At 41.6% G+C, this 285,926-nt stretch overlaps 10 protein-coding genes and 1 long non-coding RNA gene across 37 annotated transcripts; 6 read left to right on the plus strand and 5 right to left on the minus strand.

Moving 5' to 3' along the window:
• Positions 1-23,156: 23,156 nt before the first annotated feature.
• C18H12orf4 (chromosome 18 C12orf4 homolog) lies at positions 23,157-45,942 on the minus strand. Of its 7 annotated transcripts, none has more exons than XM_049822047.1 (14): positions 45,827-45,942; positions 44,192-44,386; positions 43,769-43,914; positions 42,195-42,376; positions 40,466-40,565; positions 40,255-40,376; positions 37,897-38,003; positions 36,958-37,155; positions 33,677-33,784; positions 32,484-32,552; positions 30,709-30,911; positions 25,645-25,702; positions 24,391-24,458; positions 23,157-23,407 (listed from the first exon to the last, which is right to left on the minus strand). In XM_049822047.1, exons 2-14 carry the CDS (start codon positions 44,367-44,369, stop codon positions 23,315-23,317), a joined length of 1,632 nt encoding a protein of 543 aa, XP_049678004.1. In that variant the 5' UTR covers positions 44,370-44,386; positions 45,827-45,942; the 3' UTR covers positions 23,157-23,314. The 7 variants fall into 7 exon arrangements, with proteins under 7 accessions (XP_049678004.1, XP_049678002.1, XP_049678003.1 ...); XM_049822045.1 differs by having other exon boundaries at positions 33,656-33,784; XM_049822046.1 differs by lacking the exon at positions 45,827-45,942 and adding an exon at positions 45,255-45,794 and having other exon boundaries at positions 33,656-33,784.
• Positions 45,943-45,992: 50 nt separating this feature from the next.
• Positions 45,993-54,349, plus strand: RAD51AP1 (RAD51 associated protein 1). Of its 3 annotated transcripts, none has more exons than XM_049822369.1 (9): positions 45,993-46,076; positions 46,771-46,813; positions 48,215-48,356; positions 49,139-49,248; positions 49,580-49,654; positions 50,314-50,463; positions 51,604-51,759; positions 52,639-52,785; positions 53,655-54,349. In XM_049822369.1, exons 1-9 carry the CDS (start codon positions 46,050-46,052, stop codon positions 53,780-53,782), a joined length of 978 nt encoding a protein of 325 aa, XP_049678326.1. In that variant the 5' UTR covers positions 45,993-46,049; the 3' UTR covers positions 53,783-54,349. The 3 variants fall into 3 exon arrangements, with proteins under 3 accessions (XP_049678326.1, XP_049678327.1, XP_049678325.1); XM_049822370.1 differs by having other exon boundaries at positions 52,651-52,785; XM_049822368.1 differs by having other exon boundaries at positions 46,012-46,072; positions 46,764-46,813.
• Positions 54,350-54,503: 154 nt separating this feature from the next.
• Positions 54,504-100,384, plus strand: DYRK4 (dual specificity tyrosine phosphorylation regulated kinase 4). The gene is made up of 14 exons (XM_049822175.1): positions 54,504-59,786; positions 78,648-78,731; positions 80,085-80,234; positions 84,263-84,398; positions 85,604-85,767; positions 86,153-86,289; positions 87,208-87,348; positions 89,327-89,465; positions 91,771-91,852; positions 93,650-93,822; positions 94,975-95,035; positions 95,599-95,728; positions 99,321-99,475; positions 99,927-100,384. The coding sequence occupies exons 1-14, from the start codon at positions 59,652-59,654 to the stop codon at positions 100,160-100,162; spliced, it is 1,923 nt and encodes a 640-aa protein (XP_049678132.1). The 5' UTR covers positions 54,504-59,651; the 3' UTR covers positions 100,163-100,384.
• A 9,758-nt stretch (positions 100,385-110,142) lies between these two features.
• LOC126047761 (putative DBH-like monooxygenase protein 2) lies at positions 110,143-127,890 on the plus strand. The gene is made up of 13 exons (XM_049821842.1): positions 110,143-110,428; positions 113,428-113,574; positions 115,158-115,319; positions 116,556-116,639; positions 117,815-117,982; positions 118,929-119,031; positions 119,819-119,985; positions 121,787-121,878; positions 123,999-124,095; positions 124,312-124,371; positions 125,369-125,499; positions 125,802-125,916; positions 126,677-127,890. Exons 1-13 carry the CDS (start codon positions 110,144-110,146, stop codon positions 126,914-126,916), a joined length of 1,851 nt encoding a protein of 616 aa, XP_049677799.1. The 5' UTR covers position 110,143; the 3' UTR covers positions 126,917-127,890.
• Positions 127,891-130,042: 2,152 nt separating this feature from the next.
• On the plus strand, positions 130,043-144,390 carry LOC126047619 (killer cell lectin-like receptor subfamily B member 1B allele A). Of its 3 annotated transcripts, none has more exons than XM_049821480.1 (7): positions 130,043-130,353; positions 132,227-132,295; positions 136,102-136,191; positions 141,597-141,653; positions 142,566-142,708; positions 143,360-143,469; positions 144,054-144,390. In XM_049821480.1, the coding sequence occupies exons 1-7, from the start codon at positions 130,272-130,274 to the stop codon at positions 144,199-144,201; spliced, it is 699 nt and encodes a 232-aa protein (XP_049677437.1). In that variant the 5' UTR covers positions 130,043-130,271; the 3' UTR covers positions 144,202-144,390. The 3 variants fall into 3 exon arrangements, with proteins under 3 accessions (XP_049677437.1, XP_049677439.1, XP_049677438.1); XM_049821482.1 differs by lacking the exon at positions 136,102-136,191 and adding an exon at positions 140,665-140,764; XM_049821481.1 differs by lacking the exon at positions 136,102-136,191.
• Positions 136,426-161,662, minus strand: LOC126047620 (uncharacterized). Its single transcript, XR_007508626.1, has 2 exons — positions 161,572-161,662; positions 136,426-138,549 (listed from the first exon to the last, which is right to left on the minus strand). It is a non-coding gene; the product is annotated as an uncharacterized LOC126047620 (long non-coding RNA).
• A 462-nt stretch (positions 161,663-162,124) lies between these two features.
• On the plus strand, positions 162,125-172,903 carry LOC126047617 (C-type lectin domain family 2 member B-like). Of its 6 annotated transcripts, none has more exons than XR_007508624.1 (7): positions 164,402-164,887; positions 165,633-165,893; positions 167,149-167,232; positions 167,931-168,115; positions 169,225-169,325; positions 170,995-171,219; positions 172,144-172,903. XR_007508624.1 is itself a non-coding variant. In XM_049821474.1 (6 exons), the coding sequence occupies exons 1-6, from the start codon at positions 162,154-162,156 to the stop codon at positions 171,110-171,112; spliced, it is 804 nt and encodes a 267-aa protein (XP_049677431.1). In that variant the 5' UTR covers positions 162,125-162,153; the 3' UTR covers positions 171,113-172,903. The 6 variants fall into 6 exon arrangements, 4 of the variants coding, with proteins under 4 accessions (XP_049677431.1, XP_049677430.1, XP_049677432.1 ...); XR_007508625.1 differs by having other exon boundaries at positions 172,147-172,903; XM_049821474.1 differs by lacking the exon at positions 164,402-164,887 and adding an exon at positions 162,125-162,208 and having other exon boundaries at positions 170,995-172,903.
• A 72-nt stretch (positions 172,904-172,975) lies between these two features.
• On the minus strand, positions 172,976-190,542 carry LOC126047618 (killer cell lectin-like receptor subfamily F member 1). 2 transcript variants are annotated; one of them, XM_049821478.1, is made up of 8 exons: positions 190,066-190,542; positions 188,550-188,750; positions 182,548-182,625; positions 181,319-181,417; positions 180,365-180,505; positions 179,193-179,344; positions 177,777-177,889; positions 172,976-177,109 (listed from the first exon to the last, which is right to left on the minus strand). In XM_049821478.1, the coding sequence occupies exons 2-8, from the start codon at positions 188,629-188,631 to the stop codon at positions 176,977-176,979; spliced, it is 798 nt and encodes a 265-aa protein (XP_049677435.1). In that variant the 5' UTR covers positions 188,632-188,750; positions 190,066-190,542; the 3' UTR covers positions 172,976-176,976. The 2 variants fall into 2 exon arrangements, with proteins under 2 accessions (XP_049677435.1, XP_049677434.1); XM_049821477.1 differs by having other exon boundaries at positions 188,550-190,542.
• An 11,916-nt stretch (positions 190,543-202,458) lies between these two features.
• Positions 202,459-210,809, minus strand: LOC126047755 (killer cell lectin-like receptor subfamily F member 1). Of its 2 annotated transcripts, XM_049821829.1 has the most exons (6): positions 210,739-210,809; positions 206,464-206,562; positions 204,928-205,059; positions 204,188-204,339; positions 203,202-203,317; positions 202,459-202,743 (listed from the first exon to the last, which is right to left on the minus strand). In XM_049821829.1, the coding sequence occupies exons 1-6, from the start codon at positions 210,800-210,802 to the stop codon at positions 202,614-202,616; spliced, it is 693 nt and encodes a 230-aa protein (XP_049677786.1). In that variant the 5' UTR covers positions 210,803-210,809; the 3' UTR covers positions 202,459-202,613. The 2 variants fall into 2 exon arrangements, with proteins under 2 accessions (XP_049677786.1, XP_049677785.1); XM_049821828.1 differs by lacking the exon at positions 206,464-206,562.
• A 14,238-nt stretch (positions 210,810-225,047) lies between these two features.
• LOC126047760 (C-type lectin domain family 2 member L-like) lies at positions 225,048-235,107 on the minus strand. 2 transcript variants are annotated; one of them, XM_049821841.1, is made up of 6 exons: positions 235,025-235,107; positions 233,258-233,432; positions 232,373-232,429; positions 230,121-230,302; positions 227,935-228,038; positions 225,048-227,039 (listed from the first exon to the last, which is right to left on the minus strand). In XM_049821841.1, the coding sequence occupies exons 2-6, from the start codon at positions 233,424-233,426 to the stop codon at positions 226,934-226,936; spliced, it is 618 nt and encodes a 205-aa protein (XP_049677798.1). In that variant the 5' UTR covers positions 233,427-233,432; positions 235,025-235,107; the 3' UTR covers positions 225,048-226,933. The 2 variants fall into 2 exon arrangements, with proteins under 2 accessions (XP_049677798.1, XP_049677796.1); XM_049821839.1 differs by having other exon boundaries at positions 225,049-227,039; positions 235,011-235,089.
• Positions 235,108-235,138: 31 nt separating this feature from the next.
• LOC126047759 (C-type lectin domain family 2 member B-like) lies at positions 235,139-259,567 on the plus strand. Of its 9 annotated transcripts, none has more exons than XR_007508699.1 (12): positions 235,139-235,485; positions 236,011-236,100; positions 236,910-237,073; positions 238,677-238,780; positions 239,731-241,484; positions 248,025-248,105; positions 248,936-249,032; positions 249,293-249,429; positions 254,642-254,722; positions 255,334-257,193; positions 257,712-257,855; positions 258,693-259,567. XR_007508699.1 is itself a non-coding variant. In XM_049821838.1 (5 exons), exons 1-5 carry the CDS (start codon positions 235,236-235,238, stop codon positions 239,861-239,863), a joined length of 741 nt encoding a protein of 246 aa, XP_049677795.1. In that variant the 5' UTR covers positions 235,139-235,235; the 3' UTR covers positions 239,864-241,562. The 9 variants fall into 9 exon arrangements, 1 of the variants encoding a protein (XP_049677795.1); XR_007508704.1 differs by having other exon boundaries at positions 249,296-249,429; XR_007508703.1 differs by lacking the exon at positions 249,293-249,429 and having other exon boundaries at positions 255,334-255,641; positions 256,984-257,193.
• The last annotated feature ends 26,359 nt before the right edge of the window (positions 259,568-285,926 follow it).

Consider the following 285,926-nt stretch of genomic DNA (forward strand, 5'->3'; position numbering starts at 1 on the left):
AGTAGCTGTTTCCAGAAAACTCAGTGAGAGTAGCCTTTTGATTTTCAGATAACAGGTTGTCCTGGCTTCATGTGCCCAGTGAAATTTGGAAGGCATCAAGAGAGATACCAATAGCATTTGCAGTAAAATAAATCCTGTGAACTCCAAAATGGTTGAAGTTGACTTCAGCAATCAACCTCTGCTTACTCAAAATCTAAGACCCAGGATAACAGTGCTTACTGCCTAATTAAAGTAACAAGTTTTCGTTGTCAGTATTTTAGTACAATGTTAAAATAACCCCCTTTGGAACACAGCATTACGGATCCACTTTCAGATAGTCTAGGAAAAGCCACGCAGCTGAGCAGTAACATGATATGAGTGCAGAGCACATCTTTCAAAAATGCATGATGACTTAGGGTCCTAAGTTCCATTTTGAAATCTCTTGAAAGTCTCTCCCTATTTTAAGGCCTGGAAAGAGCAATCCCTCATTCAAACACAGAAGGACAGACTAAAATTGTTCGTGTTGAAGACCCAGGCTGGTGGTGGAACAGAGAAGGGAGATTTCCAGGTGACAAACCTAACTGTTGTGGCAGGGCAAGTATTGCAGGCTTTGGATAGCTTGCATAAAACTCTGTTAGCCCAAATTTGATCATGGACCCCCATCACACCATCTTTAGGCTAATAGGGTTTGCTGGCCAGCATGTAGAGATTTGTAACACAAGTACTAGGACCGTCATGAATGAAATACGAATCACAGTATGAAAGCAGCAGAAAAAAATAATAGAACAAGGGTTGCAGGGATGACCTGTATTGATATCCAAGGACCTGACTGATAGCCATAAAACTGGTAAACACTGAGGGGTATGGTGTTGTCATCAAGACTAGACTGGATAGGGCCACAGTGTAGATGATTAACCAGCAAAAGACCTGAGCTCTGGTAGCAGAAGGATGACAAAAAGGGTTATATTTGTTATTTCTCTTCCTGTTATCCAACAGAGAGGCGGATTTGTAGCCATACAGATACCCAAAATGAGTAAACAAGACAACAGACAGCAACCTTGCCTAAGCCTCTTGGAGGCTGAAGCAAGCAAGCTTCTGAAGCAAAAGTATCACCTCATTACAACTGCTGACTCCGAAAGCATGTAAAAGACCTGGTCAAACCAGTTTGTCATCACCAGTCAAAAGGAACCCAAGGTATGTAGTGAAGACTTAACGGGGGACCTACCTCGTCCTTCATGTCACACACACAGCAATCCTGGGTAGGCCACTTGGGCACAGGCGTCTTGGTGCATGAGAGTACCTGGGTAAGAGAGTGGGTAAGTTAAACAACTTAGAAAGTCATCTAAAATAATTATCTTCTCATTTGGCCACAATGGCTCTCGCTGGGTTTCCACATGCTGATTTCCTACAGGCAGACACAAATGACAGAACAGCTTCCTGCTATTTTTTGGAGCGCAAGAGGGAAAAAGGATTCACTCCCAAAGGAAGCTGTGTAGGATTTAGGACTAGATGGATGCTAGCTTGCTTGGAAAAAAAATCTTGGTTTACTGCTTATTCATGCTAAATTCACATTCTGAAGAGGGTATGTCAAGCACAGATACAGTCAAACATACCCATCTTTTTCTCCTGAGGTGTTACCACAGAAGCCAGTTCCTAGGGGCACAGAGTAACTTTGCTGTGCTTGCACATAGACAGGGTTATGGGCAAATCTTGCTCTTTATGATACAACAACAAATCCCTTCTTGCAGCAGAGCTATTCTCAATGTACCATGATGTAACAGGGCAGAACTTGCATCGTTTATCTTTACAATTTTCTGTACAAAATCTTTCCTAGGTTTATGCCTGTTTAAAGCTTGGCATAGAAACCCAGAGGCAGGAAGCCCTCCGGGAAAGGAAATTGTGTTTCAACTTCTCTTCTATTCTAGGGTCTTGGAGAAGAAGGTAGCCCACATAGCCTGCAGAAGCAGCTGGCATTGAGTCGGAAGGGAAACAGTCAAAGCTGCTGGTGATTGCACCGACTCCCCTGTGATGCTCTTGCCAGTGCAAGTTGAAGACGACTTGAAGATTTGGAGCTCTCTGGAAGTGTAGAAAAATCCTTCTGTGGTGCAGAGCTGTCAGTGAGAGATGTATTTTAGTGCAGCTGGCTTTCTGGTCCTTCTCCATTCGTGGCATAATAAAATCCCACCAAGAACAGTAGCCGTGTCTGCCTCCAAATATCTTATAGGGATTGAAGTGACTGTCATAAGACAGAGCGGTGACTCCATGGCAAACCTGCAGGTTCCCAAGCTGGTGTTCTGCACACCAGCCCACACTGCCTCTCTCATCACCTCCTCAGCTGTTCCCACTCTGCAGGGACAGGCAGTCCAAGGGCAAAATGTTGAGCTTATAAAAAGAAGTGACAGCCGCCAGCCCCCACAGAGATCTGTTCGGTGTTATTTATTAGAAGAGTGGAATGATGTGGAACATGTTTAATTTGGTTTTAGTGGTTACGTGTATGGTTTTCTCATTACAGCAGGAACAGGGACACTACAGGAACGGGGATGCTAAATGCCCCATTTAGGCAGCATTATTAATAGGAAAGCAAAAATAACTTGGTTTTGTTGGTGGTGATGATGAGGTTTTGTCCAGGAGGACAACTGGCCTGATCTCTGGGTAATTCCTGATGGTCGAAGCCATTCAGATGATATGCTGTAATCTAGTATAGAAGGTTAAAGGCAATTTCCGCCATTTGCCAGGTAACTGTATCTTCCTCATGTTGTGTACCATTAGCTCATTTGAGGACTTTCTCTTGCATGTCAGTTCTTCATCTGTTGGTCTGGGTACCTCCTCAAATTTCAGAGGAGAAGTCTGAATCCTGGGCCTTTTGTGCAGTCATCTGAACTCTTTCCTGGTTTTGCCAAGCTTTTTTTCCTGCAGGGTGGGCAACACTGAGGGTCTAATGCTTGTAATCCAGCTTTGATAGCAGTTGTGATTTGTTTTTTAAATTCCATAGAAAGGATCCTGCCTTTGACATCTCCTCCCGCCCTCTTCCACTACCCTTTTCCCATTCCCCCTGCTGTGTTGGTGGGGAGCAGAAGGTAAGAAGATGCTGGGTGGATAGATACTGCATCCCTGAGTCCTGACCACAGCTACCTGAGGGGTAGAAGTGAAACTCCTCAGATCCTTGGTACTTAGGGAGTATGGTTCAGTTTTTAAATGGAATACAAGACTTGAACCAACACATAATGGATGTTTCTGGCACACAACTTGACCGCCCACTGGTCCCCAGGAGGTGAGGGAAAGCAACAGTCCTTCATGTTTTGGCTACACTCACTGCATCTGAAGTCTTCAAAATCCTGTAAGGCAGACAAGTGTGTAAACCCTGTTGTTGTGTTGCTCTTCTGCAGAGGAAGGCTGAATGAGTTACTGGAGAGTGAGAGGAAGGGGAAGGGGTCTATATGCAGGGCCTCCCACCACAAGAGAAGAGTAAAGTAGAGCGTGGTGCTAGGAAAAGTGTCCTTAGGCCACGTGGGGTGGGAAACTGCTTTGTATTCAGACACCACTGTGTGAGTCCATGTGCACTGAGGGTCTAAGCTTGCAGCACAGTCAGTGGGGTTCTAGCTAATAGAGCCAAGGAGCCCAGTAAGTGACAGACCTCACCACCCAGTAGGTGTCTTCTTCAGGGTGAGCTGAAGCACTCTTGGGACTCCACTACCTTCATTGACAAGGTCTGTGTTTCACAGGAGCTGAGACACACGGAGACACCTAAATGGAAGTATTTTACTCTGGAGATGAATCCTTTCCTCGGCACCCATCAGCCTACCTGGGAACAGAACAGCAAACAGACTGCAGGTAAAGGTGTGTGAGCTGGTGTTGGATCCAGCAGCATCTGTAGTGACAGTGTCTGCTTGGAAACTTCTTGCAGCTCTCCCAGTGGCATAGACATGTTTCTCAAAGTCTGAAAAGCAATCTCACCTCAAGTCCATAATCTGAAGCCCTGCAGACTCTTCACACATACTTGCATCAGGCGGGTGTCTCAGTATTCCCAGCTGCAGTATCCTGGATGTTTTCAGAGGTGGTGGGTGTTTCAAAGACCATGTTCCTTTGTTTTGTGCTGGCTGGAGCATTTGCACATTCCCAGCTACATAAGAGTGAGTGGAGAGTGGCTGCACAATGTGCCTCATCCTCACCCTGCCTGCATCCAGATCTGCACTTGGGAGAACATTTTAAAGGGCATCAGAACTCCAGACTGAGCTGAGTGACCCATGCAGGGTTTTGAAAACCCCCGGCTTCTGTCATCGGCTGCATGTGCTTTCCATGTGATTAAGCCCCGTAGGGCTACCTAGCTAGCACGACTTCAGGGACACAAGTCTCACCAGCCACTTCCCAAATGCTGGGTCATGCTCTGAATAATTTGTAGCAGGAAAAATAGATTCTCCAAATTCTTTATGATGCTGAAACTAAATTGTGGGAGCCATGGGATTCCAGCTCCCTGTAGCTGCTGCTGTCATGCCATGGCAGGTTTCTCAGACTCAGCCTTATCCTGCCCATTGCAGAAATACCTTGTTTCTTCCTTGGGTATTTCATTTATTTGCTTTCAACATTGTTCTGCAATGTGCCCATCATAGTATTGCACGTACAAAAAGAGCAACTATGTAACAGCTCATACAGGGAGCAAATTTAGACAGTTAATGATATTACTGAAGAACTTATCATGTCTTCTCCTGCCCTTCCCCATTAATCTTCTCTCTGATTCCTTAACTCCCTGAGTAATGAGTGAGTCAGAGTCACAGAAAGATTTACATTAGAAGGGACCTGGGGAGTTTATCAAGTTCCACCTCCTGCTCGAAACAACGCTAACTCCAAAGCAAGAGCGGGATGCCCAGTCAAATCCTTAACCTCATCAGGCAGCGGCAAGAACAGGGCTGTTCCACAAAGGCAGGCAAGCCGTCCGCCGAGGGTGACCGCAGCGCGGGCAGGGGCAGTGCCTTCAGCCAGGGCACAGTCCCAGGTCCTCACCAGCACCCAAACTGGGTGAGCGGAGCAGGGGTGCTGATACTAACAGGTCCCATCGACAGCCCACTGCTCAGCACAGAAAGGCAAGATCGGTCCCAGTTCAAACCAGGAAATCCAAATAACAGCGCAGGAGCCCCCGGGAACCGGACTGGGTACAGGAACACCTATGCTGTAGCTTAGGCCAGGACTGAAGGTGCAGCTCTGAGCTTAAAGGGAGCACCTGGAGCAATGGGCAGAGGGTGCAGTTTGGAGGGCATAGGTGCACAAAGCAGTTACAGCCTCCTGACGCACTCAAGGCTCTGAAAAAGTGTTCTGAAAGACAGGAGACTCCCTACCCTCTCTGGCTGCCCGTTCCAGCGCTGCACCACTTTTAATGGTGAATATTTTTTCCTTATAGAACTTTGTACTCAAATTGTCCAAAAGATAAAATGCTCTGCCTTCAGTCCCTGGGAGCATAAATCAGACATCTGTCAGCTTGAACTTTTCAATGGCTCCAAAATGTCATTTTAGCTTAAAATTGGAGCTGGTGTTTTCCTTTCATGTCACTCTTTATGTGAACCTTTATAAATAGGCAAACAAGAGTGGGAGAGCAAGGGATTTTTTTCTTTGTTATTTAGTATAAATAAGTTGATTCCTGGGACTGATTAAAAGGGACCTGAGGTTAAACTGGATCTATAGGAGTAACAGTAGATTTTTCATTCCCTCTTTCAAAATGTGCATCTAAAACTATTCTGTTCTCATCATCAGAGGTCTAGTAAAGCTGCAGCTGCATTTTCAGAAAGCTATCTAGATGGGTGGCTAAAGCTCAGTTAGCCACCAGAAAATCATCCAAAGAGAAAGTTCATTGGCTAAATGAAGAAATGGGGCCAATTCAGAAGTGATCTACATTCTGGTCAGGTTTGCAGGCTAAAGCAAACAGGATGAGTTTTCATATATAAATGCAGTATTTCAGGTTTTGTTCCTATAGCTCCTTTTCTGAATAGGGGAAAGAGAATAGGGTCATTTTTAGCTCCAGCAGGATGAGTAATACAGCAAAGGGGGCTCAAGCTATGCCATTGCTTATTGAGGAGCTCCAGATTTGCATAGACTTTGCAAGGAACCAGGAATGCAAGACAGGTGAGCTGTTTAAGGCAATATAACTGATAAGACTTAGTTCTGCAAAAAAAGATTAAGGAAAGAAGTCTGTCCAGGAAATGGAGAAAAAGGGAGAAGGATAGCAAAACCACATAATTTTGAGACAGAAAGGTGATGACGTGGTATTCAAAGATACCAAAAGAGACTGCAAGGGATTTTGCAGGCATGTGTGTGGAAATTTATCATGGAAATTGTGAGGAGCACATCAGATCTGCAGGGGCATGCAGGAAAAAACTAGAAACAGTTAAAGTGCAGAGCAAACACTAAAAAACATACGGAGAATACGCAGCTAGTAAGTATTATGGCTTACATCACCAAGGACAAAAGATATGTGGCAGGTGGCTGGGATCAACCAGTACCTGACTTTTAGCAAGCGGCACTTCTGGAATCTGTGGTTGTCAGCTCCTATGGAACCTGGGACTGTTCACATACTCAAAATTAGGCACATGCTGCTGCAAATTGCTGAACTGGCCTGACTTAACAGCAGTAAAGATAGGCACATGTAGAAGGTAGAAGTAGTTTTAAAATCAGAGCATTAGGGAGCAGAGGGTGCAAAATAAGCAGAGTTAGTGAACCTCTTTTTAGTATCAGTATTAGAGAAGAGGTGAAGGAGTGAGACGGCCTGTATCTCAGTAGTATAACAGGATTAGTAAAGAAATTCTAAAAAGAAGCATGGAAAAATATAAAAGATGGCATTACAAAAGTGGAACTGAACCATAATTTGAGCTCTTCATTCTATGAGACCTGTAGAGCTCCTGCAGAGAGCTGTTAGACTTGCACCCTGTTGGCATCTGTGCTTGAAGAAGGGATACATTTCTGACACACTAGCATGGTCAAATTTTGCGAATCCTCCATGGAAGAATGACAGAATGACTTCCCTGATGATATCCAGGACCTTGTTCAAAAGACATCTTTCCAAGACAAACAGAAGCATTTTTTTGTCTGGTAAAAAATGCTACAAACAGCTTAGCAGTACCTTGATCCTCAGTAAGTTGCTGAAAGCACCTTCAGCCTCTCCTTGAACACCTTCAGCATCCTCCCTGTGCATCCTAGTGACTCTCCACTGGACTTCCTCCAATTTGTTGACCTCTCTTTTGTGCTGGGGTGGCCTAAACTGGACATAGCACAGCAGATGTGGCCTCACCAGTGCCAGTTACAGGGAAATAACCACTTCCCTCAACCCTCGACCTCCTGGCCACATTCTTGCTAAGGCAGCCCAGTGTGTGGTTGACCTTCCTCACCACAACTACTGGTTTAGGTTCAGCTTACTCTCCACCAGGATGCCCAGCCTCTTAAAAAAAGAAAAGCTGCTCCCCCACCAGCCAGTGCCCAGCCTGTACTATTGCCAGGAATAACGTCCTCCCGGGGCTCGGGTTTTGCATTTTTTAATGCCAGATTGCATGAGAGTTCTGTCAACCCATTCCTCCGGCTTTTCAGGGTCCAGCTGGATGCCAGCCCTACCCTCATTGTGTCAGCTTTTCCTACAATTTGTGGTTGCCAATTGCAAATTTCCTGAGTCAGTGAAAATAAACATATCTGGTGCTAGCAATGGATTCTTCCTCAAATGCCTATTACATTTATGCAGCATGTTGTTTCCACTCTCCAAATTATTATTCATTGTGATTTTGTACTATGTGGGCATCCCACATAATACCCATAGTAAAAAACAAAGTAAAAAAAAGGGGTTGGGTTTCTGCCAGAAAAGACCTTGTTCTTTAACCTCGTATTTTTAACAGGCTCTTTTTAATCTGTGTATGATTCTAGATGTTTTGCTACTAATCCATGACTGTACAATACAGTTAAACTGACTGAAGCTTCCTCTCCCCAAGGCACAACCCAGAGACAAGGTGAGATCAGTAAACCCAGAGTTTTAATCTGGTTGATTACAACGGTCTTTGGGTAATATTTTTAAATCTTGCAAGTCCCATTTTTAGAAAGGAACCCACCTCTCTGTGTCAAAATTTCCTCTGCTCCCAGTGCATGGAGGGGTCCTCAATAGTAGTGCCATTTTTCACACTGGAGTCTGGGAGCTGTCGAAGAGCTGGCTGTGAGTAAGTAGAACATTAGTGCACTCTCTCCAAATAGCATGCAGGTCTGCAAGTTTCTCTGGTTCAAGACTGCTTCCTTCCTTGCCTTGAAATTTTAATTTCTGATACTTACTCTGTGTTGTGGTTTATGCCCAGCCAGTTTACCAAAAGCCCACCACACAAGCCCACCACACAAACCCAATACACTCTCATTTAAGAGTAGCAAATCTGAGCACAAAATAAACACTTTGTATTTAAGGCTGCAGCCACCTTGTTATTTCTTCATCAAGAACCGCAATGTAAGGTATTTGTTGTGATGGCTTTTAACATATGGACGATCAAGATCAGATTCCTAAAATATTCTGAAAACCAGTTATAGCTTTAACAGTGACTGTGGTTAAATATAAAACCTAAGTAATTTGTTCTATTAAAAAGTCAGAGTCTTATTTTTATCAAGTGATGTTATGAGGGCATGTTCTAAATCAGCCAAAAGCTCTTGTAGCTATAAGAGCCTCGCTTCTGCAATTTTTAACAGCCCGATTAGGTTGGTGTGGCTTCTTGTGCATTTTGTTAGCACAGAATTCTTCCTCTAATGCTGACCAGATCAGGCAGAATCTAGAAGATCAAACATTTGAAGAAGACACAGGCAAGGAACATGCAAGAGCTGAATAATAACATTGAATTTATTTTTCCCCTGTAAAGATGAGTCTCATTTGGACAGGGTCAGGCTGTGATGGGCATGCAGGACTAAGAAGTAAAGCCACCCATTTCATGTATTCATGTAACACTTCTCTTGACATCCCCCTCCATACTACTGTGCGCTCCTCCATATGCATGGGCCCAGTTTAAGATTACGCTGCTAATGATGATACGCAACTATTCCAAGCATCCTTTAACCAGAATGCGTATTCCATGCAGGATTAAAGAATAGTTTGTCTGATGCACACTAGACAGGCGGTATGGAGCGAGGTCAAGGCAAGCATGTAGCAGAGCTCTGAAATTTCCTTTTTGATCAAGCAAGTAGTGAGCATATGTTCGCAGCTGGAATGTGTGCTCAACTTACTTTAGTGGAGTTTCAACACTGACCTTTTGCTGCATTCCTCCAGCAGCAGTAAAATGGTTCTGCTTAAGTAAACTGACATATACCGCGTGCAAACCCAGCTGTCTTCTCCAGCCCACCATTTCTCCTACTGTTACAAAAAGCCTGAAGGCATGGGAATGCTGTAATTTAATGTGTAATAACCTCTCATGAACATAATGTTGCGAAAAATAATATTGTGCTCATAGCACAATAAAATCCACCTTGAGAAAACAGATTAAGAACTGGCCACAGGAGTGCATGTTAATGGGTCCTGGATTGTTGTACATTATTACTGTCTGGTTGACACAAATACAGGAGGTGAAAGCCTCTTACACCATCTCCTGCTGAGTCCTGTTGCCATCTTGAGCTTGACCCATCCTCACCTCTCTTTGGTTGCTTTGTATTTGCCATCTTTGTTCTTGTTCTGCTTTGTTTTTCTAAGTGTCTGACAGGTCTGGCCTGTGTATGACTCCACGGTAAAAATTAAGACGGTTTATGCAGCAAGTAGGTGATCTGGCAGGCAGTTATTACTGGGCAGAATGCTTCTTTACAGAGCTACTCGTGATAGCAAGCACTGTCATCAGTGCGAGCAGACCACAGGGAAACAGCCAGATTGTGCCCTTATACTGCGGCATTGCACTGCGTATAGACCAAGGCGTTCTCAGACGGCTTGCGCTTCCAAGTACCCCTGTTTCTGAGACACATTAAACTTCAGACGTGAGGGCTTGGCTTTCAGAAAGTGCTGAATATCCCCCATCTGAAAGCCAACCTGCTTAAGCTGCCTTAGTGTAGACACTCAAAAATGAAGACTTCGCTTGGTGTTTGGGTAGCCAGGAGAGAGCTTTCCTTTATGTGCATGGCCTGAGCTTCCCCAAAGTCACAACCGAGTGCATCTTTCCCCATAAAAATGCAGAAAATACACAAATGACATGGATCCAGCATGTATCATAGACAGCCTGCACTGCCACATTCTTGAGGCCTTTTTGCGGGGTGGGGTGGGGGGGAAGATGAGAACCCTGGTGAATGGGAAGGGCAGTCAGGAAAGATCCAACGGCTCTTTCTTTTTTTCAATCCTCTCATAGGAATTAGGGTGCTGTCTCCACTGCCCTGCTCACATAAATACCTCGGCCTCGATCGAATTTTCTTCCCACTGCCATGACATCAGCTGAAAGATTATCACCTACTGCTGCTCGTTGCTGCTGCCTTTCAAACGGAGGTGGGTGGGTTTGTACAGAGCAACTGAGGAGCTCTTCTGACCCACCTCTTTTTGCCTCCAGAGCCGTGTGGATGGGGTGTCTGTCCTCACTGCACAGCAAGGTGTGTTACCAGTCTATCCAAAAGCCTTGTGTGAAGCTCAGGCCATACACTCGAAAAGACGTCTAACCTGGGTTGGAAACACTACTGAATGCTGAGGCTATTGTGGAGAGTAGAGTTAGGAACAACACCACCCTTGACTGTCAACTCAACCAGGAAAATGAATCCCTGTTGTCATAAAACCTTATTAAACAAGTGCTTAAATATAAGCATAACTTTAAGTCTGGGTATGCTTCATATGTCTGCAGTTAGACAAATATTTGTTTTCTGAATTAGGGCCCTACGTATTTCTGCAGAATTGTAGTCATAAGTAAATCAGTTCTCCACCTCGACTTTGCATTTTGTATACACAGTGGGTCTGATCTATTTTAGCTGTGAGAGAGACGAGCTATAAATTCTCCAACAGCAAAAAAAGAAGTCAGAGCTTTTGGGACTCAAAGGATTCCAGAGTGCTGGGTGTTGCCGAAACCAGCCTGAATCCAGCCCAAATCCAGCTGAGGCTGCTGCAGCTCCATACCCTCAGGACCCCCCCAGTAACAACACATGTATTCCCAGTAGCCACACATGCACACAATATGTACATACATATCTATGTGGCTGGTCCTGCAGATCAACACAGGGAGACAACACAGCACCCAACCAAACAGAAACAGCACCAATGGCCTCATCCCGGTACCTTCTCTGACTGATCAGGATGAAAGCCCCGTAGTGGAAAATAGATGTGTGCGTATGCATGTATGTGTACATACACACACACACACATATATACACACACACACTACCCCTCCAGTAGCTGAAGTGCTTTCAGACAGTCTGTCCAGTAACTCCCCCGATCATTGATCTCCCCCGCTGCTGACACTTGGACATATGAGCCCCTGAGTGCCGCGCGCCTTGTTGCTGGTGCTCAGCCCTCCTCGCATACCTACACAGACACACACGTGCCCTACGGATCCTCCCCATAACTGGACTGAGCTGTTGGGTCTCTCCAGTATCTGGACCCTGGACCCCTGGCCTCCCCATCACCTGTGCACAGCCATACCCCAACAGGTCTCTCCACCAGCCTTCCAGCAGCTGACTCCCAGTCACCACGGTCCCTCCAGTAGCCGACTCCCAGACCCTCTGGTTGCTTACAGCCGCTCCAATACCTGGCTGCCAAGCTTCTTACCCTACTTGTGGGTAGTCCAGCGTGATAGTCACTAGTAAGTACATACACCCACGCCCACACAATAGACACGCTCTCCAGTCTACCCGGTTGCTGGCACCTCGCGCTCGTGGCCCCTTTTAACCCACGGGCCCCTCGCCAGTGGCTGGCACTCAGACCTCCATACACACACGTGCACACAGAACGGAGAGCCCCTCATCCAGGAAAACAGTCAGGAACAGAATTTTATAACAGGAGAGGCTGCGGTGACCAGAGAAGCATACTGACCAGCAACCTGTGTGCATGCAACCATCCCCTTTTCACCCCTTGCCCCTCTGTTTTCCCACGCTTGTTCCTTCCTAGTCCACCCCTCCCCACCTCTGGTCCTTTTCCTAAACATCCCATAATATGTCTGGTTCAATCCCCAAATCCTTTTTCCCCACACGCCTGCAGGCAGTAACTCCCCTCAGTCTGTAAATTGACGTGGGGAGAACCTCACCGGCTCACTCACCTGCTGGGTCTCACACACCGACAACGGGGCTGATCGTCCCCATCAATAAATACCTGCTTACTGTAAAACAAATATGGGGAGAAGGAAAACTAGAAAATGTTGTTGTCCACTTTCAGCAAATTATTTCCCACTGTAAGTAAAACTAAGATATACTGATGTCTAAAGTGTGGTGTACACAGGTAAAGAATCAACGCGACTGAAAGCCCCTTCCTTTAAACTCTTTATATATGAATACCCTTAATGAGCTCTGCATATCCCAGAGATTTTTTAAGAATTAACACGGTCCCTTTAACTGCAATATAGGCGTGAGATCATGCTATCATAGAAATGTTGGTTGGAAGGGACCTCTGGAAGTCACCTGGTCTAACCTCCCACTTGAAGTGGGACTCTTGCCAACTCTAGAAAAGATCAAGCCGTGGCTGACCTTCATGCCATATTTCCAGCTATAGAGAGATAGCCATCTAACTTAACATATGATGCTTACTATAAGGCTAAGAATAATCCTCTGACTAGGGTGATCTTTTGAATACACTGGATGGTATCTGATTAAATTTATTGCAAAGACCTTTTGCAATGGATTTTTGTCTTTCTGTCTGTCTGGGTTTTTTTTAACTGCAAGTTAAATGTTCAGAGCTTTCCCTTTTTCTTCAAGGAACTAGATCTTGTGAAAACATAAGCACCTGAATAGCGTTACTGGTGTGAGTGAAATGTGTGTCTATTAATTTGTTTCCTTTTTCTTGAGATTTACATGACCTGCACTGATACACTGCTAACAAGGGGGCTTTGGGAAGTATATGTTTGCATGGTGAGGAGCTGTATATATTATTACTGGAAAACTACCTGCTCACCAGTGGTTTAAGTGTATTATGGCACTTATCCAGCATGCTCGTACTGTATATCTCAGTTTTGCAAGGGTGAGTTTCATAACCCATGGCTGTCAAATGAAGTAGCTGAAAGGGGATGTGTTGGCTAAAGATGCCATGAGGCATTGGTGACACCAAGGCATTTTTATTTCTCATGCCCAGTCTGGATTTTGAGACTTTAAATCTGGCTGTTAGACAATCCTTTGTTTAGAGGAGTTGCAAAGATTTGATGCCTTGCATATTTTGCACACATTCATCTTCTTATTTAACCATTACACACTGCTAGAGATATGCTAGGAAGTGAAATCTTGGACCCACTGCAGCCAATAGCAAGACTCCCACAAAGTTTAGTAAGGCCAGTATTTAACATTTCTTTGTCATAAAAAGGCTTGAATTTAGCTTAGGCATGCAACTGAGTGGAGGAGACCGACTGTAAAGTCAACCTGTATAATGGCATTCAGCAAAGATTCACCGTATGAAGGCTTTGTGCTTTAGTTTTCAAATTCTGTAGTTTCAGTGTAAACAGCCTTGATGGTGCTCCTTACAGAGCAAAGAAATTTAAACAGATGGGCAGAGATTTTCTAGTAAATGTCTGGAAAGATTAACTTCTCTGCATTACTTGCATCACATTAAGTAAAACTTACTTGCAAGTATTCTCTTAGCGTTGGTTTGAATCATCCTCTTGAACATAGTATTTTCTTTTTATCTGCGTTATTCAGTTGATCAGCAGAGAATTTTCTTGTCTTCACTATGTTTTTCTATTTTTTTGAGGGGGAAAATCCTGTTAAATTTCCCTAGATAGTATTTTATGTATGTGAGAATTAAGGCAGGCTAATGAACTGAACTGTATTTAATCTGATAGCTCAGAGATAACAGTCATGGCAGAACAACTGAGCCATTCCAGTCCAAACCCTGCTGTTTTCACGGGGAGAGAGCATGGCTGCTTACATACATTGGTCTGGTAATGGTCTTTTTTCTGGTATAGACCTGCAATTATAAGTAATTAGCTTTAATGGACCTGTGGGTGCTGGTATGTTCTTCTGAGGCTTTATCAGAGTTTGGGTATGTTACTTACCCCACCGCAGACCACGAGGGTCTGTACATCCCTGATTGCTTGTGATTTTGGCTACAGAGGCACGAAAAAAAGGCCAAGGTCGTGAGGAAAGTCTGGCCAGACAGAAATCCAATTAATAATAAAGCCATCAAATCTCCTAGGATTTGATCTGGAGATCTCTGGTGCTCTCAAGTCACTGGCTTTTCATTTTCACTAATTCCAGTAGCCTTTGAGTTAGGATTTTGGTGTCCTGGAGTATGTAACGGACTCTGATCTCACAGTACTTTGTGTTCTGCAAATAGTGAGTGAAACATTAAAAACAATGAACCAACAAACACAAAAGCAACAAGCAAGCTTCCTTCCTGCTCAGGGTGCCTGTGGTGGGGCTGACGTGATCCTAAGGCTGGAGAGAAAGCCATAGGAATGAAGAGGGGCCTCTGTGTTTCACAGGTCGCTCCCACCTCTACGTGACAGAACAGAACACCCCGTCCGCTGTCCAGGTGGTTTTTAATGCCCAGGTGGTTTTAAATGATTTTAACTTTTCTATAGCCTGATAATGATCCCAGTCAGTAAAGTTTTCCTGATCAAGTACATTTTGCCTCTTCGTAATTTATCCCACCATTACCTGGCCCACAGTATGTAGCTTCAGTGCTAACAACAACAAACCCTTAAAGTCTGCTCTATGACTGTCAACCATGTATTGTTCAGTCACTTGAGTCCTTCAGCTTCTACGTCAACTTTGTAGAATAAACTGTTCGGTGCAACAACAGGCGTTTTAAAAGGACTGGATAAGTTGGAACATCAGGAGTTTGACTTTGTTGGGTGTTGGGTACTTCAGAGTGAGGCAGTGAATTCCCATTAGGGCTACGGTAATCAGACCGTAAAGCTTTGCCTTCCGTTCTACTGCGGTCATTCGTGTGCCATGGGCTGGACACCCAGAGTTTTTGTGTTACTCATGTTGAGCGCTACATCCATCACTTAGCCTTGGCTGCACACCACCATCTCTGTGGGCACTCATGATAACTGCCAGCTACCAAGTGATTCAGAAACACGAGTAGGAAATGTGCGACAGGGAAACTTTGTCTTCCTTGAGTACTCCAGACCGTGTCCAGTATTAAAGGCAGAACTGAAGAAACAGTGGCCCAATCTGCACAGCAAATTCCATCTACTGAAAGAGCAGAAACTGGCGCTGGTAAAAGCATCTGCACCAAGGAAAGCACAGTATCCCTCATGGTTAGGCAGCGCTTCCCTGAATTATTTTGAATGTTTAGAAATCAAGTGAACTTCAGAAGGATGCCAACAATGTATTTTTATCTGCAGTTCATATTTCTTAACAGGAAGGCTCCGTAAAGAGAGCAGAGAAGGACTAGTTATCAACACAAGAGTGGCGTGTACCATTTTGCATGTAATAACATCAGCTTGCAATACTTGCCCATGATTTATGGACTGCTTGAAAGAAAGAACCACTTCCATGGGCAGGGAGAATTGCCCAAAATGGCTAAACACATATGCGAGATAACAACTGGTGGTCAGGCAGCGGTTTCCAAACAACTACTCAACAGAAGCACTCACATCCTCTTGTGTAGTTGGTCAAGCTTGAAGCCAAGCTCCTGTCACTGACCCACTGCAATTTCCTCCTTTTATTGGTGAGTGAGGAAAGATTCATTTCTCAAAAAAGGAGGCTTGGCTGGCTTGTGCTGGTAGGATTTCCGCTGCGGAAATAGGCACGCAGAAGACTGATAACGTGGATGCTGCACGCACGAGGAGTGGCGGAAGGAAGCAGGCCCCTGTTTATGGAATGATGCTATTTCTGCCGGGATTTAAAAGCATTCTTTGGAACAAAGTTGAAACAGTCACTATAAATGACTTGCATGAGTGAGTACAGAGCATTTTGGAGGATTATAATTTATGCCGGGCAGGAGCTGTTATGGTTCAGTTTAAAGCACTTAAAATAAGACTTTTGGGAGACAACCAAACCAGCTTCAACTCTGGTAACTTCCCAGTTCAAGACACTCCTAAATTTGTGTGTACAGGGTCCATTCCTGCATGGGGCCAAGGGCCTTGAACCCCTGTTGAAACCACCAGGTCCCAAAGATGCTCTGATGGTATTTGGCACTGTTCTAAATGAACCAATGCCCGTTAGGAAAGAGCTGACAATGTCGGGTAGCATGTGACTCTCTATACTTCTTATCCAAACCTGAATTAATTTAACTAAGGGATTTCTTCCCCTAAGGCTTTGTCTGTCACAGACAGTATGTCTTGAAGGAACAGAGAGTTTTTCTCCATGGTATGCTCCTTTGTGCAGATTTAAAACTGATCAATTTATTAAGCCAGCAGGGGACAAGCCATGTCTGTCTGGACCCAGATGGTCATGCATGTGCTTCCCAAAGATGGAACAGAAGGAGGGAGAAATCAATCTTGTTTCAGCTGAGCAATCAGAAAGGGAGACCTGAAGCCCTGTCTTGGCATCTCCAGGCAGCTTAAGAGTACTTTATAACACAAAGGCATAGCTGTATCCTCATGTCATTTTGTAAATTACACAGTGGGTATCTCTCCATTCTCGGAGAAATCTTTGTGCGTTATGAGATTGATTTCTAAGTTTTTAGAAATATTGCTTCTCCAATTCTTACTTTTTTTTTTTTTTTTTTTTTGCTCTGTTTTATCCCTGTTAGTTAAGTTAAAATCATTCTTGGAACATGCAGTACCAACCCGCCTCCTCTTTAATCTTTGCCTCCTTAAAATATTTACAGATGTTTTTCATATTCCCCTTCAGTAGTCATTTAGCAAGTGTTACTCTGTATCTCTTCAAACTTAGCACCCTTGGAAGGGCATACAAGGCCAAATTCTGCTCTCACTTACACCTGTGTAATTTTGGAGTAAGCCAGTGAACTTTAGACTTTGAATTTACAGCAGAAAAATGCAGAGCAAAAGGTAACTCCAGAATAAAGGTGACTGCTAAATAAACCCTAGGAAGACAATCTAAAACTAGCATCACATCCTCCGGGCCCCGGAATGCACAGGTCTTTTCTATCACGGTACCTTGTGCTGTATTCCCAGTGACTGGAGCAAAGATTTATAAGACACTGTGAACTGCAACAGCCATCTGAAACATCTCGGTATCTACCATGGCTCTTCTGAGAAGTGCAGGTATAGCACATCATTACATGCAAGTCCTTGCCAAGTTCTTTTATGATTTAACACTGTTAGCGTTGGGTTTTTTTCTACGTTACGTAGAATATTTGATACTGGATACTTCATATCTAGATGACTGTGTTACAAACGTGACACAAGAACCTTGTTTTGTTCTGTGGCTTATTGACCACTATGGGTGTTGATAATTATCCCCACTAGAGAAAATTTCTCTGCCTTTTCTCAGCCCTGCATAGGCCTGGTTGAAAGCACGGTTCCATGTCAGTTCTGAAAGCAGCAAAACTGGTCGGTGAGACAACAACTATGCATCATGTACTTAAGTCCATAGTGCATTTTCCAGCCAAAAAAAAAAAAAATTTCATGTGGGAAGAAAGTGCCCAAAGGAAGCTTTGCCTGCTAAAGCTATCTCATCTTCCCCAAGCTGCCCTTGCCACCCCACTCTTTATACATTCTTCTACCACCTCTGTAGTCTTTTCTGTGACCTGCTCAGTCCATTCTGCTATATTCTGCTAAACATATAGTGAATGTTTCATGGTCTGCAAAATTATAACAGTTATTTCCCAGCCACATCCCTTGGCGTTGTTTAAATCGCCTTGCTGTTCCTTGTGCTGCCACTCTTCCTTCTCTACAGCTGCATTAGAGACTGTTAATGCGGTCAATGTTTTTCCTGGTTGAAAGGCATTATAAAATTTAGCAAAAAAAAGAGCTGACTATTCATTGACAAGAAGTTTCTCTGGGCTGTTTTACACTGCATTCTTCCACTCGGTTTGTTTTCCTTATGCTTTGCCCCCTAATACCCTTAATTAGATAGGATTAATGGGTGCCCTCCATTTCTCGTCCACTCAGCCAAGCTATTCCAGGTATGATGCCTCTTGCAGTATGAACTGCCGTCACCTCTGCAGGTCACCTACTTTCCCAATTTTCCCACGGGCCTAATGACAGACATTGCCTCCCGGGAGACTGGTAGAGGTTCTCTCCTCTCCCACAGGCAGCAGCCGCCTTCCTTGTGCTTATTCAATGGGACACAGGCAACAGGCTAAACATCTTTTTCCTTACCCAGGGCACACTGATAGAGCTGTCTGAGCTGACAGGTGGGTCACTCCTGCTGCATTCTTCTACTCCGGCTGTCTACAGCATCCTCTGTAGTGATACTGTTGGTGGCTCCTCCTAAGCAATGGACTTTGGACATGGCACTTTGTCCGTATAAGACGTCCTGGGGCAGTTTATACAACAAGGCAGACCTTGCGAGCCTTCACATCTTACATGGACTAGTTTCAATGGCTTTTCTCTTTTGGAGCCTTTATAATAAAGCGTGAACACTGTTTTTCTCCCTTTGCAGGTTATTCTGACAGATGCGGGAATGGAAATAAAGAACCGTGAACCACTTTTCCTTTCCCATAATCTGGCCTAATCTCCAAGAAATAATCTTGAAAAGAGCTTTGCAGGCTTCTTATGGCTTCCTCTCTAGCCTAAAATCACCAGGACAGCCTGGATAATGTGCAAAGAAGGAAGTTAGTGCATTCCAAATGGGAATTAAGATGCAACTTATATGCCTATTTCAGACACCATGAGCCTGCCACCCATGCTTAGCCAGTACCCACCTATGGAAGTGCTTGGTACTGCAGCACAGGAATGAAAATTTTCCCAGGCATTTAAATGCTCTGCTTCTGAGTATTCGTAAATTCATCTCCTTTTCAAGAATGACAAGCACATCAGCAACTGGCTATGCCCGAGCTCATTCAGTTTATCGGTTATGTTGTCTTCACTGTACATGCTCTCTGTGACTCAGCCTGGTAGACGTGCCGAGCCTCTGACACGCATCCTGGCAAACGCTGCCATCGTACGAAGGTCCCCACCTAATACACAGGCCTACCCATTGGAGTATTTGCTCAGCAGCGCCACAGTACAATTTGCTTTTCTACGAGAGGATTCAAAGCCACATTTGCTATCGAGGTACAGGCTTTGCCGATCGAGGGGTATCACCCCATTCTGCCTGTCAGAGCTGTCTGGCGCCTGTTTTGCCAGCAAGCACGAGGGGGAGGACAGCTGATGACAGATGAACTGATCCCATCCGCTGGCTGTGCTACCTGTAACCACTAGACTTCTTTCCCTTCTGGGTTTAGTCCGGCGTTCCAAAGTAATGTTGCTAACAAACAGCTTAAGCCACTAGCGGGACAGGCTATGCTTTGCTAAGGACTCCTTCACGTACAGAATACCATCCTCTTGCTGGAGGTAGTCCCTTCTTTCTCTGAAGTGTAACAAGTTTTACCAGGGTACTCGTCCAGGTCATCACTGTCTTGCTTCTGGTGACTGTCATGGCTGGTCTCCGAGTGCTGCTACTTGTGATGCACGTTTGCTTTGTTCCGCTTGCTTCTAAACGTTGGGGTAAGATTACGACTTAGTGCTTGAATGCTATTAGAGAAGAAAGTCAAGCCCTTCAACTTCACAACCAGAAATAAGGTTGTTTGTACTTCTGCATATGGGTATATTCTTCTAATTCTGTGGTCCCATAGGACCACAATTCTGTGGTTGCTACTGACTTCTGCCACATCCAGCATACAGTATGAAGTAATAAATTTATTTTTATGCAGCACTGATGGTCTGTCCTGATACCTCAGTGAGGCAAAGATACAAGAAGAGGGTAGGCATCTCTTTACACTTCTGACCTGGTGTGAATACCAGGGAACAGCACTGTATTTTTGGATATAGTACAGGCCAGAAATAAGAGTAAATGTGGCGTGCAAGACTAATGCTCAAAATACTGCACGAGCATAAATTAGACTTTCCTCTAATGAGGGGAAAATGAGGTACAGATCAAATAAATTAACTCTTAAGCTCACAGAAATAACAGAACTGGGTTAGAACATGTAACCTTAGTCATAATTTCCTCCTTTAAATTATATCCCCTCTCCATCATCACCTTCTGTGGCTTCACTCATCTCTTACACAATGGGAGAAGTTATAAAATAACATCTTTCAGCAGCAGTGCTTCCCTAACTTAGATTCTGCTATCCAGAGAGGACTACTGCAGAAGGAAAGACCTCAGATGTGATTCTTACCTCTCCAGGCAGTGACATCTACCAGCAGTGAAATTTCTGGAATTATGACAGGGTAAAAGCAGTCTGGTCAGGACAAGGTCCGTAAATCTGTTTCTCAACTGTCTGCACTCTTCTCCGGTCTGTCATCCATCACCATGCAAGTGAACGGACACAGATCACGTAGCTGAAGACAATAGGCTGAAGGTCAGTTAGCTATGTCCTTGACAAAAGGAGCCTCTCTACAGTTCTTTTTTCTTGTAGTGACCTCAGTTCAGATTCTGTAAAGGGCACCTGCAGTTTATACTGGTCACCATGAGCAGCTTAAAAAGCTCAACAATGGCATTCGCTCCTCATTTCTCTCCCTGGCAAGAACAATTTGTTCAATACAAGCCACAGGTACAATTTTACATAACATTTTCAAGGCATTAAATATGGTCATCCTTCCAAGGGATGCTGCACTGCATATACAAATAGAAAACCTCATGCCTATTGAGTCATTTTCCTCTTAATCTCAAATAGCTTCTCATGACCCAAACAGGATTTCTCACGTGGCTTTATGCCATACATTGCGGTCTGTATGCTACCGTTCTGTAGGTACAGATCAAACAGAAAGTACAGTTAAGGTCATCCCACCCCTATATGCTGTTTTTCTACAAAGACAGCTAAAAATCTGCTATTGGCACTACTTCCTTGGGAATAGATGTGAAAAAGGGGAAGAGTAGATGTTGTATCAAGAATCCTTTAGACAAAGATTCAGTTTGGCAGGCCAATTCAGCATTTACAAGGGTCGGGCTTCAGTACAATTTTAAGCAGAACTAACAGTTTTCCCGTACCGTTCCTACCACTTTGATTTTCCAAAACCTCACCACTAGAGCTTGTTTGTTCATTTTGGTGTCAGAGAACAATTGGGTATTATGCTGAAAAGTTTACATGTAATCTGCTGAGGACTGAAAACGCACAGATTCAAAAAAAGAAGGGCAAAAAATCTTAATTATTTCCTTAGAAATTACTGGTAGTTTTACACAAGTGGTACTAAATTAAAAGGTGTCTTCGTGTTTTGGCAAAATAATAAAAATTATGCCTGAATTCTCCTCTTAACAAAAGTCTAAAAGTATAAGCAAGATGATTTGCTCAAGAATTTTTGGTGTTCCTCAGGCTACTTCTCAGTAGATGTACTGACTGAAGAAAAAAAATAAATAATAGAAGTACCAAGTATGTAACACAGATCTTTTCCACAACATTGCGAAGTCTTACAACTTACAAAAAGGAATACTTCTGCTGCCACACCTTTCACTAACAGAATAGTGGTTAGAGCATTTGCTTTTCTGGGACTAGAGTTTGATTTCAGCTTAAGGCCAGCAATGTAAAATGAGTTCCAACAGGATTAATCCAGCTCCTTCTAGATGAATTTACATCCTTCTTTTCTAGAACACCAAATTAGGTGACAGTACTTGCACGATTCTTCTTTAGAAGTTGCTGGCAGAGGAGAAGAAGGCATCTGACAGTTCAGCAATAGATGTTTGCTGGGTCACTTACATGGCTTCTGTACAGCATGCAGGACTCAATAAAAATACTAAGCTAAGAGTTCATTAATTACATAGTGACTTTATAAACATCACAAACTGATTAATATTCCTTTGATTCTCTGCAAGAATTTTAACTTATGCAGTTTCCCCAGAACAGAGCTTCGCAATCTTCACATTTATCAAACTAAATAATACTAATTTTTTTGGAAAAATCACAATGAAAATAGAAAATAATTTGGTTTTCGTTGGCTTCCAGGATCTCCAGTCTTCAAGTGCAGAATTTCAGCAATACACAGAAAGATTTCAGATTGAAAGCCAGCTCCACCAGGATACCCGTGCTTCCTACATATGCAGGACTGTGGACTTCAAAAAGCCACCTGGGACCTTTACCACTCCAGCTGCTTCGCTGTGAGCCAGACTCTTCCGACAGCCCCGAGAATCCCAGTTTTGGGCAGGAATTTCCCTGTGGCCAGTCTCTGCACAGAAGGATTGCTTCCAGTCTCCTGGGTCTACCGCTAAGTTCAAAAAGCTTGCCTGTCCAAGATGGGGGGGAAAAGCAGTTCCCAACCTCCCCTGTGCTCCCCATCACTGTGGGCTTTTTGGTTTTGTTTTGGTTTTTTTTTTGACTGGATTCAAGTTTATCCCAAGAAATTTTACAGCTGCCTCTTGAGCTGTCTCCCCAGCAATTCCAATTAGATTGTTTAGTCATAAAACATTAATAAGCAGCAAAATATACCAGTACAACAAAGTCTAGAATGCTATAGTGTTCCTATTAAGTTGTTCATGTGACAGACTTGTCAATGTGAAATCTTGAAAAAAAAGCAAAAAGTTAACATACTAAAAAAAAAGGAAGAAATAATAATTAAAAAGTCTAATTATTGTCACAGGTATATTGTTTTGATTTTTTTTCTTTAAACAATTCCGTGATTTAAAAAATGCAGCAGGTTAAATGCTTGTTTCATGTCTTTCATTTTGTAACAGTAAAATGAGGCAGTAATAGGTTTTATTTTGTGGTCACCGTGATGCTGGAAAGACAACTGTGACAAATTACATCGAAGTTATTCTCAGGAGACACCTGACATTGTTCACATTTTTTTAAATGTCACTGAGCAAAATCAGAAAATGTTTTAAAAACTCAACAACCTGAAACCCACCCAGAAGATCCTATTCCTACTTCCATATAAGCTCTTACTCCTAGTACTTCAGTATGAGAATCACATATATATTTCTGTAGATTACATCAGTAAGTTACATTGAATGTCTTTCAGATAAAGGTGAGGAATTCAACATTAATACTGTGCCGAAACAAAGCAGGAGGCAAAAATCAACCGCTAACACCCAAGTACAGACAGCATTTGTCTTTTATTATGACGACATGATTCTTGAAATTGCAACAAATACCACTTCATGGTCATCATCCCACAGAAAAGAGACATTCCAGTCCAGAATCTCTGTAATCTCATCCTTTGTCAACAGTATACATCTTACTGCTGCACAAAATTCAGTGCTTGGAGGTCAGAGTCAATGTAGAAGATACTCTGAAGATTTGGGGAAGCATATTGCTCAGTTGGTAAAACATTTCCTCGGAAATTGTCTGGGGAAAAAAATAATAAAAAAATACACCAGTAAGCTTTGGCTTTTTGCTGTAGTCTGGAAGAATTAAGTCTCTCTCAGCTTTGTTTCTTGACATTTAAGAGAACTGCTGTTTTTCAGAAGACCATGAAGACAATTTTCAAACTATGTGTTGTAATTCTATTTAATTCAATCAAAGGGAAAATATTGACCTAAAAATACTGTTTGTGTATTTATGTGACATAACTATTTCCAGTAGATTCCTTGTTCCAGTAATTGATTATTTCTGCCCAGCATAAGCAGGACAGTGCTGTTTGTTATTTACAGGACTCCTGTTCTCTGACTTCCAGGATTAGATTCAACTTCAGTACTCAGTTTATTCTTGGCTTCATCCTTGCTCAGCAGTTCACTACTTTGTCAAGAAATGCATGTTATTTCTTTCCTAATATAACTCTGATTTTTATATTGCTTCCAGTACTGCATTTTAGAACAAATAAAACTTAGTGCTGGCCACCTTTTGAAAACTTCTCGTTTCTGAAGATCATCTAGAACTTCAAATTAAATCATTGCAGCATCTTAATTACAATTAACTTAAAATACCTGGAGTCATTAATGACTTTGTGGAAGAATGACTGAACTCAGTGCATTGCAATTTTCTAAGTTGTTAGACAATGTGACTAATATTATGTAATGCAAGGTTAGCCCATCTCTTCAGAGTAAATAATTGAAAAAGATACTTTTTTGCTAAGGTGATGTATTCACTGTTTGTAAAGCTGAACCTCCCAGTTTAAAATTTTAGCATCCTGAGAAGATACTACAAGATATCAAAAAATATAAACCCCTTTTATTCCTGTTTTATAGGCAAGGAACCAAAACCACAGTGAATAATTTAAGCTCACACAAGAAGAGCAGGGCATAGCAAAGAAATAAAAAACTAGATCTGCTGACATTTAACTTCTTGTTCCAACAGTCTCCTAGGTTGGACATGAACTTGATTTAACCTACCTGTGGTACCAAGAATTGTACGGTCCGTGAAATTCCTCCATCCCATGAAGCCATTTCCATCATGAAACCTAAAAAACAGCATTCATACTATATGCACTACCTATGCAACCCTCCCTATCAATTACACTGTTATCAAGCAGCGAGGGAGGTTTCACTTACAATTAGGATTTTAACTGCCTTAACTAGGGATGCCATTAATTGCATTTAAATCGGACTTGGCCAATCTCCTGACTGAAATCTGCTTTAACTGGAAAATCTAATGAAGAGTTACAGAGAAAATCAATATACCCTTGAAGAGCAGAATAACCAGTCCTACTGTACAGCACAGTGCTAGCCAGCAGAAGTGAGAGGTTTCCCCAAATATGCATGTTATGAGTTCTTTCAATAGCTTGCTTTCATTGAGAAGTAGCTCTTTCCTTTAGCTCTCATGTGACCACATCCACGTTCAGGAGCACAAGCCTGTTGCCAAAAGCACACTGACAATCTGGCAGCAACAGAAACTACCTGGACCTACTTATATGGAAAAAGCTCAGCACTCATTTATTGCTCAGGTTACGATATGGTATTTTTATGCTAGCACTTTCTTACAAATGAACTACAAGGTCCACAGGAGCACACTCGTGACAAATAAAGATAATCAGAAAAAAAATGTTTAATGAAGTGGCTACACAGATGATATTCCTCAAGTAGGTGCTGGAAAGAACATCAACACTACTAACATTTTAAATACTCTAAATGACTGGTTCAAGTATTTAAGTGCAGCACACAAGAATGCAGTTAAGTAATAACACCACTTAGAAAGACAGTAAACCAAGTTGAGTCATGAGGACTTTCCAGCAAAGAGATGAATTAGTGTATAAACTACTCTTGGAAAAACGCGGTGAGTCCTCATTGTTTGAGGCAATCAAAATGCAAACGATGCTGAAGATTATACTGTAGAGAACCACCAGCTCTTGCCCTCCTTCAGAGATTGCTCAAAGAAGCAGTAAGGGCTTTTTCTTCTACTGTCTATGTTTAAGTTGTAAAGATACTTTCAAGAAACATTTTTAGTCTCCGTTTGAAGTGTCTGAGACTATTTATTGGTATGACGATTAATAATATTAAAGAGAAAATATAAGTGTATGTTTTAACAAGCAATAAATTATTGAAAAACACCTTTTTTTTTTTTTTTTTTTAAAATACACAGCCTGAGCTAAGGCTAGATGTCACCAGATAGAACGCACAAAAAAACAGCTGAAGCATTCACTAACATACCTTTGACACACTTGAACACAAGCTCCGCCCTCTTCAAGCACCATGGAATGGTCATTTCCTAAAATTAATAAATTAAAAGCCTCAATGCCTGATGAATCTAACCAACAACAGTAGCAGGGAAGTTATTAAAGATAATACATTTTTGCCATAGAGCCCCATTTTCCCAGCAGGTGTTCAAGCAGCATTACAGGCCATGAAGAGGGATTCAGTTTTCCAGAGTATCTAAGCAGGTGGTATATACCTTATAGATAACCACAAAAGCAATGCCACTGCTTATTGGTAGGGAAGCCCAGTGTCAGAACAATCTATACATTTTTAAGCTGAGATGTTGAATAAAATACTGTTGACAAATCTTATTAATGTCATTGGAAATAGGGCTATTTAATTCCACCGTGGAGCTTCAGAATAATGTATAATATCCAATGGGTAACTGTCATACTTGTGCTTCAGCTAGCTAAAGACAGGCTCCTGACCACATCTTAACAGCAGTAATTGATGATTCCTAGGTATTCTTATGATTCTTGTTAAGGTCTGTTGGCATACCTGATGCCTTCAGTAAAAAGCTTCTCTCTAATACTGGAAGAAGCCCTTCTCCCCTAAAGATGCATTTATGCTAAGAGTCAAAATCCGTCTTCATCTGATGGAGGAGTTTCAGCTATAAACAGACAACAAATCCTTACCTAAAGTTAAATACCAAGATGGGATATGAAAACTACAATCGTTTAAGATATCTTAAGATACAGCTACAAGCACTGGTCTACATAATTTAAGTAACAGTTTAAATGCTTTAGTACATTAAACATTCTTTGGCTGTATGCTACAAAGTGAATTCTATCAAGATGAATATTCCTAGTCAGAGACAGAATGACTGTCACTAAACACTTCTCAGGAAGAAAAAAGTACCTATTTGTTCTGATACACTCTTCAACATGAAAATGAGTACTGTCTAGTCTGAATACAGGAACATAGATGTGGAAAGAAATTTATCATTCTATGTACCTTTTCAAATTTAAGCTTTACATAATTTTCTATTCAGTAAAGCCAGCCTTTATTTTGCAAGGCCAAACACTGTGCAATCTGTCATTATCACAAAGGTTTAATTTCAGGATTGAAAGAATTTATTTGAAAAGCCAGGTTATCCAAGAATGCCAAATGATAGCAGTGAAACAGTATACTGAACATGGCTGCATTAAACAGCTATGGAAAGCCAAAGTTCCTCCTTAGGTGGGAGTATCTTCTGCCATCCTCAAAATACATACGTTAAAAACAGCATAAGCTAGAAATATCTTTTCTGAAAACCTTCCTTCATTATGTAAATCACTGCATCAATAGATGCAGCTTTTAGGATATACAACACATTAATCAGACAGAACAATGCTGGATAACATTTTTATTTTAGTTTAGGTTTTTTTCATTTCTAAGCTATCTTCCAGAACTACTTGGATCTTTGTTACTATTTATCTGCCTATGTGTGCTTTCTGTCACAAGTAACATAGGCATTTATTGTTAGTTTTGATCATTGTTTTGGTTTAAGTTAAAAAATAAATGTCTAAAAAGAAAGGTCCTGTTACTCTGAAGGCAAGTCAGGAGTACCTTGTGTAATCAATAAAGGGAACTAAGCCTTAAAAGGACTGATTGAAACAGCAGGATATGACACTATTCCTCAGACTATTTCAGAGGAAGAAAAATGTTAAATCTTGTGGGCACTCAGGGAAATAACAAGTTGAATCCAGAATGTCACTCCATACAAGCCACAAGAACTGAAAATGATGTAGTAGTGGTTTAATTCTAATCCATCTTTAAAAACATAAGTTCTCATGATTTTGCCATATTATCAGGATTTTTCTCTGCATGCAAACTAAGTAACAGTTGTGGAAATGATAAAGGATCACTTAAGTACCAATTCAAAATACAGTGCAGGGAAAAGAGAAAAAAAAAAAAGCAAACACCTCATCTCCTATAGTGGGTTTTGGTTAATAGCATTCAAGCAAGTAAAACACCTGGGCCTTTTGGTTTCCTTTGCTAGCAGAGACTATACCTCACTCCTTTTTAGGATGCAGTGATCTGTTGTCAAATTAAGATTTCTTCTCCTTATTTAAAAAAAAAAAGGGGGGGGGCCAGCAGCTTCACAGATAGAAAGATATGCTACAAACCTTTTTATTCAAACAAATTTGTGACAGACTCACTACATGGGACTGCTGCTATTACAAAGCTAAGGGTTTATGCCTTTACAGAACCATGTCACAATGAGGTAATGAAAAACTAAAGTCCATAAATGTCTTGTGGGACAAAGATTTCAAACCAACTTTCAATGGTTAGTTTTACAAAGTTAAGAATTAGCAAGATGTTTCCTCAAAGTATATCTATGCAAATCCTAAACACTATATAATCAGCTATACATTTAAAGGCAGGAAACTCAGACGAGAAATATTTGAGGTTGATACATCCATCAATAATCTCTCTCTATACATAAATCATGTTCATAAATATTTGTTACACAGCTTATACTCCCTTCATTTCTACGTTTTTTCAAAACATTTTTGTCTTAACTTATGGTAATAGAGACAGCTGCCCGAGGTCCCTGAAGAGTCACATTTTTCTCAGTGTTGCTGTGTGGACAGCAGCAATGGCTCCTATGTTGAAAGTACCAAGGAAGCATGCCAGCTCTGGCATTTTTAGTGATGCCATGCTATTAGAGCCATTTCATTCCCCAGTTCATATATCAGTTTATATTAGATTCAGAACAGTAATCAGACAGTAACGCCTACATTGACCTGAATTTGAACTTGGCTGCTTTTGCCTTTCTCAAGTATCAAACCCAGTTTCTTTCCTTTGTTTAACTTAATGATCAGAACAGAGAAATGTGATTTTGTTGTTCTTGTCATAAGAAAAACTAAGGGAAACAGAATTCCTAACTTTTTTTCACAGAAATTATGATGAAATGTAATGGCTTCATTGAGACCAATACGCTTATTACTTCTGTGAGATTATAAACACCACTCTTCCCATCCATAAAAGAAGAAAACCTTTGGGAAAAGCAGAGAACGCTCATGATGAATGCCTGTCACACTGAAGCATGCAAACATCTCTGCAGCTGTGCTCCTGGTTAACCACTTTACAAAAATGTTTTTACGTAGGTGGTAAATGCAGATTCAAAACTGGGGCTGCTGAAGGCACCAAGTTCAGGTTAACTTTCAGAAATCTGTTATTACTCACTTTTCCCTCAACAAGTTACATATGTGTGTTTCAAGTGAGGTCAGCCAGATGCAAAGCACTGTAATAAGCAATGCTGTTAATGCAATTCACACAATGCAGTTTTGGCTAAACATACACTTATCATATGGGTCACTTTCTGCTTTCTCTGCAAAGACTCAATACAAAACATAAATTGTTTTACCAGAACCTTTTAAGAAGCCAGCACTAGACAAGAAGATAATTCTTCAGTTTCACACATCCAAGCAACAACACGCTCTCAAAGCACATTGAACACTTGGTCTTGTGCTTTATTTGTATTTTCAAATACAGATATGCAAATGAAAGCTAAAACTAACAAGATTTAAAGAAAAAAAAAAAAAGAAGAGGAAAAAATATCATTAGATGCAACTTGATTGAGAAAAAAGGTCAATGAATTTAAGAAACACAGTAACTGGGTCTCATGAGTAACCCAGGCTGCTGTCCTGCAAGTTGATTACTTGCATTTGTGCCCCCCAAAAAGGTTTTGATCCCAGAGATGAAAAATTTCAGAAATAATATCATCTGTTCCTAACAGTCTACTTTTATACATGGAAGTATATCCTTTAGAAGCTTCATTATTGGACATTTTTAACTTCTGCATTGCTTGCAATTTCCCAATAATAGACCCTGATTTTGCAAAAGGGGGCCATTTGTACACTGTGCTCCAATCAAATTCTGCCATAAAGAAAAGTCACTGTTACAGGTAATCCACTAGTGAGCTTTCATCTTGCTATGAGTCAGGCACTTTCAAAGAAAGAAAGGCAGTACTGAAATTTATAAGTGAAAAAATCAAAGGGTTACTTAAAAACCCACAACAGACTATAATTATCCATGCAAGGGTATCAGTAATGCCAGCATTATCATATTTTTCCCATTTCTTTAGGTTTGTAGACTTTTTGCCTCCTATGGAGGCAAGGCACATGGCTGCACTGCCTGTCCACTGCTTCTCTTCCTGCCTCCCCACCCCCTTTTATTCTCTGCTAGTATCTTGTGAGCCAGATGTGACAGAGAAAAGAGTTTGTCAACAGTATTAAATTACTATGCACTCTGAAAAGTTACAGTTGAGTAAGAGACAAGCTCTATATTAGTGTCCCACTGAGGAAGAGAACACAAAAGTTCAGCACAGTAAGTAAGCATACTTATATCTACAAAGAGCCTCAGCAATACGCTGCTGTTTGCCCAGCTGATCTTTGGGGGACTTAGCGAGAAAACATGGACAGAAATTAGGGGTGCAAGGGATTAGGCAGTGAAAAAGGAAACAGTTCAGAGCAAAGGTGAAATTTGCTTGCTGCTGTGTAGGGCTGAGGTGATAAAGAGTGATGTTTAGGGATACAGAACTCTAAGCTAAGCTTTGCTAGTTCTGCTGCTCATAAAACTTAATTTTAAGGTTTTCTAGCTAGCAACAATTAAAACTGGGGATTTGGTATCACTATTGCATCAGCGAAACTGAAGATACAGTTTCTAAGCAAGAGCTGTTGCCAGAAGACTTCCAGGCATGTACTCCCATCTTTCATTAATGCTCGTACAACTGTGCAATGAGTTGGATCAAGGAAGTGAAGTGTCCAGAAGGATGGGTGGGAATAAAAACCAAAAGCGACTGAGCTGGCTGAAATGTTTTTAACTAGTTCAGTTCCTTAATTTGGGTCACCACATCGATAGGAGTGCCAGCACAATGATGTGGCAGGAGCTGGTGCAATGACGTAGCAGGAGCATGTGACTGGAATAAACTGTCCCATTTGGCTTAAACCAGCATGAAACATACCCTTTGCAAAAATCACTTTTGTTGCACCCTAGGAGAGAAAAACAAACCAAATCTTTACATTTACTTACTTCTGACATATCGTGCACCAACAGCAGAGGAATACTGATGGTAGTAATGTCATGTGTGCAACAAACTTTGAGAATGTTTCTGAGTCCCATGATTGCAGGATCCCGAGCAGTTACATTACCAGATCTTACATTATCATCCACACAGAGGTGAAAAGCAACATGAATTTCAGAAAGATTTGAATGGCGTGTGATGTAGAATTCTCCTACAGAATAATATAAACCAAGAAGTCAAAGATATTATGGTAGTGATCTGTACTGAAATACCACTGTTAGGCAATGTAAGGATAGGATCAGTTAAGACAAAAGGCAAATACAAATACGCAACAGAGATCAGAAAATATTCATGAGAGAAAAAAAAAGTTAGAAACCAACTGATCTAAAATCTCTTGGAATATCATTGTTTTACATTCATCCTACACTCACTTCCCTGCTTTGATGGGTTTCACTGGCATCACAGACACCTGGTGTAATAAGACGTAACAGTGCCAGTACAGGCGGATATGATCTATATATAGCACGAAACAGAAAAACAAACACAGAGGAGGTGTAATACTCAAAATATATAACGTAAGCACTGAATTGCAGACAGATGTGGGAGGCGGAAATACCAAAAAAGGAAGGGTTAAAATAAAGGATGCAGAAAGTCTGTGGAAAAAGATAGTGGGTTACGTAACAACCAAGATACGTACTAGAAGACAAAGGTATCAATGATCATTAGAATTTAAAATAATTCATAGTAATGGGAAGATTAGTTACAGTTCTTTGCAAAAAGTTACCAAGGCATCTTGTTGGGGGTACTTTTAGACTTGTTATTCATTTATCAAAGGTCGAGAAAGAGTAAGGGGCAGTGAAGTGCAAGTCTCTCCATCTTACCTCTCCACTGGAGATCAAGTGTTTATACTACAGTCAACAGAAGAGCAGGTATGCAATACCTCTACTGTTACAGTCAACAAATAAATATCTTTCTTCAAACCTATTCTCACTGGTCATTTAAGTTAAGATACTACCTTTGTACTGGGACAGCTGAAGAACAGGTATGTACTCCTTTCTGATGACTGCTAAGGAGGTAGTAATCCCCAGCAATGACCATCTAAGTAATTCACAAGCCACTGCAGCAAGATTCACCTGGATTTATCTGTTAAGGACCCAATTTGATTTTATAATCCACTTATACTAACAAGATCTAAGAGCATCATGAAAGCAATTTTAAGAAGCCCTCTTATTCAATCATGGGTAGTATGGATTTAACTCCTCCGCTCCCCAACTGTGTATTCATCTTCAAATTCCACAGAACCTTTCCTTACTAGGAATCACAATATACACAGAAGATACTTCCTCTTTGAAAGGAATGGATTTGTACATTCTCGGAGTTAAAATATACATTCTAAAATGCTTTGCTGTATCTTAACAGTGGCATATATATATATATATATAATTATTTTCAAAAATAAAATTAGTTGCTAGTATTTAAGTTTCACCTTTTCCCAAGATGCTCAGAGGTCTTTTTTTCCACCCTCAAATTCTGAAAAGAAATTTTAGGCATAGAGAAGTTAAGTGATTTGCCCCGAGTCACATGATGCAGTGGCAAAGCTGGGAATAGAAACCAGATGTCCTAACACCCAGTTCTCTGCCTTAGCCACAAGAACATCCTTCTCCTCTGATTGAGGTCAACTCGGGTTTAGTTTATAATTTATGTTCTGACTTTAGAGCTAAAAATGTGCATCTATAAAACACAATTTGCTTCAAGAAGAGGGGGAAAATGCAACAGAACTCACCCGGCAAAATATTTGACTGGTTTCGTTCAATATTCTTTAATTTATCTTCATTTCCACTACTTTTGTTTTCTGTATATAAATACATAGCACAAATATTAAGTATATCATCTATTAATTATGCTTTCTCATGAATATACTAAGATGATATCTTGGCTTGAATTTTTACCATAAAGTTACCATAAAGTCCCCAAAAAGCAGGAGGATGGACAGGAAGTGTTTTTGCTGTCTTCAGTAGACATTGAACTGAATTCTATCTCAAATCATTAGCTTTCTTACTTAATCATCCTACAATACCTCTTCATTTGGAGAAAACACAATATTCTCAGACATAATACTAAACTTTCCAAATTGTGCCCACAACTACACAGTACCTTGCTATTGCTTTTTAAATAATGTTAACTATTTAAAACAAAAGTTGTTCCTAGTATTACAAGAAAAATTTTGAAGATATTTACATAAATCAGCAGTACAAAACCAGCTTTCAGTATTTTCTTCAACACTACAGCAATATGCAGGTTCCCAAGAAAACTTGTTTCTCTATGTACTCTTATGAATCTATTCATGTTACTGATGTATTTAAATCACATAAGCAGTTCTCCGCAATAAAAACAAAGTTTCATCATGTACAAGTACTGCCTTAACACCATGTGGTCAGAAAATTTCACAGCCATTTGTAAACATAACTGCAAAGTAAACCACTCACAAGGATTTGGTCAGCACTAAAAAGTATACACATTTAGTCAATTTATTATTCAGTTTTTAGCATTCACTTTTAAGGAAGGTAAAAAGTCATAGCTCCTCTTCTGCAAACTTCGAATAGAAGTTAAAAAGTAAAGTCAGATAAAGTCTGTGTTGCTACAGGCAGTTTAAACTGCAGAGGAAAAAGCACGATGGCCGTATACACTTCTCACACTGCTGAAGTGTGATCAGAACCTAAGGACCTAGGGTTTTTTTTGTAAGGTCTGTCTGTTACAGCAGCAAAGACATCGTGAGAACATGCTGCCTGTGAAGACAGAATTTCATGCAGACTTCTCAGAGTTCATCAATAAACTGAAACATTCCATTTTATAGATCAGGTAACTGAAGAAGAGCGAAATCAACTTGCCCGTAACCACAAACATTCAGCTGACCACTATTCTATTTCAAGGAAAGTAATTTTGGTTGTCACTGACCATGATGTCTTTTCGACTTACTGCTACGCTGTGCTCTGGCCTTAAGTACAACCTTCTGGACAATTTCAAGCTGTTCTTGAATTCCAGGAAAATGGAAATCTGTGCATTCTTGGCAAACAGTTGCAAAATCTAGGGAAAAAAATAAGATTAAAATCCATGTCATAAGGCTGTGCCTAGTAACATTACATAATTCTGCTCTACTCTTCAAGCAAGGCCAGTTACAAAGGCAACACCCCACAAAACCAGACAAAACCTTGTAGTACTCCTCTTTAAATTCTAAAAAAAATTATGGCAGAGACAAAACATTTTTTGAAAGAAATTAATTGCCTGGGGAAAAAAAAAAACCAAACCAAAACCCTTGAGTGTTGTTGCTCTTCAAACAAAACCACCCAGACAAAAAAAACCCCAACAGAATAACAGCAATAGTATATGTGCATTAAATGTAACTGTGCTTTAAAAATGATGTCTTATTACTAACAGTCCTTCAGCCTGTGATACTTTATTAAAACATACATAACAGATACTTCCAACAGCAACAACAGTGTTCCAGTTTGTTTTGAAAAATGAGAGCTAATGACATTCATAAACAGTGTATCTGGAAAGCTGGAATTACAGTTCTTTCCTTTTAGTTCTCAAAACACAGATTGGAAAGCTAAGGAAAAGTGTCATCAGCTGAAAAGAACTGCAAGTTCCTTTTCCTGATAAGGAAGTACTATGTCAGGCTTGGAAATATTATACTGATAATTAGGACCATAAAATACTGCTTCTGTGACTGGTATTCTAAGCTCCTTATCCTAATGTCCAGCCATCTCTCCAAGTAAGTCAATGGGAGCCTAAACAAGCTATTAGCAAGGAGCTGGACTATACTAAGCAATTACTACTTACTTCCTGTTTTGAGGTACCTGCTCTAATCCTCCTTAAAGTTCTTAATGTACTCTGATTGCCTATCTGGGGAGCACCGCATACTCCTGTGAACAGACTGCAACAGGAACAGGCAGGGTAGAAAGAAAAATCTTTATGTATTTTATCATTTTACATAAACTCTCCATCATAAAAATCTATTTTCAAAAGGCTTTATTAAATTCTGGTGTCCAACACCTAGGGAGGAAGAAGCTCATATTCCACAAGATTGTGTCTTCTGTGTGCATCAATCAAAAATAAGGTCACAAGACATTTTATTTGAAAGAAACAAATGAAAAATCTCTTCTATTTAAATTAAAATTAACTTTTAGTTTATCGTTTGTCTGAGTGTGCTACACCTACTCAAAATCTGAGTCACAGTAGCCCTACAACGTCTTAATATTAGAGACTTAAGGTAGACAATGCATAAATATAAAGTATATAAAGAAACTATTCATCTAGCTTAGAAAAAATAGTCTGAATGGAATTAGCACGTTGAAAGTTCACACATTAAGTTCAAGGCTTTCTGTTCAAGGCTGTTTCCTACAAGTGCGTCCAAATCTGATTTCAAAGGTATATTTTGTTAGTTGCTGTGTACACATTGCAAGAAACACAGAAAAAATTGCAGTCATGGTTTTCAGTCTTGCAAATACCTCACATGCATCCTGAATTTTGGACACAAATTGAACCATTTTTGCATAACAGATTTACCAAAAGATGCAACATCAAAGTGTTTGCCAGACAACAGAACTAACAAAATACACTAAGAATTGTTTCTGCACTTTTGTAACACAGAAATTTAGACTGCAAAACCCACGATCTCTCTATTTAAACAACAATATCAATGTATCATTTAAAGGTCTTCTATACACAATTTTATGAGTCTTTGAACCCATTTATTCCTTAAAGAGCCTTTTAGGAAGGAGAATTGTTGCAAGAACGTTAGCTGGAGCCAAACAGCTTTAACAGGTTAAGAGCAAAAGTCTCCTCTCAAAGGCATTTATTACTGCCCTTCTGCCAGAAGCTACCACTGTCACCACAGAGTGGATTTAAAAAAGTGTGCCCAAACCCCAGTTGCCACCTATAGTGGTTTGGGGTCTCAGTACAACCAGACGTTCACAGATGGTTTAAAGTAATATATCCGACTAGGGCGGAGGAGCTAAGGCATGAGACACATTAATTTGCGCAAGATTTTTAAAAAGAATGGTGTTGCAGACAGCTGTGGAATGTGCCCATAGTTAAGTTCACCAAAGTCCCTTTGGAACTCAAAGAAATCAAAATTTATTGGGGATTATGTTCTACAGATAGTGATACAGTCCCTTATTTTCCCCTCTGCTGTGGCTGCGAGATCTAATTGGTGGCTAGAAGATGCAATTTTGTGTTTAACAGCATTACTTAAATGTCCATCTTCTTTTATCACCTAAGATTTAGCATAAAAACAAGTCTTCTCTATTTGTTATTAATTTAAATATTTAAGCAGTAAAAAAAAAAAAAAAAAGGGTAACTGAAAATGAGCACAAATATGAAATAATACTGTCAGAATTAAGTAACTTGGAAACCATAAACAGCACAAATGCAACTGCAATTTTTACTGGTACACTTCCCTTTCCTTCTTGGTACAAGCCTGATTCCACACTGTTTTCAGAGAACATCAACCACCAAAGTTTTTTGTTTGTTTGTTTGTTTTTACAGCACACTAGAACAATGACAATAGTAGCTCCAGACAAAAAAAACATTTCAAGTGCAAATATTTTGGTCAATAGCCAAGAGTCAATAATGTGGTTCAAGAGAAAGCCTCAGTGACCAAAACTGGAACAGGAACAAACACACATTTCATTGGTTAACCTTGATACAAAACACCTTCATCATAGCATCCAGTTACTCAAAAGACAGGTACTTGAAATGGCTACTAATCAAGCTTTCCAGGAGTAGTCGAGTAATATTCCTATTGTTCATTTTTAATGGAATTCATAGTGCTGCAGATATCTAAAGCACATGGTATTTTTATACATTTACTTATCAATTTAAAATCCTAGCATATTTATTTTCCATCTTTGAAAATAGGTTTCAGTATGCTAATCTGACATCAGAAAGAAGACCCTGTAATAAGTCGGTATAAGGCAGGTAAATCAACACTGAAGCATTCGCTATAACATGTTCCTTACTCAAACACAAAACCTAGGAAAGAGATGAGAGGGATAACAGCATATCAGAGCACAAGTCTGTCCCCCATCCTTATCCATATCTCTCTTGCATTTGTTACCCTTTTGCAATACCATGTCCAAACCATTAGGGTCTCCAGTAAATTTTAATTTTACAGAGAATAGTTTTTGTGAGAGAAGACAACAAGCTTAAGTGAGACTTGTTTTCACTGACACGATATACCTCATTAGAGGACTCACCTCTCTTGATGCCGCTATATGAACTGACACGGTTATCTACCAATAAAACCAGGCCACAGAGAGAAGTTGAATAGAGAGACATTGCAGTTTGAAGCCTGTGAAGTTTTACTCCACTTCGATGATTGCGCTTATGTTTACAGAAATCCAGCATATCAGCTCTCAGTAATCTCAAGTTATGCATGGTCTTCAACTGAGCTCCTGTACAGAATATAAGTGATTTTAATACATACAGTAGAAGAGCAAACTCAGCATTGCTGTTAAAACACAAGGTATCAAAGTGCTCCTCTAAGTTTTGTGAAAAAGATCTAAAGGAAATACAATCAATAATCCTCAAAAGAAAGTTCTTAACCATATATTCAGTTTTACATACATATCGGCAATTTACAAAGTAAGAAGAAAAATGCAACACTTTCATACTGTCACGAAGCAAGGCTTATCTATACCTGAAGTGAGCCTTGCTCCCTACTCTAAGGCTATGGATGAAATACTAATGCAGTCAAAACAGCGTAAGAAGTCTCCATTGCATAAACAACAGTAAAAATTTTAAGTATCTATTTTTCCTGTTAATTGATCATGGGAATTAAATTTAATACTAACATTTTCTTACCAAACATAAGAGAAGTTAAAATATAATTTTTAACCTCTATGTGTTTTGATGTTAGTGTCCTTTTCTACACTAGTCACCTTGCTAGAGTGGATAAAATCTTGCTTCTACAATGTCTTACATTAAGTATACTTCGGGTAGCTAGATGCTGTTTGATACAGTTTATACCGTACTGTACTTCTCTTACATATGTAAAGAACAAATACAAAACAATTACAAACTGTATATATTGTATACATTGACAGTTAAATACTGTAAATAATACATGACTTAGATACGTTATTTATTAGCATCTGTTATTATGTTTGGGTTTGGTGTCAGTTTACTTTACTTACCCAAGTGAATAGTAAAACTTTCTTCCAACAGCCTTTGCTCTTCATAAATTCTTCCATTTCCTTCTACAGATTCTCTCAGTTGGCTGGGCTGAACCTTAATTTCATCACTAAAATAATGAGAAATGTACTGAAAAGTTTATCCTAATTTTTGTTCAAGACCAACAATATTTTGTTAAAGCTATCCAAAGTTTTCTCAGCTAGTCTGTGGAAACGAAGAGACTAAACCTATTTGAATGAACTGCACTCATCTGAGGTTTTACTTTTCTGGCATACAATACTCCAGGAGCATGCTAGCAGGAAGAGTAGACTCCACTGTTAGATTTACATTACCTAGCTCATTTGTAAAGCATTTTGAGATTGAGAAGTAACACAGTTATAACATAATAAGAACATCGGAATAAAAGGAAAAAAAAAATTTCTTCTCAGCCTATTTATAATAGCCAAAACCTTATTTATGAAGTTACTAGATAATACATTTCTTTCTCCCTCCCCCAAAATGGGAGGTTAGAAAAAGCCAAATAAAATGCTCCACAGTGTTCAAACTAGCAGGAAATATTTCAGATAGCAGTTTTAATTTTTTTCCTAACTTCAACTGTCTAGCAGTAAGTGATATAAGTACTTTCTGTTCATGAAAAACATGAACATCTCTTCAATTTGCTTCTGCATTAATGAAAAGTTTGTTTTCAAAATGCCTAATCTTCAAAGTTATTTTATAAACTTGCAAACAATTTCACTAATTGCAAACATCTAGTGATGAGGTAAAACTGAGATATACCATTAATAAATATACATACACACACATATAAGCAACTAGATGCATAAAGATATGTGTGTATATATATTGCTCTTTTATGTCTGTATATGTGTGTAACATTTTTTTTTCTCTCTCTCTCTTTAAGCTTCTAGTTGCCCTACTATAGACTTCCTATGCATTATTTTCAAATGCATTAGGGACCTATAGTTTTCAGAATTTAACACAGAGAGATGACACTTTCTGCTAGTGTATGTGAGCATAATGATTAAAATACTATCAATTCACATCTGTTATAAGCATCCAAGATTATGAAGCCAAAACATCCTCATTCTCTCTGAGGTCCTTGCCTCTGGACCTCCAGCAGTCCTTTTCTTCCAGCTTTCAGCTCTAAGCAACTTCACTTTGGTCTTATTTTACAGCAGTAGAAGGCCAGAACATGGGAAGAGGTTCAAGTGATAAGTATGAATAGCCTTTGTACTTTCACTCTATAAAGCCTCATGGAAATAATCAACAAAGCTAACATGAAAATTCTGTGGAAAAATATTTTAGGATTGGGCTTAGAGCTTGAGCTCTACTATTGTCACTACTGCAGTGATGTTTTACCCAGTCGCTATATTAGAAAGAGGCCAGCTTGCTTGTGAGCTATGCAGTCCTAGGACTTTCTGGGACTAACCTGAGAACTGCAAGAGACTTCCAAAACATAAATTCACAGACAACAAAATCCTGAGGAAAGTAGTGAGAAATCTAAATACAGCATCATCTTCCAATATACTTCCCCTCCTCTCTCTCTTCCCTCATGCTCCATACACTCAGCTTCCTTATCCCAACAGGAAACACCTAAGATAAAGTGATGAAGTATTTCACACATTATAACCCATGCCTGTCTCCTCTTATCACTGGCATCCACTCTGTTCAAAGGTGTTGTGTTTCCCATAAATTGCTTACTGCAGCTGCCTAAATCTACTCACACAGGCTCTTCTACTAATGGGAGGCATGGGAAAGCATCAGGTTTTACTCCTCCTATTTTCCTATTAGTAGCAAAGGTGGTGGTTACTAATGATGAAGAATAAGGATCTCCCGAAGTTACAAATTCTGATTTCCCTGCTATTTCCTTAATCAGAAAGCTTTTCATCCAACCCTCATCACAAGTGTTCACACTAAGAAATTCCACTTTTTTTAGCTGTCCCGTGATGTACACATAAAGGAAAAAAAAAAAAAAAAAAAAGAGGCTTATTAATTTAAAACATGTGATACTGTTAACATTTATTAAGCTACAATTATTCCGCAGAACATCCTTAAGAGGTAACAGAAAGCTTTGTGAAATAGTGTTAAAAGACAGATGTTGTAAATTAAGGCAAAACAGGAGGAAACACCATTCAGCTCGAGTTGTAGTTTAGTGCATTACAACACTTTCTGGTACAGAAAGGTTATAACGTTGCACAATGAAGAAACTCATAAAATGCAAATATTTAATTATGATGGTTTATTTGTCTTTCATTTGCTTTGATTACCTATTTAAATGGCTAATCTGAAATAAAGATTATATAAAGCAAGTCCTTTGAACTATTACAAATGGAAGTAAGCATCGCAGAAGAATTAAATACCTGATTGAGCTGTTGTTGGGATTCTTTAGGTCCTGATGAAGCTTTATCACCCATTCCTGATATTCCTGCTTCTGGATAGCAGTAGACTGTTTTAATTCATTGGTCCATTTGTTCTCCAAATCCTAATGACAGCGATAATTTGAGTGTTTTGGATTTGCTTTTTAAGACAATTATTTGCATAACATATTCTAGTTCACTGAACTTGGTTTACCTGCTGAGATTCAAAATGCTGAGCTGCTAATGAATTTACATCCTGGTCCGTTAGTGATTTCCCTAGCTCCTGCATCACCTTATCCATTTCAGCTCCTTGTCTGAAAGGGAAGCAAACGTAGATTTACAACAAGCAACACTTTCAAAAAACTGGCAGAACACTCATTGTTGTTGATACAGTTACTGATACAGTGACCAGTTGTACCAGTCAGCTGGTCAATATTCATCACAGGCAGAGATACAACTGAACACATAGCTGAAAGATACGCCATGCAGTACTTTGTCCACCTGCTCATTTTGGAATTGGAATTCATACATTTAAAGTCTGCCCTCGCAGATACTCAAACGAAGGTACAACAGTATCTCCAGATACACTAATACAGCACTTCACTATGCTTGTCATTAGAAGAGTTTTTGAAATGGACCTACTCAGTCCCCTGCCTTCCTCCCACCCCAACCACAGCTGATGCAGACAGGTAAACACCAGGAAGTAGGCTAAACACACCTATTTTTAGTAGTCAGATGAGCTTCCAGCTCATTCAACAAGGGCACCTGGAGTTAAAGGGCTGCCCTGCTATCATCAGTTCATCCAATAACTCATCCCTCTTTAGTCAGACCTTTCTTCTGCAAGGCATCAATTTACCCTAGCACAGATTTAGCAGTGAATATCCACAAAACAAATCTGAGTTGAGGATCAGGGATTCCAAGTCAGCTCCTATGTAAATAGAACAACACCTACACTCATCTGGGACAGTCTCAGCTGCCACCAACATATGGAGTTTCTTGATTATGACAAATAGATATGATAAATTCCACCAGAGTAAATAAACAGCTATACCACACTAGATCTCTACAACATTACTGCTCTTAAGTGCTCTTTCTTCTAGATGAGTACTTGAGAAGAGTCAATAAGCAGCAAAAAGTTTTGCTAACACATTATTGGCAACATTTATCCCCAAATTAGAGATATATAAGATTCAGTCTAGAAGAAACTATATAAACAGGTATGCATTGTATAATGTGAGCTTAAACAAACACAACTCAAGGAATATTACCACTTAGAATGCTAAAACAGACCTACTTAGAATACTCTGGCATCTCACATCTCTAGTATTTAGAACCTACACTATACCCGTATTTGTGTGCATTCATTGTCCTTAACCTATTTAGTCTCGAAAGGGAACAGAAAACTCCACATTGTATGTGTTCCCTCTTGTGGGCAAAGCAGCCACCTGCAGCTGTTCAAGCTTAGTCAGAAACTCGGGATCCTGCATAGACTTTCCTAAACTTCAAATTCAACAGCTTCTGATTTAAAGTTGGTTCAAAACTTTTGCTCACCTTTTCACCCCATGGAACTTCCATTTTTTCATTTGAAGTACATCATAACAAAGGCAAGACATGGTACGTACATATACTCTACTTTCTAGCTATCCTAAGCACTTTACGTTGCTATACCACTTACAACATGGATAGAACAGTGGAAGTCAAACCTTGTATTACTTTGATGGCCTTAGCTTTTATTATTTTCAGTGACTGAAGAGATTATAAGATAGCTGACCCTAACAACATAAGCTAAGTATTATGTGACTTTAAAGAGGGAAACAAAACTAAAATAGGCCTTACATAGACAAATACAAGTTGACACATGTTGTCCTGCAAGTTGTATACACCCAGTGGCATGCACCCCTATTTAATAAGATGGGGGGGAAGGGAGGGAAGAGAAGGAATACCTTTCCCGTAGTTTTTTCAGTTCCACATCTCTTTCACTTATTAATTCTGAGATACTAACAAAATAATTATGTTCCAGGTTTAACAGCATTTCAGAAGCTGGAGAATGTATCAGATCATGATAAACGTCTGCAAAATCTTCATCCCAGCTGGTTTCTTCAGGTTTTGCATATTCTAATGTCGTCTAAAAATTATAAGAGATTTTAAAGCATATGGTACCTTTTAGGACATATAAGGATCACTCATAATGGTGGGGCAAACCAACTAGGCATCCACACTGTTGCACAACCTTCAACATATATGAATTCCTCATGCAGTTCCTCATTTGAGCTTTTGGTATTCTGCTTTAACATCTCCCTTCCCATATTCTTTCTCTTTCAAAGCAATTAACAGCAGAAACATTAAGGTTTTGACTACAGTGAGGAATTACCGATTTTCAGCAATCACCAACTTGGAAAGAACAATAATATCTACAACAATATTTGCAACTGATGAATTTTAGATAGGGCCCAAAACACCAGCTGTGCAAACAAAAACTTTTTGCTAGAAAGGATGAATAATCTCTGATGTCACTAGAATTTATTCAACAACGCTGATTTAAGAAAAGCCATTTTTATTGAAAAAAGAATGGCCCAAAGATGCCAGTTTTGCAAGCTCCTTCATACTGAAACACTCCTTAAATTTACAATCATTCCTAACAGATTCAGCTGATGAACTGAGACTGTACCATTGAAATGTAGGTTAGAAGTGTCAAGAAATGATCTAATCTTAACCCTTGCACTCAGGCTAACCCATTCACAGAAACCAGTAGCATAGAAGACTGTAAACTCCTTCAGTGTTTTATCACACTCCCATGCTCACCCAATACATATTTTTCCTTCATAGAGGTAATGCTAAATTCATTTTGTTGACATTCATTAAGGCAGATGATTTGTTTCCAATTCTCTTTATAACAGACATGTTTTGGGATTTTTCACAACATTCTTCTATATTCCACAATAAGCAAATTCAATTCCTATAAACTTTTCCTCAAATGCTGCAGTTTCTGTCATTCTTTTTTTGCCTTCGCTAGGATTCCTCCAGTTCTTTTGCATTCCTCTGTTTTGAAGATCACGTGAAAAACTGGACACATTACTCCAGCTAAAGCCTCATCATCACTAAATAATGTAAAATAGTCACGTGAGCTGAAAAGTCTCTCCCAACTATAAGCGTTCTCTTTGGAGTCTTCATTGCTATTATTGGGATTTAGGATAGGAGTACCACTTTACTATCTCTTGCTTTGATTCTAACTCACTGTAACCCTTATATCTTTTTTTTTTTTTTTTTTTTTTTTAATATCACTAGCTATCTACCTCTCAATTTTGTATCTTCTGACTACTAAACTCAGGAAGTACCTGACTTGTAGGATGAGGACTTAACAACCACTTTCAGATAAAAAGAAAAAATTGTAAGAATTGATCAGTAAAAGTGAATTTCAGTGTAATTTTGCATCTTCACAGATGTGATTCTGTCTGTACATGCACACACACTCTCACAAAGCAAGTCCTGAATATTAACTTTCCAGCCTTAATCTTACCTCTTTATAAGCTTTAGCCCAAGTATCTGCCAGCTGGTTTATGTCTACTTTTCCTGATTTCACTGCTTCCAGAGCCATTTCAGCTTCTCTATCATAATCTTTTATAGTTTCCTCTTCTATGAACTTATTAAGAGATTGCTTCAGGTCTATTATAACAAGAAGAGAATGGTCCATCAACAGAAAATGTCAGTGGAAGTATCAGTAATCATCTAGGAAACATACAAATAAAGTTTTTCTGAAGACCTTTTACTTGGGCACCTCACTTGCTAGTACTGACAGTAATTTTCTTTAATGTTTTGCTGTTTGAAAACCAAATTTTTTAAGACCGTTTTAGTAAATACCCTTCTTTTGGTTTCTTAAAGCAGGTTGTAAGACACTTGTGAACATGGATATATGACATAAATTTAAGAAATCAATCCTTACCATTTTCTATAAAGCATGGGAGATTGTGCAGAAGCATTAGACGTCCATGCAAATGACTAATGTTCTCTTGCACAGGGAATTTGAGAGGCACTGTAAGCACTAAATGTTGATTTCCAGCATCGAATTTGTAAACATAGTCTCGTTCCCTAGTGCAAGTCTTTCCTTTATTAGGCTTCATCTTCTTGAATTGATTTCCTGCATTAGAAATGAAAATAACATGAGTTATATTCTTGTAAAATCCTAAGTAAAAAACCCTAACTAAAACCATGGCTTGTTAATAATTAACAGCTACTGGCAAGAAAACTTAACCCCCCAAATTTTTCCGTAGATACTCATCTCAATTTTTACTCCCAAACACACAGGTTGGAAGCGAAGCATAAATAACAGTTTCCAAACCACTAAATGCTTCTAAACTGTAATGGAGTGTATCGTTATATGAATTTGGTTAACTACTCCTACAAATTACAGCATAAGCCTTCTGACTTAAAGGCAGAACCAGGACAGAAGGAATCCTCATAAACAGCAAACTTTAACTGAGACATTGGAACTGCTGCCATGCCTGCCTCAAAATCTGAGATCCTTCATGGTGCATTAGGATTTTACTTCCTCCTTTCTGCAGGCGGTAGACTTGGTGGAGGAGGGGGGGCGGAAGTCTGCAATCATTTTTAGAAAAAACTTATTTTGTCATTTTGTAACTTGCTTTAGGATAGATTGTCATTATATTTAAATAAGACCATCAAAAATAAGCCCAACGGAAAGCAAGAGAACTGTCTACAGGATGAAAATACGGGCTGGGAGCGTATACCTGTCAGTAATTTTTCCCTCCGTGAGGGCTCCCCCAGTCATTTACACTCCTCTTTTTTGAGCACTACCTGCAAAGCTGGACACATTACTCCAGCTGAAATCTCCCCAGTGAAACCTCCCCAGTGTTAAAAACCGCAGTCCAAGGAGAAAACAAAGGCAGAAAACGAAAGGAAAAGAAGTATATTTTCCGCAGCAAGATTCATGGGACCAGCTTATAGTTTTGGGGGGGTGGTTTGTTTGTTTGTTTTTGTGAACAAACCTACATCTTGGAAACAGATTAAACAAATCGGTTACAAATCGCTTCACTTTAACAACAACAAAAATCCCAGGGCAACCAAAGCTGAACCGAGGCCGTCTCCTGGCCCGTCACGGAGCGGGATTTAAACGGCACCAGGCAGAAACGCGAAAGCGACGAACGCTTTTCTGCTGCTCCCTGACAAACGGAGGTTCAGCGGGGAGGAAAAGGGCGGGATAAGGGGACGGCAGCCGGGCGGCCCAAACCCCCTTCCCGAAACCGGCGCTTCTTCCCTCAGCTCCACCACAGGCTCCGGGGCGCCAGACCGGCGGCCCACGCCAAGAGAGACGACGGCAGTTCCCCTTACTGAAAAAAAACATTAGCAAAGCTGGCGGTGGGCGGGAAAGGCCTGCAGGATCCCATCCACCTTCACACCCCCCCCACACCCCCCCGAAAGGCTCCAAAACCCCGGGGCAAACACAGCCCGTCAGCTCGGATGGGGCAGCGCCCGCAGGGACCGGAGCCGCTTCCCCCGGCGCGAAGGGCAGGAGCGGAGCAGAGCGGCGTCCTCCTCCTCCCTCTCCCTCTTCGCTCACCTGGGTCCCGGGCGGGCAGGTGAGGGGGCGCGGCGGCTGAGGGAGGCGGCGACGCCGGGCGGTTCCCGCCTCCCCGTTAGAACCTTCGCGTCCGGTGCCGCAGATTCGACACCCGCCCGCTTTGTGGCGAATGTGCCGGCGCGGGCGGAGGAGGAGGAGGAGGAGGAGGGCGCTGCGTTGTCGTCAGCGGCCCGCGTGCCCCCCCCCGCGGACCGGCGCGGGGATGGCGCGGGCGGTGAGGAGGAGGTACGTGCGGCGGCGGAGGGGCGCGAGCCGCTGGGGGACGTTTCCTAGAAAGACCCCGGCGAGCGCGAGCGCTGGCGGCCGTTACCCGCTGAGGGAGCGGGCGGGCTCCCCTCCGCCCCTCACGGCCGCCGATCTTGGCGGGCCCCGGCAGAGCCCCGCGCCTCCCTCAGCGGGCTTCTCCGTGGGCCGTTGTCACGCCGGGCTTGAGGACGGGCCCTCGCCGTTTCCCTTCCAGCCGGGGCCTCCCCCTTGGGGGCGGCTGTGTCCCGCGGAGAGCAGCCCCGGCGGGTGACGGGGACCCTCGGGTGGATCCCTGGCTGAGGGGTGGGAATCGGCCTGGAAAGTGCAGGGAAAACACGTTTCAAGTGCCGAGAAGTGACCCGGGAGATAATTTCCCTTGAACAGTAGCGGCTCTGAGGGGGTGGGTACGTCAGGAGAATACAATGCTCCCACAACGAGAGCAACAAAAAGCACTGTTACTTCAAGATTAAAAAAACCCAAAAAACAACAAAACAAACAAAACTAGAAGCTCTTCCTAATACCCACATTGTATGCAGTAGCAGTGGTTATACATACATTTGAACACACGTTGCTTTATTGTCGTAAAACATGAGTCGCCCCCCAAATCGAGTGTTAGCAAGTCAGGGTGCTCAATCTGGAAGGATTAACAGTGTATGTTTTTTTGCCACAGGAACAAGAAAATAGTTGATTATTCTCAGTTTGGGGATTTGGAAGACGACGGTGAGTGGCAAGTTCTTGTACATAACAAAAATGCCAAACACTAATGGAACCACCCAAAATATCATCAGAGTATCTTTATTGAATTAGTTCATTGAAAAGGCTGTTAAATATTTTCTCAGGATGTAATCTGGGCACACTGTTAAATATCCTAATACAACAAGAATATGATGGCTGTAAGCCAGAGTATAACAACAGTATGGCAGGAAACTGGTGAATACGCTGTGTCTTGTTGCAGGAAAATTGAACGTTTCTCTCCCTGCCTCAGTTTTCAGTGGTAATTGGTTGCTCTATGTCCAACATGCCGATCAGTTCGCAGGGTTGTAAATGAGAATATAAAGGAGATGTGAATCATCTGTACCTAGATCTAATGTTTCTCCTGCAGCTCTGTATCTTGATGGGTTTTAGATTAAGGACATAAGAGTCAACTTTTGAGGTCCATTGATAAGGAAAACAGATTGCAGGCTATTTGTTTTCACGACAGCCCTCCTTTACTTCTAAGCCCTAATGGGTGTTATGCATTTTTCTTACAGAATTTGGTTGCTCTCTTAGGTTTTGGTGGGTTGGTTTGGGTTTTTTGGGGGTTTTTTTAATGCTGTTTGCAGGATCCAGGCAACAGTTTGAATTGGTAGGAAGGGGAGGGCAAAAGTAAATAATACTAAAGGTCTCTTGTGAATCTTGTGGATTAATGGAGATTCTTGGTTTCAGGAATTTAAATGTGGTACATGACTTTTTTTAGTCTACAAGTGACCACTTGTAATACTAAAGAAAAGTGTAAATTCTCAGAAACATTAGCGATTATCTAAGGTTCTCCATCATTTAGAGAATACTGAAGATTATTATTTTATTCCTTATTCTACACTGTGATCTACAGTGTCTTCAGTTGGAAGAAAGGCAGTTTTCATGCCTTCTAATTTTCTTTGAAAATTGGAGAAATGCATTATATTTGATAAGAGGCAATATGAAAATGATAGAAAAAGGGGAGCAGCTGACATTTCTTAAGAAGTGGAACAATTCCCAAAACACCAAGAACTCTAAAAACTGTTTGATGACAGGGATTACTATTATAATTGATTGGTGTTCAGCATATCAGAACGTGAACTTCTAGTTATTGAAAATCTGGTAACACATTGGACGTTGAAGCTTTATTGCCATACTGGTAATAAAAATTGAAATAGCTACCTCTTGAATAAAAATATATGCAAAAGAGGTCTTGTTAAATTTTAATTTAAAATACATTTAAGAATAGTATAGTTGTTGTGTTCTTTAAAAATAGAATTAATTTCAAAAGGGCTATCTTTGGCACATTTTCAGTGTGTGATGAAATGAAGTTGAATGACTTCTTTTGGCCATATGGAAGAATATATGAAAACTCATTAAAGCTTGTTGCTGTTTCCCAAACAGATGAAGACTTTGCATGTATAGCTGTACATTCAAGCAAAAAATCCAGAACACAGCTCAAGGATCCAAAGAAGGAGAAAAAAGAGAAGCAAAAAAAGCCACACAACGAATTGACTCCATCACAAAAGCAGACACCTAGTAAAAGGTAAGAAATGTTAAAATGTGGTCAACTCTGTGCAAAGCTGGATTTCAATAATAGCATTTGTTGGGCTTTTTCCTAAGTTTTAAGCAGCTAAGAAAAAACAACTAACATAGTAACATGATAACAATTTTTGGCTTTATTGGTATTGTTGCAAATCAGGGATAATGCAATTATGCATAGAGTCAATAAAATTTGCCTGAGTTTGGTAGTAAGCTATGTCTCTTTTGTTACACCTCTAAAAAACGCTGGCAAGTGGCCTGCATAGGCGCAGAAACAGGTTTGCATGTCTGATCTTGTCTTGATATCTCTACAGTGCAAAATAACTAACAGTTCTGAGTTACTTAAGTACTCCTAAAACTGAGAAACATAAAGACAACTTTGACTCCTTAAAGAAGAAAAAGCTTGATAGAAAATACAATGTCAATGAAAAAAGAAATCTGATTATTTTGGTGATAAAGCTGTGTATAAATATTACATCTCAGTGTGGTATTTCAAATAAACTTCATCACCTTTTCCTGTGACAATGCCAGTTATTAGTGCATATATATATACGTTTTGCAGTTATAATGCTTTTAAGTATAGTGTGCTTTAAATATTAGTGCATACTTTGTCTAAGTCTTTTCAGGAAGTAGTATTCATAACATGATATGCTATAAAGAATGTATTGAAATATTAATATCTTTACAAGTATTTGAATTTAAAGAAGTTCAGCAAGTCAGAAGTAGATCTGTAACCCTCATGTCATTGTTTTATTATTTAGCATGTTTGTTGTTTTCTTTTTCCAGGATATCCTTGGATGACAAACTTTATCAAAGAGATTTGGAAGTTGCCTTAGCCTTATCTGTCAAAGAAAATTCTGCAAATATCCTTGACGTGCAAAATTCAGAAGAACAAGGTTATTTTTCGGTTCAATGCAACATTCTTTGTTTATATGTAGTGAATTCAAACATGGCTTAATTTATTTTACAGTGAAATGGGTAGAAAGTCGTGTTTTATTTCAAGATGTCATGGTAAGGAAATGAGAATTTCTAGGTAGTGCCTGTTGTCTTACATTCTTGTTTTTTTCTGTGAGAAAAATAACTTTCTGTAAGATCTCCCAAACATATAGTTTGATTAGACACACCTAAAAATGTTAGCTGTTTTCATTTCTTAATATCTTGACTTTTTGTGATGTGGCTTTTGAATACTAATATTATTTTTTGGTTGTTTTCTGGATCCTGAAACAGGTAAGAATACTGAATCAGAAAATGTGCATAGGAGACCCCTTTTTTCCAACTGCAGTGTAGACAGTGAACTTTTAGGTAAGTTGTTCTCATACTCTGTCTTTTCAGAAGTAGCATTTCAAGATACATTTAAGTAGCTTATCTCTCCTTTGTTTCCATTGGTTTCTGTTTTTCACTTACATGGACAAAAGAGTCTTTATCTTAAATAAAGACCAAAGGATGAAGGATGCATTAATTTTTTCATTACAAATTCAGTCTCAGTCTTAAAATGAGAAAACCTGTGGATTGCTGAATGAGATTGTTACAGATCACTAAAAGTTAGTTGGAAAAAGCAACAGATACAGATGTTTTTAGATGCTGAGTTTATTTACTTCTTCAAGAAGCTACACTTACCGTCAACTCCTTAATGGGTCCATAATGCCTAAGCATCAAATAAACATGACCAGAATATTTGCTGTGCCATTGGAAACTTCTTCATTTTTCCAGTTTTATTTTTGGTCTTCTGCCCTTTCGTTAGTTTGATTACACATGAATGTTGATAACATTCACAACCAAAAAGTGCAGTTTGGTCAGTTAAAATGAGAATCACATGAAAAAAAGTGCTGATGATACACTTCTGTATAGTATACTTCAAAATCACAAAAATGAATTCTGGGAGTCAAATACCTGCTTCTTTTTGAGAAGAAGAATAGACTTACTGTGAATTTTAATTAATTAGACCACCTTCCGCTTTCTAGGTCTCAATCAGGTTATGGATGATAACGTACATAGGGGTGACAGTAGGCAAAGGACAGCAGCATCTAAAGTTCCAGCACATCAGAAGTTACTGACCGTTGACAGTAATGACGGAGGGCATGCTACTGACTCTGAGCCAGAGTGTGTACCCAGTAAGTTCTTCTCTATAAAAACCCTCTCCTTAGATGTGCTTTGAATGTGATGCCTTCCATTTAATTTATATTTTCAGTTAAATGCATACTGCTTCTACTGTATCTTCCTTCCCTCCCTTACTGAAGCATTATCTTTTAATACTAGTGGCATCTCAGTTGCACTTTGACACTAAATCTAAACACAGAAGCTTATTCATACGCATTCCCCAAACTGGCAAAAATGATACTGTTTCTCTGTATTTGCCACAGTCTGTCAGAACAGGTTTCTTCTAACCTCTTTGTCTAGGAAAGTTTCTTCTCTTTTAAAGAGCCTCTGTTCATTTTTCCAGTTGTTGTCTGGGGTTTGCATCAAAACAGTGACTCTGGAGTAGCGTCAGGTGTTGGTGCTTTCAGTATCGGCTTTGTTTAAGCTTATTTAAAAAAGTAAGCAGCCTCCCTTCTTTCCTTCCTCCAATTCTCAACTCAGAAACCATGCTGCATCCAACTGGAGGTCAGTCTAGCCTTATACTCTGCTTCTGATAGCAGCCCACTATTGAATGTCTGCAGAATATGATAGACATCTCTCATTCCACAATGGTTAATGTGTCTGTATCCTTTCTTTTATTCCTTACTGCAAGGTTTATTGGAAAATATTTCTAGAATTGTCAGTGAAATAAAATATAAGGGGAATAATCCAGATATTCCTGTTGATAGAGAACTATTTTTAAGATTTGCTAATGTCTGGTTTTTTTAACATTAGATCTATAAAATCTTTCTTACAGCTGAAATTAGACATAGTGTTTTTCCACTTTAAATAGTCATGACTAAGAATATGTAAAAAATTGGAAGCCCTGCCAAATAACTTTAACTTTTTCATCTTGCACACATGCAATATTGGTAATTCTGCTGTTAAAATCATTATTGTCTGGAGTTTATACCAGGACATTCCATTATTAAAGTACAGAGCAAGAATTCTGTAAATACAGAATGTTTTATGGAGGCTACTTCTTTCTCAGTTCAGCATATAAATATATGCAAATTTGGCTTACTGTATCCTTAAGATATCCTGGTTTCTTATGTCCAGAATGTGATTAGAAGGCCCTGGAGTAATAGTAAATTGTATTTCCTGTAAAGAGATGACATCCCTTTTCCTTGCTGTAGGTGAGGAATCGGAAGAAGATTCAGATTATAGTGAAGGTGATGATGAAGACTTTGCTATAGAAAAGAAGAAAGCTAAAGGAAATAAAAAGAAAACCAAACAAAAGATGCCAGCTGAAAGAGAGAAGATAACTCCCAAATCCAAGATTAATACTACAGGTAAGTTTGGACTATGAATTTGAAATAGGCTTCTTTATGATAAAAGTCCCTTTTATTTATGCTGAAGGCATAGATAAATTTGGCTGACAGACTGACTGTGCAGGGCTATGATGAAAATAACTATATGCAGAGTAAAGGGAGGAGAGTAGAAGAAAATCTGAAAGAAAAAAATACTTTACAGTAAACTAACACTCCTTGCAATAAAAGCAGACAAAAATTAATAGAGTTCACTTCTTCAAATGTAACTATATCTGGCTTTTAAAAAAAGGTTAAATAACAATGAGTGATCTGAGGATTTAAAAAAAAATTTATGATCTCAGAGCCTCCTCTTGCAGTTGCATTTATGAGTTTTTAATCCAAGGATAGCTAAACAATGCTAGTTCTACTAATCACTTGGCAAAAAAAGTGAAATGTGCATGCCCTTCAGAGTTAATTGTTCACTGTGTTGCTAACACAATTTATTTAAATAGCTTAAGAAGATTCTTACCATGGTGTTAATCTTGCATCTGACTTGGTAATGTGTTTTAATTTCAGGCCTGAATTTACAATGTGTAATTTAGTTTAAAATTAGTTTTAGTTATGACAAGGAGTGGTTTGCTTTGCGTAGCTGACAGAAGAATCTTCCCTCTTAGAAATTTGATAGGTCTTCAAGAAGAAATTGTTACATTGCTTATTTTCAAACCAGGATTGAAATTCTGGAGTAGAACAGGACTGACTGTATAAATATATACTGTTAAAGATGTGACAATCTAGTAACAAACGAATTCTTTCACTTAATGCAGAGAGCTTGTGCTGTACAATGATCTATCATCTTATGCAGTGTGATGATTTCTCTGCTAAAGAATATCTTTCTAAGGTCACTTTTATTTTCCAACTAAGTATCACCTGTAGTTTCTCCTTCACGGATAACAGAAGAAAAGTCTGATCCAACACAAAAGAAGATGTCCAGTTCTTCAGAACCAGTTGGGAAGCCTCTACATACATCAAGTCCTATAACACAGAAGAAGCCTAAATGGATACCACCAGGTACCTGTAAGATTATAACTATAAATGGATACGTTAGTTGACTTAAGTTTTTAGCAAACTCTCCTAAGAGCAAACAAACAAATAAACAGTATTTCAGAAAAATGACTGCCCCCTTATAATGAAAGGAATTCTTTTGACCTTAGATATTAAAAAAAAAAGAAAGCAAAGCTATCTCCATGCTTCTTTTCCTCTTACAGCATTATCCTTAATTCCTTTATGTGGGGGCATTAATAAAATATTTTCCAGAGCGTGGATCAAGTCTTAATCAAGAGATTGTTTTGTGGCCATTTCTCTCTTATTAAGAGCTTTCTTTATCTCTAGTACATGCCATTATTATCTATTCTAAACAATATTAGAAAAATGTTGGAGCATTTTAACTGCTCTAGTGAAGCAAATACTTAGAAGCTTTGTTTTCTTAAGGTGTTTGAGCATGCTGCTACTGACTCCTGCCTCTTATTTTCCTTCATACTTACTCTTCTTTTCTTTACATGTTCTTTCTGTTGGCTCCTTTCTCTCAAGCCTTCTTTTCCCACTTGGAATTGTGTTCAGTTGTGTAATTCTCTGTGGAGCACCTGAAAAGACATAGTACAGTGGGAACAGTTTTTATGTGCTTGGCTAGTGTTGCTCCAGTGTGCTGCTGGTTAATTAAAACTGTGCACCTTACCTGCTGCATTGGCTCCCAAATAGATTGATTCCTGGTGAGTATGCTGATTTTCATGTGCCTCTGTGGTACGTTGTTGAGACCTTTTTGCAATACCTTCAGAATACTGTTTTTGTTCTGTGATGAAAACTATAAAAAGAAAACAATATATGATTCCCCCCCCTTTAAACCTCTTACACCTTCTTTTTTGTTTTAAAATTTTTTTCAGCTGCATCAGGAAGCAGTAATAACTCTATGAAATATGTTTCTGTTAAGTCACCTACTCAGTGTCTTAGACTCGGCCTCTCCAGACTAGCAAGAGTCAAACCACTGCATCCCAGTGCTACCAGCAGTTAAGTGGTCAGTGACAAGGTGCCACATGAAGGAAAAGACTTTGAGAAGTGTTTTGCTTGTAAATAGAGGGTGGGCAGCAAAAGCTTCGTGGCATCGTCCATTTTGGAGGACTGTTGTTTATATACGTGTCAAATACTAGAATGAGTTTTTATTCTGCAAAATGCTAGGCATCCTTAAGTGCTACTGAATAATAATATTATTTAATCAAGGTGACATCTGGGTCACCAGCTCTTTGATGGATGATAGAGGTGTGGGTTTGTGATAATTTTAATTCTCTGATAATCTAAACTCTTGGCATTAAAATAGTCTAGACAGCACTATGTCAGCTACAGAATTTGATATCTCAGATGGATTCTTAACACAAGTGAAAGTCACAGTTTAAAAAATATTTCTTGGAAGAGTTAAGTTATCACTTTCCACCCCCTTCTTGGAAGATTTGTCACCACTCTCAAAATCTGTTAATGTTTGCATGTCTTATATGTGTATTTTAATGAAGTTTTATGTATTATAGATATAAATGGTTTTTAGAATGTTGTATTTTTAAAAAAACTAAAATAAAATACTTTATATAATCAGTCATATTAATTGACTTTATTAATTTTGAAAATCACTTCTAAATTTTGGCTACAGTCCAGCAGATATTTTTGTATGCTCACACTGTTGCTGGAAGTCAGCAGCATTAGTCAGGCTCAGACAGTGAGGATTTTGCTTTGAGCTCTTTGGTCTTCGTTGAAGACAATGGTACCATGCACAGTTAGTGGATTTTGTAAAGCGTTGAAGTGGTAAGTTACTGAGTAATGAGACTGAGCTTTCAAACTTATTAGTCCACAACGTAAATAATTTCTTATCTAAGCATATTGACGATGTCAGATGACACAGAAGATGCATTTCTCCCTGTATTACTCAAGGGATCTGGTCATGACTGAGTAAACTGCCTTAACAAAGGAATGTATAGCCCTATTGAGAGTAATTACATAGACAAAAGCATGGTGCTGCCTAAAGTAAAACTATGGTATGGCAAATTTCTTTTTAACTGTATAGTAGTTACATTATTAAAACAAGATACTAATAGATACATGTTTATTATAAACAGTATGCTTATTACCTTATGGAAGGAATGAGAAGAAATCTGTGGATGAAAATGTTTTTCAGAATCAAGGAAACATGGGCATTGTGACATATAATCTCACATCATCTGCATTTGGGATTCCTGGCATGGAATCACATAGCCCTGAGTGAAGCGTGATCCGGTGAGCTGGGCTGAGTGAGTTAAGGGAAGGCACGTGCCTGCAGCCTCTAGCGCTTGCCTGACTTGGTCGTGAGTTATCTTAGCTTGCTAAAACAGCACGTTGAAAAACAGAAGTTTGCAGCATGTTGCCATCAGATGAGCTTGGAACTGCTCCCAAACACAGGTGAAGCAGGAGTACCCATAGGAGGAAAGGTAGGTGTCCAAGAATGATGCTTGTGACAACTAGTTTTTCATGTTATGTTATTCCTCTCCTTGATTCCCTTTCTTTGTGCTTACTTACGTAGCCCCTTTCTGAAGTGTACAGTGGATAAGCAGCTGCAGCAAAACGGGAAGTACAGAGAGCCTTGGGCTTACACAATTTTCAGTCCGTCACCTGTACTTGAACCCCTCCTTAAGTCTGTATGGGTTTCCAGTTCATGAGGATTTTCTAGTATTTCTCTGCTTTTTTTTGCTGAGTGAAAATTCCACATAGGCAATTAGAAAAAAATGTCATTGAAAGGGAAGTTGTAAATGTTGTTGATTGTATGTTTCAAAGCTACTCTGTACCTGACCTGCAGAAAACAGGTCTTGCTGGTAGGTGGAGATTATTTTTATAAAAGACAACTTCTTTTGTGTCCTAGGTCATTAAAGGACATGTTCAAAGCAGCCAAATTGATTTAGGGGCTGTAATTGTTAGGGTTGTTTTTTTCTGTTAGTAACAGAGAGGTTGTCTGTGTTATTCCAGCTGCCTTCAACCTTGGAAAATTATTTTTTTGCTGAAAATAACACTTACAGATCTCTTATTGCTCTTAATTTTAAACAATGCTACATAGAACTGTCCATGCATTGTTTCTCCACTGCTTGCACAATGGTATGACATGAAATGTGTTTTGATTTCAATTTGTAAAGCAATCAGAAAGTGTGTTTATTTGCATGTCAGAGTTTACAGTTTTCGCATAGTTGCTGTTTTAGAACTGCACCTGTATTAGTAAAAAAGTAAGAACAAGATTGCTAAAGAAGACATCACTATTTGTAGATGCAAACTTTGCTGCCAACTCATCAAAGTCACAACAGTTAGTAGGTGCCCTGTCCGATCTAGAGATCAGCTCTTGCTTCAGAACAGCAGAGGGTTTTTCCAGTGCTGATTGCCACTCCGGATATGCAGTATTCCTCGTGATGGAGTCAACTGTGAGGTAGTTGAAAGCTGCCTTTGTGCAGCTGTGTAAGTGGTTCGTTTGCTATGCCCACAGGGATGCAGGTTGGTTATACAGACCAGGGCTGCATCGCAAAAAACACTCTGCAGAATTCCACCAGCCTGAAGACACCGTGCTCCAAGACTGATACATAGGCTTGGTCTGAGACAAGCTTAAAAAAACCTGTGAAAAATGGCTAAAATTCAGGGACACAGCAGTGTGAAATTGCTTTTAATATTCATAAAGCAGATGTACATACCTCCAGACATTCAGTGTCATCAGAGCATCTCTCACTTCCTACCCTCTTTGAGAGTACTGATAATGTCACGAAAAGAGAGGAGAAAATCGCCAGACAAAGACCACCAGCAGAAACATAGAAAGGAAAAGTTAAAATGAAATACTGCAGATTGGTGGGATACATCTGTGTGTCTGGGGACACCTACAGCACCTCTTCACTCTCTGTGCCCTTCTAGAGAACAGTGATTGGGAGTTTCACAGAAAACATGTCTCTGCACTAAGATCCGTGAATGACAGTTAATGCTAATGCTGACATGTTGTCACATTGTTTGAATCTCTCTATGAAGTATTATTCTTCCTTTTCCTCAAAATGTTGTTAACCAACTCATGGATATTGTCTTAATACAGTTTTATCAGTCTGAGTTTTTCCTTTTTATTTCTCTGTCTTGTCCTCTTGTTTCAAGTAACACGTCTGGGAAGCCACATATAAGAATATCAAAATTTTGCAGCTGAGAAATGAATGCAACTTAACTGACTAGCAATTCTTACTGAGCAATCACTTCCGTTCTTTAGCATTATCTTATAGAATATGGTATGTGCAGGGGATGATATGTGTCAAATCTCTATGAAATATGAATCACTAGCTGCCACTAAATACTTAGTCAAATACATGTGCTACTACCATCATCTTTAATCCATGTCTTTACAAAGCGTTCCATTAATGGCTTCACTCTTTTGCTTGCAGATTTTGTTGTTTATTTGCTGTTGACATATTATCAGTCATGCTACCATCATAAGACAAAAAACACTATTTCAACTTCCATTATTTCTGAAAAAAACCCCTGAATTTACTTTTGATTCAGAAGTTCTCAGCTTGTGAATAATTCATTACACGATTCAAAAGGTCTGGAACCCAGCCTTCATTTCCCTGGTCTGTATTAGTTATTCTCAGATATTCTGTTAATGTGAAATTCTGTATCTTTTGAGTAGCTAAATAATACAGGTGTAACTTAATGCTTACTCAGAGCCATGGGATTTAATAAGGGAAGCAAACTTTTTCCCGTTATTTTTGTAATAGGAAAAAAAATGCCCAAATGCCGTTTCCTGAGATCAATTGCATCAGTAATTCCATAAACTGCTCTTCATTTTTCGACAGAGGGGTTGGGTATAATTTACAAGATGCACTATCTCTAAGCAGATAAATGTAATCTGTCTTTCATATTCGATCACTTTTGTAGACTCAACTTTCTTTTACCCAACAGACCGGTAACGTATCAGTGCAAACCACAAAGATGAAAAACCAATGTTACCACTTCCTGTGATCCTCTGTTCAGAAACTGCTCTTTGCATTTTAAAACGCTTTGTCCTGCTACTTCAATGAATTATTGGTCTGTCTCCACTCATGTGTGGCATCGTTCTCTTGAGAGAAAGCCAAAAAGCTGTGAAAAAAACCAGATCTTATTTGAATTAAGGCTGTTTCTGCTGTGCTGAATCTTTCAGTCCTCACACCCCCAATATTCACAACACTTATGTACATTTTAAACAAAGACTTTGAGCATGTGCTGTTCACATACATTTGGGATATTGAAAATCTGAAATTTCAGTTTCTGATCTTGTGGGTTTTTTTGCCACTGTTTATTTTAATTGCTTTTGAATATAACTAATCTCTAAAAAGTTAAAGATTAGTTTTCCCTAGCCTTGATTTGAATAAGAGCACAAAAGGACTGTGAATAAAAGACAGGATCTACATGTTCCTTGGTGTATTTAAGCTGCGTTCTATTTAATGCTCAGGCATCTCAACTCTTCTCACCAAATTCTTTTTCATAATTACAGTCCTTGGGGACAAGGCAATCATATTTATCGTGTCATTAAAAATTATAAGACTGACGAACAAAGAAATCATCTGATATGAGAGACAATAGAACTGATCAAACATAAAAGACAGATGATATTTATCTGCTTGGAGATAGAGCATCTTGTAAAGTAGAGCCAAAGACGACAGATTATCTTTCTGTTTCCCTCCTTGAAGAGATAAGAGATCTTACTTGGGTATTTCACGTTTTTTTACTTACAGTAAATCTGTAAATCTTGCTTTCATTCGTTAATTTTTCAGGATTCATTAAACTGAAGGATTCTTAAGAGTTATAATCAGGTAGTTCTTTTAGAATTCCCTTGTGAACCCCATCTCAGCAGAAACATTAGAAGATAGGTGCACATTTCCTAGAATGCAAACAGAAGCTTGTAACTATGTAGGAAATCAACATTAGAGGGCAGTACATTAAGTTATTATTCCAGTAGAGTAGAGCTATATGGTTCTCCAGCCGTAGAGCTATATGGTTAACATTTGTATTTGCAAAGTGTACACATATGAAAGAGTTGGAGGACATATGTGAGCATCAGAGGATGTAAATAGCAATAATGCACTACAATGACATTAGGAAAAAGAGATGAAAACAGGCAGTGGGACTACTAGGTGGTAGTTGCCAGTGTAGTTAGCTGTTCCTCAGGTCTGCTGTAGATTTTTTTGAATGTATGTAGTATTTTGGCGGAAGGCAAAATAAGAATGAAGACATTCAGATACCTATACTGTACTTGCACCAGGAGTGACTGGCGCTTCTCAGTTATCAAAAGCCTAGCATTTGATTATTCAGTGACAGAGAGTCTTAGAAAAGTAAGATTCAACTCTAATTCTTATAGAAAAAAAAAAATACACACTGATTTGAGGATGAACTTACAATTTTTTTCTATATTTGATGCCTATGATTCCTTGAACACAAGTGTGTTATAAAAAATGCAATTATCACTTAATAAATAAAATATTACATTATATTACAGTACTAGTGCCCTAATGTATCTTGCAGCTTTAAATGCCTAATATGGTTTGCTGGACAGGAAAAAAAATACCCAGGAGGTATTCTAGCTATTTTCGAACTATTTCTTTTGAATCCAAAATATCTAGAATAGAAAAACAAATAGAAATTTAATAAGTATTAACCATCTTACCTTTTGTCAAAGTATATCAACAACACAGTTTTACTCTAATACATTTTCATAGACGAAGTGAGTAATAACGTTAGTAGGTATTTCCTGCATTATTTCATTCACTTATAAGCTCTAACGTATAGTTCTTTTCCAGATGTTTGCTATAATTTTTCTCAAGCATGGTAAGTCAACCCCTACCTGGATAAAAATCATATTGATGTAATTTGTGAGTATGGTCCAGCTGATTCAGTTTCTCTGTCACCATGTCATAGGAACCTACAAGTCAGAAAATGTAAGAATGAGCAGATCTGTCATCTTCCCCAGCATAGCTAAGTCGGGAAAAGGGATGCATTCAGCGCAACCAAAGGTAAGAGAACTGCATAGACCTCAGAAGTTGGAGGCATACATTTAACTTACTAGTAATTCAGAGTGCCATAGTACTTCCCTGTATTGAAATTAGGTGGCAATTGGCAGCTCTTGTCCAGGTCCAGATGGTATACAGTCATTCAAATCCCCCTTCATTCTCTGTGCTCCTCTCACAAAGGCTGGCTGCAATTGTGAGCTTGTACTTGAGGTGGTACAGGGAAATCTTGTCTTCTTGTGCCTGAAGACAAACCACTCTCTTAAGGAGTCGGAGAGGAACAAGCCCCTACAGTGGCAGGGTAGACCATGTCTTACCTTGCCTTGCTCCTTTCCCCTTACGCATTTGATTGCTGTCTCAAGAAGGCACTTCTCTCCTGATTTTGCCTGTGTAGGGTGTTCAGAAGAGCACAGTAGGTGGCTCTCACCCCCCTTCACAGCCTGGCACCCCATGTTCTTTAGTGCATTGCACCTCCCAGCTTCCTCTGTGACAGAGACAACATATTCTTGACCACCTCCTACCGTTGTTGCCCAAAGATAGTCCAGAGTTTTCAAAGATGTGTTGATCTGTCTCCTTGATGGCTGAAGGAGACCCAGAGGTATATTGACTGGGGGAACTGCTAACTGTGGGTTCCCTATGTGAAAAAAAAAAGTGATAGTGATAATGCAAAATTCTCAAATAATCTTGTCTTCCAAAATTGATATTTTTTTCTAACTCAGGGCTGCACAAATAATAGAAAAATAAATTTGTTGCTCTACACAATCATCTATTTTAACCTACACTAGTAAGCAAGCCATATTGTGCCATGTGTTACACGTCTTGGTTTATTACAAAGAGGACTGGAAGGATTGTGTTTTCGTGGAGGACCATGACTGGAGTGATGATCCATATGCAACATGAGAAAAGTAGTCTTTTTTTTTTTCTTCTAGACGTCAATGAAAGTGAGGGAATCAGTTACTGAGAGACTTTTGGCGAGAGCAATAGAATAAGAATGAGAAAAAATTCAAAATCATATCTTTTTTGTAATGAATGTTTGTTCCAATCAAATTTGACATAAGGGACAACTTCCATGTATCAAGAGTTTCACAGGTGTCTAAAAGACTCAGACTGCAGAATAGCTGCCTGGCTCGTACATGAACTCAAGTAATCACAGTATTCCTGATGTTGTCAATTCAGTCTCAATAGTAAGTCATTAAATGTGGAATTCATAGCTTATTTCACGATATTGTGATTTCTTTTGGGTGCTACTTGTGATTTTCACTTTGGTTGGATTAGTCAAGTCCTGATTAATTATTCGAATTCTGATGATGTTGATTCTTGTCAATAAAAATAACCTCTGCTTGAATGTTGACAATGATTCTTTTAATTATCATCAACATTTTGGCATAGATTTTGATCTGTTATTTTGGTGCTACCAGGGAAAATCAGTGATCCAAAGAACTGACTGCTGTAAATATTAATGCTTGTGTGGACCTTCCTATTGAATAGCTATGCTTCATGGAATATGAAAGGAACAAAACGTAAGAAACTAGAAGTTAAACAAGTTCCTGCTATATATAACTGCTGTACAGTCATTTCAAAATTAAGTAAGACTGAAGGTTGTTAACACTGCCTCAGCTCATGTTTCACAGCTCTATGGAGGAGGGACATACACTTTTACTTTCTTTCAAACATAATCACAAGAGGGACAGCACTTCAATATTTAATAAAAGTCCATTTTAAAATAATAAAGTGGACAGAGTTTTTAGGTTGACACAGAATTCATGGCTAAGAATTATTCACAAGCTGTAAGACAGTATCTCTTTTTCTCTTTTCCTCCTGACATCTGTTTTTCTCACCTGGTAGGGCTGCCTTTGAGACCATGAACTCTTACAAATTGAGAATATCAATTGTTCTACTTTTAAAAATCCCAGCAAAAGAGGCCACAGCTTGCTGAGATATTTCTGTGCTTCCAGTTTAAATGCCAGACAGCAATGGCAGTGTCAAAGCATAACAGAGATGCTACCAACAGGGTAGTTCCACGGGCAGGGTGAGGCAGCATGAACTGACAACCACTGCTGAAAGAGGCACTCACATACCTCCCTGACCCTGATCACTTGTCCTTAACCACAAGGAATGTTTCTGCCACTGTACGGTGACTTGGAAGAGGACTGATGCAGGTTGAAACTAAGCTGAGTTTGCTTTGCTGGTTTAATTTTAACCTGAGTTATTTTTTGATCCAATTTATTGTAAGACTTCAGAAACATTTGTGCTGGCATGAAGAAGGGGACAGCTGAGGATTAAGAATAAATAGCAAAGGGAGAAGCAGACTTCTCCCCCTGCCTCCCCAGCCCCCTTTTAGCAACAGTGTTCATTTGAAATGCTCATGAAACTACAGTGCTCTTCTCTGTCCTGCTGTACTCTGTCTCAGTCTGTGGGAAAAGACATCTTGGACATCTCCTTGTAGTTCTCAATTGTTCTTGGTCTGGACCTATCCAGACTGCTGTTATTAATTCTAAATCTTAAGTTTGTGTATGAAAAAGTAATGCTTTTTGAAATGTGTGTTAATTAAACGGGGGGGGGGGGGGGGGCAGTCAATAGCAATGTTAGATATATGTATTTTCTTCTGTTTTTGGGATTTTATCTGCGATAACACGTCCCAGTAGGAAAAGATATGGTATGTGAGGGATATCTGCTAATTACCTACATTTCATCCTCTCAGAATATGACCTTGGATTTCAGCTAACACAGTTCAGGAAATTCATTCTTAACAACAGCAATATCATCTAGGCCACCAGGTCCAGAACTTTGAAGTTTGCTTCAAAGCCAACTGAAATTGTGATCAGTCTTGATTTCAGGAGGCTTTTGGTCAGGTCGTTTGAGGATAATACCCAGTCATAACTAAGATTGTAAATTTTTTCTTTTTTTTAATATAAATTATTTCCTGGTGACTTTGGAAAAGCCCAGAAGAATTCACTGCATGGAGCAATTCTAAGTTGACCTGTGGTGGATACCCTAGGAAGAACTTAAAGGCATCATTGTGTGCTTACTGCTTGGTATACAGAGACTTAATTTTACCTATGATCTTTTGTGCTTGGTCACTTTTTGTTTGGTTTTTTTTACAAGGTGGATAATTTCTCCTGGTATGGGGGGGTATCTCTTTTTAATAGGGAGCCAAGGTAATAAGAGTTGCCTTTTAGGGTGGCTGAGCCATATATTCTTCAATGTAGAAGAGTTTGGCTGAACATTAAATATGTCTTTGTTTAATCAGGTTATGGCAAGAGGACACATAGGCTTTTGGCACTGAAAACTGCTTTAGTTTCAAATGTAGCAAGACAATAGAATTATACCAATTTAAGGTGCTGAGTTTCTTGCTTCCTGCACCGGTGTCCAAATAGTATTGTTATAGTGACCTTAAGGACTGTTAGTTGAAGACTCACAGGCATTTTTGTTTCCCCGTTTTCCATTTATAGTGACAATTCATACTTAGTTATGCTTGGTCATAAGATTCCAAAGGTAAAAAAGAACAATTTTGGTAATAATTTTTCCTTTTCCAGACCTCTGTTTCAATCCCATAAGCTGGAGAGCTCCAGTGGAAATGCTTATATTCTGAAATCTTTTAAGTGGTTTTTGAATTTTCAAAAGATAGAACCTCATCCATAGAAATTCTACTGAAATTGATTACATTCACTGCCTCCAGTGTACAGTTTGCTTGATTATGGGTTACTCTGGCTTTAACAAATCTTTGAGTAGTGCTTGTTAAAGGTTATAACCTTTACAGGAAATTGAAGATAAGATGGAAATCATCATGATAGGTTTATATAATCTGTAACCTTTAGAGTTTTAAAATTCTACTTCTGCGTGACCACTCCAGCATTCATTGAATTTAGGTGTATCTTACATCAAAGGCATTGATTTTCTGCAGGAGATGATGTATGCTAAAGCTCTGCGTCCACATCTATGAAGACATAGCAGGTTTCTCATAATAATCTTAATAATATCTAGTAGTTCTGTAGTGGTTTTAGGTAGAACTCAATTCCCAACAAGAGAACAAAGATGTTCTCTCTGGCTGTGTTCACATGGCTGTGCAGAAGTAACCGTGAAGCCACTGCCAGCTTTGGAGAAGCAGCCCAGCTGGTATGCTTGACTAAAAGATCCCTAAGTGAACACTTCGGAGCTCATTTTCCTGCCGTGCGGATGGGTCTCAGTGCTCTTGTGCCTCGCCTGGCTGCCCGCACCCATTCTATCTGCCCTTCTGACAGATCCCCGCACCCAGTGTTGGGCAGACACAATGGCCCAAAGCCTTTTCTAGGAAGGTTGAAGTGTGCCCACAAAGCAAAGGCAGATGAGATATATTTACTAAGAGCTGGCTGAATTTAGGTTACCTGCAAAGGAACTGTAAATGTGAAGTGGAGAGCTGCCAAAGTTCCTGGGAACATTTAAATCAGCAAGATATAGATATAGCACTGAATAGTTTCGAGACCATCATTTAAAGAAAAATCATGGTTGTTATGGGATATATTTTCCACCTTTAATTATGCAGTTTTATAGAGAAGGTCTGATTCTTCTCATTTATCACCTTTCTGCACTGTATCTTCATTAGCCCCAGTGAGGTTGTAATAAAAAATAAGTGATAATAGAGTCTATGTTCTCTGCTGAACTGTGTATACTTTGGAACATGAGTGAGCTTGTCTCCGCTGAGATTGGCTCCTGCTTCCCCTTTTTTCATTTGCTTTGATTCATCTTTCTTGCCAAAGAAATTTGGAGGCAGATTTTTCCAGCTGCTCCTGAAAGAGTGGGGAAGTATGTTATTAAAGTGACGTGAAGCATTCTGTCCTCCACACATCACAGCCAGCCTGTTTCTAAGCAGGAACTCTGCCTAACTCCCAAATTTTGATCGCTATCATTCCTGAGCCATGTTACCCAGTACATACTGCAGTAGCTCCTCTGTATGCTCTTCATGGTTTCTGTGCATCTCCCTGAAAGGGAAAAAGGATTTATGAGCAAACTTTGTTTTCGTTAACATGTGATATGATTTATTACCGGTCTGATTATGACATTTTACACTCTGTAGTTGAACATGCAGGGGCTGTCTTTGACACAGGGTAAGAAAATGACTGTTATTGTCCAAAGTGTGAGACAAGACTATGGTAAGACCAGTGAAAAGACAGGTCAATACAACCTTTGGGTGTATGGTGAGCGGTGATACTGCAGTATTACTGTCACAGAGCTGTTTAGGTTGGAAGGCACGTCTTGAGATCATCTACTTCAACCCCAATTATTCTTTGTACAATAATATGTAATGGTTAAGGAAATAGTTCTTGTTTGAAAACTCCCTAATATTATGTGTATTTATAATGCATGTGAAGAGACTATTATTAAAGTATTTTCCTGAAATAATAGGAAAACTCCTTTATTAAATACATATTTCTCCTGGAATCCCGCTTGGGCATGATTTGTAACAGTTTCGTCCCCTCCAAAGAGAAACTGAGGCAGAACATATACTTAAAATCTTTTATTTAAATTAACGGTAGCAACACTCGTGTGCCAGGTGTGGACTTTTTGGCACATCTGTCTTTAATTCAGTGAGATTAATGTATTAAAATTCAGCATGTGTACTGAGATTGCGTCAGTACCTGGATCTAGCAAAGACTGTAAGAACTCACCTTTGAAGTTCATAGAAGCGCTTGCATACTTCAAATTACCTGTGTGCTGAAATATCTTACTGACTCAGTGCCTCAGACTGCTATTAACTCACGTCTCCCCCACAGAGGTGTTGCCTTAACCACGTGTTACTCAAGTCATAGTTGACGGCTCGGTTTAATAACAGCACGTGAAATGCAGACTGCAGTCTGAATCCCAGGGGCTTCTCGTGGCGTCCAGGCACCGAGAAACATCCCGCTAGGCCAGTGGTTCCCAGTCGGTGACGCACACCAACATCAGAGGGGAATCAAGGAGGTCTGCCAGGCTTGTGCTCCCTTGGCCCCTCAGCCGAAGGCAGCGCTGCCAGGAGCAGTTAGCACCCTGAGCAGGCTGCAGCGAGGGTGGCAGTGCTGCTAGTATGGCAGGCAGTTCGGACCCCCCTCGTGTCTGGAGCCCCTTCCTCCTGATGCTGCAGCACCTCTGGAGCTCTGGCTGCGGCCGTAGCACCGTGCCTCTGCAGAGGCTCGGTGTTGCCGCGGGTCTGGGGAGGGAGGTGGGCATGGGCTGCTCAATGAGGGGAGCACTGGGTGAGGGCAGGAGGGGGTGGGCAGCAGCGAACCCCTGCGCTCAGCACGCACCTGCATTTCTGAAAAGTGGCTTTTGGCCACTAGAACCTGTGCGGCTAAGTGTAGATTTCTTGCAATAGCTAAAAGTAGGTACCAGCAGTAGACAGTCCAGCCTCCCTAAATAAGGTCCCTGGGCTTCACAGACAGCCCTTGCAGGAAGGCAGAACCATTCAAAACACCCAGAAAAGTCACCCAGAGCTAGTCAAAAGCAAAATGTAGGCAGAGGGATGTGCCTGGAAGTTGTATCCTGCCTCTATATACTTCCACCTGATCATTAGATCTGTTTTTATTCCTAATCAAAAATATATGAATAGGGCTGTCTTTATTTTTTAGTAGGAGCCTTGTAATTGCAATTGTGATAACTAAGTACATAAGCGAAGTAAGGTTTGGAGAGAGACGCAATTTCTTTCATCAGCCTAATTCAGAACGTTGGAAAGTCACACTTCTTGTTTTGGTTGTTGTTATTGTTTGGGGTTTTTTTCCTTTTTAATCTGGGTTCTGTTTTCTGATAATAGTTAGACAGTTCCTCTGCAGAGACAAAGTTTGTTCCTGTACTTATCTGCTCATTCAGATTACATTTGCCATACACTTTTTCCATCAAACCATTCACTGGCAGCCATGATGCAGTTGCCCATAAAAACTGTGGCCATCTATTTTGTTGACTGGGACTTGATTTCTCTCAGTTTAGGAGTGATAGAAGATTTTCAGGTGATTGCATATACAGCTGCCTTTTTTTTTTTTTTTAATTCAGTTATCCGCTTTACTTGTATTTTGCATTCAGAATTGAACTGTCCAGTTTTGAAAGTGTTTTCTCTTTTTCTTAAATTGTCCCTTCTTCCAACAGTCTTCCCAGATTACCTACTATCAAACTCTGCTATTCAGCTGCAAATGCCTGCGATTGATTGCCTCTCTGGGTGTAACACTTCATTGTTCTGCAGTGATCTGATCTTCTTTCCTCCTTTTCTACCTTCCCGTTGGCTATGACCACTGGTGTCAGCTGAGACCACATTTTGTGGGTCAGTCCCTACCTAGCAGTGTTATATATCATTAACTGCACAAAGTTGTCGTGACGCCTGACTGATAACTCCAGTCAAATAATCTATAAAAACATTAACCAAAAAAGATTCATTAAATAAAAATTCCTCAAGGAACACCAAACCTGGGCAGCAAACAAATGTAATTAATTACATGCATCTATATTGATTGGTATGCATTAATTTGCTTTGTAATTTTTGTATATAGGGTTGTTGCGTGTAGCAAAGAGTCTTGCTCCATACAGGTAGCTGCGAGAATCAGAGGTGTAGTGAAGCTGTGTGCAGGCGTAGAGGAGGGTCTTGAACTGTTACATGTACTGTTTTAATAAACCAATGATTTTATTTTACTTTGAGCGCTCTATGAAGAAATGAAGTGATGACAGTAGAAGAGACGTAGCCTATGATTAGCAGCAGGTCTCTAGAAACTTCTAGGGAAATACAAGAGGAAACGATCTGCAAGACTGACAAGAAGATTTTAGTGTAATGTAAATGGGAAAATTAGGGGAAGACAAGTAATGTCAGTTGCATTGTTGCTTGGAAGAGGCCTGAGGTCTATTCAGCAGAGGCAGGAGATATCTGCAGTAAGGTGGGCAAACAAGTAACCCCTGCAGTAGAAGCTGTGATGGCAGAGAGCACTGTGAGTTTGAACTCGCAGGAAGGTGGTTCAGCTCTCAAGGGTCTGGGATGTGCCTGGTTGGGACATCTGCACTGGGAAACTGGTAATCATGGAGTTACAGAATCATTTAGGTTAGAAAAGACCCTTGAGATGATCGAGTCCAACCATAAACCTAACATTGCCAAGTCTACCACTAAATGATGTCCTTAAGCGCCACATCTACACATCTTTTAAAAACCTCGAGGGATGGTATTTAAACCTCTTAATATCTGTTATTTTCCACATGTCAATAATATTTGCTCTAGCCGTATACTGATGTTAAGTCACTGCCGTGCACTGGCACTTTTTGAGCTCTAAAAGGAGCTGGTGCAGATTCATTTAGCTGTCTTTTCTCTCAAATCGACTTAACTTTTTCAAGTATCTGCGAAAAGAGTCCATTTGCCCCCTCCTGACACCTCCAAGTTAATTTGGCATGTATCGTAACCTACACTAAAATGTTCAGAGTTATTTGGCACCTTTTGTTTGTCAGGTTCATAAGCATTGTGTTTGTGAAAACTAGGGGAGCCGTGACAGGTTTCTCAGTGCTTGAATGGAAGCTCACATTTCTCATGTTGACTTGCTCAGTTCATAGCGGCTGTGGTTCAGGATCTGGGGAATGATCCATCTTCCACTAGACTTCACAAAAAACTTATTTGACTTCATACAGTTTCTCCACTTTCCATCACATCCCTTGTCTCCTTTCAAGCTCTAAATTTGATTCCCAGAAACAGAGGAACACTTCACTGATGTGAATTGGAGCAGGATATGAAGGCAAAGGCAGAAATTGTTCATTATAGACATTATAGCGCAAGCCCTCCCATTTATTAATTTATTGCTGTATCTCCTGCCATGTGGAACAAACTCTTTGCTGATTCTCTAAAGTCTTTCTCAAGCTTTGAGATTCTATTTGTTTTGTAAGAAAAGTTGTGGTCTTCAGATCTTATTGTTTGTTTCTTTGGGTTTTAAAAATTAAAACAGTTTGGGGTTTTGACTTCTTGGCATTTCTATTTTGTCATCCAATTATCTTTTTTTCTCATCCTTCTCTTTCCTTCCCTCCCATTTTTTTTTCAGATTTCCAAAGGAAATAAAAAGTGACTAAGGAGAGAATATAATTTCAATGTCTCTGAGGTCCTGAATCTTTTTTTTTTTTTGCATGAAAACATTTTGAAAGAAGGATCAAATAATGTTAGTGTTTGTAAAATGATTTTTTAACGGTAAAAATATAAGAAATTTAACTGGTATTAATTTCAGTCTTTTCCAAAAAGCCTATCTGGAGATTTCTATTCTCTTTTTTTTATTCCAGACCCACTATGGCTTTATTGTCATAAGGCTTGTGTTGCTCTTCTGCTTTTTAAAATCTTTCTTTCACTTTAACAAAAATTGTGTCTGCATTTTTCTGCTTTTTATGAAACGTGAATTGCTTTAGCGTTCTCAGAAGTAAAGAAAATAATGAATTGAGACTAAGTGTTAGCTATTCCCCCTTGGAGCCTGTCAGGAGTACAAAAATAGATTATGGCGTGCTGAATAAAAGATCACTGAAGTCTGTTCCCTTAATATTCCAAGCTAGGGCTGCTCCTTCTGCAAGCATTTGTTTTGCTGATGGAATATCTAAAAGGCTGTCAGGGCGCATAGACGATTAACATTTAAGCAGAGACAGGACTACCTAGAAACAGTCATTCCAAGACTGCAAGTAGTTTTGAGGGCTAAGAGGAAGCTGTGAGTGAAATGCTTGGGGCACTCTCAGTAAAACTCTGAATTACCTTTGAATTACCTTCATTAGACGGTTTATGTTTGTAGCAGGGGAGCTAAAGCTATGGCTGTGTCTTTGAAAAAGAAAAAAAAAAAAAAAAAAGAAGAAAGAAAAGGAAAGCAAATGATGCACCTTGTGGTGCCTCGAGGGAGGGTTTTGCAATCACGCTGAGCCTAATTGACGAACATGTTGTGCTTGCGCTAAGTCCTCAAAGATTTCATAGCACGTCAGCAAATACGCTACTATTCGCAGTTCGGTTTGATGTTACTTGGTTTGTGTCAGTGCTGGGGAACTGTGGTAAACCAACATGTGATGGGATTCCAGCCAGCTCCCCCATCAAAATCATCAATCAGCCCATGCTGTTATTCATAGAGGGGCACCTGTGTGGCCGGGTTGGATTAGGTGAACAGTAGTGTCAAGTTTCAATTACAAGGAGAACAATTTAATGGAGGCAGATTTAAAACATGGAGCTTTGTCATTATGGGGAAAGAAAGACGCAGCGAGAGCTGCTGTGATTTCAGCTTCTTCAATAGCTCTTGTTTACGAATGAGAAGAAATAGAAGAATCCAGCCTAAGGTAATAGTGGTTGGTATTTGTTTTTATTGTTTGATGTACAAATGTCTGTATTAGGTTATGACATACCTGTTGTGAGGAATGGAAAATAACTACGAGAAAACAGAAGGAAGACAGTTTGATCAGTTGTACCATCTACCATCAATTCCATATGATATTTTTATGGGATTAATCATTATTTAAATTTGTTTGGAGAAGTGGAACTAAGATGACAATTTTTAATGAAAACATTAACATTAATGCTGCAAAGTTAAGAACAGTTAACATTTTTCAGTTACAGGAGTATCTTATAGGTTTCTGCATAAATGGTGAGCAAATAATTAATTTGTAGAATCCCAGAGTACCTAGGGTTCTGCAAAAGGTTTCAGATTGACCTTTAGGTTTATGTGAGAGGCTTTGTGGTTTATTAAAAATATATGTATCCTGTAGACAGCTGGTCTATTTTTTATTTTAGAGAAAAAAAAAAAAGATGCTCTATAGAAATCCCAGTGAGTTGTATCAATCTGAAATCAAAAGTTCTGCCTTTTTAAAAAATGTGTGTTTCTAAGTTTAAACCTGACATTTGATCATTTTGTTTAAAATGACCTTCTACAGGAAAATCAATGTGAGGGGTCATTTCCTGATGAGCTGCTACTTTTATACTAGTATAACCCCTCTGAAGTAATAAAGTTGTGAAATGATGCCCCTGATTTTCCTTCACAGATGGCACTATTTAGGAAGTCTATCTGAATGCACAGGTGAATGTCTGATGTCGGTAGTATTTGTGAAGGTATTTAGTAAGTGTAGTTATGATCTCTACAAGGACTGGGAGACCTTGGTTCTTCTGGACTAGCCTCTCCAGCTTCCACCTCCAGTCATCACAGGGGTGACCCAGGCGTTTCCCAAGTTGGAGCTGCCAATTGGTAGAAACAGCTGGAGCTCTTTGTTGAAAGGAAGGTCTTGCAAGGCTTTCAGGGCTTGATAGGAAAGCTAAAAATTCTTTTCCATCATGATAATGATCTTATTTGCCTATCAACTTTTTTTTGCCTGTGACTTTTCAACATATCTAAAGCTATGTTTCATCTGTGCACCCCACTCGATTTAAATCAGCTTATCTGGTCCATGTCCAATTCCTCCTTCTCATGTGATTCCTCTTCAGTTTGTAAGTCCAGGAATAACCATATTGTCTGTTCTTGGAATAGTCCTAAGAACAGATTGATGCTTTAGAAAAATCTGTTTAAGCACTGATTTCTAGGCTGTCCTTTGTTTGCTCAGTCTGTTTCCTAGAAATGATGATGTTGCTAAGGTCTTGGTGGCTTTATACAGTCAAACAGCTGTTTGGAAAATCCCCATGTACCCAAATTCTATTTGAATTCAGTCATGGACCCTTGCTCAGACATTATGAATTAGCTCCCAAGTTTATGGTAATTACATCCTTAGCTGCACAATGCCTTGATTTCCTCCTATGTAAAATCACATTCATGACTCTTATCTGGTTTTGGGCCCTTTTAGAAATGAACAGCATTATTAATTTGCTTTTCTTGTTTGCTAGGAGAAAGAGCAGATCCTAACTGTGATAGGAATTGTTAATAAACTTTAAAAAGCCAACTTGCTAGCAGATAATTTAAATGTTAGAAACTCGACTTTATCATATCCCAAGCTTTTGCAGTCTTCTGTTGAAGACACATTCTAAAGAAGTCAGAAACTGTGCTACTGGCTTTTCTATTTCCAGCAGACTTGGACTAATTGGTTCATCTGGTGGGATCTTTGCCCAAGTAAATGTATGCAAACCCTTAAATCACCCATTCCTTTTGCAGGGATTTTGCAATAGTCTTATTGATATAGTTCATATGCTTTATTACAGCAAATAGAGCAGGAGTGATTTAAGAAGTTTTCTGGCAACTGCACTCACGTTATTCTTTAGGGGCTTTTGGTATTCACCTTCCCTGCTTCAGCCTGCAGCGGCAGCATTTGACTCTCCATGGCACTAGTCAAGCCTGTGCATATGCCACAGGGCTGGAGACAGTGTTCAGGTCATTGTTCCTCTGTGTCTTTTGTCCTCGCTCAGATCAAGAGGACTGAAGGGCAGGAAGAGCACAGTAAATGGTATAAAGAGTAGAATTCATCTAATCTGATTTTAGGGACATAAAAATTTGGGATAGCTAGTCTACATTATTTGCATAGGTTCCTTCTCAGGCCAAGACAATAAAAAGACAGGGGCACTTCCACAGGGAAATCTGTTTACTTTGAAGATTTAGGCTAAGGTGGAATGAATCCTCTTCCAACTCCAGAATGCCTGTTCCTTTGCAGGGAAAGTTCTTTAACTTCCTTTACCTCTAATACTATTCTACTTCACAGATATGTTGCCAAACTCAGTATATTTGTAATTAAGTTTTTGCCTATGTGATGATCACAGCCAGTGATCACATCCACGAGGAATTTACCTACCATTGCACTTAGCTTCTTTAATTAAATAACTTTCAGAAACATGTTTGTTTTTTTAAAACAGTTACAAAGACCATAAATATTTCCTTCAAATTTAACAAACTTAACAAAACTGCTTTGTAATTTATAGCTGAAACATTTTATGCACTGCTTTTTACTTCAGTGTATCATGACTGAAACTTAGTAGTAATCCTGGCAGATTTCTCTTGCCTTGAGAGTATTGTTGAGAAATGTAGGAGAAAACTTTATACAGTTTCTTGTGTTGTCAAAAATTAGTTGGTCCTCTTCAGGTATGAGAAAAGAATCATCCTGAAGATTGTTTTTATTCCTGCATGACTTAGCACAGCAAATTTGAATATGCTTACAAGAATGTAATAAAATAAAATGAGGAGAACAGAAATCATTACAAAGAACAGAAATAAATCAGAGAAAATAAAAGTAGAGGACAGCTGAGTGCACGGTCAGATCTGTCCTTCACTCCTTTCTGTGTAGGCTGTCCTGGGAATGCTAATAATTTCTCAACAAGAGTCAAAACCTGAGAAGGAAAGGTATGGCCCAGAGGGTTGTGGAGCTACGTAAAGCTGTATTCTAAAGCTTCTAATGAAAAGAATGGCTGCATGACAACAAGCCAGAGGGAATGCAGTGTGCGGCTTTCTGTCACGTACCCCACCTCACATACCTAGCACAGCTGGTCGAAAGAAGAACACTGAGTGCTATTAGCAAGTGCCAGTAGCGGTCGCGGTCCTTCCTCACCTATGTAGTACATAAATGTAATATCAAGAGTGGACTGCACTGATAATTTCCAGTATCACAAACCTAGATTTTCACAGTTAGAATATATGCCACGGACTACCTTAGTTAAATCCCTTCTTGTGGACCTTGGTGAAGATTGCTCAGAAATGCTTAATATACTTGCAGGAGAGAGGAGTTGGAGTGTAACTAGTTGTATGTGCTCGCACATGCTCATTTGTCTGTATATGTTTGTGTGGGAGTGATTTAACTTAAATACAATTGATGCGTGTTTGTGCTGTTTAATTTGCATTCCAGCACATGGCATCTCCATGCATTCCCAGGGCTGAACCAGCCCTGCTGGCGTGACAGTCTGAGTGGTTATTTGGCTAGAGAATGAGAAGTTTCTCTTGTATGTGAGGTGTAATACTGGGGAGGATTTGTTGACTAGAGAGTTGCCACGCTTGAAAGAATGGAAAAGGGGGAGTGATGGAAATGGGAGTGATGGCGCGCCTCAGCAAGGGACCTATTGCGTGGCCCAGCATGAATGCCAAAGAACGGCTGTTTGTCCTGTGACCACACTGTGAAAAGTGGTGCTCGTTCCAGGAGCATCGCTAAAAGTGACGGCCTTCTAGAATAGCTTCTGGGGGTGAGCATGTATTTCTTCTTTGAAAACCCTGGTTTCTGAGTGAAAGTAGAACTATTCTGGGTTGTCGACAGATTTAAGACCTGCAGGAACATGCCATTCCTTGGCTGTATGAAGGAGGAGAGCACACTTTATTTTCGGTTTTAGATATTCCCCTAAGATGGTGGGGGGGATAGGGACGCCTCCATCAGTGCTCCATCACACATGCACAACACCCAGAAGAGGAAAAGGAAAGACAGGCCGGCAGCTAAGTGTCCTCACTAAGTGTCTCAGTGTCCTCACCAAAATGAAAACCTCAGTATCTCACAGGGCAGAGCAGGTCTGCACTCCTGCCAACAAGAACCACAGACCAAGTTGCCACAGTTTGGTCCTCAGTAAATGACACATAATGTCCAATGAGAAATCAACCCTTGAGGTAGTAATTTATTTTCATTTTCCAGGCGGGCAGTTTTGGTGAATAGATTTTACTCACTGTATAGCAAGGTCAGTGTGACAGGTTTTGAAAAAATACAAGTTCAAGTGTTTTTTGGTTTCACAAGCACATGAGCTCAGTGAGAAAGAACAGACTGAGCCGGCAAGGAGAACAGCCAATCCTGTTATATTTGTCTTTCTTATTACTGACTTGCCACGATAAATATGGAAAATTATATTTGGCTAGAAGGAGGCTGAGAAAGGGAACAGATGGCCACCAAAAGAATACTAGAGCAGCTAATAGTCACTGGCATATTTCCGGGATAAAAATTTAAATCTGAAGCCAAGCAGAAGGGTTATCCATTTTTTTCTGATCAGGGTACTGTGTATGAAACTGATCCTGCTATGCTCTGACTAGATGAAGGTGGGCTTCCTGAAATGCATTCACCGAATGGAATAAACAACCTTCATCCTGCAGTTAACGGCTCTTGCAGTTATGCTGACAGAAATAGTTGACAAGGTGGGGAAAATGTTTTATGTTCCTACTGTATTTTGAGAGAGTGAGACTGCATTCGCTATGGCTTTTTAATATATTGCATGATTTAACACCTACATTGCGTTCTACAGGCTTTATTCAGTTTTGATAGAGGACAGAGAGAAGAAAGTGCCCATTTAAGTGAGGAGACAATGCAATCTATGTGTTATATAGTTGTGTATTTTGTCATTTCTAAAATTCTAACTCATTTATGATTCCTGTGGGAACTGGAAAAAAATAAGCTGACAATTTGGGGAATTATGAAAATGTGTCACAATTTCTGATTTTGCAGAATGCTGTATGCTCAGTATCTAAAACTCCTTATGACTGCAGACCAGGTAGTGAATGAGGACATTGTTCTGTTTCTTGAGTGATAATGGGAATTAGCAAGGTAGTGCATGATTTGAAGGGCTGGAATAGCAGGACATGATAGTTTGGGATTGAAGTGCAATATTGGAGCTGTAGGACAGGCTGAGTGCTATAGGAGTGGGACAGCCAGGAGTGAAATGCAGTGGAATAGTAACAGTTGCTGCAGTTTTTCTTTAGAGTGCATCTGCCAGAATTAAACCAGTCACAACAGCTCAGCTGTAGTTCCCATACTAGATGTACAGGATTTTGCTAGAGTAGCAGCTGATGGGTCTTCTGGATCAAGACCGTCAAATAAGTCACTGTTGTGGACTAACTGATCAGTCCACCTGCTCCCCATTCAGCCACCAGCCCGACTGTTGTAGGCACAGATCATTTTTCATGGACAACAGATTATGGTATGCACCTATTTGGGGGAATGTTATGAGGGTTGACCAGTTATTGATTTTAAGGTGGTTTGAATAAATTTCCCAAAGAGCACTGAAGAACTATAAACCCTTAATAAGTAGGTTTTTAGAAAGAGAGGCAAAGAGAATCACAAATTTCCATGATTAAAAAAAGGCACAGCCATGGGCTGGTGGACTGATTTTGCTTTTGCAGTGTAAAAGGAGAAATGCCCATCTCAGAATCTTGTTAATCTTTCCCCAGTGAATAGAAATTAAATGGATTCCAAATTCTGGCAGCACATCCTGGAGCTCACTCAGGTGCTTCCTTAGGTCTTGCTGAGTTTTAAAGACATTTGGGGAATGGTCCATACTCTATAGCAAATACAATATATTTTGAAATTGATATTTAGTAATATAAACATCATTGCATAGCCTTTTAAAAGTATTGCTAAGAAAACGACATTTTGGAGTGAAGACAGTAGTCTGTACAGGTATGGGAAGTCTACTGTTTCATTGGTTTTCAGTGATAGCTGTCTCTAAAATTCCGGCTTTATATTGACTTGTAGTTAGAAAAGCACAAAGGGGTTAAGAAACTGCCTTTAAATGGAGTATAATGTTTTAATCTGTTTCAGAAACTGACAAATAAAAGTAGCTGGGAGTAAAGTGTAGATGAAGTGTGAGAAAAAGTATAGCATGCACTAAAATGAATAGTCTTATTAAGAGCTGGGTTGATATATCTAGTAGAGTTACGAATGTGGATCCTAGACTCACCTTCATAACAAACGTGATTCTCCGTTGAAATGCAGGATACGTAGTTTGCATGTGAAGTGTTTGTCTGCAAAAATACTCTGGCACTGGGTTTTCCATAGATCATCTATGCAAATTCACACTGAAGGACAGTGACCACAAGGATATTTGGTGCACTGGGCAAAGTACATCCCGCTCTAGGACAGTCATGTGTAGGATGCAGTAATCCAGTGGTTGTCTTCTGGGAGCATTTGTTGTGGTGGCTCGGGGGATGTTTTGGATTTACAGCACATAATCCCTTATCCCTAGCCAGCTGATCTCCAGTTCCAAAGATGGGAATTACTATGTCCTGCAAAGACAGGTCTTAGTACCTTTCCCTTTCTTAATATTCTCCTCTGCTCCACAGATATCCATGACCTTTCCTCTGAAACTGCACCCAATTAGCATAATAAGGCTAAACCTAGAGCTGTTGTTCTCAGCTTGTTCTGAAACTGAAGTTTACCCTTTAAGCTTGCAGAAAGACTTATTTGTGGTTTGTTTTTTTTTTTTTCTCCCAACTTTTCAAATGAAAAGAAAGAGAAAATACCTGCCATGGGCACTAACAGCACAGCTGTCCAAAGGGCAGTTTGTAGCTGGTCTGCCCAGCTTTAGTGCTGTCTTCATGGTTGATGGTGGGACAGTTGAACCTGTATGTCAAAAGGGCAGCATTTCCTTCATGTGATCAGGTAGATTTGCACACAGAGTTTTCTCTCTATCTTTAGTTCGGAAGTGTCTTCTAGAGTTCTCTAATGTAACCTCATCTCCAAGGATGGAGATCCCACAGCCTCCCTGAGCACCTATTCCAAACTCACAGAGCAGGATGTCTCAGAGCCATTGTACAGGTATCTTCAGCTTGAGCTGCCCCTTTGTAGCAATGCCGATGCGCCCTGGATATATCGAAGTCACTATATATGCATGGAGCAGTTTGTACACAAACCTCACCCACTACTGCTCCTCCATATATATGCAGCGTATTGGCACAGAGGCAGCAGTCTAATCAGAGTTGTCCCTTCTTTCAGGCACAGAGAGAGGCCCTTCCAGTGCAGCTAGGCTGCATCCCGGCAGATTTTTATGGCACTAGCCAGTACAAAACACATTAAGCATGCTCCTCCAGTATGCAGACATATTTTCATGTGGACTAACTGAAGTCCATGATGAAGGCCTTTAAAAAGTGATCCCCTGGCACTGATACTGGCACTGCATAGGCTAAAAGTCATTGCAAAGAGGAAAGACTTTAGCATCAGCAGGTGTTCTGCCCATTTAAGACTGTGTGATAGGTACAGGCCATGGAAGCCCTGGCTGCAAAACAGATAATGAGGAATGCCATGCTGCTTTATTTAAGTATTTTTAATCTGCAGCTCACATCCATAAGATAATTTTGGCTGCAAATATGTTATTTTGAAACTCTGAAGTTCCCTGCTTCAAGTTCCTCTGCTTCTAGAGAAAATATTGCTATTCTACAACTTCAGAACCTCTATAGTGGAACTGATGTCTCCACTTGGATAAAGAATTTTTTTGACTACAAGTGGAACGACATTGTGTCTCAGAGCCCAGGGACCAGGGAGCACTTTTGACCAAACCCAGTGGGGTTCACTCCAGCCTATAGAGCAGAGCTCCAAGCTGCTTTAGCTACAGAGTTTTCAGTATCTAAATTATTGTAAAGATTGCTGGAATTCCCTGCAGTCCGTTTTTGGACAGAAATGTACAGTGCTACTTATCATGTTTATCTTTATAAAAAACCTGCTGAAAGCACCAGCAAAATCCTAAAAATTATGAGCCCTTTAGCACTTTCCCCATGTTTCTTTTTATGTATTTGTTGCTAATATTATCTGTCCACTGGAACCAATGGATTTTTTTCCATATCTCAGTAAATTTAAACACTGATTTGTGTTGTCATAAAATCTGTGCCACAAGTTGAACCAGTTTAATGCTGGTTAATTAACAATGAACGGGCTCACAATCTACCACATGAGGCAGTTTAAAGCTGTCCTTCCAAGCACAATCACTGTCAGCTTTCAAGCACATATTTAGGGATAGCAAAGGCCCCCCCCTTCCCCTCCGCTGACCACATGGGCATATCAAGCATGCTGAGAGGCATAATAAGCAAAGCAAGCTCTCTCTGCACCTGCCCACAAAACAGCTGTCCAACTGGGAGAGGAATTGCTAGACCGTAGCGCATTTTCAGCAGCTTTTGTGGTCCTCTCTCATACGCTGTGTTGGCACAGACATTGCTGCAAAGGAAAGAAACACAGAAACCATACAGAGATTTCAGGATATTTTTTTTCCAGAATAATTTTTATTAAAGCATCATTTCATGTTTGCAGTCTTCCCATGTGGATGCATTTTCTCAGTCTCAACTGACTGTTCAAGAGAGAGATCATCTGGGATCCAACAGAGTCTTCCATCAGGTACGTGACTCTTCAGCTGACTTTAAAAATTTCGGAATGCTTGTCTTCTAAGAGACCCCTTATAATAATTGAACCTGAGCAGAGGGAAGTCCTTTACTCCCTGTCCTCTTCCATTTCTGCTGTAGCTGTATGACTGTCCCAAGTGCCTGCGAGTATTTTGGTTTTGCTAGCTCTTCAGCAGCATTTGAGGCATTTCTTCTGCCTAGCCACTTTTCTTTCTTGAAGCTTTCATAGAAAGTCCACTGGAATCTCTGTTCTAAGGTTTTAAAGACTTTTCCATAGTATTGGAAAAGAAAACTTATTCATTCAAGTTGGTTGGATTGAGAGCTTTGCTCCTTTACTTTTTGACAAAATATCAAACCTTTCCTTTGTTGTCAAAAGCTTGACGAATATGTTTCTATCCTTCCCCCATGCAAAAATTTCACAGGCTTCTATGGGTTGCAGCCTTAACTGTCTGGACTTTGTTCTGCATTTGATAGTGCATAGTTGATCTATTTCAAATAATTTTTTTATTATTTGCCAAAGAAATAGTCTACCTTGAAAATTTTCTTTGCTGCTAAGAGTGTGATTCCTCTCACTTTAGATATCCAAGAATATTAGAAGTCCAAACATTCATAAAACCACATCCTTAAATGACTGAGTTTGAGTGGCACAGAAATGTTTTTCAAATAACAAATGGGAGAAGTCTAAAGAAAGGACTAATAATCCTGGAGTTTTCAAATGAGTATAAGCATTTATTTTTCAGTAACGTTTGCACAGAGCTTGCCTTTTCCTCACTAACATGGAGTGCAAAAAGGGCCCTGGTCAAAGTGAACTCCATGGGGAAGGAGGGGGGGGGGAATACTGGGAAACCAGTGCAGGAAAGACCCTCCCACTGTCTCCACCCCTGGTGTTTGGCAGCAGTCCAGTCCCAATTTCTCCTCCACCACTGGGAATAGCTAATGATATTGCCTGCCATTTATAATTCCTGCCTGCTTATTACCCTACATATGCTTTATTTTCCCCACTCAAAGGAGTCCTGCTGCCTGGAATGGCTGAATGGTTTCCAAGCCCATCCACCTTTTCCAGCTGGAGCAGTCACTGCCCTGCTGCTGGATGAAGGTGTTCTTGTGGGGAAACTTTCATGCCCTAAAATGTGCCAGGCTGCCCGATTGCCTGGACAAACTCCTCCTGCCCATTATTAGTACAACTAGGAGCTGCCGTTGAGTATCTGCTCTTCTCCCCTTCGCCATTAGGTGTCAGAAGTGAAGCACACAGATTTTCCAAGGTTTTCAATCCCTCTGTTTTTCGAAGGTGTGACACAGAATTGCTTGCTACGTCGTTATGTAATATTTGCTTGTGCTTTCTATTTAGAAAGTCAGTCGTGGTGTTCTTTCCCTCCCACATCTGGAAGGTCAAGCAAAGCATGGTTTGGTTGCAGATGCTGCAAACCCTCTCCCCCTTGAAAGCAGCCTGCCTCAGATAACAAATAAGAGCTTGCAGAATGTCCTCCCCTCTCTTCAGGTGAGTTATAAAGCTCTTAGACATCTCTTGTTTGCCTGGTTAATCAGCTTCTCTCTAAGCACTGCTAAGAGAGTGTCAGCGGCAAAGTGTCACGAGTGTGTTTGTGTGTGGGAAGAGAGAAATAATTTAGTGTCAGCATTTGTATCAGTTTCTGTTTTCTGCCATAAAGTTAAAGAGAAAAAAATAGGAAGAACTGTAAACAGTTAAATAGACAGATTACTTACCAGCATGGTTGTGTATATCTCCAGATATTTTAATGTACACCCAACATCACAGGAAGTTTTTGAAGTCATCTTCACTTCCGGCATTCCTTCTTTCTCATTTTTTCCCAAATCCTGTGTCCATCCCCTGTCTGTACTCTTCTTCCTTTGCTGCTTCTCTCCCCAGAAAATGAGGGACCTGCACTACTCTCCACCACTACTCTGATCACTGCTTTTTTCACCTTTCTTCTTCTTCAATGGAGTTGGTTTATTGAGAGATTTGACAGGTTCCATAGGGCTCTGATATGAAGTCTTTTCAGATCTCTTGCATTAGAAGTCCTCACCTAAAGCATTTTGTTTGGGAAGTCAAGAGTCTTCTCAAGTACTTTGACTTTGAAACTGGCAGCTTGCTACTACTACAAATTATTTAATTTGGTTGGAGGGGTGTATCACTGGTCAAAGCTACAAGATGCAAAATAGCATGAATGATGAGGTGGAATGGGTTAGTCCCCAAAATAATTTAAATTTTCTTTAAAGCTCAATTCTGTGGCCTTCATAAGTCAAACCTGCACTCAACTCCTACAAAAGCCAATGATTAAGCTTTGCATCTGAAAATGAACCATCCCTCTGTTTTACTTTCTGTGAAAAGATTAGAGCCAAGCATTTTACAGAGGTTTTTTTTTATTATTATTATTCTTTAAATGTAATGTATATACTTATATAAGAAGCTTGTGTAAACACCAATAAGAAAGCCTTTTGCTTGGCTTAGAAATGCCAGGGGACAATAAATATTTCAATCTAGAAAGCATGATTATGCGCTGTCTGTTTTGGAGACCTTCTTTGTTTACCCTTCCTTGAAAATAACACAGCACTGCTGAATGGAGGGAGTGTGTATTGGGGTGGGCAGAGCGGAGTTCTCAAGCTGGGGCTCAGCAGGATAGCAGTAGGTCTGACCTGTGTCAGCACAGACCTGTACTTGAGCTGTTCAAGTAGTGCTCCTCACACCTGATTGCCCCGCTTTTGTAGCAGTTAATATTGCAAAGAAGGTAGCAAGGTTAGAGGCAGGTATGGGAAGACGATTTCATTTTAAAACAGACCCATTTTCACTCACGCTAACGTATTCTTAACCCAAAACTCACAAGCACCAAGATGCATGTATCCAAGTGGTACCAGACAGGACTTCTTGCAAGGACATGGTGGACTGGGATTGCCCACTGGTTAGTCCATATCACATCACCTAGGTTCTTGTCTTGGCAACCATGTGCTGGTTATTGAATATGGCTTTTGTACCCTTCTGACACTGAAAGAGACTGATCTTTTGTGTCTCCATCCTGTCCCACTTCTGTGAGTCATCAGAACTTTCTCAAGGCATGAGAAATTATAAATAAATTAAGGAATAATTTAGGTTGGAAGGGACCTCTGGAAGGCATCTAGCCCACCCTCCCACTCAAAGCAGAGCAAACTTGGAGCAGGTTGCTCAGGGCCTTGTCCAGCTGGGTTCTGAATATCTCAAATGTTGGAGAGTCCACAGCTTCTCAGGGCAACCTGTTGGAATAGTGAACCAAAAACATGGTAAAAAATGTCTCTCCTAATATCTAATCAGCATTTCCTGTGCTGCAACTTGTATCCATTAGCCACATACCCATTTTGTCCTAGAACCATGCACCTCTGAGAAGAGTCTGGCTTTGCTTTCTCTATACCATCCTGCCAAGTAACTACAGGTCAGTAAGATCACTCCTGAAGCTTCCTCTTCTGCAGGCTGAATAAATGTTATCTCCTGCAGCCTCTCCTTGCACATCATGGGCTCCAGGCTCCTGGCCATCCCGACCTCTCCCCTGAATTCTCTCCAGTTGGTCAGTGTCTTTCTTGTACTGGGAGACCCCAGACTAGACACAGTACTCCCAGCGTGGTCTCACAAATGCTGAACAGAGGGGGGGATCACTTCTCCCACCCCGCTAGCTTTCCTCTTGCTAATACAACCTGGGTTTTGTTTTCTGTAAGAGCACGCTGCTACATCAGTGTGGCAGTACACACTCCCCCCGCCCCGACCTGCGTGCATCCGTAATATTCAGGTTGTTGTCAGGCCCTTCCCTGCAAAGCTGCATCCTTTCAGTTGTCCCCCAACCTGTCCTGTTGCATGGGTATATACTGTTCCAGGTGCAGGACTTAACTTTTGTCTTCATTCAACTTTAGAAGATACCTGTAGCCCATTTTTCCAGCCTGCTGAAGTCTCTTTGGACAGCAACCCTGCTGTGGTCTGCAAATTTGAGAGAGTGAACTCATCCACTGTCCATGTCATTAGTGAAGACACTAAACTGTACTGGCCTTAGTACTGAGCCCCGAGGGATGTCGCTAGTAACTAGTTGCCACTGATCACAGTCCTTGGAACCTGACCATCCAGCCGATTCTCCACTCACATTCTGATCCATTTATCCAGTTCATGTCTCACTCTTTGGGCTTCGAGCATACAGTGGGAGACAGTGTCAGAGGCCCTGCTGAAGTCAAAGTATTCAATGTCCACCGCTTTTCTCTCATCAGCCAAGCAAATCACTTAATCAGAGAAGGCAGTCAAGTTGTTCAGACACCATTTGCTCACAACTTATGTTGGCAAATCCACACCAGCTGTTCCAAATCAACCTCTTGTCTTTCATTTGGTTGGAAATGGTTTCCAAGAGGAATTGTTTCATAGCTCTGCCAGGGACTGAGCTAAGGCTAAGCAGCCTGTAGTTCCCTGAATCCTTTTTCTTGCCCTTTTTGAAGGTAGGTGTGATGTTTGCCTTCACTACATTAGCAAAGCTCTTTGCGAACGCTTTTGCGCTGCTTCATCGGATGGATCCTGTTTCTGCTCAGCAGTTCTTGTTCCTCATCCTATATTCATAGAAGCCATAGCTCGCTCTGTAGCTTCAGCCAGGTATGGATCCACTGGATGCATCATCTCCAGCTGAGTCTTTTCCCCTCAATGAAGGGATTGAGGAGAACGTGGTCTGGGCCCCCACACTCTACATCCTTATCCCAGAGCACATTGTCTTCTGTCTCCTTAGCTGGTGCTTTTTTATCTCCAACCCTCCATCATCTCTTCATGGCTTGATTCTGTGGTCTGTCCTTTGTTTTCCCATTCTGGGAGCCCTGAGAATCTACATGTGCTGGGAACTTGATCACCTGCTGATATAGGTGACATCTTTATATCCTTTCTTCTGCAATTTCTTCCTTCTAGTGCTCCTGCACCCACATAGGCCTATTCATTCCCCATTCATAGCAAACTTGTTGTTTCTGTTGTACATGGGTATGTGTGCAGACCCAGGCTGGTGTCCCTGCAGGTCTGCAAGGCTGCACAAGCAATCTCAAGGTTTCTAGCACAACTCTCCAGCGATGTGCCCACATAGAAATCCGAGATAGATAATGCCTATTATACTATCCTTCCTGCCCTCTGTACTGGCTCATGCGAGTTACTGCAACTTAACCAAACCATGGCAGTTTGTAGCATTTATAGAAAGTGAGAGCCCATGTATTGTATGAACCTGGAAGATGAACTTCCTTTTCTTATTTAGAGATTTATCTTTCCATGGTCCAATAGCATCCAGTGCTATTGGCAGAACTTACTCTCTGGGTAAGTAGGGCATTCTAGTCCCCAAGCATGCTTGTTCTGTCTCAGCACAAAATTGACATAGAAATCACTCAAGAAATCAAAAATAAATATCTTGCAGCTTTGTCTTTGAGAATGTAGCATTTTTAATATATTTTTGTATATAATTATATAATTGCAGATCAGCTGAATGTTCATGAAAATACCTGGAAACAAAACTTACCTTTTTTTTTTTTCCTTGGCAGGAAAATGGAACTCAAGGCAATTTTTCCCAATTTAACCTTCCAGACAGTCTTCCTGAAAGTGATACCAGAGCCCAGACAAAACCATCAGAACTGGAAAGCACCAGCATCAGTGTCAAACTGCCTATGACAGCTTCAGGTAGAATATAACAGAACATGCTGAAAAGACTGGAGTGACAGGCTGCCTGCACAGATAAGGAGTGTATGCAGTCAGGATACTTGGTGACCAGAGGTCCCATGCTAAATGGTCACTGAAACATTTAACAAACAATTTGGAGGACAGCAATATGGATGGGCTCAGTGATTTCTAAAAGTCCTACCTCGGGACATACGCAATAGGAGAATGAACAGACTAACACAAATATATAAATAAGAGAAGTATGCCTTATACAAAAGAAGGTATATTTGTCTAAGACTTGTGACAGGTTAGGTAGGTGACAGCAATATTCTATTACAGTGATAAAACACTTTTCCCACTTGCTTGTAGCTCTGTCACATTTTATCTACGTGGGCTAAATTGCATTTTGGGAGTTCTCAGATCTAGAAACTTTCTGGCAGAGTTAATCTATTTTTAGAAGGAGTCTAGGAAAAAAAAAAAAAAAAAGTAGTGGCCTTTTGCTTTGAAGTGATTTAGCATCCCTGCATTAGTGGATGAAGATCTGCCACAGCTCAAAAAAACACCCACATGTGTGCCTAGAGAACACATTGATTTGTAATGCTACCGTCTGATTATTTATCTAGGTTTAAATGATATAAGTGGAGGTGTTAGGGTAGCTGAAATATTTCTATGCAGGAAGAATCAGAACTAGGAGAATGGCAGATTTGGGCCCCATTTAATTCCTATCCTCATGCATCTAAACTTGACATTTTCTATCAGAAAAACAAGTACTTGAATGCTTTGGTTAACTAAAGCTTACTGCCATTTTATAAACATGACAATCAAACCAATAAAAACATACAATTTTTTAATGTAAGCTATGAAGCTTGCTGAAGCAGATAGATAACAGATGGGATTTTCAAAAACATCTAGGTACATAACTTTGCTCAGAATGAAATAATTTTTACCTAAGCTCTCTTAAAAGTCTTGCTAACAGATGATGAATGCTTTGTTGAACATAATACTGTAAGTCAGAGAAAGAAAGAAGAAACATAAATGTGTGCAAAATGTCAACATTGTAGAATCACAGAAATGTTGGTTGGAAGGGACCTCTAACAGCCAGCTACTCGGTCTCCTGCTTGAAGTGGCATGGTCTACTGTAAAATGTTCCATTGTAAAAGCAATCTGCCATCAGGTTTCTGACATTTTATTGATTTTTGGTTTTATATTCTTGTTTTCTGATTTAGAAGCCTTGAAAAATTTTAGAAACCAGTTAACGGTCTATGAGCAAAAAGAAATTTTCAATTATACAGAGCTATGGTTTCTTGGGCTGGAAGCTAAAAAGATTGAAGGTTTGCCTGAAACCCAGAATAATAATTGTTACGATGATGAGCATGGCTCCTACTTAAAGGTAAGTGGAAAAATTATGGTATTCATTTTCAGCTCAATAAGTTTGTAGTGACTGTCTGCCAACTCTTAAGTGATCTGTGTGAGATAAATGTTGTTTCTAGAAGATAAATATTCACATGGTGAAAACATTAGTACCCATCACTTCAAAGCTCAGCAGAGAATCCTAAAGGGAGACCCATTTTGCATCTCATTCAGGACTGATGCAAGGTAGGTAGATTAATGAGGCAAGCACTTGTTATTTTCTCTGTCGCCCTTGTTTAATGGAGACTTCACTTGCTACCAGTCCAACATCTTTCATAGACCGTAAACTCACACACACATGAACTGTTTCAAAGCCTGATCGTTGTTGTACTATTTGAATCTGAGCTATTTGTTTCCTTTTGAAGGTTTTACATGACCATATTGCATACCGATATGAAGTGTTGGAGGTCATTGGGAAAGGGTCATTTGGGCAGGTGGCTAAATGCCTGGATCATAAAACCAATGAATTAGTGGCACTGAAAATAATAAGGAATAAGAAAAGGTAAGACATCTGTTGACTTTAAAGCAGTACAATCAGCTCTTTGTTATATAGGCAGTGACAATCTGGGATAACGTGAACAAAGCAAAATCAAAGCCCCTGTACATCAGACTTTCATTAAACACAGTGGGAACAGAGTGAGGAAAGGTGATGTCAGGGACTCAGAATTGGCCTGGACCCAGTGGAGACACAGTCTATGAAAGCAGGCACAGTTTTTCTGAACTTACAAGGAGGTCTCTGTATCAGCAACACCGTTAATACGCAGCCCCGGTAACCAGCCCTGCATGACTGAGAGCTGAGAGCCTACATTCCCCCACAAGACTCCAAAACCACAGAAATATGCTGGGAGGCTCCAGTCTCTCATTTTAACATGAAAAATTCTACACTATGGTCCTAAGCAACCTCTTCTTGTTATGTGACCGGTTGCAAATTTTCAGTTGAGTTTAGCTTGAACCAGAGTCAATGAAGCAGATGAGAATGATGCTGTTGACTCCAGAAACAGAGTTTCAGCTGTTCCGTTTTCCTCTCAGTGAACACTAAACGTAAAGATGCTCTTCAAAACTGACTGTCTTACTGTGGTAGTTGTAAAATATGGCCCTGTCTGAGTAAACAGAAGCACTCCTATGGACTTTGAGAGCACTAGGATTTTAGTCTGGATTCTCATTTGAAACTTTTTCATTAAAACATTTTTTCAGACAAGTCAAAATTATACTCTTAAGTGTTATGTAAGGCCAGTATATTTAGACTAGGAAACAACATAATGAATCAAAGTTACAGTAGCTAACAGGGGTGAATGGTAAATTTTTAATCATTGTCCCACATGGTCAGTTTACAGTAAGATTGTGGTGTTTATAGCATTCGTATTTCTACAAACGCTAGACTGTGTTAATGTTACTATTCCTACGTCATGTGATGTTTTAGATTTCACAGCCAGGCTTTGGTAGAAGTGAAGATCCTTGATGCTCTCCTGAAGAAGGACAAAGACGATACTCACAATATCATCCACATGAAGGAATACTTCTACTTTCGCAATCACTTCTGTATTTCCTTTGAACTGCTGGGGTAAAGTATATTTTCCTTTACACAAATCTTAAGGGGCATTGTAGATCTTCTGCCTTACAAGCTTTAATTTTTATGTCTTCTTCGGAAGAATTTGCAGCTCAATGTTAGAAGAAAGGAATACTGTCTAAGTAAAGACTGCATAACTGAGCCTTTGATTACCAAAGGTGAACTGAAAAGGGCTCCGTTCAGACTTCACACAGACAATGACATGATCCACCCTTATTTTCTGTGCTTTGTGTTGAAGTCTTCTTCCCTGAAAGACCTATGGCGAAAAGAGTAAAACAATGAATTCAGGACTGGTAAACATTAGGGTATATAAATATGAATAATATTAAATAACTTAAAAAGATAGCTTCTTCTTGCTTTCTATGAACCTGTGCTGCAGGACACATCTTAGGAGAAATTTAGGAGAAATTTTATAGAAGTCAGATCATTTTATTCACCAGCCTCCTTGTAATCAGGGCATCAAACTGGAATTATGGAGGTTACCCACAGTTCCCCATCCTTTAAAGTAAAGCCCCCTACTGCTGCAGGTGTTATAGCCCTTGCTGAAGATTCATCATCATATGGAAGGCTTGACCTCAAAGAGACCTAAATTCATCGTGTTGCTGCACGTGAGTCTGTCGCTTACAGACACACAGGGATAAGAGTTGACTCCTCTCCAGAGAAGACACAGACCAGTCTTTTCAGAAAGCCTCTGTGGAAACTCATAGGAAAACGTTCACAGGATAGCCACCGTGTTCAGCTCTTTATAGAAGGGTTGAAGACTGGTTGTCATATAAAATTCATTGCCTGGTGAAATTTGCATTGCTTCTAAAACACAGTGAAAACCCCTTAATTTGTGAACTCTCTTCCCCATCGAGTCCTGGTAACTTCATTTACTTCTGAAGGAACGGGCCGGGCCTGACAGCAAAGGTAGAAGGCTGCCGCGGTTCGTGTCCTCCTCACAGGCACCCACGGTCCTGCCGAGGACACGTCCCGAGGTCACGCCGCTGAGGACGTGCTCGCGCATCCCTTCCGTAGCCATTCCCTCCTCCCAAGAATGACCGCGCTCGGCACTGGTCGGGGCGCAGACCAGGCTGGGGGGTCCCTGGGGCTCTGGCACTGGGAGCTATGGGGCCTCCCTGGAGTCCATCAGGCCAGGGCCTGGCAGCCAGGACCAGGGCAACCGTGGGGGGCACCGGGGTAGCCCCGGCCCTGGGGACGGGGATGGATGGGCCGAGGCTGGGCTGGGTGGTGGGCCTGAGGCTCGGCTGGGCCCCTAGCAGGGCTGTGGGGAGCCGGAGACCAGCCCTGCGGTGGGGTTGCTGGAGCAGGCGCTGATGGCCCTGGGGGGGACTGAGGTGGGGTGCTGGGGTGTGGGTAGGTGGGGGGAACCCCAGGGTGCCGGGCAGGGCCGTCGGGGCCCTGGGGGTCTCAGGGCAGCGCTCGCATGTCGCCAGCCGTGCTTGGCAGAAGTTAGCGAGATGGTGTAATGCCCTGGTGAGAGGTGATGGTGGGAGGAGGGGCGTAAAAACCTAAAGAGACCTGAATTTGTGGGGGTGTTTGTCTAGAAAGATTTACTGCTGATTAAAGACTCTTTAGATGAAAAGGATTTACACAAGGTGCCAAAGCAAAGACAAAAGAGAGCGGAAGGAGACTAAAGAAAATTTATTTCTCGCAGTTCCTGGGTGATAGTTGTTCTTGGTGAAAATCAGCACAGCTGCGTAACATAGCACAGGGTTTAGCAAGCAAGCAAGTCCACTGACATTATGACTTCTTTAGATCTGGAGGCTCGGGGAGATGTTTGTGCAGATTACATGCAGAACAGCATTCTCAAGGAGGAAAACGGCTAAGTCATTTTCTTCTGCATGCGTCCTCCCTCTCGTAGGAAAACAGGCTAAATACACTATAAACTAACCATGCCTTTAAAAGTACGTTCCCTAATCTCTTTTTTGCATTCTGTCTTCTTCTTCTTCCACCCCCACAACCCCCGCAGAATAAATTTGTATGAGTTGATCAAAAAGAACAATTTCCAAGGTTTCAGTTTGTCTTTAATTCGACACTTCACTCAGTGTGTGCTCAGATGTTTACAAGTGCTCTACCAGGAAAGAATCATTCACTGTGATCTGAAGCCTGTAAGTACAGTCATTTCATAACCTGTTATTCTGTACAGAATACATTAGCTTCATCCTATTTTTTATTGATTGAGAGGAACTCTCAGAAGAATCCTTAAAACCCAGTGGGGTATTTGTACAGAAGCTATCATTTATTTCAGAGTGTGTTAGTACTAGAGTCGAGTGATTCTTTCCGTTGATTCAGTTCATTCACTGCAGTATTATACAAGATTATCTGGTTGCCAAAACCTATGCAAGTATGAATCAATTTCAGGTAATGACTTTTTGCTTAGAGAAAGAAAAAAGTACTTGTGAAATTAAGTATTTCAATATGGGGACATTATAATGCAAGGAGATACTCACAAGGCAGCCTGTTTCAGGTTATCCTGTTAAGTCTATTTAATTTCATATGCATAACAATAAACTTAAGTAGCCTAGTAAATGACAAAGCAATTCTATAATACAGTATTTAGGGTGCTCACCTGTTTCTGGAGGAACGTATGTGATCCAGTTCCTGCTGCTATTTCTGCTAATCATTCATGCTAGGTGAAACATTTCCATTCTCCTTAAGCCCCAGTCTTAATTTTTTTTGCAATTTTCTGGGGTTTCTGAAGTATTTTAATTCTGTTTTCATTTCAGGTGAATGTTTCTCTTGATTTCTTTTTCAAAACTGCAAATGAACCAATAAATAAATAAATAAGCTCTCAAGTAAAAATGCTAAGGATGAAATTCTGCTCTGACTTTGTGTAATGTATCTTGACTCAGAAGTCTGAAGAGTCACATACTGTCTGTACCTATTGTCTTGCCAACATCTTTGCCAGACCAATTTGCAGTGAGAAGTGAGGTTTGCCAGATAATCAAAATATCTTAATCAGAAAGAATTAGCCCAATGGGAAATCTGTTTCCAGGCAGCCACCAACAAAGAATGAGGTTGGCAAGATGAATGAGTGCAGTCTGTATTTAAATAGAGTAACGTATTAGTGAACATTTAGTGAGTTAACTAAGAGAGAATTTTGTTCTCATTCTACAATTGTACAGTTTCATGAATTTAATTTATGTTGCCTGAAACTTGCATCTATTATTCCATCTGCCTCCTATGATACTTCCCAACATAAGGTAGAGTATGGAGTTTCTCTGGAGGTAATCACTACCCCCAGCACCTGGTTTTGCAGTTAATTCGCTCCCTTGCATTGTGAGAGATTCGGTATTAGTGACAGAGTCCTATCGTGAGCATGAAGGGATAGCTAGCTGCAGAGAGAGGATGCTTCTTCCCATAAGAACACGTGGGTAGTGGAAGTCAGACCTTTCCTTGACTTTCAGCAGCAGCAGCAGCTTCTCCCTCCTGTCACTCACAGTATTTCCTTATGAGTCCACTAATTACCCAAGAAACTACTTTGTCATTATTTGGCATCAACCTGGGAACTGCTCAGTCCTTCAAAGCTTTGACGTATCATCACTTTAAAACTGGTTGATAAAGGTAGCCATCTCTCTGCTGAGAAGTAGAGACGACTGTATGATCAGGAAGGAAATCAAAGGAAATCTTTGATTTAGATAGATTTTTAATGAGGATATAATTCAACTCTGCAGAAGAGAGCTAATAGGCTATGGTTACTCATCAGTGCAAATATGCCTGAGCGAGCTGTTTAAGAATCACTTCTCAAGCTGGAATTGTAGGCGCACAGTGCTGTGCCCATCTGCACCCAGCTAATAATCCATAGGACCCTACCATGTCCCTTCATCACTACCTTGGGATCTCTGCATCGCACAGTTGTGAGGTGGAGAGAGGTAGATGCTTACAGAGAATCTGGAGAAAGCTGAAAGCAGTGGAAAGAAGAACTGTGAAGTAGGACTCGTTCATGGGGCTTTCTGTGGTTACAAAAGGATGGTTCCGGTTAATTTAGCACAGCATGCAACCAGATGCAGTTTGCCTTTTACTGGCTTAACCACAATGAGTACAGGGAACTTGCTCTGCTCGCATGGCAAGGGTTCTCGCTGGCTGCTGCCTTGACAGCACCACACGCTGCACAGTGCAGTGGTGCAGTGGTGCAGTGGCTTGGCTTGTACGTGAGGCGCTGGTGTCCCCGTCTAGCTAACCTTCAAACTGGGTGCCTTTACAAATCTCCCCTCTGCTTTGGTTCATTGCACATTATCGGATGCCTACTCATGTTAGCAAATGCATTCCCAAGCAAGTTGTATTTTGAAGCTTTTATTATGCAGATAATTGTAAACCCAATGTGTTATGCATTGCTTGGTTTTCAAAGTGTTCACTAACCTTATGTGGTGTTAAACCCCTTTTTTTCCCTGTGATTTTTTTTTTTCTCTTTAGGAGAACATATTATTATACCACAAAGGCCAAGGTTCAGTTAAAGTTATTGACTTTGGATCAAGCTGCTATGAACACCAAAGAGGTTTGCAGAAAAGTCAAGTTGATGTAATTTTCTTAATAAGCTTTCTTAATTTTAAATAATGTGGAAAAACTATTTCTTTGATTGAGCTAACATAGTGACCTATGCCCCTAATTAGAATCTGATGAACTGTTCAGCCACTGGTTGTGGAACAAATACTGGTAGGAGACAAGTAAGCTATTACCATGCTTTTAGTTTGTCCCAAGCCTGATCAGCTCCTCTACTCCTGTTGAAATCAGAATTGCGTTTGCAAGAGTGGTTAGCCAAAATAGGCCTATGAGAATAATCCCAATACTTCACTTAACAAGGGGGTTATCTGGTCCAGAGAGCCTTTCTCAGTGGGATGGTTAAATTATAATTGGTACTTTTTGGATGAATACAACAGGGGAAATGGGAACTATGCTTTTAGTTTAGAAAGTCTAAGGTCAGTTTTATTTTTTTTTCTATTGAGGATTTAAGTAGAATGTGCAGGACATAACAAGAACAAAATTTTTAAAGGAGAAATGAATGTATAAAAATCCACCTAACAATAAATCTTAACATTAATAGACATATTGTAAAGCAAGAATGAAGTCATCATTAGGAATGTAAATATCATCTGTTAAAAAACCCAAACATAACAACAAAAAAACAAAACCCAAGAAAGAAAGCTGCACTGCATTTTATTAATTTAGAAAAACAAAACTAGTCTTAAATGGCTTATATTTTTCCTATGGAAGATTGTTATTTAAGCTGAGCCAAACATGTTCATCTACATTTTGGGATTCAGACCATTAGATTTACATCCCAGTTTTGTAGGAGTGCATGATCACTTCAGGTTTGCCCATGTTTGAGTAGAATGTAGTCTGAGATGTAGCCTGTAATATTTGTGGAGAGTAACAAATTGAAACACAAAACAAGTGAAAAGAAAGATGGAGCATGACTGAGGAGACTCTGTCAGCTGAAACAAGAATTGGTACAACCCTCAAAGTGGTACAGGATTAGAGAGTAGAAAACAAGAAGTCAGGTATTTATTTGTGACAAGAATGACAAAAAGCAGACGACAGTTATGCAGGTGGTCAAATGCACAAGGGCACAGATTGCCGCCACGGTACTCTCTAACTGTACAGATTTGGTGAGATCACGTACTGTGCAGCGCTTAGTTTTCAGGGCGCTTTCCTTCCAGAAAGATGTTGAGTATGCGGGGATGCAAAGAAGTGCAGAAATATAAACAAAGTGACCGTCAGAGAGAGAAGGAACAAGAAAATAAAAGAGCTGGCATGCTGTAACCTTGTTCAGTTGTCTGAATGACAAGAGGTGAAAGATTTCATCTACTCACTATGCTGAGTCCCAATCTTGGAATGAGATCTTTTGACATCTGCTGTGGGGCTATAATGTGTTAACAGGGAAATCAGAAGGCAGTAGGAGATGTTCCCTAGTTGTCAGTGAAACCAGTATTTCCTACAGTGCAAGCCTGTGATAATGAAGAACTATTGATTGATGCAAGGGGAAGCCCTCCAAATCGGAAAATTAATATGGAGTAAGCTGAATCACAGCTTTAGTAGAATTATTTCTTTCAGGGAAGCTTGTTGAAGAGCAATTTCCAAATGGAATAGTGGAAGGCATATCACCCATTGATTTTAGGATGGGATTAGAAAAGGTTTTCAGAGCCTCTGTGAGCAATCCCTCAATGTCAGCTAATGGATAGAGTAGATATATGATGCCTGAAAATGTATTTCACTTTTCTCTGAAATCTGGAATCCACGTTTCTGTCCCAATTATGATATTTTGCTTCTTGTCTAATTTTCTTTTTTGATATAGTGTACACCTATGTTCAGAGCCGTTTTTATCGCTCGCCTGAAGTGATTCTTGGTCATCCTTATGCTATGGCTGTTGATATGTGGAGCTTAGGCTGTATCATAGCTGAGCTTTACACAGGCTACCCACTGTTTCCAGGGGAAAATGAAGTTGACCAACTTGCCTGCATCATGGAGGTAACTTTTGGGATTGTCTTTTGAATTGCATACTCATTTGATAAACTACACTGCCAGCAACAAAGAGAAATCTCAAGAGATAATGAAATATATTTGTCTATGGGCTGGCTTTTTAGAGGGAGGTTTATTACAGCCAGAGGGCTCTTTGAGAGGATGGGTTCTAATGCAAAACTGTTATTTTCATTTTATGTGCCAAACACTGCTTTGTACACTCACTGTCTTCATTCTGAAGGAAACATATTTTAAACTGGTCAGAATTTGTACAGAGAAGTTAGAACAGAAGCATGTCTCAGGGGAAGGAAAAATAATCCAAATTATAACAGTCTCCTCTTCTCTTAGAAATCAAATATGCGTTGGTCAAATTGGTTCTCTTTAGTCCTAACTCTTGCTGATAGAGATATTTTTCTAACATTTGAGGAGTCAGCTGTGGCTTTGTCTAGCAAATCTGGAGAACTTCAAAGGTACAAACCCACTGGGTGACCTGCTCAAGTGCTGCTCTACTCTCCTGGTGAAAAAGTTTTTCCTAATAGTCACCCTGCACTTCTCAAGCCACAACTTGTGGATGTTGCCACTTCTTACATTGTCTGCACCTACAAAGGGGCTTGGCTCTATCATCTTTGTAAATGTTTTTCAAAGAGTTTTAGGAATGTACTGTGATATCTCCAGCCCCAGATCACTTTCCCGGTGGAAATGTTAGAATAGGTGCAAAACTGACCTATGAAAGCAAGTTAGTTACTTACTCCATACCAATCACTAAACTGCAACCTGACGTTGAACTCAGGCCCAGGTTCTGATCCTTCTAGTGCCATGCTAGTTTGTATAAGATTTTTCAAAGTCAGAATCTCTCCATGTGACTCCTACAACAGCTGTCATTAACAGAGATGCTTGTTCTTAGAGGCTTCTGTGGTAGTAAAGATCCCCGTGTCATCCTTTATAAGATCACATTTTGTGTGTGCAGACAGCTTTAAGGAATCCCACCATTCCTTCCACAATAAATAGCACAAGAGGAAATGGTTTGTAGACATTTCGCAGTGAATTGCGACATTCAACTTCTTTTGAAATGGAGGGTGAAATACCACAGATCTCCTGATATTTGTTATGTATGTTTATGAAATGAGGTGTAACTCCATGAATTCATTTTCTATGTTGAAGGTATTGGGTCTTCCACCAGCTGATTTTATCCAGGCTGCATCAAGGAAGCGAACATTCTTTGGTAACTGCTTCAGATTGTTTGTCCTTGCCGGATTCCCTCCTGCTAGTTAATCACTAGTTAATAGCACTGGTAGAGAGTAGGGCCAGAGAACCTTAGCTGCTTCTTAGCTGACAAAACTTCTTTCAGGAAGAGGTATTGAGGAGAAGCAGAAGGGTAACATGAGGCCTACAAATGAACCTGGTGCTGTGCTCGTCATGTCTTGTGGGCCTCTCATTGCCAAGGTGATAGCAAAGGGATAGGGAAATCCATTCCACTGTCACTTCTTAAAATATTATTGCTAAAAGTGACGCAGTGGGCTTTGGGAACTAATTTACATTAAGGTCATTCCTCTGTGCATAATGTGGTTTTGGAAATTACACAAAATTAACAAAAAAACACAGTGTAAGATGCAGTCGCCAGGATTTAACCAATTGTTTGCCACAACGCTGGCAGACTATCAGTCCAACAGGGCAAACCCGGAGTTAGTGGGATGGATATGGGTACTGGTTTTGCAATTCTCTTAAATATTTGGTGAGGATTTTTAACATAATTTTTTGAGCATATCTTTCTTTTCTTTTTTTAAGATTCCAAAGGTTTTCCTAAATCCATAACTAACAGCAAGGGAAAAAAGAGATGTCCAGACTCCAAGGATCTAAGCACAGTGCTGAAAACCCATGATGCTGGTTTCTTGGACTTTCTGAAAGGATGTCTAATGTGAGTTCATAGTTTTGACTTATATGCAGCAAGCTAGTTTTGGCTTTGCTTTCATTCTCTTGTGCCTTTAAAATCTTTGTATCTGTTGGGGTGGTTTTTTTAGTTAGTTAGTTTGTTTGTTTTTTCCACTTGATAGCACTTGGATAACTATTACTATTATTCATAGCTTATTGCAGGTAGAAATCAATGCACAGAAAGACTATATGGGATTAGTCCAAGGTACAAAAGAAAGCTGACATCATCATATCTAAAACCAGATCTTCTTCTGATGCTGGAGACTAAACTCTAAATGTTTTTTACCCATTGAGGCCTTTGTATTAAATCCTTTCTGTTTTATCAGATAAAGGTTCATTCAGATAACATAGGTAATGGCAATGCACTGTCCCAAGGCAGTGCATATCTGGATATCAAAGTTTGGTTTTGTACTTAAATCTAACTCCCACTCCGGTGGGAAGAAAGTCTTCCAATTTCCTCCAGCAGGAGTTGTATTTGGAGCTGACTTAGCTGGTTTGAATGTCTTGAGTGTATTTTCTGTGCTAGGCGTTGGAAATGGCAATCAGGCAATACACTGTGGTATCTGTATGAAAACAGTTCTGCTGCTTTGAATATCTGCTTACAAAGATTTGCCCTCTGCATGCACATTCCCTTGGATGAGATTAAACTCTTTTTAGTTCCAATACACCATACGCCTCCCCCTTAGCAGAGGATAAAAGGCAAAGTACAGTCAGCCATGTCTCCACCCCAGAATCAATGGTATTGTGTCCTTGCTTCTCCTTGACTGTGGTGGTTAGCATGGAGAATTACTTAGCACAGTTACCAGAGTGTTACCTTGTACAGTACATGCTGATTTAAGCCCTTTTTCTCTTTATCATAGTTATACTTATTTTTCATTGACAGCAGTCACATTGCACATTTCAAGAATTATTTGATAGACAGTATTTTTCTTGATTGGAATAGATTTTCATAAATCACCAGACCTCAGAAGGCCAGAAGGGTCTAATATGTCTCAGATCCTGTCATTTCTAGGATAAATTGTTGACTTTACTCCAGTCAAGGATTTTGCTATCATGACAAGTGGCCACAGCTGTTTTCTTAAAGGAAATCGAAGATTTGCACATTTTTGTAAACTGCTAAATGCAAATAACATGTAACTGTTAACTGTCTTCACACAAGGTAGAAATCCCACAGTTCCTCTATGCCAGGAACTTTTTACCTAGTATCACAGAATAATTTAGGTTGGAAGGGACCTTTGGAAGTCATCTAGCCCACCCTCCCACTCAAAGCAGAGCAAACCTGGAGCAGGTCGCTCAGAACCTTGTCTGGTTGGGTTCTGAGTATCTCCAAAGAGGGAGATCCACAGCCTCTTGGGACAACCTGGTCCGATAGCAAACCACACTCACGGTGAGAGCGTCAGCGGCAAAGTGTCTGTGTGTTTGTGTGGGGGGAGAGAGACGTGATTTAGTGTCACCAGCGTGTCATCTGCGATCACAAAGTAAATGGCATTTTTTAATAAATGAAGTACTGTGGGAGAAGCAAACTATTTCATGGCTCAAACATGATCATGTGTCTTTTCCAAGGCGGTCAGGTCACTAAGGATTTTACAGGGTGGGACTCCATGGACCCTGCTGATGTGAGGTGTCATTTTACTAGTAGGTCTTTTTGCTTGGGAGATGGTTACTGAAGAAGTTTTATTCATCCATCAAACTAAAAGACTGAGCATGCAGGAACAAACTTTTGTCTGGTTGCTTTAAATACTTTAATACTCTTCAATAGATGCAGTAATGCTTTGGGGTGAGCTTGGATCCTAATGTGTACCATGGTATGGCAGCAGAAGCTGGTTCCATACCTTTTCCAGTGTTACCTGTATCTTATGCAAGGCTAATATTTTGTGTCTTATTTAGAGCTGACTGTAAGTTTCTTTCTAACAGTTCAGTAGTACTTTCCTAAAGAAATCCATGCTAACTTGTAGTTACATGAAAAAAAAAAAAATCATCCCTCTGTTTCACAAGAAGGTTGCTTTTAATGTTCTCTGCTTGCTAAATCTGTATGAACCATTGATCCATTTTGGTTCGCTGGCTGAATCAGAACATTTAGAAAATAATTTCAGTGAAGCAAAAGAATTGTAAACAAGTCATTTCAGGTCACACAGGAAAAAATGTTTTATGTTGGGATTGTTAAATTTTCAAAGGAATGAAGTAAGGTTTGAAATGAAAACTCATTTTGTTACAAAAATAATTTTGTCTTTTTCATTTGCCAATCTGTGTCTGTCCAAAGCCGCCTGATATGTTTGCCATGATGTCACAAATAGTTTTGTTCAACTTGTAGAGACCTGTTTTTGTGGATGAAAACCTCAGACAAAAAAATAATTCACTCTGCTTTTGTGATGACAAGAATCTGCTTGTTTTCCTACATTATTCTTGTACAGCTCTGGACAGCACTGAGATTAGACAAACCAGAACAAAATAGTCTGCAACTGATATAGAAATTAGTTACAGAAATACTAGGTTTGGTATGAATGCGGTATGAATGCAGTATGAATGGAAATGTACGTGTGTTTGAGCAGTGGAAGAAAAAGCAGAACAGGGGTGGAAAGACTGGTACGTATTGGTAACAAAGGACACTGCTTCCACCTGTAAAACTGGGGAGTGTGTTGTCTGTGTCACAGCCAGGAAAGCTGCACCCTGGGGAGACCACAGCACAGGTGACCAGCACTGAAAAATCTCAATTGCATGGCAACAAGGTTGCAGAATATCACATATGCCCTTCATTTTCCTGTTAGCCTGAAAGGAAAACAAACATATATTCCAAAACACAAGTTAAACCAGACCATGAATAGCTACCTTGCCTAATGTTTATGGAGACTGAAGTCAGCAAGGTTCTGATCTGAAGGACCATGCCCAAACAGCAGGTGACTCCTAAAGGATGTAAAAGATCTGTCCAAAGACTAGTTTATGTCATCACCAGTCAAGACGAACTCCAGAGATGTGGTGACGACTCAGTAGCTCACGACCCTTGTCCTTTGCATGACACACAAGTGGTCTTGGCCAGAACACTTGGTACTTGTGAGTATGTGGGTGGGAGAACTGAGTGAATGAAACCTGTGAGAGGATAAAGTCAATGTAGAGATTTTGGGGAAAAAAAAAAAAAAATCACCTTTCATTTCCATAATAAGATCTCACTTGAGTTTTGTTACACAAAGTCTCTACAGTAGTTTCAGATGCAGTTAAATTAGGGAACACATATCTTTTAATGAATTACCCTATGTCCCATTTATGTTCCTTTTCTTGGAGCTTGCATTGTCAGAATGTGAAAACCTTGAAACAAATATTCAAATAACACCATGAACTGCATATTAGAAATGGTTTGATGCTGCGAGGGTTTGATCAGCAAAGCACACAGTGCTGAAGTAAATAAAAAGTTTTGAAGGAAGGAGAAGATCGCGTAAGATTTTTCCTTGCTTTCAATTAAAATTCATTTGTTTCAAAAAATATCCTCATGAACTGACTTTCAGAAGACAATACTGAATCTTTTGACTTAAACTAATTTTCAGCTAGAAACAGTTGAATAACTATTTGTCTACCATGGATTTAAGGTGGGAACCTGCCCTGCGCATGACTCCGGATGAAGCAATGAAGCATGCATGGATCCAGGAACCAAAAATATACAGAGCAAAACAGAAAACACAGACTTCAAGGAAGCTGAGTGATGGCTTTTTATCTACACCAGAAAAGAAAAAAGAGAATATTCGTAAGCATGTGCTACCTGGAGAACTAAGTGCAGTTATATTAGTGTTTGGTGTTTCTTTATATTTAATATCATCTGTCTGAAGTAAGGTGAGGTGATAGTACCCAGTGTGCAGATAACGGATGGTCACTGGAATGTGCTGGATAGAGCCACTATTTCTCACTTCTCTAGAAATGCATTACTTGTGTTTTATAGCAGCTGTCAGCAAGAAGACTGGCAGTACTAAAGATTCACATAGAAATATCTTTTCCCTACTGACGGCAAAATAGTTATGGTATCTGACACCACACCATAGTGCACTTCCCTTTCAGAGCAAAAGAATGCATCAATGGTGGTTGTGAGATCCCAGACAAAATTTTCAACTGATATTTTGTGAATTTGTGGTGAACATGTGTTTATCTGCTGCTAAGAGTCTGCAGTCTTACCCTATCATTTTATTTATTTATTATTGCAGAAAATATCTGGAAAGATACGGCTGACAAAGTGAAAAGCGAACTGGCTGAAAGACTGACTCCCACTGTGCCCTCCACAGGCACAACAGAAAATGATGTGCAGAACACAAGGAAACCTGTTATTCCAGAGAAACATTTGGAAACCCAAATGGAAAAGCCTATGGAAAATGATCAAGCAGAACACAGTGGTGAAACAGGTCTTCCAAAAAATTCTCTTTTTTTCCCACCAATTAAGTAATACAGAGCACAAGCGATGATTGATTCAGTTACATACCTGGTATATTTTGTAGGTATTATTTGTACTCAGGAATATAAGCTCTATCTGTCTGTACTTGGGCTGTGCACATTGTAAGTATATTTAATTTTCATTTTACCCTGAAATAGTCCAGGCAACCAAAACAGAATATGTAAACCATTCCTTTGCCTCATCTACATCCTTGTGATCAGAGATCCTTCACAACCAGCAGCAATAAAATGGAGACTGTAGAGATGGAGAGTGACTTATTCTTGATGGTATAAAAGACTTTTGAATTTTAGATTTTCCTGGATCTAAAAGAACAAATGCACTGACTGAAGAATCTGAATCCTTTCACTTATGTCAGCACAAATCAGGAATAATTCATGGATAGGATTACTGGATTTATTTCTGTATACAGAAATAAGAGAAATCAAACCCAGCATCTTCACTTTCCTCCTTCTCTATCTCCCTCTTCTTTATAGTGAAGCACTAGATGGAAACCATTGTCACACCTTCTCAGCAGATTTAGAAATGTAAATTATGTTCTTTAGCTCTTTAGCAGCAACAGAGAAGAGTGGTATTCTGGGCCCACTTCTGCAGGGACTCCACTCAGTATTCATATCAACAAGAAGGATGGATTAAAGCAAGCTGTTTCGATTCAGGAAAATTGTCTTCCACAGGAAGTTTAACTTAATAGTCTGAAAAAACCAGATTTTTATGACCCCTATGATTTATATGTTTAATTAGTTTAAACATTTAGCTCTTTGGACAATAGACTGTCTTTTCATTGCATTTGTAGAGCAGCCACCTCATTATGACTCTTCTTTACACTTTACTGTGGCTTATAGATAGTACTGCAATTTAAAAGGAAATAATGAGGGAATTGTCCTACAAAATGCAGCTGCTACTGTAGCAGTGATATTGCAGTGGTCCCAAGAGAAATACGTGTTCGTAGGTGTTAAGAGTCACCATAACAGCAAACTCCCACAGGCTCTTTGTGCAGAAGGAAAACCCGAAGGATATGAAAATGGTCCTCACACAGTTCTAATGTAACAGTGACTAAACAACCCTTCTGACAGGGTACAGAGGTGACCGCTCCACAAAAAGCCTATAGCGGGTGTGCTCTCCTGCTGAATAGAAAGTTAATGCTAACAGTCACCTCAGGGAAAATGGACTGCACAAAGCAGACTGACCATTCTCTTGGCTTCAGGCAAATCCTGGGGCTCACGAAGAAACACCTGGAAGATGAGTGACCCAAGAAGGGCAATAGCCCATTATTGAGTGTAATTGAGCAGTGAATTATAAGGTTATTTTGGCAGACAACTATAATCCTGCTGTGATGCAGACATTACTGACAAGCAGGCCAGCTTGCAGGACCAGAATTGTCTGTATCTCTGCCTTCAGAGAGAATCCTTTGCAGCTGAACTCCCCTGGAGACTATAAAACGCTCCCATTCATCACCAGCGTGATGTACCGGGAAAAGCGTTTCGGTGATTGCACAGAATACCCAGGGTGAGTGAGCATCTTGCAGAATGTGAGCAGAGCCCTTACCGCATTTCACAGAGAAGGAGTCCCACCCCTGGTGGGAGTTGAATGAAGGACTCGGGCTCATTGTCAGTTTTAGGGAATATTCAGATAGGTTTTTGCAGATATTTGGAAAATACTTTGGCTGTTTGTTTGCAAGTAACACAAAAGATAAGAAGCAAAGGGTTTATGTTTAAGTGCAAGGTTCAATGTGGACCAAGAACAGCAAGAGTACTTATCCTGCTACCACGTAACATAAAAGGTCAGATTCTTATACCCTTGGAACTACAATTTTTACTGTTTTGATTCAGTTGCTGCTCAGTCTCCATCTCTGTTGTGGTACATTTACTTGACTGCTTAGGCTGGTCCAAGTTAAATTGTGCATTTGTGTATTTGCTCTACCTCAGAGGCAAAGTTTAGGGTCAATTATACCAAGTTGCTCTTGGTGGTATTGCTCAGTCCTAATGAAGCTGTAAACCTCATTTGATGTATGAGCTTGTGTGCTGAAGCCACATTTTCTTCACAATTAATACATCTCAATAGCTTTTTGTAGCAAGCAGCATCATATGCTGATGGGTTTTTCAAGGCAGTGAGTGTTGAGGGAAAAGTGACAAAGTCACCTGAGACTGCAATTCAGTTTGATCATCCTTCTGTTTACAGAAGGCAGACGGATGGCATTCCACCGGAGCTAGCTGGCTGCCACGTATTTCCTTCCTTGCTGACCTGCTGCTCCTTTTTAATTCCTTCAGCCTCCGCAGTGATTTCCATCTTCAAAATCTTTCCTACTAAGGGCTGTTTTAGATAATTGTTGGAATTTTTTTTCCAGAGATGACAGAAATAAATAGAAATGCCTTGGCAGAAAGATCTAGCCCTCAGATATCATCACTGCTTTCACATTCCTCTGCAGAAACAAATAGATCCATCACATACAGGTAGCTTCCCCGTCTCTGTGCTGCAGGAAGACAACCTTCAAAATGTTGAGAAGAATCCTCTGACTCCCACTCTGCTTGAGCCACCCGCAGACTGGTAACAGCACAAACTCATAGAGAAAAGAAAGACTGAGTGATCAATTTACTTAATTGAAAAGCCCAAACCATGCATCATGTTTTGTTTCTGTACGATGTAGGGTCATTTTTTAACCACATTTGCCAAGACAATGAGGTGGCCGCTTCCTTGTCTGTCTCTGCACATTGGTCTGCCTGTCTTCCAGCTGGTGTCCTCTTCCCCTGTTTGTTAGCTCTTCAACTTATTAACAGACATTAGCTGAGGTAGGCGGAGGAGCAAGGTTCTCAAAAGTATTTGCTTCTGCATGCTACAGTTGACAGAGTGAGACCCTGTCAGTGTTACCAGTGAGGGAAAAGCAGGAGAATGTGATTTTGGTCAGTTCTGCTGGCCCACTGAGCGGCATGAGCGTGCTGACCACGCAGGGAGCACACGCCTGTTTCTGCATCGCTGTAAGGATATGCTGCTCCTTGACCAGGAGCTGGGCCAAATAAAAGCCTTTAGGGAATATGGGACATACAAAGAGCTGCGCATTTTACAGTGGAGAGAACTGATTTGGGCTGTAAGGCTAGAAGGGGCACCATGGTAGGGAGAAGTGCTGGGAAATCCTGTCATTGTGTTGAAGAGAAGTTCCAGGAACCAGCACTGTTACAACAGGGGATACTTACGGGAAGTCGGACACAAATCTGTAGGAAATCGAAGCTCTGCGAACACAAAGGCTCAGTAAACAAGCTGTTATACCTCCTCTGTCTTTGAAACCTCATTCAGAAAATGTTATCTGTAAAAAAATAATGATTATACATGCTCCTAGCCCTGCTGCCTTTCTGGAATAGAAGGCATTTTGCAATAATTACACTTCACCACCCCTCCTAGAAGGCTGCCTAAGTATAATTGGTGTAAGTCAGACGCACAGTCGTTGCCAGACCACAGACCAGACCACGGGGATCCTAACTCTAAGTCTCCAAGTCTTCCTCGTGCTGGGTCCGTAAGTTAGTTCTTTTATTCAGGATCAATAAAGATACCATCTGCAACCACCTTGAAACACCACAGTCCCAAGCCGTGTAATGCAGAAGTGCAGCTGGTCATGAGGTGTTGCCTGCAGGCTGGGTTTGGATCCTCCGCTAATGTTTCAGTGCCATCTAGTGTCACTGCAGGTTGCCTGTATCCAATTTTGAATGCATTGCTAATGGCTCTTCTTTAACACCCCCACCAGAAGAGTAATACATCCACCAAATACATCTCATAGAGCAGTGTGTGACAGTGGCGAGGCCCCTGTTTATAGCCAGAACGTTGTGTCTCTGCCTGGGAACAGAGTGCTTCAGGGTTATACCCCAACCCAAATCACACACACACGCAAAAAAGCCTGTTTTATATAGGGGTAGACTTGAGCCGCGAGAGCGCAGCAGTATGTCTGTACTATGCTGAAAAAAAAGAATGAGTTTAGCAATTACTTCACTGAATAAATGCAGCTAAGAAGCTCTTGGAAAAAAAGTACAAGAAATCTAAAGCAGAGATTTTGCACCTCGCTCCCCCTTGCCCTTGTTTTCCGTTGTTTTGATTTCACGATGCATTATGTACACATAACATGCTGTGAATCTTGTAACATCTATGTGAATAAGCGGGGATCATCTACCCTGGTGCAAGGTGCCAACCAGCAGTATAAATTATTTGTAATGCTGGCTTTTATCTATTTATCAAACCTTTAATGTTTGTTGGACTGGGTGGATTAAAGCCATTTGAATTTTTCAGTCTGCAGCGAGACTTGACAGAGAAACTGAGAGTGGTCACATTATTTCCACATATTTTATTCTAAAGCAGAATTGTCATAGTAAAGTCATTGGTAGGCCCAACAAATTGAAGAATTACAGTAATTTGCAATAGGGAAAACCTAGGAAGATTTAAGCTCTTAGAATTAAATTTTTCCCAGTTGTCAGGTCTGTGACCTTGTGCTCCAAGGATATTACTTGCATGCTGTGAGAACCAATCAGTTGTTTAACAGGAGTATTGAATAGACAAAGCGCTAAGAATTATTTCCAACAAAACACCCAGTCTTGTCTTTTACTTGATTAGAGTTTCTTTGTATCAGCACCAGTATCCACATGGTACTGCACTGTATGGGATGGACATAATGCATATTATACACAGGGAACTAGGTTGCACAATAAAAAAGTGTTACAGTCATTCTTTATCATTTAAGCGCATTAAAACTGCTAGTTCTTCACATCCAAAAGTTTGGCCATTGACTGAATTGTTGCTTCTGCTAGGAAGAAACAAGCAGTAATAATCGAGAGTTTCTTTAGTGGGATCCTGTGTGTTTGTATGGGTGGTAGCTGGGTTCCTGCTTCCTGGGGCATGGCCGGAGTCACGCAGTAGGGAACACTTTTCATTCTCACCATTCCATGCCTATTTCCAGACAATGCACTGCTCAAACAAACTCTTTGCTTCTTCTCATGGTCCTCCCACTAGAAAGGAATCTCTGGTTTTGCTGCCTGTCCAGGTGACCTCCAGAAGTAGAGACCCTCCTGATTACTCCTGGTCTACAGTGCAAGGGTTTATCAGCAGACATAAATTTTTGTGGCTGCAGGTGTGCATGTGCCCTCCTATGTGTTCTGTGAGATAGCAAAAGCCAATTTGTCAGCCTGGCAACTGGTTGTCGTTGACCCTCTATCTTCTCCAGTGCACTTAGCTGAGAAGTCTGTCAGCAAAATGACTATGTAGGCACTGTGTTGTTTATATCTGTTCCAAAAGGCCTTTATCCACAACCTGTGATGCCCCTGCCTTCAACATTGCTTTTGTCACCCCTTTGAAGTCTCGGAAGGGAAAGGGGACAAAAGAACTGCAGTCCTACAATTCCCCCTTCCCTAAATATCCCTCACATGCTGTTGTACTGCTTCTTTCCCTCCTAGCCCGCTTTGCAAATCACTTAAGATAATGATCACCTTTTTATCCTCAGAGTTTTGTTCAGGGCATCCAGGATTTTCAGCATGTGAAGAAGGGGAGGGCTTTTCACAGCTGGAGTTGGCAACTGCGGGAACAGGAGTGTTTTGTGCAACACTGCAATGGAAAAACAAGTCAATAGCGGTGAAAGAGCTGAGAAATTATGTTAAGCAAAGGTGAAGTCCTTTCACAACGCAGGTCATGAAAAACCCTCCCCTATGCCAGCACTTTTCCTTCAGGATTGCATGCTTTACTCAATAAGCAGCCTATATCTCCTCCACTTCTTGCTACGGGCTCCTCATATGATTCGGTAGAAGCAGATGCAGATGTGTGGCAAAAGGTAAGTCAGCGTGGCACCATCTTTCACTAAGTCTACAGCTTTTTGAAACTGAGAGGGTCTGGGATGGATCTAAGCATGGAAAAGGAGGGCTGTCAAAGAAGTGCAGCAATGCGTAGTGCTGAATGCAGGGATATTTTTAGCCTAGTTACCAAAGGTTCAAGTTGTCACTCCGTTAGAGTATCTGTCTGGGTATCAGTCTCCAGCCGTTTTTAAACCTGCTGGTTAATTTTACTCCAAATAGCGAGCATAATTTAGTAACATATACAATGTCTTATAAGAAGGTAGCACCCATCTCAGTACGATATAGTACTGTGCACCACATTGCAAAGCATAGCTAGCTAAACTGCAGCAGTTCATAGAGCAATATAATGCATCATAATGCATTTCCCAAATGCAAGTAGTCCTGCATTGTCTTCAGGCTTTCTAGAGGACACAGTCATTAGGAAGGATGAAGATGGGGAGGGACAAGAAGTATCTGGCATACTTGAAATCTGAACTGCTGAGAACCAGAAACATAATTAGTTCTCTAATGCAGCCTTGCTACTTCCCTTTTCAGCAGATAAGCTAGTACACATGCTAGGCTACACACTTGCACAGTACCAATATGCCTTGTTCAGGGAACAGGAAATGTTATAATTATTGCAAGCACTGCAAAAAGTTCTTTCAAGCAAACCTTGTTCTGGGCATGAGACATAGAGCTGAGCTTATTTTAGTCTTGAAAACCTCGATTCCCCCACTGACATGCCCTGCTCCTTGCTGATGCTTAAAACCCATTTGTTTTCACCCAGGGCATTCCCTTTGTCACTGTCCTTTCACTTGCCTTTCATTAACATCCTCCTTTTATGTTTCCTTGGGTAATATAGCTAAGACTTTTTAAAGGGGGGTAATGAACTGATGCCAAAATAGTCGATATTCTGTTGACTGTGCATTGACTTGAGATACAGGATTCAGCTTCAAGCCTTGCTCCAGATACCACAACACATGGCAGAAGCTGGATACCAACCTACCAAACGTCCTTTCTTATTAGCTCATTTGGGCAGTTGTTTCTTTTTCTTTTTTTTTCAGTCCCTAATTCCACTTGGAACTGAAAGCCTTCCCTGACAAACTGTTGGCAGTGTGGTATGCCTATGTAAAAACCTGTGGTTTCAGTAAGTCCACATTTTTGGAGCAAAATTCTTTATTTGAAAAATAAATAACCAACTCTACTGCTTTTTACGGTTGTTCCCTTTACTGTCTAACTGGCAGTGATCTTCCCACTATTTAGCTCTAAACCAAAATATAACATTTGTCCATAATTTCCATATTTGCCCCCCAAAACCCCACAAAAAGTAAAGAAAAAAGTAGATTTTAATCTTAGTCTGAGCACAGCTGCAGAGCAGTGGTTCTTAACACCTTGATAAAATGAAGGATAAAGTTAGAAAATGGTAAGTTAAACCAATTTAAAGAGCAATATTTAGTTTTGTTCCTATCACCCATCACAGGAGAAGAGTCAACATTATTAGAGGTAGGCTTCTTTGACTATCCTTACACATGAACACTGGCAGAAGTAGCTGTTTTAAAAATGCTACCTTTCTCCCTCCTTAATCCTTCATTTTGAGGAGATACCAATCTGTTGTCCAGGCTTTTTATTGTCACTGCAGGCATGAATCTCTTGTTTTCATATGTGCATCTCAAAGGGCACTAGACATCTATGTGTGGGCAACTGAATTAGGTTTCCTAATTCAGGGACCCACTGAGAGCTTACAAATATGGAGGCACCTGTGTATGTTTAGACCTCTATATATCTAGGCATGTTACTGTCCTGTTAAATCCTTCCCTAAAAGTCTCATACCTAATCTTCAGCAAGATTTTGAGGTTTTTCACACTACATTTGAGTATGGGTGGATTAGAACTGAATGTATTGAAATGAGTGATTAGCTTTATACTAAAAAAATGAGAAGAAATGTAAAGGGTTTAAGAAATGCTGCATTTTGGATTTATTCCATGTCACTTATGTCATTTAAAAAATAGATGTTTGATCTAAGTTAGTCTAGGGTCCCTCTGCCACTGATCATGAAGGCAACCTAAATAAATCCCTTTGACTGGATATCCAATTCTGACAGCTTGCGGTCTTTGAGGTGAAGGTTGCATGGCTTTCCACATTTCCAAAACAACACTGACTTTTTTTTTTTTTTTTGTGAAATTGAGTATTTTGTTAAAAATTGGCTGAAAAGAACAAGTAAAGGTGTTAAATAACCTCAACAGAAGGTCAAATTTTGTGAAATGAAATCCTGACATTGCTTCAACTGGTTATAACAGGAATTCTATGCTTCCTACCCTGCACTGCAACAGGGAGCTGTTGAGCTGGGGAGACACGGGGGTTGGAGCTGGCTGGGCGTCAGGGACGCGTGTGTGCTGCCAGCGAAGGATTTCAGCAGAGGAGCCTTCAGGGTCATTTCAAAAGAGTACTGGGCATAGCATTTATCATTCTTCTTCATCTCCCGAGTTTGTTGTACATCACTGTAATCCCCAAAGAGAAAACTCAGTGAAACATCACCGCTTTCCTCTTCTCTCTCTGTGTCTCTGTCTGCTGCCTGAGGCAGATCCTCAGAGGTGCCATTACAACCTGTGGTTCTGACTCTCGTCTTGCTTTTCACACTTGGCTCCTGTACGAGCACTTAGTTTTTTAAGGAAGCAGTTTTTATCTTCTTTCCTCTACTCAGGTCGTCTATAATTTCATAATCTTCTTTGGCACGTTGCTCACTGCCAATCTGTGGTATCCTCCTGTCCCTGGGTATCTCTCCCACGCCCCTCAGCAGTGGCATGCAACCACCACACCCTGCTCCATCAAAGAAACCGTGCAATTCTGATCTTTGTCACATAGCTAAACCATCCCTCCTTGTAATCCTGGAATAGTCATGTCTTCCAGCGGTGTCTCAATTGCATCCCCTAATCTCACGCTCCTGACCATGTGAGAAAGGGATTTTCTGCTTTAAAAGAAGGAGAACTAGCAACGGTGAAATTTTCTCACATCAGCAGCTCTGCAAAGCACCCTAATGCAGCCGTGCAGATTCCCTTACCTTTTCCCCTCCCTACGCCACCATTATCTCTGTCTTTGGTTCTCCCCACATAGGGGGTGAAGTCCCTCAGTTTTCATATCCCTGTGCTGTCCTAGCCTTGAAATACTCACTTTGCATTACTCTATCCCTCAGCCCTGCCTAGTTCCCCCAAAACAGTGTCGAGGGCCTCTCTGGAGCAGAGAAAAATTTAACATGTTGGCACTGTATTACATAATTCACAAAAGAAACGACAAACATACTTGCTGCCTACAGCAGGACTGTCAGCAACATAACCTGGGATTTAAGCAATCTGTATGCAGTTTGATCTGTTTAAGCTCTTCAAAAATCCTTCAAAATCCACAGACCCGGGCTATGTTTTGTAGTGGATTATGCAACTGGGCAAATTGGAGATAAATTGCACAAGGCAATTCTGGCAGAACCGGTTGAAAACCAGCTGAGGCTCTTTGTTTTTCATGTCATTATGCTGAAAGGTCTTAGGCAGGGCAACAGATGATGCCCTTTTCTCCTTCCACTCACTCCCACCAAGGTGCAGTGCAAGGAGCAAAGGCGGTTTTCTTATTCTACTATTCCACTACAGTCCAGGTTGCTACCACAGGAGCCCTTGTTATGTGCCACAGCATCTTCCTCTGATAAGCCATGGCACCAAGACTCACCAGCTCATTTCCAACAAACTTGCCAACAGTCACCACACCAGACAATAGGGCGGCATAGTCAGGGTTCATTTCAGCATTTGCAAGAGAAAGGCAAGTTAGTCAGTAGAGCCCCTTTTCCTTGGCGAGAAGAACCGGCATTCAGCCATCCTGAGGAGTACTGGGTAGGAGGTAAACACTTTGTTGCTTTTTTTTTGGTTGTGTAGTACAAAACAACTATTAAAAATGTTTTAAGATGTATATGGGATGGCCTAGTACCCGGTACGTTTCACTGAGGCAGGGTGCCAGGACATATTATGTAAAGTGTTGAACTTTACGTGTTAAATTGGATATAGAACAGTCAGTTTCCACTCCTCCTCTCTGGCAACAGGCCCAGCCTCGTGCACTTCCATATAAACTGGGCCCCTCATAGCAGAATAGCTGCCTAAGGTATCAGCAAGACTCAGAAACTGCAGCGGTCCTGTTGACGATGGCAGTTCTCTTCTCAGGAATCAAGGGGATGCTCTTCTTCTTGTTCCTCCCATGCTTTTGTTCTTGTCAGCCTGCACCTCCACTGCTGCGTTTCTCCATCTTCCTGGATCCTTCAAACATGGTCTACCTCCGCTGGGACCATGACGAACAGGAGCTGATGACATTTGAGCTGCAGGTCCGTACAACTGGCTGGGTGGCATTTGGATTCAGCCCTCACGGAGAGTTGCCTGGATCTGACATTGTGATAGGAGGTGTCTTCCCAAATGGCAGCATCTACTTCTCCGTAAGTTGAAAAGACTTCCTCTGCATCCCCCTTTGACAAGGGTCATGCTCCAAGTATATTGGTTTGAAAGCATACGGGCTCAACTGGCTAAAGATAGATGTCCGAGGCCATTTGAGATCCTTGGTTGGCATGGCCTCTGACTGACAGTCCAGAAGAGCCCAGGTCTTCTGCAGGTCCTGTGTCATGCCTGCTCGCCCCATGCAGCTACCTGAGATACCCCATGGTATCCCAGCTGGCACTAGATGATGTTTAGGCAAATAAGCTGATCCCACCTGCAAGTGAAAACCACAACTAGAATTAATTAGATATGACTGAAGCAATCACCCGCCATGAAGCTAGAAGAGCCGCTGGGAGTGTAACTTCTGATTCACCCAAACCAGATGTCGGTTCAGACAGGAGTCAGATGTGAAACTCCCATGTTTTCCCTCACTGAAGCTCTTCAAAGCTTGATTTACTTGTTTTCCTCTGTAGTAAGCGGAGACATGTGTTCACCTCCAAAGGCTGCTTCTTCCTGATGATCTTAAATGTCTCCCTTAGGAATAGGATAGGACACCCTTGGGACTTGCTGTTTTTTCCGTTGTCTGTAAAGGCAACCTCTAGTGATAGATGCCTGATCTTAAAACAACTGGAGTTTAGAGGAACAAAATAAAAAAGAGGAGCTAAATAAAAAACCTAGGGTCTTGTTTTATTTTATTTTGTTTTAATTGTGAAAGAGAAAAAGGCAGTTTAATGTTATTCAGATACAGAAAGAAAGAGTTTACACTGATGAAGTGTTTACCAGTCACAGTGGTTTTATTCTGTTCAGCTGTTTTCAGTTCCCCTTTCACAAAACAGTAAAATGTGTTTTGCATGAAATATGTCTGGGTGCTTGTCTAAAATGGGTGAACTTTGGAGGGGGTGAGGTAGCTAGCCTTACTTGTGGTCGTTGGTTGCAAAACCATTCTTGTAACACCCAGTTTTGAAATCTTTTTTTTGACTCTGACACAGGCAGGAAATTTTTGGCTATGAATGACTACAGGGGAAAAAAATGGTAAATTTACAAGAAACACGTGTTCTTTATTTTTTAATAATGATTTTTTTTAAAAAAAGTGATTTTGGGTAAAACCAAAGCATTTAATTTCTCCTAAAAGAACATCCTGAAAGGAAAAATTGAAGTGTTTGGTTTCAAAAATATTAAACATTTCATTATTTTCAGAAGAGATACTGAACATTTTCAATGTTTTTCTGCATTGGTAGCCAAAACTCTCTGTTTTTATTAGAAAACAATTTTTGTCCCATACAAGTTTTAGGTTTTTTCAACTCTTTTACATGTCAGAAAATATCTCCCAATTATTTAGGTCTGGAGATATTCCAGTAAGCAAGCACATTAATGACTACAAAAATCCACATTTGCTCTGTAGGCTGTAAAGCACATCAACTGAACCCGTGGAAGAGACAGTTTGAAGAAAAAATATGCTAGTTACTGTAAATGGAGTTTAAGTGGGGTTTTCCATTTGCATTCTTTCTTCTAACCCTCTCTGTCTTGCGTCCTTGGTTTTTGTTTTAGTTTTCCTCTTTACTACAACCATAACAAAGTCATTATCTGAGTAATGTCCAATGGATGAGAAACTAGCCAAAAAGGCTTGGTTTCACAAAGGCAGGGGGTTTTATCAGTTGTTTACTGCCTTCCTCTTTCATAAGGTATATTTAATGTTAAATATTTTATTTATTTCAAAGTAGCTCATTTGCAGACTACTTGTCTTTGAGTTTGGATCTTTTAATGAAAGAGTGCAACAGATATTTCAAAACAGTAGGAAAATGTAAGCTATATTTTCAAACTATGATGTGTCCCTATGTAAACTGAACATTTGGGTTAGAGGAAAATTGCTTAGAGTATTCTGAAAGTCCAAATCCGTAGATAAATTCAGGAAGAAAAAAGAATATTAGAGGAGATACTGGGAAATCTGGCAAAAGCTGTAAGCAGGTTTTGAAATAATCACTTACAGGAACAGAGATGGGAGGAAAAAATATCAGAAAGTTTCACATAAAAATATTCTTTCTTGACCAGACTGTTGTCTGGTAAAATTTTTCTCTTTTATCTCCCCAAAGTTGAGTACTGTAGCAAAACTTTTCAATGTAGCACTTAACAGCTGTATATTAGGGAGACATTTGCTTTATTATGTTTCAGGTTTCTCTTGGAGAGATTTTCATCCTGTCTGCAGCCGCTGCCTTCTCATTTCTGGTCATCTGAACTCCTTTGCCACAAAAATAAGATGCAATCTCAGTCAGTCTTCCCTTTCTGCAGCTGTGTGTACAGTCCTACCTTTTCACCTCATATTTTCAGAGCAGCAGTTATTGTGGCCCATTCTGTTCCCAGTGAGATTTCTATAGGAACTAGACATTTAGATGCTTTTCAAACTCTGCCTCATGTTTCTGTGCCTTTTTACCAAATAACAAATGCATTTGATGATCTCAGTCATGCAGTATTTGTCTTTTTCACTATGTCTGTGCTGCTAAAACCATTGGTTAACTTGTAGTTCCTAGGAGAGCTTAGCTTTGCATCCACAACCAGGCCCAGGTTCCAGGCGGTATAGAAAACCTAAGAGTTAAAGTGGAAGCTTTGGTATGCCTAAAATATTTTACTTTTGAACTACCTCTGCTTATTTTACTTCCCACCCTGTGTGGTTGAGCCAGATGCACTAAGATGTCCCAGCGTGCAGCAGGTCACTCGCTCGGGAAGCAGGGGAGATCCTCCAGTTTCCATCCTACCCAGGCCGTCCTCTGGGCGATGGGACCCAGGGGCTGCTCTTCCCTTGAGCAGGTGGATATAGCAAGGACTGGATGCTAGTTCTCTTCCATTGGTTTGTGGAAATCACCAGTGAAAGCAGAGGAGCTTCTTGGAGAATGACATGCTTTGGTAATTGCTGAGGTCCCACCAGTGGAACTTGGAAACACGACTTCTTGGAGCGTAGGAAGCTCTTGTCTTCTCTCTCTTGCTTTGCCCACTGTTCCTTTCCCAGGATTGTCACGTGGTAGATGAGGCAACCCTTGAGGAAGATGGAAGCCAGGACTACCAACTGCTGTCAGTGACAGAGAATGAGACCTCCATCACCGTGCTGTTCAAACGCCACCTAAGGACGTGTGACCCCAATGACCAGGATATCACCGTAAGGAAGGGGGTTGCTCAAGCAACATCCCGAACAAACCTGCTCCCGCATCCCACGGTATTCCCAGATCCCCCAGATCAGATCTGAGAATGACAGGTTTTTCTCCCGACAGTACAATAACAGGAATATAAAGAAATACATGGAACCGTACGGCCACATTTATCATGCCCATTTCAAGGGCACTATTTTGATGTCATTGGTGGTTTTTTTTATAATGTTTTCCATCAAAGAATTGGGAAGATATAAATCTCAACATTTTCTTAAGCTCGAACACAGCTCTTGAAAATCCTGCTCATTTCTCTGTCTGTCTTTTGTTTGCCAGACACAAAAAAACAATCTAGTGTGGGAGATAAAATTTTTGCTTGCCTAATATAAGGCAGTGTTTTGGTAAGAATTGTGTTTAGCAAGTTCAGAAAGTTTTTATAATCTCAGTCCTTATGTCTTGGAAGAGAGAAGGTATTGGTATTGACTGCCATTAAAAGTTTAGCCAACCCAAACTGGTATTTTAAGTCAGAGATTTTTCAAAAATACGCTTTGCCAAGGTTCACAACCATATGAACGCACACAGTTTCAGAACTCTGCATATATAGACACTGTTTACACAGTTTCATCTTTACTTGAGGGAGCTCTGAATAAATCAGCATTATCCAAGGCTTACCCCACTCAGAAATGTTTATCCAGAATTCAGTGCACATTCACCATTTTTCTGCAGTTCAAATACATGTGCAAATGACTGGCTAGATGTCTTTGTAGTCACAAACCTTAATGACCTTTACTGATTGAAAGAAATATAATCCCATTCTGAATGGGAAGAAGCTCCAGACTTCCATGGCTGCTGCTGTCCTTACATGATGGGGCAGGTCCAGGCAGATCATTGAGCACATTCGTGCTCAACGGTAGCTGCTGATGGGGAATCAAGGGACTACAGTTTTGTCAGCTCTTTGTGTAAGTCAGTCCCTTAGTAATTCTTTGTAAAAATTGCCCAAAGTGCATTAACAGTGTTTACAAATAAACAAACTGCATCTGCTTGCTCCAGAAAATGCAAAGATCTGAAAATCTGATCTTTAGCACTATTGTACAGCTCCCACAGCTAGAAGAGTATCCAGTCACTCAGTATCTGAACGTTTAAAACCAAAGTGGCGCAAGTTCTAAAATCTTTATCAAATCCATCACAGTCTTTTTTCCAGCTTTCTTTCATTTCATATACCAGCACTTTAAATCCATGCATACTTTAATCATGTGTGTGAAATGACAGTGAGTACAGTTTTCCTTGTGTCTTTTCCAGCCAGCACTCTCTCTTTGGGAAAAAAACCATTATGTGTCTGTCTGGACAAGACAAATCTTGTGTGTTACACTGCTTACTTTCCGTTGTGTGTTCTGACATGTTGTCTTGAGTGTCTGGGTGTGTACCAAATATGCCCAGTTATGTTATTTTAGGTGACTTCTAATTGCACATGGTTAGTATGTGGATTGAGTTTTAAGATGTGTGCAGTTGTGTCAGTCATGTGATGAAGGGTGAATACACGTGTGTGGTTGATGGGAAGGAATGAAGGAGATTTTCCAGTGAAACACTCCCATTACAGATGGACACAGCACGCCTCGTTACTGCATTTGGCACTGATGACACAGTCCAATTCTTTGAAGGCCAAAGATTTTCCAAATCTGTTTTCTTGATGAGGTACAGAGGCCCATCTGACTTAACTGACCCCAAAATATTCTTCACCTATGACCTGAAGCTAGACAATGTAAGTATTGGACAAGAACTTTACTTGGCATGTCAAAAATTTCCCCTTCTTCTGCCTTTCTTTGCAAAATTGATCATGCCCATGCTGGAAGTTTGGATTGCACAGGTCAAAAGATGGACGTCTGATCTTGGAAACATGCAAATAGAGCTTGCAAGGGTGGGAATGAAGTGGGAATGAAAGGCTTGATGAGTGGAGGGTAAAGGGCTTATTTGTTAGGAAAATGCTATAAGGTGTTGCCTGTTCCCTTGACTATAGAGTTCCCCTCACTAGAGCCAAACACAGACTGAATTGCAATATAATTATTAACTTAGGCATATACGTATACAGGTCTATCGTCCCATCCATAGAGACCAGTATAAAAATATCTATAATATACTGAAGATATTTACTGCTTCCCATGTTAGTTTCATAGGAACTACACAATATCACAGAGAAGAGAAATGATGGGTATACATTTAAATGCTCTGAGACAATTCTGGCTAAGAGCTCAGAAAATGCAATACATACTACTGCGTGCACTGCCTCCACTATTAACTTATGCAGCATCTCAGTGTCAGATATAAGGATTTACCAGCAAAGCTGGAGCCCCCTTTAGCGTTGCTTCATGGTACATGTGCCATCCTTGTCAAATGGAGTTCAAAAGTGTCAGCTCAGTGTGGTATTGCATTAACACCTTCCTTCTTTAAACAGCACCAGCCCACACAGTCAGCACTCACTCAAGACGCAGCAGAATCTGCTGATCAGCTTGGGCAATATTCCATGGTAAAGAGGGCACTATTTTTATGTAAAGATTTGTCAGATTAGTGCTATCATGTGTTGTGCTTGTGACTCCAGAAAAACAATTAAAACTGTTGATTGAACTGGATGAATGTTTCCCACGCTCAGTTCATGTTACAAGAGGCAAATTAGTATTTCCCTTTCGGGGGGAAAAAAAACAAAACAAAACAAAAAAAAAAACCAGAAAAAATCTGAAAGAAAAAGAATTTAAGACCTGCTGGAGCCGACAAATGTGTTTGCCCTTCACCAGAATACAGTTTCCTCTTCTTGACCCTTTAAACCTCTCACTTATTGCAACCAAAACCCAAGCAGTGGCTTGCTGAATGCAGCATCCTTCCTGCTCCCTCCAGTTCTGGGTCTCCTTCTTGCACGGCCTCCCTTTGGCTTCTCCAGTTCCCTGCGCACATTAGTGAGCTGCCAGGAGAACCTTCAGGTGACTCCTGCATGTTTCTTTTCCAGTTTGCTGTCCCAGTTGAAGAAACCATGTATGCCTGTAACTTTATCCCACTGCCCATGGTCAAGCAGAAACACCATATCTACAAGGTAAACTTGCACGCTGCCTTACTGGGGAAAAACAGGACAGGACAGACTTGCTCCTTCAATCATGTGTACAAATCTGTTTTTTACAGCATTTTAATATAAATTTGGGTGCATTCCGTCTGTCCTTCACTGCCATTAAGATGAGCTGGCTAATTTGTCTGGCTCGTGTGGAGATAAGCTCTGTCTTGTTTCTAGCTTTGGAAGTACCTTTGTCTTCATGTACATCACACCTGAAGAAACCTTGCTACAAGTCTCATGTCTCAGTGTAGTGAGCTCAGGCCATGTTACCTATTGGTATCTTTGAGAGCAAAGGGATCCTCCAGGATTTTCTATATTGAAAGGACTTTTTGTCCTTGGAGATTGCTAAGAATATTTGTATAAAAGGCAAAACTAACATTTTTGCTGTCCTGTTTTCAAGATTGAATATGCAAAAATGAAGAGAAAAGGAAAGAAACAGGAACTTTCCAAAGGAAGCCTAGTTTACTTCTCAAATTAAGATTACTTTGCTTCAAGGTCAAGCAGCCCTTCTTAGTTTTGTGAGTTTTGAATGTTTAAAAACAGATGTTCTGCTGCAACAGCATAAGGCAAAATTTCATAAGAAAGACTTTGCATGGACTGGAAAAAAGCATTTAACAGGTAATTCTACAGAACAAACTCAGGAGTTTTAGTCAGTTCTTGTAACATCAGCATTCTGATGCCTGATCTCATCAGTGCTGGTAAAAAGTTCGGTGATTAATGAACAGATACAAGTTATTTGCAGGGTTTATTTTAAACTATCTCGATTATAGTACTTTTGGTACAACTGAGGGAGCAGTGAATTACAGTGAACCTGAGATCAAGGTCCCTTATCTTGCTTTGCAGAAAAGAAAATGGTGTATGAGGTAAACTATTTACATTTCTAATCTGGAACCACACTGCCCAGCATAACAGGTCAAATAGACACCCCTGTGATTCTGATTAAGGGCCGGTGCTTTAAAGGAAGATGCAAATCATTTCTGGAAAAACGGACTCTGCTGGGTGCATAACAAAATGAGTAGATAAACCATCATCCAGTTTACCATCCATTTCGCGAATCGGATTCTATCTGCTTATATGGTTAACTGCTCTTTCTGGTTGCCTGGGAAAGCAATATTTTAGGGTTGGCAATAACTTTTTTTGACTCTTTCTCTTGGTTACAGTTCGAACCTGTAATAACACCCCACAACATAACCTTGGTTCATCATATTCTTGTTTATGCCTGTGGCAACGCCAGCGTGTTACCCAGTGGCGTAGATGATTGCTATGGAGCCAATCCAGATTTTGCCCTGTGCTCTCAGGTGCTTGTGGGCTGGGCTGTCGGAGGGGAGGTGAGTCTGCAGGGCCCATTCCCTTCCCCACTTCTTGTTACGAACAGTAGTGCCCTTGTTGGCAGCTTGTCCAGTAAGACCCCACAGCCCTGCAGGGCCAACCAGACTGGGGAAGTTTCCTCATACTGTCCCCACTCAACTACTACTTCTGCTGCATCTGGTGATGCTGGCGATTTCCACGTAGTTGTCGATACTCTGCGTACGTGTGTATCTTGCTATCATATCTACGTTAAACAAGTATCACGTCACCTACTAAGGCTTTCATTCTGACCTTTTAATAACATTGCCATTAATTTCACAAAATTCTCCTCACGCTAGTCTTGCGTAACAGGTAGAAGTGTACCTATTTTCTGTTGGTTTTTTTTTTTTTTCTACTGGCTCTGCCTCTTTTTCAGCAGAGTAAAATTAAAAGTTCAGTGAAATTGGTCCTTCTGACTGAGTGGCCTAGTTAGAAGTCAGTGCTGCACAAATTTTAGCATCTATCTTGTGCCCTTCAGATCAAACTGCATTTTGTATTTCTATAGTATGCACATACCTGGGGATGGAGAGAGAAAGGAGATAAGTTTTAGACAAAACCCTTATACAGGTTTTATTCAGATTTTATGTTATGCAGTGCCAATACTGATATGAAATGTGCTGCAAGAGCGGATACATACTATAACCATTTCCTATTAATATAGTATAAAAATAAAAATGAAACCAATCAAAAAGATAAATGAAAAATAGATTTTGAAAATTCTTCCTTGTTCCAATTCAGAAGGAAAAGAAATGGAACTGGCAGGATTTCCCACAACATTTTGATTCCTAACAATGTCTAAGCAAATATTCAGAGAAGCAAGAAAATAAAAACTTTCTTTTTGTAAGTTATCAATCAAGAAACAGCAAAGAAGAGTTAAAAACTAACTACTTCATATAAGTTTATTCCTCCTCTTCCTCTTTCCACAAGGCTTATCAATTTCCAGATGAAGCTGCGGTTTCCATAGGGACACCTTGGGACCCTCATTACGTCCGGCTAGAAATCCATTACAGCAATTTTGGCTTGTTACCAGGTGAGTAATGCTGGGCAGTTGTCTGACAAAGAACAGCCTCAGGATGGAGGCCTCAGACCTCACCTACGAGCCGTTTAGAAACCAGCTTCTACACGGAACGCTTCCATATGTTGCTCAGTACAACCTTCAGGACAGTAAGAAGAGACTGGACTAGGTTAAAGCACTTTAACTTTAGAAACATAGACAGTTATATCTGCTTAGATTAGACACATCTTACTATCGAAAAAGCTGAGCACATCTTCCTGCTGTGATACTAGCGGGAGTGTTAGGGAAAATGTCAGGGAAATGTGGACATCAGGGGAAAAAGGAACAGGGTGGGAAGGGACAGAGTGGCTGTGGGAGGAATAGGGGTACCAAGGGTCAGGATGAAGTCCTGAGACCCTAACAAGACCACCTCAGGCTTCTACTGTGACTTCCAGCTCTCAATCCCTATAGCAGGTGATGAAGAATTGCCCCCACGGTATTTGCTATCATTTTACAGAAGGGGAAACAAAAGCACGGAGTCATTTTATGGGAATCGTCTGAGACTATGAGCAGGGCTGGATCCAGATGAATCTTCACTATGAGCAAAGGTCTGTGCAGCCGTGTGCCTTGCACGACTGCGAGGCCGTACATTCCAGTGGACCACAGCACTGGGGGTAGGGTGGAGGGCTTAGGTCCTCCTCTTAATCTGTGCCTGCTTCCAGCTTGTGATTGGGAAAGGGACACGCTATGTGCTGTTGCTTCGGGCCCCACTTCCAATGTTTCCGGAGTCATTGCTGAAGGAATGGTAATTTTTCTTTTACAGGCTTGATTGACAGCTCAGGGTTACGAATCTACTATACTCCGGAGCTACGGCAGTATGATGTGGGGGTTCTGCAAACAGGCATCTTCATTTTCCCTGTGCATTTCATTCCTCCCGGGGCAGAATCCTACAGATCTTATGGCCTTTGCAATTCCAGCCAGTTTGATGAAGTGAGTGTGGGGAAAGCTATACAAAATCCTTCTTGATCTTTCTCACTTTGAGTTTTCATCTTGCTCTAGGCTTGTCCAAAAGCTGTTTGGTGCAGGGTGCTATCTTAACCTCCATTTTTGCATGTTGCAAAATGAGTATCCTTTCCAATAATACTGCTCAGCAGATACCCAAGATTTGCCCCAAAGGCATAATCAGAGCTGTGTAAGCATGTCAGAACCGTGGCTCGAATACCCATCCACCCCATCTAAGTGAAAGGGAAACAAAACCCGAAGGACGTAGTGACTTCCCAAGAGCCCCGAGGGGGTCCGCTCCACCACATGCAGGAGGCCTTTGTCCTACCATAGGTGTGTGGCACTGGTGCAGGAAGGCAGGTACTAGGCTGGAAGGATGTGGTGGTCTCTCTCAGGTCAAGAATGTACCTCCAGAGTGGAGATCTAACATCCCTCAAAACCCAGCCAAGAGGCTGCTAACAATAATCAGCTCTGGTGCTCTGTGGGATCCAGGGGTATTCACAGGTCCCTCCAGGATGGCTTGATATGAGGTTGCCACTTTCCCCTTTCCCAGGCCCAGCTGGTGCTGAGGCTGGGGGCAAACTCCAAAGATACAGACACCCTGTATCCCACCCAAACACACACACACCCAGAGAGCAGACTCAGCTGGCCACAAACAGGTCAACACGGACAGGAGGACCGTACCTTTACAGGCACCACGAACAACACCCGCATGAGCATGGAGAACAAAAATGACCCAATCCTCCTCCTCCTCTCTGGCTAATCAGGCTTAAAGTTCACTAGAGGAACATCACCATACATTCACTCACTCAAGCTCCTGTATGTGATCACATTTGGGGGTCTCTCCAATTTCTGGTCCAGACCTTAAGTCTTTTCAAGCATCTGTGCCCTGGACCTTGGGTCTTTCCAGCTTGAAGTTGCCTAGTGGAGGATCCCACCCCAAAACCACAGGCACACATATATACACAGTATAGAGAGCACACTCATCCAGAAAATAGTTAGGAACAGAGTTTAATAAGATAGTCTAGATTGGAGCGGTCAGGTGCTAGGTTTGGTCAGACAAACATACTGAGCAGCAGTCTGCTTAAGTACAACTGGAGTCTCCACGTCTTCTCTCCATTTCCCATGTTTGTTTCTCTCTTTCCCTAACTTTGACATCTTCCCTTAAGGGTCCGATAATAAATTTTGCACAGTCCCACAATCCACTTAGAATATCCCATAAATTTTACACAGTCCCACAATCCCCCATAAACAACCCATTGGTTTGCTCCCTCTTATGAGACCTGTAGTAATCTTGTTTTTCTTCTTTTCACCAGTTTTCAAAGATTTTCTTTGAACCTTTTAAGGTTTACATTTTGATGGTTCTTTTAATGGTCCATTGATCAGTGCCATACACTTTCTTCTTTTACTCTTTCTGTTATCTGCTCTTTCTTAGAGTTCATGTATCTGCATGTTTAACTTATTCTCTCTCCTATATCTTGCCTTTGCTTTTTACGTAGCTGATAGCAAGATATGCTTACAGTACCCAGCATGAGATATCACAGACTCAGACAACTATGCCAGAGTATCTAAAGCCAGAAGAGCAATATTCAGAAAGGCTCACCAGAGCAACCTTTCAGTTAGTAGTGACCTACATAAGGAAATGGTCTTAAACCTCCTTAAAAAAAAAAAAAAAAATTAAGCTGACATTTATATGAGTTCCATCAAGCTTTTGACTTGATGGGCAGGCCTGAAACATAGTGTTATGCTCTGATTGCCAGGCTCTGACCTACTTCATTTTGAACTGCAGATGAATGGGATGTTGGTTCCAGATTTGCATGTATTTGCCTACTTGCTTCACACCCACCTATCTGGCAGAGGAGTGAAAGCTGCTCAATACCGGTAAGAGAAGGAAACTCACAGTATTGCTGCCCATGCCACAGGATCAGTCCCTGCCTCTTGGCTAGAGTAGATGAGAATGATGTTCCCAGGTTAGTCGCCATCCGTCTGCCAGTGCAGGAGACTCTGCAGTGTCTGAATTGTAGTACAGAGAACTGGCTCTTAGGGAAAGAAGGATAAGCTCAGGAGAAAGGAAGAGACCACGACTGTGCTTTCTGTTAAATAAAACGGGTCTAAGCAGTGAGATCAAGCACTGGACTGCTGCTCATCCCCACTAGTCCCCTGCTAGATGGTTCCCTTGCATAACTTGGTCCTGCCACCCAGACTCACCCGAGGCTACACAGGCACAGCTCTGGGGATTGCATCTACCAGTTCCCACGGGCTGCATGGGCAAAACTACACTGGGTTTGGTTTCCTCCACCATCCTCCCCCAGTAAAAACTTCAGCACCCCTACACGCTCTCTGATCACACCCCAGTCCGTGAAGCATGTATTCTCAGTTTCAAGCTATGAAAATAGCCAGTCATGGTCTGCAGCATAGCATTTGAACACTACTTCAGCCACTTGGAATTCGAAAACAAAACAAATCCCAGAATTAAAAATTGTGCTTTAGGCCAAAGAGGTATCACAGAGGACTAAGTCCTTGGTAGTATAGGTATAATGCCTATCTCCTCCTTAGGTTTCTAATTTCAGAATAACCCAACATGAGCCAAGCATCATGCTGCAGACAGTTATAGGGAGGCAGACACCTAGTCCGTGCCAGCAAGCCAGAGAACAAGCCACTATCCTATGATATTTAGCAATATGGGTGCAGCCCAAGATGTCACAGCGACACTCTAATCTTAGAGTGCTCACTGTGACACCTTCAAGATCAAGTTCCCTGCCTGTCTACATGGCATAGCTGGTGCACACTCTGGGGTGTGATCTGCGTTCCATCCGGAATGGCAAGGGGAAACTTTGGCATTGCCAGGTCCGTAGATGGCTGTGCTCTCACACCAAATCCCTAGACCCCTGCGCTGTCTCACATACTGCCTCACATGCTGATTCACTCTGCAGAAACTCCACACATACTGAGTTGATCATGTAGGTATGCAGGGAATCTGAACTACACTGTAGGCAAGCTGTGGAAGTCAGGAGAGTGCCTGCCCCCCGCCCGCCCAACTAATACAAAGCTGAGTTATGAGCAGGGCAGGTGTTGTCTTGTTCGGCTTCTAAGCACACATATGAAAAATCATTCAGCAGAATCTAGGTTGTTCCAAAATGGCACATCTGCCCTTGAAGATGGCCTTCCTTAGTTATCCTTAAACACCAACGGCACCCTACAATCAACCATGGTTTAAACACCCGGGCCCTGCACCTCTCTACCCACTCCTCTGCATGTCAAGGAGTGGGGCAGAGTGACTAGAAGCTCTGTCAAAGGAAACCTCAAAAAAGTGGGACTAACAATTGTCTGATGGGTATTTTCCCCTCTCTGGCCAGGCTACAACAAGCGAACAGGGTGCGCGAGAGCCGCTGGGACAGCCTGGCCCTGAGCACCACAAGGATTTGTGGGCTGGATGCCTTGATGCACTTTGCAGTGTGCACAGAGGATGTACTTAGCAAGATGTAAGGACCCATAACGTGGATGGAGAAGCAGTGCTCCAGTAGAGCAGAGACCACCTAAGCAGAAATATCACAAAGCACTGTAGAAATAGCAAGGAAGAATTCACATGTGATATTTCTGTATCTGCAAGGGAGGTCCTAAACAGCCTGCCAACTCTACTCTGCTACGGTCAGAGAGTTTTTTTATATAGGACAGTGTTTTGTAATGCAAGTGTTGGGGTTCTTACTTCTGGGATCCCAGACTGTCATCTGAAAGGCAAAAGTTTCAAGGCACAACAATTAATGACATTTAAAAAGTCTATATTTGGACTCCAGACCAAAGAGGGTTGGGTGAAAAATTTCAAGTTTATGTTTGGGACTGACTGTTGCTGAAAATATGTTCTGTGAATTAAAGTACAAAAGAGATCAGGCATGATTTCTAGAGGGGATTTTTTTGGCTCTGTTTATTTCATCCATTAATCGGTTATTCCACAGCCCTCCCTGGAAACATTACAACTTTCTCCCCTTGTTCGTCTTCCCCAGGAATGGTGAGCAGCTGAGGATCATCTGTGAGGACAATAAGTACGACTTCAGACTGCAGGAGATTCGGGACATGAAAGAAATCTTCAGAATCAAACCAGTACGATCCTCCCCTGGGATGTAGCCGTGGGTGGGCAGGCTGGGGAGGTGCCAAGTACCAGAGATGTCAGAGCACACCGACATATTCTGTCCTTCCTTCCACCTCAGGCTGTGGACCATTGTTTTCACACAGTTCCCTGGTTCCCCATGTTGCGAGCGGTTGTTTCGCGTGCTTTGCCCATACCGCTCTGATGGTGTGACCTACTGTGTTCCCTAGGGCGATGAGATCCTGGTCGAATGCACTTTTCAGACGCTGGATCGATCAGGGATTACTTTCGTAAGTTTGTTTTTCTACCTACAAATCTTCCATTGCTTTTAAAATTAGTTTGTCACCATTAAAATCTTTTTGGCAGACATATCGCTTTGCCAAGCAAATACAGTCCTGGTAAAAACTTGTGTCAGACACAATATCACAGACATACTGAGGCATGCCTTGCACGGTTGCTCCATAGCTGGATAGTAGCTCTTCAGCAAGACCCTCCTAATACAGGCTTATGAACAGATCCCAAAGCTATCTTGCATCTAATACCATACAAGCTAACTCTTGTCCTAAATGTCAAGTGCAAGTAGCAAAACTTGCAGCTAAGTTGACTTTCAATCATTGAACACTTGGATTTAGTGGACAGGCAGAAGTCAAATACAGGAACTGACATAATCTGGCAGCTGGATCTGATCTGCACTTCTCAAAACATAAAGACATTCTTTTTAGTTCTTCTTATTCAGACCAGACACCAGTTTTGCAGAACTTCGCACATAAACAGTTATTGTCATGCTCAAGCTTCATAACTTATTTTAGAGCATATGCCATGCAGAGTAGTTAATGACATTATTGCATTTAGAAATGTGCACAAGAAACTGAGAGGTTTTGTGAAACCTAAAGAGGATTACAGAGCTTATATTCACAGAGAGCAACACCCATTCCAAAAGTAGGGATCAACTGAAAAATTCTGCTGTGGATGTCACACTCAGTTAGTTCCCTGAATCCCAAAGGTTCAGATTTTGGGATCTTGTAGATTGAAATAAAAATATGGTAGTTTTCCTGAAGGAGAGAATAAGGACATTTAGGTTATAAAACCACAGAGCAACCTATTTATCAGACTCCTGTGAGGATACTTTGATCCTCTGTTTCTAACTTCCAGAAAAAAAAAAAAAAATTCCTTTCTTTTTCACCAGACAGGATCTGCATGAGCTGTGAACAAGAGTGCTGTCCTGAGGAGAAATAGTCTCCTCGTTGTGTCTCAGCAGACCTCTGAATCATTCTTGTGTCTTTGCAGGGTGGGCTAAGCACCATGGATGAGATGTGTCTGACATTCCTCTTCTACTACCCTCGTAACAACATCTCCAGTTGTATGGGATGCCCTGACATACTGTACATTGCGCATGCACTCAAACAGGAGGCTTCAGAGTGAGTCCTGAGTCAACATGTTTCTGGAAGTAGCATAGCAAAATGTAGCTATAAAGAATGGCAAATGGAAAAGATAATGAAAATGAAAATGAAATGTTGCTGGTAGGGAAGAAAGAGCCATGTACCTGGACCTGTCAAGTTGAACTCCCTTGTTGCAGGAATCTTGTCAACTGTGATACTTTAACAATCTCTTCTCCTTTATCTCCCCCCCCCGGCCCCCCTTCCTGTTTTATTTTCCCCCTCCTTCTTTATCTTCTCATCATTTGTCCTCAACTTCCCATTGCCCCTTACTCTTTCCCCAGTGCAGTGGAAGGAATGATGGCCATGGAGTTTGTTGACTGGGACAATGATACTGTCAAAATTGCAGAGAAGGCAGCCAAGGAGGCAGATCAAGTAGTCGTGATTAAAACCATTGATGTAAGTCCCCCTTTCTGAGCAATTTGTGGGTGGGGAAATGGACTTGGCTCTGACGGTCCAAGAGTAAAGCACAGCTGAGAGATAGAGCCAACACATAATAACAACTTGGGTAACACCAGCTCTTCACAGCTTATCCATGGCTATAGGAACTGAAAGGGATTACTTGAATTATGAAGTCCTGTCTTTTAGGCTGCAGTTGCAAGTAACTGTCTAAGATATATTTAGTCATCACTTAACTTAGAACTAAAAAAGCTAAAAATTCTTCTCCAAAGAGAAAAAAACACTCTTGCATCTTGGTAATATAACAGTGCCTAGGGGGTGATTCCATGGCAGGGCATTTTTGACAGAATGAGCAATAAAATAGTTCTGAAGGTCCCTCAGACAACGAGGATACAAAGGGAGTTACGATGATCCAGAAAATCCACATACATGGAACATATAGCTTCCTGGCTCTTACTTATCTGACTGCATTTCAGTGCATCAGTCTGGCAACTACTCATCTTAGAGGTGAATTAGGGGAAAAAAATCTCTTAAATTGAGAAAGGATCAAAATTCCATCTTCTTCTCCTCTCTCAGAGAGCTTCTCTGCTGTCAGAGGGGAGACCCATGTTGTGACTTTCTCTGAGATGGCTAGTTACGCATCCAAACAGCAAGAAGACTAAAACACATCCAAAACTTGCAGTGTAATGCCAGTCTTGTGGCTCCCAAGTTAGAAACAGATCATGTAATTTCGTTTTTCCCTCTTTCCTTCCATCCCCAGGAACTCCAGAGAAATGAGAGTGGTCTAATCAGAGACATTAGTATTCCAGAGCGGGCTGCCTGTCACCATATTTCTGGAGACCTCTCACTGTCAGGTCGGAGGGCCACTGCAAACCTCCGTTTGACCGCAGTATGCACTTCTGAGTCACCAACCACCAAGGAAACTGCTACACTTCCTCTTCTTTCTCTCACACAGCTGGTGTTTTCTTGGCTGATCTTGGCCTCCGAGTATGGGAAATGAGGGGCAGAATACCAAAACAGATCACTGGCCCGTTGAAGAAGTCTCTGTAATTACCACCTGGTAGCGCAGTATTCCAGATGTGATGGCCCTGAACATGAGAGGATACTTCCATAATAGAAAATTGTCTCCCTTTGGAAGAAATAGGTTCAACGGGCATTGGCATTTACTTTATTTTAATTAAAAATACTTTCTAGTACAGTTTGTTCTGAATCAGAAAAGCAATGTACTATAATGCAGTAAAGACAGGAATACAGTCATCTCTTCAATAGCTGCTGCTTATTTATTAAATCCAGAGCTCACTGGCAATTCAGCAATCATTATCTAGTCTCAAGCTACCTACATACTCCCTGTACTTAGGTCAGTCTGCTCCTTAGTTATTAAATTGATTCTAAAACTAGTCCTGCCATATCCACCAATGACTGCATGGCAGGAAATTTACCTGCTGATTGCCAGGTAATAATGAGGCGATGGCTTGGTGCTTACTGAAAAATAGACCTTATACACTGTCATATAGCAAACCTATGAATTCTAATTTTACAAAAGCTATATCATTTGCTGTTCTATCTTCTTATGTTTTCCGCCAATGCATGCATGACAATTAGAAGAGCAAATCTGATGATAGTTATGTTCTTTGTCACCATAATGACTCTTCCAAATTTCAAAATTCATACTGGTACTTTTCAACAAATTGTCTCTCCACATTCCCCAAGGCAGAGTCTCTGCTTATTTTGACAATAATTGGTACACCAGGTAAAGACACCCTTGGACTTTAAAAGCAAGCATCACAAAACAGAGTAATTAGGAGGGTAACTAACCATGCAGAGTGGATTCCTTCCTCATTGGGCTGATGAACATCTATCAGCTAGTAATTATCTTGGCTAAAACTGAAGCATGGACAGAAAAAAAATAAAATTCACCTTGAAGGCAAGCTCATTAAGAAAATCCATGAGATTCTAAGAGAATCATCCAGACACTCAGAGCTGTGTCCCAAAGAATACATACATTACTGAGATCACTGTTGTCTGCTTAGTAACGTGATCTTAATTCTCACAAAATATTTTCCCCTTCAAATTCCTATGGGAATATATGACATACCTTCTCACTCACAGTGTAGCCAAGTCACAGCAAGGCTGGTAGTACTGAGACATTCATCCTCCCTTGTATTTAATTAGGGCAAAGGGCTTTAGAATAGAATAGAATAGAGTAGAATAGTTCCAGTTGGAAGGGACCTACAACAATCACTTAGTCCAACTGCCTGAGCACTTCAGGACTGACCAAAAGTTAAAGCATGTTATTAAAAGCACTGTCCAAATGCCTCTTAAACACTGACAGGCTTGGGGCATTGACCACCTCTCTAGGAAGCCTGTTCCAGTGTTTGACCACCCTCTTGGTAAAGAAATGCTTCCTGATGTCCAGTCTAAACCTCCCCCGGTGCAGCTTTGAACCATTCTCATGCATTCTATCACTGGATCCCAGGGAGAAGAGCTCAGCACCTCCCTCTCCGCATCCCCTCCTCAGGAAGCTGTAGGGAGTTATGAAGTTGCCTCTCCGCCTCCTTTTCTCCAAACTTCCAGCCCTTTCACCAGCTTTGTTGCCCTCCTCTGGATGCATTCAAGGACCTTCACATCCTTCTGACATGGTGGAGCCCTGGGCTGGTTGTGGCTGGGATAGAATTAATTTTCTTCATAGTAGCTGGTATGGGGCTATGTTTCAGATTTGTGATGAAAACAGTTTTGATAACACAGAGGTGTTTTTGTTCCTGCTGAGCAGGGCTTACCCAGAGCCAAGGGCTTTGCTGCTTCTCCCCCCCCACCAGCGAGGAGACTGGGGGGGCACAAAGAGTTGGGAGGGGACACAGCCGGGATGGCTGACCCCAACTGACCCAAGGGATATTCCAGACCATTCCATATGACATCACGCTCAGCATATAAATCTGGGGGAAGAAGAAGGAAGGGGGGGGTGTTCAGAGTGATGGCATTTGTCTTCCAAAGTCACTGTTAGGTGTGATGGAGCCCGGCTTTCCTGGAGATGGCTGAACACCTGCCTGCCCGTGGGAAGTGCTGCATGAATTCCTTCTTTTGCTTTGCTTGTGCATGCGCAGCTTTTGCTTTACCTGTTAAACTGTCTTTGTCTCAGCCCACAAGTTTTCTCACTTTTAACCTTCTGGTTCTCTCCCCCGTCCCGCTGGGGTGGGGGTGTGAGCAAGTGGCTGCCTGGAGCTGAGCTGCCGGCTGGGCTGAAACCACGACAGGCCCAGAACTGCGCACAGTACTCCAGGTGGGGCCGCACCAGCGCTGAATACAGCGGGTTAATCCCCTCTTCTGACCGGCTGGTCAGGCTGTGTTGGATCCCCCCAGGATGGGGTTTGCCCTCTCGGCTGCCAAGGCACGCACCGCTGGCTCACGCTGAGCCTGGTGCCGACCAGCAGATCAGGCTTCTCTTGTTAGATTACATCTGCTGTCAGTGCAAAAACTAAATATGGCATTTTCAATTGGTAAGTGCTGCTTTGAGCTGGGATATTTCCCCTAACGATGATTCACAACACAATGTCTACATAGCTGCCACCTCCTGCTCTATGAAAGTATTAGCCATGCAGGAATTAAAAACCTGGAAAGCATTAGTACTTGTCTTGCTTAGAGTACCCTATTCTAGTTGCTGCCTTTGCATACTAAGCACCCTTCACCCTTCCCAAAACTGGCTGGATCAGTTCCACTTCATGAATCCCCATTTGCCATCAGAAGTTACCTACACGGGGGAAGAACATGTTTCTGAGCTGCACAAACCCCACATTCCTCAGGACAGAGCAAGTCAGCTTGGCGGTGATTTAGAAGAGCTGCAGACACACGACAGAGCCCCGAAGTGCGGCGGGTCCTGTTTCAGCAGCAGCATCGAGTACGTTTCCCTATGGATCAGGGGTAAATGTATCGTGTTTTCAGATGTCTGCTTTTGAGACTCCGTAGGACTGCTCCCTGTCATGTGCTGTGGGTCCACCCTGAGAGCTTCACTCTGCTTTCTGTTCCATTTCATGTAATAACACTTGTCTTTTCAAAACACAAAAGGCGGGGGCGGGGAGTGGGGGAGGGCAGGATGTCAAGATTTGGAAATTCAAAATACAACCAAGGCCAGAACCGCTTCCCGACAAAGGCGACCACATCAAGGCCACAATCTGACATTTAACATGCTCCTATCAAAAGAGCAATTAGAGGTAGGCTTTCCTTCTCGTTGCCGTATGACAGAAAGAGGAAAGAACTTCCGCCTGAAGGTTCGAGAGGGGACGGAGCGGTGAGTCGTCCTCAGTCCAGAGTACCATCTTAGAAACAGCAGTGAGAGGAAAAAAGGAGAAGGGGGAGCAAGAATGTCAGAAAATCTCATTTATGCTGACTTGAACTTGACTGAATCAACCAGGCCCAGACTACAGAAGGTCACTGACGTCCAAGGTAGGTCAGTCGGTCTGCACTGAGCTTTCTTTGTATTCTTCAGCCTCCCAAACACGTATTTTGAAAGAGTGCCGTGGAGCACCAAAGCCCCAAAGAGGACGAAGGAAATGTGAGGGTCAGTGCTGTGAAAAATGCACATGGTGGGGAGTCCATGTAGTGTTTTTTTTTAAAAAAAAAAAAGGGGGGGGGGGGATTGTTATAAGGTCTACTTTTCATTTGTTAAGGTGCAGGTGCGAGGGAGAGTTTTCTTGCGTGATATTAAGAGTAGTTTCTATCAATTGAGGAGATTATTCCACAGCCAAACATCAATTGGTCCTGAACCAGGAGTGTTCTCATGCATCAGACTGATTCCTGCAGCAAACCGACCGGGAGACTGAGTGCCTGGTGTTTCTGTTGTTTGAAGCAGGCTCGCAAATAGCCTGTTTCTTCTTGCTGAGCATAGTGGGCATTGCTTTGGGGTTTTTTCCTCCTGGCTTTGTCTGTACAAACTACTTGTTGAATAAATCAAGCATAAAATGTTTCATGGACAGATTTAGTTTGATTTAGTATAAATGACCTGGCAAAATTCTAACTTAAAATTTATGGTTCTTTAATGCACTAAGAATTATTGCACAAACTTTTGCACTGTTTTTGCTACATCTGCATAAAATTTCATCCTAAAATAACAGACTTCATACACTTTGTGCACTTCATATTCTTTTTTCTTCCTTTTCTATCTGTTTGACAGAAATAATAGTTTCTATTTCTTGCTATCCTGTGCTGGTCTATTGCATAAAGTGCAATCCCTTGGCATCTATTTTCAAATAGCTGGAGTTTCTAATGCCCTAGGAAGCAGTGTTTCTACTGCTGCTTTCAACAGGTTACTTCACAGCTGAATTGACAGGCACCCACAGTAGATGCCACCTGACTGAAAATTCCATTTTCCTTACGATTTAATCCGTGTACTCCTACTTACAGTTTTTATATGGTTTTAACAGCATTTTTATGTTTCTCTGCTTGCACCTTTCTGGAAAACCCTTATCAACTCTTTTCTTCCCTGTGCACACCTAATTTATGCATAGTATTTCCCAGTGATTACACATATCTTACAGAAAAGAGTTCAGACACTGTCTTCTGTCTTCTTTTCTTTTTCCTCCAGTTTTCTATTTTCTCTTTGATAATGGATTCCCTGGATCAAATACAGTGTTCACAAAGGAATGCAATTAATTCCATTAGCCAGAAGAATGCACTTAAACTCATAGAAGATGTTAACACTGTATGGTGATAGAAACAAAGGGGCTCAGTGCTGTGTATCAGGATGACTTTGAATGTTTTATAAAATTGCAACATCGTATTTCTTTCTTACTTTCTACCCCCTTTCTATGTGTCCCTCCCCTTCCTTCCTTCCCCACATGCTGTCTTCCATATTTGTTTGTATTTATTATATGAAGATCTTTTAGAGTAATTTTCACTTTTCGCACCATCTTATCATTAACTAGTCACTACTTCAAATTTAGCATGATCTGCAGTTTTCAGGTTTGCTTCAATGTTGTAGCCATTCTCACCACTCGCATATGGATATGAACTGAATAAGACAGCCAGGCAGCCTTAGACATTTTTCTCCACTTCTGTTTAGATTTGAAATGCATGTGTGTGTGCCCATGTCTCCTCTGTTATTGTCTGCACTGAAGATAACCCAGATCTGTTTCTGCCTATAGCAAGTCCTCTAAGGCGTAAATGCAATGGACAAAAATATCATTCAGGTATACTTAAACACAGTCACACAAATCAGTTGCTGTCATGTGTTTAGTATTTCTCATCATTTCAGTCATTTTTGTTCCGTTTAAGTTGTTTCTCATCCTTCTCTGTTCTCTCTTTTTTTGCCTGGTTTTAGGTACTACATATGCAGAAGTGAAAGTACAATCCCTGGACACAAATGCTGCAGATAGCTACACATTGCCCGGTGAGTTTTTAGCTGTCTGCTAAATTGGTATGGATTTAAACAATGAGCGGAGAGGAGGCTGTTCCTTCTTTTCCAAAAATGCAGTGGTATAAAACCATAGGGGTGACAGGAAGATACAGTTGTCTGCTTTACACAGCCAGAGCGGGGGGCAGTCGATGTGTTGCATTATATGCAACTAACCACTTGTTGGCGTCACTGGTGTAGGAACACAAGGCTATTTTGGGTCAGAACAAGGAACCACCTAGCCCGGCCTCCTGTCTTCAGCAGCAGCTGTAAGTGAATAACCAGAGATGAATAAGAAGAGGGTAGGCATATATGATACGTTCCTGTAATACTTTCACGTGCATGTATCTACCCAGGGACTTCCTGAGACACGTGTGTTTCTATTTATGTACCCTCAGTGATTTCTTTTCTACAGACTTGCCTAATCTCCCCTTGGTTCTATACACAGACCTGATTTCTATAATGTCCTTTGATGAGGGGATCCACAGTTCTTTTTAACCTCACACGAAGAACCAGCTTCTTTTTTTTTACTCTGAACTGGCCTCCTATCAGTTTCAGCTGATGTTCCCTGAAAGAGACAGTAAGCAGGCAAACCCTATCCATGGTCTCCATGACACTCAGGATTTTACATGTCTTCTTCTTAGTCATCTCTTTTCCATACTGCAGAACCCTAGTCCACACCATCATTTACTGCTTCCCTTCTCTGAACGTTTTCCACTATGTTTTTTGAAACAAGGGTAGTAGAACTGAATGCACGTTCGAAGGTAGAGGCGAATCATGGATTTATAAAACCACGTGGCAGATAAAACATCCCTGATTTTTGTTCATTTTCCTTCTGAATAATTCCTAATGCGTGAGGTTGTACAGTCTTCATCCTAGGAGATATTCAAAACTTGACTGTGCGTGGTCCTGGACAAGCTGCTCTAGCTGATGCCACTTGAGCAGGGAACTTGGACTAGATGATCTGAAAAGGTCGCTTCCAACATAAATGAGTCTGTGACTGTGTGGTCAGGACAGCAGACCTGAAGTTCACAGATCTCCTCTAGAACTTTTTTATTTTTTTTATTTTTAATTCACATTAGATCTGTTACCTTCTAGTCCCTGGGTGCAAAGATAGCTGCCAAAATGGCATCAGTAATCCAGCGATCTGACACCTAATGCCTCTTGGAATTTGTTAGTATATCCATTTTTTTATTTGGGCTATATGTCTTCCAGTTCATGTGGCTCCTCACAAGGAACTGCCCCGAACTGGAAGACCTACCCAGTTCTTACTCAGTCAACCTTGATACGAGGGATTAATATAGCTTCTCTACTATGACCTTAATTTCTGAATGCTTCCTGGGTAGCCTACCATCCACTGACCTACAGATCTCCAGCAAGGTACCTTTTCTTGGTGTGTTTGAAGACACAGTGTGTTTGAAACATATGTGTTCAAAACCACGTTTGAAGTCTTTTCCTTTTCAACTACTTTTCTGTTGAAGTCTTTCCCTTTTCAAGTTCTTTTCTGCCTAATTGGCTTTTCTTATTCATAATCTTTGATCTCCCAGGGTTTGTGGTATTTTCTATTTATTTCCTTCATTTAATGTCTACAGCTATGGAAAGTCAACTTCCTTTTGCCTGTTCCCAGATCATTCTTAGTAGGTGCCTTGTATTGGCCATGTGTTGCCAGGATGCTATCCTTCAATAATATATGGTGTGCCTGTATGGATTTCATTCTCTCTTAGCAGTCTTTTTCAGCTTCTTTTTGATAAGCATCCTCTCCTTCCTGTGGTTACCCTCTTTTACCCATTAGCACTCTATTTTTCCTTAGGTACTCTAGCACTATGATGACTCTCTTCCTTTTAATCACTTCCTCGTATTCACCACATATTGGGAAGCTGTTCAGTTCCCTAATCACAGGTGTTCGGAGCCATCTGGGAAGCATCAGAACATTTGGTCTGGCTTCAGTATGCAAATCTGGAAGGACACAGATTCTTGGAGGTCCTGTGTAACGTCTTCCAGGTCTGTGCAGTTATCTGATACCTGAGGGTATCTCAGGTGGCAGAAGCCACCCATTTTCAGGGTGACACCTGACATCTGAGTACTTTAGTCTAGGGTGGGACATTCCAGATCTTCCCATCTTATTTTTCAGACTTCTAGTATATGTGTAGAAGCAGGTGTGCAACAGCTGTTGTTTGCTTCTTAACGCTTTATTTAAATGACAGTCAGTTTTGCATTTTCTGCTTGACTCTGTCTACACACTGACCTTTCCTTTTCCTGAGGACACAGTGGTTTTGAAGTCACACGTAATGGTAATATCGCCCTAAACTGCTCTTTAGCCCATGTCAGCTTCCCTTTCCTCATTTTAAGAGTTACTTACAACCTTCAGCCCCTGCCAGCTTGCTCTTATTAATTTTAAACGTTACTTAAAACCTTCTAGATGTCATGTCCTGCAGCTTGACTCCCTTATAGTTAAGGTGAAATCTGTTCCTGCAGAGCGTGTGGACAGTCTGCACCAGATGTGTCCCAAATTCTTGAAGAATCAGAAACCTGGATCCTTACCCCATCTTCTCAGCCAGGTGCTAAAATGCTGCCTTTTCTTTTCTCCCTCCAGTCCTGCATAGGGTACTGGGACCATTTCTGGAATGGTCACCTTAGGATTCCTGGTCACCAACTTCCTTCCTACAAGCTTCCATTTTGCCACTGAAACTTCTCTCCACCCTTCCCAGTCTTGTTGGTAACCACATGGACTAGTGTATCAGTAGATAGTTTGCACCTATCAAACAGATTCGTTGATTAGTGCAATCAACATGTTTTCAGGGTGCAACTATTTGCAGACCAAACCTCCTCAGGCAGAAAACCTGACAGCACAGAGTTCTTCTTGAGTGGCACCTTCTTTCAAAGACTGGTTTAAAATCAGTCTAGTTTAATACTATACTAAGTATGAGAGCTTCCTAGAATTTCAATAATTCAAATAGTAATGCACAAGCAGGTGTGAAAATGAGGTTACCAGACAGAACAGACCACATATTGACTTAGTTAGGTTGAAGATTCAGGATGGCTTCCTCATTTATCTAAAACTGTTTTCTTTACAGAGCAGGGGCAATAGCAGCAACAACTTCAGTTCGGTTTTCAGATCCTAGTTGTCACGTAGACACTGTAAACTTTAAAGACAGCAGAAGGGATAAGTAGATACTAGCAGATATGTGAAGCAGGAAGAGATGGAAAGCTCTCCTTTATCTTTTAATTCAGTGCCTGATAAGTCCAGTCAGCCACCGAATATATTATTTGTCCCCTCTTGGACCTGCTTGTGCTCTATAGCATCTGGCCAGTAACCACTGAGTTGGCAGACTAACGAATACCACGGGGATTCCCTTGAAGTAAATCCTGAACAAAAGTCCATGAACACCAGTCAAAACAGATAGAGGAGATGGTTAACTCCTCTGAAAAATTTGTTTTGTTGAGGAGTATAACATGGCAGGACCTTTATCTAGTAAGTTGATTGGGTTTTGCTTGAAGAGTATTTTGAGAGGGTAGATAAGGATCCCAGTGAGCACTTAACTCTAGTGTCAAGTGCAGCTGAATTTAACAAAGTATTCTAGGCAATGGCAGAAGGGTTTAGACTGAAGGTCTGTGATGGAAAAAAATTGTGCCCACAGCGTATCAATCACAAAAACCCAAATATCTGAAGGAACAGCACTGAAGGGCTTTGCCTAACTTGAAAGAGTTGTCTCAGTGTGAGCCTGAAAAGGGCATTTTTGAAGGAAGATGAAGGGTTCCTTATCATCATTTCCCTAATCTTTATTTTTAATGTCTATCTGTAGGTAAAAGCTGTTGCACCAGAACACATGTTGCTGTATTGGTTGCTGTGATAATCCTTCTACTGGTCTTAGTGGTGTGTCTGACACTCATGTGTAAGTCCTGCTAAAAATGTAATAACTACAATAAATTTGTGACTCTTACCCACTGACTGACATCTAGGTCATAACATCCAAAACCAGTAGCAACAGAAGGCTAATTTGAAGGCACAGGACAGTAGTTTTTAACCAACTGTGGCTGTAACAAAAAATCCATAAAAGAGTCGAGTGATTTGAAAGTTTAAAATTCCAAAAGAAAAGAGCAAAAAGCCGATTAAAAAACTGACAATGTTCAAACAATAAAAAATTTATTATAGAAATGTCTTGAAGAAACAAGTCAAGATTAGATAATGCCTATTAGTATTAGGACTGCTATCCGTGAGAATATTTCAAGGCGATGATCATGTCACCAAGATTTCCATAAGACCAAACATCTTTAAATAAATATGAATAAAATCTCATTTGAAAGAGGTAGCTAATTCACAACTTAAAGGAATTTGTACCTTACTTGAATAAAAGCCCAGTACTAGGTCTCTCTGCATGTGTATCACTGAGTTCATAACAATCTTTGAACTACATAAAAAGATACACTATTTTTTTTAAGAAAGAATGCATTCTTATCTCCATCAGAAAAAACCCAAATTTTAACAGAGCCATGTGGTACTTTCCTTTTTGAATATTTTCAAGGAATCATTTTTAAGTTTCAGACGTGGTTGCTTGTTTCTTTTCATCGCTTGACAGTTGAGCAAGCTTAAGAGGTTTGCACAATCAATCACACTCAAGTCCCAGAGTTTGCCACCTACTCAGAGATGCACATGGAGAAACCCTTTGTGAAGACATGCCAAAACTTTTGAACCATTGAACTTAAAAAACAGGGTTGGGGGAGGTAATTGTTTTTTTCTTTTTCAAGGCAAAGAGTAAAGGACAGATGTCTGACAGTGCTCTGACCTTTATAAAATATAAAATACCACAGGAAGGGCAAAATCTAAGAAAAACCCCAAAACAATACAACGTACAAGGTGAAATTACCAGCGTTTGATAGATCTTTAAATCAGGAGTTGAGTGAGGAGTCATTAGGCTTTGATTCAGGTCTGGCTTCAGTTGCAGTTACTTTGCTGGGCTTTTTTGGGTTCAGTACTTCCTCAGTGAACTGAGAAAATCTAAGCTCCTAAGAAACTTGACATCTACATCAAACTTGAGAAACTAAATCAAATTAGTTTTTAATTTCAATAGCATACAGTTTTCACTTGTACTCCAAATGAAAACTGTTTTCAGTTTGACTGCTTTATTTCTAAGTTTTAATTTTATATGAGTTTTCCACACAGTTTTGTTTTGCCAAATATACCATTGTTGACAAACAGCTTGTTGAAATGAACTAAACTGTCACCACTTAGTATTGGTCCATCATACAAGAGCTCTGCAGGCCAGAAAACATTTTGCATTTCTGTTCATGAAAATGACAACAATATTACTCAGTGGAATCTGACCAGATATTTTTATGATTTTTATAGTAGTGTCATACTATTTTCTTTTTTCTTGAGAGAAAATTTATCTGTTAGTAAGTAAAAAATTGGCCCTGCAGTTCATGAGCTGGTCTTCCAAGAAAAGGCAGTCTGACTTTGTTTGCAAATATTCCTTCATATGAATTAAATTTTGCTGTTTTCTGAAACCAGGAGCTGATATCCAACCTCAAGATATATGCGTATAAATACATATATGCATGGAAAACATATGATTTCAAACTGATATTTCTGTTTTATTTTTTCCTTGTTGCTGTAGGGATTCAGTAGAAGGCAAAGAAAGTCTTGATGTTCTCAATTAGCATATGACTAAAGCACGATAAAATTCAGTGTTATGGTGCTCCAATTAGAAAATAACACATTGTTGCTTTGTTAGGTTTCAGTGCCTTTGAACCATTTTCAGTAATGCTGCTGTCTGAATCTCTCAGGCAGGTTTCAGAGTTTAAGGTGACAATATTCCAGCAGAAAATCTTGACCCACCATTTATGTGTTGTAAATTAATTTCCATCTAGTAGAAGAATCAGTAGGGTGGTGTTCTTTTTTGTAATGCATACCAGTATGCATTCGTTTCTAATTTTTCACAGAAATGTGCTTTAAAATTATATTAGGTAGTTTTAATACCAGTATTTGGTACTATTATATACAAAGGACTTCAGGGCATCTTTGTAAGCAGTACTTCAAGCTTCCACCCACAGGCCCAGGCTATATGCAAAACCCAGCTTCTTCATTTTCTAAAATGAAATGATTCTGAAATCTGCTCATATCATGGTTTCGGAAACTTTTCTTGAAGAGTAAATTCTGTTTCCCCCTCTTCCAAACATTTGGTTGCTCCTTCAAGTTCTCAGTCCTCAGCTTTGCCTTCATTATTTCTGCCACGGTTATCTGTTTTAAAAATCTGTAAAATAGAATGCGTACTTTATCATGTGTATCTCTGTATACAGGTTTGGATGTAATTCTATATACCAGAGCTTTAAGAATCTTTGTTTTCAAATGTTCAGCCATACATCTTCCCTTTTTTTTTTTTTTTAATAGTGATATCTAAGACTCAACTTCTCCTACACCAATATATTGGAAGCTAATACCGAAAAGGAACAGGGCAAATCATACAATTTAGTCTCCGCAAAATTAAACTTTTATTGATCTACTTTGATTTTTACATGCTACAGTGAAGCTTTTCTCTCACAACTCCAAAAGTGTAGTTCTTGCTTGCTATCAGGAAAGAAATGTAGATTAGTAGGACTTCCTAGGCAGTGTGTTTTTGAAGTCTGTAGTGGCTTTTACAATTCATACTTCAACAATTTGTAAAAGAGTAGTTCAACAACTGTTTTGCACCAGCTCAGTATGATCCCAGTAAAAAAAAGGCACTCAGACTCTGTAAGGTATTATTTAAAATGCTACTTATTAGAGCTAATGCTATAAAGAAAGAAAGGACAGTACAGAAAATCCTAGGTCCCTTCAGGTGCTGGGAACCCTGAGCAAAATTACAGAACCGAGGAGCTTTGTCCAGTGGCTGTTTTCTGGGAAAGCAAGTATAGTCATTTCCCAAAAGAATACTGTTATTTCATACTTATTTCCTTCTACTGCTCACTGTCTGGGTCTAGGCTTATGGAAGGAGCTGATTAATCCTTTGTACTAAAATTGAGATTCATTTATGTCACTGCTCAGTTTGGAGTTTCTGGTGGTCCTTGAAATCCTTCTGGACATTTTTGGCAGTGGGGTTTCTGAAACCTTGACGGTCTATAGATAAAACTGAAACAAGATATGTGGAGAGAAATGATATGTTGTATAAAATAAGTGTATATTTGTTAATTATTTCAATGTTGAGTATTCTACTGAATCATTTAATGTAGTAGTTGAGGGGATGTTTCAGCCATTACGGGTATTTGTAGTTGCCAGACAAAAAAATTCTATATTCTCTTTATGATCGTCATAGAGCTAAAAGTTGCTTCATTTTGGCTACAAAGAACTCTCTGAGATGGAGTTGGAGAAAAAATCCCCACATGTTAAGGGCTGGTCAGGTTGTTTCTCACAAACAGGCAAAATTGTGCTTAGTGAAAGGGTTTCCCTTTCCTGAAGAAGTTTGCCTTGCCAGTATTTTTTGTTTCTTGAGGAAATAATTAACTTCTGCAGCATTCTCTGAAAATTGAATATCTTATAGGAACAAGGGCACAAATACTTCTCAGGATTTTTGTCAATAAAAACTTGGCTACAGAAAATGTATTGGAAGAAGAGATGCTACATTTATGATAAAATAACCTATTTTTGCCAGAGGTGGGTACAAGGCAAACCCAGATTCTCTATAACAGAGGTGCTCATCTCTCAAACTCAATAGTTAGTTCTTGTCAGAATAGTTATGACTACATTCTGGTGGGCTGAACCCCTTCCAAGATATCATTCCCACTGCACTATAGGGTCTTGCATCTGTCAAGATGCATAGGTACTAGGGAAGTGGTTTTATCCCAAGGAAAGTAAAAGCTCAGGATTGCCACCTTCCTTGTGGTTAGTTGCAGTTTGGATACTTTGGATCCATCCTTTCACTACCAATTTTCAGTGTCCGGAAGAGATTAGGTGTCACGGAATCTAACGGCCACTCCACGTCTTTTCCCTCATCTTATATTTTTGAGCTTATTGCTTGTAAACAAAGTTCTTCCTTCAATATTCTGTTTCTTTCATCGTTTGCCTCTAGTATGAAATCTACAGAAATGTCAGTTCTTTCACGCTCCATGCCATTATGGTACAAGTTTCTTAGAACTTTCTTTAATTCAGTCTTTTTTTCTCATTTTATGTATATATATTTTTTTTTTAAAGGAATTTATCAATTTTGGTTTCAAGTATAAGAATTGTATCCCTACAATTTTTAGTTTAATATTTCTTTACTGTTATTATTCATCCCTTCATTGTTCAACTCCAAATAACCTCAAAAATGCCTCTTTAAACTTTGATATAGACAACTCCCAGTCAGTTGAGCTAATAATACCCACTCATGTCATGAACAATTGTGTCTTTAAAGCTGAGGTTTCCTAAGCAGAGAAGCTGGGAGAATATCAAGGTTTTCTTACTGCTACACAGAGCCAGATGGAACAACATACTCCTCCTTCAGCCTGTTAACTGTGAGTGATCCCTGAACTCCATACTTTCAACAGGATCTAAACTCTTGAGGGAGTTTGTAAACAGATAAAACCAAACACATGAAAATCACATGAGCTTCTCTAGTAAACTAAGCATAAGTTTAGTTCATTTAAGGCCACAGCTACTTTCTTCACCCTCTCAAAACTCTTTTTTTCCTTTTTCTCTGTGATAAATTCATGCAGTCTAGCTAGTCATCAGATAATAAAAATAAATTTGTAAGCCTCCCTCCACGGTGCCTTTTTCTGGGAGTCAGAAGCCTCCTGTGGAGCACAAATCCCTCACAACCACTGTGTCAGAAGAAAGAGGAAAATCAATGCTATTTCAGCCTGGGTATCTGCTTTAAAACCTATAATGAACACTGCCATCTCATTTTGGTCTGGGGGAGAAACACTGTTCGACCAGCTTCCAGCTGGGGCACCAGTATGCTCTGCCTGAATATCTCACCCCAGTTGTTTGGGGTAGGAGCAGAGAGTGACTGCAGCTCCAAACACACTTAACCAAGAACAGATTGGCTTGAGCCCTCATCTCTCAAAGACAGCTCTTACTTCTTATTGCTATAGTTGTGTGTATACTATACACCGCATTTACCGCTGCTCTGAAAATGTGCGGAGCATTTTTTTTCAAGTTCCAGAGTTAGGCTTTTTGGAAATCTGCTCCATAGTATGGTACGACAGGTTTGGGTTTTTTTCAATGGAGAAGCCAAAAGGTGAGGAGTAGGCATTCTGTGTGGGGTGATGGTGGGAGTGAGTCAAGGAGGTTCAGAAGAGCTCTGACAACGTATGGCAAAGCAGAAATTGTATTTTTTATTTCCAGACCATCCAACTGCAAACAGCCCGCCTGACTCAAAACCATCCTCTGAAGAGGCACTAGGTAGGTAATCTTCTATCATTCAAAAGACAGTTTCCAGAAGCCTGTTAGATTGCCTTTTTAGGGGGGTTCGGGGGCAGTGTCTAGATTTTGTTCAGAAGAAAACCGAACAGACAAAACCCCTGAGACCTCAGGAATAAACAACCTTATCCTGTACGCTCATAGGATGAGCTGCCAAGGCCAGAGACATTTCACATTTTAATCATCTTTAAAAGTAGTGCTTGGTCAGCACTGCATTACCGTTTCAGAGGGAAGAACCAATTACTCTCGTGCGAGTACAGAAGAGCCCATGGCTAGGTGAACGGACATGAATATAAAATCCCTTTGGTATCACAGCACTGTAGCGAGCATGATAGATCAATGTGCATCTATTGCTTTTCAAATACCCCTCCATTCCTAGCATTTTACCGAAGTGCACTTCCCTTTTGCTCTTTACGACCTGCTGGATAACCAACTAAACTCTGTCAGGCAGTCCCCGTCTCCCTGAATCCTATCACCGTTTCCAGGTCCCGTTCTCTGTTCCTCCCAGTACCCAGCCTGGCAATGGAGAGAAATGTTCTGTCTTTCAGTTGCATCACTATTGCTGTGTTTTGCAGCAGGCAAAGAAGACATTTGAAAACTGAAACCTGCTTCTTGCCCTGACCATTTCTCTTTATCTCCTGAGCAAAGATTTAAAAGGCTGGATAATGTTATCCATCATTCTACTTCTCTGACTCATGCCTAGTGACTCTTGGGCTGGGATTAGCTACAGGGATCTTAGACTGGCAGGGATCCTTGGTAGTCTGGTGAAAATTTTAAGTAGGACCATACAGGTACTTTTCTGGCTGTAACTTACTCTCTTACCTTTCTATTGTAATAGGATCCTTTCGTTAGCGTTAACATGAATTTTTTCACACCTGTTCTTCCCTCCTGCAGGCTGCCCCCAAGACTGGGAACAAAATGGGGAAAAATGCTACTTCTTTTCTCCAGTGCAGAAAACAATTGACTGGAACACCTCCCGTAAAGAATGTATTGACAAAAATTCAGACCTGGTGATCATTGACAGCCAGGAAGAGCTGGTGAGATCTAAGTTCATGGGGCTGCTCCTAGGGTTGTTTGACCTGTATGCCAAAGGGATGATGGGTTACACTTGTGTCTTCTCATGTTAGATGTCTTTGCGGATCTATAATCTACTGCTAGCCACATACAGCAAGCACCTCTGTATGGTAGCAAACACTTTCACAGTAAGGTGCATCTTGGTGCTTGAAGTCTTGCATCCAGAAGCTTCTGTCTCCAAGCATGCTCCCATGGGAAAAAGCAAACTCTCTGCCTAGCTGACTTATGTTTTAAAGGGATTTAGCACACAAATCAAGACCAACAAGTTGAACAGACACTTATTTGTGAGAGCCATTGCTCTGACAAAAACTGAAAAGGCTTTCCCATCACAATCAGAATAGAAAAGTGTCTCCAGGTAACATGTCTCATCTGGCTAACTACAATGTATAGCTTTAATGGTATCACAAGTGTATTATTCTGTTTAGTCTATTCCTAAAAGCCCGAGGAAGACAGATGAGATTAAAAATGGAAAAGTTTAGCCTCTGAAGCTGTGGAAGGAGATGGTGTGGCTGGATGCACACAGTTCTGTTGGCTATTTAGCACTAAGATTTCTCTGCACCTCTGGTGAAGAAAATGTAATTTTAATGTATTATCATTGTTTGTTTCCTTTCTAGAATTATCTTTTTTCACAAACAAGAAGTTATTACTACTTACTTGGTCTCAAATTCTCGAAGAGCGAGAAGAAGTGGAAGTGGATTAACAACATGGAACATAAACCAGACATGTAAGCTTATTCCAGCAAGTCACTGTGATACAACGTCTGGAACTAGTAAAAAGGAAAAACCTGAGCCAACAACAGGGAGTACAAGATAGATCAGGGACTGCAATCTGTAGCAACCCGATTCCTTGAGATTCGGGTGCTTCAGCATATCCCTGTGACAAGCCAAAGGGAGCCTATAAATCACGTGGGAGCACAGGCATGTCACATCAGGATGGCAAGAGAGGACACAGCTGTGGTTCTGGTGGGGATGGAGGAATCTGACTCGGTAGCGTTCGATGGGGAAAGAAAGGATATAACAGGCAGGTACAAGAAAGACCATGATGTCAGCACCATTGAATGGAGGCTACCAAAGCAGGGGAAGGTTTCTGGATGGGAAAGCATAGCTCATATACTTTTGTTGAGGTCTGGGGAAGAAAATGAAGGAATGGGAGGAAGATTCCAATAAGGCAGCTTCTAATCCCACTGACAATAATATAGCTTAGCAGCAAGGCCAGATGCCACTCTGTCTTTCACGGAGGCGATATTGTCTGCATTGCGTCCAGCTAGGTCAGGAATGCAACTAGATCTGACTTTCTCTCCCTGTTCAGGTTTACTATTGGAGGAGACTTTACTGACTATTTCTGCACTGTCATTGGACATGACAAAGTAGAAACTGCATCCTGCAGTGGAACCCTAACGACACAAAATATGTGTGAAAAAGCTGCAAATACTTTAGAAAGGCAGAAGGAGAGCTAAAAACAAGATGTCTGTAGAGCTTGGCCGTGGGATGAGTGAGGAAGCTGGATTTGGTGTCGGTGGCTGAGATGAAGCTACGCCGAAGCTTTCCTATGGAAGCCCCTTTGCCAGTTCAGGAAGATGCCTGTTCAAGGCCAGATTCTGACTAAATGATGCAAATTAAATTTAGAAAAATGTCAATGACGCTGTTACCCTTATATAAAAAAAAATCTGCAAAAGCCACTTGTGATACCTAATTAAACAAAGGATCGTGAAAGACCAGGAAGATGTTTTCAATGCAGCTTCACTTTGTCAGAATAGCGTCCATTTCCCTCGGATGTGGGAAGCAGGTTCAGAGCATGAATAGGCCTGTTTGTTATTAAATTTATTTTTATAAGTTTGAAATAATTAATTGCAGGAAAACTAGGTATAATTAATGCCATTTAGTGATATTTGATATGACACCTCAGTAATGTGTAGGCATCTGTGATCCCAGAGGACTCTTCTGGGTCACAAGCTTCTGCCAGCTGGCATTAAAGCTGGTGGTAAATACAATAACTCTGTGGCATCTGATCATTCTCATTTTATTTGTTGACTCTAAAGCACCCAGACTTCTTCAAAGGGCCAGTAAAGCACAGGTGCAGGCTCGATGAAGGGACAGCACCTTCCACTTACTGTCAGATGAAATTTATTCTGCTGCAGGACTTCTGGTGGATCGCTGACTGCTACGAACAAGGGACCAGCTAATGCTCCCCAAATACCATCTCTGAGAGATATTGCCTATTCCTTATATCTAGACAAAATACAGACTGCTAGTCTCACCTTAATAACATAGGCAGATTTCAAGTAATTTTTGAAGGAAAAGGTAATACAAATCACAGAGGTCAATAGGAGAAAAAAAAAACCAAAGTGAGTATGTTCACAAGGATAGCTCATCCTGGTCAGCTTTCTCTGAGGAGATGACTGACTCATCCGAAATTAGAGTTTTATTAAAACATTTGACTGGGATTACACATAGAAAATCATTAACAAGCCTTCTGGAAAAAAAATATCATGTATAATACATTCAGTAGTGGCCTTGCTGCAAAATGCAGACATCTGCTAGTAATGTCTAAAGTGACGTAAGATTACGTCTGAATAACACAAGACTGGAAGACAATGTCGAAACAGGAGAAGATCCAAGCCTAATACAGTAAGAACTGCATGACCTGAGTAACGTATATGTATATGGAAATGTATATGGAAATGTATATGGAAAGGCTGATGAGTGGGAACCTGGAGTATTTAAAAAACATTTTTAAATGGTGTCAACAAATGCAGTGTCTATCTTTTATCCATCGGACTTGCTGATGTAGCTGTGCCCTTCTTGCCCATTCATGGCAGATGGAGGCAAGGGGCAGAGTAGGAAAAAGAGAAAGCCTTGATGCTGTGCAAGCACTCTTCAGCAACACACAATGTATCAGTGTGTTATCAACACTTTTAGCCACAAATCCAAAACACTGCACCATACAGGCTGCTATGAAGAAAGTTAACTCCATCCCAGCCATGACCAGTACAATCTCCACCCCTTATTCCATATCATTTGCATCATGCTCATAACCCCTCATCAACACCCACCCCATCCTTTGACATATACACAGATGTCGTTCCCTTAAGTCTACAGGCCATCCCCATCAAATGTTGATTCCAATATCCATTCAAATATCCATTAAAGTCTGTTCTGTTAATTTAGTCCCTGACTTGGACTCCATCTGTTACGGTGGTCACTCAGGACGGGAGAGGTGGCATGTTGTCAGGGATTGTTGGGTGCTAAAACCACTATGGGCAGGGTTATTGCTGCACTTGCCAGTTTCTTGTGAGGCTCTTACCCCCCACTGGTTCAGGTGGTTCCTGTTATAGTACTTCCTACAACATACAACTCAAATCATGACTTATTTTCCCCCAAGGTTAAATCTCCTTGGTGTACGTGCCAGTTTTCCCCATCCTTCCACTTTGCCCCCCAAGTGCACCCACATCCTTGAGTGAAAGCAATCCCACAGATGGATTTACCTCTTCCCAAGGGAGGAGCAACCCGCACTGTCTTTCCCAGGCAGTTCCCTTACATGTTCTATGGTAACCTTACCTCTTCCTACAGTGTGTAGTGTCTGGGAAGAGACAGGTCAGTCAGCAGAACCTCTGGTGTTAACCAGCCAAGTGGCTTCTGCTAAATTTACATCCTGGTGTTTCCATGTCCCAGCACTCATCACTCTCAGCATAGTCTTTAGCAGCTCATTGTAATGCTCAGCCTTTCCAGAGGCTGGTGGGTGACAGGCGATGTGATACACCCAATGAATGTCATGTTCCTTGGCCCCACTGACTATGAAATTGGTTTGGAAATGGGTCCCGTTGCCCGACTTAATTCTTTCTGGGGTGCCCTGTTGCTAACCATCTTGCTTTTCAAGACCCAGGATGCTTTTTTGGACAGAGGCATGTGTTACAGGGTATGTTGCCAACCACCTGAAAATCATCTCCACCACGGTAAGCACATAACACTTGTCTTAACAGGTTCATAGCAGCAATTCCAGCTGAGAACATGCTTGTTAGTGCAGACAGGGTGCTTCAGCAGCCAACTATTACCGAGGAAGCAAAGGACAACAGAATTTCATATCAAGCAGCAGTTCCTCATTGCCTGTCCGGTTCTTCTCATCCGTGAAGTTAAAGGTCCCTGGGAAGACTGCATCTTTGGAACTGAACACAAGCCTGGTCACTGATACCTAGAAGAATGCTAATAATATCTATAAAAACATTCAGATATTGGCAGATGTTTGCAGGGCGTTTACCCTTCCTATCCAAGAGAAGATAGTGACTGCCCACAGTGTCACGGTGAGCTTGGGAAGAGCTATTGCTCTGCCTCAGGCAGGTGATGCACAATGCTCAGATTCCCCCCCTTGGGATTGTCTCAACCACATGCCACCAAGATGTCATCAGGCCACCTCAGCTGTGCCCACACTGGAAAACACCTCAAATTCATTTTATGAACTCCAACCACTGATGCTAGCACACATCCTTGGCCTGATTTGTGCATGGTCTGTGCACCCACAGCCACTGCTTCTCTGCAGCGTGGGTTTCTGTGCGGGACCTCACCTCATCTCAGGGGTTAGAGAAGAGGTACCTCTGGGCTACTCACAGCTCTGTGCGAATCATTGTGTCCTAGCTCCTGTGGAGGGACAGTCCAAAGCAAATGGACTCAGCTCTGGAGGAGCAGCCTGGCAAGGCTGTCTCCATCACACTGGGAGGGACCTTGAGGGCTTCAGCACAAGGGATAACTCTCTGTTGGATGACTGGAAGAGGAAGAAAAAGTCACTCTACGCAGCAAGAGACGTGCCACCATAGGGTGGAGAAATGGGGACAGGGCAGAGGAGAGAGGACATATCCCCACAGCTAGGGTAAGGCAGGCCACTGACACCCAGGCGCAAGCACCCAGCGGTGGATGGCCCAAGGGTACCCACCTTTCAGAAAAGCCCCGCTTGCTGCTATGGGATTGCATGCTGCTGCAGCTCTCACTACTGCTAACTGATGTGCTGATAGCCGAGTCTTTTTATGCCTTTTTAGTGGTTCTGCTTCAACATTTTTGGCACCTGTTGTGGTTTAACCCCACCCAGAAACTAAGCACCACACAACCGCTCGCTCAATTCCCCACCCCCACCCCCAGTGGGATGGGGGACAGAGTCAAGAAAAAAAGTAAAACTTGTGGTTTGAGATAAAGACCGTTCAATAGGACAGAAAGGAAGAAAATAATAATTATAACAATGAAAAATTACAATAATAATAATAATAATAACAACAGAACTGGAATACACAAAACAAGTGATGCACAATGCAGCTGCTCACCCCTCGCCGACTGATGCCCAGTTAGTTCCTGAGCAGCAATCTGCCCCCTCCCCCCCTCTGCCAGCTCCCCCCATTTTATGTACTGGGCATGACATCACATGGTATGGAATATCCCTTTGGCCAGTTTGGGTCAGCTGTCCTGGCTGTGTCCCCTCCCTCCCAATTTCTTGTGCCCCTCCAGCCTTCTTGCTGGCTGGGCATGAGAAGCTGAAAAATCCTTGACTCAGTAGAAACACTACTTAGCAACAACTGAAAACATCAGTGTATTATCAACATTATTCTCATACTAAATCCAAAACATAACACTATACCAGCTACTAGAAAGAAAATTAACTCTATCACAGCCGAAACCAGGACAGTATTATTGATCATTTTAGCAGGAAGCGGATTTATTATTCCTTATTTGAAAAAACATCATTACAGATCAACAAATATAGATTTTGCACTTCCTCTTACTGTCAATGGGAGTTATATAATTGATACAACTCTAAGTCTTACTGGCAGAAAAATGTGTTTAAGTACGCACTTATTCAATGCATTGCAAAAAATCATACATACAGTACATGCACTCATGTACAGCAGCTCTACATTTTGAGGAAAACGCTTTCAAAATGAAGCTGAATTTTCATGGAGTCATACACTTTTATATTGAACTGAATTAAATAAATGGAAAGGCTCAATAGAATATAGTGTTTTTCCATTTTTAGTTGCCAGAGAAAATCAGACCTTGGAATATACACACTTGCTGCTGAACTGGGCAATGGAACATCAGCACAGAGCAACAGCACTAAGCAGAGAGATCACCATTTGCTTTTGATAAGCAATTTGGCAGGGGATAGTAGCACACCTAATTGAAGCCAGAAGCAAATACTCTTGCTTTCTCTTTCTTCTTCATTCATCCAAGGTAAAGACTGGCTTTCTGATTTCTATCCTTATCAGAAAATGAGCCAAAACTACTGCAAATCTTAGCCTTCCACAAAGCAGATCTTCACAATTTATTCCCATCTTGCTTTTTCTTTACAGTAAGATCCAATTGGAAAATGCATAACAAAAGCTCAGCTGTACCATCCTAAATAAAAAATTGTTACAGTAGACTATCTCTCTCTAAGTATGAGATTTGTGACCCAAACCCCACTTCCTTAAAGGGATGCAAGGAACAAACCTCATGTAATCTTCCCACTGGAAGCTCTCACAGCGTTCTATAAACTGGCATTAGCTTAAACTATGTGGTACATGGGTACCCTAATCTTTTCTGTCACATTGCCCAGACATCTCTGCTCACTTGGAGATCACGGAACTCGTTTTCTGAAGTCCCTTTCTTGTAGCATAAATGCATTTGGTTCTGTTTGCCCAAACTTGTTTTAAAACAATAGGTGTTTCCTGCAAATTCTCCTTTGTTCAATGAGGTGCTCCTGCTGTTCATGTCTCTCAAATGTAATTTCCTGGTTTTTTGCTCACTTACCTTGCATGTAAAGCTAAATGCAAGCTGTAACAGTGAGACAAAAGACCCCACGGTAAGAGAAAAAAAAAAAAAATTGCCTTTTTCATTTTGCACTCAACTAGACACAAATCGCAGGTACTTGTTTTGCCCCGTGTACTTTTCCTGCAAGGCCTTTGACTCATCTGACTCTCCTCTGTGACAGCCACATAGGCTGGGTAGGTAGAGGTTCAAGTCGGTAACTCAGGTTGGAAGCAAGTTGCACTGTGCACCTGGGTGATCAAAATGCAGCTCTTGCAGGAGTCCACAATTGCTTGCATCAAAAGAAATACCATAGTATGAGAACATTTGAATCAGAGGGTCCTGGGCTTTGCTAGATCCTTTGAAGGAAAACAGAGGAATATCCTATCCAGAGCACATGAGCAGTTCAGATCTGTAAGAAGAGACACCTGTACTCAGATAGCTTTCAGCACAAAGAGACAAAAGTATGTGTTTCCACACACCACACAACCCTCTTTTTCCCCCCATCTTGTTTTTGGGTAGGTTTGATTTTTTTCTTCCTGTTTTGTGTGGAGTTCTGGTTTGCCTGCTATTCATCCACTTTCTGCTGTATTTGCTTTTTGTTAGCAGACTACTACCTTCTTGCTTAGTTCTATACAGCAGCTTCTGGGTTTGTTGTTTGTTTGGGTTTTTTTAAGAACCTTGCCTTCATTCACTGTTTCCTCCTAAAAATTAAAATCCCTTGGTTGTGATTCTTGCCAAGATACTCATCGCATTTTTTCCATCAAGCGTATGCTGACTGATACAGTCATGTCCAGTCTACCACATACTGTATCTGTCCCAGACTTCCTGTTTATTACTGCATTTATTTAGCACTTGCCACAAAACTCAGTATAAACTGCCTGGTGAAGCCTCATCCCTGCTTCCACTTCACATTCTCTCTGTAATTCCCTATTGCTTCTTTTCAACACTGCAGCCATTATGGCCAGGACACTCTTCAGAACAGACATACAGATGCCAGGATCTGTGCTGACTCACTGACAACAAAAACAATGCACAGGGGCTGCTCAAAGCTTCTGCAAGCAATCCATCCATCACATTAGCAAGATGCAAATACCAGAGTTGGACTTCAAAGCTGAATGCAGAACCCCACTGTATAACGTACAGCGAAAGCCTCAGCTGGCTTCACAAGCCATACGTATGCCTGCAGCCGCAGCTATACTGCCCAGTAGAGAGGAAGGGCAAACTCAAATACAGCCCCACGCTGCCATGGTTAAATTGCTTTCATGCTGCACAGAATGTATCCTCATAGAGCACCCCATAAATATTCATGTATGGACAGTCCTAGCTTGTGTAGGTCCGGACTGTGCTTCCTTGCACATTGCAGAAATACAAGGTCCTGAAGTAAACGAGCATCAAGTCTTTGGCTTCCAGTTTAATCCAGAGCACCTCAGCTCCCTACACAGCACATGAAAAGAACTGGGTGCATTAGAATGGGATGTGAAATACTATTTACTAATCACCAGGAACTGTAAAGCACAAGGCCATGTCCAGACACCAACTCTTCTCTACAGATTAGATGCCTGAGTCGATAACATGAAAGAAATAAAAATATCCACTGAAGAGCTAAAGCCTGGGTATGATTGCCTGTGTGTGACTGTGTTCAGAAAAAAAAGAGAGGTCTGCTAGCTGATATACATGCACTTCGAAGTCTGGACACACCAAGTAGGCTTGCAATGCAACTGAATATTCCATAAAAGGTGAGAAAAAAATGCTGAAGGCATTACCATGACTTTCGAATTTTAAAGTGGTTTTCTTTTCTGGGTTACTATTAAAATCTTTGAATAAATGGAAGATACACAGCCAAGAGCTCTGACATACTAAGCCTTATCTACTGTAATTATCTCATCCCTTTACAGTTTAAGAAAACACTTTGTAATTGCCAGGAATCTACTGTGTCTGTCGTTCCCGCTCTCTGTTGAATTTTAATTACTATGTCTCAAGCATAAAGAATTTGATAGTGTAAACTGCAGTTACACAAAATTGGCAAATTTCTTCTGCCCAAGGACAGGGCTTTGAGGGAGAATTTGAAAAATCTTCCACACTCTATTATTGCAGAAAAGGAAAGCTAATTGCATTGCAATTACTATTGAAGAAAGCTCTTCACTCTAGACTACCATCCAAGTCTCCCCAGCCTCTCTTTTGTGAGCATATCATCTTGTCCAAACACTAGTATAAATGGACACAAAACAATTCTTCATCCATCTCCAAACTAGCTATGATTTTTCAACAGGGGAGTCAAACAACCATCCTTTTAGAAATCCTACAGGTGAATTTCATGCTCTGTTATTAGTTTTGTAAGAAAGACAAAGACGCACTCAAGAAATGGCATGAGCCAAACCAAGAGCAGGGAGTTGTAGGAAGCCCGTACAGCTCACTGGCTGAGCACAAAATCAACCCAAGAAAACAATGCATCATTTCTTTCTAGGTGGACACAGTAAATCCAGTCTCACAGGGAACCAAAGAGCTCAAAGGCTGGTGTGCATATGGGGAGGGCAAGCCATCCCATCACTTCAGCTGTTTATGACACCAAGGCAGAAAAGGATTTTGAAACCCCTTTATTTTTACACCCAGGAAGAACCTTTTGTGATCTAGCACCTCTTGAAGGTCAAATTGTCACTCACAGCTTCCACTGAAGTTCACGCAATACCCTACATCGGTTTTGCAGATCACTTGAACTCACTTGGGTGGTGTTTCTCATGTGTTTTCTTCATTTGTCCATCAAAGAGAATGGCATTATTAAAAAGATATAGGAAGTCACAAAAACATGTTCTTATAAGCTCCTACCTGGTGAAGCTTGTCTCTATAAAAGACCGCAGCGCTGCTATCTACCCCAGCGAAGAATCTGTGGCATCTGCCATTCTCCAAAGTTTGAAGAATTACCTTTCTTCTGTGGTGCACGTTCAGTACCATTTCACAGAAACTCCTCGTGCTGAGTTACAGCTCCTCAGCTGGGCTGCCACTCACCTGTTCCTCCCAACCACGGTGGGTCAGAGGTATAGAAAGACAGTCTTTCATACAACTAAACGCATCAGTACTTTATGGTAAAGAAAGAAGCTTCTTTGCATTTTGGACCAATTCAGCGACTGCAGGCCCATCTCCAGGTTTGGCAAACACCATTCATGTCGCTATCTATGGCTGTGCCCTACTATTGCCACTGAATTTCAGCAAAGAATTTACAGAAAATGGAATAAAAATCATATGGTTCTGGGCTTTGGTTTCAGCCAGGTCTTATTTACAATGTGTGACCACATTGTAATTACCACAATGAGTCAAGAAACTGTCCACTCAAGAAATTAGCCTGGGTTCATACTGATGCGGAAGCAGATTACACAAGGCAGAATGATAAAATCTAGGTAAGATAGAGTCCTTGTAGAACAACAAGAACTTAACATTTCTGAACACAAAAGATATATCTTGAGCAAAACAGATGCACGCAAACATGCCATCCCACACAAATTAATTCTTCACCATTAAGAGCTCTATCCATTGCCTAGCACAATTATGGTACACTTCATTAAATAGATTGTTCCATGCAGAAAGCACAGGTCCACGTTCTCACACACCATCATAGAGTCTGTGTACTTTTCTAAGTTTTCACACAAAACACAGATGGGCACACCATATCCTGTACCATTCCCTAAAGCTCTTAGTGCACGGACCTGGAATACCACACAGCCCCACTCATTCCCTGGCAGCCACGTGAGAAAAGTACAGTGAGAAAGAAACTCAATTTTGTTTTGACCAACTGGTTTATTACACAATGCCTAAGTGATCTATGGCAACAACCTGTAAGTCACAAAACACATTTTTAAATGTTTGAAAGAAACACAATATTGCCATTGCAAAAAGGAGCAACTCTCGAGGAATGAAAACTGAATAAAGGTATAACTACCCCTTTAATAAAAGATGCCATCAAACAAAGAACCAGTCCTCTTGCCAAAATCTGACACTGATTTGCTAGTACTGAAAACGACTTGCAAGGATAAAAGTGTTTCAAGTTCCTCCAAACAATGAACTCTCAAGCATCTTGATCGCTGGACCAGCCTCACTGAAATCATCCACCCAGCAAACTAGCACTCAGGCTGGTCAAAACAGTAGCAAACTGCTTGCTGATGCCACACTTTGCAAAGCTGCAGATGAAGCGACATCTGACGGTCACACCAGAACGGCAGTGAGGGGTGCATTGCTATGTGCCACTGCCTTGAATGGGTTCACTGGGGGAAAAAAAAAAAAAAGAAAAGAAAAAAAAAGTGATGGGCCTTATTTGGAGCTGCAAGAGAAAAATTAAATTGGTCAGTAACTGTGTCAGGCTATGCTGACAGCTGTTACATTCTGGAGTCAACATGCTCCTATATATTGGAGTCAGCATGCTTTATGAGTGGCATCTCCTTGTGCTCAGCAAATCCATACTGTCCCCTGCAGAGCTGGCTCTCTAAAGCAATGCGCACTGCACCCACTAGTGCCGGCAGCGAGCAAACTACGGAGAACCCTGAACACCGTGGAAAGCCTACAGGGTCAAGTCCTCTTATGCTGAAGAAACGGAGTAGTACATGTTACAGCCACTCTGAAGCTAAGACAGAAACTTTTCCAAGAGCAGAAACCCAACAGTGAGGAGCCACTGGGACTGTACTGAACCACTTACGGATGCACAGCTCTTGCTGGCAGGCAGGAGCTGCGGAGGTGGTGTCACATTGCCTAAAATCACCACCCTTTTCTGCGCTATCCTAAAGCGCTACAGCTGAGCCTCACTCTAATACACATCTAATACTCATACATGTCAAAATCTACACCTACTATGCGCTGAGGGTTTTTGTTTTAATTTCTCCAATCAAAATGAAAACCCAGGCAAAAAAAATAAGAACACAAAGGGAGCTCTCCACATGTTTTTTTCATAATTCAAGAAAGCATGCAACTAGTCCTAGTTTTAAAACACTCTAACAAACAGTGGTCTGCCCTTTGATGGGCCAGTTTAGAAAAAGGAACTCAGAACCTGGCACAAATCCTTTGCTACAGCCAGACAAAATGAAAACAGTGGATGGCCTTTCACTTCTCCAGGTACTCGCTCTTCTGCCTCACTTCCAATTAACTTCTTGGTGACACAGGCACAAACTGTGGAGGACGGAGGGGTTCCCCTCCTATTTCACCCTTCGGTTCCTCGAAACCCTGTGCCGCACAGAAGAAATTTCCCCAATTTGAGGAAGCAGGATAGTCTCTTCTTCCCTCTTTTGCACAGGGGAAGAACTGCAGAGAGCAGCCAGGCAGTCTGCAGGCTCTGCAAACAGCTATCCAAAAAGCCAAGGAAAGAACTCGCAGCAACTGAGAGCCTTCTGCACTTTTACTTCACCGAGTTCACCCTTCCCCAAAATTGCAAAGTTCCCCCAAAGTTGCCAGCAAGTGACTGCTAACTTTGCTTGCGCCCTTCACCTATTTGACCTGCTTAGACTGTAACCACAAGGGCAGGTTTTGCTGTCATTTCTCCAATGTGAGGCCAAATTCTTGGCTGCCCCTTAGACACCACAGTACCTGCATTTCTGAATGTTTACGCTTTACGCTTCACTTCCTGTGGCTTCTCTGATTGCTTCTAAGAGAAAAGCCTCAATCTAGGGGTTTGGGGTTTTCTTTGGGGGGGGGAGGGTATATACACTTGCAGTGTCTGGCTACAGTCTTCCACTCAGTTTCTGCCCTCACTACTCTGCCTACTTCTCAGAGACAATATTATTTTTTTGTCTATCAGATGGGATCCTTCCTTATTCCCCACTCATCCACCGCTTTCTTGGTCCTCCTATTTCAAAATATTTCCTCTTGTCCAGGGAAGGAGACACTTTTGAACATTCGTTGGGTTTCAGTAGGAAAGCCTGCCTTCCCAACACTTTCATACGGTAACAGAAAACATTTCTGGAAATCAAATCAAGATGGGAAGAGGTTTACGATACACCACCTACTGTTTCCCATTTTGTTCTGCATTACTGGAAGGACCCTGCGGCTCTATAGCCAGCACTGCTACAGACCCAAAGGCTTAAAAGCTCTATCCACTCTTGCAGAACTGTTTAATGAGATCACAATCCTGACAGTGCCAGTGACTCCCAAAATCATCCCACAGAAGATAAGATCCCATGGCTATTGCCAACAAAATCAAGCAAGGAAGTCTATGCTAAAGGTACAGGTTCAAGCCTACTGGGAGTTTACCAAACTGGAACAACTGAAGTCACACATGAACCTAACTAGGAAATGATGGGAAGAATTTCTTGGTTCAACCACTTGCTTTACAGAAACTGCATGTGTTACAAGTACACAGAGAAATTGCCCACAACCCTTCAAAGCATTACAGAGTCATCTAAATCACAAGGGTTCCCTGGAGGTCTCTAGTCCAGCCTCCTGCTCAAAGCAGGTCTAGTTAGAGCAGTTTGCTCAAGGTCATGTCCAGTCAAGTTTTCCATACCTCCAAGGACGGACACTCCACAACCTTCTCAGGCACCTGTTCCTTATTATCTGAACATTGTTTTCCCTTTTATGAAGCTGGAATTTCCCATGTTCCTACAACTTTGAGAAGAGTCCAACTCTGTCTTCCCCTCACTCTTCTACTACCTAGTTTTAAACAGTCCTCTCAAGTCTGAGCAAACCCAGGTCCCGAAGCCTCTCCTTGTACGTCATGTGCTTCAGCCCCCTACCCCTCCACTAGGCTCACTCCAGTATGCCAGTTTCTCTCTTACTCTGGGGCATCCCAAACTGGACCCAGTATTCCCGATGTGGTCTCACAGGGGTTGACTAGAGCAGAGCCATCACCTCCCTCAGCTGGATGGCTATAGTCTTGCAAATGCAGCCCAGTATGTGGTTGGCCTTTTTTGCTGCATGGGCAGTCTGGTGACTTGGTTTCAGGAGTCTTGAGTCCCTCAGAAGCCAGTGCCCCTACAGCACAGATACACGCCTATCTGTTTCAGGTTGAGTCCTCTGGAGACCCTGGCGATCCAATGTGTATTGTCAAAGGAGATCAGAGCAGAGAGGCCAAAGGGATTTTCAGTCAGGACAGTCAGACAAGCAGACCACAGCCACCAAACAGCTGAGATGATCAGATATTAAATTAACATTATAATGTTAATTTCTTCAACGAAAGATTGGGAAAGCTTCTTTTATTGTTTCCTCCTCTACCCAAGGGCTCTTTAAAATACCCATCTCTGCTCATCCTTGCACCTCTAAGACCATGATTAGTTGTGTCAATAAATGCAGGCTGTAAAAGTGTTTAAAAAAAATCTGTAAAATTATTTTGTAAATCAAAAACCTCCTTGTCCATACCGTGCGCTTATTCAATACACATTACAGGATAGCTTTCTCCCAAAACATTTTGTGTCAGCCAGCTATAACTGCATAGCAGAGCACAAAGTGCTGCTGCAGTCTTAACTTCCCCTGGTCTCAGCCAGACCCAGCAAACCAAGTAGTCTGCAGGGAGCCATTCATTCCTGGGAAGAGAGAAGTGATCCAGTAGGTCCCACCAGCTCCACCCATGTTGCAGCGTCCGTATCTCAGACACCCGAAGCCATACAAGAACGAGGCCCTGAACCATAGCATGCATCTCTGCAACACCTCACCATAAACTACTCGGCTCCGTTCAGTGTGGTTTTGCACATTTTCGGTTTGATGGGGTTTAGTGGTTTCCCCAACAAAGCCAAGGTAGACCAAAGTCAACCCTGATCCCTCCACCCGCCATGTCCACCCCCATCCAAGGATTACCGCAGCAGGTCCTCCCTTGCATGCAGGCAGCTGCAAGTTGCATGCAGGCAGCTGCAACTCTGCATGTGCTGCCTGCTGTTCCAGGCTCTCTGCAGCACGGCCAGCCAGTCCCACTTCCCAAACACCTCCCGTGCTACAAAACTCTGGGATCTGGGGCTGCAAAGAGTGGAGGTGGAGACGAGCATCCCTCCTCCTACCAAAGGGGCTGCAAGAGGAATCGCTAGAAGCAGAGGTAAACCCCACACGCGTGCAGCATGGGCAGCCCCTGTTTGGATGGGGAGAGCAAATGTGGTGTCCCTGATAAAGCAGGCAAAGCTCTGCTTCCCCCAGTAAAAACAGTCCCTCTGCAGAGTAGTCAGACCTCTGGGCAGACACCCTCGGTCGGGCCAGATCAGAGTCATTATAACATCATACTTTTTGTGCAGATTTTGAGACACCACAGACTTTTCTTTAGAGTTTCAGTAACTTCTGATATGCCTGTGAGCTGACACCTCATCCCAACCCGAAGGGTTACCCAGCCTGCAGGTGTGTGGAGAGCGCGACCATGAATTCACAGGAGTCTGTAATACACAAGGACATGGAGGCTTTTATCCTTTAAATTTCTTTGCTTTATTACAGATTACCACAAATGCCACACAAATCACCACGAGCAAGTAAACTACCACAAAAAAACACCTCCAGCAAGTATACCTATGGTTAAGAAAGTGAATACTTATATCTCTCAAGCTATTACAAATTAGTATCAGCATTCAATAGTATAATATCAATCAATACTATGGCAACAATCAATTGTATAGTGACAACCAATAACAGCAACAACTGTACTCCAAGAACTATGCCGTGCATACTGCTAGAATAGTGTGTGTAGCTCCCTTCATGGCCCAGCTCTGAATACCAGCTCCTCAAAATCTCTTTGAAGCTGTGTCTTCACAGTGGCAGAACAGAACATTTTTCCTCATGCATGAGCCCTAATGTAATGGGAAAGTGACAGTTACAGTGGCAATTCCACAGTTGTTTGGTACTGGAAATACATTATAGGACCTCTCCTCATTAAGAAATACTGTGTCAGAATGCCTCAGACTATAGAAATGACCCCCAAAATTGCAGCAGCATAGTTCGGGGTTTGCCAGGGTAAAAGGCACAGGCACCGCATTTCAAAATGTTATATAACCTGTGTGGTATTGGTATTTACTGTCAACAGTGACAGTCTTTTCTTTGCACCTTTATGCATGGAGGCTTTTGCTCTGGTTTTAAACCTGGGTTATGCTCATTTGGGATAGGAAATGTCAGCAACCTCCTTTCTGCGGATTGCTGGCACTCAAATGCCTCATGTAGCAGGTAGGAGGGCAAGCCCCACATCTCCACATTGCAGATCAACCTTTCCACAACCACTGTCCAGAATATAATGTCTTCTGGCAGAGCCTTCTGCTGCTTCAGAGAGGCTTTTCAAAGCTGATAGCTTCTAGCTTGATGCAGAATGCCACGCTGAAATGGCAGGGTGCTAGAAAAAAGGAAAACTCTCAGAGCCATGTAGGTCTCCTGAGAAGAAGCCAGCACAGAGTGCTGCTTGGAGTAAATGTAGTTGAGAACATCAGCACTTAAGAAAAGATTATGTTGAGCAGTTCCACAGGTGATGAAGACCTGGCTCACTTGTGCTAGGAGCTGGCTTGCCCCTTCTGGCCCCTGGCAGAAAATGGCATCGTTCATTACCATTAGCACTTGGAAATCTGTGCAGAAATGAGTATGGCTCTGAGCTCCTCCTGTCCTGGACAAGCTGGCCTTCTAATCAGGAGGAAGGTTGTTGTGGGGTCCTGACAAAAGTAGGGCCTGTTTCTGTTCCCTCACCCTATTATGTCTCTGGGGGACCATCAGAGGACAATGTCTGCTGGTTCTTAGGGTGCTTTCAAGGACCAAAAGGTGCAGTGAGGAGAGCTCTGCTTGGTGTTCTCCTCTAGTTCCTTATTTTTAACCCCGTGGTCCTTGCCCTCACTTTGTTTTTATGCTTTTTCTTCTGCAATCGTTTCTTTCCATGCTCTCTTTTTTTCTTGCTCTTACCTCACTTTTGAGGCAGTAGGCAGCATTTATTTTTGTTACAGATGGAAAACCCACCCATATGGATGGAAATAAACAGTAGAGAGAGTGGCCAGGAAATGAAGAAGGACTGGCCCCCACACTTTCTGCTATTCAGTAGGTGGCAATTCAGCTGGGTGCTCCAGTAGCAGGAGCATGCACTCCTGCTCCTAGAAAGCTCATTTCCCGGTACCTACCTTCCTCCCTGCATGAGCAGAAGCAGAAGCAGGAGAGTTACCATCACCACCACAACCTCACTACAACCACAGGAGCTGCTGTGCTAGTCCCACAACCCATGCCTCCATCCCCATCTGCACCTTCACAGTGATCTCCCCGTCACCCCACACGGTGAGAGTCGTGGGTCACAACTACACACTATCACCTTGACTCACGTCACCTACAGAGTGGGGAGTTGCTGCCCCTTTCCACCACACCTCATGGCACACCCCACAAACACTGGCACTGAGAGAAGGAAGGACAAAGCGGAGTCCCCTCCAAGCACATGCTCCACACTGCCCTGTGCCTTGCCCTTCTTGATCCCTTCCCCCTCTTTTTCATTTTTGTTTTTTTTTTTTTTAGTTAAGAAAACAGCAAACAAAAAGGGTATTACTCTGTCCTTACAATGAGGAGATACCATTCTGCACTAGGCAGTTGATTGCCAAACATTTCTCAGCCCTCTCCTAGACCTTACAGGGTAGTATTTGTCTCAGGAGCTTTTCTCCTGCAGACCATAAAGATGTATGTGACGCAGTTGGCTCCGCTGGCTGCAGCGGAGCTGGACAGAGGGCTGGTGTTAACTCCAGGCTTGCTGGAGAACAGTCCTTCCAACTGCACTGCATGGATGTTCCTATGCACCTGAGGAGTGCCACATTTAAAGAAACCATCCATATTCTGGTACAGTTTGCTTTCCGCCTCATTCTCTGTGGGTCTAAGTTGGTACGTAAGAAAGAGACGGAAGAACGGTTTGTTGTCAATTAGTTACATTTCTTACTCGCTGTCTAACATAGTCTCTTGGATTGCTTTAGAATACTCAAAAAAATTAAGGACAGGAATTTAATTAAGGACAGGAAATTAACAGTAGGGAAGTGTTTGTTTAACATCCCAAGCCAAGAACTTTAAATATCATTAAACTGCATTTTTATACTAAGAGAGGAAAAAGTATTCAAACGACTTGCAGACTAGGGGATTGCAGTCCTTCAATAACAAATCTACTTTGAGCAACTTGTTCTATGGTTTCCTTTTCATTGAGACATCTGTTTATTGAAATTTATCTCGTGACAGGAAGGATGACACACAAGACTGGGTCTTCCCCTTTCTTTCTCCTGCCTGTAGATTCCTATGTAGCCATGAGGACCATAGCCCTCTGCACATTGATTCTCAGCCATAAAATGTGGATAACAATCCTTTCTCTCTTTGGCCTTATGCAGACCTTTTCTATTCAGACTGCAAGCTCTTCCTGGGAGAGATACCTGTTGCTCTAAGTATTTACCAGACAGAATCTTGCCTAGGACCTCAGTGTGAAAGAAACAGATATTCTAGTTTTATAGTTATGCCTGGTTTCCAAACCACCAATAGCATCTTTTCCCTACCTCATCAGCCACTCTCATTGAACACAAGTATTTTAAACAGAAATAGGTCAAGCAGTACTCATACATGCCATGCACGCCAATTATTTTTCCCCATCTCACTCTCATTTTGAATATTTATGTCATAAGGATTACTTTCAGTTTCATATATGTCTAATCCACCACCAGACCTAATTTGGTTATGTTGCTAAAGTTTTTAATATTAATACTAATGTAATATTATCTGAGCTGGAAGAGAGTACTGACACAGCAAAATTTCAGGCTACCCTGGATTATTTAGGTGATCAAGGACTTCAGCAGATAGTGAAGAAATGCAGATGCCTACACAAGACACGTGAATTGACCTTACAATGACAAGTGACATTTTATGTCAAAAAAAAAAGGAAGTTTATCCACTATTGTGCCTGGAAAAACAATTTATATAGTTCTAAATGATAAATGTATCAATGCACAAAAAGGACTTTGCTGCCTGATAGACAGTTCAGTGATGACATACTGCCAATGTAGATCTGCTATCAAAACCGCAAGTAGGCTTATAGAACACATAAAGAACATGGCGAAGATAAGCGCTGACAATATTACAATGCTCACATAAATCAATGACATATTGGTTTCCTTTTTAGCACATACTCGTCATACTGTGAGATGGTCTGATCTCTCTGCAGAGCCATTACCCGATGGCGGTCTCTTACTGCACTTCTCATACAACATCCTTCCTTTGCTTTGCTTCACCAAGGAGGACAGCACCTCTTCCTACAACACCTTCAGCACTACAGCAGGCAATGCTGGGAAGAAAAGCAGTTAAACTGATACGGATCAGGAAAAGAAACCATTTTGAACAGTCCAAATGTTATACGTGCCTTTGATGGAAGGTGCTCAGCTCCACCAGCTGCAGCCATGAGACAACTGCACAGGATGCTGCTGAACAGGAAACCGAGTCGAGGAGCTCTGTCAAGCCCATGTCAAGATGACTCACCACTTCAAGTCACAGGTGATCGCTCCGTGTGCTTCTTTCTTCTCCTCTTTGGTCGAGAACGGACCTATCAGTAGAAGCATGGAGGCCTCTGGCTGATGATGTAGCTGCATGGTCTTGTTTCAGTTCTGGCCTCTTAAGAGCTTCCTGGTGCAGATGCTCAGCCTGCAGACATTTTGGGGAGACGCTTCTGACACCTCCTACCCATACAGGGAACACGACGACACCAAACTCAACTGGCAAAAACTATGATTGGACTGTTTTGGAACCTTTTTTGGTTTGTGGCTGCAAAGGCTTCACATGGTGAGTTTTCAAGGTCTTAAATGTGATATTTGCTCTATGGTGAATCACATATTATCTATAAAGAAATTCTGCACTTTCCTGGAAGATAACATTTCCAGGAAGTACAGCTACTAGTTGTTATTGATGGTCAGACCATCAGGTTCTGCAGATAAAGCCAAAGTTTCTTCCTATCATCTGAGGTTTCCACCCTAAGCTCCCTGTTGTGCTTATTTTTATATTTTTATCTGTTTTATTCAGCTTACTAGTGTTAATTGGTTTTATGTCGTTATAATGCTGTGGTGCTTTCCCTTCTGTACTCAAACCCTCCTTACTTATTTCTATCCTTCCCCAGGTCATTTTCAGTGGTAAGACTGTCAGTTTTTGAAGATGGGGGCTATGCCTTCTACCACATAATAACAATGCACAAGTGCTATAAATGAGTAAATAACAATCCTAGTGAATATTAGCCTCACCAAAAATACACATAGCTGATAATGTAGCTGGATTCCTTTCTCTTGTGGCTCCTACTCCAAAACATTCCAAAATAATATTTTGCTAGACTTCTGCAGCTGAATGACTGAGCTTTTTTGGTGTAAAAGACCTAGTTGTCTGACATACGCAGCATTCTCAACCCAGCACTTCAGAAAATGCTTAGTACTTCTCAAATACTAACTTAACTTCTGCAGTAAATACAATCTGCTAATACCTCTGTCAAATACTTTCTAAAGGCGACTAACTTTTCTTAATATTCCAAACTACTAAGCACACATGATGTCCCATAAGCCACTCAACGTTATTTCTGCTACATTCATCCTTCATCTTTTTCTTTCATTTTACTGTCTAAACCATGGATATTTCCCATATTACTTTTATTCATCTGACTAATTTCATGTTATACAACAGAAATGTTTGCAACTTAAAGATAAGCAAATGCATTTGTCTTTCCAGTCTAACAATTTAACTTTGGGAATTGGAGGAACCTCTCAGTATCATCCTGAAAACAGATCACTTCAAAAAGTAACAGGCACTAGAATAGTAAAAATTTTATAACCGTTAAGAAAGAAATGTGGTTTTGTTCAGCTGAACACAGGACTGATGAAGAATAAACTTCAGGAATAGTAAGCAAAAAGCAAATGTTTCAGTACCTTCCTCCTCCTTATTTACTGGCAGGATTCCTATGGTACAGAGGCATACTGAGATCAGGAGGCTTTGGGGGAGTACAGTCAAAACATTACAAATAAGCTGTCCTTTTTGCTGTATGAGAGATACTTATCAATGGATCAGTGGAGGGTTACTAGCTTTAAAAACCGTAAAAAGAAACACAAGAGTAATTCAGCTTCTTTTCTAATAAATGGATTGGCCCAGTTCAGTGGGACCTTAAGAAACTAACACTTGTCTGATATATGTAGACTTTACAAGTTTCCAAAGCATCCCAAAATATCAGAAGTCAATGTCTTGTTTGGGGTACAAATGCCTTAAGGTCTAACTAAAGATTCTGAACTCACTAAGAGTTCTTCCATTGACTGGGGAGGGAGAAAGAGATGAACTGACAAAGTCAACCAAGAGCAGGGTAAATTCGTCCACCCACCTCTGCAGTAGGCTGCCATGACCACAGCACAGATGTTTCCTACGTGTATACTCTGCCTCTGGATTTCTGACATGCAGTGATTGCCCCTTGCATAACTTGAATTCAATCCTCCAGAAAAGTTAGAGGTAGCATGTTAGTGGGCGACACAAGGTAGTCAAAGATTATTTGTGGTAGCAGGGTGCAGGAGGTGGCACCACAGAATCCGACTGTAACTTTATGAGCCAGTCCCATGAGGCTCCTAGTATTGCAGGGGCCAAATTTTCCCCAGAAAAAAACAATTTCTTTTGTAAAATGCCATGCTTTTTACTTAGCATGTTTGCATTTTCTCCCTAGATGATGGCAATACTTTAAAGTCATTTTCCAGTGTTTTGGTTTGTCTTTTGCCTTTTTCCTTTAAGAAATTCCCATCTTCTTTTTCAATCGTCACTTTATAAAATGTGGGAACATTCCATGAAACCAAATATGTGTATAAAAAAATAAATATACACCCCTTGCAGTACCTTATGGGACACATTTTTTCCCTGCAAAAATAAACACTTCCCTTTCCTGAACAGCCATCCTCGGCACCCAACAGCCTCCAGTGATGTCCGTGGGAGTTACCTGTGCAGAGGAATTTGCAGACTTACCTTCACAGAGGCCAATGTGCCTCAAGCTGGTGAGGCACAAGAAAGGAGAGCCGGCAGCTGAGCGTGGGTCGGACAAGCGTCCCTCTTACACTCGGTCTGTACGCTGCATTCTGCTCCGGTATGAGGACGAACCTGCTGCCCCCAAGATTGGCCTGAACAGTCAGTACAAATGCTCAACTAGGCTATCGGTGGTTCAGCAGCAGCCCTCCCTCGCTGAAGCGTTCGGCTGAGGCGGTGGGAGCCTGCCAAACCACACGTCCTCAGTAACAGCGGCAGGCTGCTTGCTCGTCAGTCTGCAGGGGTCTTAGCCAAACCGGCCAGGGAAAGTAAAGGTCGAGTGCCTCAGTTATAATCATCTGGGGTTGATAACTGTAGTAGTTTCGGAGCATCAGATGATTCACAACCGAATACGTGACAGGTCCTCAGGTTTTTGTGTCAGCCTGGAGAATGGCCTGCAACTGTCAAAAGAATCTTCTGTATTAGTGGGTGAGTAAGTGTGAAAAGAGTATCTGTGAATGCTCTGCGGTTATAAGCCACAGTGAGTTATTTTTTACCTCAGTGACACGCAGGACTGAATGGCAAGAGAGCGAGCCACTTCTTTGGAGTGAATGATGCTGAATAATCTGTTCTTAGAATTAACAGCTGTGCAAACATTTGTATTCCACTATATCCTTGTGTCCTGGTTGCTGGCTGGGGTTAAACCATGACACTTTGTATGCAAAATCTGCTCTACATGCAACAGGTATCGAACCTGCCTGCTGCCCTAGTTCCACACCCCACTTTCGTTCTCTGCCCCTCTGGTCTGGCAAAACCTCCTGAAGTGTCTACAGCTTGTGCACCTCTTCCCTCTCCTAGGCATCTTCAGCTCCCCAATTTCCCTGAAGCCACCATGCTTTAAGCCTTGCTGGCACAGAGGTTTTGGGTTCTTCTTCACCCTCTTGCCTTTCTGTTTCTTCTCAAGTGTCATCCCGGGCGTGCTGACCTGTCCAGCTCTCCTAGTCCATTCCTTAAATGAGCATCTGCTGCAGACAAAGGCTGAAATCAGCTGCAAGTCAATTTATATTTATGGATATATAAAGTTTATATGGCTCTTTGTGAGCTGTAAATATAAACACCTCGAGATAATTTTCAGCACCTGACTACTGCTCAAAGTCCTTGACGATCAAAGTAGTTGCAGGCTGCAATGAAAGCACAAAGCGTAACCCTCCATTCTCTCGGGTTTCTATTTAAGGCGTTCTCCTCAGGTATGGATGGATGTGTGTTTTGGATAAACCGTCACTGAATTCCTCGTCAGCACAGAGCCTGCCTGCTGCCTTGAAGAGAGCCCCGTTCCTCCGGCTATTTGAACGGGCAAGCCAGCCAAGATCCACGGCCGGTCAACCAGTTATCGTGCGTGGGACGTCGGATGGAGCGTCCACGCCGCCTGCCACCCCTCCCGACGTGGACGGCCCTGTCTTACAAGCCCGAACCATCAGGCTTTGTGCTCCCCTGGGTGAGGCAGATCGCTAGCCAACTTCTCCAAAAAACAGCAGCGGATCCCGGCCTCCCGCCCACACACACACACCCCGCGCCGAGTCCGGCCCCTCCAGCGGTTCCGGCCCCGTGATCTCCCCACTCGCGGAGCGGGACCCATGGGAGGCCGAGGGCTCGGCGGCGGCTCCCCGGAGCGGGGGTCGGGGGCCCACAAAGGTGAAGGGGCGAAGGGAGAGGAGCCCGCGATGGGACGACAGACGCCGCGTGGGGGGCGGGGGGGGGGGGCACACGGACACTCCCGTGGGGCCCCGCCGGAGAGAGGGACCGGGAGCGGGGGTGAGCCTCCCTGCAGGCCACGGCCCTGGGGGAGGGACGGTGCCCGTGGGGCGGGAGGAGGCGGCTGCCGCTTCCCCACGACCTCCCGTGGAGCTGCCGGGCCGCTGGAACCCCCCCACCCGCAGGACAGCCCTTGGGCTGGCAGGGAGGCGGACGCGGCGCCCGAGCTGCGGGCTGTGAGACCCACCCGAGAAATGGCCGGAGGTGCCGGGCGTGGGGCCGGCTGGGAACCGGCATCCCCCGGGGGCTCGCCTCGGGCGCGGAGGCCAAGGTAAAGCCGGCCGGGAGCTGTGGGTCTTCGCAGAGGCCGGAGGCTGGCCGGGCAGAGGCCTGTGCTGGCGGCAGAGCGACCGCCCGTGAGGGGGGACCCCGCCTCGGCCGCCTTTCGGGGACGCCTCGGCCCCCGCTGCTGCCCACGAAGTGGGACACGGCGGTGGCAAGTCGGAGGGTCCTTCCCACCCCCAAACCCTGAAGGGAGACGGGGAGAAAAGGAGACTCCGAACCGCTGTCACTGCGGGATAAGGCTGGATGTTCCGCCAGAGAGGTTTTGGGCTCCGGAGCTGATGGCTTATTTCTCTTATCTGTGCTGTGTTTCAGTATGAGGGCAACCGCAGACTTAACTGTCTTCACCCTCATTTGTTCCGTGCTCATTTCTTTCTTTTTCGACCACTTTGGAGTGTTGGGAACTACCTCACTCTTAGGTTAAGTTCTGGATGATGTAACTAAAATTCAGAGTTCTTGTTAGCAAAGTAGCTTTGTGATAACAAGCTCAATGTCACAGGCTTTCTAGTCTTCAGCTCTGCTCCCAGCCTGCTTTCCACAGAGCACAGCTTTTTTTTGGAACAGCTTCGTGGGTCCGGGGCTCTACTCCCCTGACAGCTTGTTGTTGGGTTTGGGGTTGGGTTTTTTTGTTAAATGTCTGACATTTCTTTTTTCAGGTCTATTCTCAAACATCTGGTTATGGCGAGGTGTTGCTGGAGTCCTTACTGCTGCCGTCATTTTGATTTTGTGTATTCAGTTTGGTAAGTGTGTAAATAATTTTAAAAGAAAATATAATTAGCCTTAGAAAAAAACAGAGTTTTGGGTTGTCAGAAGTCCCTCAAAACCTCAAAAGGCTTATTCAAAGCTTACCTTATCTTGAAGTTAAACAGATGTCTCATGACACATTGTTTAAAATTGTGAGCAAGTGCTGGAGAAATTACTCCACTAGTTGCAGTGGCGTTAGGGAGTGCTTGGTTTAGTCTTGGCATTCAAGTTTATAACCTCACTGTTGGTCTTAATCCAAGTTCAAGAAAACAAACAACAAATGGAAGATTGTTCTTTGCAACTAATCTTCTAATCAGTCCTTCAAAAAAATGACATATATAAAATAAACAAAGCTATTAATTCATCTGCAAGGAAGCAACACATGCAAAAACTATAGTTGTCAGAAATACATAAGTTGTAGAAGAATCCTTGGAGGATACGTTATTATCACCTTCTCAGCTACTTCTACCAACCTGCCTCTGATTGTCACTTTAAAGGTACATCAGCAACTATAAGGGTGCAGGAGCCAGAGTATATAATTAGTTTACAATAATTATTTCTGCTGGGCAGGAGTAATAATGCTATGGCTAGACTTTGGTGATTTCGATGATGCAGTCAGAAAGCAAGCTAAAAAGCTCCAGAAACCTTTTCCAGCTGGAAGAAATAGGTAGATTGTTTTTTTATCTTTTCGCAGTAAACCGTTCCTCGGCCAAAGATTTTCCTGTCTGTCCCTCCTTGGAACTCTGTCCATCAGGTTGGCTGTATTTCCAGAGGAAATGCTACTACCTCTCGGAGAGCGAAGCCAACTGGAACTCCAGTCAGAGCCTCTGCTCTTCTCACAATGCTTCCCTCCTGGTGATCGAAAATGATCAGGAACTGGTAAGGGAAGAAAGGGGGGTCCTGGTTTCACCCCACCTCAGTTCTAGGGAGCTGCACAATGAACCAGTGTGTTCTTCCAGCCTCTTAAGCTGAATGGCTTGGAAGCTGACGCAAAGACCATGACGAGTCACAGCGTGCAGAAAGCTGCGTGCCTCCTCTCCCTGCAAACAGCAAACATCAGTTTTAGCAGTTGATGTTTATGAAAATGCCCGAGGCCTATCTGGGTTAAATTTGGTGCTGCTCACAGCTATAAATACTCACATTGAAGGCAACTACCAGGGTAAACACTGTTGCATCTCATTTATCTTTAATTAGACAACAGTTCTCTCTTAGCAAGGTAGGCTAATGACAACCAAGTTGGTAGATATGTTAGTCTTGACCTTTGGAGTCAGGAGATGGTTATCCTAACTGCAGCTTTTCTGTATTATACTACAGTGTTAAGAAAGATTCCACCTAGTGCAAAGACCTAGGAGAATATATTCTTCCACATCTGTTAGAGACCTTGATATTTTAAAACAGCCTCTTTCTAGGTCAGTCAGCCCTATCACAGACACCAGTATAATGGGTGTACTGGGTGCAGATGTCTGTTCTGTTGCACACACTGGGGCAAGGATCTTCCTTAACTAATCCCTAAAATGTCTTCCACAAGTCCTTGCTAGCTCATAAGAAAAAAGCAGTGCGATGAAGACATATCAGTGATGGAGAAATGCGTTAGCTGCAAAGGCGTTCATCGTTCTTTGAAGATTTTCTTGTAGAGAGACAGTAGAATGATGCATTCACAGTTCCATAGCAGTTCTTAATATTCAGTAGTATACTTGCATTCTCATAGTTGGCATTTCTGTCACTACAATATCTTGAGTGCTGCAGGGATCCTGTCTCAGAATAAGTCCATTTGATTTCTGATCAAGTTGTAAGTTCTCTTTCAGTTATGTGGATTGCACAAGATCCAGATGCTGCAGTACTTTGTAGATTTAATTTTTAATCTTGTTTCTTCTGGGAGAAAGGCAAGATCATTGTTTTGCTTTCTAGCCCTGGATCAAAGACTTTGTATGTTGATAACTGGACTGAACGTGCAAAATTTCTTTTCTCATACGGGTTTATTCCTACAGAGTTTTATGGTGAAGATAACAAAGCAAGACCCATGGATTGGACTCTATAAAAGAAATGAAGAGTTCTTTTGGGTAAATGGGAAAGCATTAGACAATAAACTGTAAGTCGATGTTGAGGGGTTTTGCTGGTGATACTAGATTATAGGGGAGTAAGAAAGGATAACTAATAAAGATATAGACAGTGACTTGAAAGAAGTATCTGTAACGATGTTGAAGGGATGACTGTGGAGAGAGCATGGAATACAGTGAAGATTTCACATAGCATTGTTAAAACTGACGGACGAAAAGTTAGGAGATAAATCCACAATGCCAGGTTCTGAAGCAATATGAGACAGGAGCTCATGGTAACAGACAGTATAGCAAAGTGAAAGCTAAACAAGAGATCATAAATATACCCAAGCAATGGGGGGAGGAATGGAAGATTACAATAACACAAATTCCTCATTATAGAATATATTTTGCAAAAGTGCAAACCTGCATGCAACCTGAATGAGGTTTATAGCAAAGATATTTGGAAGGCTTCTAAGAGATGTTTTCATGCTTCTTATAGAATGTGCCTACAAAAAAGGCTGCTGGAGGGAAAGGTGAAGCTGCAAATTTATGTTGCAAGAGCTGTTCTGTGCTTGTGGCCCTGTGTTCTATCCCACCGGTATCAAGTGTGGGACAGTTTGTTCCTCCCACCAACAGCTGTCCCATCTTCTCAGAGACTGCTGCTTCTTGTCCTGGTGCAGCTGCCGGCAGGAACTGGTAGAGTTACCGGTGACAATAATAAGCATTGAGATTTCACAAGGCTGAAATTAACATAAGAAGTGGAAAATTTAAATACTCTTAAGTTTGCAACATTAACTAGTGGTGCGTGACTCTATTCAGTTCATCCCGAAGACTTGAGGGCTTGATCTGATAAAGGCCTTGCGTATTTAATGAGATATGAGCAGCATGTAGGGATCTCAAGTTGAAAACTGCAGTCCTTCCTGCTCTTGCTTATCCCCTGACTGCGATACAGGCATCCACTGATGCTTTTATTTTCAGTGATGAAGTTCTTCATATTCTTAGACTTCTGCCTCTGTGCTTCCTCAAACTGCCCCTCCTGTCTTTAGAAGGGTGAACACCTTGATGTCTAAGCTCAGTTGCTGTTAGAGTCCTGTGAACCCTGGTGGGGATTTGTCCCTTGGCTTTTCCAGAGACCGTACTGGTTCGGTTGGCCTATTCACAGAATGCTGGAACACTTTGTTGGAAAACAGTTGGCAAAGGAGACCCTTACCTCTTACATAGGGACACCTACGGTGTGGAAACTGAGGATCGCTTCCTGTTTCCCACCACCCCCTTAACCATGGTGCTGTGTTCGGTGCTGAGGAAGAGGGAAATGAGAAAGGCATTTGTTTCACAGCTTCTGTTGGAACATTTTAGCTGTATAGAAGGATGTGGAAGTCAAAGGCAGAGCCAGTCTTGATCGCGTGGCATCCTTGAGAAGTGCAAACCTGAATTCCAGTCTCCACTCTAAGGGCGTATTTCACATGAAGGAGCACTAGACAAGATGCTGGCGTACTGTGAGTCCTAGATTCTGTGTTCTCAGGGCCAGGTCCCATTAAAAAAAGACAACCTTTGTGCTGTTCTCTTCAAAGCGCAAGCTATCATCCTCCTACGATGCCTTGCCTGTGGTAAATCAGACTTTGTACAAAGAGAACCTGTGATCCCTGTAGTTCCCTTTGCTCTATTGCATTATTTGATTGTGGGCGTTGAAGTAATCATGTCTTTCATTCTCCCTTACAGGATTGAAGTAAAAGGCTCTGGAAACTGTGCCTATCTTGAGTCAAAAGGAGTCTCGGCCTCTGGATGTTATTTAACCAGGAAGTGGGTCTGTAGCTTGAATATTAGCTTAGCACAATAAAGGTGGCCGAAGCCACCACCCCTGACACTTAGTGCTCTGATCTGATATCTGCACAGGCTACGTCTATACACTGAGACCTGGGAATGCGTCTCAGCTCCTGCCTGGAGGTGAATGACTTTTCTGGCAGCCAGAATTCTCCACCTGTGGAGGAAGCCTCTGTTTTTTAAAGATGCCATTTAAAAGGCTTGCTTCAGCATCTTGATAAGTCATTTCCTTGCCCCATTTTTCTAGCTGCTGCTCAGGCTGTAGTTTCTTTTTGTTGTGTATTTCTTCCATTAACTCTTCTTTTGTAGGATCCTAAGCAGCTGGTCTTTCTTTTCCCTTTTGGTGTGCAGTTGGAGGTATTCGTTCTGCTTTGCCCTTAGCCAAGCTCTGTGTGCAGGGGTGGGTTGTGAAGTGGGTCTGCCTGAAGGTTGGCCAGTGCTTCTCAGATACAGAGTGATGCCGAAATAAGCACCATTCTTTTATACAGGATCATTGCAGATTTCACTCTTCTGGTTTGATGGGATACGTCTTGTGTGACTCTGCATTGTATCCAATGTTTTCTTACTGTTATTTTACACGAATCTTGTTAAATTAACTTGACAGTATTATCATTGGGATTTATGTAGCTGCACTGCACCTCAAGTTCTCCTTCCCACAGGACTTAGCAAAAAAAAGTCAGAATAGATAGAGTATTTATTGACCTGAGGATCTGCACTGATGGGGAAAGCGTTTGAACGGAAAAAGTAATAGCAAAGCTGCAGGCATTAATGTTGTAAAGTTAGAAATAGTCCTCAGTGCAAATAGGCAAAATCATGAGTAGAGAATAAGATAATTAACAGCAAAGGATGTTTCTCCATGGTTTCCTCATGTCCTGTGCCTGTCGGAGCATGAGGCTTCCGAGCAAGTGGTACATTTCTGGATGCGCAATCAGTGTTTTCTTCCAGATGTGTATCATTTTCAGCAGCAACACTCAATGCTGTTGAATTGCTATTAGCCTGAACAGAATTAGGAGGCAATCCAGCTGAACTCTGTCCACTCATGTCTAGCAGGTAACCTGGAGATTAAAGTGCTGTTTGACCCAGAGGAAGCAAAGCAGCTTATTTTCCGGGAAGGGCTGTTGGAAATTCGCATGTATAACAGGGCAAAATACTTCTCTGCTCGGAATAAAATCTGGAAAATTAGTTTTCTTGTGATCTGGATGCTACAGAGCAGCCTATGGACTCCGTGGGACTTCTTGAAGGAGCAAGTGGAGCCATTTTTGGAGCAGTCGCTAGAGTGCACTGTAGTTACAGGGAAGGGAAGAGAACTGTGTTCTCATTTTTTTAAGAATGTAAAATTGCACCATGTTTGACAGGTTATTTGGAGTGTTGTTGGTTTGTTAGGGTTTTTTGTCCTATTTGTAATTATTTTTGCCTTCACTGTGTTTTTATGCAAATTTAATTGCTGTCTAGTTTTGTTCAACACCTTGTTTATGCCTTCATTATTTTCTGTGACAATTGGACTTTTCTGTAACAGGACCGTGCAGTATGGATATTGTTAACAACTTGTGACTTTAAGACTTTTATTTGTATAGGAGCACTAATTTTGCTGAACTACACTTTTTTTTTAATTGCTTGTATTCTTTATAGGCACAGTTACAGGACTCTACAGTATGAATAGCCTAATAATCTATGTGTTAATTTATATGTAACTAGTTGTGGGGGAGATTATTCTGCATTGTTTTTAAATTAACTGGCTGTGAAGGATATGGTTATGTGCAATAGTCCTGAAAAGATACTCACTAAATACCTTTACAGAGCCTCTGAATTGCAGTGGTTTGTGTCTTAATATTGTGCCATTAAAAGTGTTTTTCAGCTCGGGCCCCATTTGGGGGGGGGGGGGAGGGGAGGAATAATCACCAGACTGACGCAAAATAAAAGTTTCAGGTTTCAAATATGAAAAGATCTTTAATCATAATGTTGGGGTTGACATGAGATAAGACACTTGGTCCAAAAAAGAATGCACTTCACTTTCTAACACTTCCGACACATTTTCACACTTCAAAATGTGTCAGACTTTTAAAAAAAAGCATTTAACTGAAATGCTGAAGTACTTCTCTAGAAATGCTGAAATGCACGTAGTGAAACACACACAATACAGTAACTTTGGAGGGAAATGTGGAATTCTCCACAGTTCACTTTTGCAAAGTTTTCCAAGTGTTTTCATTAGATTAGAATTACTAGAGGTACATTCCATAGATTTGGTAGAAATGGTAAGGGGTAAGGAGTATTTGCCTACTGTGTTGTGTCTTAGCGTTTCTTAATGAGCTGATTTACCTGGATGTTTCCTTTAACTACAAAATATCGTCACTCTTAGGGTTTTTTCCTGTCATTGTCATCTATGGATAGAGTCCAAAATCGGGAAATTTATGTTCTTAAAGGAGGTTTTGGAGAAACTGTGAGCACAGTAGGTTATAATGAATGTTCTTTTGTAATCTGACTCCTAAGGGGTGCAATTAGCATCTTCTTTAGTATCCAGAGTCTGTCATGCTAATGGTCAAGCTGTGAACCCACTTTGCTCCAAGCGGGGTTTGATGAAGTACTTTCACTTCAATGGGCATTTCTTTTTTTCTTTTTTTCTTTTTTTTTAAATCAGTGGAATTGCTCAAGATTTAGTGGCTGCTTAAAATGTAGGTAAGAGCTTCAGTAAGGCCCTGCAAAAACATGTTTAATTATATAAGTAATAGTGAGAATGCTCAAATACTAGATGTTTCACAAATATTGTTAAAACCTAAACACCACAACCAATTTTAGAGAAGGCAACTCAGGAGTTTACGTTTTTCTTGTTAAATTTGACGTGGCTCAGGAAACATCTGCCATAAAAACAGCAATTCAGCAGTCATCTCCAATGCATGGAGAAGGGTATGCTTTAAGTACCCTGAAGTTACATTTTCTCAATGGTGAATATATATCTATATAAAAATATATATATTATAGAGATACGGAGATACATATATTATAGATAGAGAGATTTATCTTACTCATTTCATACTCTTTGCTTCTCTGCCTAGAATAAACAAACCAATCCTCTTCCCTACACACATGCTTCACTGAGTTTGGGGGATTTTTTTTGTTATTGTTTTTCTAACATGAGAATAACAGCAGTTTTTCAAATGAGTCTTTGGCTGCTGATGCTGCATTCTGTAGCGTAAATCTGTGTTGGTATTTTTGTTCGAAAGGAAGTCAGCGGCGCTGAAGGTATGGTTCGCTTTTTCATCTGTAGCCCCAAAGTCCTGAAGAGCCATCGTGCTGTGCCTGCGGAATGCAGCAGACTGCATCACGTGCTTGGTGTCTCCTTCCACTGAAGACCTCTCTGCCTTTTCAACTCTCACTTACACGCACCTACTACTTTCCTGGCGTCTCTGTCCACCATTAAGTGAGGAGTTACCCGTCAGCGTCCGTAGGTGGAGGGCTGTCAGTCTGTTGGTGTTACCGTGTTGCTCATGAGCATTTTGTTCCACAGCTGAAGTCATGTGCGCGCTGAAGCCGTGGTACTTTACGCCAAGAGCTCCTGTGCAAGCATATCTGTTGGTTACTCATCCCATAGGTTGCTAGATGTTAACCACAGCCCTCCATAGGGTCAGTAGTTATCTAGTGCAGATATGAGACAACGTACCTGGGAAACTGCAACTGCCTTTAATTATGTGTTTTATAGCAAAGATGAGCTAAAGGCTCTACATTTCAAAAGCCACGTTGGACTTGTTTCTCTCTCTCATTGCTTTAATGAGAGGACTTTAATTCCAGTCTGTGCATTTTTTGTTAAGAGTAGTACCTTGGATTTTAATGTTAGGTTTTGTTTTGTGTTTTTGTGGGTTTTTTTCTCTCCAAACATAGCTAACCCCACATAGCTAGAGTAAAAGTATATTAAATTATAGTAAAGCTCTGGGAACTTAGAATCTTCCCCTGATTGGCCCCGAAAGGGCCTTGAGGTCCCTTCTGCTATAAATTATTGCATAATTCTATGAAATGAGGTAAGAATTCAGCTGCTTATTGTGGAAAGCATAACACAGTATAGTTACCTTCAGGGGCATTTGAAGAGTTCCTGCCTGAAATTGAATTATGGCAGGTAAAATGAAAATTTACTTAAGCAACCCTGTCTGTAAGCACGGAGAAGTAGATTTTACACCTTTGCAAGACAGCAGTATGTAAGTATGAGAGTGCCTCAGCTGCTCTGCCCCTCAGCCTGAGGATACGAGACTAGAGATTCACAGTTTAGAAAGGGGACTAACCTTTGAGCTTTCTGAATATTAGCTTTTGTATCAGAAGTGTTTGATACTTTATTCAAAGAAGAAGTTGATTATTCAGTTACCAGTTGAATTGTCCCATCTGTTGTGTAGGTAGGACTGAGCTGTCCCATCCAGGAGATGGGACGGGGCTGAGGCAGGTACATCTTGAACAAAGCTCACGCAGAGGTTGAAGACCCAGAGAGCCTCAGGAGGAGAGGTTGGTGAGGACTCTTAAGGCCTATTAGAGCACTCAGGGCCCTGGCAATACCCAAGAGGAGGTACGTGATTCACAAACAGGAGGAAAACATTATTGTTACATCTCCGCTACCATTGTTCCCTATGCTATTTTTTTTTTAATTTCCCTCTTTACACATGACTTAATTTCCTCACTGTTGCAACGCAAGTCGCCGGAAATATCTCCACAATGGTGCAAATATCTGCCTTGCACTTCATCACTCTGATTGCAAAGGCACATGCTAGCTACAGATCTAGAGGAGTTATTACCTTTATTAGACCAAGGTGTTTTTAAAAGTTACTACCTTTATTAGACTAAGGTGTTTTAAAAGCACAAATGACATGTCTGATTTCTTAAAAAACAGGTCATGGCATTTGTTCATTTTTTTTTCAAATATATGAATCTAATTAAGGCACTAAGTCAGACTGCTCTTAGCATTTTTGTAGTCTAGATCCAGAAATAGCATGTATCCATGACACTTGAATGCCCAAGTAACTGAGTACACCCACAGGCATTAATTTCACCACCTGTTAGCTTCAGTACCTCTTCATCATAACTTCCAGGCAGTAGCTATGGTTCCACATTAAAGAATTTGCAGTGTGAAGGGACAAAATTTAAGTGGAAAGGCCGGCTATCATCTTCATTTCCTTGCACTGCAATGCTGTCTTATGGTCCAAGCCCCTTCCCTAGTTAAGAGCTTTCTTTCAGATCCCAAGGTTCAGCATCAGAAGAAGATGGGAGCCATCAGCTTATTAACCACAAGTGTTATGAGTCACTTCATGCCTGGTTTGGTGTCTATATATCCAGTAGCTGTGCAGATCAGCTCTGAATAAGTAGAAGACACTAATAAATGCATTTTCCCCAGTCCTCGAGTAGCTTCTGTAAGTTGCAATTTGGCTGTAAGGAAAAAAACCCACAAACTTCAGAAAACGCTGAAATACCGAAACCCAAATAAACAGTGCCTCAGCACCGGCTGCCTGAGGGGATCTATATGACAGCAGTGGGCTCCGACACACTCTTCAGCCCCTGCAGATGGCATCTTTCCTGCACATCGCGCCGTTCATGTGCACAGTGGTCATCCCCACAGGAGTACCTCTTCTCCCCTGCCCTTTCCTTGAGGCAGCTGCTGCCAACGTCTGTCCGTGGGGAGGCTCAGCACCCCCAAATCCACACGTGCTGACCTGCAGTCCTGTTGCGTGACCTTCACACTGATAACTGGCAACTTCAGAGTTCCCTGTTTGCATCGGACAAAACCTTAGGGAGCACAGATCAGCGAAATGCAAATTTCTGTGCAAGTCTCAAAATTATTTACATCACGTTGTTTTATCAGTAAAATGGGTCTTCCGACAAAAAGCTCTGCCTGTTGTCTGACAATTTGGCTCAGAGCACCAAGAGAGTTGCGTTCTTCTTACAGATCCACTTCTTTAAAGTCTGGCAGTTATCTCTTTGGATCATGTTTTTTCTTCTGTAAACAGCACAGTTCTTGTCATGCTCAATTCCATTTATAGCTATCCTGGTGAGAGAACAAAAGGAATACAACGAGTTGTCAGCTTTAAATTCAGTACTCGATAAAAACATTGATAATATCCTGAGTGAGGGGTTTCAGTGATGCCCATTCAGTAGCCCACTGAAGTACGGTTCCTCAGCAGCCATGCACGGGTGGGATGGGTACCCACAGCAGAGACTGCTGGCTGCTGAGGGACGGATGCTCAGGAATATTAGTGTAAGAAGGATGAGAAAACCTCCACGTGCAGCCACAATGCTGAACTGTAATGGTCGAGGGAGGGGAAGGACCCTTCAGCTGCACAGATCCCAGCATCCATGCTATGTGAGGGGCATCACATTCAATGGAGGCAGTCAACACATGGTCTGTAAAGTGAGAGAGTTTGTTGACAGTGATTTCAGGGGGAGAAGTGTGTATTAATGTCCCTATGCATTAATGCATGCCTGAACTGTGACTGTGGTTGGTCTTGCAGGCAGAAAACAAATCTGTTTCCAAAGGTGCCCAATAGCAACCAGTTAACCTGGAACTGGCCATGAAATAGGCCCTGAATAGGTGCCTGAGGCTGCAGGACTAGATCTGTGCTTTGGGAAATTAGCTTGGACTCAGAGTTGTATTGCCGTGCAGAGTACCATACCTTCGCTATTGCCAAAGACACCCTCCCCCAACAAATCATCACCTGTTTTGTTTTACTCCAGTATCTTCAACTGAACTCCATTGTTTCTTCATGTCTTGAGTCTTCAACCCAATCCAAATATATTTGGTGTCTTTCTCTTTATTGTCTATAAATTCCTGCAGAACAAGTAGAAGCATGTTACCCAACAGCAGAGCTTTTCTGCTGTGCTCAGGTCACTGTCCTGTCTCAGGCACAGCTTTTCGTGTAGTCCCTCACATGGAGAGCAAGGGGAGGGATCCAGCTGTGGCAAAGCAGCCCATTACAACGGCCCATACACCTGTGACCAGCCACAAAGTTCAATTCGGGCTGGTGCTCAGGCTGACTAGCTTCCCTGTCAGCTGTCAAAAAACCCGCAGTGATGCTCCTCACCCTAATGAGCCAGGTTGCAAAGCCTGGTCTTTAAGGTAAAAGACCTGTTCCTTGAGGAATGATGAGTTTCTCAGAAAAGCCATTCGGTGATACCTTGCTATTCGTTTTCCCAATGGAAAATGAGAAGGAGGTTTGGCTGTTTTAATTTCCATTTAGTGGTTGAATCAGACCTCTCTTCCCAGAACCAAGTGGTGTAAATGGGTGGGAAGTCCTCAGCATTTCCTTCTCCCAGTCAAAACTACTCTGGCTTCCACACTTAGAATCATAGAATGGTTTGGATTGGAAGGGACCTTAAAGATCATCTTGTCTAACTCCTCTGCCATGGGCAGGGACACCTTCCACTAGGGATGGGGCATCCACAGCTTTTCTGGGCAACATGTTCCGGTGTCTCACCATTCTCACAAGAAAGAATTTTTTCCTAATATCTAATCTAAATCTACCCTCTTTCAGTTTAAAACTGCTACTCCTTGTCCTATCACTACACTCCCTGTTAAGGAGTCCCTCCCCATCTTTCCAGTAGGCCCCCTTTAAGTACTGGAAGGCCACTACAAGGTCTCCCTGGAGCCTTCTTTTCTCCAGGCTGAAGACCCTTAACTCTCTGAGCCTGTCCTCATAGAAGAGGTGCTCCAGCCCCCGATCATCTTCGTGGCCCTCCTCTGGACCCTCTCCAACAGGTCCATGTCCTTCTTATGTTGGGGGCCCCAGAGCTGAACACAGTACTGCAGGTGGGCTCTCGTGAGAGTGGAGTAGAGGGGGAGAATCACCTCTCTTGACCTTCTGGCCACCCTTCTTTTGATGCAGCCCAGAATACAGTTGGCTTTCCGGGCTGCGAGCGCACATTGCTGGCTCTTGCATCTCTTGTGCTTCGCCTCTTCAGCTCTACTGTGTTGACAAAACAAGATCCTGCCTGTGGAGGGTCAGATGCTCTGCACTGGATGGGGCTCTTGCTTGCCTGCCTGCACACTTGACATCTAGGCTATGTTCACTTAAAGAAATGTCTGGCTAAGGCAAATGCCTGTCACACAATTTTAGGGCTGCTGCAAGACTCACCATCTCAATTTCATCTTCAATGACAAGAAGCTGGGATTTCCTGGCCAGACAGTTTCTCTGGCTGTCATCCCAGCTTACAGCCTCCTCGGAGAAGTAGTAACATCTCCCCCTGTGTAGTTGCCACCCGGGAGGACAGAGCTCGCATGTTGCTCCTGTGGGTGGAGAGAGGGAATCGTTAGCTCGTACCGTGACTTGTTCCATCTGTGTCGTAGCGTTTTACGTTCATGTGCCTGGCTGGCTGATCCAAAAGCAGCCCGTCCCCACTCGCAAGCATGGGTTCGCTGGGTGCGGAGAGAGGTTTGAAGGCTCCGGTGCCACTCTCCTCCTCAGTTTCCCACTCCCTTGCCATGGTGCTATGCGCTTCTGCACTCCCACCGCCCAGCACTGGGCTCCCCACGTCCCTGTGCAGCTGCCCAGTGGAGAGCACCGGGAGGACCGAGATGGCTGCAAAGACACTTTTGGTCCTCCCACATGCAACCCTTGCGAGGAGACACCGTGCGATGTGACGTGATGTGATGTGCAGTGTGTGGATTGGACGCATGACGTAACCGGAAAGCACAGGCACTTAGATGATGTCCAAACTAGGGAGCTGGAGAAGGAACTGTGTTAAATAGGGGGAACACTGCTATTCCCAGGTCTACTTTCCATTTCACGCAGAGCATCTGGGTGGAATGTCCCCCACATTTTCTGTCTTGGCTTACTCTAATGTTTCAAAGTAACGTCATTACGATCAGTCCTTAGAAAAGCGTTAGTATTTGCCAACAAATAATGGATCCACGATAAAAAGACCAGGAAGGTCTTCCCCTGCCTGATCCTTGTCAAAGGATAGGAAAGCTGAATTCCCTCCCACTATTTGTGAACAACTATTGTCTGGAAAGTGTTCTCCAGGACAAGGGGAGGATCTACGATATATGGCATTTCTGACAGCAGCTCCTGGCCAAAAGAAATGTAAAGAAAGTACCGCAACTATCTATACCAGAATAGGAGCAAAACTATTGTCATTAAAATGTTAGTTTAGATCCCATCATCACTTCTATGCAGGAACACCATGCTCCCTGGGTAGTACCAGTGAGTTCCCATAAACTGCAGGGTGTCACAGAAAAGGGAACAGAGACAACAGAAGTGTGCACACAGCACGACCTCCGTGCTGTGAGACGACTAACTTTCCTCACCCTTTCCATCTTCACACAGTTCCTCCATGAGCTGTTTCAGGAGCACCGCTGAGACAGTCTTCTCTGAAAAAATGTCATTGCCAGTGCTATTGAGACCATACTGGGACAAACCTTCTGATTTTCCTGCTCCGTCCTTCAAAACTTGGGTGGAAAAAAAAAAAGAGATTATGGTTAACAACAGGGCCAAGGAAATGTAGTCTTTATAGCCAGTGTTACACTCTGTGTGAGGAGATGTGTGTGTATACATTGCAGGAGTATACACATTCAGTTGTGGCCATACTCAGTGAGTGTAACTGTCTGGCAAAGGGTGTAGTTGCTGAATAATACAGACAGTACAGGAAAAGAAAATAAGCTTGTCATTTTTGATCGTTGGATATATAAAGAATATGTAATATTTTGGTGAGATTTTAGGGAGGGTTGGGAGGTATGTATTTTTTCTGAAGTTTTTCAAGACGTTGCTCTCAGGAAATGAGTATCTTCTCTGGAACATTTCTTGCATAACTGGAACATGCTGTGGATTATGATACTAGTAGTACCAGGGAAGCCTGATTAAAGGAAATGATCTCAAGTCTGATTTTTATTTTATTTGTTCAAACCTACAAAGTAATTAAGTTAAATGGTCTCAAAGTAGCATCATGGATACAACTTTTAACTTGTAAGTCAGGAAGGCCAAATGTTTTGATTGTCATAATGATTTGAAATCTGCTTCTACAGCCTTTCAGCATCACTGATGACAAGGCAGACTGCAGCAGCTCCCCTTCATCCACACTATATATGTTAAATGACAGGCAGCGAACGTTCCCTTTGGAACGCTACATTTATTTTCCTGTATTTGTGTATAACTTGACACTTTTAACGCGACACTAAGGGAATTTTTCTTTTGGCATCCCTCTGCTTGTGAGGTTTAACCATGTCTGCAACAAAGAGATGAAGCGGGTGGCGGGATCTACTCACATTGCGTGGCTAGTACGGCTGTGGTGCCTAGCAGGGCGAGCACAAGGACTCCCAGGACCAGCGCCACGTAGAACCAGGCTGAGCACCCGTGTCGGCAGCCTGGAGGGAGGCAGGAGGAAGAGCGGCTTAAGGTCTTCGCACTATTAAAATTAACATTGCCTTTATGTGTGCCAGTTTCTTAGGTGGAAACAACAGAGAAATCATGTGCCTAAAATCAGTCTGCTGTTTGAAGTATGCCGGGATATTTTGCTTATTAAAAAATTTGCATCCATTTTGCATACATGAAAATGAAGTTGAAAGATCATTTTCTCAGCTAGAGCAAGTGATTTTCAAGCAATCATTTCATTAAGAATTCTCCCTTTCTCCTTTAATATTTTCAAGCGTTACCTCCTCCCACCCAGCCACCCAGACCCTGCAAGACCCTGCAGAGCAATTCAGGGGAAGCAGCAGGGATGGTCTGTGGTACGTTCCTCCTCTCTGGTCACACTCCTCTGTGTTCATGTGCTCACTTGCCTGAACGCACAGAAAAGGCAAAAAATCCCGTACTGACACCATAGCACAGTGACGTACATCTGGCCAAGCACCTCTCCAGCCGTTTGGCATTCATCAGCCTGTGAGAGTGACTCGGGAAGAGGCAGGACCCGGGGAAATTTGGGGTCAGGATGCCACTTCCACAAGCCACAGAGTTGCATTGTCGTAACTGCCGTTTTCCTGACCTTGCCTGCGTGAGTGAGCAACTGCTCCGTTCTCTGGCTGCCTGAGATGCATTTTGTAATGTTCCCTTTCAGCTCACAAAGTTCTGTGGGCCTGACCTTGTCCGGCACATGTCCTTCAATACGGGGAGAGTGGTAATCATCGGTGCACAAACTGCAAATAAGGAGCTGGGTATTATGCTACTTCCAAAGCCAAGTGTGTCCCTGTGACTGTTCCTGCAGAGACGCCTACAGGAGGGTTCCTAAAAAAATGTGGAATTTTACTTTCCTTTGCTAAATTTTCAGTGTAGGGCACAAAGGCATTTTTACAAATTATTTTTAAAATCTCTTTCAATGTTATTTTTACAAGGAAAGTGTATAGTCTGAGAACCCATTGAAAAAACCATATGGACTGATAAATCAGTTCTTTATTGAGAGATTGTACATAAGGACTCTTGATAACAGGTTTTACTGTTGATAATAGGAAAGACTAAATCTATAATTAGTAACCAACAATCAAACAAAATAGCACGCTACCAGAAGCGGAAATCTCTGATCTGCTGCTCCTGTTGGGTTTCGGCTTCACGCGCAGCTCAGCGTACGTGATCATGTTTCCTGTAAGAAGTAGGGAAATGCTGACATTTGTGGTTGTGCAAGCCATTAAGTGGAGAAACAATAAAGAATTACACAGAAGACCGAGTCTGTATAAAAAGGGGCATGTGTTTCCAGAGCTGCTAGTTCAGCTTTTTTTTTTTCTTTTTTAAGAAACAGCAGGCAAGATGATGACTTATCATTTCCTGCTGCTGTCAGGAAGTAACTAAAAGCCTCCTCCATAATCTTTGCCCGAACTACTTGGGTCCTGTGTGGCTGGACCAGGAGGCAGACAGATAGACTGAAGGATGGGTAAGACCTGGGTACTCTCTGTAGCAAACCTCTCGTTTGTTGCTAAGCCATCTCAGGAGGTTTCACAGGGGCATCAGAGCCATGACCTCTTTGTGGAGCAGGGAGGTGATTCTTGGGGGCATTCCTCTTATGTCAGTGTCTATGCCAGGGTATTACATGATGCCTGTAATAGCAGAGGAATGGACCTGATGGCTGAAGACATCCCTTTGCAGGGGCACGTTGCCAAAACAAAACAAAAAAGCCATTAAAATAGCATGGTGTGAGTTAGATGCGCATGGATCCTTACTGAACATATATTCAATTTTGTTTCTGCGGGGTATTTTGTAGAGCTACTGGCTAGTTTTAGGAAAGATATTTGGACCTTTGGTAGACTGATCTTCTTTCCATAAATGGTGAGATTTTATCAATCTGAATCAAGAATAAGCTTCTGTGCTACAGCCATAGTTTGTGATCACTGGGGCTTTTAAAAAGAAGTTAAGCAATTGATGTTGTATAAAATCTCACTGATCAGGGGAAAACTTGGCAGAAGAAGAGAGTGTCATTAGGTTAAAATCAGGTAGCATTTGATATGAGAATTGCTGAAGTGTGGGAGGTTTTACAGTAAGAAAAATACTGAGGACCTAACTGGCAGTTAAAGGTTTATTTATACAGGTAAGATGTTCTGTGCTTTAGAGAACCTGACATAATGCACTTTGCTGCTTGTTTTATTACAATTTATTAGTTCAATGAACTACAGAAAAATGCCCATAAGAGTTTTTCTTCTTAGAATGTAAATATTTTTCAAAGAAGAACAGTCAGGACTTTTAAACTTTTAAATGCACTAGCCTCATAAATGGAGACACTTCTTCTAAAATACTTACTTTAGAAAATCTGCTACTATTGCTACTATTTTCTCTCTCAATAAAGGTCCAGTCTCTTAAAGAATCTCTCTCAGACTGTTTGAAAAAAAAAAAAATTAACCCCTCAAATTGAATATTAAAAAAAAAAAAAAAAATGATTACTTCTATTACAGTGTGTATTGATGCATGATCATTTGAATGTGAAGTCCTCAGAATTCAGCAAGTGGCTCTAAAATACCACGTAACCTTAATTTTGCCGGATGCTTATGCACCCTCACCTAGTTTAGCAACAAGGAGCCCTGGTAGTAGACGGAGATCTCTGACACTTACTAAAACTGAAATTTCACTTCATTTCTGTATGAAAATTGTCAAGTGCAGAAAGACACCTCTGTTTTCCAGAAGCCTCTACTCGGTGAACGTGCAGACAGGGACTGCTTCTGGCAGGTGATGCCCTCCAAAGAGTCGGGCTTTACAGCCATCGGGCTCTTGCGATCAACCGGACGCCAGGTTGAGTGTGAGCCCCCGGCGCACCCTCATCATCACAGCCCCGCAAGCTGCGTCAGGAGAGCCCTGGCCTGCAGAGCGGGGGAAGTTCCTGTGCTTCTCCACTTGCTGCTGCTCGGCCACCCCTGGAACACCGTGTCCAGATGCAGGTCACCCCATTCAGGGGGGACTGGGGGAAGCTGGAGAGGGTCCAGCAAAGGGTGGAGCTGGTCAGGACCTGGAGGGGCCGAGGAGGCTAAGGAGGGGAACGCGAAGCTAAGGGGAGAACTAATACTAGCCTACAACTACTTGTAGAACTAATACTAGCCTACAACTACTTGTGGGCAGGTTTGATGATGGAGTTGAACTCTTTTTGGTTTTTGTTTTTTTTGTTTTGTTTTTTTTTTTTTTTTCTAGAGGAAAGGTCTTCTATTTAATCATTTATGAACCATGATCAGGTGACTCTCAAATTATTCTTGAGTAAACTAGGAAGTGAAAATTGTCTGAGCCTTTCATTAGAAAATAGATTTCCAGGCTGTATTTATCCTTGCTTCTAGTTTTGGAGCACTTTTCTACTTTTGAACATCTGTTCTGAAGCATATGCACCATAATAGCACCTGCTAGCCCACCAAAGCTTGTGCACAGATAGTGCCACCTACTAACTCCTCCTCAGCATGCTCTGCTAGAGCATCCAAGAGTCACCTTGTAATTCAGAGCACCCAACTAGCAGCTGAAGTCCAACTGATTGTGTAACAACCTGGTATTGACTTTCCCATTGGAACAGGATCACAACAAATCCCTCTAAATCACTTTTCTGGGTGCAGCCTCCCAAACTTACAGCTGCAGACATTTTCTATTGCTATGTTGTGTTAAACATTATTTAACAGTTTGTCCAGTCTATCAAGTGTATGACAATAGTTTTCAATGAGTGAACTTTCCTTATCATTAGACTGCAAACTTATAATGCATTCTTTGCAGCTGTGCCACCAGTGATTTTTTATATCTTTTTCTTTATCCTCATAAAAGACATTGAACAGATTTGGAGATAAGAACAGTATTTGGGAGAAGTCCAAGAAACTCTGCATGATTTGACCGAGCCAAATCCCTTTCTCATGGATGAGGAAAAGCTAAAAAAAAAAGACGTGGGTGCTAGATCTGTAAAGGGACTTTCATTCTCAAATCCAAATTTTACATATTTAAAACACCTACTCAACTACTAGAGAACCTTGGCAGAAGTTCAGCTCCCCGCATGTTTACCTTTCGCGTGCACCAGATCTTGACAGCAGCTATACTTCAGCAGGGCAAGTTACCTATTCCCCCCACTCATGTGTTTTAGTATCTACTCCAGTAAATTGCATCTAATGGTCTGAAACTTGCACAAAATGCAGCCAGGAGGAGGTGGGCATGTTCCACTTTCCCATAGCCTAGCGATCTGAAGTCGTGCCTAAAGTCTGGGAAGCTGCCACTCGCAGCATTCATCTGGGGAATTTGCAGCGGTGATTAAATCCGGCTCTCCCTCCTCTGTAGTGAGAGTTTTAACCATGCAGTGCTCTCCATCATGCCCATCTTGAAGCTGCTTCTTTTGCTGCAAGATAGTCAGGCATCCCTGGCCAACAGCAAGACCAGTATAAAATCTGGCAAAGGGAGGGATGTGGGTACTAGCCATCCTCCAGCCCGCATTTCACAGCGTCGGGATAGTGCCAAAGGGAGAGCTAGTGATGCTTGCCACAGAGAGTCCCATCACCTTGGAGCTGAGACCCTCACTTTGAGAATCAGCTTCGAACTCCTGCTCCAAACTGGAGGAAGCCTTGAAACCTCTTCCCGTAGAGTGGGACATGCTGTAAGCGTGTTTGGTAGGCAGAAGCTGTCCTGTCCGAAGCAGCCTTGAGCCCAGCCCATGTAGGAGAGAGCTCCTTCTAGCTTGCCGAGAAGACTCTAACTCCCAGAAACAGCTGACCGAGCAGCACCTTGTGCCATTGCTCTATCCTATTAGCTACTTCGGGCAGTTCCTAGCTCACCATGCTAGGATCCCACACTCTCCTCCATTCGCTGTAAAGAAATGCAGGTCATCTCAGCAAGGGTCCACTCTGCATTGGGGAACCTTGACACTAAGCGTTGCTATACTTACACTGAGCTTAAGTCTGTTTCTGCTCAACATGGCCATCACATTTCAGGATTTTTTTCCTGAATTTCCTACCGAGTTCTTAAAAATCACAGAACTAATTCTGTGGAAAAATTGCATTTTCTCCCATTCTTCCTATGGTAAAATTGATTCCCTACTTTTTGAAGAATTTCTTGTAATAAAAGAACACTCACTAGCTGGGTGAGTATGTATGAATTTTGGTCAAAGCATTAACACTTCAAGGAAGGAACAAGCAACTGAAATTGTTCATTTGAATTTTTAAAGCGTGGTAATATGGCTCAAGTTCTTGTCTATTTTAATAGCAATAAAACCCATGTTAGTATATGTTAATGATGAAGACAGAGAAATAATTGTCATCAGGGAGATACTTCTAGCAGGTTCTGTACTGATATGAGGTCCAATATTGCTTAATACTTATTTGGTGCTTTTTCCATTTGTGTCAAAGTAAGTGGAAAATAATTGCTGATAAAATCTGAAAACAACAGAAAGGTTAACGAAACAATAAATAGACAGCCATAATGACAGCCCTGTAAGTTCAAACCCAGTCAAACAAAATGCGTTTCAGTACAACCAGATATAAGGATGGGGGAAAGTAATGCTGGGAGTTATAAACAGTGAAGGAAAGATTATTTAAGAGATTTTTGTCTCTGTATAATTGAGACAGCATAACTGAGACTTATAATAATACTGGGTGCATCTCTGGTGCCCATATTTTTTAAAGGAGATGGAAACACTGGAGAATGAAGAGAAAACCATCCACAAAAATAATTAGAGTTCTTCAGAAAGTTGGAGTGAAAGATTTAAAGGCAAAAGGATACTGTGGCCAGTAACTTCATGTGAGAAAATACTGAGTGCTAAAATCCGTTTGACAAAGGTTTAACAAGAACCATCTAGAAGTTAATGAGAACTTTCATTGGAAATTAAAGCCTGGCCTATTCGAATTCAACTTTTCCTTTAGACAGCATGATCAAGGGACATTTTTGGATGTGTTCAAATCAAGATTTGATGTCTGTCTCCCTTTGCAAATAAATTATATCACCTTAGAAACTGGGTAAAATTCCAGGCAAACCCTCTGTGCTTTGTGTTCTACAAGTTACAGTAGTACAAACAACATCCATGGATGCATGAACATGCAGTCTAAGGTGGTATTTTCTGTTAGATATATAAGAAAGTGAAATAATTTTTATGTTTTAGATACAGGTCTTGTAAAAAACATAAAAAAATATTTTTTTCCAGCATTTAAGTACATGCATTCAGAGCACCATCATCACTATTAATCTACATTGTAAGTAGAGCATCTTCTAAAAATGGTCATTACACAACGTTGTTTCCATAGGTAATTAAATACATTAATTACTAATGAACCTTGAAAGCATGAAAATATCATCTTACTCTGACCACAATCATTTCCTATTTGCTCATAGTAAGAAGTTGTCATTCATATTACCTGTGACCCAGAATTTTAACAAAATCCTTTCATAAATGAATTACATTTTTTTCTGAGTAGGGGAAATTTTGTTTCTGAAAAAAAATTTAGTTTAAATCATCTCCTTACACTGAATATTGACTTAATTCTTTGTCTTTTCTTACAAACAGATGAAGCGATCACAGGCTGGTAATGTGGTTCTGGGAAAATCACTACTGGAAAATTAAAGAGGAAGAGCAGGAAGGTTTTAGGAGTCATTCAGTACTTCCTTCAGCGACAGTGACTGCACTTTCAACCGCCACCAGTTTTCTGCTCTACTAGTTAATTTACTACTCCTTTTCCATGAATACATCATAAAATGCATTGATCTGATTCTTGGACTAGGTAGTAATTTGGTGGAGCCTATTCTGACAGATTTTTTGATCATGTTGTTTATATAAAAAAAAGATTACGCTCGTTCAAAAATGAACAATTTTTGTTTCTCATTCTGTTGCTTAAAACAAGGGGCTAGAACTGAGACACTACTCCATAGTGATACTGACTTAGGAGTAGCTTTGCTGATTTGTATCTCGTGAGGAACTCTCGCACCATTTGCAACTTCTCACCCTTCCCGTGACTTCTGCAGGCAGCATTTTATAGCAACCTTCTAGTATTATCCAGTGAAAATTTAAAAAATGAAAGAGAGAGAGAGAAAGAGCACAAGAGAGAAAACAGTGTATGCCCAAGTGCTGGTGAGATGTTTTACCTGGAACTGAAGTCCGAGAAGGAACGTGTGATCTTTCCCTCGGTAGCATTGCCACGTCTGCATATGTGATATCACCTGCCATTGATGAGCAAGTCCCTCTGAGTTATGGAAAGAGCTGGTTTAATACAGTGGGTTGCATCCTGTATTAGCTTTGCCTGCCTCCAGAAGTACACATACGCTGTGCTATGGCTTTGAGGAAGGCTGAGAAACAGATAAAAGGAAGGAAGTTACTTCTTTCAATACAGCTTCAAAGCCTATTTTCAGCCACCATTCTGTCTCTTCTTGTGTGATCTCTTGCCCTTCAGAACACAGGAGAAAATGAAGATTAAAAAACATTCTTTTTGTTAATATAAAAAAAATTCTTTTTGGCCAAAGAGAGCAAAGTTTCCAAGGAATACCCAAAAATGGACTTACACAAGTATAAAAGCCTTGCTGGTTCTCATGAGAATAGCTAAAGCACTATGATCTGTGATGTGGATGTATTAAGCTCATGTGCATGACCTTACACAGCCTATCCACTTTAAAGGAAGATAATCAAGGTATATATCGGTACAAGATGTTTTCGAGCTAATGTAACTCTAACCCCACTTAGAGCTATAAAAATGTAACTGAAATTCTAACCTGCTCCATCGACCAAGTACTATAATGGTTTAACAACTGAATTTAGATTATATTAATGATGCATTAACTTTAACTCAGAATAAAATTAAAAGTAATGTGATCAATGCCTTTTAAGTGAATGTTTCAATACTTCACTGTAACAGTAGTTAGGAGGACCAGCGCTGCTGTTCCTAAATTGCTTGAGCTATTCCCTGCTTGACCCAGCAACTCCACAGGCAGAAAGCCTGAGTCGCCTTTAACTCTTTGTTCATGGCCCACATGTTTGCTGCAGGATATTTTGATGACAGTGGTTTTGTCTTCTATTTTGGGGGAAAAAAAAAAAGTAGGAAAAAAAAGCCCCACAGATTTGAATTGAAACTTAAAGCCCTTCCAAACCTAAAAATACTTTTCAGAACGCACAGACATGAAGTCCTGTGCATGCAAAGTCCTGACATTTCCTGCTAAGAGCTATGCTATTGGTTTTGTGCTTTATTCACACTTTTAGAAAATTCCTTTAGAGTTCCACACAGATAGGGTTTACAAACCTAAATTGTCAATTGAAGATAATGTTTCTGTTCTGTGATAGAGCCTCTTCGCCTTTTCTGTCTACAAGACTACAGCACTCTAGATTAAAATGAAAAAAAGTTTGGGTTTGTGATCTTATATTACTGATCTTTTCCCTTCCTACTTTCAACATTGGTAACAGTGTTAAGTGCAAAACAAAAAGGTTTAGGGAAAAAAAATGAACCTTTGATAGTCTTGGAACAGATTACTCAGAAGTGTCGCTCAGGTACAATTTATATGCAACATATCTAAATCATTGTTGCTCTATCATCAGCCACAAAGTGATCAGTATGCAGATGTGGATACTGTTAACTGGATACTGATAAGGTGTGTTTCATTGCAACCTACATACCAGCAATATGACTGGTCCTAATGTGAAACAAGACGTTTGTCCTCTGATTGAATCAGTTTCCATTGCTTCCCCTTGAACTTCTCACCATCCTTTACAGCAGGATATTTAGGCTCTGAAATGGAAAAAAAAAACAAACACCAAAACAACAACAAAAAAAACCCAAACCCCACTTTCCTTATTTGTTTTTTTTAAAAAACTTTAGTCCATGAAGGAGAGCTAGAAGGCCAAACAGGTTGCTTGAACTCTCAGTCTCTCTTTCCATCACTGCATATACACCTAAGCAGTCTTTTCTCACATCACTCCTTCCTAAATGATTCAAACCCATCAAGATGTAATCATGTATAGTCGGTGTAAGCATGGGTCTTTTTGAGCTAGTGGAAAAAAACACTGTTTCTATTTTAAGGGAACATGTCTCTCCTCTCCTCTCCTCTCCTCTCCTCTCCTCTCCTCTCCTCTCCTCTCCTCTCCTCTCCTCTCCTCTCCTCTTCTCTCCTCTCCTCTCCTCTCCTTTCTCTCCTCTGAAAAACACATTTCCAGACACAAGAGCAATCTCAGTAAGTGTGCAGTGCAGACCAGGCAATTACACCCTTTGTGAGCTAAGAGATTCTTATTTGCCTGAAGAAAATGATGAATGCATTCAGTTATTTTCCAGATCAAACTTACAAAATAGGCATAAGCAGTTGTGGTTCTCATTTTGGATTTGAAGTCTACATGCTGTGCTCACTGTAAGGACTGATAATGAAAAGGAAGGTAACTTTTAATTTCTAGAAGGAATAGGTGAGTAGAAGCCTTTGCAAGACATTTTTCTTGAATTCTCTCTATCCTACTGGAAAACTATGATTTTTTTCTTACGCTTAAAATGGATGTTGCACTGCTACAGAATTTTTATTTGGTAAGTATTTTCTTTAGTGTTTATCATTTTAGCTCTGTAAGTATTTTCATTATTTTCTTTGCTTTCATTTTAAATTCTAGCTTTATTTATGAATACCCAGATGTGGGTCACCAAGCCTGACCCACTGATCTCTCAGTGCCAATAGCACTTTCAGAAGAAAAAATCCAGGCTGTTGTAGGAAAAGGCCATCGAAGAACAAAGAGAAATTTGTTAGCAAAACGACCTGCTGGTTGTAAAGATGATGGGAAGCCCCCTCTTTCCTGCCCATGTGTCTGGGCACGGCAGTTCCACTCAGATCAACGAGTCAGGTCTCCAGGGCTGAGCAGCATTGCCAGCCGGCGTACCGCAGGATCGTGGAGTCATCTGGGGAGAAAGGGAGCTCTGGGGGCCTCTAGTCCAAGCCCTGCTCAAAGCAGGACTGATTCCACAGCTAGCCCAGGTTGCTCAGGGCTTTCTCCAGGCAGATTTTGGAAATCTCCGTGGACAGAGATCCCATGGCCTCCCTGGGCACCTCTTGCAGTGCTGCACCACTCTTACGAAGGACAAAAATTTTTCCTTCTGCCTGGACTCAATCTATGGGCTGCAACTTGTACCCATTGCTTCTTGTCCTTTCACTGTGCTCCTTTGAGAATAGACTGCCTCTGGCTTCTCTGTAACCCTCTTCTTGTATGTGATCTAACAGAATATTTCAGGGACGCTAACAGGCTAAAGTTAAATTTTATAAAGCAAGGCTCTTTCACTATGTGCCATGTGTCTTAAAATAAATTGTTGGCGTTTCTTGTAAATTCTGCTAAATGGAGTTCTTCTGGTTTCTTTAGACAGTGTCACAGCTGCACTTTTATGATATGAGTATCTCCAGAATATGAACATGCCTTTTGCTTGTGACAACGCGCTGCTGTCTACTGGTGTATTTTGCAGAATAAATGCTTCAGAAGCAGAGCCTGGTTCAGCCTCGTCATTCCCCCACTGTCATCTTTTCACATTTAGATGTCATAGTCTTTTTGCTTTGTTACTCCTGGGGAAAAAAGTCACCCAAATATCAAAATGCTTCTTCACAAGCTGTAATCTGGGTTGGGTATTCATGTGGCTTAACTTCTCCCAGGATCCCGAATCACCTCCCGTCTTTTGGATTCACCAGGTAGAGCCTTGCCTCACCCTCTTCTTTCCTCTCAGCCACCTGAGCAGTACGCTCAGCTTACAGTACACGAACGCTGGCGAGGCCAGTAAAACAGCAGGGCTTGCTGTGTATCAGTCAGCCACATGTCAGGGACAGGGGAGTGATTTTTTTAGCCTTGAGTTCTCAGACTGTTTGCCAGAGCATGGAGATAGCTGGCGGTTCAGACTCTCTCGCAGCATCTGTAAGGAAAGATGATGGGGTTGTTGTGTAGGATCCCTCTGCACATCATTTAGAGTTTGGCATTCAGGAGCTTCAGTAGCTCTGTTGAGGTAGGCAAATGAATACGAGCTCACGTTCTTCCCCATCTTGGCATGTGCTCCTGATGATTGCACACGGAGTCTCCGCTTCTAACCATCATGCCTGAGTAACGTCGCTTAGTAATGTCCTGGTGTTAGCACAGTTACCAGTTCCAGTCATGCACAGAGTAAATGTGATAACAACTGCAGATGACACCCCTTCTGTGGGTGTGACAGTGTGTCCTTCATTGCGTGCGAAGGCAAAAGTAGACTGAAAACAGTGACGTGGGCTGCAAAGCAGAATTCAGCACCTTCTGCCACAGAACAGGCAGCTCAGCCCAGGGCTCCAGCTGCCTCGTGGTGCACATTTTGAAGAACTTGAACTGCCTCTCTGACAACAAAATGGACCTTCCCACTACCCGAAGGCTGAGCTGCAACACAGAGACTTCCAAGCTAAATTGAGTGCATCCCATGAGTAAATCTCCAGTTTAGGTTTCGATTCTAAACCCCGTGTCGTACAATGAGGTGCAGGAGCAGCACCCAGAAGAAATTATCAGAGCTAGGGCTACAACCGAAGACACTTCCTGCCATAAATGAAAGTCTGTTATCCCACACTACAGCAAAAAAGATGTCACCTAAACAGACCAAACCCATGAATTTACCAAGAAAAAGAAAAAAACCCAACCAACCCAGACCTCAGTGAACCAGCAGTGTCTGCCGACTGCAAGCTGAATATTTCCATGTTGGCAGCTTCATGTTCAGCAGTTAGGACTTGGAGTAGGTGGGAAGCAAACAGGGTTAGAAGCCTGTAAGATGAATTTCTTGCCTATGCAGGGTTTTGAGGCATTTTGGGGCATGTACAGTCTTTTTGAACTTCAGGTAAATTCCCAAAGGTGTTGCTATGCAGATTATTTATTCTGAGCGCCACATATTCCCTTGGATGCATTTTTCAATGCCAAGCAGTGGTGGGGTGAATATGTGGGTAGGAGAATGTGCTCACTCTCCTGAGCAGTTTGGTGATGGCATGTCAGGAAGGAGCTGTTGAACACCCATTCCAGCACCCTGCCACATTGCTTCTCTCCTTTCCTGCACTCTCGCTTACTGAGTTAGTTTTCCTTCAAAGGATTGAAGCAGTGAGCCTGCTGGGACCAACTTCACAGGTAGCATGTTCTTGGTGATGTTATAAGGTATGTTCTGGTCTTCTGGAACCCTGTATCTGTGACTTGGAGAATGGCTGGTGGGGAAAAAGTGGTGTATCTCTCTGCAGACCATATGTCTACATAACAGCACCTACTGTTTTGGACAAGAGGATGTCTCTGCAAAGTGAGACATAGCAGAGGTGCTGGTACAGTTGCAGTTCACCTCGGTGTGATCACAGCACTGCAGGGGAGTGAACACGTCCTGGTTTGATGGAAATACACCGTAATGCAGTGTGCCGGATACGTCCCTACAGCACAGTGCAGCACTGCACCATGTGGACTTGCAGCTTGAAGTCTTATTTGTTTAGGCCTTCCAAAATGTGCACTGTTCTGCCATACAGACACAGCCTGCCTTCCTTCAGGTCTAGCAGAACTCCTGTGTCTGACCCTCATCTATGATAAAGTGTTGACTTTTGGGTAGTATTTTGACCTCTGGGTCTGAGCGCACTTAGCAAAGAAGGGCATGTCACTATTCCCAGGATGCAGTTGAAGGGCAAAAGTACAAGGACTTGCCCAAGCTCATGCAGCAGGCCAGTGGCAGAGGCTGGAAGACTGCTCAGCACTCCTGTCCCTCAGCACAGCCCCCTTTTCCGTAGGCCAGGCCGATTATTGATGCATCATGTATTTGCAGGTTGTTGTTTCACAAACTGTAAGACCTGAATCCAGATACATCAGTTTCCTTCTTCCCATGTATTCCAGAGCTCTTTCTGTAAATGCACTTACATGTAGAGCTAGACATTCTTTGGCATTTAATGTATTTATTTACTGTCACAGTGCTTTTCGGCAATAATTTTCTTTCTGCGTATGAAATTGGAAGCAAAGCTGTTGTAAAAGCCTGAGCATCTATGAATTGTGTGGATTGAATGGACAAAAGGTGGCTACATCACACACAGCTTACAATTCTTCCAGAAGATATTGGAATTAATATGCATTGAGCAGCTTTACAAACATTTTAGGTTTGCCACTGAGCTACATTTAATTTAATATTCCTAATATCTGCAGATGATAGGGACAAATATATCTATAAGCAGTAACAGCATTTTTGAATCACAATATGCACAGTGTCAGTGGTGTATATGCTAACCTTCCCCAGACTGCAGCAATGAGCAAGACTGTACGGGAGCATCTTACCTAAGTCTAGTGAGTTAAGCCTTGGTTAGAGTAACTGTGTTAATGCCTCCTGCAGTTAAGCATCTTGGAAGTCCAGGAGGAGATTTACCACATTCTAATTTTGTGTCCTTATCCGAGTCCCCTGGAACTGCCTTTCTCTCCATCAGCTACGAAGACAGAATCAGCTTACAATATAAATTCAAAGGTAGGACAGATGAGCATTTCCCCCCTCTGCAAGTATCTCTGGATATGCTGCAATCGTTAAGGCAGAGGTCTGGAACTGAGATGAGATCTGACCGTGATGGGATAGTTCTGCACCAGCAAACCAGGAAATGGGCTATTAGTGCTTAAAAAAACTCTTAGAAAGAGTATAAAAGTGTATATACGTATTTACATATATAACACATAATAGTATTAAGCCTAGAACAAATACCAGAACACAGAAAAAAGCCTGTGACTAGATATCTGAACACAGGAAATAAGCACCATATGCCATGCAGAAAAACATGCTGAGCAATGAATAAGCAGTGTGCCCTTATGGCAAGGAAAACTAAGTGCATAAGGAAAAGCTGCACTGGCAAAAAAAGAGCATAGCTATCAGGTGCTTATTTCGCTTTGTTCAACATAGGCATGAAGCCACAGCTGGAGCACTGTGTCTCCTTTTCAGCATCCCATTTCAAGAGAGATGTTGACAATCTGGTGCAAACCCAGTGGAGGGCCACTAAGGTGGCAAGGGAGTGCCAGAATCAGGGTCCAGACAGCCTGCGGAAGGGAAGATTAAGGGGCAGAGGGTCTCGTTTGCCACCGTCCACCGCTTAATGGGGGGGGAACTATACAGAAGTTGGAGCCAGACCCTTCTCAGATCTGCAAAACAGGCAACAGGCACAAGCTGCAGTGCTGCTGAAGGAAAAATTGCTTCCTTCATGAGAGCGGTGCAGCACTGGAACGGGTGCCCAGAGAAGCTGCAAGAGACCTGCCCTCAGTGACATTGCCTAGTTCTGAAGTCAGCCCTGCTAGGGAATAGAGACTTCCAGAGGTCCCTTCTTCCCCGATATATTTGATGGTTTTATGATTCTAATTCCACCCACCCACCCCACCCCGGTAATTTAAGGGAGCACAGAGGCATATTGCCAACATCAGACTGGGAGGTCCCTTTTGGGATCTCCAGCCCTAACTACGTGTTTTTCAGACCAGTTTAGGGAACAAATGAGAGTACCAGGAGCACTCCCTTCTGCAAAACTTCCAGTGCTCTCTAGCGTTTTTACTTTACAACTACAAGTATGCAGATTCTTCACGTTTTTCCCCAGGAGGCGGAAACACAACCATGAGTGATTTTTTCTTGAACACATAATTTCAAGATTCAAAAGCTAATTCTTTCAGTTACAGCTCTCTAGATCACCAGTGCTTGTTCATCCTCGGGCCAATTTACATGAAGCTAAGGGATTTGTTCTCAGCTTTCACTTGAGTCATTCTGTGGGAACTGGACACTGTGCTTCAGTATTTATAGAATCTTTTATAAGGACTAGCTAGGAATCCATTAAGAACACCATGCCTTTGATATTTTTCCTAATGTACTATATAAAGTTTGAGTAAATATATTTTTGTCTAACAGAAGGAAACAGCTTAAATCCCAGAATATAAATGGCGATCAAAATGCCTGAAACCAGGACATAATACATGACCTTACCACATCCAATATGAGGTAGTGGCCCAGTTCTCAGTCGCAGAGGGTCAAACTCAACAGAACTACAGTGTGCCACCTGGGGAGGCACAGAACAGGGAGGAAAGGCTGAACTCAGCCCCTGAAGAAGTTTCAGCAGTAAAGCCTGGATCTTGGTTGGTTTTCGACACAAGGTTAGCTCCCTACAAAAACACCATGTAAAACTTTGCAGGGGAACAAACCTAGCAAGCTAACAGACTAACAGTTTGCTATGAACTAGGAGGCTGACATCATGGCTTCTAGAGCTAGAAATTGGTGGCTGTGGAGAAAGCATATGGTGTTTCATGGGGAAGTGCAGCTCACAGTGCTAAAGTCCTAAAGAAGCAGGCCTGCTTTGCCTGCTCTTGTGGTTTCGGCATAAAAATCCAGTGGTCAGAGGGATCTCAATTACCCCACATGTATGGGAAAGCTCTTTTGTATTCTTCTGGTTTACTAGGCACAGCCAAACTGGTTGCATTTCTGTTTGAAATCCTGTATACATAATTTGATCAAAAGTCTGTAATAGGAACAAACCATAACCTCAGTTGATAATCTTTCATTTATCTGTTATTTAGCTTGTTTATTTTGCACCTTTAACAGTAATATTTGATTAGCTACATGAACTTTTCTGTTGGCAGGCAACATAATATTTCCTTCTGTCTGCAGCACATTTATTCAGCATGTTTCATTGTACATCTGTGTGCCTGCTGGGCTCCAGCAAAATTGGCACAGCAGTGAAAGCAAAGAAGCTGCTGAGCTCTCCAGGCTTGGCTGGATATCCTGATATAACTATTCTTTCAAGTATACTTCGCAAGTATACCAGTCAGTTGACACTACACTTAGAAATACTGAAGAATTTGTACTTCACAGAAAAACTTGAATGGCATTCAGGAAGTTAAGGCACATGATGCAGAAATAGCAAGAGCAAGCATTCAGATTACAATTCTCTATGTGTCTTTGAATGAACCACTTTCTACTGATATCCATACAATATTCAGATTACATCCATAGGAAAGCCTTAGTCACTGTTCTGCAGAAAGGCTGTGAGAGAACATGGAAAAGAACCAGAAGGCAGCCCTGTAACTCAGTAAATATGATTTTCACATTACTAGGAAAACTGACAGGCTTTGATCTGTCCATGCGGGATTTTTCTGCACTTGTCTTGGCCTGAGCTGATTTCAGCTTGGTTTAGCTGTGACAGCAGTTGTCTAGCAGCCAGGGAACGATCGTATAACTTGTTTTTAGTTAGCTCTGTGAATACCACGTACAGTAAAGGTGTTGCTGACCCCCATAGACTGGCTACAGAGGCTATTGTGTATCTTTAACTAAGACAGTCAAACAAAGATAGTCAACTTCTAGTTGGAAACCAGTGAAAAAAGAGCAACTAAGCAGACTATGTTAGCAACCAAAGAAAAGGGAACTCCGGCTCAACCCAAGAATGAGAAAGAAAAAACTTATCTCCATCAACAACATAGCCCTCCTGAGAAACAACTTGGTGGACACCAGTCGATGACTCCACACACCCCCTCTCCCTGTTCTTCTTGTGGAAGACAGGTACCATGGACATGAGACTTGTGGGGCATTGCAGCGTGAAGAGAACTCTACTAGGAAGTATATGTCAGCAATTTTAATGCAATATTAATGAGGCTTTTTCTGATAATTTGGACAGTATTATTGTAACTGGACTAATAATTTGTTTGTTATAGTCTGATTAGACTGTTCCAGCCTTAGCTAGCCAAACAATGTCTTCCTGATTTGTGTATAAGTTGTGCATTCCCCTTTGAACCCTAATAAGACTGAGTGTAACAAAGACTGCAAGCAGCTTTTCTGTTGTCCTGGTTTCAGCTGGGATAGAGTTAACTGTCTTCCTAGTAGCTGGTACAGTGCTGTGTTTTGAGTTCAGTATGTGAAGAATGTTGATAACACTGATGTTTTCAGTTGTTGCTCAGTAGTGTTTAGACTATAGTCAAGAATTTTTCAGCTTCTCATGCCCAGCCAGGGCACAAGGAGGTGGCACAGGACACAGCCAGGGCACCTGACCCAAACTGGCCAACGGTGTATTCCACACCATGGGACGTCCCATCTAGTTTAGGCACTGGGAAGTGGGGGTAGGGAATCGCCGCTCGGGGACTGGCGGGGTGTCGGTCAGCGGGTGGTGAGCAATTGCCCTGCGCATCATTTGTACATTCCAATCCTTTTATTACTACTGCTGTCATTTTATTAGTGTTATCATTATTATTATTAGTTTCTTCTTTTCTGTTCTATTAAACCGTTCTTATCTCAACCCAGGAATTTTACTTCTTTTTTCCTGATTTTCTCCCCCATCCCACTGGATGGGGGGGAACGAGTGAGTGGCTGCGTGGTGCTTAGTTGCTGGCTGGGGTTAAACCACATCATCTGTGAAAGCCTTTATGTGTATGGCAGTTTCCAGTGATCACAGAAGACCAAGAATGCAACTAATGTGTTCGGGTGGTCCTGGCAAGCATCTTGCTTATACTCCATCTCCATTTTATAGGAAGTGTTGGAACTGGGGAACGGGATTGCTCAAGCACTTACAGCCCAATTTTCATAACACAGATACTGACCAAGAGTTTGCAAACTTTAAAGTGTTAACACCAAAACTCTCCTGTAAAGAGATCAAGTGAGACAGCATATGGGCAATGTGGTCAGTGACACGAAGGCTAGATCAGGAAATTCAGATTTCAAAAGCAAAGGCAAGAAATTAAAAGCTGAAATGGGAGCCTGCTGAGTTAAAAAACTGAGAAAGTAAAACCCTAGAAGAGATTGAAGCTTGTAGAGCAACATTATGTGCAAAGCAAGGCATGGACACGACTCTTACTGAAACATCCTCTTGTGATGATGCTGACTTAGCAGATAGTGATTAATGGTTTGATCGAGATAGTGATCCTTCCACACAGAAGTATAAAGCTAAAAGTCCCCATGCCTCTGATACTGAAGTGCTGCCAGTGTTCAGAGTGACTCCTGTATCACCCATCACTACCTGGGTTACTGTAAAAACAGAAGATGGTTACACAGAAGGGAAAGGAGAAATACAGAACCAGAGTCAGTCTGAGTTGTTAGGGAAGAAATAATGATTACTGATCATCAGATTCCAGAATAATTAAGAATCTTGGCCCCAAAAGCAGATCCTTCAAACAAAAAACCTGTGTATTAAATGGCTTCTTAAGTTAGATGCTAATACTGGTTTAACCATGACTGATCAAGAGAATTCCTCTTGAGCTTCTGCTACAGCTTCTGGGTGGACTCATGGAATAACTGATAGAGATGCAATCTTTGCAGTAGTAAATGATCATTATAAGTGGGTACATCACATTGTGTTATACATATTAGCACAAGCCACACATAACAGTAGAAATGTATGTGGCGTGGAAAAAGTTGTCAGCCCATAGTCTTCTAAACAAATCCCAGGTTATGACCAGGTTGCATTTGAACACTTGTGTATGGCCTAGCCCCAGGACATTCAACATAGCTATAAAGCAGAGAAAGGATCTTCAGGGGAACTTAGACAACACTGGGATCCACCCAAGACACAGAATTATAACAGTTGTGCTAGGAAGAGTCTGGAGGAGTACGATTATCCACTACCATCTGCCCCATTGCAAAAAGAGCTCCACAATAGAGAACCAGCTGAAAACCTGTAAGAACCTTTAGTTTTTGAAGCCATCGTAAAAACATAAAGGGACAGAGAAATGGTCAAGAACAGAACAGAGCAAATCACTATCACATTAGACTCAGAACAGATTAGTATAATGCAGATGATAAGGCCCCTAAATGATGATACTGCATTGAAGGGGCGGTTAAACTAAAGAAAAGTCCCATGCTTAACAGGTAAGTATCTAGCCTGAGCAACAAACAGTGAATCAGACTGAGCAGTGGAATCAACTATTGCTTGGACAGAATTAGCAAAAGGGATCCAGCAAGCAAGGAGAATTATGAGAAATGAGAAAAGGAGTTAATAACACACTGGCATTAGTCCAGCCTGTAACATTTGCTAACAGGGCACTGCAGCAGTGGAACTGGAGAAGGAGGGTAAGCCTGAAGCAGGGTGTTAGTAGGAGTGCCCAATGTTGCATGCACCTTGCATATGGAAAAGCAAGGAAGGATAAAAAAGAACGAATAATCCATTTCAACCCTAAGGGTATTGCTACTTATAGGGTGCATTGATTTGGTTTAGCTGGTTTTGCTTTCTTTTTTTTTTTTTTTTTTTTTTTTTTCTTTTTTGTATATGTGTATATATATGAAGTGGAAAAGATGCAATACTGGGGTTTCTTAGTCAATTCCCATGACTGAAGTTAAAATCAAGACCACCACATTCATCTATGAATAATGGGGAAAAATGGAACCAATTGTAAGGTGTTCCCCTCTCCAAGCAAGGGAAACCCTGTTTCTCTCAATGAGGATACACATGCCTCCCATTAATAACAGTGATCATGATGACTAGTATATGATGTTTGTATTTGCAGCATAAACATACATGGATGTGATCCTGTGTATTTATAAAACATAATAATTTAAGTGCTACAAAAAGGAAAGCTTAATCAATTAAGTACAGAAATAATTACAATGGTAAATTTTATTTTAGAAGCATGTATGCTATTACATGTGCATTTGCAACATTGGGACTGGGAAGACTGCATGTTTGTGTAGTGTTATATATGATGACAGAGATATAAAACAGCTATGTAAAAGTGGATGCTTCTGGGCTAGGTAGAAAACAGATCATGGTGGAAACCAGAATTTCCTCACTTACAGAGATATAAAAAAATACACACAAGTAGACATACAACCACGCACCAATTTTATGAAAAAGACTTTTTGTTATCAAGGAGCTAGCCAGATAATCTTAGAAATGTATAACACCATTGCAATTGTGTGTTCATCAAGTGCCTACAAATTATTGCAAATTATCTCATTGTGTATAATTTATCTGATAATAGACGCATAAGTAAAGTAACGTCTGCTGAAGGATGTGGTTTTAATTACATCATACCTATAGAAGCAACACTCATCTCACAGGAATCATTGCAGTTGTGTGCTATGTTAGGCTCAATGTCTTTTGGAATTGCCAAGCAATTTTCAACAATTTTCAACCAATTGCCAAAAATGCTCTAACAACCCACTCTTACACCTGAAGTCTGACGTGGTATAGGAGCCATTAAGAGAGAGCGTACTGGACACTGAGAAAATCACCAAATAAACTACATTACTACCACAGTCCAAAATGCAGTGGAAGTGCCTCTTGGAGTGATCTTCCTCACCTAGAAGAGTTTGGAACTTGGCTTTACATCCTAGAGTCATCATTTCAATCATTATACTGATTTTTCTTAGCTATAAAAATCAAATGTTAAGTATGTTATGGATATACATAACAATGAAGAACTACAGATTACTCTCAGACCTGTACAAGTTATCTCGAGGTAAGATCAGACAGAAAAAAGCAAATGTCCCTGAGGTCTGCTGCCTCATCCTAATCAGTAGCCTTGAGATGTAGAAGGGTTGCAACATCCATTTTTGAATTGCAAAAAGTGTCTGTGAAGTGGACTAACAAAAGGAAGGATTATAGCCCTGTAGCCCCATAAGTATGATTTTGACATTTCTAGCATGCTAATAGAGCAAAGACATCATATCAGGCAACTAAATCTCATGTCCGAAGTGAAGAAATATTTATGGGTGGGGTTTTTTTAAGTACCAGGTTCTGTAACACTGAATGACATACATGAAATGAAACTTTTTTAAAAAAATACTAGACCTGGACTTTCTGTTGTGTACAGCTGTGCTGTCTTCCTATATTGGACCTCCAGTGGTGAGATCTGCAGGCTCATTTAAGTGCACAGCACTGGTTATCACCTCTTCACCTGAAGGAACTGGCAACAGCAACTTTTTGTCTGCTTTATGATCTAGTTGCCAGGCTGGTAAAAAAAAACCCTCATTTTACCTGTGGTTTACACAACTCTCAGACACTATAAATTACTTAAAATTAGTAAGCTGCTTATTTTAATAGCTGTAGGGGGCAATCAGTGTGCACAAAGACAGATAGATTTTATACCTTCATCCTGAAAAGGAGAGACACAACCCTGAATCACAATGCATTGATCCATCACAATCGGGTCAACCATTTCCCCTTCATTTTACATCAGATATCCTACCCATTGTAAAGTGGTGTAAACCTTCAAAGACCCTTCAAAGATGCTATTCACTTTCACTTTACAATATCTTAGATACCCAGAAGGACTGCACTCTTCTTGCAAATCCACTTGTACAGGGAGTGACAGTTATCAGCATGCATTTCTGTCAACTTATAGGCAGCACATCTTTCTTCTTTCTTCCTTCCTTTTATTGTAAAACTGCAAGAGCCAAACAACAGACAGATATGAGGATCATTGAAAAAATTTGTTTGCATATACAGAGTGATACCAGCAAGACTGGGTATTCTTGTCTTTATGCTGTCATTATTTCAATTCTCTGACATACAGACAGGTTTTATTTGTTTAGTAAGCTTCACCCTTTCTCTGTTTCCCTACTTCTTATGCAGCTGTAAGTGTAAAGCTTACACAGCATAGACACCTCCTAATAAAATTACTTCCTTTTCTGAGAGCTGTCAAGGAATTTCATTTTTCAACTGCATGTTTTGATCAGAATTCTGTACTGAGAAAAATCAGAATAGGCTGAGCTGCCTAACTGGATTATTGGCCCTGATATCTTACTACTTCTTTCTCGTGGTCTAATGGCTGAACAGCCCAGGCACGGTGAGTACAGAACACATCACAGAAGCCAACATAGATTCACTCCAGAATGAACCTACCTGTGCCCTGGATGTTTGGGATCATTGAGCCATACCCATCTTCCTTCCCTCTCATCAAAGCTTAATCCAGTCCAAACAAAGCCAATGTCTTTATGCTTCATTTTGTTTAAGAAATCCTGGAAAGAGGTATGTCTTTGAACTCTTGTAATAATGACACTTCATAAAACTCCAGCATCAGTAACATATAGTGGTAATTAATATTTTAAAACCAGCAAGGCTTTCATGCCCAAAGATTCCAGAGAATGTTTCCAAGAAACTGAGGAGACAACCTGGCCCCCCCTACCAAACCAAAAAAAAAAAAAACCACAAGGAAATTCATTCAGATTCTCAGCTGCAACCAGTACCATGGCTAATGATGGTATGTGGAGCAACAAAGGAGCTAACCTTTGGCTCCTTGCTCATTAGCACATTTATTTTAGATAAGGATCAGGCTGATCTGAATTACAGGAGCTGAAGCTATTTCCTCTTTTCTTGCCACCTCACCCTCCTGGGTGCCGTAGAAGTGACTGTCTGAACCTGGTCATGTTTAAGGAAAATCAGAAGCACAGAAGAGACACACTACAGGTTAGGATTTGGTCCACAGAACTGCTTTTTTTATTGCTGCAGACCTGGTACTGACATTTAAAAATGTACAAAGTACAGAGAAGCAGCTCCATTTTCCAAAGAGAGGCAACAGCCTTTATGACAACTTAGTTCTGAACTAAGAACCCTTCAAATGCCAGCTGCTTCTTGCTGGAGATAATCTCTAGGCATACCATTGCATCTATTTAAATGAAATGTAGGCTGTTGGTCTTCTGTTTGACACAAATGTTTCTTAACATGCAGAAGCTAATCATCAGACCACTTTCCACTGACAATGCCTTTTATGAGCGTAACTGGATTAGAAATGGCTTCTAAAAATACATGGGAAGCTATACTTTGACATGTGGATTCACAAGGTATAAGTAAAAAGAATGTTTAAACCACAGAGTGCCTTACAAGCTTACCATTTCAGTCTCATCCTCTATAACCAGGAGGTCAGATTTTTTTCCTGAGCAATACTTTCTACTATTTTCCCAGGTGTCACGAGTTTCTGAGTAGAAATAACATCGTCCGCAATGCAGCTTCCAGCCAATGGGGCAGAGTTCACATCTGGAGTCTGTGAAGAGTTTGGGGTGAAGGGATTTTTGGCTTTTTTTTTTTTTTTTTTTTTAAACAACTGGTATCATTATTATTGCCTCCTGTTTTTTCTGCAGTTTTTGAATAAGTGAGTAAAGAAGCTTTAAACCGGGGCAGGGCAGAAATTGTGATGATATAGCTCATTTTAAGAAAGCACATTGTCCCTGCTGTACAGTGATAACAAGGATAGTCATTCTTTGATTAGGGCTCACTCTGTGCCTTTAAATATTTCAGAACTCTAGATAATTGTGCTAAATATTTTGCATAATAATTGGGGTAAAAGCCATGGATAAAATCCCAGCTCTGCTGAAATCATCGGGAATAGTACAATTCAATGGCATCCATGGAGAAATAACAAAGACCTTCAGTAACACTGCTCCTCTTTTATTCTTTGCTTTAAAATTTTCAAGGATGGAACTCTAAAAGAGATCACTTTATACATCTTTATCAATATAAACATGCTTATTTTGGTATCTAAAGGTCAATTCCTTTGTGCAGGTGTTTATATTAATCTTTTCAAGAGCTTCAAACCATTTATGCTACTATGAGCGAGACTTTATCTCCTTACCATTTGTATTCATGCATAAGCTCTCCTTTAATGTAGTCAGTAAGCTGTTTTCATGAAGATCTTCCTCAAAGGTACTGTCGCTTTCAGAAAGTTTTTCTCCGGGCTTCCACATGTCACTTGACAGCAAGTCACCTGGACAAGAATCTCCAACATTTTAATGTAAAGCTCACAAGCAAACTGTATAGAAACCCTGTGGTATTTTTCCATGGACAATAATAGGAGCTTTAAGTGGAAACTCAGATTGCTCTTTTGTCCTTCCAACTCTCCTGCAAATGGAGGTGGAGAGTTGATCATCCAAATCATATACATTAAACAAATACATGAGGTGACTGACTTCACAAAGATGGTGGACAGTCCATTATCATCACGCTTTTGACAACATGGTATGCAACAGTTGTCTTTCAAATAACATGGTTGAGCCTTTGATTTTACAGTTCCCAAATTTGGCATAGAGCTTATTTCAGAAAAGAATGGGTTGATGCAAGAGGGCAGGATTTGCATCCAGAGAAAGGGAGAACAGCTGACTCTGCAGAATTGTTATGCCCAGAAGTGCTTCTGAATTCTCATTTTCTCCTGTGTTCTCAAGTGATTTTGATGTGCAAAGTGATTCGGATGTCCAGAAGCAGGCTTAACATTGGGACTACCAAGCCAAGATTTTCTAAAGGAGGAAACTAAAACTAGACTCCTTGATCAATATTCAGATGCTTGTTGATGGCAACCTAAAAAAACTTGTTCGACTTGCTTGACCAGGGCAACTGCAACCATTTGTCTCTGATGTCTAAGTTTAGATGCTCAGGGATAATAGCACAGGTCTGTGCTGGATAGGTAAGATCTGTACATATATGATCAATGCTGGCAGTGACCCAGGGCTTCTGCACAAATTCTGTGGACAATGCAAAGGCCACTTTTATAAACTCAGAGGCATACATTTTTATTTCTGTTCAGAGAGGTCTTTTCCAACTATGTGTGCTGTCTTCCAGCCTCCTATCTCACCCATCCCTGAAGTCTGGCTCACATTCCCATTGTACATGTCAGGGAGGACTGGCTGAGACTTAAGGTAAGCAAAGCAGGGCATCAGGAGGTAAAGACCGGCTGTGAGGATGAGGGGAGGCGGAGATAGCAGAGGTTCCAGTTGTACCATTATAACTGGAGTAAGTTCTGTTTCGTTACTAAAAGAGTTTTTCCAAATTGAAGGATAGATGGATTCTTTGGCTAGAAACCTTGGTGGTTTGTTTAGTTTCGGAAAGGAATAGGAGGGACTTTCAGATTGGGGGACTGGAAAATGAGAAAGACTCCAGCGCTCTTCATACACCCTGAACATGCAATAGTTCTCTGAAAGCCACTGACCTTCTGCAGATCCGCAGCCCCAAAATACCAGAGACTCCTGCCCACCTTCATCAGAAACACAATAACAGAAAGCATGACTGGTCTTGTCACCTTATCAAAACAGTTTGTTTGCAAAACTTGTTTAAGTTAAGGATTGATACATGTTGGTTTCACAGGAATTAAAGCAAAACATTTCACTGGGTCACTCACATTGCTGAATTAATGTGATCACAGCTCCCAGAAATACAACATTCAGAAATCCTGAGAAAGCAGCAAGATACCGCAAGCCTGAAGAATTAGATGGAAGTTCTGAAAGAAATAAGAGGGTTTTACAAACACAGCATGATTTGTTACCCAGGACATAAAACTGGGTTTCTCTAGACATCTTTCAGGCAGAACGTCCATCACTGTGACTTTGCCATGTGCTTTGTCTCAGTTGCTTTTTCCCTTCTGGTTGCCTCCTGCATACCAAGGGGTTCTTGCTTCTAATAAACTTTCATTTATGAAAACTTTTGGGGGGCTTGAATTTTCTCATGCTGTCTTCACTGTTTGACAGTTCATCTGAAGTTTTGAGTGGCTACTGAACAGTGTCTGCTTCTTCATAGCAGGGGGATGTCATTTGCAGATATCCTGAAGACCGTTAAATATAACAGCAACCACTTAACAAACATTGCAAAAGAAAACCTCACAAACTTAGTGAAAAAGGAAGAACTGAAGTTTCTAACAGTCACAGAGAAAGAGGTATATATAACATGTAAGAACAAAAATGAGGTTCTAGGGCTGTGAATACCAACACTATGAATCAAGAAAGGACCAGTAGATTCTCTGAGAATTAAACTCTGTAACTCTGGGACCCGCTAATTAGTTTTATCACCTGTACACTAGATGCCAAGACAAAGGCCTTAGCAAAGTCCACGTTATAATTTGGACATCTTTTTTTTATTGAGCCCTTGATGTTCAGCTAATCCCACCTGGAAAATTACTACAAAATGTTTGAAAAATTAAGTAGCAGTGCATTAAACAGGGCTTCTTTGCAGACTGGATGCTTGATTAAGGTCAGTGAATAGCAATGCATAAATAAGCTTCCTTGCAACTCAAAGAAAATTACTTTTAATTAGAATCAGAAAAGCCTGGGGATGCAGTTATGGTGAATCTTCCTTCTCAATATTACCCAATGGTCTTAAAATTTATTCTTGTAGGATTGCCACACGCCTGCCGTACCACTTCCTAGTGAAAGCCACTGCTTCTGTTTGCTCACTCACTTTATTTCAGGATTTCTACATATCTTGACATAGAATCACAGAACGATGTAGGCTGGCAAGAATGTCAGGAGGCCATCTAGTCCAGACTCCTACTTAAGGTGGGTCAGTTTACAGCAGGTTTCTCAAGGCTTTGTCCAGCCAATTTCTAAATAAATCCAAGGATAGGGATTTCACAGCCTTTCAAGGCTCCTGCCCTAGTATTTGACCACCACCACAGTAATAAATATTTTCTTGTATCGAATTGTAGTTTTCCATGTTCCAACTTGTGTCTTTCAATGTGCACCTTCAAGAAGAGTTTGGTTCTGTCTTCTCTACACCTTCCCATTCGGCAGTTAAAGAGAAAGGTAAGACTCCCTTCAGCCTTCTCTGCTTAGGGCTGCACAAAGCCAATTGTCTCAACGTCTCCTGTGTCACTTCTCCAGCTCACTCACTATCTCAGCAGCCCTCCACTGGACTCATTCCAGCAGGGTGTCAGTGTGCTTTTGGAAGGGGTAGTGATATAGTTAATGTAGGCTGCAATACAGCAAAGCTTTTTAAAATAACTGAGGCATAGAAGATGTTCTGTGATACCTCAAATGACTCCTTCGAGCAGGGAGAACAGATGGAAGTTGCCCAGCTATGCAGGAAATGTCATGTTAATTTTTCTTCCTAGCTTTCTAACATTAGTGTTTTCAGGAAATACTTTGTGAATGTTCTTCTAGAAAGATCAAGGCCTAACACACTCTTCTCTTTGTCCAAACTTAACTTCATGGGAAAAAAGATTTTAGATGCAAACCTTCCGTGAGTTAGGACCCAGGAATAAAGTCAGAGAATAACAGAAGGATGATTTTCCATTTCATGCAGATGGCCATTCTTGGAAGAGAAAACAGAGTGCCAAAATGTTATACCTTGTTGAGAACTTGTTCTCTGACTAGTTAATAGTATCAGGAGGTACCCCATGGAAGTATCCTTTAAAAGCCATTACATTTCAAATGCTGGTGGTCCAGATCAGATGTCAATCAGCTGTTTGAAAAGTTCTCTGCTTTTAACACTGTTATTTTCTCTGCTTTTAACACTATTATTTCAAAAATGTAATGCATGGATCTGTATTTCAAATTATGAAATGACTTGACCTTTGCGCTACGTGATAAACTTGCTTCCACTAACAATTTCACTTCATGTCTTGTTTCTAGCTATCACTGTTTTGCACAGAGGTCAAACATCTTTTTTCTTCATTTGTCTATTCAATCATACTTACTTGGGAAATGCTGTATCTGTGACTAGTCATCTTTAAATATTCAAACAGCTAATCCCCACTGTTTTTACATCGCCACCATATTCATATTGGCCTGGTTTCATCTGGGATAGAGTTAACTTTCTTCTTAGTAGCTGGTACAGTGTGTTTTGGATTTAGTGTGACAATAATACTGATAACACACCAATGGTTTAGATGCTGCTAAGTATTATGTAAGTATATGTAAACAGAATGCAGTACTTTTCACTAGCTATGCAACGTGTTATGGTTAAGCACCTGAATGCATTTCCTTCTTCCTTTGGGTGCTCTGCAGTGATTTTGACATAAAAAAGGCATTTAGGATATCTGGGATCTAACCGTAACTCTACCATGATTTGCACAATGGCTAGACTACAGGCAAGACGGTAACAGTGACTCCTGTAAATACTCAGATTAGCACTTAGCTACCCAAGGTGAGCTCTGGTAGCAGCAATAACCGCAGAGCTGACAACGCAGCATGGGGTAATAGCTCAGCATTTGCCCAGCTTCTCAAGACAGCTCTGCAGCTTGCACCACTGGCAAGACCGGATGGGAGTGCAAGGTGGAAGGGGATCTCTGCATTGTGGTCTCCCTTCTGTACCACATGAACTGGCACAGATACAGCACTAGATTACACCAATGAGGCATTGCAACCATTTCTAACCACTCCAGCGAATACACTTCTGTATTCCGTATGTATGTCATGCTACCATGACATGTGTGTGTCTGGTGTAAAGCTAGCTCGCACACCTTTCACTACAAGCAGAGACTTAGCTTGCAGTACATCCTTTAACAAGCCAAATTAAAGCACTGTTCTCTTCTGCTGCCCCATCATGTCGTGCTACCCAATCATGCAGGTAGACAACGAAGACAGAGCATTTTAAACCTGGCTTTGTCGCTGTGTGCTCTGCATGTTTGTGCTCACATACCATTCTGTGTATGTGCCGCAATACGCTTTGTCTGACTTATGGAAATATTCAGTCTACTCCATTACAGCAATGTTTTTGTGCAAATTGACAAATATTTTAAAGATCATTGAAAATTCTTAGTTAAATAAATATTAGCTTTTATGATCAGTTTTCTGTTTGGGTTTTTTTTGTTTGTTTTTTTTTTTTTTTTAATATTGCTGGTTCTATGCTTTAACTACAGTTTGGAACAGGCTCTCAGCTAAGTTGTAATAATAGACAAACCGGCACAATTTACGTCAATAAAATTGCACACAGTTTATCCTGCCATACTGAGTAACTGAAGTTGGCTCTTGCTTTTTTTCTATTAAAAATTGTTCTCACATAAATGTGCAGCCAGGATTTCTCAGGAACCAATCATCATAGCTAATTAACTGTTTGGAAACTGGATGTCTAATTGCTCTGAAGACTTGCTATTTATGATCTGAGAAGCTCTTCCCTGGGACACTTTAAAGAAATAAAGGTTCACAAGGGTGAGCTTCAAAGACTTCCAGCATACATCATTGTACTTTCTCCCATGCTGTTCCTGCCACTTTTGACAAAATCCCCAGAAGTTGTTGAAAAAGCTTACGAGACAGTACGTTACTGTCTTACAGTTTTCATCTAAATTATTCTTAAATTCTTCTTAGCTGTGATTCCTGAAAACGAAACAAAAAAACCCAACCAAGAGCCCCACAGAAAACTTAAATGGCCAGTGAGCTGAGACCACTTCCAAACTTGCTGCCAGCTATTGCCTCATGTTTTTCTTATATGCCTCTGTCTTTTAGTCTCAATTTTGTAACTGGGACTGTCAGCACCAGTACTTCAGGTCTGTTGGTACTATTAGTACTGCATTTTATCTATTGTCCATCATATTTCTCTGTATACTGCCATGTATCATCGGCAACTTTAGTAGCACCAACTAAAATTTTGTCAGATTTGTGGGGTTTTTTATGATAAATCAAATATGAGATTTGTTATTTACAGAATAAGCCTGAAGGCATACCATAAATGCTTATATGCTCACCTGCATTGGAACTTTTCTTCCTTCCTTTGAAATGAAGTTCTGTGTAACCCTCTTCATTCTCCATCTCAAGGTCTTTTTATCACTTCTTCCTGTCGAAGACTATTTGACTGTTAGTGTCAAAGTAGGTTATGAGAAATGCTTCAAATAAGTGTGGTAAACAGGAAGGGGACAGCGGATAGCCATTTGTGCTTTTAGCTGAAGCCATGCACTAGCAGGACTATGAAAAGGAACTTAACAGCATAAACTGCAAAGACAAATGAACTCTTTTTCTCTTCTTTTTCAGTTCCTCTTTCTCTGACAAATTCCAGTCCCTTCTAACAAATACTAACACTGCATTTTCTCCAATGCAATATCCCAGTCCTCCAATGCAGTCTTTCGATGTACACACACTCTTGCATAAGAGTATAGATTTGAGTCCCTCAAGCCTATTTCACTGGACTGATAGACTTTTCTCATTTACTTTATATTAAAATCAGCTGTTTCAATTTCTGTGTTTTTCTCAAATGCTGAGAATTAATCTTGCTTTACCAAAAGAAGATTGTGTGTGGATGTCTCATTAAATAGATGGAAATAGCATTTAGATACATGTATTGATCTTTGGTTCTGCTTTGTGCCTGTCCACTTGAGCAACTGTTCATAGATTGAGCAACTGTTCATAGATTGAGCAACTTAATGATTTTCTTTAAATGAAGACTGAAGCAGATCTGTTCAAACATCACAGTTTGCAATGTTCCTGTTGTACTTCAAAAGGGCAAGCCTGAGCTTTATGTATCAGCAAGGAGGTGTTTACTTTTAAATTACTGTGCAAGGTCTCTTCCAAGCTGGGGATTCTAGCAAGTTCTTGGTGCTCTTTGAAGTGCTAGTCTGGAATCTTTCTTTCTGGAAATTGAGGATTCAGCAGAAAGTTGAAAGTTTGGGGGTTCTTTTCCTCCAAAGTGGTTATAATGATTTCTGGCTGTTGTCAAATTCACCAGGTTTTAACCAAGGGGATTTTTGGGGTCAGGACTACATCCTGGCTTCACCTTTAATGTGTCCATATAGTGTCTAGTGGTGATAAATCATGGGACACATAGACCGTTATGTCATTAGCTCTAGTAGGCAATTAAATACTAGTGTCCTAAACACTTCTCTCAGTTTGGAGGAATATAAATGCATCCAGAGCATTTAGACAAATTATTCACTGATTGCTTAAACAGAACAGCTGTGATTATTAGCAATGGTCATTTAAGCATGGAAACCAAAGTAACTTTACCTCAGCTTCTATATTGTGATTAGTACCTGAAAGCCAGGGTCAAGCTGTATGCAGTATAATCACATACCTCAAAAAAAGTGATCTCCAGAGAAGTCTTTCAAACACAAACATACTACTTGAGGCTGATAGCTCAGTATGAAAAGGTACTGAGTGACCACCAGATATAATCTCTGTTTCCACAAAGTGGTAGAACTTACCATGCAGCATCACAATGCTAAATAACTCTCCTGTATCCGGTGTGGACAACCTCTTGCCGTGTTACCAGCTTTCTGAATCATTTTCTCAGAAGGTGCTTGGAGGACAGAGTTTGAATATGTAGTTTTTAACTGTTTCTAGAACAGCACTCGAATGATGTACATGCTATAGTTTTTACGTTCATCAGATGCAACAGCTGGTCTAAAAAAAGATACAACTCCAAACAAGTCTTGCTTCACTTAACACACTTAGATTCTTCTGCATCCAGCCCCACAACAGATATATGGAAATTACTGTAAGGTAAACAGAAATAACACAGAAACTAAAGGTTCACAATCTGATATATTTCTTTATATGATGATTTCCCCCCCCCCACCCCTGTCATGGTTTCAGGACCTGTGCTGTGATTTTTTAAATGCATAGCTCCAACTGCACTGGAATTACACACACATATCAGTCATTTTTAACCCAAAGCTTTTTGGGAACTCATTTCTAACAGGAAGGTGGAGCCTCTAAAACGCCAAAACTTCTTCCACAAACAACATTTCATATTCACAAGTTCTAGATTACAATTATTTTGTAAATATCTATTTCCAAATCTATGTTTGAGGAGGTATTACTGCCTTTAAACTAAAATAAAACCCAATATGAAATAAGAAGAAACACAAGATGAATCTTCACACACTTCATCAGCAAAGAAAAGGTCAAAGGAAGTTTTCTCCCTTTTCATTTTCACTGGGCACATTTCTGGAATAAGACTCTGTCACAAATACTTGTCTATTAAGGTGCAGACCACTGCTTTCTTTATGCACACCCCCTTCCTTGCTAACAAGCTTCTAGACGCAGCTATATCACCTGGCTATGCAGAAATATATTCTCCCAAGCCCTTTGCTTCCAGTGTTTAAGGAAGGATAAAGGGACGTATGAAGACTACAAAAAAGCTGCCCTGAGACCCCGAGGGCACCACCAGCCCTGCCTGTCCCCATCCCCGTCCCTGGGGCTCCCCTCACCCTGCCCACAGCCCAGGACCCCATGTCAGCCCCCCCAGGATTCCCCCTGCCTGCCCAAGGCCCAGGAGGCCATGTCAGCCCCCCAGAGCCATCAGCCCCTGCCCCAGCCGTGCCGCAGCTGGCCCAGCCTCCAGCTGCCCACAGCCCTGCCCGGCCATGGGCTCCGCCAAGCTGGGCCCACCCGCAGGCCCACGCCGTGGCCCCAGGGGGTGCCCCATGCCCGGGGCTGGGGCTGCCCCAGGCCCAGGCTGCCAGGCTGCCAGGCCCTTCCCTGCCACCGCCGCTCCCTGACCCCTCTGCAGCACCCTGACACAAGGGACGTTCCGCTGGCAATGGCGCTTTTTGAAGGATTATATTTGTTTATTGTTGTCTTGGGTTTTGGTGCCCAGGTGCCGGCAGCGGTGGCTGCAGGGGCGGCCTCTGTGAGGCCGGACACGGCCCGGTCCAGCCGGCTCCAACCCACCCACCGCAGGGCACGGCCGAGCCCCTCGGCCAAGGTGGTGGCTCCTGGGGAAAAACATATATAAGGAAAGGCAAAAATGCCATGCAGGCAGAGAGGAGTGAGAAAAAAGTGTGAGGAACAGCCCTGCAGACACCAAGGGGAGAGCAGGAGGAGGCGGAGGAGGTGTTCTAGGTGCCCGAGCAGAGATTCCCCTGAAGCCCCTGGAGAGCCCACGCTGGAGCAGGTGTTTCCCTGCAACCCCTGGAGAGAACCATGCCAGAGCAGACATCCACACTACAACCTACGGAAGACCCCACGCCGGACCAGGTGGATATTTCCTGAAGGAACTGCCGCCCATGGAGACCCCATGCTGGAGCAGGTACTCATGATGGGAATTGTGGTCTATGGAGGACTCACGCTGGAGCAGGTTTATCCTGAAGGACTGCAGCCCATGGAAGGACCCACGCTGGAGGGGCAGAACAGTGTGAGGAGGAAGAAGAGGCAGAGAGAAGCTGTTATGGACTGACCCCATAACCCACCATTCCCCACACCCCTGTGCCACTCAGGGTGGTGGCTGGCAGGGATGGTGGAGTCAGGAATAAAGCAGTGAAGATGAGCCTGGAAGAGGGAGCAGGAGGAAAGTGTTGCTTTAATCTTTTTGTCTTCATTTCTAACTATCCAAATCTATTTCAATTTGCAGTAAATCAGCTTTCCCCAAGTCAAGTCTGTTTTGCCCATAATGGTAACTGGTAAGTGGTCTCTCTGCCTTTACCATAACCCACAAACTTTTTTGTCTTATTTTATCTCCTGTCAAGGAGAGGGAATGAAAGAGTGGCTGGGTGAGCATCTGGCAGCCAGCCAAGGTCAATCCACCACAATCATCTTACCAGTATATATTATTTTTCTTTTTCCTTTTTTTTTTTTGTATATTTGCAAAGCTATGTAAAACTCTAGCAAATCAAAGGTAGTGGAACCTGTGGTTGTCTCAGGAAGCTCTTAAAAAGAATAGCAAGTGAGCACCCATGGAAATAATGACAGAAATTGATTCCTAGGTGGGTTATCCTCCTGCATAGGAACAAACCAGTTTTAAAAAGTCAAGTATCTGGTAAATACACTGGTTGAATATTATAGTCTTTTGTTTCACTTGTACTAAATCCCCTTTACACTCTTAAACTAGTTTTTTAAAGTTTGGAGTAGAAGTATATCTACACATAAAGGTTGCAGAAAACCCACCCAAGGAAAGGAAAAACAGTCTTTCAGGCTAAAAAGAATAACATCCCCCCTCAAAAATTAACCAAGCAATTGATGCATATATGCAGTACACAGCCAATAATGACACAGCCAATTAACATGTACAATAAATCCTATGTAGCAGCATAATATTAATCTTCGAGCAGCCCTTCTTGTTAAAGTATTTTCAAGGATCTGGGGTTTTGACATCATTCTGCCAAGGATGGCATTATTATTAATTTTGTATACTGCAGCAACACTGTCCTGGAACAGTGAGTACCATACAAATGTATGACAAGATGGTGATTTTACCTTGTCAAAGCTTATTAGCTACTTCTACAAAAAAGATATGCCAATGAGATGCATACAGAAGGAATATGGGGGGGCATGGAGAACACAAGAAGGGTAAACCAATAATGCTGTGCATGATGGGTGGTGATCCCATAAAAGTTAAGCGAAGCTATTACTGAGGTTTTAGCTCCACGGTAGTAGAGGAGAGCTTTGGGAAAGTACCAGAAGAAAGTCAAGGAGTCAGACATTTACAGGCAGTGTCTTCCAGCTGTGGCAGAGGCCAGAGGGAAAAAACCAGAGCTGTGTATTAAATAAGTTAGTAAGTTAAGTTCAAGGTTGTTCACAGGTTGGCAGTAGAACCCAATACCGATGTTGCAGGGATGAAGGTAAGAGACAGCCTTGAAAATGTAGATCACTGTCTCAACAGAAGGATGAAGCATGCAACTTGGCTCCAAACATCAAACCAGGGCAGCAATCCAGGAAAATGTAGGCACAGTTATATTTAATCATGAGTGTCCACTTGGATTTTTTTGAGTATATGTGCACTTACAGTTGAGGTGCATAGTATTTTACAAGATCGCAAAACTAGTTCCTCTTATTTTTGCACGCTCAGAGAACTGGCTTTGTCTTTCTTTCATCCTGCCTCTTGTTTCTCAAACAGACTTCACACTTCACATTTTATTTCAGCAAAAAGAAAACTTCAAAGCTACCACTTACATGCATACATAAAATGCTGTATCATTTCCTTTTCTTTTGTGAAGTCCAATCTATGCTTCTAACTGAAAACAAGAGCCTTCAAATTGAATTCTGGGAAAGGCAAACAAGCATCCTTTCTTGGCAATATGGTGTTGTGAATCCAAGTCAAAAATGCTTGGTTTTTTTCTTTATTTTGGGAGAATATTTATATTCCTTTTACTGAAATGATAGATCCAGACGATGCTGGCAGAGCTAAACAAAGGCTGTGAAGAGCAAGAAGCCAACCCAAAAAGGTAGGTGTTGAAATGAAGCAAAAGGAGAGGAGCATAAATTCTATAAAATTCAATATGAAAACACAATAAAGCAAAACAAGAAAGAGACTAAGAAGCAGCTTGCAAGAAACATAAAAATAACAAAGCCCGCTTCTTCAGGAGCAGGGAACATGCCAAAAGGTCTATAAGGGCACACGGGGGGGGGGGATGAGGTGAGGTGGGCAGGGAATCAGTGCTTTTTTTCATGTGTATTTGCTGTGGAGGAACTTGGGGAGGTTCTCATACTAGAATCTTCTTCATGGACAACACGAGAGGCTGTGTCTCAATTCAGAAGGTCAGTGCAAGAGGTTATGAAACAAACTGGCAAAATTAATGGGCCCAAATGGGTGAGGTCAGATGCTATTCAGCCAAGACTTCTAAAGGAACTCATCAAACAGACAGCCAAGCTGCCAAGAGTGGTATGCAACTTGCTTAGGAATTTCCTCGAGTCAGAAGGTAAGTCTAGTTTTTAAGGGTCTCAAAGGAGATCTGGAATGCTTCCAATCAGTAAATCTGATCTTTATACCAGAAACCCACCCAAAAATCCAAACTCAAATAAAGAAAAGAATTTGTCATCATGTGGCTAAATATGTTCACTAGTGAAAGATATTTAGAGGGAAATCATGCCTCACACATCCAAGGGAATTTCTTGAAGAATAATTCAGAACTCCAAAAGTTCAATTATTTTCTCTCTGCAGAGGAAAATCACCATAGCATGAGATTTTAGTGATGATCAGTTTTGACTTGAAAAGACATGACTTCTTCCAATAATCTAAAATAGCTTCACTGTAAAAATGGACATTGCAGCAACTTTCAGTTTTCTGTCTCACTTTCTCCATTTGCAAAAGGTTCCAAACCCCACTGCATACACCATCTTCTAAAATGAAAAGTTATAGACCTGCTCTAATAGTATTCTGCCTCCACCAAGAAAACAATGAAACAATCTCCCAGTCCAGAACTTTGGAGTTACAATTATGCTTTTTGTCTTGATTGACTTTTTTTTTGTGCATGCACTCCAAGGTACTGACTTTCTGTAAGGTGTTCTTGAGACCACAACTATTAATATAGGATTTTTTTTTTCCATAATGAAAGCACATGATTTTTTTAATCGTTATCCATTTTGTGCTTTCCTTAACCCACTACACTTGCAAAAGAAGAATCTGATTTTAAAATCCCTTCTCTTTTGCAGAGAAATTACATACGAAAACAGAATTGAATACTGTCTGTGAGGGCAAGATATTAATTTAGCCTTCTTTCCAAATAAAGGGTTGATTGAATCAGTTTGCATGACACTACAGCTGTATAATATATATTATATTAATTGTATTAATGGTATTAATTTGGATCTCCTATTAGCAAATACTGTAGCAGTCTTCTGAGTCTTCATGGCTTCTTGTCTGCCTTCTCAGCCCTTTCTTGTTCAACTTACCACACAGTTATATTTTTTAATAAAGAAACAAAAATCGTATGTAAAACACGTAGCTAGTTGCAAGAGGATCTGATTTTTTTTGCTTAAATTGTCCATGGTCATAGGACTTCCACAAAGAGCAATGGCAAGCTGCAACCAGGGGGATCACTCTGACTCTGGAGAGACAAACATCAGCCAAGGGAGAACAGGGACATGAGTTGTCTAGACTGCAGCTCCTGGAGAGAGTCCAGGGAGATCAAGTAGTTATTCTTTGGCAACAAACTGAGAAGCAAACCACTTTGACCTTGAGATACTAATGACTTCTTGATTTGTATCAATGAAACTTCAGCAGTGATGATGAAAGAGGGGTTTTTTCTTCATCAGAATGTTTCTTCTTTATCAGAAGGTTGTGAGCTGATTGAGGTCTATCATTGCAGTTCTTAGAGACCAGAACAGCAATATGCTCAAAGTCAGTGTTGCCATTATGTCTAAAAGGAATAAGAATAAACAAATGGACATGTTGCATACTATACTAACTAAAAAATTATGTCCTGTTATATTGTAAATAGGCTTAGGCTGATTAGATTTAAGATTCTTGGCAACATGTCACGATTTGTTTAGCTTTTCCTATTATCAGAAGATAAATATTAATGAGGTTTTAATGATAGGTTCATAGTAGTTCAGAATTTTCTATTTATAATTACCAATAGAGTATTTCTGTGTAATGAGCCATGATACCCAGTTGCAGTTTTTTCAGAAAAAAATTAAGGGAGGAAATGTTACCTGCACTACTTATTCAGCATGCAGAAAGCAGTGTGTAATTATGTGAAAGTACACATACACTCAAAAGATCTGCATTAAGAGTTTGAAGGCAAGCTTAATTCTAAATTTTCCAATCTTCTATGTGCAAATTTCTCAACACTGGCTAGGATTCTTTTTATGCTTTTGTACACTTCCATAGTTTTTTGTAAGAGAAGCAAACCCTTCAAGCTCTGTCCCCATCCATACAACTCCTCCATGAAACTATGAGAGATCGTTCCCCTGAGTGTTGTTAGCTATCATCTTTCTGCATGTCAGCCTCTCGTATAGGCAGCTAGTAGCAGTGACCTCAGCCTGGAATTAAAATGCTCCTTCATTTATTATTAAAATTATCACAAATGACAGACTAGAAATGCTTATGCTCAATCAATGATACTTGGTCACACACTACAATGTTACTACAACATATTGACATTTCATTCAAAGAGGAGTTTGCCCAGCACAGAAATTCTCAGCAAACCCAAGGTTTGCTACTTAACAAGCCTGCTGTGTAATGCTTTGTATTTCATTGATTGTGTTACTGAGTTAGGGCCTAAGAGATTGCTCCTATGCAAAACTCTTCAGAAATATGGCTAATAGAGCTGGTTGGAAACTAAGCTTTCTAGAAAGGTAACTTTCCATGGACACTTCCAAAATTGCCCTTTTTCCCTTCTAATTCAGTGAGCTTTGGTCATTAGGTGAAGTCTCAGACAAGTGTGTTCTCTTTTCATATTACCACCACCACCACAAACACAAGTGAGTTCCCCAGCATGTGTTACTGTGGTTAACATGTAGAATGAAGCTTCACATAGGAATTCACAAATCCTCTGCTGAGATTTACAGTAAGTTTCCATTATAAATGTGATTTGTGTGTTTGTTCATGGGCTTATAATGTTTGTATCTTGTCTTTGAAATTCAGCAATTACATTAAGAAATACCTGAGGATGGATAAGAAGTGCTTCTAGATTTGACTTAAGGAAAATGAAAAGGACATTTAAAATAAGAAATTATTTTTTGGCTTCGCAGTACCACTGGCAACACACAAAAGTTGTCAGTTCTCTGAGAATATATTGCTTATACTGAATTTATGCCTCACTTAATTGCACTTCATGGAATCAAATTTGCGTTAGGCCTCCTGTAAAACAAAGCCAGTCTCAGTTCTGTTGTTTTGAGGCTATCGTTCTACACTGCAGATTTCTTTGAAGAGTAAAGTGTTTCTTCTGGTTTTGGTAACAGTTACACAATGTGCAGATGCACTGTTCCTGTGTTTACACAGAGGTCTGAAGCATCAGATCGGTGATGGGACGTGACTTCTGGTAAGTTATGCGCTTCCCTCTCCTAAACGCTGACTGCAGACTGTTAAATCTCTGTATTTCTTTCCAGCTGGGGAGGTGAGATTCGTGATGTGATTTTGGCGTTTGAGGCCACAGTCAGATGTGCCTTTGCTCTTGATATTTTTGAAGAGAGGGAGCCTTGCACGTCCCATGTAATGTTTTTGTATGGTTGAGAGGAGAAGCCTCAGCACGAGCAAAGCATCTTCAGATCTAGCTTTGGACAAAACACAAACAAGAGAGATCTTTCTTACAATTTCCTCATCAGACTACATATTTTCTTTCCAACTATGTTGAAAACTAAGAACAGACCCCCTACGGCAGCTGGACTGGCAGGCTTTGTGAACAGCCTGAAGCCCAAAGCAGGCTTGGTGTGCCCACGCTGTGCATGTGAGTTCAGGCTGCCTGCATTTCCCAATTCTGCTCTGCGGCAGACTACCTTAGGGTCTTTCTGGGATGTATGTTTGTGATAACATTGTCGTGTAATAGGAGAGACAGGGAAGACACAGTGGTGCAGCTATGAACGGGGCACTCATCTGAGCCCTGAAGTAAAAGGCACAGCTGAGGTTTTCTCTTCTGTAGTGGCTGGGATGCTCCACAATGTCTTTGGCTTGAGCAAGGACGCAGCACAGATAGTCAGTAAATTTAAAACACGGTGTAGAGAAACTGAGGAAAGCTCTGCTCACATTGGTGGCCTTCTACACCTTTTCTCTCAGACCAGTGGGAACTGTAGATGTTCAGCAGTGATGGGAAGAGCTGGGAACTGGTGGTCATGAGCTCTGCTGTTACTTTGAGTAAATCCTTCTGACATCCTATTTTGTTCTCCTAGCTCTGAAGCCAGAGCTGGTCTCTGGCTTGTGGGTGCTGGTCTCTTCTGTCAGGTGGCTGGAGATAGAACGAGAGGAAATGGCCTCAAGTTGAGGCAAGGGAGATTTAGGTTAGATATTAGGAATTTTTTTCTACTGAGAGGGTTGTCAGATATTGGAATAGGCTGCCCAGGGAAGTGGTTCAGTCACCATCCCTGGAGGTATTCAAAAAGCGAGTAGATGGGGTACTGCAGGACATGGTTTAGTGGGCATGGTTGATGGTTGGACTCGATGATCTTGAAGGTCTTTTCCAACCTAAATGATTCTATGATTCTATGCTATAATATTCTGTTAGGTCAATGATGCTTCCCATAAGCTATAAAAATGCTATGAAAATCCTGAACCACAAGAACGCAGAGTTTCTGATTACACAATTGGTGGAGACTTTTTGCAGTGTTTGGGCTTTATGTCTGAGAAATATCTTTACATGCCTAAAGCCAACTATGTTTTTAGCAGACCTGAGTGGTTTGCTATCACTCAGATGTGTGGGGAAAAGAAACTCATTTAACTCTGCAACGCAGTAACATTTATTTTTGTAAACATTTTAATGGTATTACGAACATTGTTACAGTGCAAAATGTAGAAAAACCACATTTCTCAAAATTCCACTTCAAAACATGTTTCGTGTAAATTAAGGTCAAAGTCCTGTAAATAACACTGATGCCATGTAAAGAAGCAGGAAGCTACCTAGAGATTTTATGATACAGATCAAAGGACAGTAAAGGTGCTTTAATAGAATGTCAGTGCTCTCATACAGTCAAAAGAAAAACATGAGCAAAAAAAATTTGCAAATGTTTCAAATTACTAGTTCCCAAAGCAGTTCTTATTGGGTTACACATCCTTTTGTGGCCTTGTGTTCACAAGTTCAAAACCATTCTTGTCTGCTAGCACTATGATCACGAGCAGATCTCGCCATGTCAGAAGAAGCCGGAGGCTGACACCCTTTTCCATAAAGCCCCTTACTCTGCCTTCGGATTGCTTCTGCAGTTTCCTTCTTAATTTTGCCCTCTCCAATGCAGCCTGGACTAATGTGTTACGTTTCCTAAGGAATGTAAAGCTGTTTCATCCTGGGAAATAGGTCTGGATTTAGTAGCCTTGCTCTTACTGGTGAATGATTTTAAGAAAAACGTGCAAATAGTGTCTGAGGAGGCTTTTAGACGATCTGATTTGAGCTACCAGCAAATACCACTGTGGTTTCAGCAACCTTTAACTCTCCGAGTAATACGAAAATGGCTGCTGCAGGAAGCGGAGGTAGTGTCTACATACGGGCAGTTTCCATCCTCTCCTTGCCAGGGCTGAGGTGAGCACCGCCTGTCACATCCACCTCCAGCTGCATCAGGGCTGGCTGGCAGATGCATTGGAACAAAGTCGGAGGCGAAGCCTTGGGAGTCGGGGTTAGAAATGTCTACGGTCTTGATAAATCAATCACCCATCTCCTCTCTATGCTTTCCATCTGCAGCACCTACCATGTCACAGTCAGCACAAGTTCTTTAACCCACAATTTATTTCCAGCTGGTGCTCTCTTTGTTACAGCAGGAATCCCCACAAAGGGGATAGAAAGTTGGAGAATCAGAACCCAGGCATAATTCTCGCATGGCTGCTTGCTCCTGCACTAAATGTTATGCTGCACCCCCCCCCCAGGGGACCGTCAGGGGTACTGGGACGTGTGCCCTTGTCAGGGGACTCCAGGGATGCCCCCAGGGGTATTGGGGTCAACAAGGGAAGGAAAGAAGGAAGGTGTCTGTGGGTGTAAATAGCCCTCAGCCCCGACACAGGGGGAAAAACTCCTGCAGCTGCTTTTGTCAGAGCCCTGCCCCAGCAGCTGCCACATCATCGTGTATAGCAATGAGACGGCCTGGCTGCTGTGGTGCCGCACATCAGACCGTTTCTACTTCACCCCCTCTATTTCCCCTCTCTGAGTGATGGGGGCTGTGAGTCCTGGCTGACCCGCCTTGCCGGGGGGGCTGTGATGTTCACCCCATTCAGGTGTAAGAACAACAAACCTCAGAAGTTGTGTGCAGCATTGCTGCATGCTACAGTCACTGCGGTTTCTGAACCCTAAAACCTCTAGGTCCAGCGGGATCCCTCTAACCACACAATCTAGAGAGTTTTCAGTTAGTGCTAGCAGAAACAGGACTATTGCATGTGACATAAGCTGTTGCCAGATAAACTAAACGTAGTGGTTGCTATCAGTGAGACAGGACGGTTTTTCAGAAAGTGGGAGGTCATCAAATAGAGTTATGTTTATCTCACTTAACATTACAAGTGCCAGAAAAGCAGGCATGTAGTCTAAGTTTTATGTCTAGGCTTCCCCTATAAGCAGTAATGAGAAGCCAGACCCTCCGAGGACCAAGTATCCCATACTAAAATACCTGGGGTGAATTTTCCTCTCAAATTTTTGGTGGCTAGGCAGGGCAGCTCCTTACCCTCTACCAGTGCAAAAGCCATTGCTATGTGCCATAGTACGTCCCACTCTGTTCCCATTCCTCTGTGTTTCCTAACTCTTGCCTCCTGCTGACTCCTTTGCCAACATTCAGGGTGTCCCGGCTGCTCCTCACACTTCAGAGCCCACTGAGCGACAGGGTAGCACTGACGGCTTCACGGAGGTGCCTGTGTACATCACTTAGGTCTCACTGATGAAGACCATCTGTTTTCAGGTCAGCCTCACCTCCATATATATGCACATGGATTGTACGGGACATTCACCTTCAAGGCTTCAGCCTCCTTGGCCATAATGGGACTCACGAGGGGAGCAGATTATGAGAAAATGACTGAGATGTCATTTTTCCTTTTATTAACACAAGAAAAATCAAGGCCATCTAATGCCACAAGAAAATCAAGACAACTGTATTTCATCAGCTTCCCAGCCATCTCAACATCCAGATAAAATGAAACCTCACCATTCATTACTTTTTGCCTCATGTCTGTTCTGTTTTCCCTACTAAATGTCCTTCGAACCAGCCTATGGCTGAATGTCAAGGTTATAGTCATATGGCCACTACCTCTGTTCCCACCGCTTCTTTTACCCAGACATGGAAGAAGATATCTAATAGTTGTTCTTTGTCTTCTTCAAGGAGAAAGTAGCTGCTCCTACAGGCTACTTCTGACCTGTTGGTTGGACCATACTGTGTAAACTATGCTTTTCCTTCCCTCTTGCCACCACTCTCATTGCTAATCTCTCATCCCCAAAATATAAACCATCACTTCCTACTTTCCAGAAGAAGTCCACTTTTCTGCCTTTACACTTGCTGGTCCTGAGGTTCTGATAAGGCAGACCACAGAAATTTAAAATACAGATATGATACAGATTATAAGGTAGGATATAGAATATACAGGCTTCAGAACACAGGAATAAAATACAACTTAAGAACGTTGGATGCTCAAGTAGTCCTCTCCCTGTGTTTCCTTCCCCAGTCCAGTATTGACACTTTTCTGTAAGTGCCTTTACTTTCATTTGATAATGAGAATTTATAATTCACATGGTGAAAATGCCCTCCTTCTGGGGACAGAGCCATTTGTTTCCTTGAAACTGGTCTTCAGCAGCACATCAGCTTTGATTCTGATAGAAACAAACTCAATTCAGTGAGCCTCTGTAACCTGCAAAAATTGGTCTTTGGGACGTGCCAGTGATTTTGCAGTGGATCGTGCTCTCTGTTCATCTATCTGTAAGTGGCGGAAGTAGAATTTCTTTCAATCACTCTGGATTCATATACTCCCACTGCAGTACTACTCTTTCTAATGACAATGTGGTTCCGTACCTGCTACTTAAAGACGCTGCAGAATGCACGCAGGTTGGAGAGATTCTCCTTTCCCCAAATAGAAGAGCATCTATAATTTTGGAGAGGCAAAATTCAAATGTGGGCAAAAAAATAAGGACCTTGATGTCCAACGACCTCTGAATAGACATTATTCGGAGACTAAAGACTACTGGCTTTGAGACTGATATGTCTCTTAAGTGTCTCCTATTTTTAAGTTTACCATGCATGGCTGGAAAATAGCTGAAACTGGGATATTTGCAGGAAGGAAGGGTTCTGTTTAACAAGTTCTTATGCAGCTTAGGAATGAACCTATGAGAAAAAATGACAATTCTGCTGGACTTCAAGGAATCACGCATGACTATACATTCACACCTTCCCATTTCTGTTTAGAAATGTTTGAATCAGTTATTGCAATGCTTGTTTATTTAACACAGGCTTGTGTGAGTGTGTCACTGCTGCTTTATCAGTTGCTCTTGGATAATTCCCTCCCTTGGCAGTTGTCTGTGTACGTGTATTATCTATCCTCAGCACCTGATCCTGAACACTAATTTCAGAAGCAACGAGCTGAAGAAGAGTGTCTGTGTGCAAGTATCACTGACTGGCATACCAGTTGTTTGTGCTGCCTGAAAGCTGCTGATCTCAAGTCGAACCTTTAATAAAAATGATCCCTGAAAAGTGCCAACATGAGGAAGGCCTTCAGTACCAGAAAATAGCTTACTTCAGCCTAGACAAACACAACCCAAAATCTGTAGTTGTATCCAGTGCAGTTTATTGAAGATTTCTTTCTCAGAATCCCAGAAGAAACATGCAAGTTACAGCAGCTAAGAGCCCCAAACTGCGTTACACCTCCTCCTCCTCCTCCTCCTCCTCTTGCAGACAGTGCCTTCCCAGGAAGTCAGTAAGGGAGCCTTCCATATTGCAAGTTCTTGAGATCATTACATTCCTTTTAGCAGCCTGTTTGTATCAAAAAAAATTATAAAGGACGTAACGACCTGCACAGCTTTTGAAATGCAGAGCATAAGTTCTGACTTCAGTTGCACCCCTGTAAAGCAGGGATAACCTTAGTGCAACTGACTGTGGAAGCACTTGGGTGTGAAGCTGGCATCAGTGAGACCTGATTCAGGACTAGTGTTCCTACATACAGCATCTCAAGAAGTAATTCAGTGACACAGCCTGCCACCTTTAGCACCACATATATATTAGTCATTTTACAGGGATTTCTTACCAGGCTGCTACATCATTTACGGTTGGACTTCATGATTTTAAGGGTCTTTTCCAACCTAAATGATTCTATGATTCCATGACTCTATCATCATTAGCAGGTATGATCCAAGTGGTAGTGAAACACACAACCCTCTGCTGATGTCCTTTCAGTAACCAGCCAGCTAAAGGCTCCAACAGAAATTCCAGCACATCTCGCTGAGGCAACAGAAATTACTGCCCCCAGCTATCTGCTCTACCTGCCTGCTGGAGATTTCTGCAACATAGAACAAATGTGAGAAGCTAATGTGGACCCCTCACACCCACCCCAGGAATGGCGCAGCTGAGGGCTTGTGCTGACAATGCCTGGGAAGCTTCAGCAGAGGGGCACCAGCAAACAGTGGCAGCTATCCAAGTCCCAGTCTGCCACAGCTGTCTGCTCAGAACATTTTTTTCCTGTACTTTGTGATCAGTAAGCACCACACTCTCCTTTGAGTGGCAGGAGATTTTTGCATAGACAACACACTGCTGCCAGGGGGTACAAAAAAAATCTGAACGTGGCCTTTTCCTCAGATTGCTGTGCACTAGATGTGCAGATAATGCAATTGGTCACTAATGCTGTGTTCAGGTGGGGGGTGCCTGTCGCTTTTTTGAACAAGCTCAAGTCTTAGCACAAAAAAAACTGGTAACCATTAGTATGAAAGCCCATGGGAAAAAAAAGGTGGAGGAGGAAAGACATTTGTGAGTCCCTTCCTTTGATAAGTACTGAACTTCCTGTCACTCTGGCCATAGGAATTGTTGATGACAGTGATGGCCGCAGATTGGCCAGGGTACAGATTGAGTATATTTGTTTACTTAAAAGAACAAAAGTTTTATGGCAAATCATAAGATTAATAGGTCAGGGCAGAAACAAAAGGAGGTAAGAGGGACAAATGGGGGCTGAAGGTGAGATCAGAACACGGGCAGATTGTTGTTCTGAAATAGCCAGTCAGTACTAAGTTCAGCAAAGAGCACAAGGCATTTCTGGAGAAACTGAAGAGGCCTCACTGGACTGTTTCTGTAGGTGTGCTGGCTGACTGTTGTCCCTGGCTGCTGTGTATCCCCAAGGTCACATACTGAGAAGCAGCAGAACACAGAAGAGACTGGCAGGAATCCCACTGAACCTTCAGCTTTGTCAGCCAACACTGGTAGACTCCATTGTAGGTTATCTGTAAACTGGACTAAACACATTCCTCTTCTGTCCTAGGAGACAATATCTAGAAATACATTTTGGAAGACAAGACAAATGCTCTTCTCTCAGATTTAGGCTTCCAGATGGTCTGACACAGTGTGGCTGCACAATCCGAAGTGACTGTACAATGGATGTGTTTTAACCACCCATATCAAATGAAGATTGAAGTCCCAGCTTCAGGGAAGTTTGACACAGATGCAGCGCCTGGGCAAAGAGCATGCTGATGTAGATATAGTGAAGGCATCCAAGTAGGCACACTCAGAATGATTCTGTATCTGGAACCTGAAAAAATACAGGACGAAAATAGTGATTACTAAATAATTTCTACTACTGAGTCAAATATTTTAGCCTGCTGTAAACCAAAACTTCTGCTAAAGTGGTTTCCAGTTGATTTTGGTCCCCTGTGATATGGTAGTTTCAGCTGCTAAAAGCAAGGTGAGTGCTAAATCACATTTGAAAAGCCTGTTTAGCTCACGCAGTGTTGCATGAACTTCCATTTCTATGAATGGTCCATATCAGGTATCATACAATAACAGAAGGAAAGACAAAAGACAGCTTATTATATATCCTGCCTAGGACATAGAGCAAGACAAGGGGAATTGCTGTTTGATGTGCCTGATGCAGAGCTTTGTAGCCCAGACATTTTCTAATACAAATAGAGGGAAAAATCTGGTTTGTCTGCAGGTTGTGACAAACTCACTAAAGCAGGCACAATTTTTCTTATGAAGCTGCTTAACCCATCTGAAGATGATTATTCCCTCGCACCTGTCATTTCATTCTCTTTCATCCCTAAAATTGTATGTATATTTGCTAGATATTGTGTTTTTCATGAAGACAAGCACAAAGGATCACATTGAAAACCAAAAATTCTGAAGATCTGAAAAAGAGACTGAAATGTCTATACTATGTACTGAAAAATATGTATAAATTAAGGTAAATAGGGATGATCAATAACATTAACTCGATGTGCTGAGCTACCAAAAACCCCTTCTTGAATCAGGGACTTCTCTACATTGATGCTATTGGAGTTAGATCAGTAATAACTGCAAGAGTTCATTTTCAAAGTCATAGTTATAAATCATAGGAAAAAAAAGAATCCTGATAGAAACAACATTGTGCTGCAAACCCTAATTCTACATTCGCTTAAGTATGAGTTAGACAATCACAAGGAACTTACAAGTCCACCTTGAAGGCAATACCATTTTCCCAGTAGAAGCTTTCACCTTTCTTGCGCAATCCAATCCAGGAGTCATCTATTTTCAAATGCTTAGCTAAAGAATGCTAAAAAAAAAAAAAAACAAAAACCACATATCCTTTTTTTTTTTTTTGTCAACATGAGCTCTCACAACAAGAAGCAAATTTCTCCTGTGACTTTTGACGACTAGTTCATCACTGTCATCTATAACACTTTCATAAGCATTTCACTGAGAGTTAAGAGCCTAATTCTGACTTTGAACTGACCCTTGTAGTATCATAAACTTCAGTGAAGTTATTCAATTCTATACCCTTGAAAATTATTACTGTTCACTACACACAAAAATACCCCAAAACCATGTATTGGTCGTGTCTGTCTATATATGTTTATCAATCTCTACATATGCAGCTTGGTCTAAATAGGCTGGTACATACAGGTGTTTCCTGAATTTCAAGTGGGCATATGGGAACTCCTCCCCTTCCCAATTATTAAGTAATTTATAGTTTTTTATCTGTGGATGTACAGATAAAAAGAGCAAAAGACAGTTCACTGCTCCAGAAGTTTGCAACAACCTGTACCAAACACAGCAAAGAACGATGGAAGATAACAGAAACAGCAATTCCAATGGGTTAGTATTACAGAATTCCCTGCGACAAGCTATCAGTAGACTCAGTAAACTTAAAAATGAGATAAATATTAGCTGTCATCATGGACTCTAATGGACATGGAGAGAGTGCACCCTTATACTCCTCCACTCTCCTCTAGCAACTTCAATTCAATACAGTTCAGAAGAAACTGTCTCAGTATGGTCCCAATGCCATTTCTGCAGGTTTTGGTGTACCTTCTTCTGGTGTGGCTCATGTTATCCCGTGCTAGAGACCAGACAACGCATGCCACAGAGCACTCAGCTGGCCCGGTAAGCCAATGTCAGTGTTCCTGTGCTTTTCTTTCATAAGTTGTGTTTACAGTTTGTAGGTATAAGGTTTCTAGGCAGTAATTTAAATAACACCAATTTCTGTCTAGCCAATTATCGTCTGAGTATCACAGGCATTGAATTAGAAGTGAAGCTTTTAGATGCATAAGGAAGAGAGGTGTTTACAAATTTGGTAAGAGGTCATCAGTCACAGGGCAGCAATGCAGAAGGGGCTCGTGGAGAGGGGACAAGCTGGCAAATACGGTTGGAATTATTGGCAAAGAAAGCGGTCTGATGATGGGATAAAATGAGAGACCACACTGAGTAAGGGGCTCATACATGAAGTAAGAACAAGGCCCTGCATCTTTCTCATTGTTAAAATTCTTGTGGCTGTAAAAATATTTTTTAGCTCAAGTCAAATTCAGATGTGACTTGATCTGTCCAATTTCACTGAGGTTTCCTCCATCTCAATATCTGCTACACCACTAATATGTATCAGCCAAACAGAAAAGTAGTCTTTTGACCTCTATTCAACAATAACAGTAACGAGAAAGCTCAAATGTCAATCTATCTAAAAACTAACTTTTTGATGAAACTAGTTTCTCATTGACAACACTCAAAAGACAGCAGATCTGTAAGAGCATATTACAGTTTTAGTAGCATGCAGCAGGGAGAAGTCACTAGCATTCACCAACTCAATACAACTGGACCATAATACAGGCAAATCAAAATATTTTAACAAACTTACTAGCATGAGAAAATGTCCAAACCAGCTTCAGCAGTGGTATATTCCCACCACTGGTACAAGCATACATCTCTAAGAGGCATTAAGGCATAGCTAAAATCAGATAGCAAGCAGGTAAAGATGGATAATTTCCACTACGCTGAGAAATGGTTTTAAATGTTTGGTTTCTTACAGAAACCAAAGCATCCATTTATTTGGCTGTACTGGATGTTGGATACCTCCTTCGAAGATGAAGGTCCATAGGACAGAAAAGTAAAACTAAGCAAACTAATTCATAACAAAGACCTTTTCATAGTCATTCAAGTCAAATCCAGGCACCAAAGCAGAGCACCAAAGCAGATGGTACTTCCCACTACCTGAATTCACACAGCTTACTTATTTTACAAAGATTTAAAGGATAAGCACTACATGCAAAAAAAAAATGAAAGCTTTGTCCAGGAAAGAGGGAGATACAGAAGTCGTGTTCTGTTTCGTTGTTGGGGGGGGGGGGGGGGGGGTTGTTCCCATTACCATTTCTTCCTTGTTTTCAAAAACGGCTAGCAAGGATTCATTCTTAGCGCAGAAGGTCTGACAAGATGTCCACGTTTTTTCCTTCTCTGAGATGAAATAACATTTATTTTTGTAACCTATCCACTCACTGGGGCACTGTTCAGGAAGAAATTTTCCATGGTGAGATATCTCACGTTTTACAACTGGAAAGGAAAAGAGAGAACAACATTTCTACCTGGTAAAATCTTAGCATTTATCAGCATAACTCAACCTAAAATGTAGATTTTTTGGAAAGCCAATGCCACACTAGATGCCAGAAGAGAAGCCAAAGGAAGTGCAAGGGTCCCAACTTTCACTGCCTTTCAGGCACTATCTTCAGCTGAGAAATGTGAGAGTTGGGGGCTGCAGCCCAATTATTACAATCAGTAGAAAATAAGCAGGGTTTGAAAAACACTCCTGAATTTTAGAGAACTAGAGGCATTGACAATCAACGATTTATACTCGACGCATTTTAAATCCAGTAATAGGGTAAAAAAACCTCATACTGTTAATTTATTGATCAAATACATTTTAAGTAATGAAGTTACTTGAATATCTACAACTGGTGAGATATTTCATGAAGACAAGTTGCTTTGACTTTGTATCAGACCTTTAAGTGATAAATCTGTGTGAAGGTAAGTAATTTAGGTGTTGATATGATGCTAATGAAATTTGTCCGTTAATGAAGAGGTAAAAATTATTATTATTTGGACATAACGGTTTGGAGAACGGTTCACTGGAGCTGTTCCCCAGCACGTTTTGATGCCCTCTCTTCACCTTCTTTCTGTCACAGTAGCTCTGTGGGGGTGACAGGACTCACTGGCTTGTTTTGTTTCAGTGCTGAGTTTAATTTCTTGCAATGAAGAGAATTAATTTGCATTTACTTTGGTTTCTATTTTCCAAACAAAAATAATCTGCCCTGATTGTTACTGAATGGCTACAGTGACCTTTTCTGTGCAGCAAGGTGTCTTGTGTAACACACGCAGGCTCACACAGTGTATAAAGTGTATTTCCTGGGATCAAATCCAGACCTTCTGCACCCAGAGTGCATTTATCCACTGCTTAAGCTTGGAGATGGCTAATAATGAAATGAAACTAACTGGCCATTATGTGAGCAGAGGGGCTTCTGGAAAGTGAATTGATCTCCCAGACTCTGCAGCCTGCTGTGGCCACGCTTGCTCTCTTTTCCTTTCTAATCAGCTACTCTGTTTGCTATATATAATTGGAGACCCCTTAGCAAGTCACCTGTGAACGCTGCCCTCACCCCCTCCAAGAAAATGTGACTGATTCCATTTAAATAAAAGCCTAACAAAGCAAAGGAAAATCAACAGGGACAGATGTCACTATCGTCCTCCATTCATTTCCACGTACATGCAGAGGACCTCACTACTGTTCCTCATGCTGTTGCGGGGGGCAGACCGAAGATGTATTTAATGTAGAGATTCAAGAGCTCCCTGTGCTGATGGGGCTGTGGAGGCTCCACTGAGACACGCATGCACCCAGTGCCTCGGACAGCTCAGGTAATACTGCTGGCAAGCACAGCCTGCAGTATTACCTGAGCTATCCTATTACCAGAACTCTCCTACAGGAGAGTTCTGCGGGGGACGGTGGGAGCACATCTGGGCCCCCACTGTGCCAGCGGGAGGTAGGGCTGACTTCTTCTTAAAAATACAGCATGTAACACAAATGGATTTTTAAAAACCAAAAGGCAGAATGATCCCCAAAGACTGTCTGTGAAAAAGATAAGCTAGCCGTATCACATAGTTGTCTTCCACGTGTGACAATAAAGGAGCCCTCAAGACCAGATATATGAGCAGCCCTGGAGCCTATGCCTGGAGATGCGATGCTGACTTAGTGCACTAGCTAGTATAATCAGGTAAGTTACTGGTGATAAGCACAGACAAGACAAGCATACACCACATGCATGGCCAGGCAAGAAACTACACTCTTAAGAGTAGTAAGGAGGGGGGGGGGGGGGGGGGGGGGCGTGGAATAACGCAAAATCATCTGGATTTTATCTGTAGGGACAGTTCTCTCTACTTCTAAATTCTGCCTGGAGGTTATTTATTCAACCTTATACAGACATCAGAACAACTGAAATAGTGATGGAAGTTCCAGCTTTTCTGACTGCAGGCACTACAGAGTACTAATCTTGGTGTGCTTGACTGCTGTGATCCTGGAGCCCAGTAGTCAGAGAAAACATTTCTCAAATCAAAAATGTTCCAAAAGCTTACCAAGTCCAAAGATGATGACCAGCAGTATAACTCCAAAACCTAGGCAAACCCAATGGCCTGTGAAAAAGAAGATCATTAACGGTTTTGGATACATGAGCAATTAAGCTCAGACTGTATTTCAATATTGAGACAGCAGCAGGACAGTCTTTCATTTAACCTCCAAGTATGTAAATATAAAGCACTACTGAAGTCAAACAAGGCTCCCTGAACTGACATTTATGTAACTGGACAGCTCGATAAAATGGCCAACTATCACCTAACGCTCATTTTTTTTGATCCGTATACACCCTGAAGTTTTCCACCAATGTGCAGATTAGCAAATTTAAGCCTTGCGGTCCCAAGTTTCTCATCTCTATGTTTTGCAGACCTCTTAGCACTGACCTCTGGAGGCCAAGCACTCGAAGGTCATCACTACCTCCAATCAAGCTACATCCAGGTTTGGAAAACAGGAGAATGTTCTCATGCAATTCAAACATTAAAGGTTGAGGTTCAGAGTATGGCTGCCGTCTCGAATCACATGTATTTTCTCTTTGTCACAAGCTGTCCTTCACACACAAATTTCAATGCAGATGTGCAAGCTCATCTGTTGCAAAGGCACAAATTCTCTAATGAGGTTTGGCTTCACCTGCTACATTGTATCCAAGAGTACTTTGTATAGGTAAACTACCACATGGGAAAATGCCCATCTTCACACAAAAGGATCAGTTCACACTTGGATCAAATGTTAACAGTTATCTTAATTTTCGTGACTACAGCTTTGCCTAGAAGTAAACTCCCAGGTTTCATCTTGTCCAAGCCAGGGGACCTGGAACTAGATTTGGAGCTAGACTTCAGGCTTCCTGCAGGATGGTGTCTTACCTAACACCAGAGAAAAAAAAATCTTACATTTTAAGTGGAAGAACCACTCTTTACAGCGCCTGGCTATCCTCCACACCCGCGAACAAGCTGCCACTTCTTGTTTGGAATCTTGTTTGACATTAGCGGACTCTGCGTTCCCACCAGGTGCTTGTGCCATCTGGGTGGTCTTAGCCTCCCGTGCATCTTCAGACTCCATCTACAGCTGGGAAACAAAGAAAGAAGCTATGTTTAACGAGTGCTTCCCCTACTGTCTGTAAACAAGTGGAAACAGCAGAAATCCCAAAGCTGCCTTAGTTATTGCCTGTACCTGAGGGGGTGAAGGCAGGGTGGACGGAGAAATGAGGAAACAAGTAGAAAACAAGGAGCTTGTGCAACATACCCGAGGCCCTCCAAAAGGAAAAGGTGGGCCTCAGATACATGGCACATATCCTTCCCAGGGAGGGAGGTGATTGGGAATGAGGACTGTAATGGAGGGAAAGGGAAGGACTGAGCAGATGGGAACAATGTGATAGTGAGGGGATGGGGCGGGCATAGCAAGGCAGGAGGGAAAGACCACGAAAATCAGAGCCTTCCACTTCACCACTATGTAGCTTAAAGTAGTTTTGCCTGCATGCTAGAAGTCTGGGCAATTTCCCAGGCGAGGCTGAACCGGGTCTGCAGAGGGAAGTTCACTGTACCCTTTTGTGCTCACTCCGATGAGTGATGTTTTCCTCACAGTCCTTCTTAAATCCCACTTTCAGTGGCATAAATTTAACAGAAAAATTCACCCAGAAAAGAACATGTGGCTATAAACATTATTGTGTCAGTGCAGAAATGCCAATTCATCTTCATGAGTTAGGTTATAACCGGGAAGAAAAAAACCCCACTCCTCTATAGAAAAGGCTTCAACATCTTTACTTGTATTAATGTGATTTAATTGGCACATGCCTAAGAAGCCTCCTCAGCTCCACAAATTCCTAACAGTAATTCGGTGCCTTAATGTCTCTAGGAATCGGACTCCACTTGCGCGTGGTCCATCCTATGAAAGCAGAGAGACGCTAAGGCTTGGAATTGCGTTCTCCAGCAAGCTGCTCCTTCCCCAAAGACTCTTCTGATTGCCCCAAACACATCCCCAAAACACCCTGCCCACTTTCGTGCCTGGATCTTCGTTGTTTGCTACGTGAACGTGGCTCTGCTCGTGGGCCAGGCCTCTTGCCTCCCGCGGGCATGCCGTGCTTTCTTACTGCACTGAAAAAATCACTGGTTTTCACTCCAGCAACGGGAGACTTTCACCTCAACTTTCTCACCCGCAGTCGGGAAAACCCCTGCTCCACACCCCTGACTTTTGGGGAGGTCACAGGGAGCAACACAGCCAGCCGCGGCTCAGGCCAGCGAGCGCTCTCTCTAGCTCAAGGTGTTTCTTGAAGGCGGGATGCCCACAAAATCATTTCAAAGAACCGTTCGGAAGAGCGCGGAAAAAAACGCGCAGCCTAACGGTCCGCGATTTCTCACCGTGCCGCAAACCGCTTCATTTCAGAGACCTTATTTAGCTAAAGAACGGTGCTCTCGCTTTTTTTTTTTTTTTTTTTTTTTTTGCGACGACGAAGTGTTTTCTCTGGAGGGAGCGTCGTCTGTTCTAGGCCGCCAGACAACTGCAAGTGAACCACGAAGCTCCATCCCCCCGTGCTCCCTCGATTTTAAACAAGCACATTTTCCTCATCTTTCCTCCTCGTCTCCCTCCTCTCCCGTCCCACCTGCCCCCCGGCTTTGGCGTACAGCCCCCCCGGCCGCCTCCGGTTACCTGCTGCCGCCCACCTGAGGGGGAGCCGCGGCCTCGCAACCTGCCCGCGCCGCCCCAGGCCTTCCGGGTTCTGCCGCGTCCGCTTCGCTCTTCCCTGCCCCGCCGCCCGCCCCGCTCCCCGCCCGCGCCGTCCGGGGGCCGCCGCCCTGCTCCGCTCCGCTCCGCTCCGCCGCGGTCACCTCCGGGGACCGAAAAAACCGAGGGCGAGCGGCCGGCGCGGCGGCGATGGAGGAGGTCAGCGGCAGCGGCGGCGGCGGCGACGAGGTCTTGTTGTTCCCGTCCTGGCGCCGGGTCGAGCTGCGGCGGCTGAAGCGGCTCCGGCGGAGGCTCAGCTCCGACCCGGTGCTGTCGCGGCTCTTGCCCGGGGACAGGTGCCCCGCGGCCCGCCGGTCGGCGTTGTTCGTAGGACCGACAGCGGAGAGTGAGCGGCTGCTGGCGAGGGCGGCGACCGACCGGAGGCGCAAACCGGCGCCGGGTGAGTCATCCGTGAGGGGACGGCGGGCTGCGGCCGGGGAGCGGAGCGGAGCGGAGCGGGGAGCCGGCGGGCGGGCTGGCTGGGGCTGGGACTGGGGCTGGGACTGGGGCTGGGACTGGGGCCGGGGCTGGGACTGGGACCGGGGCTGGGACTGGGGCCGGGGCTGGCAGTGGGGCTGGGACTGGGGCTGGGACTGGGGCTGGCAGTGGGACTGGGACTGGGGCTGGGGTGGGGCCTGCCCTGGGCGATGCCATGGGCACAAAGCGGCCCCGGGGATGAGGGACACACACACACACCGTCTTCTGCGAGTGTTTCTGCGGGATTTGGCAATTTAGGACCTTTTGAAAGCCGGTACTGAAGCTCGGCGGTGCTGCGGGCGAAGTTTCAGAAGTAGGGGCGAGGGTTTGGGAAACTTTAAGGAAGTTATTGTAGCTCTGCATGGGTTGGTTTTTTTCGACCCCAGTCTTCAGATCCCGACATGTGCTCCGTTCCTTGACATGCTTTAATATTTCTTTCTCGCCTTAGGTATGAGTTTACACCTCTCTTTCCGGAAAAGAATTACAGGAATCGTCATTGCTGTTGCTGTGATTTTACTCTTATCGTGGATTACCCTGAGTGAGTGCGTTTATTTCAGAAAGCCTAGCTCTGGGAAGAGAAGTTCAGCGCTTTTCTCTTTCATTACGCCGTCTTGTCATTGCTGAGGGGGAAGAGGTATTTTCACTGGTTTTCAGCTCTCCCACTCACACTGTCATGGCTGCTGTTAGAGAGGAATCCAGAAAAGGAAAGCAAAACTAAAAATGTGTTAGGCATTGACGTTGGACAGTTGTTTCCAGTAGCATTAAACTGACTACTTTTTTTTTTAAAATTGCCTGCAGGATTTCCTTGTACTACAGCATGGCAAAATGCTGAGGAATGACAGAGCCATAAGTAGCGTTAGGGAGACAGTACTGACTTCTTAACTTGCCTTGGCTTTGGCCTATAGAGTTATATTTACAGCTGAGTACACTGAACCAGAACCTGTTTAGGGTCAAATTTTAGCTGCTTCACAGTAGATAACTAGTGTCTATGTTTGCACTCTTTGTCAAAGATGGCCTTCTGCTCTGACGTTCTCACCCGTGGTGTCTCCGGTGTAGCTGAAGCTTTGCACTTGCACATGCCAGAGTCTGTTTGCTGGCATGTGCCTGGTGTCTGAGCACGTAATCAGGGATTACTGGACCCACCGTAGCTGGTATAACTGGAAAAAACTACGACCGAGCCCAATCCTTCAGTTGTCTTACGTTCACCCACCTCCTACTGAATTCAGTGCAAGTCATGGATATTTTTAAGATGGAGGAAGCAGGTCAAGAATTTGTAAGCATGTATACAATTGTATTTTAAACACATGAGTAAGTAACATTCTCTTCATTTCTTCATTTGAACAAAAGATTCACCTAAATTACCACAGTGGGAGCCGTGCCCTGATGACTGGCTCTACTACAAGAAGAAGTGTTACTATCACTCAGGAGCCATGGCAGATTGGAATTCCAGTCAGGAGTCCTGCTCTGACTACGGAGCTTCCCTTGCAGTGATTGACAGCCCCCAAGAGCTGGTAAGGTGTCCAGCACCTTGAATTCGGTGTTATGTCTGCTGTCCTAACAGTTTCTGTAAGTCCATCACTTGTTCCCTTGTTGAAACCCAGCATGCTGTGTGGCAGACTTGTTTGCTGCAAGTTGGTACAACCTACAGATGTTTTCAGCACGATGTGGTCTGTTCACTAAAATCTGGTGTAGATATTCTGTTATTACCTTAGAGTGTTTGTCAGAAATTTAAAAGGCAAACTATGTATAAATGAAAAGTAAAGTCTGAAAAAAATATAAAAATGGAGTTGTGACTCCTAATTACTAATAAAGAAGGTGTGGTTGGTTTTTTCTGAACTGGCAATTTATGTGCACGTTCTAAGTTAGGCAATTTAGCCTGTTGTCTCCCCTCACACCCTCTGGACGTTCATTCTCTCTCCAGGGTACCCAAAAGTACAGTCAGCAGCAATTCCCACTCTAAATATAACTCTAAACTAATTCTGAGTTTACAGACCACTGGTGCACGTCCATGTGTTTTATCTTCTTGATATTCTTTAAGGACGCAGGTCTTTTAAAGGGTGCTTTCTTTAGCATAACAAATCCTTTAGTGGCCAACCGAGGAACAGAAATGTGTTGTTAGTTCTGTGCAAAACAGTCAATTTCTCCATTTCCACAGGAGGGAAAGACTGGCTGTGGTTGTATGATGCTGGGACCCATGGCACTCAAAATACCTGGTTCGTGCAGGAGGTTCTACCTGTGGTTTTTGTTGTTTTCAAACCATTTTTCTTTTTACTATGTTCTTTGAGTCTCTTGTAGTATCCTACCAATTCAGGGTGTTCTGCATGGCTGAGAAAAACAAAAGAAATTAGCACTATAGCAAATGTGTTTTCAGAGACGATTATAGCATCATAAGGAAGGAATTGAGAAAGACTTTGTTTTATTCACACTGCAGATGGTAAACTGTGCGTGTGCCCTCAAATGTCCTGGAGTTTGGGTTTAGGTAGTCCCAACTGACTTTACGGTCAGTAATATAAGGAACAGGAAAACAGAATGAATTCACGCATTTATGATACAATTAGTGTCAAGAGTAAAAGTGTGCAAATTGGGAGGTTGGGGGATTTTGAATGTGTGACTTGAATCTGATGGAGACACAACGTAACTGACATCCAAGGAATTATGGTGACATAAAAGTCAAGGCAACCTGTGCCGAGTCAGGCACTGTGTCCCTGCTAAATACATGTCCTTGTACTGAAACACCATTCTCCTGGTGATACAGTGAAACCATTCTACTAGTTGACTATTGTGTAATGTGATATGGTATTTCTAATAACATACATGGATGTTTTTAATGATGGGGTGGGGCAGGGTGTAGGTGGATGGTCAGTAACACTCTGCATGACTACCAACTGGATAGCTGGGACCTCATTGACTATTAGTAATGGGTCTAGGGCTTCCTTTATTATTTCATCTGATTAAATTTAGCAGTAAAACATCAGCGACCTGTAAAAAAAAGTCCACCATTGTATATTCTGTGACACAGTTTATATCTGTGCAGTTTTTATACAAAAAGCTATATAATCATAATCATAAAAAAATCTAATAGCCGTATGTCATTTTATTCTGTGTTTTGTCTAGAACTTTATAATGTATCGAATACGCATAACAAACTTCTGGATTGGGCTGCGCAGGAAAGGAAACAAGTTCTTCTGGGTGAATGGAGAGTCATTTGACACAAACTTGTGAGTTTTCTTTCAAATATACTATGCAGGAATGGAGTCAGTGGCTTCTACTTTTGTCCAAGTAGAAAAGTTATTCTCTGTTACATACTCCAGTGTAGATCAACTGGCATATCTTACCAAATGAGGGCTGTCATATGGCTGTAAAAATGCTAATACTATGCTAATAAAACTAGTTATGTCCCCAGAGAAGTGGGGAAGGGGCATCACTGCCTGCTTTTTTCCTGTGGTGGCATAGCAGCTGATAGGTTATGCCTAGAATAATCTGTTTGTATACAATCCCGCCGTATGAAGTGGATAACATTTGCCTTATTAGGAAGAATTACCAATGTTAGACATTATGATTTGTTTGAATTAGCTTGCCCTGTTGGTCTTGCAGGGTTCAACATGCCACTAGTATAGACAGGGCCTCCTAAGACCAACTGAGGTGTCCAGGGCCACATTGGAAGGTCACTGGGCTGGGGGTGATGTACTCAGAAGGCATCGCTTTTGCCCACTTTGTATCCCAGAGATTGGCTTTCTTTGCAGCCACATCCTATGTATTCTGCAGAGGTTCAACAAAATCGGTGAGAAGAGGTGGCAGAGCCCCAGTCTGTACTGGAGGAGTACTGCTGCCATGGGTCCCACCGGGATCCTCTCTCTCTCTTGCTCTGAAGAGTTGGGCCTTTTGTGCTCACAAAACATTGTAGACTATGAAGTACAAGTACACATACATCTCTGTGGGGATCAAAGCAACTTGCTTTAATAGAAGGTGCATCAGAGCATCACCATGTGTTTCATCACGTGCACGTGAATTCTGATCCTCCCAATGTGAAGTGGCGCTCATTTTAAATCATTCTCTACTTTGTTCTCCACAGTCTTAAAGGCCCAGTTTTACAAAGAATAAGAAATAGGTCTTCTGAATTTTAGACTACAGTTCTGCTCTAATTCTTATTTTTGTCTTGGCTTTCTAGATTTCGTGTCAATATAACAAATGATGGAGACTGTGTCCATATAGATTCAGCCTTCATCTCTACCAGAAGGTGCTCCTCACTCAGGAATTGGCTTTGCACTACTGGTCAGTTTAGTCCCAAGACAAGCTCTTAATAGGGAACAGCTGGCTGTGCCAGTACAGAGACTTTCTTCACGAGAAGTTGGAATTCAGAATACTGAAAGTCCTTGCTGCAGGAGGTCCATGAGGGCAAGAGGTGCTATGGCGAGGATCATATCCGAACTTCTCCAGGAGAAGCAATCCAGGGAGTAATAGTGACTCCATGTGAAAGAGGTAATTGGTTAAGAAGTAGCAGTACCAGCAGTACCAAGAGGAAATGGTGATACAACAGCCACGGCAAAGAACAAAAGTTGCTTCTTGGTAATACAGTTTCATTGTTGAAACTGCTGAAGGACATGGCAATGGATGCTTTCCTTGAGAACTCTTCACAATTACAAAACAGGGTTTATTAGGGCAGCTAAAAACTTTGTTAGATGGATATGAAAATGGACATATTGAAAATGCAGTTCATAGTGAACCCAGTAATGCCATTTTTTTACTGTTTTCTATGGAGCTCAGTAATTCTTTGTCTGAGAACTTTCAGTTTGTCTTTGTGGTAAGTGGGTGAGATATCATAAGGTGTTTTGGCTTCCCTCCCCTTCTTTTTCCATGGGTTTTTCAAATGTGATTGGTATGTAAAGTCCAAGGATGTAAATGGGAGCTTTGTAAACCAGGAAGGCAGATAATGACTAGGTCTTCTAGTGAATGGCACTGGTGTTATGGGGCATATAGAGTGTGACAGATTACAGATACTCTTCTCTGTCCCTCTGGACTGATCTGCAAACCTGACGGCTACTGCCCAAAACTTCCCTGAATATGTGGCAACAATAGGAAAGCTCCCAGACTGAGTCATGCACAACTGTCATTTTGGGAGGGCTGAGAAAGTCAACTGGACTTAGAAGGGGAGACACATATATATGTAGCATGGAAAGGGCTCTAGGGCAACTTAAATTGAGGTACTGTTGTGTTAATCTGTTTGCCTATGTAGGGTTAAAAAAAAGCTTTTATTGTCTCCAGCACAGCTATTTTGTCAAGTGACTTGTGTGGGCAAGGATAGTTTAATAGCCCATGGGACAGAGGCAATAATGCTAAATAGCATTGCACCTTGGATTAATCTGTTTAAATTCTTGGCACGATGCTCTGAAAATGAGCACTGGGGGCATGGGAGGCTCACCTGGAAGATCTGCGGTTGGTTCCTACCTGGTCATTCTCAGATTCAGCAGACACCTGTACAATGACTACTTCCCAAGATACATGATTTACAAAGGGAGGGCACCGTCTTTAAAAATGTGAACCAGAAGAAACACTTTTTAAGCCAGGAAAATGTTCTTGTCTGGAAACAGAATATTGCTTTAAGCTCGGGGAAGATGAAGAGTCTGGCATATTGATCTTCAAAGAAATGGGAAGAAGAAATTGCAAATTGCGATAAATGTACTTGGTATTTATCCAGAAGATGTACTCCTTTGGAGGGGAAGAAAGAGGTGAGAGGAGAAACTGGAACAGAGTATTCAATATATCTTTGTTCCCCATGGTCATTCCCTAAGAAAGCACAAGAACAGAAGGGGAAGCACCTTGCAAGGAACCGTGGGCAGGGTTCAGATTGCCAGGGTAAGGGACCTATTGCCCACCACGTGTCAAAAGTCCTGTTGAAAGAGTCAGCATGAAGTGCCAGACAGGGTAAGCAGTCCATTTTGCCATCTCTGAAAATTGCCTTATAAATATGCCAATAAATACTTCACTAATTGTTGCCTGTGATGCTTTGGGTCTCTGCTTTTCATTGAGCTTGCTCCTTTGCTTTAGATGTGTGGTGGTCCGAGACTGCTTTGTTTACCTTATGGTATCTGCTTCTTTAGGCATGCTTAGTTACCGTCTGTAGGTGGGCACAGGACATTTTTCAAGAGTGAACTTCACAAACTCTGTGTAGGACCATGACAGAGTCTGTGAATTCATCATGAGCCTGACTGACTGGGAAGGGTCACCCCTCAGGTGATCCCTCCTCCCAGGCCCCAGCCCAGGGGCTCAGGACCCCATTTTGTCTCGACCGATCCATTGATTTTCCAGCTTCACCTCGGACCTTGCCCTGATGATCTAGACCCTTGGCTGAGCCAGGCTACTGACCACTCGCGTTAAAAGTCTCACACAGCAGCTAAATTACAGCTAGTTGCTAATAGCTTTAAGAAAACTAAAACCCATGTGAACTTCCCCTCATTTTGAGCTTTTTTTGTCAAGGAAAACTTGCGCAATATTCCCCAGCATTGTGAGCTTCCCAGGCAAAGTTAGGCGAGGAACATAGCAACAGAGTCATACAAGAAGTGGTTTTGCAACAGGTGAATTACTGAATGCAATTTCACTTTAAACTTTCAATCAGAGTAGCAACCCACAAAAACAGAAGTTGAAAATAATATCTGGATAAATGTAATTGCTGTGTACATTTCCTGGATTATTTAACCACTGTGGCTAAAATTGAAATGAGCTGGATGTGTACTTTTTTCTTGCTCGGCTAGGTTATAAAGTCCTTGCGTAGTGAGCTCTCTGGCGGGAGATCAGTTTTCACTGCATGATCTGCACAGGATCCAACATACTCATCTGTGATCAATTAATACAATAGCAATTAGATTTGTTATAACAATTAAATTACATGCATTTTCAAAAGTAGTTTCCCAATTCACCAAATAACATTTAACGCCTCCCAAAGTATGAAATTCCCCTGTGATTCCCCTGTGCTTCCCTACCACACTCCGACATGCTGTGGACATTGTCAATTCCCAATGGATTCATGCTATCCCTAATCCTGTAACTGACGGAAAAGTGATGTTTTTCATTCAAAAAAAATTGACTGGTACAGGCAAATAAACCCAGCTGGTGAGAAATAATCAGCGGTTGGAAGTTTTGCACAATGCTAAACTCAGGGGAAGAGCAGAAGTTTGTAGGAACTTAACCTCCTGCCCTGCAAATCTGTGGCCTCTTCCAACAGCAAATCCAAAATAAAGTCAGTCCCCATTTCAGCTGGACTAGGTTGCAAGTTTCATAAATTTGAAGGTCTGTCACCGTGCGTGTGTGTCCCCGCCAAGATTTATCTTTTGCTCCTGCAAAAACCGTTATACTGTGATTTCACATCACGTTAAGGCCAGGTCTGCGCTGGCATAGATACTGCTGCATTTCACCATGCCTGGCATAACTTTGCCTCAGGCCAGGCGTGAATACCTGCTTTTACATCTCTCACGTTGCAAACCACACGCACAGGTGTTTACACTGCCTTCGTGCTTGCTGTGGGAAATCTAATCCAGCAGAGAGGTACCGCGGCGTGGGCTCGCACAGCCTGCTTGGGTGTGCAGTCTGCCAAAACGCCACCCCGAAAAAACGCATCTCTCCCTCTTGCTGCTGCTTCTCCTTAGCCCTTGCCAGGGAAAAGGAGGCAGAGAGAGAGAGCAGGGTGCACAAGACAGAGGTGCAATACGGAGCTTTACCCTGCGAAACCGCTCCTGGCCTCAGCGATGCCTGTCCCACCTGCAGAGCTGCTGGGCTGGATGCCCGTTGGTGCAGGACAGCTCTTGCACCCTTGGGTGCTCTACGGTGTCTCCACGAGGCAGGAGGTGTCTCTAGGCAGGGGGGATTCACACTCCTCGTAGCCGTTCCCCGAGTCAGGCTGGCTGGGGTCCACTTCTCTCCATCGTCCCCAGGCAGGCTGGTCCCTGCTTCTGCACAGCCGTTTCCATGCAAACCACTTTAGCAACTGGTTCCAGTCGCTTCTGCTTCCATTTCCAGACTGCCAGGCTGGGGGAGGGAAAAGAGACTTAAGCACCAGTGAGGAGGAGGAGGTCAGAGGAACCCAACAGATCTTCCCAGTCCAACAGGCAAGGATTACAGGAAGGGTACTGTGAAAAGCTTGATGAAGGACTTGCTGCTTCCAGTTGAGGCTGATGGAGAAAGTTTTGTACTTCAGACGTGTTGGATGTGCAAGGTGACCTTTGAGAAGTCTGGGCTGACCTCGCTACATAGCTGCCAAGGTAGCATCCCGCGCATGCTCACCATTCACTGTGGTGAAAAGGGAGGTAACCATTATGTTTGGAAACCAGTGACCCTTAGTGGTCCCCCCAGCTGCCTATGGCTGCTCAGCTCGGTGTCGGGCAATTCCCAGCTAGAGATGCTGTGGACTGGTGGATACCCTGTCCACAGTGGATACCCTGGTTGAGTTGAAACCTCCTGATTATTCAACAACTAATCCATGGGGTAAACTTGGAGAAGCTCTGCCACTCCAGCTGGTCTCGGGCAGATCGATACAGGGAGCATATTCCTTCTCCTGTGTCCGTACTGCGCTGCCCTGGCCGTGAAGCGATATGTATGGATCCTGACAGTGCCTTCGTATGGTTCAGGTGCCCCTGCGCAGCTGAACAAGGTTGCACAGTGAACGTTTGCCTGGCTGAAATCCGGATGCTGATCACCAGCTATGGTTCACCCAGCACGTGCTACGTCCCTTGCTGTGTCCTTGCTGCCCTCCCCAGGAGACGAAATGATGTCCTAATGCAGAAAGGCTAATTTGCTGTGTCTACCTTGAACAACTGAAGCAGAATAAATGCGTGATTCAGTCAGATGACGTTTCCCCCCCCCTCCATGACTCCTCAAAAAACTTGTTCAGACCAAGGATGTCCCATCCGGTGGAGGACAGAGGAAGGAAAGTGGTTGCTCGGCTGGTTCACTGTCTTTAACCCTTTTGTTCATGTTTTTCTGACCTGGCTAAGGCTAGGCCAGCATTAGCAAAGGAAGGAAATTACAGGGAAAGGTAGGAGCACCTGTCTTTCTTAGCAGGTTCACTTTTGGTGTTTCCTGGCACTTATGAAATACCTACCATCCTTTAGCTAAGTGCTTTCTCTAAGCTGTTGGAGCCATTCAGGCTTTAATTGATTGGAACAGAAAGACAGCAACCCTGAAACAATAGGGGGCTTTATTCATTGTAGAATTACAATTTTTACCTCTTTTAATTTCTTAATATGCAAATAATACTCATTCAAAATTACATAATCAAATATAAGTTATCCAAGCTTGCAAATGATAGTTTAGGTGAGCTGAGCAAGGGACAGATCAGAATTCAACCATTTGCCTTTTTAAGCCCATATCCAAAATAAGACAGCATGGAATAAGAATAAGAAGAAACTGCTATGACGTTTCCTGCAAGAATAACACGGCAATATTAGAGCTTTCAGTTTGTCTATTCAAAATGTCATTAATATATTTTCCTAGGAATTTTGTCTGAAGTACCACTGTTTCTAGTGGGATTTCAGAACAGCTCTGAGTCTTTTTAATGCATCATGAAACCTTTTAAAATCAAGGCCTTTTTAAACATTGTGGATAAAATACTGCATTACTTTTTGGCAGAATGCAGCTGATTATTAATTTTTACATCCCTGTTATTAGTGCCATTTACGATATACACTGTGCAATACATGCAGACTGCCCTACTCAGACTTAGGAAGACCTTCACATGTTTGAAATAAGGTTGTCACAGGAAACCTTGCCTGAAGCTTTCTCCTGATAACTACAGAAGGAAAAGGTATCGTGTGCCTAGTCTTCCAAGCCGACTGGGAATCCACTCAAAACATACTCTCCACACCTGGGCTATTGTTGCCTTTACTAAAAATCATCAGGAGCTGGTAAGGCACTAAACAGAGAAATGTCCGTGCATTAACATTTCTCTTGCCTCTGATGACTATGAAAAGAATTACTTTTACCTGAATGTGTTGCAGTACAGCATTATACTCAGTCTTTTCACTAAGTACGTGTGAGACAAAAATCAAGCTGTCGACAGTCTAAAAAACTTTCCAGTACTTTTGAATGCATTCTTAAGAGATATATGGGTCACAAGAAATAATAAAAGTATTTTCCTATTCCCCTTCTAGGAAAACATATAATTCTTAAGAGAAATGGTGGCTAATTATCAGATGGCAGGGCCTCCAGCCTCCTGAGAATACAGGATTTATTTCCCAGGCATACTAAGTTTGCATCTGCCACTGCACACAGATTGCTTAAAAGAAAAAAAAGACAATTTTAAATTCTTCTCAGTGGCTGATATTTTGCTTGTTCAGCTCTAATCAGCTCTTCAGCTTATGCTCAGAAGGTGAAAACTTAAAGCGATACAGTGGTTTATATCCATGGAGATTTGTATACATAAGTTATGTACTTGTCGTGGATATAAATTATATGAATTTATTCTCCACAGTGAAGAGTTCAAAACCCTGAAAAAAAAATCTAAAAAATCATGAAAAGAAAAGGCTGAGAAAGCATTTCCATAGATTGTCCCCAGTGCAGGAACACCACCACAATGTTATCTATTTCACAGGGAAAAAAAAAAAAAGCTATTTCTTTTAGCCTAAGCCAGGGGATTTCCTTTAACTAGGAGTTATAGTGGAGTTTTAGGTCCTGGGACAGAGCAGGCTTATATGCAGAAACTCAAGAAATCAAAAAAGGTCAGTCTTAGGTGGATGGGTAGTTGCTGCCCTTGGGAAAGAGCTGCCTGGGGTGAGACATCTCTTCCCTCCGAGCTTTGCCAGCATGCTGCTTGCTGTGCCCCGCTGAAGTCCTGGCACTTAACACCACCTTCATGGTCTATTTAGGCAAAGATCTTGAGCTACGTGCTGTGGCCTTTGACACCCTCCTCCATCTCTGCTGCCATCACTACTGATCATAGGATATGGCTATCGCACATCTGTCCACAAAACCGGCTCCCCATTTCCCCCGTGCTCCTGTCCTCCCCATCAGGATTGGTTTAAACTGCTTAAGCTTACAGTTCAGTTAGAGGGGTGCAGTATATCCCAGTATCTCTACAGTACTTTACTGTGTTGGGTTTGGTTGGGAAAAGCTTACTGCTAAGTCATCTGTACTTTGTGAATTTGAAGCCGATATCCATCTCATCCACTCCTTTTTTATCTCCAGGTTTCTTTCTTCTTCACACTCTAGCTATCTCTGAGCAGTTATTTTATGCAACTCATGCTTTTAAAAAAAAAAAAAAAAAAAAAAAAAAAAAAAAAAAAAAAAAAAAAAGGCTATATATGCATATAAAATTTTCTTCAGCTTAAAAGGAATATAATTTCTGATATATTTTATGGGGCAGTAGAGACATCTAGTGACTATTTTGTGTTATTAAAATGCAAAGGCTTAATGTAAGAGGGCAAAAGACCTCTTTCAAACCCTTGAAATATTATTCTAGTGATAGGTACATTGATACATGCTCTCCCCAAATCCACTGACAAAATAATTTTGTCAGTTCTGTGCAACTAGTAACACACAGGATGGAAAACAGCAACCAAACATCACTGGCTGCCGTGCCTCCGGAGCCTCTGTTCTCCTTTCCCCAGGTGTCTTCAAAAGCCTTGGATGCTACAATAAATAAATTTAGTCTAGCTTTGCATCACTGGCACCAAGGGCACCGTTTAGTGCCTAAGTGCCAATACAAATCCCTTCCTCATTATTTTGCTGAAGTAAAGAATTTGCCTCAGAACACCTTGGCATTGTTAATAAAGATGCTGATAACTTACTCTGTGTTACCATGGCATTAAATAGGAATATGTGCTTACTTTACACACTTACTAAATGTATATATACCTATCGAGGCACAGGTACAACAGTTTCCTATAGATCCTTCAAACAAAAAGGAGTTGCATTATGTCCCAGTGCTGTTGTTATGCTGGCCCCATAGCATACCTACAGCATCCAGTTTCTTCTTTTTGTCTCTGGAATGGCTGGTTTTCTGCCTTTTTTTTTTTTTTTCTTTTTTTCTTTCTGGGAAATCATCTCTATGGTTATCATTGTTTTTCCAGTTTTAATTTGACGGCTTTCAGCAAGTCTGCCAGTATGGCTAAGTACTTTACAGTTACTTAAAATCGTTGTAGAATAAAAAAATCAATATGCTTTGCCTTAACCTTTCCTCTTTGTCTGTTCAAAGTATATGGTTTGTCAGGCTGCATAAAGAGCTTGGCCTTAGCGGGTAAGACAGATGGCAGCAAATCATCTCCCCTCAAAGCTTTCCCTGGAAGAAAAGGGCATTACACGGAGCCTTTTAGTTACCAGGATCATTGACAGCCCATTCGGGAAAGAGTTAATGATTTAAGCTGAAAAACCCAGTGTAGTTCATCCTTCTTCCACGGCTGGTCCCGAAAGGGCAAAATATTGCACTTCTTGACTTACCACCATGATTACTCCATTGTCTTCCTCTTGAACTAACAGCTCTACTATAGAGAAAAAAAAGAACCATGTCGTCTGCCTTTAATGAGAACATTCGATGACCAGCATGCAGATCAGCAACAGGTCAGACTCAGTCCTGGTTTAATTCTGAGCTTAATAATGCCCCTGGGATATGAGGATTAGCATGTGGTCTAGAGCTTGTTGAAGAGCCGAAAGTCCTCTGGGAAAAGAATTCAAAGTTCTGGCATCATTTTAAGTTACCATAAACCCCAAAATTTTAGAAATTTCTATGTGGAGGAAAATCTGAAGGAAAAAGAAAGTTGGCCTAATAGCAACATTTTGTTTCAAATCCAGCTTTAAAAATTAATTTTATTCAGTATGAAATAAATAAATAAATAAAAAGTTAAAAATACAGAAAAAAAATTATCTCAAAAGTCTTGAAATGAGACGTTTCAGCAATGTCAGATATTCCCTCTGTTCCTCCCCTCATCATTGCTTTCCAGTTTCAAGCCTGAACTAACGAAGTTTAGGAGGAAGTGATCTGATAATCGCAAACCGAAGCAATCTAATAATCACAATCTGAGTTTTCTGTTGAAATACATTTTAGTGTCCCGTTGGTTTGAGGAGGATATGTACATACTCGGTGTGTTGCCAGCTCAGGTTCCAAATGAAAATTGCTCACGATTTATGAGAAAATTGATAAAAATCACAGCTATACTGCTTTTAATAGAACATACACCAACAGAAGGGGCTAAGAATTAAGAACTGTTTATCAAAAGCTACAAGGTGAGAAGTTACATTTGAAAACAAAACAGCAAAAAGAATCTAGTTTCCTTCCGTTTTACAGACATCTAAACATTTCTTTTGACCTAATGTGGTGTGATGGGTGGGGGGGGGCCAGAAAGGATGTAATACAGGGTACTACTTCTCCAATGAGTCCATTTCGATTGCAGATCTGAAAGCAACTTTTCAAAATGGCAAGTGAGGTGGTTTATGCAGAGGTATCGCCCAAGGAAAGAGTGCATTTTACTTCACAAACTTCAGATACAGGTAAAAAATGGTCATCTTAATATTACTTACTTTTCCTTTGGTCAGTGACATGTTTTTAACATTTTCATTCCTTCTTAAATCAAAGCATTCATTCATGTTGAAAGTATTTTTATAACTATTAATATCCACTATAACTATTAATATCCACCTCTGTTTATTATGTATCTATTTGCTTGGCAAATTCATATTTATTAATAGAAGGATCACTGAATTCTAGCAAAAGAGAAGAATGACCTTTAAAATTCCATTCTGCATTTCAGTAGCATGGCTGAAATGTGCTGTTCCTGAAACACATTAGTGATCAGACATGGAAGATATTAATAAGGATTACTGGAAAGGATTACTGGAAACTCATTGGCAGTGCACTGATGACACTGAATGGACTTCTCTCTCCTGAGTACATTTACATTTTATATATTAATTTGATTCATTTTCTTAGACACCGGAAATATTTTTAAATTGTAAAGCAATAGGTCTATTTATCTTTTCTTCCTTTCTTTCTTTTTTCTTTTCTTTTCCTTTCTTTCTCTTTTCTTTTTTCTTTTCTTTTCCTTTCTTTCTCTTTTCTTTTTTCTTTTCTTTCCTTTCCTTTCCTTTCCTTTCCTTTCCTTTCCTTTCCTTTCCTTTCCTTTCCTTTCCTTTCCTTTTATTTTCTTTCCTTTCTTTCTCTGTCTCTCATTCCTTCTCTTTTAAAAGCTCGATGTTGAGAAAAATACAAGTCAAGAATCAACAGAGGTTTCTATAGTTTTGAAACTGATTGTCCTACATTTTGTGTATGACCTACTGATGTCTTTAACTATAAAACTGCATTACTTTAAAAATTTACTTTCAAGAAATAAAGTGCAAAAGATAGCCATTAATGGATATGAGTAGGAAATAATTCATGTTTTTAAAACAGAAGTATCAAGTTTTATTTTTTAGATTCTGATCAAAAAAAATAGATCTTTGCTAGTTATAAGACAATTAAGCATAGCAAATTTATTTAAAATTATAATATTCAGAGTTCTAGTATGAAAGAAAAATGTGTCCTGAATATGCTAGCAAAACAACATTTATTCTATAAAAGTAAGTTTTGTAGATTTGTTCCTTGGGACACAGTGTTAAGAGCATCTGTACAGGTATGATGTCTTTGTTTTTCATGAGTTAACCCAGATTGCCCTTAGATTGTGTGATCAGTTCACCATAGAAGAGCTGCATTGATAGGACCATCTCTGGGACCTCAGTGTAGAACTACCCCATCAGTACTTTTTGGAAGATGTACACACATGCCCAGTAGAAACATCTGTACAGAATGTTTCAAAATTTGAGAGCATAAAAATCCGTTCCATCTAATTTTTTTTATTGTTGTTTCCTCATCTGAGACCGTCCTTTAAATTGACAGTTATATTTTAGTTTCAAGTGCTTTCACACAGCTTTTAATACACTTCAGTGAGTTATGCTTAGAAATTGCTGTTGTAAGTTATCCTGAGAGCCCTCTAACCCAGTAACATACTTCTGAAAGCTGCCAGTATGAGGTGCTCAGAAAGATAGTGTCTAAAAAATTTTGATGGCCAATTACAAGGCTAATTAAGTAACCAACTTTCAGGCAAAACATTTTTCTTGCGCTTTAAAGTATGACGGCATGGTGTTTACACTTTCATAACCTTTTTGAAAAAAACTTTTTCAATTGCAATACCTATATTCTTGTCACTTCTGTGAAGCTTGCATCCCTTTTGGTGTCCTAATAAATACTTTACTTTAATAACATCCTAAACCAATGACTTCTACAGTCTGATTCTAATATCTTGCATGAAGAAATACTTTAAATCAATCTTGAATTTGCCGCCCATTAATAGCATCAGTGTGTCCTAGTGAAATATAGTGAAAAAACCCACCTATCTATATAATTAATTTTTTCGTGTTCTTATAAATTTCCATTATACATTTTTACAGTCTCTAGCTTTGATTTCTACATGTGCTCCATTGCTTTCATAGTTGAGAGCATGAGCGCAGGAAACTGTGGTCCTCATCTTCTGCCAAGTGCTGTTAACTGTTCTCACTCCTTGGCTGCTGTGTGAGAAAGATACTGTGTTCAACACGACAGGGATTTGATAATGCTTCATACTAAAAATGGTTGAGATTTGGCATTTTTTGTAAGATCTCAGCAGCTCTGGCACCCTTAGGAGGCTGCTCTTCTTCAGGCAAAAGCTTGGTATTTGCTGTGCCAGAGTGAGTTCAGAGCAGTTAAACTGGCTATCATCCACCTGCCTGAAAAAGCTCAAAGGAAGCAGTTGCCGTCTTATTCCATGCATATTTTACATTAGATCAAGACTTGGAAAGGCTAAAGTTGCTCCTGTGGGACAGGAATAATAGCCTAGGCCAGCAAAGAAAAGGGGTTTTGTGCTGCCCTGCCTCTGAGCAGTTTTTTGAGTTACAGACTCCAATCTTTGCGCTATCTTATCTGGTTACATAGCTCTTAAATTTGTTTCCCCATGGCCGCTATGCCTGTGCCCTGGCTAGCCTGCACCCCGCTTCTCCTCTCCCTTCGGCCCCCTTCTGCCTCCTGGAGTTTTTGCATGTGGTGGATAGAGCTTTCAATCTCCACATTGCTGAACTTGTCCTACATTTTGCACTGCTGAAGTTTGTATTTGCTCGACTTCCCCATGGCACTTCAGAGAGAAATCTGTTTGGGTTCTCTCTTAAGAAAAAAAACCACACTGATATACTTTCAGCAAGCAGATTTGATGTAAGTAGCCCCTGGTAAATGAGGCAAAACATGCAAAGTGGGCAACCTACAGGGCGGTGTCTTGCAGTTGATATAAAAATACAGCTTCTTCCTTCCTTCCTTCCTTCCTTCTGCTGCCACACCTACCAAAAACTGCTGGGGTCAGTCAGGCATGTCCCACCGCTCCCCGCTTTCCCTCTCCCTCCTACTCTGGCAGTTCGTCTGCAGATTTAATATCGCAAGATGGAGGAGAAACTCCAGTGCAGTTCCCCACCTCATTACACCTGCAGTCATCTTTCTACTTATACCTCTTCACATGCATTTTTCTGATTGTACAATATTGCTGATTTTGGCCAACAGTCCTGTGGACACCCTCTGGGCAGTGAGATGTCTTCTGGGCGTACCTTTAAGTATATAAATTTGAAAGCACTGCCACCCTGATGTACCTCAACCATGCCATAGAGGTCAGTTACCTAAATAACATCTTTGCCTTCCTTGAGCTTTACATCTGGCACTGAACTAAGCAGCCAGAGGATGTGCTGCCTTTACAGGGATAGTGAAACAGATCTCTTCTGTTATGCAGATGGCCAGTGTAAGCATCCATACATAATAACAGACTAGTGTAGGCAAGGCCTTCAAAGATAAGGAGAGCAATGCTTAGCTCTTGGCTTTAAAGCAAAACAATCTCAGCAAACCACCCGCTTTCTTAGGAAAATGAATGGCTGCTGCTGAAAATCCTGTTGCCAATTCCTATTCCAGCCCAGTTTGCATGATTGTTAGTGAATTGATCGAGCACTCCTGATAGTGCAGCAGACGGGAATGCTCCCCTGTTGAGGCTGGGAAGGCAGGGAACGTGCAGTTTGCCAGGCAAACCCACACCTTTGGGGAAAGCCACCCTGACAACATTTTTTATGCTCTGCTTTGGTTGTAAAAATCTTGTAACACATGGTGAAAACATTTTTTTTAATGGCTGCAATTTTGTGTGTCACAACCATGCTAGTGGTTACCAGCATATATAAGGGTTTTCTTCTGACTGACCACGGAATGGGGAGATTCCCAGCAGCCCCCAGTATGTGTGCTGACCTCTGCCATGTCACATTTGGAAGCCTGATGTGAGACATTGCTACAGAAAATGCTGCGGTGCTTGCCACAGGCTCCACGCATAGCAAGAGGCAATCCTTTTGCGTTTGGAAGGCGTGTCTTCCAGTAATAGAAAAGCCATGGTTTATTTTGCCTGAATGTGCTCTGTCTTAAGGCAGTTCTTTCAGTGCAGCCATGTCTTACTCTGGTATAACCTATGTAGGCCAATATCTCCAAGCACTCTGGAGATGCTAGGTAGTTTTCGGAGGGAACAGGTGCACGCTCTGAGGCACGAGCATCTGACAAAGACTTCTCCTGATGAGTGTAAAGGCAGTCAGATCAAGTGTAAGGATAGAGGAGCTTTTTTTTTTTTTTTTTTTTTTTTCAAAACAAATCCTAAAAACAGATATCTGAGAACAAGGATAGTCTGGGAAGCTCTTTATCCTGATGAGCAGCTGATAAATGGGGAAAAAGTCAGGAAGGAGCATGACAAGTAATGCGTGGAAGAAACGGAGGAGCAAGCAGTGACTGGAGGAAGATCAGTTGTTCCCTGTTGCTTCCAGACCTCATTACAACAAACAGCATAAACCTTCACAATGAGAGAAAGACCTGCTTTGGTTGCCTTGGTTTGTGAAATGGGGATTTCCAAGCCCAGAGGAACGGGTGTCTTGACTCAGCGGAGATGAACTGCTGCAATTTGAGCAGTCGTGCCAGCTCTGCATCAAATATGGAAAGTTTCCCTTGCAAATGGCTCTTAGTCGTGGAAAGTATGTGTCCAGGGCACTGATGTAAGAGAGAAGAGGGCCTCCTCTGCTGACAAATGAGAATGATCATAAATTAGCAAGGCAATAAAGATTTAGATAAGTCTATTGTTAAGTCTTCTCTCCCCAAATTTCTGTCTTCTGCGACTAACCACAAGAGAAAAAAAAAAAAAAAGCTGCTTTTGGATTATTCTGGCTGAGAATTAACTACAGACAGGCTTTCCTTTTGCCTTTTTGTAGAGAAAGTTGAATTAATGGCTTGTACTGAAAATCTGTGCTCTGTCTGCAGTGGTGCTTACTAACCATTAATTAAAACCTTATTTAAATACTTGGAAGAATGAACTTGAGGAAGAAAAATCTGTGGATGAAATGAAAAAAACATGTTTATATTTTGCATATTTTACATTTGGTGGTTTACTCTGAATTGTTAAAAATTACGTTTCATTCAGCAGTGATTGAAAAATAGCTTGTCTCTGCTCTATGCACATGCATAGTTCCAACAGGAGCTGTGCTCCTCTTTGTGAAAGAAGCAGTAGAAGACAGACATGCTTCGTACCCGTGTACAAGATCTGAATGCACTAGGAAGAAGAAGTTTATTGAGAATTAAATAGAAAAAAATTAATTTAGCCAAAAAAGTTGCCATTGATTAACTTCTGCTTAAAGATTGACAGAATGTATACATGTGTGTATAAGATATGGATAATAATAAAAAAATAAAATTAATAATACAGTAGTTCAGTGTGTGACAACCTACAGTCACCTAGAGGGGTTTTTTTAATTCTCTAAAATTTAATAACTGAATAACATTTTTTGTATTTCCTTGGAAAACTGCACAGCAGGACAATTATGTGCATTAACTCTTCTAATAATTTCTTTTTGGCACATTCATTCAGCTACACGCAAGTCTTATCAGAAAAAAAAAAAGAAAACAACCTCTTTTGTGTGTTCTTGCTCTTCCCACTTTCTCAGAGAAGGTCTGATGCTGCAGGGTACTCGATGCAATGCAGATGGCGAGGGCTGGCCTCAGGCAGGTTCTCTAACTGTGGCACTTTTTGTCTCAACAGGTGATCCAGTCACATACAGTGAGGTGAATGTGAAATGGCGATCTGACAGACCTGACAGCACACCCAAGACTACACATACAGGTACTGCAACACTGCGGGACACTTCACATTTTCCCATTATATTTCATCCTCTTTGTATACCATCGTAATTACATATTTACATATAGTGGAGGAGTTGCTTAGGGCTAGCTGCCCCAAAAGATGTTGATATGATCTAGGCAAATCAAAAGATCTTCAAAACCTTTCCCAGCTGCTGGTTTTCCCTGGGGGTGCCTGAAGGCTGCCGGTGACAGTGTTTTCAAGGTCAGCAGGTAGAGTCACAGGCCCCCAGGTTTGCATTAGGGGAAACTTTTTGTGCTTCAGCCCCAGCTAAGCCCGTGAGGATTCATGGCGTCAGTGTCCCTTGCCTCCGGGGCTCAGTCTAGCAAGCCTTTGGCTTATGTCTGTGCTGCTGGTATGGATTGCACCTGGGAGCAAAGGGTGGCCCCAAGTCCCCTTGGTGCAGACAGATGTGTCCCCACTCCTCAGTGCAAGCCAGGCCGCAGAAAACCAGCTGCTTCTGCACAGCATAGCTCCTGGCCGCTTACCTCCTTTGGGCCCCCTGGGACTCGTTTGGTTATGGCGTTCTGCTTGAGAAATTTAAAAGGTGCTGGTATTGCACCTCACCAAAGCACCTTTTTTTTTTTTTTAAGGCATGGCACAGAAAACATTGCTATATGCTGCTGGGAATGTAATAAGGGCTCTCACGTAGACTATAGGGATATCTGCTGGGGATGCTGGTGATCAGTTTTGGGCAGAGGGAGTAACATTTGACACTGTCCATATCTGCACTGTGGGAAAGGAATGTTCTCTGAAATACAACTAGCTTTCTGCTGAGAAGGGACCAGATAGTTCATCCCAGAAGGATCCCAGAAGAAAATGAACATGTACCATGCAGGCAGTGTGGTCCACTGGAGGACCAGGACCTGGTAGCAGGACAAACTACGATTCCATGCCTCTGGTGAGTTAGACCCACACAAAACACAGCAACTCTCCACCTGCTCAGCAGCCAAATAGCACACTTTTCCAGGGTATGGGACACTATCACTTTCTATCTTTGCTGCGGGTGATTTTGGTCCATTTTTCCCTGCTCCCCACTCCTAAGGGATGCTCAGAACATGTGGTTAAAATTCATTTTGCAGTTGAGGCATTTGCAAACTCTTCTGTTTAGCAACAATTTCCGTGTATTGTTTTTCATTTCCAAATGCATTTAGGGTGAATGAACAGGTCAGCAATAGTATTTAAAGCACAGAAACTGAGTTACTTTTAGAAAGTAATAGCTAGAAAGCAAAAATTTGGTTTTGAATAGTTATGTGACAAGTTCAGATATATTGTGTCTATCTTTTTCCCAGCAAAAATTTTAAGATACATTAAACTATTTTCTCAAACTGTGTAACCAGTCTTGAAAGTAAATTTTGTTCTGCAAAGTGAAATAATATATCGGATATGAGTTTTAACTCTCCTGTATGAGGTGAACATGAAGAAGAGAAGGAAAGAAAATACTGCATTCGTGTGATGCATAAGAACAATTAAGATATTTATAGAAAAAATGTTAGCTGCAGAAAATGCTGGTGAGAACAAATGTTTCCATTGGTGGGTTATTTTGGCCTTACCACAAGGAAAAAGAAACTGAAAGCTTCAGATGGTCTTTCCGATTAAAAGTGGCAGTTGGGCAAACAAGAGAGTGGGCCAAGTGGAGATCTTGGTCCCGCTGCTACAAAGGCAAAACCAATTTACTGGCTTCATTTAAATGCCCTCTGATTTTATGCCAGTGAAACGAGGACTGGACTGCAGCATGAAGAGTATTGTCAGTAATACAGTTTTGATATATCGCCATTGGCCCATCTGTTTGTTGGCGGCTGCCTTTTTACACCCCAGTCCTCACTTCCTCCCTTCCTTTCTCTGATTCTGCCTATGCTGTCAGTATGGCCAGGTTTTCAGAATTTTGTTCAAGGAATATCAAAATCCATATATGCTATACATATGGATAAATGCTATAGGTGAGCTCTGTCCCTTCACATTCTTCACTGAAACCTCTTTAAAACCACAGAAGTCAGGTGTTTATTCTAACTCTGGTTTTGACTGGGGTGTGTGTTACCATACAGACCAGCCTGAAAAGTGCTAAGGCATGGGGATCAAAAGAACACAATGATCCTACACAGGATTACAGTTGGAGCAGAAAATGATGGAGGCAGGGAATTAACGACTCATTAAACATGTGTTTCTTTGTTGTGCTCAAAAAGGATAATAATCTGGAAAAAGTCTCTAGAATTTCAAATTACCTATAGAACCTTTTTTTAAAGCCTGAATGTGAATGTCAAGATTTCCTTGTGGGTCTTCAGTTGTGTAGCCTCAGAAAAATAACTCACAATAGCATGACCATTCTCCAAGGGAAAGGCAAGGTGTATTGCAGAGCGAGAAGCACTGGCAGCGCTGTGCAGGTGTTGCAGGCAAACTGCATGGCGAAATGTTGACACATCAGCATTGGCAAAGCTGTTGCCCTGCCACAGAAGGTAAGAGGGCATATCTTTAGGCATCTTCTCAACAGCTATGATGATAAAAACTAGGCCTGGCCAGGGAAAGGGTTCTTCTGACCCTGAAAATGTGATTTTATATATAAACATATATATATATATATACACAGATTTATATACATATAAACCTTTATACATACATAAATACATAAAGGGTTTTTTTCATGTAACAATTAAAATGCTAGGACCCACAGCTTTCCAGTTTTCAGGCATTTGTTTTTTTGGTTAAGAAAAGAATGTCCAAAGCAAGATTTATCTCCTATAGGTACATTTAGCTGAAAAAACTCCAAATTTTTTTCCGTTGCATCTGCAGCACACCAAGCATATCCTCATAAACTTGCTCTTTGCTTTCCACAGGTGCTAGATCTATAGCACACAGGGTAGCACATTCCTGCTGAAGGCTTAGTTACAATGTTTTTGCATACTCGAAAAACTCAGAACAAAACTTGACTTGCTTCTGCCTGTGGTGAGACCCCTCTCCCTTGTCCCCTTGGCAGCGACCTGCTTGGCAAACTCGCACTGGTGTTACGTCGTTGTCGCCCTGTATTTCACTGCAGTGATTCTGCTCATCACTGTCATCCTCCTGGCAGTGAAATGTCACAACCTCTGAGGCAGACCCCGCCATCCCGCTAACGTGCAGGGTAAGCCATTTTTAGCTACGTTTGTATTTTAATACAATACATTTGCATTTATCAGAAGGGGTGCAAGGAAGCGTCCCAAACCAAACGCTAAAGTTGCCGTCACGAATTCAACCAGCTAGCAATTCACAGTCACACTAGATAAAACCTAGCTCCCTGCCGCCAATGCATGCTGTACTTCACAGAGCACATTTGAATACCCAGCAGCTTCAGCAAAACTGCCTGCCAGGGCAAGGATTGGGTTCTGCTACTTTTACTCCAAGAAAATTCATCACTTAAACATAGGTGTCTCCCAACTGTGGAGTGAAATAACCCCACAAACCTGCCGTGACATGAACCAAGTGCGTGGCTTGGTGCAGCTGGAGATCATTCCCATAACAACTGTCCAGGCCAGGCTTCACAGTCACCTGGTGAAGTGACAGGAGACAAGCCAGCTGTGTCGTTCAGTCTGGGATTTGAAGGAAACCAGGAGAACAGTTGTCTGTCTGATTTGGACTAGGAATGGCAGTGAACAGCCCTCCAGAGAAAACCTTCCTATCCATTCCTAGTGCTTCCTGTAGAGCTACAAAGCACGTTTAATCGCTCCTCCTGGTCGTTCTCCCTGGAAGCTGTCACTGGCCACTCAGAAGACACCACGTCCTTCCTGCGCCAGAACCAGTGCCCCTGTCACTCAGCAGCTCACTGGTCATATCTGCATGACCATGCCTCCATCCTGAGGCACAGCACTTCTTGCCATGGTCCTCATGGCATACGGCTGCCCTCTCTTTACTTATAGGATGCTCACAGCAGGTTGAACTTCAGTGAGATTGTCTACTTTTAGCTTTTGTCTCTTACTTGCAGATAACTCAGCATGGGAAGGCTCTGCTTCTTCAACAAAACAAGACATAATGCTTCATAATGCTTGTTGACTTTTACGTTATTCTCTCTGAAGACACCTTTATGTAAGAAGACATGCCATCAGTCTGACCACTCTTCAGTTATGTCTTCCAGGATCTCCATTAAACCTCTAACCTCTACATATATGGACAAAACATATTTTATTACTTTTATTAGGAATTTGCTTAATCCTGTAATATCAGCAACAACCCAATTATATCAGTGCATGTACCAAGGCATGGGCTCAACCTGCTGCATCAGAAGTTGGATTTGGGTCTTGTCTTGATAACACAAATGACCAAGTGGACCAGTTTGAGACATCACTTTTAATTCACATCTGACTTGATTTTGCAATATAGATAAGCTTTTAGATCCTGTATGTGCAAGTGCAAATTCATGGATAAAAGAGGGAATGTGAAAGTTTGCACTGAATTTTTTTATGAAGCCCAGGTTTGGATGTGATTTTTCTTCTCCTGACAGCCTTTAGTGGGATTTGTATGAAAGGGGTATTGAAGGTGCAAGAAACTACATTTGTTTATTTAGAGAAATCTCAGTCTCATTCCTCCATTGGCTTGAATAATATTATTCTGTTCTACTTGTTCAGAACAGCATCTCACAGTTTATTTTCAGTTCTCATCAGTTATGTTACAACTTCTTTGCGGTGGGCTGATATCAATGATTTGCAGACCTTGAGTAGGAGCGGTCTGTATAGCAAATATTTCTAGAATTGTTCTCTGTATCTAAGCTTATTTGTACTTAAGCCATGTTGTTGCTGCTGATAATGTACCCCATTTTTATAGTATATGCACCAGAAATCAATAAAGAGATTTAGTAAAGCACTTGACATGCTGGTTTTTGTTCTTGTGTTAGTCAGACTAGAAGAAAAATAACATTCAGTATTTGTATGACTCTAACACCTCTGAGCTGTTGTCACGAAGCAGGTTGCTGCTCTGGTAAGTACTGTCTAAATACAGAATCTCTGCCCCACAGAGCGGAGCACCAAATGAATACTAGAAGAAAATGGTTATGTTTTTCTCGAGATCATCCTTTTGTTTGCCAGGTGCCCTGGGATTAATCCAGGTCTTCAAATACCATGGAGAAAGAAATGTTTGAAAAACAGAGATAATAAAAGAAGAAGTGACAGGTGACATTTTGACCTGAAATGGACTTGCATGTTGTTGTCATTCACTAACCTGATCTGATTTGAGCTGGAAGATTCTTAAGATAGTTGTCTCTCACCTCAGACTCTCAGATAACCCCTACAACCAAATGAAGTTGCCAGTCCAAATCAAGCTCCAGCTTTCTTTAGAAGCAAGAAAAATCCAGTCATTGAGAACTAAAGTTATGTGGTTTTGCATATATAACTTGCTCAATAATAGCAGATGATTGAAAAGGGACACGCAGCAGCAGCGGTCATTAGCTCCTGGCATACAAGCCTTAGCAAGTACAAAGTCTTCATTCCAGAGCAAGGAGCTGAACTGAATGCACATCCACCTGGATGCTGCACGTGCAAATACAGCAAAGGGAAAGGCATTTCAGGACCAGTTAAAAATCATCACTGATTATAAGCCCGACAGAGACTCATGCAGATAACCTAGTCTCCAGTTGCTGCAGGCAGATCTCTGGGAATTTCAGTGGTAGGTCCTAGCATCTGAAAAGCAACCATTTGCATTGTGCAGACAACTGGGTAAGAAGCACACATGTACTGCCTGGTAAGTCTGAAGGGGGGGAAAGCAGTCTGATTAAAATGAGAAATTGTTAATTAAAACTGAGGTGACTGGGTTTTTTTCTGGTTACGGAGAGTTTGGGACACTGGCCTGTGGTTTTGGCAATCCACTATAGCACTTACGGTGAGTTCAACAAACTTTAATCTGAGCTTCGTGCCCCACAGGCAGAGAATATAATTGCATTCACTGAATTTGGGGAAGTTTGTCAATGTTTATAATCTATTTAGCATCTCTGAAATGGCAAGTATTTCCCGGCTGATGGATCTTGGCCAACAGAAAGCTAAAGATGATGGATGGGCTGGTGTGAAGCAGGTTCCTGCAGATCCCTGTTGAGCTCTAGTAACTTCTCGGCCAGTGGAGCCACGCTAGCTGATCAGCTCTGTGCTTCGTCAGCCTGGCTCCTCTCCAGGACAGCTTGTGATGGTTTCTCATCCTAACGATACTAAGGATATAGGCAAACAAAATTACTCTCTCCTTGCATCTGTTTCATGCTCACACTCTCCTGCTCTCAAACATAAAGACAAACTCCTCCTTAGACACAGCTTGAGAGGAAAATGCCCTGTCTGTTTACTGAATTGTTAAAACCAGGCTGCCTGGTCATTGGTTATATATATGACATTATACATATTACACATGGCATCTAAAAAGTCATATGTGACACTAATTCCAGCATTAGGTAGTTGTCTTTCCTCTTTGTTTCTTGCCCCTTTCCTTTTTCCTGGAGTTCCCCAATTCCTTATATTACATTCTCTTTCCCTCTGGCTTCAGGCACGTCCCAGAGCTATGAGTGACACACATTCCTGCTGTTCTGGCTTGGCCTTTTTTTTTCCTGGCCTTTCAGCCATTCTCTCAGCCCTGGCTGATAAGCACCATCCCTTTTATTCGTGGACACAGTAATGCATGTGTAAAGACTGCCAGAGATAATTAAAGAATGCAAACAAGCCATTGAGAGGATGGCCTTGATTAAATTGCATAGACTAGAGAAAACATTTTAGGACCTTGATGAAGGCAAATATAAAAATGTAAAAGGAACAACTAAAATCCTAAACTAGAGGTAGCTTCAATTTCTTTGGAAATTCAGCACACTCTTTTTAAAGGCTGCAGTGTGGGAATAGGAGGGACAGGATAACCAAATTCTGAGCTAGCAGAACATTCACTATTCAGGCTTTGCCTAGCAATTCTCACCATTGCATCAATTCCTGAGAGAAACTGTAACAGTCTACTCATGTGGAAAGCAACAGAAATGCTGTTGTGGCTAATACCTGGCATCGAGTCACCAAATGAGAAGTTGGATTTGAAAAAGCTCTCTACCTGCCTAAGTAGAAAATCATCCCAGAGCAAAGCCATCTTTACAGGCAGGAGAACCTCAAGGTGGGGGATCTGATCTCAGTTGTGTCCTGCCTCCATGTGGGCAGAAGATAAGAGACAACTGTACTTGGGCAGCAAGGGAGCCATGGTGCATCCCAGCAGGTCTTCCAGCAGAAATGCTTGGAGACTGACGATCTGGTTAGGACCTGAGCTGTAAACATGGAACTTCTGTGAGCTGTACTAGTTAATTTTGTACCTTTTCCTAGGGCTTGCTTGCCTGCAACTGGATATTTGGTGTGCACGTGCTGGAGATGTGTTGCTGTTCATCAATAAGCCAAAGACTCCATCACCTCCTGGACTTCAAGAGTCTCACAATGGTAAACTCACACAGCTCCTCCTAAAAGACAGAACATACCGTAGCCCACAGCCTTTGAAATAAATCAGCTAACCACCTATCTGCATAGCCGGACTCACCAGTCCAGATAGGCAACCTTCCTGTGAGGTAGGAGACTTGAGTAGTTCATTCTGAAATGTCTTTTTTTTTTGCTGCAGTAAGGTTCACTAGGGAGGAGGACTTCCTTCAAACACATCCAGACCTCTTCCTCTGTACTGCCTGGCTGCCATGGGGCTTCATTCAGATAGCAGTAACAGTGAAAAATGTGGCAATACTGCTGGTTTTCCTTAAGACTTCTCTGATACAAACACAAGGTAACCTTAATGCATTTTGAAGTTCACTAACATTTCAGGGGAGAGATTTCACCTAGAACCCTTTTTCCTTCAAAGCTGCCAAGAATGTCTTGCCTGCATTCCCAGAGCAGCAAATTCAGTGACTGCAATATTGTCGTTAGTTGTTAGCATGATTAGGCTGTTGATACACAAGATGCTCAAAGATGGACAAGAATCAGAAGGCCCTAGATGCCTTACTCATCAAACCTAGGTTTTCTTTCTGAATGAGGTGGTAGCATTAAAATATTGCAGTAGACTCAAATACATCTTGCTCTGCATCACTTCTTGACAGTTCTGGTAAATGTAAGTCACCCTTTGTCTGTACTGAACAGGAAACCTCTGACTCCTGAGGTCTGGACTGGCCCTGAACTCAATGGAAATTTTCTGAGCTGTATCATCACAGTGTTACAGTTCTGGTCCAGTCAGATGACCTTCCTTGTTTTTTACAGAGGACGAGCTGGGGACCACTTCTGTGGGTGTATATCCTCAACAGTCCATCTGATTTTTCTTTTCCTTTTTCCTAATTGCAGTAAGCTAGTCCTACATCTGGGGGTGCAAGTTTGAGGTGATCCTCCTTTGCAAATAAAGCATGGACTGTCTTGTATGTTACTGTAGTCCTCAGGGGGTGGAGGGAGAGAGAAGGTCTCCTAGTGCTTTTAGTTCTAATTTTTTTCCAAATGTAGCTTTGACACAAAGGTGAGGAAAAACAACACATGCCCCTAGATCCCATGGATGAACCAGAATGTCATACGATTTCGATATACTTCATTCTGTAATCCCAAATGAATTAGGAGCTGAACAGAGCATCAAAGAAGAGAACGATGTTATGGGGGAGAAATATTGCCTCATTTTGTATGTTGTAGGCTCTCAGGCATGAATGCTTACATTCCTCTTTGTTTCTCATGGGGAATCTGGTGTCTTGGAATCTGGAAAACCAAATGCAGACCTTAGTGGAGAAGTAAGGGGGGAATCTAGTTTACAAACAAATGGTCAACTGGGCTGGCAACCCAGCAGGCAACCATGTACTAAAGTGAAACCTGCTTCTTCCTATTCCTTTACTAGCTTTTCTCATTATGTACCAGAAGATAGACAGGGAGGGCCAAAATATCCTCTACTCAGCTTTTTTTCTCCAGTAGACCCATTAGGATATTTGGAATTTAGCAAAGGACTGGATAGTTCCTTAGTCAACCACTCCTCAAGCCATACATCCCCTATCCCAGAGAATGTCATGAGGGTGTAAGATAACAGTTATGCAGGAAAGAGAAATTGTGCTTTGGGGGAAATTCAACTGTTAAAGTCTTCAGTTTTGCTTCAGGGAGAATGAAGTGCTGAATGATTAAATTTTACGTTACAAAGCATTTTGGACAAAAATGCTTTGGGGTTCTTCAAAATATTTATTTTCACTACAAATTAAGGTGTGCCTTTAACTTGTTTCTATTTTTGTATTTTATTTCTCTACCGGAGTACTGAAAGGCAAGACCACAAGGGACTCTGTAAGACCACCCGAGAGTGTCTCTCTGGACTAAAGGGAGCTCTGCCTGAAAGTCCACAAGCAGCACAAGCTCTGTAGTGCTTTAGATTTTTCTGGAACTAAGAAAATACATTTTGAAATAAAAACTTGAAAGTCTTTTGCTGAAATTAAGACAGCATATGAATTTCATTCTTTATGACTTAGTAATTCCTTGCTGTAAGTATTGGGAGGGTTTTTCTGATCAATCAGCATTTAAATACAGAGAAATGGTCCATTAGAAAATTTCTAACCAGCACAACCTAGAAGAACTCCATATATCAGCATTACACCTTATTAAAATAATTACATGCTTAATGATCTAGTTACCGAGTTCAGCCTCTGCTTTTGTTCTTTGCAGGTACATTCAGCATCTCTGAAGAAAATAATGGAAGTAGATCAGAGAACAGTATGGGAATTCTTTCCTCAGCATCCTACTTTTTTCCAAAAAATCAGTCTTACCCTTGATATCTATGTTCCTTATATTAAATACAGGTGCTTTAGATGGCTAATGTATTCAAGCTGAACTGTCACTGTAGGCATAAAAAAAAAAATCCGTCATATTAAACAAGAGAAAAGTCAATGATAAGAAGTTGTAATTTTATTTTTTTAATTGTCTCTGAGTGGAGATTTCTTTGGTAAAATGAAAGTCAGCTTAGATCTAGGTCCCTTTACCTCAAGTTTAGATGGCAGCTGGATCCATCTGACCTCATCCTGCTACTCAATGACATGGCAACACAGAGAACTACATCCCATATACTGTTATTTTTCATAGCTGATACTGTGGTGTCAGCCCATCCTGGAGTTCCAGATATGAGAAGTCAAGCTACAGATCACTGCTGGCACCAACCCTTTGCCTCTCTATCCTGCAAATTGATTCAGTGGGATAACTTATCTCCTAAATATTTACGGTATCAAATAGTATTTGTATTGCCGTTCTGCATTTAATCTATCTATCTAGGTTACCTCTAAAATATATACCTAAACTTCTCTGTGCAATAACATTTTTCACTTATTGTATCTTTCCTCTCTCCCTCTGTAGTTTACTACACAAATGCACCACAGTGGAAGTAAATGGCCATCTTCCCATCATTTCATTTATATGAAAGGAAAATTCAAGCCTCAGCAGGAAAAGCATTTTCTATGATGAACAGAAGTACATAAAGCATTAGTGAAAGAGTGGTGTGGAGTTTGCTAATTTCATCATACCTGTGATGGTTTTCTTCACCATTTCTTAGGGTGAAAACGGTCATGGAGAATGATCCTGTAGTAACAGACCTGTTTTTCAGCTTTCCTCTGTGTAAGTGTCAGAGTGACAAACTAGAGTGATTAATCATCAACAGCATTTTGTCCATGCTCGCCCTACAGACTCTGCAAAGCTGGAATAGGGTGAACTAGAGGCTACTACTTTTTGTGCATCATCTAGAGGATGGTTTACAGAACGAGTCACCCTTGTGCTCAGATTGTAATGATGGTGAGACATGTCACTGAGGGCAGAAATTTGGACAGCAGGACTTCTGTTATTGGTGACAGTTGCTGAAAATACCACAACTGAGCTCAGTTCTTGGAGCTCTGTGTGGTTTTGCAGGGGAAGCATGTGAAGCTCCCATGTTTTATTTGCAGTTTAATCTGCAGAACTCAAAAAGCCTGGAGCTTTTTTGTAGTGTGGAAGGACTATCAGAGTAGGAATCTACTTCCACCTGAGACAAAGTGGATGGGTCCACTGAGAGATCATGTACAATAATTACAATATTTTAAGAATGTCCATTCTATTAAGCATTGTCCAAAATTAACTCTACTGCTAAATGATGTAATAAACACAAGACACGTTAAAAGTTGTGAAGCGGCTAAACAGCTGTTGAAGCCTTCTCTTGTCCAAAGATCACATACCATTTTTTCCCAAACCTCCTGCCATAAAAATCACATGCAAAAAAGAGAAAATTATTATTAAAATGTAACAATGAAGCAATTCCTTCATTAGGAAATGAAGGCGTTCCTGAACATGTGCTTCTTGACATGACTCATGGCTTAAGGCTGAAGCTCAATTTTTTCGATCCATTTGCCCTCAAAGTCCATTTGAGAGCCTTACATATCTAACTTGCAGGATTATTTTTTCCTGTCTGCCAGCCTAAACCATCTTTTTAATCTACATGAAAAGATAGTCTGCCCAGCTCCCAAACTCCTTAAGATCAGTGCAGTTAAGAACAACTGTTGTCTGCCTTGCTTCCACATCCTGAGCTCCCTGAAACCTTGTGTATCTTTAGTGTTAGGCACTTTGGCCTCCCATGGGCTTCAGGTCTGGGTTCCTGCAAAGCTTCTGACCCTGGCTGGCTGTGCTGTCTCTTAACTGCAGGCTCCAACATTATCCAGTTTGAAGGCTTGATTCAGCAGTAGAAGTAATTCTCGGATCCTTGAGAGTTACACTGGTTGCAGTAGGAGCTGGATTAGTCCTAACCTGCTTGCAGCCCTCCTTCTGTGTTTAGGTGTGACAGTGATAAGAGTTTTCTCACCCCCAGCTGTACGGAGAGGTGTCTGTAACTCTCAGTGAAAACCACATGCTTACAAAATCTGCCTTGAAGTACCACTTTTACATGGTCTTGAAGCCATATCCTTATATACATTGTCCAAAACCCCATATTTCTAAGCTGATTTCAGTGTGCAATTTAATTACAGAGTCTTAGTTCTTTCCACATAACAATGGCCACACTGCTCCACAGCTTTTTATCCAGACCTCTAAGGCAAAATGCAGAATTCTTTTTTTCACAGGATCAGGCCCCTATGGTCAATCAATTGTGCTTGAATAGGAAGCCAGCTAATAAACAGCAAATAACAAAACACAGCCCCTAAAATTGGGATGGTAGAACACCCAAACACCGAACTTGACATGGTAGGCAATGCAGTTGAGGCAGAATGGCAGATATGTGCATCCCAAATAATACACAGATCTCAGCACTGACATCAGAGCACATCTGGCTGCATGTTCTCTCCTTGGTCACCATTTCCCTTTTTAGCAAATGCATGTGCCTTATGTATTTACATAAGGAGACATGAGGTTTGTCCTGAGGGCATTTCATAGTCCCCTGGCCTGAGAAAGGAGACTTGTAGAGAAGTCTCTTCATCTTCCCTTCCTTCTTATCTTAAATCTCAGTGGTAACTTAGGTTGACATAGTCATGCAGCACCAAGAAAGATAAAAGTCCTGCACGACTGTATATAATGCATTGTGGAGGGTAACAAGTGGTGAGCTCGACCTGTCTACCACAACACGAGGATGCTGCAAATGTTAAAATGAGACACTTCCACTTTCAAGCCAGAAATGCAACTGGTGTTTTCCAGGATAACAACCTGTGGCAAAGGCAAGCCTGTGAGCACAGCTCACATTGCATCCCTAACCTGCAGCAGAAAGGTTTGGAACAGGTGAGGAGTCCATACATGACCAATCAGCTGGTGTAATCTGCAGGACCAGCAGAAGTAATATAATCCCCTTCATTTGTCAGGTTTTGTGGGGAAGACAGTTTGTGGCATGTCTATTTTACAGACCTTGCTACTTATCCCCTTTTTTTCAGACTTACTCTAGCCCTCCCCTCTTCAGGATAAAGATACAGCCCATAAAGCTAGAAATTAGTCCAAGACACAGGCAAAAGCTTGAGACTGGACATTTAGCAAGCGGAAGACAAGCAAGGTGGTAATATTAGATGGGCAATAGAAGAAAGTGCCATGTGAGGATAACACGAAGTAATCAGTGAGGTGTCAGAACCATGGGAGAACAGGGACACTAGGTCACTGGTGAAGAAGCATGGCAAAAAGTTGGTAGTTAATTGACAAGGAAGATAGCAAGATCTAGTTACCCGATAAGTGGTTTCAGTGAGGAAGGACACTGGGGGTTAATAAACATGCACTTCCACTGTGTTTAATTCTCCCTTCATAATTTCATCTCCTTTTTCCCTAGAGGAAACTCTTCTCTTTTTTTCTCTGCTTCCTCTCTGGAACTGTATCAGTTACATGACAGAAAAGCTGGGGGTCAAGGAGACCATGTTAGCTCAGGGTCTCATCTAGAAACACTAGACTGCTCACCTTTTAATTCTCTGCAGCGCACACTGGATGAAGCCCACGGCATTTCTTACACAGGCTGTGCTGAGCACTCTGTGGTATTTCACAGTGGAATAGGGTCTAGCAGATTCCAGGTCACAACCATATTCTTCTGCTGATACTGTTGTTTACTAGTGTCTCCTTATTTTGGATTTCCATTAAAACACTTCAGAATTTCTGTGTGGTTAATCCAGCATCTAGGTTTTGGGGGTTTGTTTCTTTTCCTAAGAGCTGAGCAAATAGGCCTTGTAGTCTGTTACAGAGCATGAAGAAGAGACATTTTCTGGTAAGCAAAGAAACCGAGCCCAGGCTTTGGCATCACTGTAAATCTGCCCTGAGGTCTTCTAGTTTCACATCAAAATGTCCTTCCTTTGTGCTGTTTGAAACCTCTTACAAATATCGAAGGCTCAACTTTGTACCGCTAGACTTGATGCCAGATCAGTCATTATCTGACCTTTCATAGTTGGAAAAAAGCACCCGCTTAAATGCTGTCCCAGACTGATGCATCAGAAATATAACCTTGTGTGCAACTCTGTACTGCTCCTTAACCCTCCAGGGCCCAGGTCTGGTATTAATGACCACACAACTATCACCTCACCCTGTCTAGACCAGGAAAAGGTGTCTTCTAAAGAAAATCTAGCCCTGAATTAAGATATTTTAATCACCCTTAGTGTCTCAGGCAGGCAAAGCCAGCCATATTTAAAAGCATGATATGCTGTTAAGGTGATTCACTTGATTTCTAGCAGTTGCTTTTCCCAAGGCAGAGTGACAACTCCTTCCTGCTGAGGAGAATTAGAAGAGGGCTCTCTGAAGGCGCTCACCTGTGTGGATTCATGGATGTTTAACAGGGGGTCTACTCATGCTACAGCAGATGTCTTCCGAGATGTGCACGGTTTGGGAAAACAGTCATGGAATCATAGAATATCCATGAGCAATCCCCTTGAACCCCTATCCCTGCCTTCAGGGACACTGGCCTGGCGCAGAAGCTGGAAATACCAAAGCCGAGACTAAGTTGAGAGCAGCTCCCTTGAACCGCACCAGCCGGGTGGGTGCCTTCCCCCATTTCAGAAGGACCCGGCCACCCACCCCGGAGAGCTGCCCCTAGGCTACGCTTCTGCAAGGCAGCGAAGGGCGAAAGAGGGGAATTTCCACTGCCCGTAAAAATGCGGGAATGTGTTTCTGGGTGGCCTCAGCCTGTCGCCCGTCCCCCCCCCCCACCCCCCGCCTCGCCCCCTCGGCCGCTCCTCAAGTAGCGGCGGGGCCGCGCTTCCACAGTGGGCAGGCCGCGCACCATGCTGAGGGAAGCCCTGCTCCTCCTGGCCTGGCTGGCCCCGCTGCTGGCCTTCCCCACCACAGCACCAGGTAAGCGGGGACCATCGCCACAGGGGTGGGCTGAGGTGGCGGGACCTCTCTGTGGGACCTCGGTCAGGGTGCCTAAGGGGCAGGCCGCCATTTGGGTAGATGCAGGCTGGTGTGTGCCTGGCAGCCTCGCCGGTGTGTGTGCAGGCAGCGAGGCAGGGGCGTACAGTCCAGCAGGTATGATGGGCTTTTTTTGGGTAGAGCAGCTTTCTCCAGGCAACCATATTGGGGGGCAGGGGCGGTGGATGTGTCTCACAGCCTTACGCCATGTTTGTACTAGGGGCTCTTCCCTGGCGTCCCCATCTTCATGGGTTTGCTTGCAGGTTGTTGCCTGCTGTGGTCCGGTTCCCCCTCAGTTGAGGTAAGTGTTGCAATAGCTCAATCCTGTTTTCTTTCTAAGATGAAATCTGCAACGGAAGCTTTTTCTAGCACATGCACCAGGTGCTGAAAGCAGCTCTGAGCAACCTTAGGCTGGACGGGGCTCTGAGCAACCTGATCTAGTTGAAGATGTCCCTGCTTATCACAATGGCTTTGGACTAGATGACCTTTAAAAGTCCTTTCCAACCCAAACCATTCTATGATTCTATAAGACAAGTGCAGTACAGAGACCTAAGATGCTGTTGGGAAGCAATGATAGAAAATTCAGCTGGTCTCATTACTGTGTATGCCTGCGACCTCTGGAAACCAAAATAGCTCTTAGAGACCCACAGCTGAAGGTCTTTCAAGACAATGGAGAATGCTGGGTTACTCGGATACATGCTATGTGCTGCAGAGATTAACACTTCCAGAAAGTACTTCATGTCCTCTGAGTATACAGGACATTGTTAGAACTAATTTTTTCTTATAATTATGGTCCTCAGATTTCACAGCTTCCTACCTGGAGGACACAACCACAGAAGCTAATGGTGAGTTTCTTTTCCCCGTAACCAACTAAAGAAGGAATGGACACCCAGACCAGGAGCTCCCTAGGGAGCTATGCAGAGGGGTGGTTTACATGCGGCATTGCATGCTGGCTTAAATAACATTTTAAGCAGTGTAAACTTCCTACTATGAAAATCAACCCTAAAGATGGGGAAACCTGATAACTAGAATGCTTTGTAGAATACGTCAGCCCCTAGGGCATATATTTCAATGAGTTAGAATGGAAATTATTGACAGAAACTTCAGAACTGATCCTTAACAGGGGAAAAATATTCTTTGAAAAATGGGATGCAGCTCCCTCTCTGAGCCCTCCTCGCTTTTAATTCAGGATACTCTCATGCCCTCCATCACTGCCACACAATTTTTAATGTATTTAAACAAAATACTGCAAACACTGATTTTGCAGATGGGTACTGAGACTCACAAAGGCTGTATATCCTGCTAAAAATCAGACAGGAATTCAGTAACAAAACAGGCACTGGAACTTAGTTCTCCCAAATTCTACATCAGGCCTCTAACCAATGGCCATCTGCTCTGTAAAGCCCATAGGAGTTGAAACAGATAAGTATTAATTACTGAAGTCAGCAGATAAAACTCTGACTGCAGAGAAGGAAGCAGCTTGCTCAGGATAATGAAAATAATGGCATGTAGTCACATATAAAATCATAAAATATAGTTTTAATTTTTTAATGTATAGAATTTTACCTGTAGATATATTCCAACTACATTACAGTCTGTACGCAATTGTGGCAAGGGAAAAGTGGTCTCCTGTTCTAGTTATCTCAGTCTGAGCCTCAGAAAGAGTGTTTGAAGCCAACAACCATTTTTGGAAATTGGATATGTAAGAGATTTGATTGTGCATGGTTTGATCCTGCTATGGTCTTTGCAGAATTGATTCATATAGTCATTCAGACAGTATACTGCCACTTAGTCTAGATCAAGAGACTCAAGTAATGTAAATCACACCACTCCCCGGAGAAATGTTTTCACTAGATACTAACTCTTTAGAAATATGTTCATAGGCAAAATTTCCCTTTGTTCATTTCATCTCATCTAGTACTAGCCACATGAGGAGAGTATGAAACGTCTCACAAATGTAATTAAGATAAATTCAGTAATTTTTCTTCTAAAATGTTTCCAACTGGTTCTGAGTCTTGCTCTTTCTTTGTTTCACCAGGTTTCACCCAATCTTTTACTAAGGAAGGAAAAACAAAGCTATTTGGTGAGTTTCCACCTAAATTAGAACATCATTTAAATTCCTAGAAACATGGGATGCCACAAAGTGTGCTAATGCCTCTAAAATATCCCAGTGTTAGTGATATTAAAGGAAAAGCACAGCTATGAAATGATGGATCTTCTCCTTCCCCTTTTTGGAAAAAGGACGTTAAAATCTTGCCATTAGGAATAATGAATTTCCACTATCAAAAAAAAAAAAAAAAAAAAGAGTGAATTTTTGAATAAAAGACTTTTTTTTCTGTTTTCCCAACATGTATTACAGATTTTTGATGAAAGCTAGTTTTGTTTATCGAGCATTTCAGCTCTTCTGTAGAAGAAGTACAGAAAAAAAGGAATGAGTCCATATCTGAGCTGTCCTAATTCTTCTTTAAAAAATGCAGTAGTTCAATTCCTAACCTATATCATATTAATTAATAGCAATATGCATTTCTCTGGTAATGCTGCTTCTACTTCTTTTTTTCCAAGAAAGTTTTCCATTACCCTCTGGTGGTTTGCTATAGGTAATTATATTACTTGTTCCTTTGGTTTGATCTAACTGTACTTCGCATTTTCCGTACTGTCAGGAAATTTGATATTATAGAGATGACATTGTTATGGTTCGGCTGTCCACCTGGACATTGTGCTTTTTTTCTGAAATGACAATTTTTATCAAAGACTTTCTCTAAATCTACACAGGAAAAGAAAAAGAGGCTTCCTGTAGCTGTGTATCTATTACCTTTATTGTCAATGACAACACTAGAGAAACTGTCAGGAAAAAGTAAAGTATAAGGAAACATAAAAAAATATTTGCAAGCCTTTAAAAATAATCTTTAGAACAATAGGGAGAGGTCTTTTTGTGAAGTCTGGGTCTCTTTCTTTCATACTTTGCTCTTTGACTAACACTGGTAAGTGCACAGGTCTAGAAGGAAGGTAACTAATTTGTCTCCTTTAATTAGCTTTCCTAAATATTGCCTTTCACAACGAAGACTGCAGGGCAGGCAACAGGTGAATTAGCATCATCCTTTTTTTCAAAACCTTTCTTAATCTTGATATCTGTTATCTCTACCTGACCAATTTCGAGAAGCCAAACAAACTGAATTTTTTTCAAAAAGTGTAAGCCTATTCTTCTGTTTGCCAATGGTCTAAGGACTAAATTAAAATGACTTTACAGTGTATCAGTTCAGTTTTAAAGTGTGGTATTAAAGAGTGGAGAATATGTGCATCATCAAGTCCAGTGATCCTAAAATAAGTTATAATTTCTATTTTAATTTTTGTTTCCACATAGCTCTTCCAGGGCTTTGCACTCCTGCCCTGAAGCGCCCCTGCTAGCTTAGCCCAGGGCTCCCCCCACAGCTTTATTTATACATTTCCGTATGTCTCAGGGCAGTTTTAGGGGTTTTTTTAATACTTTGCATTGCTGTGCTGACAAACTTTAGTTCCACCCTGCAGCAGTTGTTGCCATCTGGCTTTTGGTGTGATTGCAGGTTAGTCTGAGACAGTGTGTTACACTGAAATGCCTCCTTACTAGATGGTTTTAAAGCATTTTTAAGAAAAAGGTATCCTTTGTAAAAGAATAGCAGTAATCAACAGTTATTCCTGGCAATGTGTATTTGTAATGCTTTCTCTTTGTCTAGCTGAATGCACCTTTGAACCAAATGGAGATAAGCTCAGTGAATATCCTGCAACTTAATTATTTCTTTTGTGTTTTATTTTGTCTTTTGGTGTGCTGCACAAGACCCTTCTATTTTCAGAAAGGGGCTACCTGTTAATCACGGTCTGTGACTGATTATTTAAAGCTTTTGTTCAATTATTGGGGCATCAGCTGCAACCTCAGCTTTCCTTTTTGCTTTTTTTCCCCCATTTGGATCCCTTCTCTGGCCTAGGCTCACAGCATAGTGTCTCAGATAATTCAGTCATCACAACCAAAAGCTGAGTATTTTCTGGTAAAGAACAAGAAGGAGCCAAAGCTTATTTCAGAGGTAACAGCTTGCACAAACTGGCATTGCTGCTGCAATACCAGTGATGCAGCAGAGCATCTCTTAGATGTCATATTTTCCCAGATGTTTTGACCTTATTCCTTTGGCACATAGCCACAGCAGCTGGCCACATGTACCTAAGGATTTTCAGGTGTTGAAGAGCATCTAGTAGAGCATGACTGGCCTAAATATACTCTGTTGTATTCATTGCTGCAGATGAAGTGACCACCAGTGAAAGCAGAGGCAGGAGGAGTGAATACAGTAAGTTAGTCTTGCTACTTTTAAATTACCTAACTCTTGTTACTGTGATATATATCCTTGTGATTCCTGTGTGAAAGGTTCTAGCTCCCATTGCACTGGAGGTTGCAGGGGCCACAAACAAAGACCCAGACTGTTAAAGGTGTGTTGATTTTGCTTTGGGAGCCCAAGCCGTGTTTTCATATCAGAAAACTGTGGGAAAGACAACTTCAACCCAAGTCACTGCTTAATGCTCTTCAGAGCTTAATTTTGAAGGCCTTATTCCTATTAAATCTTATTCCTTTAATAATACTGCCAGTGTCCCTCCAGTCTTGACTGATACCGAAAAGCCAGTTGAAGAAACTCTCTAAGACTCATTTTGGAGTTTCAGAAAGCAGGCATTCTTTATTGCAGCGCTGGATGCATGGGGGATAATTCCACCTAGCGTGCATGCCACAGCTTCAGCACAAACAGGTTATATGGAGCAACAATTACATATTAATCAGATTAGTATACATATAGATACAAATTATTGTAACTGATTGTCATAGTACTGCCTACATCCGATCATGCACGATGAAGGGTCCATTTGAGTCAAAGGGCTGCTTTGATGACCACCGACCCCTTTGAGATTCTGTTGGCTGTCCTTGAAGTCCTTGTTCTTGTCCTTGTTCTTTGATCTTGAAGCTTAACGCAATTTCAATCACATGTGGTCAGTTTCAACATTGTTCTCATCTAGTGTACAGGAAAATCTAGTCATAAGAGCAAAGAACTGCAAAACTTATGAGTAACTACCTCTGCTAGTTAATTGCTTGGCTATACTTTTGTCTATTGTTGCAATCATAGTGTTAGTATAAGATTTCTAATAATTATTTACCAAATCTCACTTTTACAGTCACCTAGCAGCAAACCAGTTTCCATGGCTGGAACAAAATATTAAAACCATCGAAATATTTAGACATACCATACAGAACATATGGACGTATGCTATTATGACCTACACTACCTCTGCTGTACCAGCTGTGTCCTCCCTCCACACCTCCCTCAGTGCCTGCAGTGCCCTTCCTGTGGCATCCTTGGCCACTGGTTATCTTCTTTCTTTTCAATATATGATTAAAAAATCATGCCAAGAAGACACAATATTCCACATGAAATAGGTCAGACGTAATATTAAACTTCGCAAATTGCCGTGCCAACAAAAATAGCTCTGAATTCAGCTTTCCCATGGCCTTGATGCTTCAGTGGTTGCTCTACCACTTTATAGAAGTCAAGTTTATCTGTGTTTTCATGCAGTCTGCACAGGCCTTTCTTATCTGGCCCTTGACTATGGCTCTCCTGCCATTGCTCTTGCAGTTGTCCTTGGGTAGCACAAACCCAAAACTTCTTTCATGTCCTGGATCCCCAAATCCAGGGGAAACCCAAAACATTCACAGTTGGTCAGTATGCTCACACCTTCTTTTATGTGCTGTGTGAAGCGAGTGCCTTCTGGTGGGTTGTGTGCCTGGAGGAGACTGGCTGGAGCACAGCTTCCCTGTCTTGTCACGCAACATTTGTGCACTGGGCCAAACGTGTCGAGAAATCTAAGGGGTTTAGCTCCTGCCAGCAATATTACTTTTCAATCTGCTCAGTAGCAAGTAAAATATTCAATACTCTTGGTATTATGGATTTCAAGAGAGGTTGAGGTGAGGGGGAGAAGAGGTGGGTGGATCAGGATCCTGTTGTCTTCCTCTGTCTCTTCTTCATCTGGCTTGAGTGGTTCTTCCACAGAATGAAACTTGAACCTCGGTGCATTTCTGATGGGGTTTCTTCTAAAGCCTTCAGAAAACTTTGCCTTTTAAAATATGCGAAATTTTTTAATTATTTTTTATTTTTTAAATAGTTGAATATGACTCTCCCACAGAGGAAGACAACTATATGACTGGTATGTCCAGGGAGCTCCATTTCTTTTGCCCTTCTGCCTGCAAATGTCTTTAGCCACCAGCCTCACGGTTACCCTTGCTCACACATGTCTTGGATTCCTACAGTGTGTGATCGCCTGTGGAGAGACGAAGGAAAATTTTATGGTCATTGCCTTGATATTGGCTTCTTAGCCTATTCCTTTGTGAAGTATAATGAGAGGCAGAAGGGCTGAGGGTTTTTATTGCTTCTGGCCTTCTTAATCATTCTAAAAATATAAAAAATTTCACATCTGGTCTCCTAATTTAGTTAGAAAATTTCTTGGAGGTGTCAGAGATGAGGTAGTCATTTTTAGTATGCTATATTATGCTGAAAACAGGAGAAATAGCAAAGTTTTTATCCATTTCCTTTCTCCAGCTGTAAATATACTATGGAAATGAAATAAATGCAAGCAGAACTCCAAACCCCTGTTTAACAGTATCCAAATATCCTTCTCATTTGGCACATTTTTCATTTTTGTCTGTTGTATTGCCAGTATTTTACTAATTTTTATTCTTGTCGTAAATTCTTCAAGCCTGCAGCAGATACAAGTTATATATATAAAAAATAAACGCAGGGGAAAAGTATCTGTGGGTGCTTATTTTAAGAAGGCAAAAATAGCACAGTCCATTTTACATATGTGATAAACACCCAACTTTGCATGAAATCCTCTGTTACCAGTTACTGATACCGCTGGGAGGGGGTGCAGGAAATTCAGCTAGCTTGCTACTTCTGCTTCCTCTGCTTCGTGCAACCAGCCCTACAGTACCCCACGGTGGCAACTGACAAAGAGTTTTGCTGAAATGGATGTGAAATGTACATTTCCATAGAGTACTGATTTTTCTTTTTCTGTAGGTGAGCCCAGCATCATCTCCCCTGAGCAATATGAGCAGAAGACAACATGTGAGAGGTTTCCTCTTTATTTTAATTTAGCTTATAAATGGTGACGTTTCTGTTTTTATTACACTGTGTGAAAAATTTATTTTTTCAGGCACATTCTAAAGAACTATAAGCATGAAAATGCTGGAGAGGAGGCTTGTGATTGTGGGGACTTTTTTAAATCCGCAGAAATTTCTTTATACTGAGGGAGCATCAGGCAGTAGGTTTTGCCTCAATAACTTGATAAAGATATGCGTGAGGCCTGTAACTCTTGTCTGAGGAAAACATGGCAAAGATAGGTATTTTTCCTGGGCTATTAAAGAATAATGCCTAATAAAACAGTGCCATGGTTCATAATGAGTGTACCCAGATATTCTGGTAAAATAAATAATAGGCAGTTGTCTTAATATCACATCTGGACACCTCCTGGCTGTGCTAGGACTCTGATCTGAATTCAGGACAAGGGAAACCATCCATAAAGCATCAACAATTAAGATGTGGGTTATCTCCAGAGAAGCGATGTACATTGCAAGGGATGCGGCCAATGCACAGCAATCCCAGCGTTCCTGATTTTACCATTATAGGCCATCATAGCTGCATCTTCCTTCTTCCCTGCAAACACAACATAACTGAAGAGGCATCAGGTGCTGTATGCCAGTGCCAAGTGGTCCATCCAGTATGCCAGTTACCAGTGCTGCTGCCTGCCTTCTGAATCGCTTTCTTCTGAGTACCTTTTATCCAGTTTGGAAGCAGAACGACCACCTGAATTGTAGAGTGATTTGTTATAAAGAACTGGCTTTACTGGTTTTGGGTTTTTTGCTTGTCTTTTGTTCTTTAACATCTTTTCCTTATGCCAGCAGTAGAGCACAGCATCAGTTTGACTGAAGGATCTGTGATTGGGGATCCACATGAGTTTCATTTCTTCTTTTTTTTTTTTTTTTTTTTTGCTTTTCTGCTCCTCTACAGTGAAAATCCTGCTCTTCTTTTTATAGATATTACCTCATCTGTGTTCTTCAGGGTCTCAATCAATTTGGAGATCCCAGATCTTCATGCTCTAGACACAGTGCTCTGTTGCCTAATCAAAAAAAAAAAAAAGAAAAAAGCAACTTTCTCCCACCACTAGAAGTTCATGAAGTTGTGTGTGTATGAGGAAGGGCAGAAGTTGTTACATTGAGTTCATATCTGAGTCCTGGCTCACTAATGACTGGGCTCAGTCTGCCACATCTGATCGGACATGTCTAGATCTGGAACTGGATCTAAATCTTCATTTTAAAATGTAGGGTTATGTCTGCTTCTGAAGGTGATTTGTTTTGATGGAAACAAAAGCATAAGGTGTCTTAGGGTAGATTAAAATTACTTAGGATTGCCGATTGCTTGGCTCTTTTTTTCAGGTAATAAACCCTTTTAGTTGAAAAGGCAGCCTGGGCTCTTCCAGAGCATCCTATTTTTATGCTTCCCCTTCGGTGTTCTCTGGTGACTACCCTCATCTGTGCCAACGGGGCATCACTGTGTCCTGCTTGGCAGATCAAGGCATGGGGCTGTATCGTTGTCTTCACTGGGTGTGTGTAAGGGGGTAAAGTCCAGCAGTGTGACCCTTCTGATGTTGTGTTACAGAGGGATCCATCCATGGCGAGGAAGATGCTGGAGGAAAAAATCAGCTTTGTAAGTGAACACTTTTTGTAAGCAGCCAAACGCAGATAACTATGCATTTTATCCGCACATTTTTTTAAAGAACCTTTGTTATGAGATAGGCAAAGGGGATTACCAGTTTTCCATAGTGTCTCCCAGCAGATGGATCAGTCCCTTAGTGTTGCATCATGCTGGGACAGTTGAGAGCTACCTCAGGACCCCATGATTTGATATCTAACTCTTTTCTTCCCTTCCCTTATAGAAAGAGATGTGCAGAGTGAAGAAACTTGGTCATCAGCTGGTGATTTCAGCTCCATCACAGGAATATTTGATTCCAAAATTTATTAAATTTGTTTTGTAGATTAGGAATCCTTTCGTAAAATTTACTTTGAATCCTCTTTGTGTTTTAATTTTGTTAGAATCTGGATTGCAATAAACCAGCATCAATGTTTGCCCTGCCCTGCTGTAGTGCCTTAATTTTATTCTTTAGTAAGAGGACCAAGAGGTAGAGAACCCTGGCTGCTCAAGTGGGCTTAGAGGTCAAGTTCCCTGCAAGCAGGAAAAGATGCTCTGTCCATACCTTTACTAGGTGTGATAACAATGTGTTGTGGGCTGGAAATATTTCTGCTGATTCTTGAAGAGCAACAAAATGGACCACGCAAAGCCTCAAATTTGAAATAAAATAAATGAGCAAAACCAAACCAAAAATCACTTTTGAAAGCTCTATGGAAAGCCTTCAGAAAATCACTTCATTCTTTAGTCTATCTCATTATTCTTTTCCTGGCCGGCTTGGCAAGTCAAAGATGAACGGGGATGGAAAGCTACAGCTGTGGTTGATGCAGCACAACAGACTTCTTGTACGCCACCAAAACAGTGATCACTTCAGCTCCCCTAGGCACAGATTACATGTGTTGGGACCCTGAAGAGCATTGCCTGACCTGTCTTCTTCAGTGCCCCACCTGACTTGGTTTTCTAGTATGGCTTACTTTTCTTTGGTACCAATTCCAAGTTGCTATCCCGGGCTGGAAGCTATGTGAGGAGGAACAGAATTGTGGTTCTAGGTAGCAAAAAGGACCAAAAGAGATTACGCACAAGAGAAAGTGTTTAGGGCTGTAGGCTGCAAAAGCAGGTGTTTTGAGCCGTAAGGAATAGCAACAGAAGAGGAATGGGTAGGCAGATAGACTATGGAAGAACATAGTAAAATCTTTTAAGATGCCAATATGCTGCTACACGGTGCGGTGGTCTGGTGGCTGTGAGTAAAGGCTGTTACGGCTTCTGTGACAGATCTGTTGGCTTTATTTTGAAATGTGCAAATCACAAAAAAAAGCCTCCTGAATCTGGGATGTAAGCATTTCTAAAACTCAGGCCTTCACATGATCCGAGTCTCACTGACTCTCTGTAAAACGAGTGGCAAATTACTTCACAAATTCACTGTCATTAGCTTGGGTAGGCTTTAATTAAATGTTAGAAAAAGTCTGTTTTGCATGCGGGTCTTTTCTGGTCTGCACTGGTGATGACATTCCTCATTTAGGGCTGCATTGTCACAAAACTGGTCTGTATCGATCAGTGGTAATGTACTTTTGCTATACAGCAGGCTGTGGACGAGGGCAGATAGTAGATCTACCTACCCTGATGGTACGCTCTCTCACTTAGTGGCCAAAAGCAGATATGAAAAGAAGAAAATAAGCACAGGGCAATTATGTGCTGATACTACCTCTGGTCCTAACTCCCAGCTCTCAACAATCTATTACAGAGACTTTCTGAATCAAGATTTGCATATTGTTGTCTATTAATCCTCCAAAGAATTTCAGGAGTTTATCTAATTCTCTTGTGTAAATATAAGTTTGGTGGTTGTACAACATCCTGTAACCACGTTTGACAATTTAACAACACTGGAAAAGTTCCTGCTCTTGTTTATTTTGGCCCTGCCACCTGTAGAATTGCTAACCAGAAATGTCCTATACTGTCCTATAAGACAAGTGTGTTTAGACCAGTATCTTTTTTTTTTTTTCTACCTGGCCACTTCTAGTTCAGAGCTGATCAGTCTGTATGTGTATGATTGTTTTTCTTGATGTGCATCTCTGCATTTTTCAATAAAGAATAAAGGAGTATCTGCTGGTTTACTGTCTAGTTACTTAGTATTTCTCAACTCTTCACAGTCTGCTTTTGTTTTTATGGTCCTAAGCAATTCAGTATCAGTAGAGTTTGCATCCTCCCCTGTACCCATTTTTCAAGATCATTCACAAGTACCTAAACCCCAACAGACTATAGCAAAGTTCCTTTTAGGACATACATAGCGACCTTCATCCTTTGTGAAGGTGAACAATTTATTTCTCCTCCTTATTTCTTATTCTTAACTAGACAATAACACAGAAAATTACCTTTTTTATGACATTTTTCTTTTCTTTGAGACACTCCAAGGGATTTCCTTGTAAACATTTAAAAACACCCAAAACTATTATGTAAATCAGATCACCCTTGCCTATATACAGAGTTCCAGCACATTGACGAGTCATGATTGACCTTGTTAAAAGCCATGTTTGCTCTTTCTCTTACATCATATTAAAATCTCATCAACTAATACCTCAGTGTGAGACAGGTCTTCTGTTGCATCCCTCAGTAAGAAAAGTTCTGTTGTAGGAACCTCCTTACTCTTCTCCATGATACAGGCCGAGAGTTTCTTTGCGCTTTTTTTGCCACACTTTTGTCTTTTTTTGAATGTTTTCTTTAGAAAAGTGTAATCAATTGGCCCTACAGACCCTTAGGTAGGATTCCTGACTCTTAAGCTTGAAAAAAAATCAAGTAATTTCTATGCCACAGGGCAGGTTTTCCTGAATTTTTTTTCCTCCAGATTTTAATTGTGGTTTTGTAACCTATTTGCCAATGTATACGTTCTTTTTTACTTTGTTTGCTTGAGCAAGTTTTAAATATTTTGCAGGATTGCTTATTACTATAATTATTATTATTGCTTATTACTTATTTCTACTTTACTGGGGTGCTTGGCCTTCCATAGTTTAGGAAGGAAAAAATTAGGGGAGTCTTTTTGAAATATTTTCCTTAAGCCTTGCCCTGATTGCTTTTTAACAATGTCCATGCAGCTTTTGAGGCATTTAATCATTTTAGTTGGTGGTATTAATTTCATTGTACCTCCTCTATACAGTTCTTCCTGAAAGTTAACACCAATGTAGTGGATTTTGGAGGGATGCTGAATTTTAGTACACTATGGTCATTATTCCAGAGCAGCATTTCAGTAGTGATACTTTGTTTGAACCATGTCCTGATCATTTCTCAAAATTGCAGGTTTTTTCCATCTTGTGGTTTCCATGATGCATTGCAAGAAGCAGCCATTAGGGTGTCTGAAATGTCCGTCTCAGCTTTGTGTTCCACACCTGACATGGGAGTTTTACCCACTTGCCGTAGGAGTACTTGAAGAATCGCATTTTACTGCAGCTATATCAAAGACTGCTCAGAATGTGTATGTTTTTTTCACTGATGCAAACTTGGATCTGTTCTCCCAAGGCTGATGGCATTATTGACGTTTGGTTTTGTAATCTCAAATCTCACTTTCTGTCCTATGCCAAAACTTTTTTGGGTCTCGGGTTCCTGTCTTTATTACTATTTTTGTTAGGTTGATCCTTCTCTTTACTTGAAATCTGTTACTATCATCTTTGTTAATAAATCAGAAACATAAACGGATTTTGAAATAATAATTCACTGCACTAATCTATTCCTCAGTGTCCTGAGGCTGAACTGCAAATTCTAAAGATCTTTTCAGCCAATTTTCAAGGAACTATTGCTGGGTTAAGGCACGGCAGCTGCTGCCCTCCACTGGCTGAAACCTCTGTACACTGAGGCTCCTGACTGTAGTTGCAAAGAAACTGAAGGCACTGGTTTCAGTGCAAGGAGAGAAGTGAAAGTGTTTTTCAGAGACTTCTCTTAGCTATTCTCCTTGTCTCTTGTCCAGATGAATGTTTGAAACCATATCCTGAAAAAGAGAGGTTTTAGGTATGGCAAACCCTTTTCCTCATTGCTAATGTGAGCTGAGAAGGTAAATAAAGATGCATTTGGGCTGTAAGACCACTAAATGCTTGTTAATACAGAGCAGTTTTGGTTTGTTTGGTTGGTTTTTTTTAAATAAATTTAGAAAGTTTCCAGCTCTTTGTTTTAAATTCCTGTCTGGCATTCCTTTGGCTGTGAAGCAGTAAGCCTCACTTTATTCTTCATTAAATAGGTATCTAAATTACAGAAGAAAACCACCATATGCTGTACCTTTGCATGTCAAAAAAAAAAAAGAGTAATGAAAAAATAGGTCAAATTCCCCTCAGCCCCTGGGAGAATTGGCTGAGTAGCAAATGGTTCTATAATGATTTGGGGCAAAAGAGAGTTTCTAGGAATTGTAAAGCTGGCACCTTGTTGCCAGCATTGTGTAAGTTCACTCACAACATCATGTAAACACACAACTTGGAGAATGTTCTTTAAATACAGAGCTTTTAACAGTTTGGTTGTTTGCTGTTTTTTTTATCTACAGCTTTTTTTTAAATGAGCATCTTATTAATCCCCCATGAAGCTCAAGAGGACAAACTGATCTCCAGAGCATTTTCATGTAGCTCCTTCTGGACTGTGCAACTATGCATTGAAAGTAAGGTTTCACACACCGCGTAGCAGGCATTTGCACGGCACTTGTGGTCTCCATCTCAGTCTCCATCATCTCCACTGGACATGGTTGAACACTGAAGAGAGGAAGGAGGAGGACTATGGAAGAAGCAGGGATGGAAAGGTGGGTGCTGGATGGCCCCAGTGTTGAAGACAGCCTCCTGAGGTGGGAAGCCTTTCAGATGCCACGTATGCTTTTGTCGCCTGGAGGGATTCGTTTGGGAGACCTGTCTGTGGGGCCATAAAGAAGGGCAAAACACAGGCTTTGCTCTTGCAGCCTGTTGTTAAAGTGATCACAGGGTGAAGAACATCATGAAATGCTGGTGACCTGGACTGAACCCCTTTAACCAGTAATTCATATTTCTGCTTCCCCAAAGATCATAATTTCAGAGCTTTCCAAATAAGGGTAAATGAAGGGAAACAGCTGGGTAAACAAAGGGAAACAGATGCTTGCTGGGTGGTTTTGCATCCATTCTTTTATGCTGTTGTTATCTCAGGAAAGAAAGCACATGTGATGCAGAAAACATGTCTGATTATTTGGAGTTTTAAGTAGACTATTTCTAGCTGGCCTCAACAGTGAAATGTCTGGATGGCTTCTCAGTGATAAGAGGTATGGCTGCATCCACTGAGTCTCTTCTTTTCCGGGGAAAAAAATGTTAAAACCAAAAGGTGACTTCTAATGTGACCTTCTCATAAGATCAACCCTTCTCATTTCAATTCATGACTCTAATTTGGACCACCAGGTGGAATTGATACTTGGCAGTCTTCTGTCTGAGAAGCACCATTTTACAAGGTAGGTCTGATCCTGCTTAAGCCAGTGGCACTTTAGTATGTCAGGACTGCAGCATGTGAAGTGAAAAGGATGGTAAGCAGTATGTTTGACTGATCCTGACTCTAGTATCTATGTTTCTCATGGGTTCTAAGAAGTGGGAGTCAGTGAAGACAAAAGAAAGAGGCTGAGCAATAATAGATTAGGGGAGAAAAATGGAAGCAAAAAAGACTTACGTATTACACTTGATTCTTCAGCTGGCGCAGTGGTGTCGACAGGGATGACCTCTAAACACAACAAACATGAGTCATGGGAAAAAGTGATGACACACCTGGGAGTAGGGTTTTACTGAGCCCATAATTAAATTTATTAGGTTGCTCTCAAGCCGTACAGGAATCAAGTACTAATCTCACTGGATTGTCTCTGAAGTATTCCCAGGCAGAGAATTTATGAACTGAGGCTGAAGGATATATGTAAGGAAAATTTTCCTGAGACTCACAGGACTCATCCAAGTCCAGAGGCTTGGATGGACTAGGCTGTAGGGTCTGAGCAGTTGAGAAGGTTTAATCTAGGATGTGGAAGGTTTGGTAGCTAGGAAAGTGGATCAGCAGGATAACAAGAGATAGAAGTCATTCCTTTTCTGCTGGATGCACCACTTAACACATCCCAGACTCCCAACTTCATTTCACCTCTTACTGGCACCTGCCTGTTGCAGAAGGATCTAACTGCTTTTGCTTGTTTCTTCCTTTACCTGAGAGGGAAAAAACCTCATGTCATCCAAAATCCTAGCATAAAAGTACCACCAAACCAGAAAGTTAGTCAAAGTATGGCTCAGCACAGAGAGATTGCAGCTGCTAGAGAGTGTATGAGATGGGATTTAGTGAAAGGCAAAGATAGGAAGGGGTGTGTGCAGAGGATCCCTCTTGGCTGGGGTGTTCAGGGACCACTGAAGAGGATGGTCTATCACACAGAAGGTGACCAGGGAGTAAACTAGTCAATTATTCCCTGTCTATACCTGGAGGCCGTAGTTGCAGGAAGAGAATATTTCTGGCAACCACATAAAACAAGCTATATAACAGTGATAGCAGGTACCAGCAGGTAACATTGATAGAAAGAAATCAGAATCAAAAGGATTTATCAGTAGAAGCAATTCTGTAGCAGTTTCTTTGGTGATAGAAAGGATGATGTCATCCAAAGAAACCAAACATAACTAACAAGCAAAATGATATCTCAGGGAATATAATTTAACCAACGCCGATCAGTTCTGACACTGAGGAACATCAGGCTGGGCAATTTGCAGTGTCTGAACTGTGGTAGGAAGCCCACCACTGTTGGTGGCCTTTTAAAATGTGAGTGAAGCAGGCCCAGGAGGACCAACTCTGCATTGACAGATCTGGTAGAGGGAAGACAGTCTGAGTATGATTTTACTGAATGTGAGATAATTTTGCCAAATCACTTTCAGGCTCTGTGAGGTATTTTCTGGTTTTTTCTGAGCCCAATTGCTGTCCCGAACACTAAGGTGCAGCCAGAGCAGACTTTCAGTACACCAACCTGAATTTACTGCTGTGACCTGTAGTTGCTGTGCTCTGGTTTAAGGCCATATTGGTTGTGCCACAGAAGGCCAGCTCTTCCACATAACAACAACATCGTTCACATTGACTGTAATTTTAAGAAAATTTGAGCATGTCCTAATTATCTAAGGAGCTGGCGGATAATACCACTGTGTTGTGATGACAGGGTACATGCATGTCTTTGGGTCTTCTTAAATAGAAAGCTTGTTATGCTCCTTTCATGCTTTAAAGCACTGTTGCGTTATAGGCAGGAGAAGAGTGGGTTTGAAGATAAAGCAGGAGTATGGGTGGATATTTTGCCTGGTGTGTCAGAAGCTGAGCACTGGGATGAGTCAGCACAGAAGTGTCATCAGATAAAAATAGCTGTAGGACATAGCAGGGTGTGGTAGTTAACAAACAGATCATTGCATGGCACTCACAGGGAAGAAAGTTCTTCTGCCATTCCTACTCTCCCCTTCCCCTTCCCTGTTTCCAGCCCTTTCATTTTCCCTCTAGCTCCTACCTGCTTGCCTCACTGAGATCTCACCTGCTTCAGCTCAGGTGCAAGGGTCTGGGTCATGGCTGCAGCAAAGGGTCAGCCTGGAGCAGCTAGCGGTGTTCCTAGAGATATCTCCAGTGTGAAGCAATAAACACCGAGGCTCACAGCCCAGGTCTCAGTCTTCCAGGTGGCCATCTGAACTTCACTGCTCCGTGGCAGCC

This window comes from Accipiter gentilis, chromosome 18, assembly GCF_929443795.1.
Source record: "Accipiter gentilis chromosome 18, bAccGen1.1, whole genome shotgun sequence".
In the NCBI taxonomy this organism is placed as follows: Eukaryota; Metazoa; Chordata; class Aves; order Accipitriformes; family Accipitridae; genus Astur; species Astur gentilis.

Coding starts and splice junctions, on each gene's coding strand:
- C18H12orf4 (XM_049822045.1), bottom strand. CDS start 44,369: ATGAAGCCTAATAAAGGAAAGACTTGCACTAGGGAACGAGACTATGTT. Junction 43,915..44,191: donor CCCATGCTTTATAGAAAATG/GTAAGGATTGAT, acceptor TTGTTATAATAG/ACCTGAAGCAATCTCTTAAT. Junction 42,377..43,768: donor GGGCTAAAGCTTATAAAGAG/GTAAGATTAAGG, acceptor TATAATTTTTAG/ACGACATTAGAATATGCAAA.
- LOC126047761 (XM_049821842.1), top strand. CDS start 110,144: ATGGCAGTTCTCTTCTCAGGAATCAAGGGGATGCTCTTCTTCTTGTTC. Junction 119,032..119,818: donor CAATTTTGGCTTGTTACCAG/GTGAGTAATGCT, acceptor TTTCTTTTACAG/GCTTGATTGACAGCTCAGGG. Junction 124,372..125,368: donor ATCGATCAGGGATTACTTTC/GTAAGTTTGTTT, acceptor GTGTCTTTGCAG/GGTGGGCTAAGCACCATGGA.
- LOC126047618 (XM_049821478.1), bottom strand. CDS start 188,631: ATGGCAGGTGATATCACATATGCAGACGTGGCAATGCTACCGAGGGAA. Junction 182,626..188,549: donor TTCTCGGACTTCAGTTCCAG/GTAAAACATCTC, acceptor TACTTCTTACAG/GAAACATGATCACGTACGCT. Junction 177,110..177,776: donor ACTGGAGTAAAACAAAACAG/GTGATGATTTGT, acceptor TTCTCTCACCAG/GATAGCTATAAATGGAATTG.
- LOC126047760 (XM_049821841.1), bottom strand. CDS start 233,426: ATGGAGTCTGAAGATGCACGGGAGGCTAAGACCACCCAGATGGCACAA. Junction 230,303..232,372: donor GGTCATCATCTTTGGACTTG/GTAAGCTTTTGG, acceptor TTTCCTTTCCAG/TTGTAAAACGTGAGATATCT. Junction 227,040..227,934: donor ATTGCCTTCAAGGTGGACTT/GTAAGTTCCTTG, acceptor GTATTTTTTCAG/GTTCCAGATACAGAATCATT.
- LOC126047755 (XM_049821829.1), bottom strand. CDS start 210,802: ATGGAGAATGAAGAGGGTTACACAGAACTTCATTTCAAAGGAAGGAAG. Junction 205,060..206,463: donor GATCACATTAATTCAGCAAT/GTGAGTGACCCA, acceptor ATTCTTGTCCAG/GTGACTTGCTGTCAAGTGAC. Junction 202,744..203,201: donor CCCAAACATCCAGGGCACAG/GTAGGTTCATTC, acceptor TGGCTCTTGCAG/TTTTACAATAAAAGGAAGGA.
- DYRK4 (XM_049822175.1), top strand. CDS start 59,652: ATGGTCCAGCTGATTCAGTTTCTCTGTCACCATGTCATAGGAACCTAC. Junction 59,787..78,647: donor TGCATTCAGCGCAACCAAAG/GTAAGAGAACTG, acceptor TCATGTTTGCAG/TCTTCCCATGTGGATGCATT. Junction 95,036..95,598: donor AAGGAAGCGAACATTCTTTG/GTAACTGCTTCA, acceptor TCTTTTTTTAAG/ATTCCAAAGGTTTTCCTAAA.
- LOC126047619 (XM_049821480.1), top strand. CDS start 130,272: ATGTCAGAAAATCTCATTTATGCTGACTTGAACTTGACTGAATCAACC. Junction 130,354..132,226: donor GAAGGTCACTGACGTCCAAG/GTAGGTCAGTCG, acceptor GCCTGGTTTTAG/GTACTACATATGCAGAAGTG. Junction 141,654..142,565: donor ATCCTCTGAAGAGGCACTAG/GTAGGTAATCTT, acceptor TCCCTCCTGCAG/GCTGCCCCCAAGACTGGGAA.
- LOC126047617 (XM_049821473.1), top strand. CDS start 164,794: ATGATTCACAACCGAATACGTGACAGGTCCTCAGGTTTTTGTGTCAGC. Junction 164,888..165,632: donor AGAATCTTCTGTATTAGTGG/GTGAGTAAGTGT, acceptor TTTCTATTTAAG/GCGTTCTCCTCAGGTATGGA. Junction 167,233..167,930: donor GATTTTGTGTATTCAGTTTG/GTAAGTGTGTAA, acceptor ATCTTTTCGCAG/TAAACCGTTCCTCGGCCAAA.
- RAD51AP1 (XM_049822368.1), top strand. CDS start 46,050: ATGGCGCGGGCGGTGAGGAGGAG. Junction 49,655..50,313: donor TGTAGACAGTGAACTTTTAG/GTAAGTTGTTCT, acceptor TCCGCTTTCTAG/GTCTCAATCAGGTTATGGAT. Junction 51,760..52,638: donor ATCCAAGATTAATACTACAG/GTAAGTTTGGAC, acceptor TTTCCAACTAAG/TATCACCTGTAGTTTCTCCT.
- LOC126047759 (XM_049821838.1), top strand. CDS start 235,236: ATGGAGGAGGTCAGCGGCAGCGGCGGCGGCGGCGACGAGGTCTTGTTG. Junction 236,101..236,909: donor CTTATCGTGGATTACCCTGA/GTGAGTGCGTTT, acceptor TTTGAACAAAAG/ATTCACCTAAATTACCACAG. Junction 237,074..238,676: donor TTGACAGCCCCCAAGAGCTG/GTAAGGTGTCCA, acceptor TGTTTTGTCTAG/AACTTTATAATGTATCGAAT.